Here is a 265,080-nt window from a genome sequence, read left to right on the forward strand (position 1 = left end):
TAGATAAATTTGACAGAGTAATTAATTTCTATCGAATGTAATAAAATATTGGGGTTTGTTTTTATTATGCTGTATGTCTTTGTTTTTTCATTTCATTTTATAGTAATTTATTGCTACAAAAATATTGGTCCACGGTGGACTGGTCTTTCACCCCAGATAGTTTGAGAAGTACCAATATAGAGGGTAGGGGTCTCTGTTTTACATTGACGGTCTATGACATTCGGTGCCCGTCCAAATGTCAACCCTGCTGCACAGTAGAATCACCTTGAGAGCTGAAAAGAAAAAAATTTCTATCTCTCTATAGAGAGAAACTTCAGCTCCACCCTCACCAATTAAATGAGAATTGAGGTGGGATTAGGGTGTGGCAAGGGCATCTGCATTTACTAAAACCTTCCTTGGTGTTTCTAACTTCTGGCCAGGAATGAAATCCTTAATGTGGGAGGTATCCAATCAATGACCACAGGTTGAATGAATGACTAAAGCATGTCAGCCAGCTAACAACAGGCGTTTATTACACACCTGACAGTGCTGTACCAGGTGGTGAGTAACACATTATAAAGTCATGAAGCTTAATCAAGATTTTCCAATCTGATGATAAAGCTCCTACTGACAAAGCCAATACGAAACAAAGGGCACAGATTAATAAACCTATAGCGTTCACCCACAAATAAAGTAACATTTATACACTATGGATGGATGAAGCCCAACTCTCTCTCTCTCTGTCTCTCAAAAGCAAACAGCATATTCAATAATATTTCACCTAATGGGAAAGAGATTTCCTTAGGCTGGTGTCTCCCCGTTGGTCAAAGAATCCACTAGATGTCACTCAAGGTCCCTCAAGGTTCCCTTTCACAGGCTTTGCGTGGTCTTTAATTACATCAGATCATTTTCCTCACCAAACTTTGTCCCCACAGTCCAAGACTTCTAATGGAAACCATGCAAAATGTAAGGCACAGAATGTGCTCATTGTTTGATCTCTTTTCATGGCTTTCTCTAGCACTCTAGGGCCACACCATTCATGCATCTATTCAAGAATAGTAACTGAGGGCTGGTGTTCTAATAGGACACATTAGTTTAAGCTGTGGTGGAATCATGAGGAGTGAAATAGCCTTGGTTCTGTCCTCACGGAGTTTACAATTTAATCTATAAAAGCACTCTTCATTCTAATTTGTGTTGTTTATTCATTTATTATTTCTCCCTTCACACCAGAAGCTCTCAAACTTTTTTGGCCACCACATCCAAAGTAAGAAAGAAAGAGATTTTGGCTGGGCATGGTGGCTCACGCCTGTAATCCCAGCATTTTGAGAGGCCGAGGAGGGTGGATCACGAGGTCAGGAGATCGAGACCATCCTGGCTAAAACTGTGAAATCCCCATCTCTACTAAAAAATACAAAAAAGTAGCCGGGCGTGGTGGCGGGCACCTGTAGTCCCAGCTACTTGGGAGGCTGAGGCAGGAGAATGGCGTGAGCCTGGAAGGCAGAGCTTGCAGTGAGCCGAGATCGCACCACTGTACTCCAGCCTGGGTGACAAAGCGAGACTCTGTCTCAAAAAAAAAAAAAAGAAAAGAAAGAGATTTTATATTGCAACCTGTATTCACACAAATGCTCAAACACATAACCAAAGTTAAAGCTTCACAGTACAATGCTTATCTTCATGTTGTGCGATACACTCTGATATTTTCTAGTCTATTCCAGTTCCTTTTTTTTTTTTCAAAATGCTAGTCATGATCCACCAAATTGATTTCACAACCCACTAATAAGTCACAATCCTAAGAATGAAAAATACTTGACTTGAAGGCAATGGCAACCTCTTGTGCCTAGCAAATAGTAAGTGAGCAATATATTTTTTTAAATGAATGAAAATTATGAGGACTAATTTGCATTAATGTTTACATTAGGAAGACATATACAGATTAAGTGGTTTATAATATGTATAATCAGTGTCCTAAGAACACATTTCTATATACACATTACATTCTAGATACACAATTATAATGGATAATTTTTTTCAGATAATCTATACCAGCTATACTAGGTACACTATATATGCTGTCAATGTAATTTTTTATTTCAGTCACAATCAAGGACTCACATATTTTAAATTCACATAATTAAAAATATGTTCATCTTGGAAAAAGAAGTCATAAGCAGCAATGAACTCTTTCAGATATTAAAACTCATCATAAATTCCAATAGTAAAACAGCCTGGTATTAGAGACCATAGCAACAGAGTGATGGCCTCCAAAGATCCCTAATCCACAGAACCTGTGAATGTTAGCTTGCACAGCAAAAGGGATTTTGCAGATGTGGTTAAGTTAAAGATTTTGAGATGTGGCTATTATCCTGGATTATGTGGGTAGACACAATGCAATCACAAAGATCCTTGTAAAAGGGAGGCAAGAGGGAGAAAAAAAGGCAGAAAAGATGATGAGAGAGAGACTTGATGCCATGCTACTAGGTTTGAAGATGGGGGAGGGAGCCATCAGCCAAAGAATGCAGGTGGCTTCCAGGAGCTGGAAAAGGCATGGAAACAGATTCTCCCCTACAGCCTGCCTCCTCAAGGAACACAGCTTGGCAACCTATTTTGGATTTTTGATGTCCAGAACTCTAAGATAATAAATTTATGTTCTTTTAAGCCACTAAAATTATGGGGTTTTTTTGGTTTTTGGGAGTTCTTTTTGAAACAGAGTCTTACTCTGTCACCCATGTGGAGTGCAGTGGTGTGATCTCAGTTCACAGCAACCTCTGTCTCCCAGGTACAAGTGATTCTCCTGTCTCAGCATCCCGATTAGTTGGGACTACAGGTGTGTGTCACCATGCCTGGCCAATTTTTTGTATTTTTTTAGTATAGATGGAACCCCATCTATACTATACCTGGCCACCATGTTGGCCAGGCTGGTCTTGAACTCCTGACCTCAAGAGATCCACCTGCCTCCGCCTCCTAAAGTGCTGGGATTACAGGCATGAGCCACCACGTGCGGTCAAAGTTACCGTAATTTGTTACAGCAGCAGCAAGAAATGAAAATAGAGTAAATCAATGGCATGAAGTTAAAAAAAAAGTCCAGATCCAAAAAAATCTTTGAGAATTTCATATCTGATGAAAGCAATTTGGGGTGTGTGTGTGTGTGTGTGTGTTTATTCCATAGGTGGTATTAGGACAACTGGATAGTTATTTAAAAAAAAAAAAAAAAAAAAGGGCCGGGCGCGGTGGCTCAAGCCTGTAATCCCAGCACTTTGGGAGGCCGAGACGGGCGGATCACGAGGTCAGGAGATCGAGACCATCCTGGCTAATACGGTGAAACCCTGTCTCTACTTAAAAATACAAAAAACTAGCCGGGCGACGAGGCGGGCGCCTGTAGTCCCAGCTACTCGGGAGGCTGAGGCAGGAGAATGGCGTAAACCCGGGAGGCGGAGCTTGCAGTGAGCTGAGATCCGGCCACTGCACTCCAGCCTGGGTGGCAGAGCAAGACTCCGTCTCAAAAAATAATAATAATAATAAAAATAAATAAATAAATAAATAAATAAATAAAAAAGCTGCATCTCTATCCCCTTACACCAAAATTATTTCCCAGATAGCAGCAGAAGACCCACTAGCAATCCTGAGATCAGGATTATGGATTTTTAAGTATTTTAAAAACACAACTAAAAGTACTAGAAGAAAATATGAGATTTTTTTTTAAATTGTGAAAAATACAAAACGCAGAATGATAAGGAAGAGGTGGATTATAGTAGTAATAACTCTCACACAATGAGGCAATCAGTAGTCAATTTGGCAGCATTTATCAAAGTTAAACATGGCCATACCCTTCAACCCAGCAATTGCATTTCCAAGAATTTGTCTTAAAGAAATGCTTCATTATGTGTACAAAGCTTTATGACGAAAACGTTCTTTAGAGCATTATTTGTAACAGTAAATTACTAGAAACAGTCCGATGCCCATTAGAGAAAGTTAAACACATTATGGCTCAGCCCTTACAATGACATGTATCCATATGTTTTGTTAAGGAATGATTTCCACACACATTTGTAAGTGAAACACGGTATGATCCCTTGTGTGCAGGGAAAAGAGATATAGGTTTAGCTTATACATTCAGAGAAAATTCTGGAAGGGTACGCAAGAACTGTCAATAGTGCCTACCTTTTGAGAGTGGGACTGAGAGTAGGAGGCAGTCTTAGATTTTTAAAATTTTACACTTTTTTTGTAGAGTTCCTGATATCAGGATTGCTAACAGGTCTTCTGCTGCTATTCAGCAATATAGGAAAAAAAGGAAAGAATTGCTGAAAATGAAGAGGGAGAGAGCCATGCTGACATGGTGACAAATCTGGGCCAACTGCCTCCGAGGTATATGGTATAGGATTTTTAATGTTTTAAGTATATTTAACACAGCTCTGTGATTAAAGGAAGCCCAAGCCACAGAATCCTGAATTTACTGGAAACATGTGTGCCACCTCTTTAAAGGTTTCAATTATTTAAATTTGCTTGTTTTTGCTTTTAAGTTATGCATGAAGATTCCAGGCAGGGAAAAAAGATGAAATTCTCCCTTAATTGACTAGCTAAGGCAGACAGGTACCTAACCAAGGTCTCCTGTTGGGGGCCAGGTTAGACAGGACTCACATTTGACTGAAAGCCTGTATACCTTGTATGTCCCGCCTCACCAGCATAGGCAACAAAATCAAGTCAGTTTAAGTCATGTGCTTTTTGAAGTTAAAATTCATACCACTCTGAGCTCTACCTAGCGAGTAGAGTCCAACCTTCCCTTGAGGTTCTTCTCTCTAGATATCCCCAGTGATCCCACTGTTACTCATTTCTTCCAAAGGGGTCTTCTCCAGTTACTGATAGTGGGTGCTGGTGAGTCAGCCACAGTGCCTAGTCAAAGCTGCTTCTCCACTGCTGCTGCCTGGGGTCACTGCCAAGGCCCATACAGGCAAGAACAAATGCCTGTTCCCTTCTGGCTGTAGCTACCCAGGGTTAAGAGAGGTCCTACCATTGACCACACAGTGCAAAACGGCCAGTCCTCGCCTGCCAACATCCTTCAAGTGTGGATACAACCTTTGCTCTTACTCTCCCAAAGCACAGTCAAGGGCAGGCTGCAGACAAGGAAAAAAATCAGTCAATAGCAGTGTCTGCCAATATCCAGTAATGTTTGAGGCCACTTTTGAATGAAAAAAAAAAATTCTTGCTAACTTCCAACTGTTAAGTCATTTTAATTATGTCTCTTAATTATACATAAACTTTAGGTAACAATTTCTTATTCTTATAGCTCACGTCTATAAAACTAAAATAATTTTAGAAAGTGAATTCACAAATTTAAAAAATTCAATTAATATTATGTATGTAATGTGTGGTAATGACATTTGTTGTTTTGCTGAAATTAAATTGTCCTTTGATATGAGAATATGGAACTCACTGCTATGGTATGCGCTTTTCTGTTTGGCATGCTTATAATTGACTTAATTATCCCAACATTCTTCTCTATTTGAATTTCTGTTAAACTTTTGTGCAGTGTGCCGTAAAGGACGTATGACCTTCGCTTAGCCAGAATGCTGTCCTTTCCACAAGAAGTATTCTATTCTTTTCCCATTAGCCCCGGAAAATTAAATTTGTGCTTGGTGCCAAATACAAAATCAAGTGCAGGGTTTCGTTACAAGGTGGTCATCAAATGATCCAGCATAGCGGTTAGAATATATTAACTTTTAAGAGAACATAATTTAAGTAAGAGCAAAATATTTACATATTTTGTAGAGAATTTGCATATATATTTTCTTAGACTCCAGTTTAAGGAACTACATCCTTGCTACTCCACGGTGGTCCAAAAGCCAGGGAGCTTGTTAGAAAGATTCTCTAGGCCAGGTGCAGTGGCTCACTCCTGTGATCCTAGCACTTTGGAAGGCCAAGGCAGGAAGATTGTTTGAGGCCAGGAGAGTTGAAGACCAGCCTGGGCAACACAGTGAGAGCCTGTCTCTATTTAAAAAAAAACAAAACAAAAAAAGCAATGCAGAGTCTCAGGTCCACTCTAGACCTAATGGATCAGAACATGCAGTTTAATAAGAACCCCAGGTGATCAGCATGTACATTAAAGTGTGAGATATATTAATTTATTATTTCACAATTCAACTTTCAATGGGCCCATGTGAGGCTGGGGCACAGTCTAAAGCTCTCTCTGTCTCTCTCTCTTTTTTTAAGGACAATTATTGATTCTTCTCTTTCCCGGGTTGCAGGCAGGTAGATTCAAGGTGAACTCAGATTTTTCAAGGAATAATGGTGAGTATTGGTAACTTCAAAGGGTCCATCCTGGTGACTTGCAGGGGAAGTTCCACTCAGGAACTTTTGTGTCTTGCTTAACACCAGACACACGACTACATGTAAGCCAGGTGGCTCACACCTGTAATCCCAGCTACTCCGAAGGTTAAGGCAAAATCTCTTGAGCCCAGGAGTTGGAGACCAGCCTGACAACATAGGGAGACCTTGCCTCTCAACAAAAATTACATATTGTACATATTGTATGATTCCGTTTACATAGCGAGACCTTGCCTCTCAACAAAAATTACACATTGTATGATTCTATTTATATGAAACATTCAATTTCTGGTGGAAGTCTCATATGATCTTTGGTTGGAGGATGACTGGATGTTGACAGATGACAATGAGGTGAAGAGCATTTTAGCAGAGGGAATGGCATGATCAAGGACAGAAAATGGCGAGTTAGAGGCACGAATGCATATTTAGGGAGGAATGAATGAGCACTGGTGACAACAGAGATCTGGGAAGAAAAGCAAGTGAAGAAGTAAAGCAGGAAACATGGATTGACAAGCTGTCTTTTTCAAATGGAAAAACTAACAGGTGTGAGGGAGAAGAGAGTCAATATAAATTTCTATCTTTTCCAGATTTGTTCAAATTCCCCTGATTTGTAGTCATTTTGTCGGCTTGGGGGGAAAGTGGTTTTTGAAAGATCGTCTTTATAAAGGTAGGCTCTGATAGGATGCTCAAGCTAAGAGCAAGGAAGGACAAAGAAGGCACCTGGAGACAGAAAAGGGCACTAATAAAAATTGGGCAAAAAGGAAGTGTGGCGGTCCCCAAATCCCTTCTTCCTCCATTTCAGCTGAGATCACCCGCAGGCAACTGTCCTATTACCAATAAGTTTGTATCACCAATAAAATATTATAATGCACCTGGCTAAAAACCCTGGCGTGATAACACCAAATTCATGTTATTAGAATGAACTAAATTTTAAAAAGCACACCGTTCCAGGCACACAGAAGGCACCCCCGAACGTTTGTTTTATAAACGAAGGTTGGTTGCTGAGGCTTTGTTTTGGAGCCTATGTTTAGGAGAGGAAATGATTCAAAACTGCCCCCCAAAACCTATATCCTTTAGGAGCACTGAGGTTGGGGCGGGTCTGGTTTCCCCTTTTAACACATGCTTCTTGTCCCACTATCCGGTCTCTTAGGTCAGTGAGTGCAGCAGGGGTCGCAGCCCAAGCAACCAATCGCGATGCGGCTGCGGGGCGGGGGCCACAGCGCTCCGCCTCCCCCTCCAATGCGCCCTCCAATCCGCCCTCCCAATCCTGCTAGGTCGTCTTCTCTCGCACCTGCGTGTCCCTCCGCTCTCCGACTGGTGCGACTTCTCTTCCCTGCGCTGGCGGGGCAGGCTTTTAGCCTCGCTTCTCGCGAGATCGCCTCCTGTTGCTGCCGCCGCCGCTCCCGGCCGCTGACTGGCGGCGCCTGCGCAGCCGCCATGTTCGGTTGCTATGCTGCGGCCTGGGAGAGGGGGTGTGCTTGAGGGAGGAGGAAGAGATAGCGGAGGAGGAGGGGGAGGAAGGGGAGGTGGAGAAGGAGGGGGGTGACTGAGCTCCTCTTGCACTCTCACACAGAAACGCTGCCCAGGATTACCCGCCAGCTCACGCCGCGCAGCGCGCTTTTCCGCTCCTCGCGCCCCACCACCAACATTGTTGTCTCAGGACTCCTGGGTCCCAGGGGCCGCAATTGGGCCTGAGCCGGAGAGGAAAGAGACTTGGCTTTGGCCGAGGGGTCGGAGGATTGGGGCCAGACCCCCCTCCCCCACGCACTTTTGGGGGTGTGGATTATCTCATCCCCGCAGGGAGGTAGGAGAGGTCGCCGGCTGCCCGCCTCCCTGCCACCTCCCTGGCGACGCCGGCCCGCGGCTGCCCAGCAGCATGAGGTGGTGCTGGCGGCTCCGGGTCGTGGCGCGACCGCTGCGGCGGCGGCTGCTCGGGGGGCGCTGAGGTAGCCCCCCGGAGCGGCACGGCGGACGCGCTTCTCCCCTGCGCGCCGGGGCCTCGAGGCTTTTTTTCTCCAGCCGAGAGGACGCGGCTGTGATATACGAAGGTAAGAGGTTCTCCGGTCCCCGCCGGCCTCTCGGCCCTGCACGCTGAGCGCGAGGCTCTCAGCTGCATGTGTGGCTCCTGGGAGGTGAGCCAGGTAGAGCAAGCCTGAGGTACGAGGATGATCTAAAAGGAAGGGAAAAAAATGCCTTCTTTCCTTTCTTCCTGGGACCTCTGCTCTTGCGGGGGTTATAGTTGGAATCTCTGTTATGGGTCAGAGAAGGGACGAGGGATGGAATAGGTGCGGAGATGGAGCGTTCCCCAGCACCTGAACCCCAGGTAAAGCTTTGGAATCCTGAGTTTTCCATTGCTGGTAGAATTCCTTTTTTTTTTTTTTTATTGGCTCATATGAGCGCTTTTTGCACGTTGCATGAGCCAACTATTCCTACCATTGAAGTTTTAAGCCTGTTATGATTCTACCAGTATATACCTGTATTGGGGAATCTGTAGTTGAGCTAAAAAAAAAAAAAAAAAAAAAAAGTTGAGATGTAGGTAAATAATGATGCATTTCGTAGGGTTTCCATAAAATGGAACAGCTTACAGTTGCACAGGTGATGTGTGGATGTTTCTGCAAAACTTGGGGTGGAAGACTTTATGTCTGGGCTTGCATCATGTAGTGACATCAGTATGTACAAGGACGATTTGTAGGATTTTTCAGAACGCTTGTTCTAGGGTAACTTGTTATACATCTGCAGTATGCCAGCTGCTTTTCGAATAAGAGGTTTCAGTAATATTAAGTTTCTGTGTCCAGATCTTGGGCCCAGTTGAAAGAGTACAGCGGATTGGTCACATTTAAAACGTATTTATGGAGAAAGATAAAACAAAAGGCCAATGTGTCCGACTTGCAAAAGACAATTAGAGTAGAAAGAAGACTGGAATAGTAAAAACCAGGGCATTTTTAAATCTTGGTTTTCTGAACTTGAACGTGCCAGAGGAAAAAAATTTTTTTTTTCAATTTTAAAGGGGAAGGAGATGGCCTTAAAATATTGTTCAGAGCCTAAAGTGTGCTTAATGGAATAGAGCTAGATATATTATTTAAATCTTAGGTTTGATTAATATAAATTCAGCTTTCTTTTAAAGAAAAAACTCGTAAGCAAAAGTTTGTGTATTGTACAGAACCTCTTCACTAGCCCATGAATGTGATCATTTTGTGGACATCACCATTTTTTGTCAGAATAAATTTATGCTCCAGTTACCACAAAAGCAATTTTTATGTCTCTTCGCATTTTTTATGGTACACATATCTTTGTTACATTTTGCATTGAAACACGCACGGTCCCATAAGATGATCTTGAGTGATTTATAAGAGAAACAGTCTTTTTTGTACATGGGAATGTTTGTGATTTTGCTAGTCTGTTTTAAAAATTTGGCAAGAGGTTTTTAAAATCCAAGGAGGCATCACTGTTTTGTAGTTTTTAAAAATATTAATTGAGTAGGTCCACGTTTATTAAGTTAGAAAATCGCAGGTTCCTCAAAAGTAGTAATAGATGAGGATGTGATTTTCTTACTGCCCGTTTCCTAACGTCTTAGCTTCAGAGCTGTAGGTATTGAATTGAGTCAAACTTGTGTTTTTTTCTTATCTTCTAATTAAATATCTTTTAAAATGTCCCTGGTAACATTGTTACTTTAAATTTATAACACCCAATTTCTAATTTAGGCTAGGCATAAAACCAGCATTGATTGAACATACTTGCTAAAAATACTTTCTGGGTCGGATGTACTTAGAATGCAGCCTCAGGAAATTTCATTTGAACTATTCTGTGACCAGTGTACACTTCATTATTGTTGAAGGACTTTAAAAAAAATTATAGATCTCTCATACTCGATTTAATCAGTTTGGGCATAGATGCCTAACTTTTAAAAAAAGTATAATAAAGTGAGATAGTAATACAGTTTATGTGAGATGGTAATAAAAACTTTTCAGCTTTTTTTTTAACTTATATGACTTCGTTAGATTGTTATTGAAGTATGATTTGTATTTTTAAAAGAGTATTGTCTTTTAAACATAATTGAGTTGTAAAGTACGGTATCCATTGTTACATGTTTAGTATTTATGACTTACAAACTCTAAAAGCGGGATCAGTGATCATGGTTTTTAGTAGTTGTCTTTAAGGAGCAAAGTAAGAGACTAGCAAGAGAATTGCAAGGAGGTCTGTTATTGAGAGTACTTTTGCCTCTGCTTGAGAGTTAATATGGCCACTTTTAAACAAGAAAACTTTTCTAAAAATATGTGAAAATCTTGTTTGGTGTATGTTTAAGGGCAAATGTTTAAAAGTTCTGCCTCAATTCTTGGAATGCAAAATTGATCAACTCATTAGGAATGGTTGCTGTGGCTAGGAGTGGTTATTGTGGCTAAATATGAATTGTTGCTCCTATATAAAATTTAGCTATTGGTAGAAGTTTACGAACTGAGTTGAATTTTGTTGTTTTTCTCGGTTATTGCATGTTACGAAGTTTTTTATGTACCACAGTCCAGATTTGTTATATTTGCCAGTTTACTAGAATAAGCTCTGAAGCCTTGAAGTGTGGCTTAGCATTCTGAAAATCCTTTTTATTATTTGCCAGAAAAGTACTGTAGGAAGGAGGTGTTGTTATCTCTTCGTTTAATATTTAATTAGTAGTATAGATGGTGAGATAGGGTATAATGTAGAAATACCATAGAATCTTCTTTATTGATAAGAAAGTACCATTGTCTAGGAACAGCGTAATTTCTTATCTTTTGCATGAATGGGGAAAAAGAGGAGGGGAAATTTATTAGACTCTCTTTCATTTCATTAGAGGTATCTTCCCTCACATTCATTCTTCATTTCATTATTCTTAAGTAGAAACTTTGGAAGAGAGATGCAAGTAGTTGAATAAATTAGTACAAAATGAAAATTACATCGTATAGACTATCACGAGGAAGATATCAACTTGGGTTGGTTATTGTGTTTGTGTTTTTTAACAAGGAGGTTATATAGAGTAGTTGAAAGGAAAAAGGATCCAGAAGGGAAGAGTGTTAGTATTTATTGTCTGTTAAATGTCAGATACCGTATAAGCGGCTTTTCATGTTGTCCCACTCACCAAGTACACTTTATGAGGTAGGTACTATTAATCCTGTCCCCTCCCTGCCAAATAGAAGCTAAGGGAAATGAAGTAACTTGTCCAGGCTCATACTTCTAGTAAGTGGAATTCTCTGAAACTATTCTTTAGATCAGTTCTGTCCACTTAAACATTCTGCAATGATGGAAATATTCTTTTTTCCTTCAACTTTATTGAAGTATAATTGACAAATATGATAGAAATATTTTTTGCACTGTTAGTTATGGTAGCCGTTAACCATGTGTGGCTATGGAGCACTTGAAGTGTGACGAGTGTGTCTGAGAAACTAAATTTAAAATTGTATTTAATTTTAATCAATTTAAATTTATAGCCAGATGTGGCTAGTATCTGTAGTATTGGACAGCATAGCTTTAGGTCTTCCTGCTTAAAAAATCTGAGTTCTAGTATTTAATCTTCCACTAGTCTATTTATATATGGCATTAGGCAAGTTATTTAGTTCTGAGCTTCAATTTAATCTGGTGTGAAAATGAAGGGGTTGCCACTGAAAGATTATCTCCAAGGTTCCTTCTTGCTTAAAGTTCTGTGATTCTTACTAAAACATACAGTAGCATTTAATATTCACAAGCATTGTATCTGAAAGGATCCCCCTCCCCAATATGCTCACCCATTACCTAAACATTTTTGTTTAGTCAGTTTCTCCTTTTGAGACGAGTATGTATAAAGCACACATAAAGGGTAGTGGATTATTCCCCACCTCCCCAATTGTTTGACAAAAATATTGTGTAACTCAAGGCAGTACTTTATGATGGAACAAAGTTTGAATCTTTAAAGGTCATGTTTTAATATGCCACCTTCCCATTTAAAAATATATAGGAGTTCCCTGGTACTTATCAAATTAATTACAAATTTACCTGCTTGACCTTGAAGACTTTCTACCAACTTCATCTCATTAACCTTCTCATTCTTGCTTAGAAAGAAAATAGCCTTGTTTTTTCCTTTGTCCTCGTTTCCTTAATTTAAGCATCGCCTTCTCCAATTCGTATGCCACCTCTTTAAACCTTTTTCAAAATTCACCTGTTTCTGGAAGAATGCGGCTTAATCCACTCACAAGGATCAGTTAATGAATCCTGGTAATAAGTACCCTAAGGTTAACATATGTTTGTTTAGATATAGTTTAATACATCGTTCTTAAGCTTTTTTTCTTCTTCTTAAGTTTTTACATTACCTACTCTCCTTAATTTTCTTAGGTTAAAAAAATTAAAATAGGAATTGTTTCTTTTGTATTGCCTTATGAATTTAGTCTATTTTTCAACAATACTGCTTTTAAAAGTTGCTAGTTTTTTAAAAAAGATAAATACTGTAACAACATTTACCCTTGATCACCACCATAATATATATTTTTTGTTTCCTTGCAGATAATTGTTCATATTTAAAAAATAAAGTTGGGTGGTAGAGATAGAATTTTGAGAGGAATATATTGGGAACATTGTGTAGTAGAGACTGTGCAATGTAGGGAAAAGATCATAGACTTTGGAGTCAAATCTGGTTTGGAATCTAGCCTCAAAAACCTTGTACAAATTATATAATTTCTGAGTCAGTTGGCCTTGAATTGTTGTGAGGATTAAGATAATATATGTAAGGCATCTAGCATTGTGCTTTAAATAGAAGAGACGATCAATAAGTGATAGTTGGTATTTTTTTTTCATTTTTTATTCCTATCTTCATGAATATTATTTATTTATTTATTTTAGCTACCCAAAGCCACCAAGGTCAGTGAATATAATTTAAGTGATTAAACATTCAGGTGATATACCATGACTGATTTAGACATTTACCTTTTGTTAACCGGTTTTTTATTTCCTTAGTTTAAAACCCTAGGACTGGAATAATGGTCAAGTGTCATGAATATTTCTATGCCAGATCTCTCTCTTACAAAAGTACCTACAGTGGGTGTCCTTGTTTTGGGAAGAAAAAATGCTAATTGTATAATTGTATTTCATTGTTTTGATTAATGTAATTTGAAAATTTATTTGGGGATGATGGTGAACATTCCTTTATATGTTAGTTAAGCAAACATTTGAAATGCCAATTGTAGTGGGAGCAATGGTATAAAGGTAAATAAGACATGATTTTTGTCCTTGAGCTCAAATTCTAGGGTGGTAACACATGTCAACAAACAATTACAATTCATAGTGACAGTGTAATAAGATCTGGGGAAAAGAGAAGTGGCATTTGAATATGGTCTTGAAGGATCATTTGGAATTGATCTGGGTAGAGAGAACAGCATGTACAAAAAGTCAAGTATGAACGGATGCATGTTGTGTTTGGAGAAATGTAAGTTGTCTTGTTGGATATGTCTGTCTCTCTCTGGGTGGGTGTGGTTGTCTGTTCCTGTGTGTGAATCTCTGTGTGCATGTGTGTGTGCTCGCGCGCACACATGTGTGTTGATTGCAGTGGGAAATGAAGCCTTGTGAGGGTCCTTGTGTTTGGGCAATGAGTGGGATCATTTTAAGACCTTTAAAATAGAGCTTCCCAACTGGTGTGCCATGAATGGTTTACCAGTGTTTCAGAGAGCAAGATACCCTTGTTTATGGGACCTGGGCATATCAGATCCCCTTCCCCACCCCGCCCCAGGATGGTTTCTTTTGGCTTTCAATAGCCTTCGTGGCTTATCCCAGTGTGCTAAGAAATTGTTATTTTCTTTGTTGCCAAGTTGGGAAAAGGATTGGGAAAACCACTGTTTAAGAGACTGTAAGTACTGGAAAGTTTATGGTACCCACTCACCCTTGGCATACACTGTGTAATCAGAAATAAATATCAAATGCTAAAGTAAGCTTAAGGTAAACTTGAGAATTCTTAGGTCAGAGTCCCTCCTCTTTCTCCCTCTTTTTCTCTCCCTTTACCTGCTGCCTCCCCCACTTCACTGTTGTGTATGCATGTGCGTGTGCGTGTATGTGTGTGTGTGTATGTGTGAAATATCTTTCTGGTGCCCTTGCGTTACTGGTGCCCTAAACACGCATTTAGTCTGCCTCTTGGGAAATCAGCATTAACATTCGGGAACAATTAGAGGTATTTAAATAAGGAATGATAAGATTAGATGCGGGTTTTGAAAGGTAATTCGGGACTTCTAGATAATGATGCAAAGATACAAGGATAATGCAAGGATGATGAGGTTAGAAATGGAGCAGAGAGACCAAAGAGACCAGATGCTGTTGCAGTGGTCCAGGGGAGGGATGATAGGAACCAGAAATAGGGCAATATAGATTAGAACTGAAAACTGAGTAGTTTCACTAGACCTGAGAGTCCATTTGGACATTGTGGGGGAAGAGTTGAAGATAATGCTAAGATTTCTTCTTTAGCAACTTCCCTTCTTTAGCAAGGGAAGGCCAGATGATTTTTATTGAGCACTTTCAGTGAGCCAGGTATTTTGCTAGACAGTGACGTTGTCATGAGTTCTTATTTAACATTTTAAAATAATTTCAAACCTAATGAGAAATCTCAAGAAAAGTACAACAAAGAGCTCCCAAATCGCCTTAAACTAATTTTTAACATTGTACTAGCTATGTATCATGTGTATACACAACACAGAATGAGCCTGGAACATCTCGTGCTTGGCTCAGTAAGGCCTTCTTTTCCAGATGCCCCAAGGGGTAACCTTGGAATTGTCTTCAACCCTTTCCCTCTTTCTACTATTATCTAATTGGATCCTCAAATTTCAGTGAAACAACCTCATCATCTCTCATTTCTGGTCCTACATTTTAATCCTTATTTCTCCATTTCAGGGGAATGCACCATTTCTAATTGCATTTGACTTTTTTTCTGAATCACTTGAGAGCAAGTTGCAGACATGATGCCTATCACTCCTAAATATTTTAGTGTGTATTTAGAAAACAGGACAGTCTCCTACATAACTGCCAAATCAGGAAATCAACGTTGATACAACACTACCTTCAGGTCCCTAGATGCCATTCAAATTTTTCCAGCTATCCCAGTAGTGTGTCTCGTTTCTTTTTGGTCCAGCATCCAATTCAGGTTCACACGTTGCATTTGATTGTCACATCTTTTAGTCTCCCATCAGTTTGGAATGGTTCCTTAATATTTCCCTGTCCTTTATGACCTTGACAGTTTTTTTTTTTTTTTTTTTTTTTTTTTTTTTTTTGAGATGGAGTCTGGCTCTGTCGCCCAGGCTGGAGTGCGGTGGCCGGATCTCAGCTCACTGCAAGCTCCGCCTCCCAGGTTTATGCCATTCTCCTGCCTCAGCCTCCGAGTAGCTGGGACTACAGGCGCCCGCCACCTCGCCCGGCTAGTTTTTTGTATTCTTTAGTAGAGACGGGGTTTCACCGTATTAGCCAGGGTGGTCTCGATCTCCTGACCTTGTGATCCGCCCGTCTCGGCCTCCCAAAGTGCTGGGATTACAGGCTTGAGCCACCGCGCCCGGCCGACCTTGACAGTTTTAACGAGTGGAGTCCTTTTTTTCTGTTGCATGTTTTCCTCAACTTAAGTTCATCCAGTGGTTCCTCATGTGCAGACCGAGTGCATTGTTGGCAGGAATGCCATAGAAATAATGTTGTAATATTCTTAGTACATCACTAGGAAACGTGCTGTATAGTCCTGCTACCAGCGATATTTGACTTTGAACACGTGTTAAATTCAAGTCTGCTGGGTTTCTCTACTGTGAAGTTACCGTTTTTTCCTTTTGTAATTGAGAATTCTCATGTGAGAAGATATCTAGGAGTGTGTCAATAGAGCTGAAGGTGCTGACCACCAGCCTTCAGGTCTGATGACTGCTACCTGAATCAGCCACAACTGTGAAAGCTGTCACCTACATTTATTAGTTCTATATTCTACTGACAGAAATTTCCCCCTTCTTCTCCATACATTTATTTATTCATTCGTTTATATCAATATATTCTCCTGGATTTGTGTCTGTTTAGTGGTTTTTATTAGTTACTGTCATTTTAAAATTTCATTTTGTTGGTCAAGTTGTCCCAAATTTGGCCTTTAAGTTGGCTCTCTTATCTCTTTGACCTGTCCCCCTCCTTGGTGTATTTCCTTACATTCTGGCCTAACAAGATATTCCAGATGATCTTAATACTCTCCAATCACAGCTCTAAAATAGTTTGTTTTTCCAAGGAATCCAGATTTTATTTTTTTATTTTATTTTTTTTTAAGTAGAGGTGCTATTTAGGAACTGAGATCTGAGTGTTTACTGTGCTCATTTCTGCTGGTATATCCTCACTTTTAGGGGGATAGAGCTAGGAATTGCATATATGTATACACACATCTGAATCTGTTTCTATGCCTGTGTGGAGGTATTTTAAAAGTTCACACTGGGCCGGGTGCGGTGGCTCAAGCCTGTAATCCCAGCACTTTGGGAGGCCGAGGCGGGTGGATCACGAGGTCAGGAGATTGAGACCATCCTGGCTAACACGGTGAAACCCCGTCTCTACTAAAAATACAAAAAGTTAGTTGGGCGTGGTGGCGGGCACCTGTAGTCCCAGCTACTCGGGAGGCTGAGGCAGGAGAATGGCGTGAATGGAGGGGGGCGCGGCCGGCGGAGCAGAGCTTGCGGTGAGCCGAGATGGCGCCACTGCACTCCAGCGTGGGGGACAGAGCAAGACTCCCATCTCAAAAAAAAAAAAAAAAAGTTCACACTGATACAACCAATTCCAATCTAACATCTCAGAATTCGTCTAGCCTTTTCCCTTTCTGTATTTGTAAGTCTCCACCAGTGAGAAATTGGTTCCTATTTTCTCCTCAGTGTATTTACTTATCTGCTCAATCCCCGTGTATGTGCCAGTCTTCTGACCCCACATTAGTTATCTCCTTTCTCCTTGCTTGCCACCTCTGAGGCCTGTGGCGTGGGGTCCTCGGGGCATGCTGTCAGGTCCTTGTGGTAATGAGAACTTCTCATTTAATCTTTTTTCCCCCTCATTTAATCAGGACAGAAATTTGTTAGAAAGGTGCCATTCCTAGTTTTAAAAGGAGAACAGAGCTGAAATTCAAAAAGGTGTGTGTCTTTAGGCATGTTACGGTGTAAATAGCTGAGTAAATATTTTGCATTCAGGTTCATCTGATGCTGAAACATCTTTTCTCTCCTGTACTGCATAGCCTCTGACTATCGGTGGAATCGAAAGGGGCAGGATGTAAGGTTGTTTAGATGGTAGCTGAAGCAGTGGGTGTGACTGTCACTGCTTATGAAGTATATATAAAGTTAGGGAGAGGCACACTGGCAGAGCTCCTAACTACCATCATTGAAAGGTTAAGGGCTCTGGAAAATCAAGAAGCCAGTGAAGAAGACTGATAGGACGGTTGTGAGAGAAGAGTGTGGTTGTGTTAGATGATGACGAAGTAAGGGATTTCATGAAGCTGTCATGCTGCTGAGAGAAAAAGAGAAGACCAAAAGGCTTTGAATTTGACTGTTGGAAAGTTATTGATAATCTTAGCTAGTTGGTTTTCCAGTGTGTTCAGGCAAGCTGCCTGTATCAGAATTATGGAGATACTAATGAAAAATATGAACTCCCCAGGTCTCATCTAAGACCTTGCAGATTGTTAAAAGGGGGAGTGGGGAGCCAGGGGGTAGTAGCCTGGAAAAATCGACTGAAATGCTAAGGCTCTTCTGAGGCATACTAGTTTGAGGTTTGTTGCTTTAGCAGAAGAGTTACAGTAGAAGGGTGTGATAAACTAAATTGAGGAAACCAAGTGTACAATGAATATAGATGAGACAGCTCTTCGAGAAGTCTGGCCATAGATAAGAGACCTCAGGTCATGGAAGAATGGGGACAGCATCGAGAAAAATACCTTTGTGTTTCAAGGGTTACATACACCTTAACATTTGTTGAGATTAAGAGAAGGAAACTGTAGTGATTATTTTAAAGTTGGGTAAGCAAAACTATATAGCAACACCTACTATCAAAAAAATGCCGTGAGTGAACTTTGGTAGGTATCTGGGATAGCTGCCTGCTCCCATTTTAAATGCCATCTTTTGGTAGGTCTTTGGAGTAATCCAAGGGTCATTGTTTATTTTATTTTTAGTTATATTTGTATCTTGTGTTTTTGTTATACAGTTGTGTTAAGAGCTTCTCTTTGCTCATTTTTATACAAACACGAATTCTAAGTATATTCTTGTATATAGACGAGTCACCAGCAATACAATTAAAAATTACGTCCAGAATTGGAGGCGACTTTAGAGGGAAATCCAGTCCAGGACAGATTTAATGTATTCTTTGAGCACCAGCTAGGTACCAGGCACTGTGCTTGGCTGTGGGGATACAGAATTGAAAAAGACATGCTCTTTATCATCAAGATTATTGTTCTTTCTTCAGAGGAACTTGAAATCTAGTATATAGCTAGAAATGGTACAGATAAGTCATAGTAACTATGTTAGTCTACAGCAAAGTAAGTACAGATAAGTCAATGTTTAATTAATACAGCAGTGTATATTACCGTGATTCTCAGACTTTTAAAATTGTATTTAAGTTGTATTTTCCTATTTGAATTGGCGATATGGCTACATGGTTGAAGTTTCAAAATAATATAAAAAGGCATATGAGAAGTCTTGATACCACTCCTTCTCTTTCCTGTTCTGTATAGGTAACTACTTTTATTTTTTGTATATTCTCTGGTATTTATGCAAATAGAAACAAATAGATTACTGTTTTCCCCCTACCTTTTTATGTAGAAGGTGTTTACTACATTAATGCTTTGTACCATAATTTTTAAATTTAAAATATACCTTGGAGATCATTTGACTTTAGCATATAAAGAGCTGTCCCTTTTTTCTTCTTCTTTTTAACAAAATTTAGTAACATGTTCTATTGTATAGATATACTACTAAGCTAATTCTAAGTATTTAAACTTTAAGTTTTAGACCCCTTTACTTATGTAACCCATTTCCTTTCACCTCTTTCTGTATGAACTGGTGCTCCCTGAGGCATTTTTACGTTAGTGACCTGCCTGACTTTTCTGCATCTGAAGGGCCTAACTTTTTTTTTTTTTTTTGAGACTGAGTCTCGCTCTGTCACCCAGGCTGGAGTGCAGTGGCGCTCTCTCTGCTCACTGCAACCGCCAGCTCCTGGGTTGAAGCGATTCTCCTGCCTCAGCCTCCAGAGGAACTGGGACTACAGGCTTTTAAAAGTCTTGTCAGTTTATACTTGTACTCAGTAGAAACCAGTTACCATGTAACAAGTTTGACTACCTTGAGACTCCCATGCTGTGAGGAAGCACAAACTCTAACAGGAGAGACAAGAAGGCCATGTGGATGAGTACTTCAGTGAGGACACATGAGAGTGATGCCTTCTTGGACTTCTCAGCCCAGCCCTGCCATCAACTGAATGTAGATGAGTGAATGATCCCAAATGATGCCAGATGACATCCAGTGAAGCACAAGAGCTGCCTAATCTAGCTTTTACCCAATTCCTGGCTAGGGAATTGTGAGACATATAAATCCTTATTGTCTGAAAATAAATAAATAAATAAATAAATAAATAAATAAAAGTATGTTTATTTGAGTGCAGATCTATATCTGTTCTTGCTGTGTCCTGGTTTTCTGTGTTAACAGTGTCCTATATTTAAGTTCCTGTACTCCAATCTTGTAGCTGGAGCTCTCTGCTATCTGCTGTAAGTGTTGCCTGCTGCCATGTTTCCTTATTGTGTTTTTCCCTGATTGCTGGGATTCCACCTGCTTATCTGACCTCTATGATGCTAAGGACCTGCTTGCCTGGATCACTACTTATTGCTTGGTACTATAAGCTCTGGATACTATTTTCTAACTGCCTGTCTGTATTGCCTCTCATCATCATTAGCGAGTTTCCCTCTTCTCCCCTAATTTTCCCGATTGTAGCCCTATCAGCCTTGGAGTTTTAGTTTGTCAGTGTGAAACTTGGCAAAACTTCTGAAATTATTTGGGATGATTTAAAATTTTCTTGATGTTAATTGTTTTAAGTCCATTATGCCTTGTCTGGACTCTCGTAGTAGTCTTTTTAAGTGCAGTTTGCTATAGTTTTGCCCTTTATAATCTCCTTTACACTGTAGCCAGAGTAATTCATGTCTGATCAGAATTCTTTTATCTCTCCATCTCTCTATAAAATAAAATAAAGGAGTTTTCCAAGGGAATTAAAGTTATTTGGGAAATATCAGTTTTTAAGGTAATATTCTTTTTGTCTGTTTCTTTTTTAGATACTTCTTGTTCATGAAAGCAAAATATCATTACAAATGCCAAGGACTTCCAAATTGTTTTATTTGCATTGAAATAAGGAAAATCTTTCTAATATATCTTACTGTTTCCAGCCTAGCACAAATTGCAGTCAGTTATAGTGGTTTCCTACAAGAAGCTACTAGGGAAAATGGAATGTCTTCATTGGGAAGGGATCGTGATTTGAAAAAGTTCTCTTAGGTAATGCTGATACTGTGACTCACTTTGTGTCTGGCTATTTTTATGGCTTTTGATCTGTGTTATCATAATTGTTTACAAAAAGAATTTTATAACCAACAGTTTGTTATATGCAATTCTGAAATTCCCATATCCCTAAAAAACCCAAAAGTTTTGTTAACTAATTTGGCAACCAAACTTGACCTATACTGAGATGAGGCTACTTAGTCTCATTTATTCCACTTACAGTGTACATTCTTCAGATTCTCTAAAGAAATTTTATTTATTTATTTATTTATTTGAAACAGAGTCTCACTCTGTTGCCCAGGCTGGAGTGCAGTGCCATGATTTAGGTTCACTGCAACCTTTGCCTTCTGGGTGCAAGTGATTCTCCTGCCTCAGCCTCCCGAGTAGCTGGTATTACAGGCTCACGCCACCATACCCAGCTAATTTTTTATATTTTTGGTAGAGATGGGGTTTCACTGTGTTGGCCAGACTGGTCTCGAACTCCTGACCTCAAGTGATCCACCCACCTCCCGAAGAGCTGGGATTACAGGCGTGAGCCACCATGCCTGGCCCTTAAAGAAATTTTAAATAGCAGTATGGTTGAATACAGGGTGCTGCCCTAGAACCAAGAACATTACTTAATGTAAGGCATCTGTGCCATATCACCTCTCTGTGTCCCAGATACTCTGAAATTCAAAACACTTCTGAAAGTGTTTTGAAGCTAGAGATCTCAGTTACAGGATTGTAGATCTGAACCACCAAATTCCCTAGCAATGCAAAGAACTTTGTTTTCTTTCGTATTTCTTTTTAGTGATAATGTAGTTGAACATTTTTTCATGTTTATTTCATTTATTGCTTATATTCTTCAAATTCTGTGTTCATTTATCTGCTAGGGTGAATAGTTTTTTCTTACTAATTTATAATATCACATATACTAACTGGTTTTCTGTTCATTCTAAGTTTCTGTATCTAGCATATTAATGGAAAATGCTACAAGTTGAAAATGCATATACAGCTGATGCTTGAAAACATGGATTTGAACTGTGTGGGTTCACTTATACATGGATTTTTTTTTCAATAAATATATCGGAAATTTTTTAGAGGTTTGGGACAGTTTGAAAAAAACACAGATGAACTATATAGCCTAAAAATATCAAGACATTTTTTCAATTAAGAAAAAAACTGGGCGCGGTGGCTCACGCCTGTAATCCCAGCTCTTTGGGAGGCTGAAGTGGGCGGATCATAAGGTCAGGAGTTCAAGACCAGCCTAACTAACATGATGAAACGCTGCCTCTACTAAAAATACAAAAACTAGCTGGGTGTGGTAGCACACGCCTGTAATCCCAGCTACTCAGGAGCTGAGGCAGGAAAATCACTTGAACCCGGGAGGCAGAGGTTGCAGTGAGCCAGGATCACGCCACAGCATTCCAGCTGGGCGACAGAGCAAGCCTCTGTCTCAAAAAAAAAAAAAGAAAAACTAAAAAGGAAAAATTAGATATATCATGAATACATAAAATATATAGAGATACTAGTTTATTTACTACCATAAAATATACTCAAATCTTTTGTAAAATGTTAAAATTTAACAAAACTCACACAGACCATACATGGCATCATTTGCAGTTGAGAGAAATGTGAATAAACATAAAGATGCAGTATTAAATCAACTGCATACAATTAACTATCTTCATAATGTATTACTGTAATAATATAATAGCCACCTCTATTTCTAGTGAGTTCAAGTGTTGGAAGTATCCATTTAAAATGCCATGTGATGCTAATCATCTCCACATGAGTAGGTTGTCTCTCCAGTTAATTGCCTATCACAATAAAAAGTGATCTTTTGTGGTTATTAAGTATTTTTCAGCATATGTTTCATCATGTTTAGTGCAAGATCATAAACCTTGAATAACACCATGGAACCCATATGAAGTGCAACTAGTGATGCTGGAAGTGCTCCCAAGGAGAGAAATGTCACAACATTACAAGAAAAAGTTGAATGGCTTGATATGTACCATAGATTGAGGTCTGCAGCTTTGGTTGCTTGCCATTTCAAGAGAAATGAATCCAGGATAAAGACCTTTTTTTCTTTCTTTCTTTCTTTTTTTTTTAAAGAAATCTGTGAAGCTGTTGCTATAGCTACACCAGCAGGTACAAAAATCTTGCACTTTTTGTGAAATACCTTTTTATCTCACATTGAAAATGCAGCTTTTATGTGGGTGCAGGATAGCTATTAGAAAGGCACACTTACAGACTCTAATATAATTTGAGTAAAAGCAAAGTCATATAATGACCTAAAGCAAAAGAAAGGTGAAAGATCTAAAGTTTGAGAATTTAATGCCATCCAAGGATGGTTTGATAGTTTTAGAAAGTTTGGCTTAAAAAATGTCAGGATTACAGGAGAAGCAGCTTCTGCCAACCAAGAGGCAACAGATGAGTTCCTAGGCACCCTTAAGAAAATCACTGAGGACCAGGCACGGTGGCTCATGCCTATATCCTAGCACTTTGGGAGGCCGAGGTAGGCAGATCACGAGGTCAGGAGTTTGAGACCAGTCTGCCCAACAAGGTGAAACCCCGTGTACTAAAAATACAAAAATTAGCCAGGCATGGCGGTATGCGCCTGTAATCCCAGCTACTCAGGATGCTGAGGCAGGAGAATCGCTTGAACCTGGGAGGTGGTGGTTGCAGTGAGCCGACATCGCACCACTGCACTCCAGCCTGGGCAACAGAGCGAGTCTCCATCTCAAAAACAACAACAACAACAAAAAAAAAAGAAAAAATAAAATCATTGAGGAGAAAAGATATCTGCCTAAGAGGTTTTTAATGCAGATGAAGGTGCCCTAGTCTGGGGAAAAAAAAAAAATGCCACAAAGGACATTTATTGGTAAGAGAGAAGTGAGCACCAAGATTTAAGGCAGGAAAAGATAGGCTAACTCTACTGTTTTGTGCAAATGCAGTCAGGTTTATGATCAGGACTGCCCTTATCTTTAAAGCTGCTAACCCCTGATGCTTGATGGGATAAGGTAAATACCAGCTGCCAGTCTATTGGTTGTATAACAAGAAGGCCCGAATAATAACTCTTTTTCTGGATTGGTTTCATTTGTACTCTGTCCCTGAAGTCAGGAACTACTTTGACAATAAGGGACTGCCTTTTACAGTTCTTTTGATGTTGGACAATGCCTTTGGCCACCCAGAACCCTGTGAGTTTAACCCTGTGTCGAAGTGGTCTACTTGTTCTCCCAAACACAACATTTCTAATTCAGACTCCAGATTGATTAGTCCTAAGGACCTTTAAGGCTCATTACACGTGATACTCTGTGGAAAGAATTGTCAGCATTATGGAAGAGAACCCTGATAGAACACCATGGAAGTCTGGAGGATTACACTATTGAAGATGCCATTGTTGTTCTAGAAAAAGCTGTGAAAGCCATCAGGCCTGAAACCGTAAATACCTGCTGCAGAAGACTTTGTCCGGATGTTGTGCATGAGTTCACAAGATTTACAACAGCGTCAATCAGGGAACTCATAAAACAGATTGTGGATATCTATGTCTATGTCTATATCCATATCTATATATATTTTTTAAATGTTGAGGATGAAGGTATATATCTTGAAGAAATTCAAGAGCTAATTAGACGTCACACCAGAGGAATAAACGGAAGATGTCTTGATGGAGATGAGTGCTTCCAAACCAGTGCCAGATGATAAGCAAGAAGGTGTAGAAGAAACAATGCCAGAAAACAAATTGACTGTAGACAGTCTGGCAGAAGGGTTCCAATTATTCAAGACTGCCTTTAACTTATTTTACAACATGGACCCTTCTAAGATATGGGCACTGAAACTAAAGCAAATTGTAGAAGAAGGATTGGTACCATAATGTAAACATTTTAAGTGAAAGTTTTAAAAAGTCCAACATAAATTACTATGTATTTCTGTAAAGTTACTTGGAGTGTGCCTGCCTTTCCTGCTTCCCCTTCCACTACTTCTTCCATCTCTGCCACCCTGAAACAATAAGACCAATCTTTCCTCTTCCCCCTCCTGAGCCTACTTAATGTGAAGACAATGAGAATGATGAAGACCTTTGTGATGATCCACTTGCACTTAATGAATGGTAAATATATTTTCTCTTTGTTATGATTCTTAACATTTTCTTTAGCTTTATGGTAAGAATTCAGTATATATAATGCATATAACATACAAAATATGTGTTAATTGACTTTGTTATTGGTAAGATTTCCGGTCAACAGTAGACTGTTACTGAAGTTTTGGGGAAGTCAAGAGTTATATGGGTTAGGGTCAGTGCCCCTAACCCTGCATTGTTCAAAGGTCAACTGTATTTATATGGTAAAGGAGATGATCTTGCTCTTTTGTTCAGAATCCTTTAATGGCTTCCATTCTTACTTAGAGTAAAAGCTAAAGTTTTTACTGTGGCCAAAAAAGCCCTACATGGTCTGTGGACCCAGCTGTCTCTCTGACCTTATCTTTGACCACTCTTCTTTTTCATTTTTCTCAAGGCACACTGGCCTCCTTTTTGTTCTTGGCACTGGCAGGCTTGTTCCTACTTCAGGTCTTCATGTTTGTTCTTCCTTCTGCCTTGAACGCCCACCTTTCTCCCAAGTGTTCCAGGCAGATGGAGTATGCACATGGCTCACTCTTTTACTTTTTAAGTCTCTGCTCAAAAGCAAATTTCTCAGCCATGGCTTTCCTGAGCACCCTATTTAAAATTGCTTTCCTACTCTTGCATGGCTCATCTTCTCTGCTTACCATCTCACATTATACTATATATATATTTTTTCTTTCCTCATTAGAATAGAAGCTCCATGAGGGCAAGGACCTTTATCTTGTTTTGTTTTTTGATACATTCATGTTGCTTCTTCCTCTCTGGCACAATATGAGGTACTTAATAGATATGTTGAACATGGGAAGGGTTAGGGAAAAGTGAAGAGGAACATTTATCTAATTGCCTAACACATGGACAGTTGATTTGAGCCTTTAGTTACAAATACTCTGCTAATTCTGATGTAGCTAGTGTTTTATATGTATTTATTTTAGAGACAGGGTCTTGCTCTGTCTCCTTAGCTAGAATGCAGTGGCATGCTCACAGCACACTGCAGCCTCAACCTCCCAGCCTCAAGCGATCCTCCCACCTCAGCCTCCCGAGTAGCTGAGACCATGGGTGTGTTCCACTTTTTTTCCCCCCAAAGAGACAAGATCTTGGCATATTGCCCAGGCTGATCTTGAAGTCCTGGGCTCAAAGGATCCTCTGGCCTCAGCCTCCCAAAGTGCTGGAATTATAGATGTGAGCTACTGTGAGCAGTGGAAACAGTTGCTTTCTGAAGGAAGGATAAAAACTCTAGAGACCAGCATTCTTTTTTTTTTCCCCTCTAAAAAAATACACTAAACCCCTAACTAATAAAACAATTTTTGCTGGAGAAGAGAGGAACAATAAAGCTTTAAATATAATACCACATATACTATAAGACTGCCTCTTTTTAGACAAGAATGAAAATATTCTCATTGACTGGTAGCACTTATGAAAGATTGGCTTTATTGTTGGAATCTCATTGGGAGGAGACCAAAGGACAGAAATTCAGAAAATGGAGAGGGAGAGAGGGAAAGAACTAGCTGGCTGCTTCTAATGTTTCTAGTACTTAGGTAATGAGCTGTAGATAGGAAAAAGAGTAGTTCTTTGACTCTCTAAATTAATTTATTTATGTCTTTTTTTTTTTTTTTTTGAGACGGAGTCTTGCTCTGCCGCCCAGGCTGGAGTGCAGTGGCCGGCTCTCAGCTCACTGCAAGCTCCGCCTCCCGGGTTCACGCCATTCTCCTGCCTCAGCCTCCCGAGTAGCTGGGACTACAGGCGCCCGCCACCTCGCCCAGCTAGCTTTTTGTATTTTTTAGTAGAGACGGGGTTTCACTGTGTTAGCCAGGATGGTCTCAATCTCCTGACCTCGTGATCCGCCCGTCTCGGCCTCCCAAAGTGCTGGGATTACAGGCTTGAGCCACCGCGCCCGGCCTATTTATGTCTTTTTTAGTTAATAATTTCACTGAATTATTTAGTTTCCATCCCTAAGTAGACTGTGAGCTTCTTGAGGTCAGAGATCTAGATGTGTGCATATTTGTATCTCTAGCATCTAGCACTGTGTCTAACAACTAGGAGCTAGCTATTCACATACTTATATGAATAAACAGGTATACTGAAGGCATAGGTTTAGAAAACTCTGTAGGGCCTTAGTGGGTTTGGGAGTGTGGTTCTTTCTTGCACACACTGTACTTTAGATGCTGAAATGTATAAATAGGATATAGTGAGTTGTAAAAGATTAAGTTAAATAAAAAAGGAAAAGCCTTCAGTAGATCAATTTGATGCAAGAAATGGCACAAATTAGATTTCTGTATTTAATATATAGTTAATGAATATCAAATCTATTTTGACATTGTAATTCTTCATTCTTGTCAGTAACAATTGAATAGAGGACATACAAAGGACATTTTGGAAATGTTGTCTGTACAAGAGTGAATCTATGTGTAGGTCCAATGTTATGCATTCATGTTCAGATGATTGATTTTGCACATGATTACCAGGAATACTTTTTTGTTGTCGTATACCATTTCTTAAATAAGAAGCTTCTTATTTAAGTTGTTGCATAATGACTTCTATATAAATGTGTTTGGTATATATAAGTATAGAGAGAGAAATTTTAGAGCAAAACCTGTTGCTGTGTTTGAATTTTTTTTCCCTTCTACAGGGTGTCAGTTTTATAGTTCATAGTTTTGGTAGCACTATCCTAAGGGAATCTGGCCCATTCTGTTGCCAAGTTCAGTTCACAAAGCTCGAGGGAAACTTCTTTGTATACAGTATTATAACAATAAGCTGAGTTAGTCCATTATCTTATACTACCAGCATTTGAATTTATAGTTACATACAAAACATTGTGTAATAAACTAAGTTTGTAGCAAAGCAGATGGTCCAGTTGGGAATATTCCATTTCAAATAAGTGCAAAGAATTGTTGGCTGTGCTCGGTGGCTCACGCCTGTATCCCAGCACTTTGGGAGGCCGAGGCGGGCAGATCATAAGGTCAGGAGATCGAGACCATCCTGGCTAACACAGTGAAACCCCATCTCTACTGAAAATACAAAAAATTAGCCGGGCGTGGTTGCAGGCATCTATAGTCCCAGCTGCTTGGGAGGCTGAGGCAGGAGAATGTCGTGAACCTGGGAGGCGGAACTTGCAGTGAGCCGAGATCACACCACTGCACTCTAGCCTGGGCAACAGAGTAAGACTCCATCTCAAAAAAAAAAAAAAGTCAGCTATCAAGAAAACTTTTTAGGTGACTAATTGCTTGGTGATTTTTGATAACTGTGGTTTTATTGTGTGTGCATTTGTTAAGTATAAAAGCAGAATTTGAAATAATTTTTTTATTTTTTATTTTTGAGACAAAGTCTCTCTTTGTGGCCCAGTGGGAGTGCAGTGGTGTGATCTTGGCTTGCTGCAGTCTTGATTTCCCAGGCTCAAGTGATCCTCCCACCTCAACCTCCTGGGTAGTTGGGACCACAGACACTCACCACCACTCCTGACTAATTTTTTGTATTTTTTGTAGAGATGGGACTTCACCATGTTGCCCAGGCTGGTTTTAAATTCCTGGACTGAAGAGCTCTGCCCTCCCTGGCCTTATAAAGTGCTGGGATTACAGGCATGAGCCACCACCCCTGACTGAAATAATTTTTTTTTTTCACTCTTTCCTCACAACTTTTTATTTTGAATAATGTCATGCCTATGGAAAAGTAGTAAGAATGGTATATTGAACGTCTATATACTCTTGCATAGGTTCATTAATTGATACTTTGCTTTCTTGCTCTCTCTTTGTATATGTACTTTGAAAATTTCTGAACTATTTGAGGATTGCAGATACCATGATCATAACACCTTACCAAAATGTTTCAGCATGTAATCATGCATCTTTTGGTAATAAACACGTTCTTCTATGTAACATGATCACACTCCGGAAATTTAGCATTGACACAATACTGTTATCTAAAATGCAGTCTGTATTCCAAATTTCTCCAATTGTTCAAGCAAGTCCTTTATACTTTCTGCCCTACCCCTGCCAAATTCATGATTGGATCAAGAACTACACATTACAGTAGGTTTTTTTAAAAATCTACAATGCTCCACCATCCTTTTACATCTACTCCTCACATTTTTGAAGAATCCAGGCAAATTGTTTTTTAGAATGTTCCTCAATTTGGATTTGTCTCATTGTTTTAATTTTATTTATTTCATCACTAGATTCAAGTTAAACATTTTTGGCAAGAATACTACATAAGGTGTTATGTTCTCAGTGTATGACATCAGGGTGTCTGTGATATCAGTTTTGGTTAAATTTGATTATTTGGTTAAGGTGGGATATGACAGATTTCTCCATTGTAAAGATATCGTTTCCCCTTTGTAATTAATGTAATCTATGGGGTAATACTTTTGGAGTATGTATCTTGTTACCCAATAACTGTCACCCAGTGATTTTAGCATTTGTTAAGTCTTGCCTGAATCAGTTATAGTAATTATAAAATGGCATTTTTCTATTTCTGTTATTCGTTCTATATTTATCATTCGATATTATTGTTAAAAAAAGAGTTATTCCTCTCCCTCACTTAAAAACATTAGCATCAGGTTGGACTTACAGATTTTTATTCAGAGTATTATAATCTGTTGTTATTACTTATTTTGGAACTTAAGTTGTTTCATATTTCCTGGTAGCAGTTTCTTTAAACTACCTCTCTTGTTCTTTGACTAGTCCTCATTTAGATTTTGAGGGCTTGCTTACTTACTTACTTACTGGTTCAAGACATTTAGCCTCACCTTGTATTTTCCTTGCCCCAGCTCTGAGATCAGCCTTTTTTCTCCAGAGTCCTAATTTCTTTTACTGGAGAATAGTATATAGTGGATTAAGTATATTCAGTGTTATTGGAGTATTTTGACTTCTAGGTTCTAATGGATAATTTTTTAAAAATAAGATTAACCAGTACCTCTAATTCTCATCCAGTACTGCAACCATCTCTGATGCCATATCTGACCTCTTGTCTCCTGTAGCCAGACTCCTGGTTCTCAACAATATCAGTATTTATTCATTTGTTCAATCCTGTAATACACACAAAATAGTTTCAGAATGTTACGTCAAGACCACTGTCAACAACAAACTTTATAAAGTTCGGAGTTTTTTATATTTCTTTTGATTTATCTTCAGTGTATTCTGCTGTGGTTAGCAAACTGTAGCCTGTGGGTCAAATCTGACCACCACCTTTTCTGTATGGCCTATGAACTAAGAATGCTTTTTAAGTTTTTAAGTTCTTTAAAAAAATAAAAAATATTTCATGACCCATGAAAATTACATGAAATTCAGACTTCAGTATCTGAATTTAGAATACAGCCATGCTCATGCATTTACATATTGTTTATGACTGCTTTCATGCTATAGAGGTAGAATTAAGTAGTTATACCAGAGATCTTACGGCCTGTAAAGCCTAAGATATTTTCTGCCTGGCTCCTAACTGAAAACATTTGTCAATTTTGATACTATTATATTTAACAATTACTGGAATCTTTTTTTTTCTGCGTGATTGTGTTATATATTATTAGGTTCGTTTATTTACTCAATTTTAGGGAGAAAATAAATTTTTTTAAATGTTGGAAATTGGAAATGATTGAATTTTAGAATTAGAAGGATATTTAGTGTTCCTATAGTCCCACACTGTCCAATAGGATAATGACTAACCAAATGTAGCCATTTAAATTAAATTTAAAAAATTTTTGGCTGCGTACCATAGCTCACGCCTGTAATCCTAGCACTTTGGGAAGCTGAGGCAGGCGAATCACTTGAGGTCAGGAGTTCAAAACCAGCCTGGCCAACATGGTGAAACTCCGTCTCTACTAAAAATACAAAAAAATTTGCTGCGTGTGGAGGTGGGCACCTGTAATCCCAGCTACTCAGGAGGCTGAGGCAGGAGCATCACTTGAACCCGGGAGGCAGAGGTTGCAACGAGCCGAGGTCATGCCACTGCACTCCAGCCTGGGCAACAGAGTGCGACTCCGTCAAAAAAAAAAAAGAAGAAAAAACAAATTCTTAAGTTATATGAGTCACATTTCCAATGCTTAGTCATCCTATGTGGCATGGTTCCTGTATAGGACAGTACAGATTATAGATCACAAAAAGTTCTATCATTTTACAGATGAGGAAGTTGAGGTTCAGAAAAATGAAGTGACTGCTCCAAGGTAATAGACAGTAACAGATTTAGAGTGACTCAGTGACTTACTAGATATTATAATTGTGACATTTGTAATAGAAAAGAAAGACCCCTGTGTTAGGCTATGAAACCCCCTGCCTCCCCCCCCTTTTTTTTTTGAGGCAGCCTCACTCTGTCACCCAGGCTGGAGATCAGTGGTATGGTGATGGCTTACTACAGCCTCAACCCCCCAGGCTCCAGCTGTCCTCTCACCTCAGCATACTGAGTAGCTGAGACCATAGGCATGCACCACTACTCCCAGCTAATTAAAAAAAAAAAAAAAAATGTGTAGAGACAGGATCTCCCTATGTTCCCCAGGCTGGTCTTCAACTCCTGGGCTCAAGTGATCCTCCTGCCTTGGTATTACAGGTGTGAGCCACCACGCCTGGTTGAAAACACTTTTTTTTTTTTTTTTCTAAATTCCAGATGAGTGCAGCATAGTAACATCGAAATATTTGTATTTTGAGAGCTTAATGTTTGCCTGAACGGGTGCCCTGTTTTTGCTGCTTTGCACTCATTTGCATTCATTCATTTGAGTTCAGTTTTCACTCATTTATATTCATTCATTTTTGCAGTAAGGACATTCTTCCATTTATACATTGATTTAGGAACATAGGAAGCTATTGGGAAAGATGAGAAAAACTAGGGTATGCTAAGTAAAACAACAACAAAACTATTGATTCTCTGTCCAGCTGTAATCCTTTTCTATTAATGTCACCAACATACATGAGCAGAGTTATTCTCTCATTTGTGACCCCTTACTGTAACAAAGGTCTCCGTATATATGATTATGACTTCTTTTCCCCTTACTTTTCTGGGGCAAGTGTTGAGGTGGAGATTGAGGAAGTAATATATTGAGTGCAATGGATCAGATTGAAGATTAGCAAACCTTATATGTAGTAGTGTGTCTTTTTCAATGATACCTTCAATTAGTTTAGATGCTTCTGTGGTTGACTTTGAAAATAACAATCAGAATAATGCAACATGAAGAAGTAGAAATCATTATGATATGGTGGAAATCTTCGAGATTAGACAGATCTGGATTCAAGTACTACCCTATTACTTTTGCCTGTGTAACCATAGGCAAGCCACTTAATCCTTCTGAGGGGATTAACATAAGGAACTGTCATTGTTTTAAGAATAAGTGACAGAATGTGAGATGTTTAAGTTATTGTTGCTGCATAACCATGCCAACATTTAGTAGCATAAGTCAGTCACCATTTTATTATTTACAGGATCTGTGATTGAAGAATTCAAACAGAGTACAGGATTTCTGTTCCAAAATGTCTGCTTGCTCATTGGCAATGACTGGGGGTTGGAACACTTGGGGCTGGAGGATCCACTTCCCAGATTGCGTATTCATATGTCTAATGACTGAAGGATGGGCTTAGCTGGGACTGTTAAGCAGAGCACTTATGTATGGTTTCTCCATATGGTTTGGGCTTCTTAACAGCATGTTAGAAGCTAGGTTCTGAAGGGAGGCATCCTGAGAGTGAGTGTTCCAAGGGAGCTAGATAGAAGCTAAAGGCCTTTTCTGATGTAGTCTTAGAAGTCATATAGCATCACATCTGCTCTACTCTGTTGGTCAAAGCAATTACAAGTCTCAAGCTTCTTCCCCTATCCCTCCTTCCCCAGAATCAAGAGAGGTGATGTAGATTCCCTATTTTTTTTGATACAGAGTCTCCTGGGCTCAAGCAGTCATCCTGCCTCAGAGCCTCCCACCAAGTTGCTGGGACTACAGGTACACACCACCATGCCTAGCTAATTTTTTTTTTTTTTTTTTTTTTTTTTTTTTTTTTTTTTTGAGACAGTCTTGCTCTGTCACCCAGGCTGGAGTGCAGTGTTGTGATCTCGGCTCACTGCAAGCTCTGCCTTCCGGCTTCACGCCATTCTCCTGCCTCAGCCTCCCAAGTAGCTGGGACTACAGGCGCCCGCCACCACGCCCGGCTAATTTTTTGTATTTTTTAGTAGAGACAGAGTTTCATCGTTTTAGCCAGGATGGTCTCGATTTCCTGACCTTGTGATCCGCCCGCCTCAGCCTCCCAAAGTGCCGGGATTGCAGGCATGAGCCACCGCGCCTGGCCGCCCAGCTAATTTTTTTTTTTTTTTTTTTTGGTGAAGATGGGATTTTGCTATATTGCTGAGGGTGATCTCGAACTGAGCTCAAGCAGTCTGCCCACCTCAGCCTCCCAAAGTGCTGAGATTACAGGCGTGAGCCACCATGCCTGGTCAGTCTTCTAACTCTTGAAGGGAGGAGTGTCTGGCATTAAAAGCAGCATAAGTCAAAGTTTCTAGTTGTGTCAGTCTGGGTTCCTCATCCTTTCCATTTTTCTTCTACTCATTTTATGATATTGAGGAAAAGAAACATGTCTGAACTTCCTCTTATGCTGTTTGATAACAGTATATTAGAGTTTCTCAACTTTAGCACTGTTGACATTTTGGACCAGATAATTATTTGTATGGTTGTCCTGTCCGATCCATGATGTCTAATGGCATCCCTGGCGTCTCCGCACTGGAGCCAGTAGCACTTTACCCTTCCGTGGTGAGAACCAAAAAATGTCTCCATACATTGCCAAGTGTTCCCTGGAGGACAAACTTGCCCCTGTTTGAGAACCTCTGCTCTACGTTTGTGTTTCTCAAAGATGTTGATATGGACCAACCACATTAATATCACTTATGGGACTTACTGAAGTGTTATTTTTTCTGAATCTGGAATTGGGTCCCAAAAATCTATGTTTTTCAAAAACTCCTCAAGTGATTCCAATGCACACTTAAGTGAGAGAAAGGCTGATATAGGTTATCCTTAAAAGCTGAATGACTAGGAGGTATATAAATGCTTTACTCATTGGTAATATACTGGTTTCAGGTCACATTAATGGTACAGTAGAGTTGTTAAGTATACTGTGATATATTGTATATTTTGGGTTCCATTTCCATAGATTTATTAGTGTAAATAGTATATCCATTCCTGTTTCATGAAATTTTTGTTTGATTATTTTTCTCAGTTTATTATGAAAACTTTCAAACACAGAAAAATTAAAAGAATGATGCATATAATGAACACTTATATACTTACCACTGAGAATCAAGAGTTATTAAAATTTTTGCCGTGTTTGCTTTTTGTGTTTGTCTGTGTAAGAGATGAGTGAGTGCACATGTGTGAGCAATCAGAACTTTCCTGATGTGTATGAGAGAGAGACAGAGGGAGAGAATAATCAGGAGTTTTCATGGGATGTATGAAATCCAAGTAAGGGAGAGATAGGTGTAGGATTCTGCAGTATAAGCGCTCCCATGTGGATAGACTGATCCATTCATCTTCATGGTATTTAATCAGGATACCTTTACTCTCAAGCAGAGATGATTTAATATAATGGATTGCAAAGTTTTAAAAATGCTTGCTTAGTTGAACACCTTTCTTTCCTTACTATTTAGTGGTTTTAATGCCACTCTGGTCAAATTACACTTCTCCTGCTTTCATATAGCCTAGGACAGTGCTACTCAACGGATCGTCGATGGACTGGGTACCGGTCCCTGGCCTATGAGGAAATAAGTACAGTAAATGAGAGTGAGTATTTAGAATTAGTATTTTATACCAGTTGAGAGAGACTTCACCTTCTGCTTAATAATAAAAAATTATGACTTGTATTTTTTGTCTTAAAAAATTTTATTTTCTAGTCATTTTTAATGTATTTGCAAACATACTGTATTGGTCTATGTTCTAGTTACCTACTACTGTGTAACCATCCCAAAACGTAATGATTTAAAACAATAACAGTAATTAATTTTGTTCATGAGTCTGTAATTTGGGCAGGACTTGGCAAGGAAGACTTTTCTCTTTTCATTGCAGTCAGCTGTAGTGGCTCAACTGCAGTTGCTCCACTCACATATCTGGCAGATTGGTGCTGGCTGTGAGCAGAGATTCTGCCAGTGCTGAGGGATGAGGATCTCAGTTCCTTTCCACATGTGGCCTGGGCTTCCTTGAAGATGGGTGGCTGGATTCCAGGGATAAGTATCCCCCGACAAACCCAGTAAAAATTGTATCTCCTTTTGTGACCAAGCCTCAGAAGTCACTGTGTCATTTCTGCTGTCCTCTTATTCACTGAGGCAGATACAAAGGTCTACCCACATTAATGGTGGAAGGGACATAGACTCCACCTCTTGGTGTAGTGGCACAATTGTAGAAAATTGTAGCTGTCATTTTTGTTAAAATACAATCTGCCATAGTCTGTGATAGATTAAAAATGGAAGAAACTGGCCCTTCCCCACAGATACAACCTGAGAGGCCCCACTGACCTGGTCCTACATGGCTTTAGGTGGGGCACTTACTGTAATATGGTTCTAATTTAACTACTATACATTTGGAAGACACCTTATTATACCTTTATGCAGTCAACATAGTATGGGACAATGGTGGGAGAGATAACAAAAGGCTGATAGGAAACTAGTGAATGGGTGTGTGGGTGCATGTGGGTGCATACGTGTGCATGTGTGTGCATGGTGGTTCTGTTTTTGGTGTATAGGTTTTAGCATTTGTAAGTCTTCTCCTGGGCTGGTGGCTAGTTTCCTCAAAGGGATTACCAGTATCCTGCCTGGGCAATAAACCTGGCTGCTAGTGTTCTAGAAACCCAGTTGGGGAAGGACATTGAGGGAAACAGAGGCCAAAGTAATACTGATGTTTCTATATAATACATACTTTTTGAATGCGGAGTACAGAGCTCAGTACTAGGTGCTAAGAGAAATACAAAGGTAAAGCTCCTTTTATTTGACACTTTAATGTTTAGTATTCTTATTAATATTCAAGATCTATACATTATGATTACTACTAATAGTGATACTGCTATTAGAAGTAGTATTGTCTGACACTTTATGTATGTAATACTTCAAAGATTCCAACTTGTTTTTCAAATATTTTCTACTGCCTTAGCTAATACATTAGCTCTAGTAAGTTCTCAGTACTTAGTGTAGTGCCTGGAACAGAATGGATGCTTAATATATATTTTATTAAATAAATAAATGAATCTTTAAGGTATGGTAGAATGATTGCAGCCTCAGGTGTCTGGCTCATTAGGTCTTGTACTTTCTAGCAGTGTGACAGTGAGGGGATTGTGGAACCTGTGTAGTTCTATTTCTTCATCTATAGAAATAAAGTTGGCTGGGCGCGGTGGCTCGCGCCTGTAATCCCAGCACTTTGGGAGGCCGAGGCAGGCGGATCACAAGGTCAGATCGAGACCATCCTGGCCAACACGGTGAAACCCCATCTCTACTAAAAATACAAAAAATTAGCCGGCCGTGGTGGTGGGCGCCTGTAGTCACAGCTACTCGGGGAGGCTGAGGCAGGAGAATGATGTGAACCCGGGAGGCGGAGCTTGCAGTGAGCCCAGATCACACCACTGCACTCCAGCCTGGGTGACAGAGCGAGACTCCGTCTCAAAAAAAAAAAAAAAAAAAAAGGAATAAAGTTAATCTCTCTTTACACACTATATATAAAAATTGGTTGAAAGCATCAGGTGTGAGTCCCTAAGTTGGTGTATGTGTTTTCCACTTCTAGTTTTATTTATTTATTTATTTATTATTTTTTGAGACGAAGTCTCGCTCTTGTTGCCCAGGCTGGAGTGCAGTGGCACAGTCTTGGCTCACCACACCTCTGCCTCCTGGGTTCAAGTGATTCTTCCGCCTCACCCTCCCGAGTAGCTGGGATTACAGGCATATGCTACCACGCCTGGCTAGTTTTTGTATTTTTAGTAGAGATGGGATTTCTCCATGTTGGTCAGGCTGGTCTCGAACTTCCGACTTCAGGTGATCCACCCGCCTCGGCCTCCCAAAGTGCTGGGATTACAGGTGTGAGCCACCATGCCCAGCTCTTCCACTTCTAGTTTTAAAACCCAGTATGTGTGGTAAGTAGAAGAAATTGCTGGTATTAAAGACTAGTATTGGACATTTTAGGCACTGAAGTTTAAAAATGGCATGTATTTTTAAAAAGGTGATGGAGGAAGAAATCCAATTGAGTGTATTTATTTAGAATAAGAGAGATCACAAATTAAGAGATGCTAATACCACAAATTTCACAAAATTCAAAAAAACAGTATTTTCACTAATTAACTGCCTGACACACCTTTAAACATTTGTTGATTACAGAAACTTAGATCACTTCCTAAATTGTTATTTTTTTATTTTTTATTTTTTTATACTTTGAGTTCTAGGGTACATGTGCACAACTTGCAGGTTTGTTACATATGTATACATGTGCCATGTTGGTGTGCTGCACCCATTAACTCGTCATTTACATTAGGTATATCCCCTAATGCTATCCCTCCCCCCTCCCCCAACCCCACGACAGGCCCCGGTGTGTGATGTTCACCTTTCTGTGTCCAAGTGTTCTCATTGTTCAAGTCCCACCTATGAGTGAGAACACGCAGTGTTTGGTTTTCTGTTCTTATGTTTGCTGAGAATGATGGTTTCCAGCTGTGTCCATGTCCCTACAAGGGTCATGGACTCATCCTTTTTTATGGCTGCATAGTATTCCATGGTGTATATGCGCCACATTTTCTTAATCCAGTCTGTCATTGATGGACATTTGGGTTGGTTCCAAGTCTTTGCTATTGTGAATAGTACCGCAGTAAACATACGTGTGCATGTGTCTTTATAGCAGCATGATTTATAATCCTTTGGGTATATACCCAGTAATGGGATGACTGGGTCAAATGGTATTTCTAATTCTAGATCCTTGAGGAATCGCCACACTGTCTTCCACAATGGTTGAACTAGTTTACAGTCCCACCAACAGTGTAAAAGCATTCCTATTTCTCCACATCCTCTCCAGCACCTGTTGTTTCCTGACTTTTTAATGATTGCCAATAAAAATATTATGTTTTAAAAAATTGTTTTTAATCAAGGTAAAATATGAATAGCATAAAATTTACTAAAATTTACCACCTTAACCATTTTTAAGTGTACACAATTCAATAGTAGTAGGTACATTCACATCCTGTGGAGCCATCACCACCATCCATCTTCAGAATGCTTTTCATCTTTAAAGTATGAAATTCTGTACCTAATAAACATCTCTCCATTCCCCATTCTACTTTTTGTCTGTGATTTTGAATGTACCAGTTTACTCATATAATGGAATTATATACAATATTTGTCATTTTGTTGCCTGGCATATTTGACTTAGCATAATGTCTCAAGGTTCATCTGCATTGTAGCATGTGTAAGAATTGCCTACCTATTTAAAGGCTGAATAACATTTCATTGTATGGATATACCATATTTTGCTTATCTCCTCAATGAACACTTGGTTTGTTTTCATCTTTTGTTTATGGTGAATAATGCTGTTGTGAACCTGTGTGTACAAATATGTCTTTGGGACCCAGCTTTCAGTTCTTTTGGGTATATACCCGGAAGTGAAATTGCTGGATCATAGAATAATTCTATTTTTCATTTTTTGAGAAACGACGACTCTGCTGTTTCCCACAGTGGGTGCACCATTTATACTCCTACCCACAGTGTACGTCCAGTTTCAGTTTCTCCTTATCCTTGCCAACACTTGTTATTTTTCTTTTCTTTTTTTTTTTTTTTTAACAGTAGTAACCATCCAAGTAAGTGTGAGGTGGATATCTCATTGTGGTTTTAATATGCATTTCCCTAATAATTAGTGATACTGAGTATCTTTTCATGTGTATATTGGCCACTTGTATATCTTCTCTGGAGAAATGCCTATTGAAGTTCTTTGTCCTTTTTAAATTGGATGGTTTGGTTTTTGGTTGAGTTATAGGAGTCATTTATATATTCCAGTCATTAGTTTCATCTGATATATGATTGGCAAATATTTTCTTCTATATTGTGTTTTTTAAAATCACTTTCTTGATGGTGTCACACACAAATGGTTTTAATTTTGATGAAGTCCAATTTATCTGTTTTTTCTTCTGTTGCCTGTGCTGTTGGAGTCATATAAAGAAATTATTGCCAAATCCAGTGCCACGAAGCTCTATTCCTGTGTTTTCTTCTAAGAGTTGTGTATGCAGGGGTTTATTTCTACATCGCATCTATTTTGATGTGTTATTTTTGTTTTCATTTATCTATCTCAGAGTATTTTCTGATTTCTCGTGTTTTACTTTGACCATTGATTACTTATGAATGCGTTAATTTTCACTTTTTTGTAAATTTCCCCAATTTCCTGTTGATAATTGATAATTTCTTTCTTATTATTTTTTGAGACAGAATCTCACTCTGTCACCCAGGCTGGAGTGCAGTGGTGTGATCTTGGCTCACTGCAACCTCTGCCTCCCAGGTTCAAGTGATTCTCCTGCCTCAGCCTCCTGAGGAGCTCGGATTATAGGTGCATACCACCATGCCCAGCTAATTTTTTTTTTTGTATTTTTAGTAGAGACTGGGTTTCCTTATGTTGGCCAGGCTGGTCTCAAACTCCTGACCTCAAGTGATCCGCCTGCCTTGGCCTCTCAAAGTACTGGGATTATAGGTGTGAGCCACTGCAGCTAGCCACCTGTTACTCATTTCTAATTTTATTCCATTGTGGTTGAATAACATACTTTGCATGATTTCAGTCCTTTTAAATTTACTGATGATTTTTTATGGCCCTAATATATGTTCTACTTTGGAGAATGTACCATGTGCACTTGAATAGATTCTGTATGTTTTTTTGTTGATCATAGTGTTCTATAAATATCTGTTAGATCTAGTTGGTTTATAATGTTCAAATGTTCTGTTTCTTTATTTTTCTGCATATTTTATTCATTATTGAGAATGAAGTATTGAAGTCTCCTACTATTGTCAAATTGTCTATTTCTCCCTTCAATTCTGTCAGTTCTTGCTAGATATATTTGGGGACATTGTTTTCAGCTGCATATATGTTTGTAATTGTCTACCCTTTTGTTCTTTTTTTTTTTTTTTGAGACGGAGTCTTGCTGTGTCGCCCGGGCTGGAGTGCAGTGGCCGGATCTCAGCTCACTGCAAGCTCCGCCTCCTGGGTTTACGCCTTTCTCCTGCCTCAGCCTCCCGAGTAGCTGGGACTACAGGCGCCGCCACCTCGCCCGGCTAGTTTTTTGTATTTTTTAGTAGAGACGGGGTTTCACCGTGTTAGCCAGGATGGTCTCGATCTCCTGACCTCGTGATCTACCCGTCTGGGCCTCCCAAAGTGCTGGGATTACAGGCTTGAGCCACTGCGCCCGGCCCCTTTTGTTCTTATACAATAAGAATGAAACTTATTATCTAGTAGCACTTTTGGATAAATATCTCGTTTTGACTGAAATTAGTATTAGTATAAGTATGGTAGCTCTGTTGTTACTTTTTTTGTGGTATATATTTATTTTTTTTTTATATTGTTCATGTTTTAGAATCTGAAATACGGCTCTTGTAGAGAGCATATAGTTGGAGCAGGTTTTTGAAAATACGTTCTGCTCATCTCTGCCTTTTGATTTGAGTGTTTAGTCCATTTACACTTAATGAAATTACTGACAAGCTAGCACCATTTTGCAAATATTTTCTATGTCTTTGGTCCCTTTCGTTTCTCTGTTCATCTACATCAGATGTTGTTGCATGTTGATATTTTTAAATTTGTCATTTTATTTCTATTGTTTATTTTACTATATGTTTTTGAGAAAATTTTTTCTTTGTGATTGCCCTGGGTATTTACTTATAGCCATCTCATTGGGGGAACTGCAACTTAATTCAGTAGTATTCAGAAATTTTGCTCCCATATAGCTCATCCCCCTTTCCCCTTCCTTTGTATTATTGTCATACAAATTGCATCTTTATACATTGTAAGCCCATCAACATAGTATTGCTTTATGCAGTTATATTTTAAATCAGGATGAAAAAAGAGTTACAAACACAAAATACATTTCTACCGTTGTTTACATTTAGCTATCTAATTACTCTTTTTTTTTTTTTTTGAGATGGAGTCTCGCTCTGTTGCCTGGGTTGGAGTGCAGTGGCGTGATCTCGGCTCATTGCAACTTCCGCCTCCTGGGTTCAAGCGATTCTCCTGCCTCTGCCTCCCGGGTAGCTGGGACTACAGGTGTGTGCCACTACGCCCAGCTACTTTTTGTATTTTTAGTAGAGACGGGATTTCACCATGTTGATTGGCCAGGATGGTCTCGATCTCTTGACCTTGTGATCCACCCACCTTGGCCTCCCAAAGTGCTGGGATTACAGGTGTGAACCACTGTGCCCAGCCTATCTAATTACTCTTAAGTGGTACTTTGTATTCTAGGACAGATTGCTAGTGACAAACTTTTTTAGGTTTTGTTTCTCTGGGAATATTTGAAATTATTCCTCATTTTCTAAAGCTTTGTTTTGCTACATATGGTATTCTTTTTGATAGCCATTTTCTATTAATACTTTGAATGTATTATCCTACTACCTTGTAACCTTCATGTTTCCGGACTAGATACTGCCTTGTACTGTAATTGAGGATCAGTTGTAAGTGATGAGTTACTTCTTTCTTTTCGCTCTGGAGATTTTCTTTCTCTTTGACTTTTGACCGCTTGACTATGATATGTCTAGGTATAAATTTCTTTGAGTTTATCCTAATTTGAGGTCATTAAGCTTCTTGGATGTGTAGATTAATTTTTCTAAGTCAAATTTGAGGAGGTATGTGCCATTATTTTTTCAAGTATTCTGTCAGCCCGCTTTTCTGTCTACTGTCTTTCTCAGACTTATTGTGACTGTATTGGTATGCTTGTTAGTGTCTTTGAGGTCTCAGGCTCTGTTCATGGTTTTTTTTTGTTTTGTTTTTTTGTTTTTTTTTTTTTCCAGGCTATTTCTGTTCTTGAGACTGGATATTCTCAGTTAACTTGTTTTCAAGTTGACTTATTCTTCTGTCTGTTCAAATCTGCTGTTGCGCTCTTCTGTTGACAGTGGTAGAAGGTTTGATTTAATGATTATGGAAATTGAGATGTCATTTTTAAACTGTCAGGATTTTTAAAGTAAAAACATTATAAAGCAGTTTCTTTTATATTTGAGCTAGAATGTGTAGAACCACTTACATAAATTATTCTTTAGGGTAAATTGATCACTTAAAGATTAGTCATTTTGTATTTTAGCTTAGTGCAGTACCTGTATTTCCTCATACCTACAATAGCCTTTTGAGGTGGGTGCTATTATTATTTGTCCATTTCAGTGAAGCAAGTGAGACAGAGAGAGGCTAACTAGAATAAACACACAACTGGTTATCATGGTTCTTTCCTTATTAACAGGTTTTATGGCTATAATCTATAGAACAATGCATAGCTGAACTGTCACAACATCTGAGGTTAAAAGCCCATATTAAAATTTTTAATTTGCACTAATATTTACCATCACTGAAAGAAATAAACTACATTTTATTAACATAATGGAGAAGAATTGCCAAAGTATGAATTTTGCCAAATTAAACTAATCTTGATGATAACCAGGAGATTGTGAACCAGAATGTCTAGTAGGGGAACCAGCCCCCAGTCTTCTAACGTAGGTTCTTTTTTATCTTCCCTAAGTGTTGCCTGGTCTGAGAAATAAAGGGAAAGAGTACAAAAGAGAGAAATTTTTAAGCTGGGTGTCCCAGGGAGACATCATGTCGTCAGGTTCCGTGATGCCCTCTGAGCCGCAAAATCAACAAGTTTTTGTTAGCGATTTTAAAGGGGAGGGAGTATACGAATAGTGTGTGGGTCACAGAGATCACATGCTTCAAAGGCAATAAAATATCACAAGACAGATGGGCAGGGCAAGGTCACAAGGCCAGAGCAAAACTAGAATTGCTGATGAAGTTTCATGTCCTACTGTGCACGCGTTGTCATTGATAAACATCTTAACAGGAAACAGGGTTCAAGAGCAGAGAAGTGGTCTGAATAGAATTCACCAGGCTAGAATTTCCTAATCCAAGCAAACCTGGGGGCGCTGCAGGAGACCAGGGCGTGTTTCATCCCTATCTACAACTGCATAAGGTAGACACTCCCAGAGTGGCCATTTTAGAGGCCTCCCCCTGGGAATGCATTCTTTTCCCGGGGCTGTCAATTATTAATATTCCTTACTGGGGAAAGAATTCAGCAATATTTCTCTTACCCGTTTTTGGCAGTAAGGGAAACATGACTCTGTCTTGCCTGGCTCCCAGGCAGTCAGACCTAATGGTTATCTCCCTTGTGCCCTGAACATCACTGTTACCCTGTTCTTTTTCAAGGTGCCCGGATTTCATATTGTTCAAACACACATGCTTTACGAACAATTTGTGCAGTTAACGCAATCATCACAGGGTCCTGAGGTGACATACATCCTCACTTACAAAGATGACAGGATTAAGAGATTAAAGACAGGCATAGGAAATTATAAGAGTATTGATTGGGGAAGTGATAAATGTCCATGAAATCTTCAACAATTTATGTTTAGAGATTGCAGTAAAGATGGGTGTAAGAAATTATAAAAGTATTAATTTGGGGAACTAATAAATGTCCATGAAATCTTCACAATTTATGTTCTTCTGCCACGGCTTCAGCAGGTCCCTCCGTTTGGGGTCCCTGACTTCCTGCAACATCTCTCCCTTTCTTTTTATATAAATGTGCCATGGTGATGAAGGCTTGTTTGTTCTCTCGATTTTGACACAGGATTCTTTGACTTGTCCGGCACACTCAAGATAAGCCGATTATACAGAGAAACATAATTCCAAAATTTACTACAGTGGAGCCCCCAGTAGACTTAATCCAAGTTGTGGGGTTTAGTCCAGAAAGATTTTCTGCCACCTGATCTAACGCCTCAGCTCCAGGCACAATGGATAAATGAGCTTGAAAGCCTTCAAAAATTTGTTTCTTTAATTTAGTTATGTCCAATAGTAAATTATCTTCACTACCCAGAAGGTGTCCTTTGACCATTTCCCATGAATGATCTCTCTCATTGTAGGAATATGGTGTGATACAGAAATCAGAAGTATTCCAGTCGCACTGCATTTGCATGCTATGTTCAAGACTCACTACCCAATCTCCAAGCTAAATAAAAAACTGTCTAAAATCATTAATTTGATTAGCCAATTTTTGATCAGTACCTTATTGAGAATTCCCCATCTGGGTGGAATTGGCTTGTCAATCATTAACAAAATGAGCTGTTTGAATAGATTGATACAACACCATTCTGGTAGTGGTGGCCATTGCAGTGACTAATTAGGCCCATGATCACGGCGATTAAAGTGAAAACAAATCTCTTAGATTTTTTTAGAATTTGCTGTAACACTTCATTAATTAAATGTATTGAGGGGGAGAATTCCCAAGGTCTGGACAAAGTTACCAGAATCCCGATTCCTTCTCGAGCTCGAACTAACATTACACTTTTCCCGGAGTCAAAATGGGAGTTAATACAAGTATATAAATGACAATGCATTGGACAGTTTGATTGTTCATCCAGATTTTGATATTTCCCACTAACAGCATGTAAGGAGGCTTAACACAACCTGTATGGGAACAGTCAGGTTGGAGTTAAGCAAAGCGGAATGTCTGAATCTACGTTGATACTGAGAGAGGGGGACGGTAGCGGGGACAACAGACAGAAACCTCCTCTGCAAAGTAGAATGATGATTCTTGTTTTCTTTTTTTTTTTTTTTTGAGACGGAGTCTCGCTCTGTCTCCCAGGCTGGAGTGCAGTGGCCGGATCTCAGCTCACTGCAAGCTCTGCCTCCCGGGTTTACCGCCATTCTCCTGCCTCAGCCTCCCGAGTAGCTGGGACTACAGGCGCCCGCCACCTCGCCCGGCTAGTTTTTTCTATTTTTTAGTAGAGACGGGGTTTCACCGTGTTAGCCAGGATGGTCTCGATCTCCTGACCTCGTGATCTGCCCGTCTCGGCCTCCCAAAGTGCTGGGATTACAGGCTTGAGCCACCACGCCCGGCCAATGATTCTTGTTTTCCCGATAAGAAATAAAATAAGTAGCCTCCAGGCTTTCCCTTCCACCAGAGGAACAATTGTTTTTTAAATAGCCCTTTGGTTCCCAGTCTATTACTAAACCATATGAGTCATTTTTTAATATTACCGCATGTGTGTTAACACAGTCTTACCAAATTAAGGTTTTAGATGGGCCTTCAAAATTTTTAGGACATGGTTTTCCTGCAGGTTTATATTGAAAGTATGGGATATCTCCCCTTACTCCCCCTTTCATTTCTTGTAAAAGAGAAAGGGAGAGACCGGAGACCAAATGTCCCAGTTTCTCTGTAGCTGATCTCTCCGGAAGATAAGCAGCCCAGACTTGGGTTTCTAGATGGATACAACCAGGTGCGTGTCCAATGCACAGAGGAAGGTATTTATAACCCATGGTAACATTAAATGCAGTGCCTTCTCCTGGTTGAGCGGGGTAATGGTCATCTGTAGCTCCAGGCATCCACACACTGTCGTTAGTGTAGATTTCTGCAGGAGCATCCATCCAGGTGAGAGGTCAAGTAAGTGGAGGAAAAGGCACATAAGCCCAATAAGAATAATTTTGTGTAGCAGGTAAATCAGTTTGAGAGGAAACTGGTGAGACAGAAAGTATAAAGAGGAGAATCATTAAAACCTACTGTAAGCGAGATTCAGTGCTGAAGGAGGAAGAGAAGAACAGAGGGATGTTATTTTCAGGCTAATAGAAATGGTGAGATTTTTAGGTTTGAAAGGAGAAAAAGAAAGGTAATTAGGAGAATTGGGATTAGTTAGATGGGTCTCCGTTGCCATCAGGAAGGATTGAATTAGACCCATTTTGATTTGGTGTGCCACCTTCTGAGGAGTTGGCACAGCTCTCACCACGTCTGAGGGCAGTCTGACACGGTCGTCTTTTCCTTGTGGTTTTCGTTTCATGATCTGGTGAAACACAAGCATATCCTTTCCCACGTTAAGTAGAATCAGAGACAGTATTTAAAGGTTTGGGGAAATCCTGTAAGGCAATAATTACAGGAATTAACTCTGCCTTTTGAGCAAAGGTATAAGGGGTAGAAATAAGCCTGTCTGTAGGACCTACATAACCAGCATTTCCATTACTGGAGCCATCAGTGAACACTGTAATGGCCGCAGGAATGGACTGATCTTTGGTTAATCGAAGGACCACCCGAGACGTCATTTTTATAAAATCAATTTGTTTTTTGGATAATGATTGTCAGTAACGCCAATAAAACCAGCAAAGTGAATTTGCCACAGTATTCAAGCAGGATAGTGTGCTTGAATAAGAGGTTCAAGCAGAATGTTGAAAGGCTGCTTGAACCTCGAGCCGATTTAAAGGAACTACAATTAAATTTGGTACAAATCTGGAAATTTTAAGTACTCTACACTGAACTTGTTCAATTAAGATAGCCAGTTGGTCCAGATAAACAGACAAAGTTTTTGACACAGAATGAGGAAGAAAACACCACTCCACTAAATCATTATGTTGAACTATTAGCCCAGAAGGGGAGTGCAATGAAGCGAAAACTAGAAACTGAAAAGGCTGAGACGACTGTACTCTAGATAACTGGGCAATCTGGATTCTTTCCTCTACAAATTCCAGTTCTAGTGAAGCCTCAGGGGTCAAAGTCCTGGGAATGCAGAGATTGGAATCTCCCCGCAGCGTAGAAAACAAGTTAGACAGCACATAGGTCGGAATGCCTAAAGTAGCTCTTAAGTAGTTAATGTTACCCAAGAGTTTTTGGAAGTCATTTACAGTTTTCAAAGAATCTCTCCTAGTTTGAACTTTTTGAGGTTGAATACGTTGTTTATCAACCACCATTCCTAAATGCTGAACAGGAGTGGTCTGTTGAACGTTATCCTGAGCGATGTGTAATCCAGCCTCTGTAACATGGCGGCTCAAACTTTGATAACAGTCAATTCTTTATCAGTGGGGGCAGCAATTAAAATATCATCCATATAATGAAGAATATAGGCCTGGGGAAATTGGGCTCGAACTGGTGACAGCACTTGTCCAACATAAAGCTGGTAGATTGTAGGGCTATTCAGCATTCCCTGAGGAAGTTTCCGTTGATAACGAGCTGCAGGCTCCTGATTACTGATAGATTGTACAGTAAAAGCAAATTTTTCACAATCCAGTTTATGTAAAGCATTATGAAAAAAACAATCTTTAAGATCAATAACTATGAGAGGCCAATTCTTAGGTATTAAAGCAGGGGCAGGCATGCCAGATTGGACGGCCCCCATAGGTTTAATTACAGCGTAAATGACCCTTAAATCGGTTACGATCCGCCACTTGCCTGATTTCTTTTTTACTAGAAACACAGGAGAATTCCAGGGGGATAGAGAAGGTTCCACATTACCGAGTTGTAACTGTTCAGAAACCAGTTGAGTCAAAGCCTCCAGTTTTTCTTTAGAAAGCGACCACTGCTCTATCCAAACAGGTATGTCAGATTTCCATTGTAAAGGGATAGGATCAGGAGGCGTGGCAGTGGCCGCTATTAAAAAGGATAACCTAAACCAGGTCTGTCTTCTTTTACAGTAATTGGGAGGGGTTTAGTAATCCCTTCATGTTTTGGACCGAGACCGAGTTCAGGAACGAACAAACCACATGTTTTCCATAATATGCTGACTGGGAGCACTATAAGAGTTATGTGAAATATTAATTTCAGCCCTAGTATCTACTAGGCCTTCAAACTTTTTTCCTTGAATGTGTACGATGCAGATGGGCCATTGTTTATAAATTACATTAATCCAGTAAGCGACCTTTTCACCGCCAGAGCTCATCCCAGGGCCACGTGTCTTGTCTTCTTTGTTTAAAACGATATTAGGTAGTAAAAGTAATTGAGCAATTGACTCACGGATTGGAAACAGGAACCTTGGCAGACACGATTAGTTTAATTTCATCAGTGGAATCAGAATTAATGAGACCAGTATGAATGGTGATCCCTTTAGCAGAGGTGGATACCCTGCCTAGCACCAGGCCTACCGAACCTTGAGGTAAAGGGCCAGTGAACACTGGGGACAATTAAAGGCAGAGTTAGGTAGTAAATTTAGAGGAATAGTACTACAGAGATCGACCGCTCCGCCGCCTACCGTGGAGGTGGACAAGCATTGTACTGAGACAGAAGGAGAGGCTGGGACCTATCTGGGTTGGCTCTAGGTAAATTTGTGCTGGGGGCTGTGTTGGGACCACCTGAAGCGGAAACGCAACATCGGTCTGAGTCCGAAGCGTCCCATTTGATATTGGGGCCTGGGACTGGCCGCACTTCTGTTTTCCTGGTTCTGTGGCAGGGGGTTTCCATCTATATCATACTTGGAGTGGCATTACTTGCCCAATGTTTACCTTTGTGACAATGTGGGGAAACAGTACCAGCAGCATTTGGCCATGTTTGTTGAGCTGGCTTGGCCGCTTTTAGGTTTTTAACAGTGCAGTTTTTCCAAGTATGACCAAGTTGACCGCAATTATAGCAGGCTCCAAGAAAAGAATTTGTGGGGCCAGTTTGATTGGTGTCCTTCGTGGCCCGTGCCCACAGGACAGCTTTGTGGGTGTCTGATCCAATACCTTCACAAGCTTTAATATATGCAGGCAACACCTCGTGATCAGGTAAATTTTGTTGTTGGATGGAGTGCATGGCAGTTTTACATTCATGGTTCGCATTTTCAAAAGCTAACATACGAAGGAGAATACCTTGAGCGCACTCATCAGAGACAGATTTTTCAACAGCATCTTGTAATTTAGCTAAAAAATCAGGGTGTAATTCAGCGTAACCTTGCTTAACCATAGTAAAAAAAAACAGGAGCTTGGCCTGGGGCGCATAATTTATCCCAAGCTCTCATACACACCTTTGTTACTTGTTTTGTGGTAAGAGCATCAAAGTTTAATTGGGCATAAGTATCAGAGAAACTATCAGAGCCTGTGAGGTGAGCCTGAGTAACTAGAATGCCATTAGTCTGATTTAGCTGAGCCTGCAAATGGGCCTCCTCTGACCACTAGGTATGAAATTGTAAATGCTGAGATGGGTTTAGAACAGCTTTTGCCAAAAGGTCCCAGTCTAAAGGAAGCAAAATGACCTCAGTACAGAAAGTTTGTAATACCATTTTAACATAAGGAGAAGTAGGCCAACTGAGTACAAGCAGCCTTAAATTCCTTTAAAAACATAAGATTGAGTGGCGCATATCAACGCAGACCAGACCGGTTGAGGAACCGAAACGACAGGAGGGTGAGGGGCTACAGTGGACAGGGGAGGGCCTGAAGAATTATAGGTAAATTGTAGTTTGGTCCCGGAGCAATTAGGTGACTCCGGAGGTTTGAAGAGAGAAGAATTAGCATATATATGGTCCCAGGCTCTCTGAGTCGGGGCGCGGAAGCTACAAGTACCAGCTCTTTGTGAAAAGAAATAAGATCGTCAGGGGGTGACGGTAATCCAAAGTCACCGGAGTTAGACATTGAAATCTCAGAATCATTAGGTGGGAGAGGAGTAGATGAAGGGAGAGGCTGATCAGATAATGAAGGCCATGCGGGAGAGGAAGGTTGAGGAGGTATTAGGCCCAATCACCCCAAACAGTGACAGGAACATAATTCCCTGTCGAGACCAGTTCCTGGAATGTTGTACCAACACGATCCCATAGTTGTGCATCTAAGGTTCCTTTTTCAGGAAACTAAGGACAGTATTTTTCTACCGCCCTGAATAGAGTGACCATATTTTTCATGGTTAGTCGGACCCTTCCCTGTTTTAACAGGTCTATATCTAAGGTTCCTTTTTCAGGAGACCAAGGATGGTATTTTTCCACTGCCCTGAATAGAGTGACCATATTTTCCATGGGCACTCGAACCCTGTTCTGTTTTAACCGGAGTTTAATATAGAAGAGATAAGTATAAATTTTAGACTCTGTGTGACCCATAGTTAATCTGGACTATACACAGACTACTCACCAGTCATCAGGGAGTCGGACAAGCATTTCTGTGGACTGAACCAATGACGTTTCTCTCCACCTACGAAAGGGAATCGGGTTCCCACATGCACTTAGGAAAAAAGAAAAAGCCATGCTGGGTGCCAGATATCGTCGGAACCAGCCCCCAATATTTCAACGTAGGTTCTTTTCTATTTTCCCTAAGTGTCAGCCAGTCTGAGAAATAAAGGGAAAGAGTACAAAAGAGAGAAATTTTTAAGCTGGGTGTCCCGAGGACATGTCCGCAGGTTCTGTGATGCCCCCTGAACCACAAAACCAGCAAGTTTTTATTAGCGATTTTAAAGGGGAGGGAGTATACGAATAGTGTGTGGGTCACAGAGATCACATGCTTCAAAGGCAATAAAATATCACAAGGCAGATGGGCAGGGCAAGGTCACAAGGCCAGAGCAAAACTAGAATTGCTGATGAAGTTTCATGTCCTACTGTTCACGCGTTGTCATTGATAAACATCTTAACAGGAAACAGGGTTCAAGAGCAGAGAAGTGGTCTGAGTAGAATTCACCAGGCTAGAATTTCCTAATCCAAGCAAACCTGGGGGCGCTGCAGGAGACCAGGGCGTGTTTCATCCCTATCTACAACTGCATAAGGTAGACACTCCCAGAGTGGCCATTTTAGAGGCCTCCCCTGGGAATGCATTCTTTTCCCGGGGCTGTCAATTATTAATATTCCTTACTGGGGAAAGAATTCAGCAATATTTCTCTTACCCGTTTTTGGCAGTAAGGGAAACATGACTCTGTCTTGCCTGGCTCCCAGGCAGTCAGACCTAATGGTTATCTCCCTTGTGCCCTGAACATCACTGTTACCCTGTTCTTTTTCAAGGTGCCCGGATTTCATATTGTTCAAACACACATGCTTTACGAACAATTTGTGCAGTTAACGCAATCATCACAGGGTCCTGAGGTGACATACATCCTCACTTACAAAGATGACGGGATTAAGAGATTAAAGACAGGCATAGGAAATTATAAGAGTATTGATTGGGGAAGTGATAAATGTCCATGAAATCTTCACAATTTATGTTTAGAGATTGCAGTAAAGATGGGCGTAAGAAATTATAAATATTAATTTGGGGAACTAATAAATGTCCATGAAATCTTCACAATTTATGTTCTTCTGCCACGGCTTCAGCAGGTCCCTCTGTTTGGGGTCCCTGACTTCCCACCACAAATGTCAAAACTCCATGTGTATTTTGCTTCTTAGGTGGTTTGGCCATGTAGTTTGTTTATTTGTTTCATTTTTAGGTGTTGTTGTTGTTGTTGTTGTTGTTGTTGTTTGGTGATAGTCTCACTCTTCACCCAGGCTGGAGTGCAGTGGCTTAATCATAGCTCACAGCAGCCTTAAACTCCTGGGTTCAAGTGATCCTCCTGTCTCAGCTGGGATTACAGGTGCGTGCCACCATGCCTAGCTAATTTTTGTTTTTTGTTTTTGTAGAGATGGGGTTTTGCCATGTTGTCCAGGCTGGTCTTAAACTCCTGAGCTCAAGCTATCTGCCCACCTCAGCCTCCCAAAGTGCTGGGATTATAGGTTTGAGCCATCGCGCCTGGCCAGATTTTTTTTTAACAGCTTTATTGAGGTAAAGTAGCATATAATAAGTGACACATGTTTAGCGTATAGTACTTGATATTTTTGTTATAGGATCCTTGCGGTGTTGCTTAGCCGACTGGAAACCTCTGTGGCCAGTGGCGCCTTTGCCTGAGTTTTGTTCTGGCCTGCTGGGCTTGTTCCATCCATTTGGCATGGCAGGTTGCAATTGGTTCCTGCTACCAGCCTGGATCCCACACCTGCCAAGGGTGAGCCAGATGTGGAGCAGCGAGGTGTGTGTGGAGCTGGGGTCTGGCCCCTGTGCACAGCCAGGCACTCTGGCTGTGGCAGGGTGTGCAGCTCCAGGTGTCAGCATGGGTGCTGGCTCCGTGCAAGGCTATAGCTGGATCAAGCATACCATAAGCAGCCTCCACGGCTGACACTGGGGAATGCAGTGTGGTGCCTGAAAGCTTGGAGTTGCCAGGAATCACAGAGCCTTAAAGAGGGTGTCACAGCCCTGGCTTGGGGAGTTTCTAGGTCTGGGCCCCCTGAAGGGGTGCAGCTTTTCTCTGCTTCTCTCTTCTGTCCTTCTTGTCGCCCACAGCATGGCGAGCAAGAGGTGTATTTCAGCCCCGTTTGTGTTACAGCTGTTTTAAGCCTGCCATTCAACGGATCCTGAGTTCTTGTCCTGTGTCCAGGAAGAATGAGGTATGCAGACAAGTGGAGAGTGAGCAAGACAAAGAGGAGCTTTATTGAGCGACAGAACAACCCAGAGGAGACCTGCACGGGGCAGCTCCTCTCTGTGGTCAGAGTGTCCAGATGAGTGTTCAGCTCTCAACAGAGAGGGTAGCTCTACTCTGCAGCTGGCTATCCCATTGTTTCTTCAGCTCTCAGCAGACAGGATAGTTCCTCTTGGCTGCTGGTTGTCCCGTCGTCTCCTCAGCTCTGAGCAGAGAGGAGACCCTGAGGTGGGCACCTCCTCTCTGCACTTGGTTGTCCCGTCTTCTCCTGGAGTCTAGCTGAATCTGGGGATTTATGGGCCTCAGAGGGAAATGTTTGCTGATTGGTCCATGGGTGGCCATGGGCGGACTGGAAAAGGCACTGCAAGTTCCCACTCTGGTCCATGAGACCAGCAGTCCAGCCCCCAGGCTTCAGGCTCTCTGTGGCTTGAAGGTGGGGCTTTTCGGGGACCTGGCTGGCCTCTTCCACCCAGGAGCCTGATTCCTGCCGCCGTTCATGGTGCCCAGGCAGTTTGTGCCAAGGGGCGCCTGCAGGCCAGTGCTAAGTGGCCCTCTTCCCCCTTCTCGGCCTTTGTCTTGTGCCCGTTGGCACCCAAAGTCCAGAGGGGGCCAAGGTGGCAGGGGGCTGATATGTCAGTACTGCTTCTGGTGTATGCATACCTGACTGGGTTGTGACAGCACCGGACTTGGCCTCAACTTTGCTCCACAATCAGAGCTGGCATTGATAATAGGGAGAGGCCAGGCAGTGGGAGCAGACATCTCTGAGCCTGTGAGGGCAAAGGGGGGCCTTCCTGGGTCCCCCAAAATTTCGCAGCAACATGCATGCCTGGGAGGGTGGGGCTTCCGCCTGCTCTTAGCTTCCACCAGTTCTGTGGAGCAAGGCACTGCCCTGGGCCCAGTTCTGCCTTGGGGCCCTCTGTCCCCACCCCTTTGTGCTCAAACCACTGCTTCCTCACTGGTGGGTGACTTGCCCAGCCCCATCGCAATGGCTCGGGGGCAGGGAGAGGCGTTGGGGCAAGGTGCAGGTGGCACTGCAGCCAGGCAAACCCTGCACAGATGAACCCTACACTTGGGGCCGGCCTTGCGAGTGCTGACTGCACCACCTTTGTGGTGCCTGGGGTCCCCTGGGATGCAGTGGGGAGCAAGACTGCTGAGGCTTCGGGCCTGAAAATGGGTCCTACCCTGCCATGCAAGGGTGGGGATGGCACAGTGGCTGCCTCAGGGACACAGGACACAAGGGACCCACTGCCGCCACTGCTGCTCCCACAGCTGCTCCTGCTGCCACTGCTCCGACCTCCCCACTGCAGCTGGCGTGATGGCAGTGGCTGCTCCTGCTGCTGCCGCCATCATTTTGACATGTGTGTACATCCATGAAACCACCACTACAATAAAAATAATGAACATATCTATTACTCCTGAAAGTTTTTTTGTGCCTTGGTGTGATCCCTTCTCCCACCCTCCCCCACTGGACTCTCATCCCCAGGGAACTGCCGATCTGCTATCACCGTAACTTTGTTTGCGTTTTGTAGAATTTTAAATAAATCGAATCGTACAGTATATACTCTTCTTTTGGTCTAATGTGTTTCTCTCATAATTATTTTTAGATTTGTCTATGTTGCATGTATGAATAGTTCTATTTTATTACTTGTTTTCCATTTTATTGATATACTACAGGTCAATTAATAAATATCACATATGAATAAACCAATTCATCTAGTAGTAGATGCTTGTGCACAGTTTTGGGATATAATAAAACATTCATATACAGATCTTTATGTGGATCTATACATTTGTTACCTAGGAACACAATAGATAGCTCATAAAGCAGGAATGTGTTCAATTTTGTAAGAAAGTTGTTTTCCAACATTGTTACAGCGTTTTACATTCCCACCAGTGATGAATGAGAGATGTATTTTCTCTGGATCATTTCCAGCATTTGGCATTGTCACTGCAGTGTGTGTGTGTGTGTGTGTGTGTGTTCCCATTCTGATAGGTAGATAGTGATATCCCATGGTTTTAATTTGCCTGAGCCTAATGTCTCATGATGTTGAGCATCTTTTTGTATGGTTATTTGCCATCTGTATGTCTTCTTTGGTGAAGTATCTGTTCAGATCTTTGGCCTTGTTTTTTTAATTGTTTTTTTTTTCTTTTTATTTAGTTTTGAGAGTTCCTTATATTTTGGATACAAGTCCTGTGTGCTTTTGCAAATTATTTTCCCAGCCTCTGGGTTGTCTTTTTCATTCTCTTAGCAGTGCCTTTTGAACAACAGATAGTTTAATTTTCATGAAGTCTAAAGAGTGATGAAGAAAAGATTAGCCACTCTCCACTGAATTCCCTTTTTACCTTTTGCAAAGTGTGTTGTTCTGGACTGTTTTGTTCCATTGATCTGTTTTTCTTATCTTGATGCCTGTATGACATTGTCTTGGTTTTGCTAGCTTTATAGTAAGTCTTGAAATCAGGTATATTTACTCCCCTACGGTGTCCTTCTTTTTCAGAGTTGTTTTAGAAGTGGTAAAATTAGATGGACATCTTTGTTTTGTTCCTGATATTAGATGAAAGAGGTTCAGTTTTTTGCCATTAAGTGCGATGTTAAATATGTTTTCCATAGATGTCCTTTATCAGGTCAAGAAGATCCAGCTGATCCCTTTCCTCCATTCTCTGCCACCTTCAGTCCATCTTTCTTGTGCTTTCTTGCTGCTGCTGCATATGGTCATGTTGTTTGTCTTCTATGACCTAAACCCTTTAATCTGTATTTATGGTAATGGAAAAAATAACTAAGTTTTTGCCATTTGACCTTTGAAGTTAAAAGAAGGTCGGAAACAGCATGCATATTTTTATTAAACAAGATAGATTATATTAATGTTAATGGAATTTTAAATATGAAAAAATTGTATCACAGAATTTTAATTCACCAATCATGGTGTGCATTTGCCTAAGCACTTCTTCTTTTTCTGTATTTGTTCATATCTTTTATAGTTTAAACATCATTTATGTTCAACTCTTTCACTTAACATAATGTATATAACTTTTTACATATTTTTTGAACATAAAAATATTTATCTTGATTTTTAAACTTTTAGAATATTTATAATTTTATAGGTACATTAAATATGTTTAAAGGAATGAACATTTTTATATATTATAATTTATAATCCCTTTTTAAAAGAAATGGGCTCTTTCCTACTGTCAGCAGCTATTTATACATATATATCAATTTTACTGCAACATCTTTTTTTTTTTTTTTTTTGAGATGGAGTTTTGCGCTTGTCACCCAGGCTGGAGTGCAATGGCGTGATCTCAGCTTACCGCAACTCCGACTTCCAGGTTCAAGCAATTCTCCTGCCTCAGCCTCCCGAGTAGCTGGGATGACAGGCACCCGCCACCACGCCTGGCTAATGTTTGTATTTTTAGTAGAGACGGAGTTTCACATGTTGGCCAGGCTGGTTCTGAACTCTGGACCTCAGGTGACCCGCCTGCCATGGCCTCCCAAAGTGTTGGGATTACAGGCATAAGCCACCATGCCCGGCCAGCTGCAACACCTTTCAAATGGAAAAGTAAAGATGTGATAAATAATTTTACTTGACCTTCTTTCGCCTTTTAAAACATAAAGATTTAGCATATTTTTTCCCAAAGAGATAATTTTCAAGTAGTGAATTCTCCAGAAATTAATAATTATTGCATTGTGAAGTGGAAAGTAAATGTGGCAAGAAGTGGGAATATATTTGATACCTTGGTAACTAAAAATATTTTTAGTTTATGGAAAAATCAAGAGCTGATTAGACAATTCACTTAAGCTTTAGGTCTATATTTATTTGGATAGATTAATACCATATTCAGGTAGGTTCTCCAAATATACTGTTTTATTAACTATTGTTTATTCATTTTCAAAGACTCAGCTTATAGTGTCAGACCAATTTATTCACAGCCATAACTAGTGGAGTATGAGGCAGAAAAGCAGGCTGGGAGGAGTGCTGATTGTCAGGACCTGAAGAGTGGAAAATATACTATTGATAGTTAATGAATGCTTTATTTGGATGTATGGTTTGATGGCTCCTCCTTGGCTTCTCTCTGATCGAGTAATAAACCTTATAAAACCCAGGAGATAACCAAAATGTAGCTCTACACAATCGTCTTTCATAGTTGTTATGGCAGGTGAAGTTGTTAGGAACATTTGAATGTTATTTTTCAGCTTCAGATTTTTGGAAACTAGGATGATTTAATGTTCCTCTATTGGTCTGTAGAGATTGTAGTAGCAAAGTTCAAACTACTGGTACTAATTTTTGTCACAGCTATTTTTAATCTCCATAAGTGAAATGCCGAAAAGCTATAATAAAACAGGAACAGTGATTATTTCAATGATGACTGCTTCTTAGTATTGGAAATATTTTATGGACAAACTATCCAATCCAAAGTTATCAAACAAATTAGTAGAACATTTGAAAAAAAAAAAAAAAACACACTTCAGTTGATGATAACCCTTGTTAAAAATCCTTAGAAATAAGACGTATGTGTAATGGCAAATTTTTTGTTTTAAAGTTGGCCATTTAAAAGGGAAATACTAGACATGGTAATTTGGTTATTATACTTTAGGTTGGGAGTATGAAGAGTCACCTTTGTATCTGGCTGTAAGTCTGCTACGGCTCTCAGCACATTTGAAATAATTGAGCTTACAGATTCTCACCTTTCTAAGAAGTTTGCCTAATTTAGGCACTTTTTTCACTCACAGAATTCACTCTTCTTGGAACTGAAAGAATATAATGGGGTTTGTAATTCCAAAACATTTCCCCAGGAAACAGAAAACAGAAATGAAGGAAAAGACGTTAAAGCTAACTAGGTGGGTTAGCTTCAAGTGCTGGTTCTGTTTTCCTGTGTCTTCACTTCATAAAATCAGGAGTTGATCATGCTTTTAATGTAATTATTTTCTGGTCAAGAAAAATACCATTCGGAAAATTTTAGACTCCTCCAGTGATCTAGTTTGCAAAATAAAAATGTGTTCTTTGACCATTATGAAAGTAATTTTTCTTCATTTTCTTAAATTATGTATAGAAGATACAATAGAAAAAAAAATGTGAGTCGATATATTCTTTTTGGGAAAAAGGGAGATAATACCTTATTAAAGGAAAAATACGTAATGACTTCATTCCTCCAGATGGCTTTAAAGAGCCCTTTGTTCTCATATATTCTTTTAATTCTAAGAGGATGCAATCATTATATTTTTTTATTTTTATTTTATTTTATTTTTTTAAGAGGGAGTCTCGCTGTGTCACCAGGCTGGAGTGCAGTGGTGCGATCTCTGCTCACTGCAAGCTCCGCCTCCCGGGTTGACGCCATTCTCCTGCCTCAGCCTCCTGAGTAGCTGGGACTACAGGCGCCCACCACCACGCCCGGCTAATTTTTTGTGTTTTTAGTAGAGATGGGGTTTCACCGTGTTCACCAGGATGGTGTCGATCTCCTGACCTTGTGATCCGCCCACCTCGGCCTCCCAAAGTGCTGGGATTACAGGCGTGAGCCACCGCGCCCGGCCACAATCATTATTTTTAACATTCCTCTACGTCCTACTTATAGTAGGATATTTGAATTGTATGTATTTGTTTCAGGATTTTGTCAGAGATCCAGTTTCTCAGCATCTTTACCAAAATGCCACTATTTTTAATTTTGGCTGTTAAATAGGTATATCATGTTATCTCATAATGGTCTTAATTTACATTTCCCAGATGGCTCAGATTGAGCATCCTTTCATGTGCTTAATGACCATCTGAATATCCTGTTTGGTAAAATGTCTTTTTATGTTTTTTTGCCCATGTTCTAATTGGATTATTTGATTTTTTTTTTTTTTTTTTTACTGTTGAGTTTTGAGAGTTTTATTATATATTCTGAGTACTAGTCCATTGTCAGATAAATGTTTTGCAGACTATCTTTTTTACAGTCTGTAAGTTTTAAATTTTGATGACATATCTAATTTGTCTTTTTTTTTTTTTATGAATCATGCTTTTGATGTCACATCTAAGAACACTTCACCATACCTAGCTCCCTGAGATTTTCTTGTATCTTTTCTTCTAAAAGTTACAGTTTTAGGTTTTACATTTAAAACTGAGTCAGTGAGTAATTTTTTGCATAAGGTGTGAGGTTTATGTTGAGGTTCGTTTTTCATTTTGTGTATGAATTTCTGACTGGTTCAGCACTGTTTGTTGAAAAGGTCATCCTTTCTCTGTTGAATTGTTGTACCTTTGTTTTTTTTGTTTTTTTTTTTTTTGTTTTGTTTTGTTTTGTTTGTTTGTTTGAGACGGAGTCTTGCTCTGCCACCCAGGCTGGAGTGCAGTGGCCGGATCTCAGCTCACTGCAAGCTCCGCCTCCCGGGTTTACGCCATTCTCCTGCCTCAGCCTCCCGAGTAGCTGGGACTACAGGTGCCCGCCTCGTCGCCCGGCTAGTTTTTTGTATTTTTAAGTAGAGACAGGGTTTCACCGTATTAGCCAGGATGGTCTCGATCTCCTGACCTCGTGATCTGCCCGTCTCGGCCTCCCAAAGTGCTGGGATTACAGGCTTGAGCCACCGCGCCCGGCCCCTGTTGTACCTTGTTAAAAATCAGTTGGTATACTTGTGTGGTAACTATTTTGTTCCAGTGATCTCGGTGTCTCTTCTGTCGTTACCACACAGTCTCGATAAATGTAGGTACATAATCATAAAATCTGGGAGAGGGATTCCCAGTTTATTCTTCTTTGGGAGTGGGAGTATATAGTCTTTTTCAAAATTGTTTTTGCTACAATGATTCCTTTGCCTTTCCATATTAATTTTTTTATTTTTATTTTTTAATTTGAGGCAGAGTCTCGCTCTGTCACCCAAGCTGGAGTGCAGTGGCACGATCTTGGTTCCACCTCCTGGGATCAAGTGATTCTCCTGCCTTAGCCTCCCGAGTAGCTGGGATTACAAACGTGCATCACCACGCCTGGCTAATTTTTGTATTTTTAGTAGAGATGGGGTTTCTCCCAAGTTGGCCAGGCTGGTCTTGAACTCCTGGCCTCAAGTGATCTGCCTGTCTAGGCCTCCCAAAGTTCTGGGATTACAGACGTGAGTCACTGCTCCCGGCCTTCCATATTAATTTTAGAATAAAATTACCTAAAATAAAATTATCTGCAAAAAAAGTACTGGGATTTTGATAGAAATTACATTAAACCTTTATCCCTATTTGGAGAGAATTGACATGTTTACTAGTTTTAGTGTTCTAATCCATGAACATAGTTATGTCTCTCCATTTATTTAGATTTTCTTTAATTTTTTCATCAGCATTTTGTAGTTTTTAGCATAGAAGTTCTGTATGTGTTTTGTTAGATTTACACCTAAGTATTTTGTTTTTTATTTAGCAGTTGCAAATGATACTCTATTTTAAATTTGACTCCTCATATTTATTTCTAACATATACAAATAAAATTGATTTTTGTATGTTGATGTATTGGGTGACATTGCTGAACTTATTAGTTCTAGGAGTGCTTTTGTAGATTCCTTGGGATTTTCTTTGTAAACATTATGTCATCTGCAAATGTTGAATTTATTCCTGTATGCTATTTCTTTCTTTTTCTGTTCTTTCTTTCCTTTTTTATTTTTTATTTTTGAGACAGAGTCTACTTCTTTCACCCAGGCTGGAGTGCAGTGGCACAATCTTGGCTCACTGCAACCTCCGCCTCCCGGGTTCAAGTGATTCTCCTTCCTCACTCTCCCAAGTAGCTGGGATTACAGGCGCCTGCCACCATGCCTGGCTAATTTTTTGTATTTTTAGGAGAGATGGGGTTTCACTGTATTAGCCAGGATGGTCTCGATCTCCTGACCTTGTAATCCACCTGTCTTGGCCTCCCGAAGTGCTGGGATTACTGGCGTGAGCCACCGCGCCCAACCCTCTTCCTTTTTTTTTTTTTTTTTTTTTTGAGACGGAGTCTCGCTCTGTCGCCCAAACTGGAGTGCAGTGGCCAGATCACAGCTCACTGCAAGCTCCGCCTTTCGGGTTCACGCCATTCTCCTGCCTCAGCCTCCCGAGTAGCTGGGACTATAGGCGCCCGCCACCTCGCCCGGCTAGTTTTTTGTATTTTTTTTTTTTTTAGTAGAGACGGGGTTTCACCGTGTTTGCCAGGATGGCCCTCTTCCTTTTTTTTTTAACCTCACAGCGTAGGCTAGGACTTCCAGCATTATGTTGCATATGAGTGGTGAGAGCAGATATCCTTCCTTGCCTTATTCCTGGTTATAGGGAAAAGCATTCAGGCTTTAACCATTAAGTATGATGTTAGCTGTGGATTTTTTTGTAGATGCTCTGCCTTATTCCTGGTTATAGGGGAAAGCATTCAGGCTTTAACCATTAAGTATGATGTTAGCTGTGGATTTTTTTGTAGATGCTCTTTTTTATGTTGAAGAAGATCCTTTTATTTCTAGTTTTCTAAGAATTTTTATTACGAATAGGTGGTGAATTTTGTCAAATGCTTTTGTGCATTGATTGAAAATGTCATGTGATTTTTCTCCCTTAGTCTGTTAATAAGGTGGTTTATATTGATTGATTGTTAAAATATTGGGTGAACCTTTTTGCACCTTTGAAATAAAACCTGCTTGGTACATGGTATGTAATTCTTTTTACATATTGCTGAATTCTGGTTTCTTGTATTTTATTAAGGGTTTTTGTGTCTGTATTCATGAGGAATATTGGTTTGTAGTTTTCTTTCTTTATGTTTTTGTCTGCTTTTTCCATCAGGATAAAATTGGCTACATAGAATGATTTGAGAAGTATCGTTTTCTATTCTGCTTTCTGGAAGAGATCATCTAGAAATTGTGTTAATTTTTCTTTAAATGTTAGGCATATTTTCCCAGGAAACCCTTTGTGTTTGAATATTCTGTTGGGGGAGTTTTAGAATTATGAATTCAATTTTTAAAATAGTTATAGGGCTGTTTAAATTTTCTGTTTCATATTGACTGAATCTTGGCAGTTTGTGCCTTTCATGGAATTGGGTCTTCTTATGTCAAATTTATGAATAAGTTGTTTGTGGTATTACCATTTCAATGTTTGCAAAGTCTATGTGGTATCCTCTGTTTCATTCCTAATGTTAGTGATTTGTGTTTTCTGTTTCTTTGTTAGCCTTGCTAGAGGTTTATTATGTTTATTGATCCTTTAAAGAACTAACTTTTTTCCCCTGTTGATTTTCTCTTTTTTATTTTCTTTAATTTCATTGATTTCTGTTCTTTATTTCCTTCCTTCTGTTTGCTATGAGTTCATTTAGCTCTTTGTCTAGGTTCTTGAGGAGGGAGGTTAGATTACTGATTTGAGACATTTCCTGTTTTCTGTTCTATGCATATATTGCTGTAGATTCTGTCAGCACTGCTTTAATCTTGTCTCACAAATTTTGGTATGTTGTGTTTTCATTTTTATTAAATCAGTGAATCTTGATTTTTCCTTAAGATTTCCTCTTTGTCCAGTGGATTAGCAGACTTGTTTAGTTTCTACATGTTTGGAGATTTTTCTGTTATCTTTCTGTTGTTGATTCTGGTTTGATTCCATTGTTCTCAGAATACATTTTGCATAATTTCAGTTCTTTAAATATTTAGATTTGTTTCTTAGCCCAGGATATGGTCTCTCTTGAAATGTTCAGTGGACATTTAAAAATAATGAGTATTCTGTTGTCTTTGCTAGAGTGTTCTATAAATATTCATGATTAGATCCTGTTGGTTGTTAAGTTCTCTTATATTCTTGCTAATTTACCTAGTTGTATCAATTATTGAGAAAGGGGAGTTGAACTCTCCTATAATTGTGGGATTTATCTTTTTTTATATCAGTTTGACAGTTTTTGCTTCATGTATTTTTGCAGTTCTGTTGGTTGGTACATCCACATTTAGGATTGGTAATGTCTTGGTGGCTTGACCGTTTTATCATTATGTAATACCTAACCTCTTCTTACGAATTTTATTTGTTCCCAAGTCTACTTTATCTGGTACTAATATAGGTACTCTTCTTCCTATTGATTAATGTTTCCATGATACATCTCTTTCCATCCTTGTACTTTCCACCTGCCTGTATTTTTATATGTGAGGAGAGTTTCTGGGAGACAGTATTATAACTGGGCCATGTACCCCATCCCCACCCCCACTCTACCAGTCACTGTCATTTTAGTTTCTTAGAGACAGGGTTTCTCTCTGTGTCTGACACTGGAGTACAGTGCCATGATCATAGCTCACTGTTACCTTGAACTCCTGGGCTCAAGGGATCCTCCTATCTCAGCCTCGTGAGTCCCTAGGACTACAGGCACATGCTGCCATGCTGAGCTAATTTTGTTTTTTTTAAATTATACTTTAAGTTCTAGGGTACATGTGCACAATGTGCAGGTTTGTTACATAGGTATGCATGTGCCATGTTGGTTTGCTGTACCTATTAACTCGTCATTTACATCAAGTATTTCTCCTAGTGCTATCCCTCCCCCTGCCCTCCACCCCCTGAACAGACCCCCGTGTGTGATGTTCCCCGTCCTGTGTCCAAGTGTTCTCATTGTTCATTTCCCACCTATGAGTGAAAACATGCGGTGTCTAGTTTTCTGTCCTTGTGATGCTTTGCTCAGAATGATGATTTCCAGCTTCATCCATGTCCCTGCAAAGGACATGAACTCATCCTTTTTCATGGCTGCATAGTATTCCATGGTGTATATGTGCCACATTTTCTTAATCTAGTCTATCATTGATGGACATTTGGGTTGGTTCCAAGTTTTTGCTAGTGTGAATAGTGCTGCAACAAACATACATGTGTATGTGTCTTTATAGTAACATGATTTATAATCTTTTGGGCTATAAGTAATGGGATTATTGGATAAAATGGTATTTCTAGTTCTAGATCCTTGAGGAATCGTCACACTGTCTTCCACAATGGTTGAACTAGTTTACAGTCCCACCAACAGTGTAAAAGTGTTCCTATTTCTCCACATCCTCTCCAGCATCTGTTGTTTCCTGACTTTTTAATGATTGCCATTCTAACTGGCATGAGATGGTATCTCATTGTGGTTTTGATTTGCATTTCTCTGATGACCAGTGATAATGAGCATTTTTTCATGTGTCTGTTGGCTGCATAATGTCTTCTTTTGAGAAGTGTCTGTTCATATCCTTTGCCCACTTTTTGATGGGGTTGTTTGTTTTTTTCTTATAAATTTGTTTAAGTTCTTTGTGGATTCTGGATATTAGTCCTTTGTCAGATAGGTAGATTGCAAAAATTTTCTCCCATTGTGTAGGTTGCCTGTTCACTCTGATGGTAGTTTTTTTTGCTGTGCAAAAGCTCTTTAGTTTAATTAGATCTCATTGTCTATTTTTGTTTTGTTTTGTTTTGTTTTTGCCATTGCTTTTGGTGTTTTAGACATGAAGTCCTTGCCCATGCCTATGTCTTGAATGGTATTGCCAGGTTTTCTTCTAGGGTTTTTATGATTTTAGGTCTAAGTCTTTAATCCATCTTGAATTAATTTTTGTATAAAGTGTAAGGAAGGGATCCAGTTTCAGCTTTCTACGTATGGCTAGCCAGTTTTCCCAGCACCATTTATTAAATGGGGCCATTTCTTGTTTTTCTCAGGTTTGTCAAAGATCAGATGGTTGTAGATGTGTGGTGTTATCTCTGAGGCCTCTGTTCTGTTCCATTGGTCTATTTCTCTGTTTTGATACCGGTACCATGCTGTTTTGGTTACTGTAGCCTTGTAGTGTAGTTTGAAGTCAGATAGCGAAATGCCTTCAGCTTTGTTCTTTTTGCTTAGAATTGTCTTGGCAGTGTGGGCTCTTTTTTGGTTCCACATGGACTTTAAAGTAGTTTTTTCCAGTTCTGCGAAGAAAATCATTGGTAGCTTGATGGGAATGGCATTAAATCTATAAATTACCTTGGGCAGTATGGCCATTTCCATGATGTTGATTCTTCCTATCCATGAGCATGGAATGTTCTTCCATTTGGTTGTGTCCTCTTTTACCCCAGAATTTCATATCCAGCCAAACTAAGCTTTATAAGTGAAGGAAAAATAAAATCCTTTACAGACAAGCAAATACTGAGAGGCCACTAGGCCTGCCGTACAAGAGCTCCTGAAGGAAGCACTAAACATGGAAAGGAACAACTGGTACCAGCCACTGTAAAAACATGCCAAATTGTAAAGACCATCAATGCTAGGAAGAAACCGCATCAACTAACAGGCAAAATAACCAACTAACATCAAAATGACAGGATCAAATTCACATATAACAATATTAACCTTAAATGTAAATGGGCTTAATGCCCCAATTAAAAGACACAGACTGGCAAATTGGATAAAGAGTCAAGAACCATCAGTGTGCTGTATTCAGGAGGCCCATCTCACATGCAGAGACACACATAGGCTCAAAATAAAGGTTTGGGGGAATATCTAACAAGCAAATGGAAAACAAAAAAAAAAAAAAAAAAAAAAAAATGCAGGGGTTGCAATCCTAGTCTCTGATAAAACAGACTTTAAACCAACAAAGATCAAAAGAGACAAAGGAGACAAAGAAGGCCATTACATAATGGTAAAGGGATCAATTCAGCAAGAAGAGCTAACTATCCTAAATATATATGCACCCAATACAGGAGCACCCAGATTCCTTAGAGACATACAAAGAGGCTTAAACTCCCACACAATAATAATGGGAGACTTTAACACCTCACTGTCAATATTAGACAAATCAACAAGACAGAAGGTTAACAAGGATATCCAGGACTTGAACTCAGCTCTGCACCAAGCGGACCTAATAGACATCTACAGAACTCTCCACCCCAAATCAACAGAATATACATTCTTCCCAGCACTCCTATACACCAATAACAGACAAATAGCCAGATCATGAGTGAACTCCCATTCACAATTTCTACAAAGAGAATAAAATACCTAGGAATCGAACTTACAAGGGATGTGAAGGACCTCTTCAAGGAGAACTACAAACCACTGCTCAACAAAATGAAAGAGGCCCAACTAATTTTTAAAACATTCTTTTTTATAGAAACAGGGCCTCCCTGTGTTGTCCAGGCTGGTCTCAAACGCCTGTCCTGAAGCAATCCTCCCACCTCCCGAATTGTTGGGATTACAGCCATAAGCCACTTCACCCAGCCCAATCACTATCTTTTAATTGTGGAATTTTACTTGGCAAGCGCCTCCTTGTCAACATAGTAAGACTTTTTTCTCTTACATTATTTTTATATTTATATAACATTGGCTTTTACTTTGAGTTTTAATCTTTTGAAATGAATAATCTATGAGAGATCAGCTCCAATTATTACCACTGATTTGAAATACTATTTTTATTATATTTTGCTTACTCATTATTCATACTGCTTACTACTTATTGCTTACTCATATTCCAACATCCCATATACTAGTCTTTCTTCTAGTTTAGTGTGTTTCCTTTACCTAATTGTCTTTAAGACAGAAGTGTTATGTGTTTTAAAGTTTGAATCCTTAAATGCCTGAGTGTTTTAAGAGTTTTTTTTTCCTCCTACCTTTATGTTAATTTTCTAGGTATATAAGTCAGTGTTTCAAAGAATATTCTTTCACAACTTTGAAGCTACAGCTTCATTGTCTTTAAACATCTAGTATTGCTGATATCACTGTGATTTCTGTTGTTTTATAGACCATCTAGTTTTTACCTCTTAGGTTAAAAATTCAGGAGCAAAGATCGGTCACCTTTTCTATTTTGCTTTTGTTTTCTTAGAAATAATACCAACAATACTATTAGGTTGAATTTTGAGGATGGTTAAAATGAAGGGTGGTTTTTTTTTTTTTTTATCTTCTACGTTTCCCCAACACCTTAAGTTTTTTTAAAAAGGGAAGGGCCTGCCAAAGTTAAATACTTTTTCCTCCTGTTGTCATTCTACAGTGTTTTAAAATATTTGCATCAATGAGTAATATCCAACTTCCTGAGGCAGCATAATCCTCCCACCCCTTTTGGCTACTCCAGAGTTTACATATTTTGAATTGGAATATGACTTCTTAAAAAATTTATGCATTAAATCTTCTGGATGGAGCAGTTAAAAAAAAAAAAACCTTCTTCAAAGCAGGTGGTAACTTTAGTTTGATGATGAACTATATATATCTAACTTATACCTACAACAATTCTTATTCTGGTGTTTCAAAATTTATAACTGTTTTCCACCTAAGTTTTAATTGAAAAAAATGTAATAACTTTGCCTTTTAAACTACAGCATATATTTTACCAACCTTTTATTTAGTTTTTTTTATTTTTATTTTTATTTTTTACTTAGACTTTGTGTGGACAGTAATGACCTCACGTTTCCGATTGCCTGCTGGCAGAACCTACAATGTACGAGCATCAGAGTTGGCCCGAGACAGACAGCATACAGAAGTGGTTTGCAACATCCTTCTTCTGGATAACACTGTACAAGCTTTCAAAGTCAATGTAAGTATTTTGTGTCTTTTAAAAAATAATCTCTGGCTATAAGTCTGAATTCAAATATATATGTAAACTAGGATTATTAAATTATAGTACAGTTTGAAAAGTCTTATTCAAGTAAAAAAGTCTTTCTGGTGCAGGATTGTATTAGGTGCATGCTCTCATTCAAACTGGGTCTTTTTAAAAAGTGTTGCTCACTGGACATTGTTGAGAAACCAACAGTGTGTCTTATGATTAGTAAGCAGATCCATAGTATGTGTGCGATTTTCATAAGTGTACTTGAGGGGGCCTGAAAAGAATTTGTTGTTCTAAATAATTTATACATTTTTATGGTAATTTTACTTGTACTGCCTGTGAGTAAAATTTTTGCTGAACAAAAATAAATGACAGCCCTGATCTTATCTATCGTCGAAATATTTATTTAACAAATATTTGTTCATCCTATTTGTGTCTAGCTTTATTTGCTCATTGTTATTTGTAAGTTTTACCCATGTGGTGTGTTAACAGTAGTTAGTTCATTGTTATTGCTCTGTAGTACCCTTTTGTATGAATATACTATAGTTTACTTATCCTTTTACTTACCATTTACTTGTCCAGTTTATTGTTGGTATATATTTGGATTTGTTTCCACTTTGGGCTCTTACAAATAATACTGCTGTGAACATTCTTGTACATATCTTGATACATATAAAAAATATATTCTCCCTTTTTATTTAAAAACTTTTCACCCTATATAGAAAAGGTGAAATAATATTATGATGAATACCCATATATCCTTTACCTAGATTGACCCAGTGTTAACATTTTGCACATTTGCTTTATGTTTCCTTCTCTCTACATGATTTTTTTCCCTGAACCTTTTGAAAATAAGTACTTTAGCATCCCAAGAATCTCATAATTACCACATACCTAAATTTAACTTTATGAAAATAATAATATATTCAGTCTGTATTCAAACTGGAGTTCTTATTCTTCAGGATGTTTTGGTATTTCCAAATTCTTCAGGGTGTTTTCTGCTGTATTACTTGGGTATTTCTATACTTCAAAATCTTTAAGTAATATAAAATATGAATCTTACACCAGGGCCAGTCGTGGGGTGAGGGACTGGGGGAGGGATAGCATTAGGAGAAATACCCAATGTAAATGATGAGTTGATGGGTGCAGCAAACCAACACGGTACATGTATACCTATGTATCAAACCTGCATGTTGTACACATGTACCCTAGAATTTAAAGCATAATAATAAAAAAAAAATCTTTCTTATTTACCAGTTTAAGCTTAAAATTTTCTGTGTACTACTATATAAGCAGGATTATGAATTTATCTGAAATTCCAAGGTGTTTCACATTGAAAAAGGGGCCACAGAGTAGTGAATGTTACATCATTATCATTAAAAATACCTTCAACATTATCTAAAATACCTAACAGATTTAGTGTGCTTTTCTAAAAAGCTAAACTTTTGATTTCCTTTGTATTCTATCATCTGTTAATACATAGTTGGAATATAGTTTGCCAAAAAGAGATAATATAAAAGAATAGAATTCTACTTCATACAAATTTCTATTTAATAGAAACTCTCATGTATTGGACAGGTGATATAAGAAAATAAGCCTTTTTTCCTATTATTCATGTGTTAGAATTCTTTTTTGGAAAAGGCATAAACTTAATAACTTTTGTCTTAGCTTAAATTTAATGAATATTTACTTTTCATTTTAACTATAGTTTTGACTATATTTCAAAATATTGTAAAAAGGTTTGGTATGTTTCCCAGCTAGCATAATTTTCTGTTGAGCACTTAAGTTGACAGTAGTATGCTGTATTTTTCCATGTAGTAATCAATGTGCTGTCTAGTTACTCTTTTAGAAAGACATATATTTAATGTACTTTTATATGTTTATATTTTAAAAATATATATTATATATATTTAGCTGGCAGTTTCAATAGACCTGGATATATTACCTAGAATGGTAAGTAAGCTTACCATTCTGTGGTGCTAGAAACTTTCTCTACCATTATCTCAGGTCATCAAAAAACTTAAGAGGAACAGTTTATATAAAAAATTGTTGGATGTGTAGTATATTTATTCCTCCGGTACTTTTAGATAGATTATTTATCTTTTAATCTATGTGAATAAATCTCCAGTTATATACTTTATAACCTATGGAGTGGTATGTGACAGCCTGCAAACTAATTGGGGGTTTGAGAGTTCTGGTGTTTGTTTTCTTGTGTCCACTTAGTACCATTAAGTCTCAGAAATCCTTTATGGGCATCTGCCAGGTTCACCAGCATTTCTCTGTTCACCAAGAAGGAGAACTACTCAGTTTCCTTTGGAGACTACCAAGCAATGATTTGTAAAGTCAACCATTGGAGTCATTGCTTTTCATGAAAGATTTTTGCACCACAGGTAAAATATTCATGTTGCCAAAGCCTGCTTTTTTTCATCTGGCAATTATCTCATCAAAGCTGTTTCTGTATTTTCTGAGGGAAATTTTTGTAATGAAGGAGTTGATATAACTTCACTAGATCTTGCTTTTTCCCTGCTGTGGACATAGGAGTGATAAGCCTATTATCACTGGGTTTGTGTTGGCTTGCGTTGTTTCAGTGTCAAGTCTTATTTTCACTATGGCTTTGGTATAACCATTTATTTACTGTAGCCAACCTATGGAGTGTATTAGCCCTCTCGTGCCATGAATTAATTGTCACTAAATGAATTCATGGCATGAGAATTCATCTCACCAAATATGTTTGCAATAACAACTCACTAAATATGTTTGCATTAAATACTTTAAAATGCATAGTGTCTGTACTACATGGATTGATGTCTTCAATCTGTGAGGATTTTTACCCCTAATTTTTGACTTGACTTTTATTTTGGTGCAGCTGATTAACATTAGCTTGTATGATGAACAAGGAAGGGCTGGGAGGGCCAGCTTATTTTAGTTACTGTGACTGCATAAGAAATTACCCTAAAACTTAGTGGCATAAAATAACCATGTATTGTCCTCAGGGATTCCATGAGTCAGAGATTCACACACACAAAAAAACGCTTAATTTTGTTCCATTATGTGTCAGGCCTCAGCTGGAAGACTCAAAGGCTGGAGGCTAAAATCATTTGAAGGCTTATTCACTCACATGACTGTTACCTGAAACCTTAGCTGAGGCTGAGGCACCTGTATATGACCTCTTTATGTCCTGGACTTCTTCATAGAACAGTAGCTGGTTTCTTTCTTTCTTTTTTTTTTTTTTTTTTTTTGAGATGTAGTTTCGCTGTTGTTGCCCAGGCTGGAGTACAATGGTGCGATCTTGGCTCACCACAACCTCCGCCTCCCAGGTTCGAGCAGTTCTCCTGCCTCAGCTTCCCTAGTAGCTAGGATTACAGGCATGTGCCACCACACCCAGCTAATTTTGTATTTTTAGTAGAGACAGGGTTTCTCCTTGTTGGTCAAACTGGTCTCGAACTCCGGTGATCCGCCTGTCTTCACCTCCCAAAGTGCTAGGATTACTGGCATGAGCCACCATGCCTGACCACAGTGGCTGGTTTCTAAGGGTGAGCATCTTTAGAGAGAGAGAGCCAGACTGTAGCCATATTGCCTTTCCAATCTGGCCTTGGAAGTCATGTAATGTTACTTGTTCCATGTTCTATTTGTCAAGATTGTCACAGAGTTAAGTGAAAGGTTGTCACAGAGTTAAGTGAAAGGAAATAGACTGCATCCTGATAAAAAGCGGAGGATCATCATGTGGGATCAGAAATGTTGCTGTGGACTTACTGGGAAAATACAGTCTGCCAGTATGGCATCCTGGTGGAGGTGTCCATTTTGCCTCTTCCTCATCACTTACTGTACCCATCTTCCTACTTTCATAGATACCCAGAAATTTCATCCCAGAACTGTCTGCTTTGCTTCTCAAGGGGTCGCTACCATATTTAAGGAGTCAGAGATGATGAAAGATGGGTTTAATTTTTATTACTTGTGCTTTGTGTTTGTTATTTAAATTATTTATCCAGGTGTGCCATACTTCTAAAAAAATGTGTAAGTGTATGTATGTGTGACACACACATCTGTCTTTTAAATTTGATTTATATATGTTTTATTTTATAAATGTATGTATGTACATGTAATTGACTTACTCATTTACACAATTTTCAAAGCCATATAGTTTTATAGGTCTTGTGTTTGTAGAGCCTCACTGCCAGTTTTCATAGAGCTGAGTGAGAGGAAGGGATTGGAGAGCACTTCCCTATTCGCTGTGTAAACTGTCTTATTTTGCAGGCTCTGTCTGTACAATACAGGCAGTATAAACTGCCTGTACAATCAGTACAGTACAAATTAATCAGCTACACATGAAGATCCTGATTCCAGAGTCGTCCTGGTTCATTTTCTTCAGAGAGTAAATCTCCAGTTCTCATGGTGATTGGCTGAAGGGGAGGGGAAGTGAGAGAAGTCATGTAGGGGCTGCTACTTGTATAGAGTCTCAAACAACATTTTTTCAGTCCTGACCCCTGCCTTCACTTTTTAAAAGATAATTTGTACCCCTCTTTCTAGAGTTTGTGGGGTAAAGAACTTGCTCCTAGGTCTTTCTCACACTTAGCTTTCTTTTGGCTTTTTTTCTGTCACTTAAGTTAAGGTGACCACTTAAGTTGCTTTTCATTTTCCAAAATTTTCTTAGTGTAGTCTTTACTTTCATTACTAACTATGCCTACACTGTTATTTTAGTGTGCCTTGAGCAAACATTTATGTTCAGCCTTCCTCCTTTTTAACCTTGATATCTCTCAAGTTGATTGTCAACAATTCTCCTTGAAGGAGAATTTATTGAATACCAAACTTATAAAATCAGATGTTAAAATGGAATTTGTTATCTTTAGTACAAAAAGACATGATAATTTTGCCATCTTTTATAGTATATGAAAAGTCCAACTTTATAGTGTATGATAGATTTTTAAAGCTTTTATCTATTTTGAAATCCTTTTTTTCCTAGGCTGTAATCATATGAAACACTAGAAAATTCTTTTATCATTCAAATTTATAGTTGAGCATAATTAAGGTGACCATATTTCTTGTTTTATTATTTCATCGTGTTGTGGTTTCATCAGGCATATATAGTTCTTGGGTCTTTTTTTTTCTTTCTTTCTTTTTCTTTTTAATACTTTAATTTCTGGGATACATGTACCTGACCTTTCTCTCTGGCTGCCCTTAACATATTTTTCTTCGTTTCAACCTTGGTGAATCTGACGATTATGTGTCTTGGGGTTGCTCTTCTCAATAGTTATAGGTGTGTGGCATTATTTCTGGGCTTTCTGTTCTGTTCCATTGGTTTATATGTCTGTTTTTGTGCTAGTACCATACTGTTTTTGGTTACTGTAGCCCTGTAGTATAGTTTGAAGTCAGGTAGTGTGATGCCTCCAGATTTGTTCTTTTTGCTTAGGATTGCCTTGACTATTTGGTTTCTTCTTTGGCTTCATACGAATTTTAAAATAGTTTTCTCTAGTTCTTTGAAGAATGTCAATGATAGTTTAATAGAAATAGCATTGAATCTATAAATTGCTTTGGGTAGTATGACCATTTTAATGATGTTGAGTCTTCCTATCCATAAGCATGGAATGTTTTTCCATTTGTTAGTGTCCTCTCTGATGTCTTTGAGCAGTTGTTTGTAGTTCTCCTCGTAGAGATCTTTAACTTCCCTAGTTGTGTTCCTAGACATTTTATTCTTTTTGTGGCAGTTGTGAATGGGAGTTCATTCCTGATTTGGCTCTTGGCTTGACTCTTGTTGGTGTATAGGAATGCTTGTGATTTTTGCACATTGATTTTGTGTCCTGAGACTTTACTGAAATTGTTTATCAGCTTAAGAAGCTTTCGGGCTGAGACTATGGGGTTTTCTAGGTATAGGATCATGTCATCTACAAACAGGGATAGTTGACTTCCTCTCTTCCTGTTTAGATACTATTTTTTTTCTCTCCCTTGCCTGATTGCTCTGATCAGAACTTCCAATACTATATTGAATAGGAGTGGTAAGCAAGAGCCTCCTTGTCTACACATATATTTACATCACCCCTAAGTCTGTTTTTATTGACTGCTTTGGCTCTTGATTGTCAGTCACTTTCCCCTGCTTTACACATCTGCTAATTGTTGTTGTATATTGAACATTGTGAGTGAAATGTAGAGTAATGGACAGCATACTATGGCCATAGGCCAAATCCAACCTCCTGGCTGTTATTGCATGGCCTATAGCTAAGAATGACTTTTTACATTTTTAAAGGTTACTGTTTTTGCGATGTTGCCCAGGCTGGTCTTGAACTCCTGGCCTCAAGCAGTCCTCCCACCTCGGTTTCCCAGAGCGCTGAGATTACAGCTATGAGCCACCATACCCAGCCTCTGTTTGTTTTCAAAGAGAATGTACAACAGAGACTATGTGTCCTAAAAGCCTAAAAATATTTACTTTCTCGCCCTTTATAGGAAAGGTTTGGACCCCTATTTGTTGGAGCTCTGGATTATTATGTCCCTCTAAATAGTAGTGAATTATATTATGGCAGGCAGTTAAATAGCCAGCAGATCACTTTGATCTTATGGAGGTTAGTTTTAAGCTTTTTAAGGTAGGTCTGTTTCACCTTTGTTCTTACTCCTAGGACACAGTTTGTCTAGGGTCTCAACTAAGTGACCAAGGTGTTCATCAAGATATCTCTCCTCTGAGCCTGGACCACATCTTCTCAGAACTGCACAACCTCTGAAATCTCTGTTTAGTTAACAGCTATTTTCTCCTAGAGATTCTAACCCTGTGTATGCACATCCTATGAAGCAAATAAGGACCATAGGGGAATTTTGTGTGTATTTTTATAGCTTTTTTTCTTTGACTTTCTCCGTTCTAATAACCTATCCCCAAAACCCTGGCATCTTAGCAACCCCAAACATTAATTTTAGTTTTCTTATCCTAGCAAGACTGCCACTGTCAGCTTGGGCTTTGTTTCTCCACCGTATGTTTTGGCAAGTGCCCCCAAGGAGAAAGCCAGTGTGAGACTTGATTCATCTGCCCTTTTCTCCCAAGGATCATAGCCCTGTGTTGGTTGGTATCTGTTGCTTATAAATGTTACATACATGTTTTATTTGGTCTATATTTGGTCCGGTATTTATAGATGTTTATAACAGGAGAGTATTCCAATACCAGCTACTCTTTATGATTAGAACCCCAAATCCTCATTATTTTAAAATATGAAAATGTATCTCATTATGTAATCAGTGAATTTTGATTTGAAACATTTAACATGTTACTTGCTGTATGTTCTGATTCATTGTTTGCTTGACCCAGATAGTTGAGCAAAATAGGACTTAGATCTCAGTTAATAATAGTAAATATATGCATCTTATAATACTGAAATGGCCCTTGCTTTCCAAAGATGGAACCCTAAACAGCTGGGCTACTGGATTTGATATTTTAGAAGATTTCATCTGCCACATTTGAGATTCACCTTCACACGAGTTGATCTGGGCATAACCGTTGTCAGAGAAGCTTCTTTCCTTGGCTGATAAATTATTAATGCTTAATTATTTAACTTTTTTTGTTGTTTACATATCTAGCATTAAAACTGTTTCATAAATATTTTAACCTATACCCATTTTTTCTGTACTGTACTCACAGTGTGTAAGGAATACTTGACTGTTGTTTTTTGTTTTGTTTTATTTAGAGACAGTGTCTTGCTCTATCTTCCAGGATGGAATGTGGTAGTATCATCATAGTTTAATGCAACCTTGAACTCCTGGGCTCAAGGGAATCCTCCCATGTCAGCTTCCCAAGTTGCTGGGACTACGGCCATGTGCCACCATGACCAGCTAATTTAAAAAATGTTTTAGAAATGAAGTCTCACTGTGCTGTTCAGGCTGGTCTCGAACTCCTGGCTTCAAGTGATCCTCCCACCTCGACCTCCCACGCTGCTGGAATTACAGGCATGAGCCATAGTGCCTGGCCTACTTGGCTCTTAAATGTGCTGCCTTTTGACTTATTTCATATTCTTGAAGGGAATAATCATTTAAATATTTTTACCATCATAGTGCTTTGTATATCTCTCCTGAAGCTTATTTAATGGCATGCCCATCTGAGATAGATGTGATCTGTTCTTTGGGAAAGGGTGTATGACATAGCTCTGTTTTCTTGCTAGTACTTGCAAAAAGAAGCTTTTGATATTCATTGGAATGGAGTTGGTGAGCATAGAAAGAGTTACAGTTACCACATAAGGAAGCTACATGACTCACTCTCTGCCACCTCACTGCTTCCCCTGGGTAATTGTCTGTCCTGATTCCCATGTGGATTCAAGAATCCCCCAGGGAAGCCCTGGTGCCCAGTCTGGCTCTTTGCCCATATGCTGGTGTTGGTGTTGATGTTGATGGATGTGCTCTGCTGATCATAATACACTAGAGAAGCAATTGCGTCTTATCTTCGAACCCACCATTCATAATGTTTATTCCTAACTCAAATTGGATAGTTCAATATCTGTATATCAGGAATTTGGTTTCATAATAAAGTTAATATCCATTTATTTGAGTCTTTGTCCTTATTTAACATTCTTTTCAATAATTAGACTTAATAATTATGCTTCCAAATGTTTAAAATAAAACAAAGCTGGACTTGCATATATATGTATACTTTACATATATATATACACAGCTTTACATACACACACATGTGTGCGATCTCGGCTCACTGCAACCTCTGCCTCCCGGGTTCAAGCAATTCTCCTGCCTCAGCCTCCCAAGTGGCTGGGACTACAGGCGCCCGCCACCACGCCCAGCTAATTTTTGTATTTTTACTAGGGACAGGGTTTCATCACGTTGACCAGGATAGTTTTGATCTCTTGACCTCGTGATCTGCCCAACTGGGCCTCCTGAAGTGCTGAGATTACAGGCGTGAGCTACTGCTCCCAGCCTCTATAATTTTTAATGTATCAGTTTGGTTTCCATAAAGAAAAGTGACAGCTGTACTATGTGAGGAATTAGTATTATCATACATTTTTTTTTGAATGTGCAAACATTTCCTTTTGATGATTCATTTGATTTGTTTATGATCAACTTCAGAGCTCGTAGTTTTGGCTTTCTTTTGCAATTATTTAATTTTTTTCATGTAAAATTTGGATGTTGATAGGCACTTGATACATTAGGTACTTAATTTTAGCACTAGGTTTAATTTACAACTTTGGATTCACTATATTTTTTGATATCACTTATTTTGAGTCACTGTGAGATGACTTTCATTTTTCTTCATCAAGAATATCTTGTGTGGGATGTGTGCTAGTTCTTTATATCCTTCATTTTTGAAAATGTCTAAGTTTTACCCTAGACTTAATTGATAGTTTGGGTAGAGAATTTCAAATTGGAAATAATTTCTCAGAGTTTTGAAAATATTGCCTTCTATTAATATTGCTGATGAGGAGTGTGATACTATTCCAATTCCTGATTGTTTATGTATGACATATTGTTTGTAGACTTTAAAACATGTTTTCCTTTTCACATTTCTTTTTGCTTAAATTTCATGTAGATCGTGCATGAAATCCACCGGCTTGCAATATGACACTCTTTTGCTTTCCACTATGCCTGACGTCCCTAGATTTGAAGCCACTTCAGTTTGTCTTAGAATATTTCAGGGGAGGTGTGGGATTAAGAACTGAGGGACACAACTGTTCCCTACATGAATTTTCAACCTTCCTTTCCCATTTTTAGCCTCATGCCTTATCTTGCTGTTTCTCACACTTATCCTCCAATGTTTGAGCCTTTCTGTGTATTTGATTTGCTTCCTGTTGGAATCTCTCTCTGCAGGTATTTGGTGTTTAGCTCTGCTGTCTCTGCCACATGCTTTCTATCTTCCAAAGTGTATTAGTATCCCTCTTTTTTTTGTTTGTTTTTTTTTTGGAGATGGAGTCTCGTTCTGTCACCCAGACTGGAGTGCAGTGGCGCGATCTCAGCTCATTGCAACCTCTGCCTCCCGGGTTCAAGCGATTCTCCTGCCTCAGCCTCCCGAGTAGCTGGGACTACAGGCATGTGCCACAATGCCCAGCTAATTTTTATATTTTTAGTAGAGACGGGGTTTCACTATGTTGGCCAGGTTGATCTCGATCTCCTGATCTTGTGATCCACCTGCCTCAGCCTCCCAAAGTGCTGGGATCACAGGCGTGAGCCACCGCACCCGGCCTGTGTGTCGGTATCTCTTTAGCCGATATCTTCTCTACTTTTGTTGTTCTTGTAGTTTTTAGTACATTCCTTCTTTTTTTTCCCCTCAAATTAATGGGCTTTCAGGAATGAGTAAAAGGTAAACACATTTTCATTCCATCATATTTAACCGTAGGTTTAAGCCTTTTTGAACAGTAAGTTATAAATTATTTTTCCTTTAGAAGAATAACAACAATGGATGGTGGTTTGCCATGACATTTGAGATCACATTGTTGTATTTTAATTAAAATCAAGTTTTTATTTTTGAAGTTTGCCTCTCCCCACATTTCTATTTTACATGTTTTTGGGGGGACTATAACAAGAGTCACCTTAACCAGTTTGTAATCAAGCACCTAAATATTGCAATCTTATCTCAACCTTTATTCTTTTACTGTAACTGCTTCCTCAGTGATTATCTAGTTAAGAAATTCATCAGTTTATCAAGGCTCATTTTGTTTGACCTCTGGGAGCTTTAAAAACTGTTACTGTTCCTTGTTTCAAGGAAAGCTGTCTTCTGTATGATCACATTCTGGATATACTTCATCTGTTTCTTACATATCAGTATTCCTTGAGGATTTAGTATTGTCTTTTGTATCTTTTCTTTTTTTTTTTTTTTTTTTTTTGAGACGGAGTCTCGCTCTGTCGCCCAGGCTGGAGTGCAGTGGCCGGATCTCAGCTCACTGCAAGCTCCGCCTCCCGGGTTCACGCCATTCTCCTGCCTCAGCCTCCGAGTAGCTGGGACTACAGGCGCCCGCCACCTCGCCCGGCTAGTTTTTTGTATTTTTTAGTAGAGACGGGGTTTCACCGTGTTAGCCAGGATGGTCTCGAACTCCTGACCTCGTGATCCGCCCGTCTCGGCCTCCCAAAGTGCTGGGATTACAGGCTTGAGCCACCGCGCCCGGCCTGTATCTTTTCTCTTTCAGTTATTTACTGGTTGCTGAAGATTGTGGTATCTGTTATCTCTAGTCTGGATATCTTTCCACAACTCAAACTCTGTGTCTGCTAAATATTTCAGTGGTAGTTTTAAAATCTTTGAAATATTTCTTACTGAGAGAGAGAGGCTGTATTCCCTTTACTTGAACCTTAGTGAGCCTTTGTGAGTGCCATTTTCTTCCAGTAGAATCTGTTGAAAGAGATGTTGCATGACTTCCCTCGCTAGCTTAGAAAAGACCCTTCAGCTTCTGCTATTATTTTATGGCAGACTCTTGAAGAACTTTTAGCTGCCCTCTAAGAAGTCTAGCTCCCCCGAGGCCACCATGTGGAGACTCTGTGGAAAGACAAAATGCTGTAACTATATCTTTTTGATATGTTGTGTTTTCATATTCATTTTGTTCAGAATATTGTCCAAACTCTTTCTAGGCTTCCTATTTGCCCCATGCATTATTTATAATATGTTGTTTAGTTTTCAAGTAGTTGAGAATTTTCCGTATATCTTAATGTTTAATGATTTCTATTTTAATTCTATTATGGCTAGAGAACATACTTTGTATGATTTCAGTTCTTTTAAATTGGATAAGGTTTGTTTTAAGGGCCAGGAATATGACATATATTGGTGAATATTCCATGTGCACTTTAAAAGGATGTCTATCCTACTCTTTTTTTTTTTTCTTTTTTTTTTTTGAGATGGAGTCTCGCTCTGTCGCCCGGGCTGGAGTGCAGTGGCCGGATCTCAGCTCACTGCAAGCTCCGCCTCCCGGGTTCCCGCCATTCTCCTGCCTCAGCCTCCCGAGTAGCTGGGACTACAGGCGCCCGCCACCTCGCCCGGCTAGTTTTTTGTATTTTTTTAGTAGAGACGGGGTTTCACCGTGTTAGCCAGGGTGGTCTCGATCTCCTGACCTCGTGGTCCGCCCGCCTCGGCCTCCCAAAGTGCTGGGATTCCAGGCTTGAGCCACCGCGCCCGGCCTATCCTACTCTTTTTGTGGGGGGTTGCGGTGGAAAGGGGCTAGAAATATCAGTTAGGTTAAGTTGGTTGGATGTGTTTTTATTTTTATGTTTAAAAAAAATCGAGACATTGGCCGGGCGCGGTGGCTCAAGCCTGTAATCCCAGCACTTTGGGAGGCCGAGACGGGCGGATCACGAGGTCAGGAGATCGAGACCATCCTGGCTAACATGGTGAAACCCTGTCTCTACTAAAAAATACAAAAACTAGCCGGGCGAGGTGGCGGAGCCTGTAGTCCCAGCTACTCGGGAGGCTGAGGCAGGAGAATGGCGTAAACCCAGGAGGCGGAGCTTGCAGTGAGCTGAGATCTGGCCACTGCACTCCAGTCCGGGCGACAGAGCGAGACTCCGCCTCAAAAAAAAAAAAAAAAAATCGAGACATTCTGTGCTGCCCAGGTTGGTCTCCAACTCCTGGGCTTAAGCAGACTCCCACCTCAGGCTCCTAAGTAGCAGGGATTATAGGCACACAGTAGTGTTTTTATGTCTTTGCTGCTTTTCTTTTAATTTTGTTCTATCAGTTGTTGAGAGAGTAGCATTGAAGTCTTCAAGTATAATTGTGCCTTTATGTATTTCTTTCAGTTATATTATTTTTATCTTTTGTGTTTTGGAGCTCTGTTGTTAGATACCCATTTGGGACTGTGATTTTCTTTTTGGTGACGTGACTCTTTTATTAGTATGTAAGGAGTTGAATATAAACTTTTTTTTCTTTGAGATGGAGTCTGGCTATGTCTTCCAGGCTGGAGTGCGGTGTTGCGATCTCGGCTCACTGCAACCTGTGCCTCCCAGGTTCCAGCAGTTCTCCTGCCTCAGCCTCCTGAGTAGCTGGGATTACAGGCACATGCCACCACGCTGGCTAATTTTTGCATTTTTAGTAGAGACGGGGTTTCACCATGTTGGCCAGGCTGGTCTCAATTTCCTGACCTCAAGTGGTCGGCTGGCCTTGGCCTTCCAAAGTGCTGGGATTAGAGGTGTGAGCCACTGTGCCTGGCCAAATATAAGCATTTTTAAGCCATATCAAAACAAATCAAGTTTTTCTTTGGTAGTTGTATAGGATCTTTCCTATGCACATACTTATTTCTATAAACTGAATAACTTCTCCCAGCTTCTCAACTTGTGGAAATTATCTTGTTTTTCAATGTGTTGTCCATCTGTCAACTTGCTTCACCGAGATATGCTTTAGTTTTAATAATTTTGAATAATATTTAGAGTATGTTTCTGTAGAAACAGCTTTTCTTATATATCCAGATTAATATTACCATGATTTTACTGGGATATGGCCTTAAGTTTAGTAATAGGTTTGTATTAGTATCTATCAAGTAATAATAATGTGTGTGTTTATTTTCAGAGTTTTCACTTTTCACATTTGTTTTATTCTTGTCAGTAACAATGTGGTGGGGCAGTTATCTCTTTTTTACAGACAGAGAAATCAAATCCAGGGATTTTGTGGTTTGCCCATAGCCACATGCTAAGTAGTAGAGCCAAGACCAGAATCAGGCCTTTTTTTTTTTTGAGATGGAGTCTTGCTCTGTAGCCCAGGCTGGAGTGTACTGGTGTGATCTCGGCTCACTGCAACCGTCACCTCCTAGGTTCAAGCAGTTCTCCTGCCTTAGCCTCCCGAGTAGGTAGGATTACAGATGCCAGCCACTACACCTGGCTAATTTTTGTATTTTTAGTAGAGACAGGGTTTCACCATGTTGGGCAGGTTGGTCTCGAACTCCTGACCTCAAGAGATTCACCCACCTTGGCCTGCCAAAGTGCTTGGATTACAGGTGTGAGCCACCACGCTCTGCCAATCCAAGCCCTTTGACACTTCAGACTGGTGTTTTTATTTCCCACAACATCTGCTATAAATTGGATGGTCTTCTGTTTCATCTGTATATCTCATTGTGAACAGTGATACAGATTTAAAAATTAAAAGTTATGGCCATGAAAGACTAAAGATAAATAGTCTGTAGTACTGTTTTTCTTTTCTTTTGTTGAACGTAAGAATATAATAGTAAGTTATTAACAAAGGTTTATTAGAAGTTCAGATTGCTGCTTTTCCACCTCAATTTTATAGGTCTGTGTTGGGACCCAGGTGTGTATGTATTAAATAAGTACACAAGATAGTTCTGATGCACGTATTCTCTGGCCTTACAGAGAAACACAGTTGGGAGAGATGGAGACTGCCTTGGCCTCATTAACATTCTATAATTAGCCATGTATTTATAGAACACATTTTCCTGTTTGTTCATTGCATATATTAAGTGGGACAGAATCAAAATCCATGTTAAAACCTAGCTGCACTACACTTATTTTTCTCCTCATGGAGTAGGATTTTCTGTTTAGTGTTTTTCTGCAGCTGAATGAGAAAATAATCTGTACAAGGATAGTGTTTAGCAAGAGCTTTTGAGCCCTTCCCGGAAACTATAAACTCTTAAAAGAACTGTAAACTCTAAAGCAATGATTCCTAAATGGGGCGGACTTTGCACCTCCCCAACCCAATCCCCAGGGGACATTTGGCAATGTCCGTAGACATTTTTGGTTGTCACAGTTGGATGGCGGGTGCTACTGGCCTCTAGTGGCTAGAAGCCAAGGATGCTGCTAAACTACTTACAATACACAGTACAATCCCTCCCCTATCCCCTGCAATAGAGAATGATCCTAATACAAAATATTAACAGTGTCAAAGTTGAAAAACTGTGCTTCAAGGTTGATACTCAATAAAATAGTTTTGATGAGTAAATTAATTTTTAAAATAATCTTAGGTGAGTGTGTTTGCTCACACTTGTAATCCCAGTGCTTTGGGAGGCCAAGACAGAAAGATTGCTTGAGGCCAGGAGTTCAAGACTAGTTAGGGCAACATAGCAAGACCCCTTCTCTACAAAAATAAAAAACAAAACTTGCCAGGCATGGCGGCATGCACCTGTAGTTCTAACTACTTGGTAGGCTGAGGCAGAAGGATTGCTTGGGCCAGGAGTTTGAGGTTACAGTGAACTGTGATTGTGTCTCTGTACTCCAACCTGGGCAACAGAGTGAGACCCTATCTCTAAAAATAAAATAAAATAAAATAGTTTTTTAGCTGCAGTTTTGATCTAACTAGGCGTTTCTTCTTCAGAAAGTTGAGTCAAGTGATTTTGTTTGGTCTGTAGCCGTACCCCTATACATACACATTTGCTTCCTAAGTTGATAGTGTGCGTTGTGAGAACACTTGATGAGGGTTGCTTGAAGATATTAATCACACAGTGGATAAAAAGGTATAACTGCATCACCAAACGACCCTGTGGTGGGGAAATCTATTTGGGTTTAGCCTTTAGAGGAAGGCAAAGAGGGAAAGTAGAATGTTTCAAAGTACTAATTTTGAAGTAGGGCGCATTTAAAATACAAAGTAAAATTTGCAAGTTTTGTGTTCATCAGCATTACATGAGAGTCCCCATTGGGCTGTTTACTTGCTAATTTTCCTTGGTCAAACATAAACTTCTTCCCAGTCTGAATGAATGTGAACTAGTATTTTATTGAGGATTTTGGCAGTGCATATGGACCAGAAATAACTTTTTATTAGAGGTATAGCATATATACAATAAGGAACAAATCTTCAATGTAAGACAAGAATTTATAAGGTGAAATCTCCGTGAAACTATCACTGGATCAAGATAATAGAATGTACCAGTACTTCAGATACATCCGTTATGCTTCCTTACTGTTATTATTTGTCCCTTGCCTAAAGTAGTCACCATTCTGAGGTCTGTCATTACAGTCTAGTTTTTTTTTTGTTTTTGAATGTTACTGAGTTAAACTATATGAGATCGTGTTTTTATAGGTTGTAATTATAAGCAATTTCATATATATAGTTCAACCTAAGTATTTTTTCCCCATTTGCTGTATAATATTTCATTTATGGTAGCTAGTGTCAATAGATGGCCCCCTACACATACACTTGATACTCACACCATTGTAAAGTCCCTCACCCCTTGAATCTTGGCTGGCTTCTAAGTGACTCACTTTTAACTCTGACAGTAAAGTTACCCTTTGTGGCTCCCAGTCATAAGAAGCCTTGCAGCTTCCAATTGGGTCTCCTTAGAACACACACTCTTGGGGACAGTACATTTTAGACTTCAGCTGTCATGCTGTGAGATGTTCTCACCATATGGAGAAGCCATATGTCAGTGCTCTGATGATTAGCTTTAACTGACCTCCCAGCCAACAGTCAGCATCAGTTGCTAGCCATATGAGCGAGGCATCTTGTATGTCAGATTCAGTCAAACTTCTGATGACTTTGTAATCTGCTGTCTAACTGTAGCCACAAGTGAGAACCGCCATGTGGGCCCAGTCAACCCATAGAACCATGATTAATATTAATATTTGTTTGGTTTATGTCTGGTATTTGTCTTAGCATTGTGGTGTATTTGCTGCATAGCAATGTATAATGAGACATCATTGCATGAATATACCAAAATGTGTACAGTTTACTGTTGGTGGACCCTTGATTTGTACACTTTGGACCTACTATGAATACTATAGCTCTAAACAGTCTTACAATACATATATTGGTGAATATATTCATATACTTCTGTTGGGCAGTTATCTAAGAGTGGAAATGCTGAGTCAGCTTTAGGAGACACTGTGAAACAGTTTTCCAGAGTGGCTGTAGGTATGTATGCTCCAGCAGTTTATGAGACTACATTTGTCCCACATCTTCAACAACATCTTATATTTTAAAATTTTAGCCATTCTGTTGCTTATGTTATGGTATTTCATTGTGGTTTTACCTTCTGTTAGTGAATTTTCCCAGCATCTTTTCACTTTCTTTTCCCGACATCTTTTCACTTTCTTTTTTACATAAGTAGAAGGCTCTACAATAAAAAGTATAGGATAGTAAATGCTAGGTGATAGGAATTTTTATCTCCATTATAATCTTCTGGGACCACCACAGTATATGCAGTTTATCATTGACTGAAAAGCAGTAAATGAGGCACATGACTGTACTGAAAGCTTTCCCCTGAAACTGGAAACAAGATAAGAATGTCCACTATCCACCACCCTTTATTCATTGTGTTTTTGGGTTTTTCTTCCCATATATTTCTTGATCATTTAGGTTTCCAATTCTTATCTCACTCTTTCTGTGGTTTGCCAGTGATTTTTGTTTCTCATGCTAAAATCTCCTACTATGAGGGATTTGTCCATTTCTTCTTTTAGGACTGTCAGCTTTTTATATTGTATGTGTGTGTTTTTTTAAATAGTTTTATTGAGATGTGATTCACATTAAAGTGGATTATTCACCCATTAAAAGTGTACGGTTCAATGTTTTTTATATATCACAGAATTAATTTTTAAAAATTGTCGTAAAATATATGTAATGAAATTTACCACTTTAGCCATTTTTGTGTATAAAATTCAGTGGTATCAATTAAGTTCACAATGTTGTATAACCTTTCATGTCTGTTTCTAACTTTTTGATTTTGCCAAACGGAAACTCTAGCCATGTGGCAGTAGCTCCCCATGATTCTCTCCCCTCAGCTCCTGTTAACTTCTAATCTTCGTTTCTCTGTGAATTTTCCTAGTCTAGATATTGCTTATAAGTAGAATCATACAATATATGTTTTATTGTGTTTGGCTTATTTCACTTAGTTTAACGTTTTCGAGGTAGCATGTAGCATGTATCAGAAGTTTCACTTTTTCTTTTCATTCCAGAATAATGTTTTATTGTATGGATGTACCACATTTTGTTTATGTATTCATCTGCTGACAGACACTTGGGTTGTTTCTACCTTTTATTTATGTGATTAATGTTGCAAACATTGGCATACAAGTATCTGTTCAAGTCTTTTTTTTTTCAATTCTTCAGAGTCTATACCTAGGAGGAGAATTTCTGGATCACATGATAATTCTGTGTTTAACTTTTGAGAAACTGCCAAGCTGTTTTACACGGTGGCTGCACCATTTTAAATTCCCACCAGCAATATACCAGGGTACCTATTTATACATATAATTACCAACATGGTTATTTTCCAGGTTTTTTTTTTTTTAATAGCCATCTTAGCAGGTGTCACGTGGTTACATTGTAACCATTGTAGGTTACACTGTTTTTGAGACTGCAGTCATGTACTGCATAATGTTTCGTGGGCCATAGTCACAAAGGTGTATTCCTATATTTTCCTCCAAGATTTTGTAGTTCTAGCTATTAATTTTAGGTCCAAACTTCATTTGGAGTTAATTTTCTATATGGTATGAGGTAGGGGTTCAATTCATTCTTTTGTATGTGGGTATCTTTTTGTCTCAACACCATTTGTTGAAATGATAATTAATATGGTTTGAATCTGTGTACCCGCCCAAATCTCATGTCAGATTGTAATCCCCAGTGTTGGAGGTGGGGCCTGGTGGGAGGTGATTGGATCGTAATGGTGGTTTCTCATGAATGGCTTAGCACCGCTTCTCTTGGTATTGTCCTCGCAATAGTGAGTTCTCAAGTTACCTGGTATAGCACCTCTACCCTCTCTCTATATATATTTATTTTTTGAGACAAATCTCACTCTGTCACCCAGGCTGGAGTGCAGTGGCGTGGTCTTGGCTCACTGCAACCTCAGCCTCCCAGGTTCTAGCAATTCTCCTGCCTCAGCCTCCAGAGTAGCAGCCTCCAGATTATAAGCGCCCGTCACCATGCCCAGCTAATTTTTGTATTTTTAGTAGAGACAGGGTTTCACCATGTTGGCCAAGCTGGTCTCGAGCTCCTGACCTCAAGTGAGCCACCTGCCTTGGCCTCCCAAAGTGCTGGGATTACAGACATGAGCCACCATGCCTGGCTTACCCTCTCCTGCACCTGCTTCTGCCGCATGAGAAACCTTGCTCTCTCTTTGCCTTCCGCTATGATTGTAAGTTTCCTGAGGCCTCCCCAGAAGCTAAGCAGATGCCAGCATCATGCTTCCTGTACAGCCTGTGGAACTGTGAGCCAGTAAAACTTTTCTTTATAGATTACGCAGTCTCAGATATTTCTTTGTAGCAATATGAGAACAGACTAATACAATAATTCAGCAGTACCCAAACTGTTTGGCACCAGGGAAGACAGTTCAAGGAAGACAGTTTTTCCATGAACCAGGGGGTGGCAGTAGGGCGTGATTTGGGGATGAAACAGTTGTACCTGAGATCTGGCTTTAGATTCTTAAAAGGATTCTGCAACCTAGATCCCTTTCATGCACAGTTCACAATAGGGTTCAAGCTCCTATGAGAATGTAATGCTACCACTGATTTGAGGAGGTGGAGCTTAGACGGTAATGCTTGCTAGCTCAACACTCACCTGCCCATCGCTTACCTCCTGTTTTGTGGCCTGGTTCCTAACAGGCCATGGGTTGATACTGGTTCATGACCTAGGGGTTGGGGACACCTACAATAACTCATTTTCCCTTGAATGGTCTTGGCATTCTTGTTACAAATCAACAATAAATGGAATAATTTATTTTTGGACTCTCTATTCTTTTTTATTCTAATGTCTACCCTTGTAGAAGCATCACATTGTCTTGATTTTTTATAGGTTTGTAGAAACTTTTATAGGTTTGTGAAATCAGGAAGTGTGAGTTCTCCAACATTCTTTTTAAATATTATTTTGGTGCATACACATTTAGGATTGCTATGTCTTATTGGTGGATTGGCCCTTTGGTCATTGTATAATAATTCTTTGTCCCTATTAAACTCTTTAGCTCTGAAATCTTATTTTATTTGATATTATAGGCACATCTTTCTTTTGATTAATGTTTGCATGGTGAATCATTTTCATCATTTACTTTCAATCTACCTATATCATTATATTTTGAGTTTCTTTGAGACAACATATATCTGGGTCATGTTTTTTATATATACTCTGCCAATATTTGAGTCCTGGTTGAAATTTGAATTCCTACAGATAAGACTTTTATTTACTTCTGCAAGTAACCTGTTGGCATCATCATACCAAAACCACTTGAAGTTTCTTTTTTCACTTGGGTTTTCTGACTACATCATAGTAAGGTCTGAACAGACAGACAAGTTTTAATTTTATTTTTTAAGTTTTTTTGTTTTGTTTTTCTTTGCCATTCTGTGTGGCGTGATTTTTTTGTTGCTTACTTTTACTCTGTGAGAATAGCTCATATAAAGCTTGTGGGTCTCTTATTGTATATCCATCCTGAATAGACCTTAATATCACTTTTGATTCCCATATATATATATTCTGTGATCAAAATTGAAGGTAGAAAACTTAAGGACTAGAAACTGACCTTAACAGTTCTTACTAGGTAGGCTCCCTGGTTTCACTTTGCTTTGGAACTTTGTTTCTACCTTTTTTCCGTGCTAACTCAGTAACAGACTAAAAAAGTTTTGAAAATAATTTATCTAGCAATTTTATTGTATATGAGAGGAGTTTTCTATAATACATAATCTCCTGTACTATCAAAAATAGGAGTCATTTTTTTGGTGTCTTTATTTGCACAGAAAGTTTTCATTTTAATATAGTCAGATTTATTTCCTTGTTTTCTTTATTGTCATACCTTGGGATCTTTTTCTGAGAAAGTTTCTCCTATTTTGAAAATATAAGGGTATTCTCACATAATATCTTCCAGAAATTTTATAATTGTGCTTTACATTTATACTGAATTTTTCTGTATGATGTGAAGTAAGAATCAACTTTTTTCTTATCGATTTTTCAATTTGATTTCCCCCCTAAATTAAGGAGATACTTGTATATCTTTTTCTCCTTATTCTGTTAATGTTGGTAATTACATATACTGCATTTGCAATACTGAATTTTCCATGAAATTCTTGTACCTTTTTTTACTGTGATGCAAAATCAGTTTGCTAATATTTTATTTGAGGTTTTTGCATCTCTGTTCCTACATGTGATTTGCCTTTATACATTCTTTTACTCACATTCCCTCTTGAATTAGAATCATAAGACTAACTGGGTAACATTCCCTGCCTTCCCATTCTTTGGAATAGTTTAAGTAAACTGGAGATTATTTGCTCTTTGAAGGTTAGAATGTCACAGGTTTGATGAAAGCTTTCAATGTCAGATGATGTTTATGTGTGACTTACTGGTTTTTCTTTAATGGTTATAGGTCTAAGTGCTCTATCATTCTGTTCCCCTTTTTTATTCTGATCTGTTTGTTTAATTTGCTTCTTTCACTTCCTTCATTGTTCTTATCTAGTCTTGTCAGAAGTTTGTCTGTTGTTAATCTTTTTAATCCATCTTTAAGTAATCTTGTGCTATGGTGCAGTTTGGATTTTGATTGTTTTATTCTTTCCATGTGGCTATCTAGTTAGCTTATTGTGATCTCATTGAAAAAGACCTTCCTTTCCCGTGCTCTTCAGTACACTTTGTTGTAAATAACATTTGTGTAGGTCAGTTTTCTGGGCCGTTTTTCTAATGGTCTTTTGGTGTATTTTCATGCCAATCCATATTGTCTTAATTATTTTAGCTTAATAAGCAAGATTTTATATTGGATACGGCAAATGCTTTTGTATCTTTAATACTTTTAATCATTTAAGTTTGTAATCTCTATAGTTCTAATTATTTGATGTCTTAAAGGGATGTAATTGAGTCCTGCTAACTCTTATTAATACATGATTACTCTTGTGTCTTATAATTTTGTGTTATGACCTGGTCATCAGGTAAGTGTTAGCTCTGTGAGTCATCTTCAGTTGGAGTTAACGATGTGTTCCTGAAGATGTTTTGTTTTTACCTTGGACTAATTTTTTTTTTTTTTTTAAATCACAGTGTTTTACCTTTGGGGTTCTGTAAACAGTAGATAATGTAAAATCAAACTTCACACCCATGTGAGACTTTCCTTCTTCATTCCAGATCCCATGTGGAGGCAGAAAAGCTTAACTTGTTCTCATCCTGGGCTTATGGGAGGATTTTTTTTTCCCCTCCTAGTCTACCTTTCATTGAGAAATGTTGCTATCCAGACTCTGGGCTTTCACTGGGAAAGACTTAGTTCTGTATCTCACCTTATTTAGGCCCACGGCCTGCACATTTTTCCACCTGTTTGTGATAAATCAGAATTGCTCGATTATTTTTTCTCCTCTCTTTTTTACAGTGCCCACCTGTTTTCTGATTGATACATAATACTTGTACATATTTATGGGTATATGTGATATGGGGTGCATGTTACATGCATAGAATGTGTAATGATTAAGTCAGTGTTTAGAGTATTCATCACCTTGAGTATTTATCATTTCTATGTGCTGGGAACATTTCAAATTCTCTTTTCTAGGTATTTTGAAATATATAATACTTGTTTTGCACTATGGTCACCCTACTTTATTGAGGAACATTAGTATTTCTTCCATCTATTTGTTTGTACCCATCAGACAACCTCTCATCACCTCTCCCCCAAATTCACACACCTTTCCCATGGCTTAGTTTTTAAGAAACCTGTCCATGACAACCCTAGCACAGTTATACCCAACTTCTATTTTTCCTTTCTGCACACTGGAGATTTCTTTTCAGCTTAGCTATGTAATTAAAAGGGTATTTGTTAATATTATCCAGCATGTTTTAACTATTTTGTTGCTGAGATTTCTAGATTATCTAGTCTGCCATATTGCTGGAAAAGGAAGTTGGTATTTTAAAATAAGCTACGCAAAGCAATTGTATATTGTTGGCTGAAAGAATTTCCCCCTTCAGGTGGGAGTACTAAATATAATACCCTTCCATTGTTGACACAGTTAAAAACTGTGTCTTTAAAGCAAAGTATTGCATAGTGGCTCTAAGCATGGACTCTGAAGCTTGATAATCTGGGGTAGAGTGTAAGTCCTGCCACTCATTACCTGAATGATTTTTACTAGTCTGTGTAATCTCCCTGTGCCTCAGTTTTTCATCTTTAGAATCTTAATAGTACCTATCTCATAGGGTTATTTTCATGATTAAATGAGTTAATCTATATACACTGAACAACAGTGTCTGGCAATAGTAAGCAGTGAATAAGTTTAGCTATTGCTATTGTTGTTGTTATTAACTTCATTAGATATAACTCTTACTTAGAGCTCTTATCCTATATGGGAAACATTTTCCACTGACTTCCATATAGACAGCATTTTTCATTTTTAACGATAGAGTCCATACTTTATGTTTGGAGTACTGTATTGTTTGGTCTCCCTTCTTCCTGTTTTATAAAGGAGCTCAGGGCAGAAAAAGGAGTCTATTGTCACTTCCTTAAGCCACTACTAAATTTTAAGTTATCCATCAGTAAGTAAGCTTTTTCTTATCAAAATCAGTATGTTTATGTTATCTCCTTTTTTTGAGACAGAGTCTCACTCTTTGTCACCCAGGCTGGAGTGTAGTGGCACAATCTCAGCTCACTACAATGTTCGTCCTCCAGGTTCAAGAAGTTCTCTTGCCTCAGCCTCCTGAGTAGCTGGGATTACAGGTGCCTGCTACCGCGCCTGGCTAATTTTTGTACTTTTACTAGAGATGGGTTTCACCATCTTGGCCAGGCTGGTCTTGAACTTCTGACCTCATGATCCACCCACCTTGGCCTCCCAAAGTGCTGGGCTTACAGGCATGAGCCACTGCGCCTGGCCGTTTATGTTATCTCAGAGTTTCTGCCTTCTCTTACTAACCACTCCTCCAAATGAAGATGTATTCCTATGATGGATTCTTCATTCAGTGAGGTGATCAGTCTATATGCTCTATAAGGATCTGAAGGATTTCAGTCACTGTTAAGAGTCTTTGGACTAAACATTATGGAACTAGCTGGTTCTTACAGCCTTTCTTTCTTACTGACCTGCCCAACCTATTAAATAATTTTATGTTTTTTCTCATATGGAAAATAGTCCTTCTGTCCATCTTGAGGAGAGCATCTTTAGAAATATGGAAGGAACTGGCCAGGCACGGTGGCTCACACCTGTAATGCCAGCACTCTGGGAGGCTGAGGCGGGTGGATCACGAGGTCAGGAGATTGAGACCATCCTGGCTAACACGGTGAAACCCCGTCTCTTCTAAAAATACAAAAAATTAGCTGGGCATGGTGGCGGGTGCCTGTAGTCCCAGCTACTCGAGAGGCTGAGGCAGGAGAATGGCGTGAACCCGGGAGGTGGAGGTTGCAGTGAGCCGAGATCGCACCACTGCACTCCGGCCTGGGCGACAGAGCGAGACTCCGTCTCAAAAAAAAAAAAAAAAAAATGGAAGGAACCTCAGAGAGATCACTATACTAGTTGTTTTTAGACACTTAAAAATAAGGGATCCTTTTTTTTCTTTCCAGTGAAGATTCACATACATGCACACACCACTATACACATGGAGACTTTATATATGTACGATGAATCCAGTTTGTTATTATAGTTAAAGCTAGGAGCCCAAATTTGGCTGCCTTAGATTTTTCTTCCTCAGTAACTCAGCCCGGGACATTCATGGAGCCTTAAACATTACACAGTAGAACTCTGGAACTGCTGATCAGGTCTTTCTTGTAGTTTAGGGTTAATGAAACTGGCCTGTGTAGCAAGAAGAATTCACCCAAGACTACTAACTAGCCACATAAGAACTCTGCCTTAGTGATGGCAGTGGCAGCCTGTCTGGAGTGGCCGCTGTAAAGACACCAACTGCAGTGGGGGACGCTCAGTCGTGGCTGTGCACTCCACGGAGCCTGCCAGAGCTGGGAACAGGTGGGAGTCCTGCCCCTTTTCCAAGTTGGCAGGGTGGGAAACCTGCCCTTCTGGGGGCAACTGCAGCTGCTCAGCCACGGCTGCAGACCTGGGCATCCCTGTGCTCTCGGTGGTCCAGGAAGCCCCTCAGCCCCTGCAGGCTTAGAAGTACCTGCTCCCGCTGCCTGGCCTCTCCTCGCTCCCAGCGCCTACTCCAGTTTCCAAAGTTGAGGCCGAGGCCAATCCCAGGCGCCGCGGCGACCTGGCTGGGTGTGTGTGCGCGCAGGGTGGTGCTAACACACCAGTCCCCTTCTGCCTCAACCTCCTCTGGACTTTGGGCGCTGATGAGCACAGGAGGGAGGCCTGTCGGAGGCTGAGGGTGGCTCCGCACGGGCCTGCAGGCAACCCTCAGCTCCAGCAGCCTGGGCACAGTGGACGAAATGATTGATGGCGACAGGAGGCTGACCGGCTCCTGAGCGTAAAGGGGCAGGTCCCCGGTGAAGCCCCACCTTCAAGCCAGGGATGATCTGAAGCATGGGGGCTGAGCTGTCAATTCCAAGTTGAGTCCACAGCCCAGAGGGGGATAACTTAAAGTGCTTTTTCTGGACCCACCAGTGGCCACCCATGGACCAAATAGCATGCACTTCCTCCCTTCTGAAGTCCCTAAAAACAGCCTGATTCACACAGATGTTGGGACTTACCAGCTGTAGAAAGGAGCTACCCACTTTGCATCAGGTCTCCTCAACTCTTCAGGACAATCTGTCTGTGGAAAGGAGCTACCCATCACGAGACTCCTCTCCACTGAGGGCTGGACACTTGTCGGGTCTACCTGCCTGTGGAAAGGAGCCACCCACCGTAGGTCTCCTCTCTACTGAGAGCTGGACACTTGTCTGGACGACCTGCCTGCGGAAAGGATCCACCCGCTGTGGGTCTCCTGAGAGCTATTCTGTCGTTCCGTGAACTCCTCTCTGCCTTGCTCACCCTCCAGTTGTTGACATACCTCATTCTTCCTTCACGGAGGACAAGAACTCAGGACCCGCTGAATGGCAGTACTGAGAGAACTATAACACAAACAGGGCTAAAACACGCCCCCTGCTTGCCATGTTGTGGGCAAAGAGGAGAGAAGAGCTGCAGCCCTTGGGGGAACCCAGGTCTAGGGTACCCTTTTAATTACATAGCTAAGCTGAAAAGAAACCCAGACCTGTGACACCCTCTTTGGGGCTCTTCTGTTCCTGGCATCTCCAGGCTTCCAGGCACCACCGTGTTCCCCCATCTAGATTCAGGTGCCCGCATTGGAAGTCTCATGTGTTACATCTGGTCCAGCCACAGCCTTGCGTGGAGCTGGCACCTATGCCAGTGCCTGGAGCTGCCTGCCCTGCCGTAGCAGCAGGCGTGCCTGGCTGTGCGCAGTGCTCACTCGACCCAGTGCTCACTCGACCATACACCCCTCGCTACTCCGCGCCTGACTCGCCCTTGGCAGGTGTGGAATCCAGGCTGGTAGCGCCAGCCAAGCTTCCTTCCAGTAGGAAGTATGACGGGAAAACAGGAAGGCCATGTAATTCAGACTAATAGAAGTAGGTTTCGATGGAGACCTCAAAGAGAAACTGTGAACGCCTTTTTTTAAAATACTTTTTTTTTTTCCTTTTTATATCATCTTGTATTTTTCTTCAATGGGTGATTTCTGGTTTTATTATTTGTTTGCTTTTTATTTCCAACTTTTATTGTAAGTTCAGGGGTAGCCTGCCAGGCCAAGTGGGCAGAACAGGCCCAGTGGGTGCGAGCAGTACTCAGGCAGAAGGCGCCGCCAGCCACAGAGGTTTCTGGCTGACGAAGTGGCACCACATGGATCCTGTGACATTAATATTTACGGTTTCCATTTTGGCATGGAAACATACTACCTTCCAAAGTATTTTCCCCTGCTGCACGTCTGCAGAGCTGCTGCTTTGTCTTTCCTCCACACATCTCTCCTTGTACTTGGTCTGCCAACAAGAAGCTCGTTTTGCTTGGCAGTTGTTACTGACTTAAAATTCTAGTAATAAAGCTAAACAAGATCTGTCAGGACCAGTCTTTTCATCTGTAGAGGAACAATGCCCAGTAAATTAGTTTCTCTGTAGATATATTATCCCTTGAACTTTAGAGATTCTTTCAAGTGCCTTGTTCTCTAGCTGGTCCTCTTGTGAAATAAGAAAGACTGAAGAATCCAACACTGGCAAAGGAACTAAAAGCACATAAACTTTAAAATTGCTTCTGTTTGCTATTTTATCATTCACTCATTCATTTACTCAACTAACCAAATATTTATTGATTGTTTTATTTAACAGCCTACTGAGGATTTTGGTATATGTTAGAGTTCTGGCTACAATTTACCATTACATTTATTTCTCTTTCTTACAGTTAACTGTTGCCTTTTGCTTGTGAGTTTTCTTTTTTTTATTTATTTTTTATTCTTTTTTAAAATTATACTTTATGTTCTAGGGTACATGTGCACCACGTGCAGGTTTGTTACATATGTATACATGTGCCATCTTGGTGTGCTGCACCCATTAACTCATCATTTACATTAGGTATATCCCCTAATGCTATCCCTCCCCCCTCCCCCAACCCCGCAACAGGCCCCAGTGTGTGATGTTCCCCTTCCTGTATCCAAGTGTTCTCACTGTTCAATTCCCGCCTATGAGTGAGAACGTGCGGTGTTTGGTTTTCTGTTCTTGCAGTAGTTTGCTGAGAATGATGGTTTCCAGCTGCATCCATGTCCCTACAAGGGACATGAACTCATCCTTTTTTATGGCTGCATAGTATTCCATGGTATATATGTGCCACATTTTCTCAATCCAGTCTGTCATTGATGGACATTTGGATTGGTTCCAAGTCTTTGCTATTGTGAATAGTGCCACAGTAAACATAGGTGTGCATGTGTCTTTATAGCAGCATGATTTATAATCCTTTGGGTATATACCCAGTAATGGGATGGCTGGATCAAATGGTATTTCTAGTTCTAGATCCTTGAGGAATCGCCACACTGTCTTCCACAATGGTTGAACTATTTTACAGCCCCACCAACAGTGTAAAAGCATTCCTATTTCTCCACATCCTCTCCAGCATCTGTTGTTTCCTGACTTTTTAGTGATCGCCATTGTAACTGGTGTGAGATGGTATCTCATTGTGGTTTTGAATTGCATTTCTCTAATGACCAGTGATGATGAGCATTTTTTTCTTGTGTCTGTTGGCCACATAAATGTCTTCTTTTGAGAAGTGTCTGTTCATATCCTTTGCCCACTTTTTGATGGGGTTGTTTTTTTCTTGTAAATTTGTTTGAGTTCTTTGTAGGTTCTGGATATTAGCCCTTTGTCAGATGAGTAGATTGCAAAAATGTTCTCCCATTCTGTAGCTTGCCTGCTCACTCTGATGGTAGTTTCTTTTGCTGTGCAGAAGCTCTTTAGTTTAATTAGATCCCATTTGTCAATTTTGGCTTTTGTTGCCATTGCTTTCGGTGTTTTAGACATGAAGTCCTTGCCCATGCCTATGTCCTGAATGGTATTGCCTAGGTTTTCTTCTAGGGTTTTTTTTTTTTTTTTTTTTTTGAGACGGAGTCTCGCTCTGTCGCCCGGGCTGGAGTGCAGTGGCCGGATCTCAGCTCACTGCAAGCTCCCCCTCCCGGGTTTACGCCATTCTCCTGCCTCAGCCTCCCGAGTAGCTGGGACTACAGGCGCCCGCCACCTCGCCCGGCTAGCTTTTTGTATTTTTTAGTAGAGACGGGCTTTCACTGTGTTAGCCAGGATGGTCTCGAACTCCTGACCTTGTGATCCGCCCGTCTCGGCCTCCCTCTTCTAGGATTTTTATGGTTTTAGGTCTAACATTTAAGTCTCTAATCCATCTTGAATTAATTTTTGTATAAGGTGTAAGGAAGGGATCCAGTTTCAGCTTTCTACTTATGGCTAGCCAGTTTTCCCACCACCATTTGTTGCGAATCCTTTCCCCATTTCTTTTTTTGTCAGATTTGTTAAAGATCAGATGGTTGTAGATGTGTGGTATTATTTCTGAGGCCTCTGTTCTGTTCCATTGGTCTATATCTCTGTTTTGGTACCAGTACCATACTGTTTTGGTTACTGTAGCCTTGTAGTATAGTTTGAAGTCAGGTAGCATGATGCCTTCAACTTTGTTCTTTTGGCTTAGGACTGTCTTGGAAATGTGGGCTCTTTTTTGGTTGCATATGAACTTTAAAGTAGTTTTTTCCAATTCTATGAAGAAAGTCATTGGTAGCTTAATGGGGGTGGCATTGAATCTATAAATTACCTTGGGCAATATGGCCATTTTCATGATATTGATTCTTCCTATCCATGAGCATGGAATGTTTTTCCATTTGTTTGTGTCCTCTTTTATTTCACTGAGCAGTGGTTTGTAGTTCTCCTTGAAGAGGTCCTTCACATCCCATGTAAGTTGGAGTCCTAGGTGTTTTATTCTCTTTGTAGAAATTGTGAATGGGAATTCACTCATGGTTTGGCTCTCTGTTTGTCTGTTACTGGTGTATAAGAATGCTTGTGATTTTTGCACATTAATTTTGTATCCTGAGACTTTGTTGAAGTTGCTTATCAGCTTAAGGAGGTTTTGGGCTGAGACGATGCAGTTTTCTAAATATACAATCATGTCATCTGCAAACAGGGACAATTTGACTTCCTCTTTTCCTAACTGGATATCCTTTATTTCTTTCTCTTGCCTGATTGCCCTCTCCAGAACTTGCAACACTATGTTGAATAGGAGTGGTAAGAGAGGGCATCCGTGTCTTGTGCCAGTTTTCAAGGGGAATGCTTCACGTTTTTGCCCATTCAGTATGATATTGGCTGTGGGTTTGTCATAAATAGCTCTTATTATTTTGAGATATGTTCCATCAATACTGAATTTATTGAGACTTTTTTTTTTTTGCATGAAGGGCTATTGAATTTTGTCAAAGGCCTTTCCTGCATCTATTGAGATAATCATGTGGTTTTTGTCTTTGGTTCTGTTTATATGCTGGATTACGTTTATTGATTTGTGTATGTTGAACCAGCCTTGCATCCCAGGGATGAAGCCCACTTGATCATGGTGGATAAGCTTTTTCATGTGCTGCTGGATTTGGTTTGCCAGTATTTTATTGAGGGTTTTTGCATCAATATTCATCAGGGATACTGGTCTAAAATTCTCTTTTTTTGTTGTGTCTCTGCCAGGCTTTGGTATCAGGATGATGTTGGCCTCATAAAATGAGTTAGGGAGGATTCCCTCTTTTTCTATTGATCAGAATAATTTCAGAAGGAATGGTACCAGCTCCTCCTTGTACCTCTGGTAGAATTTGGCTGTGAATCCGTCTGGTCCTGGATGTTTTTGGTTGGTATGCTATTAATTATTGCCTGAAATTCAGAGCCTGCTGTTGGTCTATTCAGGGATTCAACTTCTTCCTGGTTTAGTCTTGGGAGGGTGTATGTGTCCAGGAATTTATCCATTTCTTCTAGGTTTTCTAGTTTATTTGCATAGAGGTGTTTATAGTATTCTCTGATGGTAGTTTGTATTTCTGTGGGGTCGGTGGTGATATCCCCTTTATCATTTTTTATTGCGTCTATTTGATTCTTCTCTCTCTTTTTCTTTATTAGTCTTGCTAGCGGTCTATCAGTTTTGTTGATCTTTTCAAAAAACCAGCTCCTGGATTCATTGATTTTTTTGAAGGGTTTTTTGTGTCTCTATCTCCTTCAGTTCTGCTCTGATCTTAGTTATTTCTTACCTTTTGCTGGCTTTTGAATGTGTTTGCTCTTGCTTCTCTAGTTCTTTTAATTGTGATGTTAGGGTGTCCATTTTAGATCTTTCCTGCTTTCTCTTGTGGGCATTTAGTGCTATAAATTTCCCTCTACACACTGCTTTAAATGTGTCCCAGAGATTCTGCTGTGTTGTGTCTTTGTCCTCATTGGTTTCAAAGAACATCTTTATTTCTGCCTTCATTTCATTATGTACCCAGCCGTCATTCAGGAGCAGGTTGTTCAGTTTCCATGTAGTTGAATGGTTTTGATTGAGTTTCTTAATCCTGAGTTCTAGTTTGATTGCACTATGGTCTGAGAGACAGTTTGTTATAATTTCTGTTCTTTTACATTTGCTGAGGAGTCCTTTACTTCCAACTATGTGGTCAATTTTGGAATAAGTGCGATGTGGTGCTGAGAAGAATGTATATTCTGTTGATTTGGGGTGGAGAGTTCTGTAGATGTCTATTAGGTCCTCTTGGTGCAGAGTTGAGTTCAATTCCTGGATATCCTTGTTAACTTTCTGTCTCATTGATGTGTCTAATATTGACAGTGGGGTGTTGAAGTCTCCCATTATTATTGTATGGGAGTCTAAGTCTCTTTGTAAGTCTGTAAGGACTTGCTTTATGAATCTGGGTGCTCCTGTATTGGGTGCATATGTATTTAGGATAGTTAGCTCTTCTTGTTGAATTGAATGGAACCCACCTCAGCTCAAGGAGGCCTGTCTGCCTCTGTAGACTCCACCTCTGGGGACAGGGCAGAGCCAAACAAAAGGCAGCAGAAACCTCTGCAGATGTAAATATCCCTGTCTGACAGCTTTGAAGAGAGTAGTGGTTCTCCCAGCACGGAGTTTGAGATCTGAGAACGGACAGACTGTCTGCTCAAGTGGGTCCCTGACCCCCTAGTAGCCTAACTGGGAGACATCCCCCACTAGGGGCAGACTGACACCTCACACGGCCAGGTATACCTCTGAGACGAAGCTTCCCAGAGGAACCATCAGGCAGCCACATTTTCTGTTCAGCAATATTCACTCTTCTGCAGCCTCCGCTGCTGATACCCTGGCAAACAGGGTCTGGAGTTGACCTCGAGCAAACTCCAACAGACCTGCTGCTGAGGGTCCTGACTGTTAGAAGGAAAACTAACAAACAGAAAGGACATCCACACCAAAACCCCATCTATACGTCACCATCATCAAAGACCAAAGGTAGATGACACCACAAAGATGGGGAAAAAGCAGTGCAGAAGAGCTGGAAATTCTGAAAATCAGAGCACCTCTCCCCCTCCAAAGGAACGCAGCTCCTCGCCAGCAATGGAACAAAGCTGGCCTGTGAGTTTTCTTATGTACTGATTCTCTCTGCCTGAAATACCCACCTCCAAACCTGGTGAACTTTTATTCATCCTTCAATTGTAACTTAAAACTCCCTTATTTCAGGAAGGTTTTTCTAGCACTCTTGAGTGAATTAAGGATTTTTTCCCCTATGTTCTTATCATAATTAAATTATTTTAATTAGCTTTCATTCCCACACCCTCACCTCAAGTCCCCTTCTCCAATATGATACCCATGACAATATTAATTTTAGGAGAATTTGGTATCATAAGATTTTTTTTTTAGTCTTGTATTTTTGGTCCTAGCATTGTTTCCGACACATAGTAGATGCGCAATAAATACTTACTACATTTCTTATACTCGCAGAAGATTTATAGTGCTAATAATGCATGTATAGTATTTCTCTTCCAAGACGTTGTTTCCAGAATCTTCTGGAGTGAGTGATGAGAAGATAAAACTTTCAAACACATAAATATGATTACTAAATGTTGCCTTTGTCCAAGAAATACTTAAAAATCGTATAGTTCACTTGTTAAGCATATCAGAAGTGGCAACATTTTGAAAAATACTTTTTTTGGTTACTTTACATTTTAAAAATTGCAATAAAAATAAAACTGCAAGCAGGCAACCAAACAGTGATATGAGACTGTAGACCAAAGTGTTCAAGTGGTTCTTATAATTAGAGGTTCCTTATTATGAGTAGTATTTGAAGATACTTCAATGCTTAGGTAAATATCAACAAATGTGAAATTATTGTACAAAATGCATTACAGGACATATATATTTTGCTGTATGTTGCAAATATATATATTTGCTAAACCATCTAGTTAATTGACTGTATTTAAAATTTTGTCTTCAGTGTGCAGCTTGCTTAGAGAGTAAGTTGTATAGAAGTTGAGAAATTAGACCTTAGATTTGTGACTTATTGATAGGCTTTCTTTCAGTGGAAAGTATGAGGGGAAAACAGGAAGTCCATTTAATTCAGACTAATAGGACAAGTAGGTTTCAATGGAGACTTCAAAGAGAAAATATGAACACTTTTTTTAAAAATACTTTTTTTTCCTTTTTAAATCTTCTTGCATTTTTCTTCAGCAAGTGATTTCTGGTTTTATTGTTTGTTTGCTTTTTATTTCCAACTTTTATTTTAAGTTCAGGGGTACATGTGCAGGTTTGTTACATAGGTAAATGTGTGCCATGGTGGTTTGTTGCACAGATCATCCCATCACCTAGGTGTTAAGCCTGACATCCATTAGGTATTCTTCGTGATGCTCTCCTTCCTCCCACCTCCCACCCTCTCACAGGTCTCACAGGTGTTGTTCCCTCCCTTGTGTCCCTGTGTTCTCATCATTCAACTCCCACTTATAAGTGAGAACATATGGTATTTGGTTTTCTGTTCCTGTGTTAGTTTGCTGAAGATGATGGCTTTTAGCTCCATTCATGTCCTTGCAAAGGACTGCATAGTATTCCATAGTGCATATGTACCACATTTTCCTAATCCAGTCTCTCATTAATGGGCATTTAGGTTGATTCCGTGTCTTTGCTATTGTGAATAGTGCTGTGATGAATATATGCATGCATGTATCTCTACAATAGAATGATTTATATTCCTTTGGGTATGTACCCAGTAATGCGATTACTGGGTCAAATGGTATTTCTGCCTCTAGGTCTTTGAGGAATTGCCACACTGTCTTCCACAGTTGTAAAACTAATACACACTCCCACCAACAGTGTAAAACATTCCTTTTTCTCCACAACCTCACCAGCATCTGTTGTATTTTGACTTTTTCATAGCCATTCTGACTGGTGTGAGATGGTATCTCGTTGCGGTTTTGATTTGCAATTTTTCTAATGATCAGTGATGTTAAGCTTTTTGGTTGGCTGCATGTATGTCTTCTTTTGAGAAGTGTCTGTTCATTTCCTTTGCCTACTTCTTAATCACTTCTTAATGGAGTTACTTGTTTTATTTTCTTGTTAATTTGTTTAAGTTCTTTGTAGCTGCTGGATATTAGACCTTTGTCAGATGGATAGATTGCAGAAATTTTCTCCCATTCTGTAGGTTGTTTGTTTACTCTGATAGACTTTTTTTTTTTTTTTTTTTTTTTTTTGGTTGCTGTGCAGAGCTCTTTAGTTTAATTAGATCCCATTTGTCAATTTTTGCTTTTGTTGCGATTGCTTTTGGATATTTTCTTATATTTTAACCGCCCACCAGATCATAATTTTAAAAGCTATTTTGAAAATTTTTTTTCTCATTAATGAAACCCTAGAGGATTTGAAAGTGTAAAATACAAAGTTTAAAACCTTTGTACTTATGCATTACTGTAATAAACTTGTGTATTCTCACATTTTCTCTGCATATGCAAGAATATATACACGTGTGTGTGTGTATATATTCTTAAAGGTGGAGTCATGGAATACTTGCTGCTTTCTGTTACCTGCTACTTTTCCTCTTTTTGCATGCTTTCTACATACAAAGAATCTTTTTGATTCTTTTTAATGATTGCAGATACTCCATTGAATGCATGTGTGCTTCTGTTACAATGAAGCAGAAATGTATTTGTGCATATATATCTATTTCTCCAACTATAGTACTAATAGTATAGTTGCTAGCTCAAAGGGATTTACATTTTTAGTTATCTTAGTCACACACTCTTATCTAAAAGGCTTGTGTAGATTTACACAATTTATGTTCTCTCTACCAGTTTATGAATGTATCTGTTTCTTCTCCTTTCCCATGCTCATTACTCAGCAGCCTTCTAAAGTAAATAATCATGGGCTTTTACTGCTTAATCAGATTAGCACAGTAAATGGTGGGAAAATAACACTATTGATTGAAACGTTGGTTAAGAAGACATAAGCTTGCTGTTGTTTCTTTCATAGTTTTGGTGTCAAAATTTGCTGGTGCTGAGGTAACTAATTTTAACTGGATTCAGGGTGACATTATCTGTAAGAAAAGATCTTGGGAACTTGAGAAGAATGAATCCATATTCATACCAGGTTAGTTCATGGAAATATTTGCTCTCAACATTTAAGCAAACTAAGAATGAATTATAATTTGTTACAATTTACAACATATGATTTCGTTTATTCCTCACATAGATTTTAATCTGTTCTGCAGTGAAGTAGAGTAAAACTCAGAAAGATAAGGAAGGTTGCCTAAAGTCACAGTTTATAAATGGTGGAAGTTTTGTTTTGTTTTGTTTTGTTTTAATGAATTGTATTGCATTTCTAATCCAAGGAAGCAAGTGTGCATCAGGTCCTAGTATAAGGTCTACTAAATAACAGAGGCTCAATAAAAGTCTTCGAATTAATGAATTCTCTTTTGAGAGGAAATATTTTGAAGTCTTTGAAGGCATTAGTAGGGTTCAAGACTAAGAAAGAGACCACATGGCCTTATTACTTTGATTTTTACTAAGGAAAGTTGTAAGCATGTAAAAGTAGAAAGAATTATAAAAACAAACTTCTGTATATCCAGCTTTATAACAGTTATTAACTTGTGGCCAACCATTTTCATGGTGGAAACCCACTCAACACAAGATGACAACTCAAAAAAAGCTATAGAAAACAGAAAAATTCAGGTGGACTCATTATATAATAAAATAGTTATTGAATGCCTACTGTTAATAGACGTGTAGAGTAGGGTTTTGGTTGTTTTGTTTCGTTTCTTTTTCTTTTGAAGTAATTGTAGGTTCACAGGATGTTACAAATACAGTACAGAGAGGTCTCATTTACTGTTTACCCAGCTTCTCTCAGTGGCCCAATGGTAACATCTTCTCTAACTGTGGTACAATATTAAAGTCCCATTAATTGACATTGGTACCATCTACAGATCTTTTATAGGTATCACCAGTTTTTACATGCTCTTGTGTGTGTGTGTGTGTGTGTGTGTGTGTGTGTGTGTGTGTGTGTGTCTGCATGGATGTGTTACTTTTTACGTGTCTAGATTCATGTAACAATTATAATCAAAACACAGCATTAAGTATTATATATGATGTTAGTTAGCTGTGGGACTTCATAAATGTTCTTTATCACATTGAGGAAAGTTCTCTATTACTAACTTGCTAGAAGTTATGAACGAATGTTGCATTTTTAAAAATGATTCTTGTGTGTCTGTTGATACGATCATGTGACTTTTCATTAGCCTGTTAATATAGTGGATTACCACAAATAAATTTTAAACAAATAAACTAAATATGGTGGATTATAGTTTTTTTTTTTTTTAGAATAATCTGTCAAGAAATGGTATAAATTTTTCTTTAAATGTAATTTTTTTCTTTAAATTCACCAGGGAAACCATGTGGATCTGATTTTTTCTTTAAGAAACATTGTTTCTAATTAAATCTCTCTTTTTTTTTTCTTAGAATAACAATAATTTATTAATTCTAATGCATCTGTGTTTGCTGGGTGTTAAAAAAATCTTTTTTTTTTTTGTTGTATTTTCAGTGGTGCTTTTTATTTTATTTATTTTTATTTTTTTATTTTTTTATTTTTATTTTTTATTTTTTTATTATACTTTAAGTTCTAGGGTACATGTGCATAACGTGCAGGTTTGTTACATATGTATATTTGTGCCATGTTGGTGTGCTGCACCCATCAACTCGTCAGCACCCATCAATTCATCATTTATATCATGTATAACTCCCCAATGCAATCCCTCCCCCTCCCCCCTCCCCATGATAGGCCCCAGTGTGTGATGTTCCCCTTCCCGAGTCCAAGTGATCTCATTGTTCAGTTCCCACCTATGAGTGAGAACATGCGGTGTTTGGTTTTCTCTTCTTGTGATAGTTTGCTAAGAATGATGGTTTCCAGCTGCATCCATGTCCCTACAAAGGATGCAAACTCATCCTTTTTTATGGCTGCATAGTATTCCATGGTGTATATGTGCCACATTTTCTTAATCCAGTCTATCACAGATGGACATTTGGGTTGATTCCAAGTCTTTGCTATTGTGAATAGTGCTGCAATAAACATACGTGTGCATGTGTCTTTGTAGTAGAATAATTTATAATCCTTTGGGTATATACCCAGTAGTGGGATGGCTGGGTCATATGGTACATCTAGATCTAGATCCTTGAGGAATTGCCATACTGTTTTCCATAATGGTTGAACCAGTTTACAATCCCACCAACAGTGTAAAAGTGTTCCTATTTCTCCACATCCTCTCCAACAACTGTTGTTTCCTGATTTTTTAATGATTGCCATTCTAACTGGTGTGAGATGGTATCTCATTATGGTTTTGATTTGCATTTCTCTGATGGCGAGTGATGATGAGCATTTTTTCATGTGTCTGTTGGCTGTATGAATGTCTTCTTTTGAGAAATGTCTGTTCATATCCTTTCCCCACTTTTTGATGGGGTTGTTTTTTTCTTGTATATTTGTTTGAGTTCTTTGTAGATTCTGGATATTAGCCCTTTGTCAGATGAGTAGATTGCAAAAATGTTCTCCCATTCTGTAGGTTGCCTGTTCACTCTGATGGTAGTTTCTTTTGCTGTGCAGAAGCTCTTTAGTTTAATGAGATCCCATTTGTCAATTTTGGCTTTTGCTGCCGTTGCTTTTGGTGTTTTAGACATGAAGTCCTTGCCCATGCCTATGTCCTGAATGGTACTACCTAGATTTTCTTCTAAGGTTTTTATGGTATTAGGTCTAACATTTAAGTCTCTAATCCATCTTGAATTAATCTTCGTATAAGGAGTAAGGAAAGGATCCAGTTTCAGCTTTCTACTTATGGCTAGCCAATTTTCCCAGCACCATTTATTAAATAGGGAATCCTTTCCCCATTTCTTGTTTCTCTCAGGTTTGTCAAAGATCAGATGGCTGTAGATGTGTGGTATTATTTCTGAGGGCTCTGTTCTGTTCCATTGGTCTATAGCTCTGTTTTGGTCCCAGTACCATGCTGTTTTGGTTCCTGTAGCCTTGTAGTATAGTTTGAAGTCAGGTAGCGTGATGCCTCCACCTTTGTCCTTTTGACTTAGGATTGTCTTGGCAATGCGGGCTCTTTTTTGGTTCCATATGAACTTTAAAGCAGTTTTTTCCAATTCTGTGAAGAAACTTATTGGTAGCTTGATGGGGATGGCATTGAATCTAGAAATAACCTTGGGCAGTATGGCCATTTTCACGATATTGATTCTTCCTATCCATGAGCATGGTATGTTCTTCCATTTGTTAGTGTCCTCTTTGATTTCACTGAGCAGTGGTTTGTAGTTCTCCTTGAAGAGGTCCTTTACATCCCTTGTAAGTTGGATTCCTAGGTATTTTATTCTCTTTGAAGCAATTGTGAATGGAAGTTCATTCCTGAATTGGCTCTCTGCTTGTCTGTTACTGGTGTATAAGAATGCTTGTGATTTTTGCACATTAATTTTGTATCCTGAGACTTTGCTGAAGTTGCTTATCAGCTTAAGGAGATTTTGGGCTGAGACGATGGGGTTTTCTAAATATACAATCATGTCATCTGCAAACAGGGACAATTTGACTTCTTCTTTTCCTAACTGAATACCCTTGATTTCTTTCTCTTGCCTGATTGCCCTAGCCAGAACTTCCAACACTATGTTGAATAGGAGTGGTGAGAGAGGGCATCCCTGTCTTGTACCAGTTTTCAAAGGGAATTTTTCCAGTTTTTGCCCATTCAGTATGATATTGGCTGTGGGTTTGTCATAAATAGCTCTTATTATTTTGAGGTACGTTCCATCAATACCGAATTTATTGAGCGTTTTTAGCATGAAGGGCTGTTGAATTTTGTCAAAAGCCTTTTCTGCATCTATTGAGATAATCATGTGGTTCTTGACTTTGGTTCTGTTTATATGCTGGGTTATGTTTATTGATTTGCGAATGTTGAACCAGCCTTGCATCCCAGGGATGAAGCCCACTTGATCATGGTGGATAAGCTTTTTGATGTGCTGCTGAATCTGGTTTGCCAGTATTTTATTGAGGATTTTTGCATCGATGTTCATCAGGGATATTGGTCTAAAATTCTCTTTTTTTGTTGTGTCTCTGCCAGGCTTTGGTATCAGGATGATGTTGGCCTCATAAAATGAGTTAGGGAGGATTCCCTCTTTTTCTATTGATTGGAATAGTTTCAGAAGGAATGGTACCAGCTCCTCCTTGTACCTCTGGTAGAATTCAGCTGTGAATCCATCTGGTCCTGGACTTTTTTTGGTGGGTAGGCTATTAATTGTTGCCTCAATTTCAGAGCCTGCTATTGGTCTATTCAGGGATTCAACTTCTTCCTGGTTTAGTCTTGGGAGAGTGTAAGTGTCCAGGAAATTATCCATTTCTTCTAGATTTTCCAGTTGATTTGCGTAGAGGTGTTTATAGTATTCTCTGATGGTAGTTTGTATTTCTGTGGGGTCTGTAGTGATATCCCCTTTATCATTTTTTATTGCATCTATTTGATTCCTCTCTCTTTTCTTCTTTATTAGTCTTGCTAGCTGTCTGTCAATTTTGTTGATCTTTTCAAAAAGCAACTCCTGGATTCATTGATTTTTTGGAGGGTTTTTTGTGTCTCTATCTCCTTCAGTTCTGCTCTGATCTTAGTTATTTCTTGCCTTCTGCTAGCTTTTGAATGTGTTTGCTCTTGCCTCTCTAGTTCTTTTAATTGTGATGTTAGAGTGTCAATTTTAGATCTTTCCTGCTTTCTCTTGTGGGCATTTAGTGCTATAAATTTCCCTCTACACACTGCTTTAAAAGTGTCCCAGAGATTCTGGTATGTTGTATCTTTGTTCTCATTGGTTTCAAAGAACATCTTTATTTCTGCCTTCATTTCGTTATGTACCCAGTAGTCATTCAGGAGCAGGTTGTTCAGTTTCCATGTAGTTGAATGGTTTTGATTGAGTTTCTTAGTCCTGAGTTCTAGTTTGATTGCACTGTGGTCTGAGAGACAGTTTGTTATAATTTCTGCTCTTTTACATTTGCTGAGGAATGCTTTACTTCCAATTATGTGGTCAATTTTGGAATAAGTGCAGTGTGGTGCTGAGAAGAATGTATATTCTGTTGATTTGGGGTGGAGAGTTCTATAGATGTCTATTAGGTCTGCTTGGTGCAGAGATGAGTTCAATTCCTGGATATCCTTGTTAACTTTCTGTCTCGTTGATCTGTCTATTGTTGACAGTGGAGTGTTGAAGTCTCCCATTATTATTGTAAGGGAGTCTAAGTCTCTTTGTAAGTCTCTAAGGACTTGCTTTATGAATCTGGGTGCTCCTGTATTGGGTGCATATATATTTAGGATAGTTAGCTCTTCCTGTTGAATTGATCCCTTTACCATTATGTAATGGCCTTCTTTGTCTCTTTTGATCTTTGATGGTTTAAAGTCTGTTTTATCAGAGACTAGGATTGCAACCCCTGCTTTTTTTTGTTCTCCATTTGCTTGGTAGATCTTCCTCCATCCCTTTATTTTGAGCCTATGTATGTCTCTGCATGTGAGATGGGTCTCCTGAATACAGCAGACTGATGGGTCTTGACTCTTTGTCCAGTTTGCCAGTCTGTGTCTTTTAATTGGAGCATTTAGTCCATTAACATTTAAGGTTAATATTGTTATGTGTGAACTTGATCCTGCCATTATGATATTAACTGGTTATTTTGCTCGTTAGTTGATGCAGTTTCTTCCTAGCATCGATGGTCTTTACATTTTGGCATGTTTTTGCAATGGCTGGTACCGGTTGTTCCTTTCCATGTTTAGGGCTTCCTTCAGGGTCTCTTGTAAGGCAGGCCTGGTGGTGACAAAATCTCTAAGCATTTGCTTATCTGTAAAGGATTTTATTTCTCCCTCACTTATGAAACTTAGTTTGGCTGGATATGAAATTCTGGGTTGAAAATTCTTTTCTTTAAGAACATTGAATATTGGCCCCCACTCTCTTCTGGCTTGTAGAGTTTCTGCCGAGAGATCTGCTGTTAGTCTGATGGGCTTCCCTTTGTGGGTAACCCGACCTTTCTCTCTGGCTGCCCTTAAGATTTTTTCCTTCATTTCAACTTTGGTGAATCTGGCAATTATGTGTCTTGGAGTTGCTCTTCTCGAGGAGTATCTTTGTGGCGTTCTCTGTATTTCCTGAATTTGAATGTTGGCCTGCCCTACTAGGTTGGGGAAGTTCTCCTGGATGATATCCTGAAGAGTGTTTTCCAACTTGGTTCCATTTTCCCCCTCACTTTCAGGCACCCCAATCAGACGTAGATTTGGTCTTTTTACATAATCCCATACTTCTTGTAGGCTTTGTTCATTTCTTTTTCTTCTTTTTTCTTTTGGTTTCTCTTCTCGCTTCATTTCATTCATTTGATCCTCATTCGCTGATACTCTTTCTTCCAGTTGATCAAGTCGGTTACTGAAGCTTGTGCATTTGTCACGTATTTCTCGTGTCATGGTTTTCATCTCTGTCATTTCATTTATGACCTTCTCTGCATTAATTAGTCTAGCTGTCAATTCTTCCACTCTTCTTTCAAGATTTTTAGTTTCTTTGCGCTGGGTACGTAATTCCTCCTTTAGCTCTGAGAAGTTTGATGAACTGAAGCCTTCTTCTCTCATCTCGTCAAAGTCATTCTCTGACCAGCTTCGATCCGTTGCTGGTGATGGGCTGCGCTCCTTTGCAGGGGGAGATGCGCTCTTATTTTTTGAATTTCCAGCTTTTCTGCCCTGCTTTTTCCCCATCTTTGTGGTTTTATCTGTCTCTGGTCTTTGATGATGGTGATGTACTGATGGGGTTTTGGTATAGGTGTCCTTCCTGTTTGATAGTTTTCCTTCTGACAGTCAGGACCCTCAGCTATAGGTCTGTTGGAGATTGCTTGAGGTCCACTCCAGACCCTGTTTGCCTGGGTATCAGCAGCAGAGGTTGCAGAAGATAGAATATTGCTGAACAGCGAGTGTACCTGTCTGATTCTTCCTTTGGAAGCCTCCTCTCAGGGGTGTACTCCACCCTGTGAGGTGTGGGGTGTCAGACTGCCCCTAGTGGGGGATGTCTCCCAGTTAGGCTACTCAGGGGTCAGGGACCCACTTGAGCAGGCAGTCTTTCTGTTCTTAGATCTCAACCTCCGTGTTGGGAGATCCACTGCTCTCTTCAAAGCTGTCAGACAGAGTCGTTCGCGTCTGCACAGGCCTCTGCTGCTTCCCCTGTTGTGCCCTGTCCCCGGAGGTGGAGTCTACAGAGACAGGCAGGTTTCCTTGAGCTGCTGTGAGCTCCACCCAGTTGGAGCGTCCCAGTGGCTTTGTTTACCTACTTAAGCCTCAGCAATGGCGGGCGCCCCTCCCCCAGCCTCGCTGCTGACTTGCGGTTAGATTGCCGCAGACTGCTGTGTTAGCAATGAGGGAGGCTCCGTGGGCGTGGGACCCTCCCGGCCAGGTGAGGGATATATTCTTCTGGTGTGCCCGTTGCTTAAAGCGCGGTATTGGGGTGGGAGGTACCCGATTTTCCAGGTGTTGTGTGTCTCAGTTCCCCTGGCTAGGAAAAGGAATTCCCTTCCCCCTTGCGCTTCCAGGTGAGGCGATGCCTCGCCCTGCTTCAGCTCTCGCTGGTCAGGCTGCAGCAACTGACCAGCACCGATTGTCCGGCACTCCCTAGTGAGATGACCCCAGTACCTCAGTTGAAAATGCAGAAATCACCGGTCTTCTGTGTCGCTCGCACTGGGAGTTGGAGACTGGAGCTGTTCCTATTCGGCCATCTTGCTCCGCCCCCTAATTAAATCTCTTTACTTACGATAGGTAAATTTAAAATTTGTATTTCTTCTTGAGTTAATACCTGTAGTTTGAGTCTTTCTAGCAGTTCATCCATTTCATCTACATTATTTATCTGCATACATTTGTTCTTAATGTTCCTTAACATCTTTTTTTCCCCCTCGTAACTTCAGTATTAATGTACCTTCTTTTATTCCTGGTTTTAATAACTTTTTACTCTTTTTTTTTTCGTTCTCAGTCTACCTAAAGGTTTATTAATTTTCCTGATTTCTCAAAAAACTAACTTTTGGTTCTGTTGATTATTGTTTTTTAATTCTCTATTTTATACATGTCTGCACTAATCTTTCCTTTCTTTGTGCTTTGGATTTAGATTTATATAGTGTCTTCAGGTAAAAGATTCTTTATATGAGATCTTTTCTTTTGTTAGAAAGTCATTTGTAGCTATAAATTTTTCTCTAATTTAGCTGCATTCTGTCAAATGTGATATGTTGTTATCTTCATTTTCATTTATATCGAAGTATTTTCTAATTTCTCTTGTGATTTCTTCTTTGATCCATTGGTTGTTTATGAGTGTGCTATTTTAATATCCACACATTTGTGAATTTTCTGTATTTCTTTCTGTTACTGATTTCTAGTTTGATTCCATTTGTTGTTGGAGAATATGTTGTGTATTATTTCATTTCCTTTAAATTTACTGAGGTTTATTTCGTGGCCTACCATATGGTTTATTGTGGAGAATATTTCATGTGCACTTGAGAGGAATGCCCTTTCTGCTATTGTTGGATGGAGTGTTCTGTCTGACCTGTCAGTCAGGTCTCGTTAGTTTATGGCATTGTTCCAAGTCTTTTATTTCCTTGCTGATCTCTGCCTTGTTGTTTAATACGTTATTGAAAGTTGAGTTTGGGAATCTACAACCGTTATTGAATTGTCTATTTTTTGGTACATATATTTTTATGTTTGTATCTTCTGATGGAAGAACCTTTTAGCATTATAAAATTTCCTTCTTTGTCTCTAGTAACATTTTTATTTTAAAACTTTGTGTGGTATTAGTATAGCTGTTCCACCTTCCTTAGGGTATAACTTTTTAAATCGTTTACTTATTGTATATTTGTATTTCTGAAAGAAAAGTGTGTCTTCCATTGGCAGCATATGCTGTGTCTTATTTATTTATTTTTTTTTTTACCAGTCTGACATCCCTGCCTTTTGATTGATTTTTGTTATGTCAATTAATGTTATTATTGACATGGTTGGATTTATATTTTTACCACTTTACTTTTTGTTTTTTGTATGACTCATGTCTTTTTTGTTTCTCTTTTCCTCCTTTATTGCTGTCTTTTGCATTCAGTGCATATTTTCTTGTGTAACATTTGAATTCCTTTAATGGTTTTTTCATTTTTTTTTTTTTTTTTTACTAGTTGCTTTAGGACTTAAGCAGATACATCTTAACTTATCAGAATACTTCAGACTTATAATAACTTAATTACAGTGAGATACAGAAATATTACTTTATATAGCTCAATTTCCTCTTTCCCCTTCTTGTACTGTTATTCTTACATATACATGTATTACAAACCCCAAAATATATACCGTAATTATTACTTTGTATAATTTTATGTCTAGTAAGCTGAGAGAAGAGAGGAGATCAAGTATGTATTTATAGAAATTGATATATTAGCCTTCTATTTATCATTTCTGGTGCTTTTCATTTCTTTCTATAGATTCAAGGTACCATCTGGTATCATTTCCATAGGCCAAAAAAGCTTTTATGTACATATACATATATATGTATACATATAAAAAATATATATATATTGTGTATATATATATACACACACATTGTTTTATGCTATTTATACTATAATAAATCAGATAAGAAAGAAAGGAGATACTCATATATATATATATATATATTTTTTGAGACGGAGTTTTGCTCTTGTTGCCCAGGCTGGAGTGCAATGGCATGATCTTGGCTCACTGTAACCTACGCCTCCTCAGTTCAAATGATTTTCCTGCCTCAGACTCCTGAGTAGTTGGGATTACAGGCATGCGCTACCACGCCCAGCTAATTTTGTATTTTTAGTAGAAATGGGGTGTCTCCACGTTGGTCAGGCTGGTCTTGAACTCCTGACCTCAGGTCCGCTGCCTCAGCCTCCCAAAGTGCTGGGATTACAGGTGTGAACCGCCGCGTCCGGCCAGAGATGCTCTGTTTTATAGTTACACATTTACCTGTACCAGTGCTCTTTGGTTTTTCATGTAAATTCGTATCGCTGTCTGGGGTCACTTTTTTTCAGCCTGAAGAACTTCCTTTGGTATTTCTTGTAAGGTGGATCTGCTGGCAACAAATACTCTCAGTATTTGTTTACGTGGAAATGAATGTCTTTATTTTGCCTTTATCTTTTAAAGATGTGCTGAGTACAAGATTCTTGGTTAGAGTTTTTGTCTCTTTCAGTGCTTTGAAATATGTCATCCAAGTGTCTTCTGGCTTCTCTTGTTTCTTGCGACAAGTCAGCTATTCATGTTTTTGGAGTTTCCTTGTATATGAGGAGTTGTCATTTTTTCTTTTGCTGCTTTGAAGGTATTCTTTGTTTTTTTGGCATCTTTAATGCTGCCTGGTGTGGATCGTTTTGCATTTATTGTACTTATAGTTCATTGAGCTTTTTGCAGGAGTAGATTAATGTTTTTCATCAAATTTAGGAAGTTCACATCCACATTTCTTTAAATAATTTCTTCTGTTTCCTTCTCTCCTCTCCTTCTGGTACTGTCGTTATGCATACATTGGTGGCCTTTTAAAGGTGCTTGCATTTCTCTGAGGCTCTCAATTTTTCTTCTTTTTTTTTTTTTTTTTGAGATGGAGTCTCACTCTGTCACCCAGGCTGGAGTGCAGTGATGCAATCTCAGTTCACTGCCACATCTGCCTCCTGGGTTCAAGCAATTCTTCTGCCTCAGCCTCCTGAGTAGCTGGGATGACAGATACGTGCCACCACGCCTGGCTAATTTTTGTATTTTTAGTGGAGACGGGGTTACACCATGTTGGTCAGGCTGGTCTCAAACTTCTGACCTCGTGATCCACCCACCTCAGCCTCCCAAAGTGCTGGGATTATAGGCGTGAGCCACCGTACCTGGCATCTTCATTCTTTTTTCTCTGTATTATTTGGATTATATAAGCTGTTGATCTGCTTTCAAGTTTGCTGATTATCTTTTTTCAGTTCAGATCTACTGGTAAGCCCCTTAAATTTATTTTTCATGACGGGTATTTTTATGAAAAACCATTTGATTTTGTTTTATAACTTCTATCTCTTTATATTTTGTATCTGAGATATTGTCATCGTACCTTTCATTATCTCTTTAAGCATGGTCTCCTTTAGTTCTGTGAATATATTTATAATGACTGCTTTGAAGTATTGTTCAATCTGACACGTAGGCCCTCTCACGAGCAGTTCCTGTTACCTGCTATTTTTCTCCTGTTTGTCTTATACGTTTGTTTCTTCACCTGTGTTATGTTTTTGATTAAACTTGACATTTTACTTTATTTTATATATTTTTGAGATAGCGTGTTGCTTTGTCACCCAGGCTGAAGTGCAGTGGTTGTGATCATGGTTCACTGCAGCCTCAACGTCCCAGACTCAGTTGATCTTCCCACTCAGCCTCCCGAGTAGCTGGGACACAGAAACACATTACACAGTACAGGCACACAGAAACACATCTGGCTAATTTTTGTACTGTTTTTGCAGAGATGAGGTTTCGCCATGTTGCCCAAGCTGATCTCAAACTGCTGGGCTCAAGCAAACCACCCACCTCAGCCTCCCAAAGTGTTGGGATTAGAGGTGTGAGCCACTGCATCTAAGCAAACCGGACATTTTAGATTGTGTATTGTAACTATTGATAACATATTGACCCCTCGCTTCCAAGCCTTGTCATTATTGTTTGCTTGTTTTTCAGTGATTTGATTGAACTGTTTTAGCCTCTGATATCTTCTCACAGTGCACAGCATTAGGCATTGTCACAGTCACCCTGGGATGACAGTGGTTTATCAGGGCTCTGTTTAATTCTCTTCTCTGATTTCTCTTAGGTTAACTGCTTCTGTCAGTTTCATATGCAGTTGTTAAGCTTCAATAATTATCGTCTCATTTCTACATTTGTTTCATCAGTGTATAAAATAGAGCATAAATTGTTCCACAGTCTTGATCCAGTTAAATCTAAGCCCCTTTGCAGGGATAGTTTTTGAGGCCAGTCTTTGTTTGTTCTGACTCTAGGAGGGCTCTTAACTTATTTGTTTTAGCCTCTTATCATATTTCCTTGGTTATCTCTGGTAAACTAGCTGACCTATGTTGTTTTCAAGAGCACTCTTAGGCTGGAACTTCTCTATACTCAGTACCAAATAAAGTCAGTTTCTTTGGGTAGAGCTTTTAAGTATTCTGTTCTTGTGGCTTCTCTCCCTTTAACATAGCTTCTCCACTGCTCTAGAGTTGGGGTGGGGACAGTGTTCGGCTTCTCTTGGAGTGAAACTCCTGCCTTACAAGCAGGGCTTTTGTAGGGGCAGTGTCCTTTACTTGATTTGCCTCTCCCTACATGGAATTTTTGCCCTATGAGTGAGCTGAGGCAAGGGTGATTAGGGCTCAGTATTCTGGACCATCTGTGTCTGAGGTAGAGTCTTGCCCTGTAAGCGTTGGGTGGAGGAAGGTCGCTTTTGATATCTTTGACACACCATTCTGGAATTTAAATTTGTGATAATTGTTGCTGGGAAGCATGATAAATGCTGGTGGTCTGCCTCTCCTGTATCCCTTGTCTAGGATCTGGGGGAAAAGGGATTTGCATCTTCCTGGCCACATTTTCTCAGAGTGGAACATTGGCCTGGTCAGCAGGAGGGAGTGGGTTGTGGCTTAAGTACCGCAGGGTCTTGCTGATCTTACAGAGATTTAGTAGACTCTGTGGAATAAATGCTGTTTTATTTGTTGCTTTCTTTTAGGTGAATTCTCCAAGACTAAATTCTTGCTTTTTGTTTTTGTTTTATAATTTTCCCTAGTAGTAGTTGTTATGCTCAGGAACAGATTCATAGAGTTCCTTTCTGTACATCATCACTTGATTGATTTTTAAGCACTGAACCACCGTTGCATCTATGGTAAAACCCCATTTGGTCATGTATAATCCTTTTGAGATATTGGTCAGTTCCCTTGCTACTATTAATATTTTTTGAGGATTTTTGCATCTGTATTCATGAGAAACATTAGTCTGTAGTTTTCTCTTTTATACTATCTTTTTCTGTTTAAGTATCAGGCTAATGCTGGTTTCATAGAGTGAGTTGGGAAATTCCATCCTCTATTTTCTGGAGGAAGGTTGTGTAAAATTATTCTTAATTCTCATCTAAATGATTTGTATTTTGTAGACTTCTCCAGTGAAATCAGGCCCACGAGATTTGTTTTTTGGGGAGGTTTGCTTTGAAACTATTGTTACTGGTGGAAGGTGTCCAAGTTACCAGCAGTGAATCCTTACAGGTCTGCAGCAACCTTAACTCTTGCCTCCTTATAAGAAAGAATTCCACTGAGGGGCATAAGGTAGAAAAAGAGACTGAGGCAAGTTTCAGCAGGAGTGGAAGTTTATTAAAAAGCTTTAGAGCAGGAAAGAAAAGAAAGTGCACTTGGAAGAGACCCAAGTGGGCACCAAGAAGGTCAAGTGCCACGTTTAACTATGATCCTAGGACTTTATGGGCTGGTCCCCTTCCAGCATCTTGAAACCCTTCCCCATGATTCTTCCTTTAGGGTGGGCTGTCCACATGCACAGTGTCCTTCTTACCCTTAGGAAGTGAGCACATGCAGTGTGTTTAGAAAGTTTTACACATGCCCATCTGAGGCTTTCTTCCCTTTTCCAGTGGTGTGCCCTCTGAAAGCCAGGCTCTGCTATTTTGTCTCTTAATGCACATGCCTGGGTTCCCTCACCCAACACCTGAGATTTTATTGGAAGTCCTTGTTGCTTCTCCCTGGCACCTGCATTCAATTAACACTTTATAACGTTAACAGCTGTAGATTATCAGGAGATTGTCTCTCCCTGCCTCCGGCTGCTGAATTATCTTTAGAGAGGCAATGCATAATTGTGGAACCATCACCTGATCACCTGACATTCTTAGTGGGTGGGGGAGAGCCCTCTCCTGCCTGGCTTATGCCTGCCTAACTACCTGTAACACTATGATTTCAATTTTTAAAATTATTATGTCTTTTAAAATGATCTATTTCATATTAGGTGAATTTTAGTAGGAAATTTGTGAAGAATTTGTCTGTTTCATCCAAGTTCTCAAATTTATGCTTATAGATTCCCTTCTCCTATTTTGTTACTCTGTAAATGTTTTTGGAATGTGTAGTTACATCCTTAGCTTTGTTGGGACAACTGAATTCCTCTTCAAAGACTCAACTTCCTGGTTATAAGTTGTAAATCAACCCTACTCCCTTCTTTTTCCCCCTTCTCCTTTTCTTGCAAATTGCACGTTTACCCTAGTTGGGAAAAAAAATTAGGTCTAAGCCAACCAGGATCAGCTTAGATTGTGCGGTCCAACCCTAGCCAATAGAGGAAGGGCACAGAAACAGGAGCTGCATGAGGGTTAAAAACCCCTTCCTTCCTTTGTTTGGTGTGCGCTTGCAGTTGTAACAGGTGCGAGCAGCACCCTTCCGCCAAAGTAAAAGTGCCATGCTGAGAAATTTTCTGTTTCATTGCAGGTGTCTTTTGGCTATGCCGAGCACTGGTTTCCAACAGCCTCAATTCTCTAAAGGTTGATTTGTGTCTTTTTTTCCCCTTTTTATTTTAGTCTTGTTAGAGGTTTGTTAATTTCATTGATCTTTTCAAATGACCAGATTTTTGTTTTACCAAATTTTGTCTATTTCTTGTTTTTAAATACTTAGATTTCTGCTCTTTCCTGTATTCCCTAATTTTGGTTTCTCTTTTTCTAATTTTCTTTAGGTAGGAGCTTAGACTTGATTTGAGACCTTCCCTTTTTTTAGTGTAAGCATTTAGGTTTATAAATTTTCCTCTCGGCTCTGCTTTGGCTATATTCCACAAGCTTTGGTATGTTGAGTTTTCTTTCAGTTCAGTGTGTTTTGTTTTGTTTTGTTTTGTTTTGTTTTGTTTTGTTTTGTTTTTCTCCAGAGTCCTCTTTGTCCTATGGGTTATTTAGAAGTTGTTTAATTTCCAAATGTTTCCTATCTTTCTCTCGCTGTGTTCTATTTTGATTTCATTATAGTCACAGAACACACTATGTGATTTCAGTTATTCTTAATTTAGTAAGGTTTGTTTTATGACCCAGGATATAGCCTGTCTTGTGAATGTCGGTGGATGCTTTAAAATAACATATATTCTGCTGTTGTTGAGTGCCTAGAAATGTCAGTCAATTCTATTAGTTAATATGTTGTTGGGTTCTTTTATATCCATGCTGATTTTCTTTTTTACATATTTGCTGATTAATCTAGCAATTGCTGAGAAAGAGATGTTGACATCCCTAGTTATATTTGTCCCTTTTCTGTGGCTTAAGTTGTTTTCTGCCATTTTATTACTAGTTTTATTACTTTATTATTTGTTTCCTTATTTTCTGTTTGTTCTGCTTTTCATTTTTATTTTTTCTGCTTTTCTTAGATTCGTGGCATTTTCTAGAATTTCATTTTTGTTTTTTTTTTTGAGATGGTGTCTTGCTCTGTCGCCCAGGCTGGAGTGCAGTGGCACACAGTCTCTGATCATTGCAAGCTCTGCCTCCCAGATTCATGCCATTCTCCTGCCTCAGCCTCCCTAGTAGCTGGAACTACAGGTGCCCGCCACCACACCCAGCTAATTTTTTTGTACTTTTTTTAGTAGAGACGAGGTTTCACCGTGTTAGCCAGAATGGTCTCGATCTCCTGACCTCATGATCTGCCCGCCTTGGCCTCTGCTGGAATTACAGGCATGAACCACCGCACCCAGCCTCAGTTTTGTTTTTATAGTGTCTTTGAGAGTATATCTTTGGATAGCTTTTTTAGGTGATTCTTGCTATTATAATTTACATTAAAAAATTTTTATGCTGTATCATTAACAACATTTTATCCCTTTGAGTACATATAAAAACCTTATCTACTTTTAGAGACCTTTCCTTCCTCCTTTATAGTAGAATTATTATAGTATTGTGTTTTCCCCAATATAACTGTATTAAGTGTTTTTCTGTATACATTAGGGACACATCAAATAGGTATAATTTTTGCTTTAGCCTTTAAACATTTATTCTTAAAGAGAAGAATAGGCTTTTGTATTTACTTCCATTTCTCCCATTGCATTACTCTTTATTCTTTTCTGTTCTAAGTTTCTTCATGTTATTTACTTTCTGGTTGGAGAACTTCTGATAGGGCTCTGATGACTGGAGGAACACCAGGGTCCTTTGTCTCAGACCAATTACATGAACAACATGGATACATGTGGCGTGGTTTCAAGGTTTCAGTGAGCAGAAAGTTTAACAAGAAAGAAGGACAAGGCTCCCCCTTACAGAGACCGAGGGAGTGGGGCTCCGAACAGAGAGGAAAACCCTGAGTGCACCAGAAAACAGTCGGTTATATTAGGAGGCTGGAGGAGGCGGTGTCTGATTTGCATAGGGCTCAGGGCATTGATTTGATCAGGTGTGTCATTCATGTAGTCAGCGAAAAACCTGGCTCTCCCACCCTGGCCTTTTAAAATGCAAGTGCAGTTCGCCATGATGTCCTGCACACACGGAGTCATCTGGAGGCAGCCATGACACTTGGCACACATGGTGATGAGGAGGAGATGGAGGAATTACCATGCTGAATAGACCCAGTTTCTAATCACCAGCATTTGCATATCAAAGCTCGCCGGCCTGGCTTTTCAAGCTGCTTTTCTATTAGAAAAGAAATGTTTCAGGAGCTACCTTTATTAAAAGAAAAAAACCTTATTGAGGACTCCTTACCCTCTCTTATCTGCCTAAAATAATTTCTTAATAACTCCTGTAATATTCCCCCCTGAGGAGATGTCACCTTAACTGCTGTTAGAGGGTTTTGGGCGACAACTCTTTCTGGTTACTTCCTGCTGAAAGGGGGCATCAAGTGGGGAAGAGCAGCTCGGGTTCCTCCTGGGGTCGATCTAAGGGTCCTCGGAAGAATGGTGTGCCCACGCATAGTTCACTTTGCAGCACCATTTGGAGTTTGATTGCTTCGAGGCAAGAGAAAATAATTCAAGTTATAGTAGTGAGTATACAAGGTGCAAATATGAATACAAGATGTATAAGCAGGAAGGGGCTTAATAAAAGAGCTAACCAATTCCATAAAGATGACTGGAATTCATTAAAGAGGGATTGTAACTACCCAGGGCTGAAGCCTGCATTTTTTCTTAGCCTGTCAATTATTTTGATTTGATTTTTAGGTATGTGTATGTTTTCCTCTACTTGACTAGAGGTGTTAATCCAGAAACAGCATGTTTCATTTAAAAGTGCACAGGTACCTCCTACTTCAGCTATCAGGACATCTAAGGCCTGTCTATTTTGTGCTACTACTGAGGCTAAAATGTTGGTAGATGGCTGTTGTGCCTCTGTGGCACCTACAGTTGCTTTCCATCCTCATTGCATCAATAATGGAAATATTAAGTACTGATCTTTCAAGGAGAGGGGTGTCCATAAACCAGAATAGACCTCTGGCTATAGAATTTCTCATCCATGGTTTTTCTAAGATGGTGTTATCATGTGCACGCCCTCCCCAGTCTACCCTTTCAGTTAAATCTCCATGCCAGGGCATAGAAATGATAGATTTCTTTGTCCAGCGTCTACGAGATAATGCAGTTTGCAGAAAAGACCCTGAGTTAGGGATGTCCCCAGATGATGCTGCCGTCTCAGGAGAATTTAAAAATAACAAGTCGAGAACTACTGCTTCTGTAGTACAAGTTCCCTTACAAGGCCTTGGGAGGATTAAGTTTATCCAGGAGCCACAAAGAAAATATAGCCCTGTTCCTTGAAGGGATGGTTCTAAGTTGTGGCTTGTGAGAGACACCAGCAGATTTTTCTCATATCTTAGAAGTTTCCCTTCTTTACATATAATAGGGGCATCCTTGGGATAAGTATATCCATATTTAGAATAGTCTGTTTGGAATTTGACATGCCAAGTGAGAAGGATCCACCTGACAAATGGAGTTTCAAAAAATTAAAAACACAATATGCCCTGGCCAATATCTCAGATGATCCTTGTGGCAAGGGCTGTCAGTCCAGATGTCTCCAGTTCACCCACAGATTTGTAAGCTGCTACCATTAGCAAGCATCATACAAGGGTCTGGAATTCCATGGAGGGGCATATTTGGAAAGGCTCATGTGTTCTTTTTTTTTTTTTTCTTTTGAGACGGAGTCTCACTCTCTCACCCAGGCTGGAGTGCAGTGGCGCGATCTCAGCTCACTGCAAGCTCCGCCTCCCTGGTTCACACCATTCTTCTGCCTCAGCCTCCCAAGTAGCTGGGACTGCAGCTGCCTGCCACCATGCCTGGCTAATTTTTTGTATTTTTAGTGGAGGCAGGGTTTCACCATGTTAGCCAGGATGGTCTCAATCTCCTGACCTCGTGATCCACCCACCTTGGCCTCCCAAAGTGCTGGGATTATAGGCATGAGCCACCGCGCTCGCCCCATGTTATTCTTTACATTATAGTCGGCATGGTGACTTAGAGCATACCACTCCCATCGGGACTTCCAACCAGAAAGAAAGGCTAGATTTTGAAAGCCCCCCATTAGGGCATCTCATCCTTTTAGATCGCTCCTGTTGCGTTTTCCTCCCCACATCTTTGAACTATCAGCAATTGCAAGTGTGATGTTACAGTATCTGAGATCTCCCAAGTATGGTCCTTCCCTACTGCTTTTAAAGCAGAGGGAGGTATTTGCTATTACCCAGTCAACTTTTACCAGCCTGAGGGTGTGAAGTTTATCTTTGGGGAGAGTGTTCTTTGGCACTGGGGGAAGAGCGTTGTGCTGAGAGGAGTTAGTTACCCAGTTAAAAGTGCCCCCAAACTATGTCCCATTTATGTCTCCTAAATCTTTAAGGATTAAAGGTAAAGCTAACAAAGGGAATCCTACGATGGTGAGTTGTGGGTCACTGAAGGGTTCCTTAGTGTCATTAAACTGAGCAAACCACTTAGGACAGACCCAACAATTAGTCTTGTTATCCAAATGGGCCATGGCTGATACTGCAGGAGCTAAAGGATGTGACATATTACTAAGTCTGACAAGAAGTCCTAACAGACTTATTGAAAGTAAAACACTCATGTTTACTTCCTGTTAGTAAATTATTCCTACTAGGAGGATGATAATTGAGCAAAATGCTACAGTAATTAGATTCTCTGTCCAATATTGTACCCTGAGAATGCTACAGTCTGTAATCCTACTGCAAATAGTAGAGTGTAGCAATTCCTGTAGGGGCGGCATGGTAAATAATTTCCATCAAAAAGAAATTCTAATATTTGGCAATGAATCTCAAAAGGAGAGGTAGACAAGACAAAAAGTATTTGGTGAGGTAGGGGTGAGACTGAGTAAAATGAGTAGTTCTCACTCAGTTACTTATCTTTTGTGACTTTCAGCTTAAGATCTCCCATTTCTTTTTTATTTATATTTAAAAAATTTTTTTTTGGCCGGGCGCGGTGGCTCAAGCCTGTAATCCCAGCACTTTGGGAGGCCGAGATGGGCGGATCACAAGGTCAGGAGTTCGAGACCATCCTGGCTAACATGGTGAAACCCCCGTCTCTACTAAAAAATACAAAAAGCTAGCCGGGCAAGGTGGCTGGCGCCTGTAGTCCCAGCTACTTGGGAAGCTGAGGCAGGAGAATGGTGTAAACCCAGGAGGCGGAGCTTGCAGTGAGCTGAGATCCGGCTACTGCATTCCAGCCCGGGCGACAGAGTGAGACTCCATCTCAAAATAAATAAATAAATAAATAAAGACGGGGTTTCACCTGTTAGCCAGGATGGTCTCGATCTCCTGACCTTGTGATCCACCCGCCTTGGCCTCCCAGAGTGCTGGGATTACAGGCGTGAGCCACCGCTCCAGCCAGATCTCCTATTTCTTCACATTGATGTTCAGGATATTCTTCTGGGCTGTCAGGGGTTGCTCCCTCAGTTCTTCAGGCTTTGACTCAAGTGTTATGTATCCAGGAGTAACTTTTATTCCTGTAACTTTTATTGCCTAGAGGAGGTTAAAAGAAGAACAGTGTTAGGCCCTTCCCAGCTTGGGTTTAGGGAGGGAGGGAGAGAGAGAAGGGAGAGCCTTTATCAGTACCAAATCTGCTGGGTTAAATAGAGGTGTCCCTGTTTCCTGGGGTTGGGCTTTTGCTAATTGTGCTAATTCCTGTTGGACGTGAGCCAGAGAGGTTATATGCTTAACTAGCTCGGAGATTTCTCGATCTAATAGAAAATCATTGGTAAGGCAAGACTGTCTGTACAGCATCTCAAAAGGGCTAAGACCTAATTTTGAAGGGGTATTTCTTATTTGTATTAAGGCCTTAGGAAGAAGAGTGACCCAAGGAAGGTGAGTTTGTCAGGATAATTTTCTGAGGTGTCTCTTGATAATATCATTAGTTGTCTCTACTTTTCCTGAGGATTGGGTCTCCAAGCACAATGGAGATGATATTCTATGCCTAGGACTTTTGAGACCCCTGTGTGACAGCTGCCTTAAATGAGAGCCCTTTGTCACTTTGAAGGTACCTACTTAGAGGAGTTATTTCATTAACTAACATTTTTGTTACCTCAGAGGCTTTTTCTGTATGGCATGGAGATGCTTCTACCCAGTTAGTGAAGGCATCTACCCATACCAGCAGGTATTGAATGCCTTTTGTTTTTGGCATATTGGTGAAGTCTGTCTGCCAGTCTTCCTCTGGATAACTTCCTATTCTTTGGGTTTGAGGAGGAAGGAGTTGCCTGTTCAGGGGATTATTTTTAAGACAGACTTCACAAGCATTAACAACTTGCTCGATTGTTTTTAGTAAGTTCTCTCGTGAAAACAATCTCTGGCACATCAGTAAGTTTTATCCTTTCCCAAGTGAAAAGCTTGATGTAGGATTTTAAGGACTTTCTATTGGCTGGAGACTGGCAAGTGAAGTTTGCCATCCTCCAACTGTAGCTATCCTGAGGGCTGACAAGTACCCTCGAGAAGTGGCCCATTCTGTTTCTGTAGGGGAGCCCTGAGGTTTAATTTCTCTTGTGGAGCCTTCCCAGATTAGAGGGTTTTGAAGTATGTTGATGTCTTGAGGCTTCCTTGCCACTGACGTTGCTTCCTAATCAGCTAATCTATTTCCTTGGCTACCTCATCTGTTCCCTTTTCATGTCCCCTACAATGCATCACTGCTGTTTCTCATGGAAGGAAAACTGAGGATAATAGCCTGTTAATTTTCTTGTGATATTTTATAGGAAATCCATTGGTAATAAGAAAATGCCTTTCCTTTCAAATGGCAGCATGAGCATGGAGATGGCAGCATGAGCAAGGAGAACCAGGCAAGCATACTTGGAGTCAATGTAAATATTAACTACCTTTCCTTTGTTTAATTCAGTTGCTCTTGTAAGAGCTGTTAGCTCAGCTAATTGAGTGCTTGTGCCTGGAGGGAGAGACGCAATTTCAATGATGTCATTTAGAGTGACTACTGGTATCCTGCCTGACTGATCCCTTTTTCTACAAAAGAGCTGCCGTTTGTGAAGAGGGTCCAGTCCTGGTTCTCTAGGGAAGTTTCCCTGAGATCTTCCCTGGCTGCATAGGTCTGTACTTTGACTTGTTCACAGTTATGCTCAGGTTCCCCTGTTTCCTTGGGGAGGAGGGTGGCTGTGTTTAGGCGAGAACAGGTCTTTAATTGGATGTTGGAACCCTCCAACAGCAGGGCATGATATTTAAGGGGATCGCTAAAGGCTCCCCCTGGAGTACTGTAGTCCTTCCACATTATATGGGGTGTAAACAGTTAAACCATTTCTTAGGGCTAATTTGGATGCTTCTGGAACCAGCAGAGCTACTGAGGCAATGGCTTGGAGACATGCTGGTCATCCTTTAGCCATCAAATCAAGTTCGCTACTTAGGTAACCCACTGGCTGTTGAGCTGGTCCTCAAGCCTATGTTAAAACTCCCACAGCCATTCCCTTCCTTTCTGATACATACAGATTGAAGGCCTTCCCTACAGGAAGGCTGAGAGCTGGTGCCTTAAGCAAGGCTTGTTTTAGCCGGTCAGAGGCCTTTAGAGCTTCAGAATCCCAGGTTAAAAGATGAGTTTTAGCTCCCTGAGTTTCTTTTCTTTTCTTTCTTTTTTTTTTTTTTTTTTTTTTGAGATGGAATTTTGCTCTGTCACCCGGGCTGGAGTTCAGTGGCATGATCTTGGCTCAGTGCAACCTCTGCCTCCTGGGTTCAAACAGTTCTCCTCTCTCAGTCTCCCAAGTAGCTGCTTTTCAAGCTGCTTTTCTATTAGAAAAGAAATGTGCAGGGCACGGTGGCTCATGCCTGTAATCCCAGCACTTTGGGAGGCCAAGGCGGGCGGATTGCCTGAGGTCAGGAGTTCGAGACCAGTCTGGCCAACATGGTGAAACTAAAAATACAAAGAAAATTAGCTGGGCTTGGTAGCATGTGCCTGTAATCCCAGCTACTCCGAAGACTGAGGCAGGGGAATTGCTTGAACCAGTGAGGTGGAGATTGCAGTGAGCCAAGATTGCACCACTGCACTCCAGCCTGGGTGACAGAGTGAGACTCTGTCTCAATAAAAAAAAAAAACAAAGAAATGTTTCGGGAGCTGCCTTTATTAAAAGAAAAAAACCTTACCGAGGACTCCTTACCCTAACTGCCTAAAATAATTTCTTAATAACTCCTGTAATATTTCCTAGAGCATTATTTTAGGGATGATCTGTTGGTGATAATTTCCTTAAATTTTTCTGAGAATATTATTATTTACTCTTCATTCCTATTGAGTATTTTCTGTTGACATAGAATTCTGGATTGACAGGCTTGGGTTTTGTTTGTTTGTTTAGCAATTGAAATTTTTTTATACACTTCCTGATACGGTTTAGATGTTTGTCCCCTCCAAATCTCATGTTGAAATGTGATTCCCAGTGTTGGAGGTAGAGCCCAGTAGAAGGCAATTAGATCATGGGAGCAGATCCCTCATAAATGGCTTATGACCTCGGTGATATGTGAGTTCTTACTCAGTTAGTTAACCTGAGATCCGGTTGATTCTGGGACCTCCCACCCTGGCTGTTTTACTCCTGCTCTTGCCATGTGATGTGCCTGCTTGCACTTTGCCTTCTGCCACGATTGTAAGCTTCCTACGGCCCTCAACAGAAGCTGAGCAGATGTTTGTGCTGTGCTTATACAGCTTGCAGATCCGTGAGCCATTTAAACCCCTTTTCTTTATAAATTACCCAGTCTCAGATATTATTTACAGTGATGCAAGAACAGCCTAACACATTTCCTTTTGGCCTTCTTGGTTGCAGATGAGAAATTCATTCTAATTTGAATTGTCATTACCTATTGGTAATTTCTGTTTGTTTTTTTTTTAGTTGCTTTCAAGATGTTTACTTTGTGTTTAGTTTTTAGTATTTTGATTATGATGTGTTATAAGGTAGATTTATTTTGATTCATTTTGTTTGGGGTTCACTTGGATTCTTGAATGTGCGTTTTTGTTTTTGCCAAATTTGTAAACATTTTATTTTTACAATAAAACGTGAAATGAATGCTACTTCGTTTTTTCTTGTCCCACAGGTTGCTGACAGTCTGGTTGTTGTCATCCTTTTATTTTTTCAGTCTGTTTTTTCTGTTGTTCTTTTTCTTTTTTTTCTTTTTTTTTTTTTTGAGATGGAGTCTTGCTCTGTCGCCCAGGCTGGAGTGCAGTGGTGCCATCTCTGACTCCCGGGTTCAAGCGATTCTCCTGCCTCACCCTCCCGGGTAGCTGGGACTACAGGCGTGTGCCACCATGCCCGGCTAATTTTTTGTTTTTTTTTTTTTGTTTTTTTTTTTTGAGTAGAGACAGGGTTTCACCATATTAGCCAGGATGGTCTTGATCTCCTGACCGCCTCATCCGCCTGCTGGGATGACAGGCGTGAGCCACCTGGCCCTTTTCAGTGCTGTTCTTATTGACTAATTTCTATTGCTTTTTCTTCAGGTCCATTGATCATTTTTTTTCTTTCTTATCTTTATTCTTCTGTTGAGCCCATCTAATACGTTTTTATCTGTTACTGTATTTTTCAGTTATATAATTTGCATTTGGTTCTTTTATATCTTCTCTTTCTTTGCTGAAACAATCTTTGTTTTTTTCTAATTTTCTTTTTAACGACATTCATAATGGTTGCTTCCATTGAAACTTTTTTTCTGATGACTGCTTCCAGATCTTTGTCAGATAATTCCAACATCTGATTCATTTTGGTGTTGACATCTGTTGATTGTGTTCTCTTATTCTAGTTGAGATTTTCCTAGGTCTTGTTATAATGAATGATTTTAGATAGTATCTCAGACATTTGAGACATTTTGTTGTGAGATTTTGGATCATATTTAATTGTCTTCGTAGTAGGGAGTCACCTTGGTAGCGTACAGGTCTTGGCCTGCTTTTTAAATTTTGGTCAGTTTCAAATGTAGTTAGTTCATTGTTAAGTGTCCTATCCAGGATTACACTTCAAGATTTAACTATCCCTTTTTCCATTCTACCTTTTCTCTCAAATCTTCTTCCTCCTGTCTGTTTGGGAGACACCAGTTGCTACAGCAATGCGATGATAGCTGTGGAAGTCCAGGCTTCCTCCTCAGCTTCTCCTAATACCCACTCAATAAGGGAAGCCTAATACCTCTTGCTACCAGTAAGCCTAAGTGAAAGTTCAGGATATGTTTTCTGCTTCTGCTTTACACCACCCTAGAGGAGATATTAAGAAGTACTACTCAGTACTGTTTGGAAGTGGGTAGAAGTTCAGGCTTTTCACTTGCTGCCTGCTCAAACCAGGTGGCACATGAAACTAGGCTTCTCATTTGATTTCCATGGACACTAGTAGAGAAGGGCCTGTTTTTTTCCCATTGGGTTTGGCATTGTCAGGTTTCTGTGCTGCCATGTACCCTTTTCTGGTCCTTTTCCTAGAGAAAGCAGGCTTTTCTTGGGCTCTTTCATCAGCACCTATTGGCATTTCTGGGTTACAGAATTCTGCAGTACCCAGTCTGTGATATATAGGAAGTGAAGGAAAACCCAAAGTATAGAGCCCAGAAATAAATCTGTACATTCAGTGGAGGAAAGAATAGTTTCTTCAACCAAAGGTACACTGGACTCACCTTAGTAGCTTTTTAAAAAGATTAATGCTTGGTCTCTTCCCCAGACAAATATAATCAGAGTGAGAGACATGTCAGGGAGGTAGACTGCATCAGTCTATAAAACATTTGCAGGCAATTTGAATGGGAGCCAACATTGAGAGGCGCTGTTTGAAGCACATACTTCCCACGATTGTTGAGTTTTTTTCAGAGAGCCATTTGACCCAGTTCTGGCCAATAAGAGTCTTTGTACGGTGACTTTTACAAGGGAGCTTGTTCTTTTGAACATATCCACGTGTGGATATGAATCTTGGAATTGCCATGAGCATCGTGCTAAAGGCTCACAAATATAGCCAACACTTGGAATGCAGATGAGAATGATGGAAAGAAACCTAGTCTTGATGTCCCTTGACTGCCAAATTAGCTTGCTCTGGAATCTTTTGTGCCTCTGTACTTTCCATTATATGAAAAAAATGTGTCCTTATAGTTTCAGCTGTAAGTTTGAATTCTGACTGGTATCTGGAAGTTTCTAAACTGCTATAGCTAATGAGAAGAAAAACTAGTGGTAAAATACATCACTGTTCTCTACCATGTACATTTTCTGTTACTATAGCAGAATATCTGAGACTGGGTAATTTATTTTAAAAAGAGGTTTACTGGCTAGGCGCGGTGGCTCACGCCTATAATCCCAGCACTTTGGGAGGCTGAGGCGGGCAGATCACCTGAGGTCAGGAGTTCGAGACCAGCCTGACCAATATGATGAAACCCTTTCTCTACTAAAAATACAAAAATTAGCCAGGTGTGATGGCATGCACCTATAATCCCAGCTACTCAGGAGACTGAGACAGGAGAATCGCTTGAACCCAGGAGGTGGAGGTTGCAGTGAGCCAAGGTCAGATTGTGCCGTTGCACTCCAGCCTGGGCAACAAGAGCGAAACTACTTCTTGAAAAAAAAAAAAAAAAAAAAGAGGTTTATTTTGGCTGGGAAATCAAATCCAAGATCAGACTGCCACATCTGGTCGGTCCTGAGGGTTGCATGCTGTGTCATAACATGGCAGAGAAGCAGAAGGGGAAGTGGGTGCATGTAAAAGGGACAGAACCCCAGGGGCAGCCTCACTTTATACCAACCCACTTGTGGTAATTAATCTAGTACTGTGATAGTGAGAACTTACTTGCTCCCTTGAGAATTAACCTTGTCTCTGGAAAGCGACATTAATCCCTCTAAATGACCTAATCACCTCTTAAAGGTCTTGTCTCTCAGAACCACCATACCAGGGACCAAATTTTCAACACATGAATTCTAGGGGACAAACTCAAACCATTGAGCATGTTTTTCTAATATATGTCATATATAAATGTAACGAGAATACGCTTCTCTAGTGAATTTATTGATAGGTATAGAAGTTTCCTCCAGTATTAGATTTTGTTTGCTACTTATGTTAAGATGCCAGAGTAGTTGATATTGTTATTGCTTGTTTTGTCAAATTGCTTTCCCAACAGCTATCTTTCTACCATGTTAGCAGCAATAAGTATTTCTTGTCTTTATTTTTTATCATTTGATTTTATTTTGGGGATTGTTGTTTGCCCATGGCATGTCATTATAATTTCCCAGTTTCTTTTTAAATTTTAACTGAACATGTTGATCATTTGTCTGTTTTTACTCACTAGTTATATTTTTTGGTGGGGAGGATTGTCTAATCATATCTTTTGTACCACAATTTAACATCTTTGGAATTTGGGGAAGTTGTAGTTACTTCCCCAAAGAATAGTAGTACTAATTCTACATGATAGAGTTAGTATGAGGTTAAAATGAGATAGTTTTCTAAAGTTCTCTGAGTACTTTGGCAATAAAAATATTAGCAATCCTTTATCAATTAGCTATGAATAATTGTTACCGTCTTTGTTTCCCCTTTTATGGCATTATTTATTTTAATACAAAATTATATTTTAAGTAATATTTAGCCAAATATGTCACTTTCCAGTCACAATTTAAATATAAGAATAAAAGGCATAACAAAATGGTATAGATATATACATGAGTTGATGCGGCAATAATATGAACTAACAAAAATACCATGATAGCCTGAAAGTGGAAAGTATTTTCAATAAAATGTTTCTTTATATTTTCGTAGTATATGCTCTTTAAACCAGTTTGCCTAAGGTCAGGTTGTTTTCTAAAAGTACTATGTCACATGGGAAGTCTTTTTTCTCAACCAAGTCATCGGTATGGAAACAGTTACCAAGTTAACCCATTTATGCCTAGTGCTCCATTATTGGCATGCTAAGCTCCTGGGAGTTATTTATATCCTACTGTTCAAGGTCATCGCCGAGGCCTGATTTTTCGCACAAAAAAAGTTTGCTACCTCTGGCATAAATGGGTTAATATATGAGGACAAAAGTCGACCAGGTTAAAAAATGTGAAGTGTGTAACCTATCAAAGCTGATTTCATTCAATTTTTTTTTCCAGAAACATGATCAGGGGCAAGTCTTGTTGGATATAGTCTTCAAGCATCTTGATTTGACTGAGCAGGACTATTTTGGTTTACAGTTGGCTGATGATTCCACAGATAACCCAGTAAGTTTAAGATTTTGTCTTTCATTTTTATTTAGTTTTTCCTCTCAGTTTAGTATAGAAAGTCCTTTCTGATTTACAATGTTCACTGATTTGATGAGATTTTTTTTTTACTTGACTTAAATAGAGGTAATTCTTTTTCTTTTGTTCCTCTTTCCTTGACGTTTTAATCTTTCAGAAGTTATTAGTTTTAAGGCTTTCATGATTATGTCAGGTAATGTCACTTTCATTTATTTTGTGTCTCAGACAACTAAAAAGTAAGTCCAATTTATGCCTGTTGACTGAAAGAGAGGAAATTGGGCATAAAGGTTAAAATACCTTCAGATGTATATAGTCTGCACTAAAGTAAAATTAGTTTTTTTATTGTATTTGTAGAGAGCTGTTTCTGATAAAAATTCTTAATTTATTCAATGTCAAATTTCCAAATTTCATCAGAGACCCTCACAAATAAGATAGAGATTAAATTTCAGAGCTATACAATTATTTGGCATTAAACTCCTTGGATTTTTACTTATTCTTTAGTAATTGCAATTGTGGTTCTTTTAATTAGAAAGATCACATCATAGAAATAGAAGATAGCATGTGAATAGTAGAAATGTTTACTTTGACAATTAAGCATTATAAAATGCACTAAAGGATATATCTTACTCTGAACCTAGATAAAGGGTATACAAGCAAATTCTGATTGAATTCTTTGTAAATTTATGTGCTTACACAGTGAGGGACTTCTACAATGAAGTATATTCTTTTGATTAGTGTAAGAGGATCTCCATTTTGAAGGGAATATTTCATATACTTTTAGAAAAATTAGGAGGCTGAAGAAATGGTTCTGAATTAATGTTTTAGAAATCTGTTTATAAGGCTATATTAGTAGAAGGGCTATAGAAAATACAAGTAATATTTATGAGAAAAGTTGGTTTGTTTTTTTTTCTTCCTCTCTCTCGTGGTTGGGATCGTCGTTCTCTGAATGAATAGCTAGTGGGAATTATATATGAAACGTTAAATACTACCACTTATTTTCTTGACATCATTTACTGATTTTGTACCACAAACCAGTCATGGAAAAATATGAGGAAGGCACAAAGAAAAACAAACCAAGGGCCAGCTAGTCTCAGAGAAAATAAATGCTTTTATACCGAACTAAAATTAAAATAAACTTTCCTCATACTTTGATGCCTTCACTAGACGACCTGAGCTTCTTCAGGGGCCTAGAGTTACACTGTTGTTTCCTGATAAATAAACCCATGTAAAAATGGAAGTGAGTAGAAATATCAATAATGCAACCTTTCCCAGGTTGAACCTAAAATAATCAAAAGGGTCAGAATGTAGTTTAAAGAGTTTATTCAAGTGCGAAGGTTGAGGACCTCAGCCCAGGATATACTTGCAAGTTGCCTTGGAGAGTGCTCTGGAGAACATAAGAAAGGTTTGAGTTTTTAAAGAATAAACAGGATCAATCAGGAGAACGAGTAAGTGCAAAAGTTGTTCTTCAGGAATTCTCATTGATTTACAGAAATAACATTGGTTAGTGATTGGCTATACATGGTTGAACTATAGGGTGTATAACATTTTACGGCTACTTGGCTTCAGTCTGCAGCCCACATAGCAAGTAGCTTCAAGAGGTAATTATGTCATTGAAGGGAGAGTGAGATATGACTGCTGTTACTTTTTAAATGCCTTTCTTGTCCTGATCATTTAAAGGTGCTCACATTCCTCAGATAAAAGGTTTTTTTCCTTTCTTACCAGAAAGGCAAATTGTGAGCCAAGCAAATACCTGAAAGTTGACTGTTATACCTCATTAAGTATACCTCATGGAGAGAAAAAATAGATAATTCTTAGATCTTGCTGACCCTCGTAAGTCAGATCCTCTAGCTATAGGCTGGCATTAGATTGACGGGGTAAGTGACAAGATGACAAAGAGGAAGAGACCAGCGACTCACCACTGTAGTCACTACCATAAGTATGAAAACCATCCTTTTCAGGAAGCACTTCAGAAGGATTAATATTGAGATCATGTATACTACAAGAGATAAAAATTCTGTCACATAAATTTGTATACAAAAAGACATATCATATACAAAAAGATGTAGAGCTAATTACACCAGAATGAATGTAGGGAAAAAGGTATTTGTAGCTAGGTTGATCTTTTTGCTGTCTCCTACTTTTTCTTTCTTTATCTTTTCTGTCTTGAGTATTCCTTCTCAAATAAGATACATTCCAGGTTCCAAGAGTCCAGTTATTTATGATTCAAAGAAATTCTTCCAGAAAAGTTAGAATCAGAATTTTAAAGGCCCAAAAGAGGCTTTAGAGATTATCTAGCCTCACACTCTAATTTTTCATAAGACATCATCCCAAGCCAAAGCTACTTCCTGGCATTAGTGAAACTAGGACCTGGATCTCCTAACTCCCCATGCTAGTCTTGTCTGCTGCACTGCAGTTTCATTATTTAAATATTTGGAAGAATTTTTGAGATGCCAAAATGTGTCCACAGAAGGACCTTTAGAGCACAAATCTTATAAATAGTGTCCCATTTCTAGTTGTCAAGAGCACAAATCTTACAAGTAGCGTTCCAATTCTAGTTGTCAGTGTGAATTAAGGCTTTGAGGATAATTAACGGACTGAAGGAAAAAGATGCTATGCTTCAAGAGAAAGGAGTACGGGAATATCATTTATAAAACATCTGTGAATTTGTTAATCAACTAAATGTTTTGCTTGTAATATTCCATTTTATTCTCACAATACTTTCCTCACTTATGATGAAAGTATCATTAAAACCATTTTAAAGATGAAAAACTAATGCTTATGAAAGTCAATTAATTTGTTTAATGTCATGGAAACTACTGAAGTAGCTGAGAAAGAACTTGAACTTAGATCTAACTTCAAAGCCTGTACTCTCTACCACATGATGTTGCTTCCCAAGTGATGATCATATGGATGCATAGGATTTACAAAGTAAATGAACATATTAAGGAGAGGAGGTAACCATATAATAAAATTACTATCAGTAATCAAAAGGAATTTGACAAGATTCTACTAGAATTAATTCTCACCTATCTTTAGCTCAGAGTTTTTAAATCTTAAAACTTCTGTATGTTACATATACATATGCACATGTATCTATATATTATGTATATATTTATGCATATTTTTATATATTAGTTTTAGAGAATTAGAACTATTGCATTAGACATTGAATTAATGTAACTGGGTTTATAATTGATAAACGTAAAAGGCACTTAGCGTGTTGTTTTTTTTCTCGTAAGTATTAAATAACGAATACAGAATAATAGCTGACTGTCTCTCCCTTTAGAATCTTCCTTGGTACTAAGTTCCAGTGCAACAAAGAAAATTACTTAAAGCTTTGACTTTTCAGAATTTCTCATGCTTTAATTTAAGACCTGTTTATCACAATTTTAGCTTTTAGCCATAATATCTTGTTGCAGTAGTAATATTCAGTAAATGTATGTTGAATTAATGAGGAAAATAATATTGTGGTTATAATTCATGATGCATTATTTCTTTAATTTTATGAGCAGTTAAAGGTGGCTTTTTCTTAGTGGTCTTTATCAGCATGCTATTTAACAGAGCCTTGAGATTATATTATTCCTGTGCATTTACTGTTACTTTCCTTATTAAATTGAATTATACTGCTCTTAAGTAGGATAGAGGATAGATTATTAATTATTGTTGGCCTGATCTTTGTGCAAGTTCAGTCTTCTGGAATTTTTGTTGGATTATGATATTTTACTGGTTTACTCCTCTTTGCATAGCTCCTAACCCCGTGGTTTTCAGACTGCAGCTTGCATGAGAAACAACTGGAAGGCTTCTTAAAATACAGATTTCTGGGACCTATGCCTAGAGATTTCTGAATCAGAAGGTCTAATGTGGAACTCAATAAATTACTTTCAAATAAGTTCCCTTGTGTCACTAATGCTGCTTGTCCAAGGAACCGTATTATGAAAATCGCTACTCTAATGCAGTATACTGTTAATTAACACTACTAAATTATGACATAATTTATTTGGTATAATTTTATTTACCTTTTTAATATTTCTTTTACATAACTCAATTCTTACATTATTTATCACGTTAGGTTTCAGTAAATATGGGAAAAGTCACATAGAGGCTGACCATTATTTCAACAAGCCATGTTTTAGTACATGGTTGCTAAAATGCTTAAATTTATTTTATATATTTCACTATTTCTTTCTTATCTGTTCATATGTTTCTACTGTAATATCTTAATTCAAGCTCTTATTTACCTATTGTGTAATCCTCTTTGGTAGCCTGCTAACTGGTATTTTTTGCTTCTTGTCTCTTTTAACTTTTGTATTTTGAGAGGGAATGGCAGAGAGACCTGGGGTACACCGAAGTGTTTAAGAAGCAGGAGCATATGCAGAGATCAAGAGTGAAGAAACAGGAATGCTGAATTTGAAGAACTGGAAAAAAGTTTTAGTATTAAACTTTTATTTAATAAAAGGAGAAGGGGTAAAAGATGAGGTTTGAGCAGTACATGATATCATAAAATGCCTTTTAATCCATGATAAAATCAAACATGAATTTTTTTATATGACTAAACATAAGACTTGTGTTTTACACATATCCCTTTGGTTATAGTGTAGCCAGTAACTAATAGACAGTTGGGAGATTGCTGGAATAAAGAAATTACTAAGAAAGTAGTGGTTGGCTGTGGGGAATGAAGAAAAGAAGGCAAGTGCTAGAGATAATTCAGTTAGGAGATAAAGTCAACAGGACTGGCTGATTTGATTCAGATAGAATGAGTTCATGAGGAAAAGGGGTAAATCAAGGTTACTACTTCAAATTCTGTTTTTGGCAACTTGGTAAATAGAAAAAACATGCAAATAGTATTGTTGGTTTTTTCATTTCAAAATGTTTATTTCTAGCATATAGAAATACAGTTAAGTTTCTGTATTGATTTTGTATTCTATACTCTTCCTGAGCTCACTTAATTCTAGTAGCTTTTTGTAAATTCTATAAAATTTTCTACATAGATTATCATGTAGATATATGGTAAATTACATTGATTTTCAATTTTTAAACCAACTTTGTGTTTCTGGGATAAACCCCAAGATGACTAACTGATTGTATATTAACCTTGTATTTTGAGACCTTGCTAATACACATTACTGTTAGTAGTTTCTTTCATTGATTCCTTAGGATTTTCTGTGTAAATAATCATGTCTTTTGCAAACAGGGACAGTTTTACTTCCTCCTTACCAGTCTTTATCCTTTCTGTTTTTCTCATTTTTTGATTTGTTATTGCACTGGCCAAAGCCACCAGGGCAAAGATGAATAGAAGTGATAGGAGCAGACTACATTGTCTTGTTCCTGATCTTAGAGGAAAATACTGAAAACACTGTTTCCCCATCAAGTACACTGTTTAGTTTTTTCCATAAATCAGTGTAACTGGGGCATAAATTACAGAGAATAAGATTCAGCAACCATTCATAATGAAAACTCAACAGAACTTGGAAAAGAAAGGAAAGTTTTTATTGTGACAAAGGACGTTTAATATTTAAAGATGCATCCAGGATATGCAAAGTAAAACCACAATGAAGTAGTACTTCCACTAGAAGTAGTATATCCACTAGAATAGTTAAAATTAAAAATTATTTCAATACCAAGTGTTGACAAGAATGTGGAACAACTGATAAAATTGCTTGTGGTAATTTAAAATGATACAACCACTTTTTGAAAAATAGTTGGAAGTTTTCTTGTAAAATTAAACATAGGTTTAATGTATACCACTGAGAAATTCCACTTTTAGTTATTTATCCAAGAGAAGTGAAAACATGTCACATAAAGCCTTGTATACAAATGTTCATAGTAGTTTTATTCATAATAGCCCAAATGTGAATTAACTTTAATGTCCATCAATAAACAAAGGGATGAAAAATAACTGCTGTGTATCTATAGAATAGAACACTATATGGTTCCATTTATATTAACTTACAGAACAAGCTAAACTGACACATAGTGACCAAAAGCAGATCAGTAGTTGCCTAGGGTTTGGTGGACTGATTGCAAAGAAGCAGAGGAAACACTTCAGAATAGAAATTATCTTGATTGTGGATGGTGATGGTTACCTGGCTGTATACATTTGTCACAATTTAAACTGCATATTGCAAATAGGTACAGTTAACCTGGCTGGACCCAGAGTCTGTATCCTGTGTCCAATTTGGGAGGAGTATCTCTACTTATTTCTTAGAGGTTCCAACTCCTACTCTTTCTTGCGACTCTGGAATCTAACTATACATGCATAGTTCAGCTGTCAGCCAGAGCTAACCCTAACCCTAACCCTAACCCTAACCAGAATGAACAGTGGTTCATTGTTGGTCCATAGCCAGAGTTTGAGGCTAATCCTCTTTCTGAGTTCTCCTTTTCAGAATTTCCTCCCAATTTTCTGTCTTTTTTTTTTTTTTTACTCCATTCCTAAACTCTGTCCTCTGATACCTCAAGTCAGTAAGGATGTCCTCTGCCTGTGTAGGATTTGAACTTGCTCCAAGCAAAGATTGCTAATATATATGTCAGCCCTTGCAGTTTTTCTGTTTTTTCAAGAGTAGATTTTTCTCCTCTTTTTGCCTACTTTTGGTTGCTTTCCAATGTCAGATAGTACACTCACGAACACACACAGAATAAAAATTAATGCCATCAACAGACAAGAAATTTTCAAGACTTTTTGAAAGATTGAATGTTGACATTCAGTGTTGATAGGATTGGTGGAAGAGTCAAACCAGAGGAAAACTTACCAACAAGGTGTTGAAGAGGAGAGATTTCTGGGTAATGTAGTACGGGTATCAAAGTGATTACCTGAGAAACTAATTGAGGCCACTTGGCCTCGTCTTTTCCCCTTTTCTAATTGAACAGAGGGCAACAGATATAGTTCCCTGTGGAATAAAGCTGTGTGTTAGGGTATGGTTGTTGGGGGAAGAACTCATTTTTCTTTAGCAATATGATTATCCACCTCGAAAGCTCAAATGAATCATTTGGAAAACTATTATAGCTAGTAAGATTTAGAGCTCCACAAACAAATATCAGTACCTTTTTATATACCATTTAGGAGACATACTCCAACAAAATAGCAAATCACATTTTTTTAAAAACCCATCTTCATTAAACATCTAGGAATAAACCTTAGCAGGAGTGTCAAGAGCCATATGAAGAAAATATAGAACTTTGCGGGAAGATATAATAGAAATTATGAATAAATGGAGATATACCATGCTCATGATGAGGAATGCTCAGTATTGTAAAAGATCTCAGCACTATTTCAGTTTCATTGGTAGAACTAGTGATATTGCTGGTTAGAATCTGAATGGAATTTTTGGGGAGAAGATTTGACAATAGGATCCTCAACTTCCTCGGGAAGAGAATCTGGATAAACTTAGCCAGATATATAAAATATAATCACCTTGTCCTAACAGATATAAAAATGTATTATGATGACATAGTACTTAAAATAGTATATTCTTAGTATGGATATAAGCCAATGGGGTAGAAGAAACAGCGCAAGTATCAATTTTTGTCTGTATGAAAACATAGTTTATTATAATGATGGTATTCAAGATAGGTATTAGAACAATTGGTTAAAGATGGGAAAATACGTATTTAGATTCTTAATAGATACTATATATAAAAATAAATTCCAATGTAAATTTAAATGTAAAACAATAGTATAAAAATGGGTAAGAGTTGGAAACATTTTTAATAATAATTGTTTATTATGATCATCCTAGGCAACAATAGTTCATGCATTTGTAAAGGAAATGTTGACAGATTTCACTGCATAACATTTAGAATATACACTGAGGACAGAATACCAACTCGAGGGAAATACTTGCAACTTATGTAACATAATATTAAAATCTAGAAGAGCTTCTACAAATAATGAATAAAAGTCAGATAACCCAATAGAAAAATGGGAAGATAGCGTGAACAGAAAAAGAGTAACTATTAATGACAAACGTGACAAGATACTCAGCTTCACTAGTTAATCACAGAGATGCAAATTACAATGATAACACTCTTTGCATACTAGATTAGCAAAAATGCAGATTCACACTACCTGTTCTGGCAAAGGCTAAGGGGAAATGTGCATTCTCAAGATACTTGGTTAGAGTATAAAGTGAAAAAGTGTTTTTGGAAGGCAGATGGCAGCATGTATCAAAATTAAAAATTTATTGTATGGAAGAATTTCTCTTGCAACACTATTTTTAATAGGAAATAGTAATGGAAAAACCTGAAACCCTCATAAGAGAATAGTTGAATAAAGTATGTGACATCTGCTGGGCACGGTGATGCATGCCTGTAGTCCCAGCTACTGGGGAGGCTGAGGCAGGAGAACCACTTGAGCGCAGGAGTTCTGGACTGTAATGCACTATGCTGATTGGGTGTCTGCACTAAGTTCAGCATATATATATAATTATTAAATGCTTATATGCAGGTGTACCACAGCATTGCAAGGTATACTTACTGGTCGTGAACAGAGGCTACCTCTTTGGATGGGAGAGTAGAATTGGAAGAGCCATAATAAAGGACTTTTATGTGTTTTTTTGCTGTGTGTGTGAGAGAGAGAGAGAAAAAAAAAACTTGAATGTTTTATATTGATACTGTTTTTTTAATAAAAAATTTATTATAGAAAACAAAAGGGTAAACGATCATTCATCTAAACTTGACTATGCTTCCAAATCCCTTGGGAAACATAAAAAAACTGCTGACACCCTATGCCTAGAGATTCATGGTTAATTGGTCTATTCACTTAAATATCTGAAGAAAGTCCCTATGCGAGTCTGATACTCTGACCATCATTCATAGTCACCCATTTGGTTAAGTCACCTGGTTTTTATAATAAAATAATAAAAGACTTGAGAGGTAAAAGGGGAGCTGTAGTGGGAACGTATTCACACGAGGATTTATCCAGCCCCACTAGTTCTCCAGCATTGTTTTTGTTTTAATTTTATTTATTAAATTTTGTTTTATTTTTATTTAGCCATTGTTTTTGTTATAATTTTATTTTATTTAGCATAGTGAAAGGTAAAGTTGGGATCAAATCCAAGTTTTCCACATCTTTTCTTTCTACTGTTTTACTAAGCCCTATGTTTTTTACTGGATCTAGTGACTCTCCAGAATTACTTTATTTGGGAGATGTTCTTCCTCCCAAGTTTCTAACTTGATTTCTAGTGAGAAATAGGATTGATTTATAGGAGAAACAAAAGGTTAATATCACAATGTATACAGCTGCCATTAAGATGAGTAATGGCAGGTATTACTGCTAAAGATTTCTAAAAATGGATAGAAAATGGAGTATTTTCAGATGAAATATGCAATACTTGATCTTTGCTATCTTGGGCATAAATACATTCTGTGCCTGAAATATCTCACCTTTACTTTAACTCACATCCTTCATTCCCCTCACATCCTTTACCCTACCCCTCTACCTTCACTTTTTTTAAGACTTAGAGTAAAAGTCACTTTCCCTCTCAAGCCTTTCCTGACTACCACTACTCCCCAGGTATAATTTATCTCTTTCTTTTTTATCTGTAGCAGTGGTGATACTTTCTTGAGCTGATATGTTTCTTACCAGTTTTTGAGGATAGGAACTATGTTTTGATCTTTTATCACCCCAGTACCTGGCACAGTGCCTTATAGAAAGTAGGGTTCACATAATGAATGAGTTAAGGGAAAAAAATACACATCTAAAACTTGATACTGTGGAAAAGAATGTAAGCTAGAATTTAATCTCCAAAGTGATACTGAAACAGATGAAATAAATATATGGCTGTAATTTGTCCAAATTATATTTTCTTTAAGACCAAGGCTGTTTACAATAGCAACCCTGAACAGTTTGGAGTTCAATTACTTGTTTGATTGATTGAAACATGGTCTTGCTCTGTCACCCAGACTGGAGTGCAGTGTGCAATGGTGCGATCATGGCTCAACCTCTCAGGCTGAACCTCAACCTCCTAGCTTCCCACCTCAGCCTCCCGAGTAACCAGGACTATAGGCATGTACCACCACACCTGGCTAATTTTTTGTTTATTTATTTTATTTTTTTTGTAGAGACAAGGTCTTACTATGTATCTTTCCCCTAATTTGCAGAAAGATACAGATGTACAAATAGAAGAAGCTCACTGAACTCCAAGTACAGTGAAAGTGGTCGAAAGACAGACTTTTGAAAGCAGCAAGAGAAAGAGAAAAGTGACTTGTTACATACAAGTGCACCTCAATAAAATAATCAGTGGATTTCTTAGTAGAAACCTTGCAGATCTTAAATGTAGAAATTTTATTACTACGTTTTGGCAGATAGAAAAATTAACTTTGTCATTTGAAGCAGTATATGGAGTAAACAAGAGATTCTTCCCAGGGAAAAGAATGGGAAATTGGCTTTGAAAAGATTAGAAACTATGAGCCATCAGGTGACCGATTAGCAATGTCTAATCACTTTGAAAGGTTTGAAAAGATTAGAAACAGAGCTCCATCCTTAAATAGATACCCCTTCATGAATAGAGTTGATGATGTAGTGCCATCTCTTATTAGCTATCAGTATTAACTAGATAGTTATAGTTTCTAATAAAATATTACATTTAAAATTCATATATATTTCATTGCAGACAGTTCAGCTTTTCTCAGATGTAGCACAGTAATCCAGTTAGTACAGCAGTTCTTGGCACAGAAAATGCTATCTGTAACTATAGGTGGTGATATAACCCCAGTGCCCATTTATGTAAGAACAAAATTAAGGGTTTGTAACATGTGTTTTCAAGATGTATTAAAACAGTTACTGTAAGCAGTTCCGCTTCCAGATACATATTGAAGAGACTTGAAAATGTATGTCCACACAAAAATTTATACACAGATGTTCATAGCAACATTATTCATAATAGCTAAAATATGGGAACAATCCAACTGTCAATCAAGTGATGAGTAGATAAACTAAATGTGGTGTATCTACATAATGAAATATTCAGCAATGAAAAGGAATGGCATACCACAGCACACTCATTGGGATGGCTATAATTTTGTTTTGTTTTGTTTTGTTTTTTGTTTTTTTTGGGACAGAGTCTCGCTCTGTCGCCCAGGCTGGAGTGCAGTGGCCGGATCTCAGCTCACTGCAAGCTCCGCCTCCCGGGTTCACGCCATTCTCCTGCCTCAGCCTCCTGGGATGGCTATAATTTTTTAAAGGTAGTGTTGATGAGGATGTGAAGAAATGGCAGTCTTTATACATTGATATTAGAGATGTAAAAAGCCACTGTGGAAACAAGTTTGGCAGTTTCTCAAAAAGTTAAATATACAGTTATCCTGTGACCCAACAATACTACTCCTAGGCATATACCCAAGAGAATTGAAAACACATGTTCACACAAAAATGTGTACACAAATGTTCATAGCAGACTCATAATAGTCAAAAAGTAGACACGGCCCAGTATCAGCCACAAAAAAGAATGAATATTGTTACATGCTACAATGTCGATGAACCTTGAAAACATTATACTATGTGAAAGCAGACAAACACAAAAGTCAACCTGTTGTATGATTCCATTCTTATGAAATGTTCAAAACAAATTCGTAGAGACAGAATATAGGTTAGTGATTGTTAAGGGCAGCAGGGAAGGGCACATTGAGACTGACTGCTAATAGGTACAAGATTTCCTTTGAGGGTGGTGGAAATATTCTGGAATTAAATAGTGATGATGGTTGCATACCATAGGGAATATACTAAAGTATAATGACACATACCTGTTAAAATGGTAAATTTTGTGGTGCATGAAATATATCTCACTAAAAATACTGCATACAAATAATGCTGAGTCTTGTCATATGTATTTTATAATTCGATAAATTTTGCAAAGTTATCCTCCATTGAGATGGTACAATTTATACTTTCAGAAGCTATGTACAAGAGTGCCTGTTCTTCTCACGTGTATGTCATCATACGTTTTAGTCTTTGCCCAATGTTACTGTTGAAAACTAATAACCCAATGTAGATTACTTTTGTATTTCTCTAATTATGATCAAGATTGACGATCTTGTCATATACTTAAATGCCATTTGTATTTCCTTGATTGTGAACTTCCATTCTTATTCATTGCCTGTTTTTCTGTTAGTGTCAGTTTTTTTCTTATTGATGTGTAGAACTTCTTTATATATTATGGTTTTTCCTAGTTTGTTTCGCAACTTAATGATGGAGTTTTACAACAAATGCTATTTTTACCATTCAATAGTGCTTGTTATAGCACTGTTTCATCTTCCTGGTTTAAACCAAGAACCTAAGCCCTATCTCATTGATATCATTGATGAGAGCTATTAAATTTCTCAGTGCTTGTCTTTGTACTTCTAAGCTATGTCAGCTTAATGCATCTGTGTATGTAAATGTGTTTGTATTTCTTTTACCAGACTATTTTGAAGGAGAACTGAATGAGGAAGACAGGTTTGCAATAGATTAATTGATCTGAAACTTTGATTGTAGACAGTCATTAAAGTGGATATAATTTATGACTTTTCCTAGAAGATATGAAGAACAAAAATCACTCGATTAATAGATAGATGGATGGGAAGGTGGATAAATGGGTAGATAGATTGAGGAAAGTGTATTAAACAGGGCTGAAAATCCTACCCCTGGCTATTGAATCATTCAGCAGGTTTAGTCCTTCAGTAAATTATTTATTTACTTATTTACTTTACTTACTTTCTTATTTTGAGACGGGATTACAGGTATGTGCCACTGCTTCTGACAGTATTTTTAATTCATATTATGTCAAGCCCTGTGCTAGGTGCTGACTGTACAGTATTGACTGAAACAGCTTTTATCCCTGGTTTCATTATAATCTAATGAAGGAGTCAGAAAAAAAAAAAAAAAAAGGTGAAACAAATTTAATTGAGGCAATGTAATGAAGGAATATAATGTTCCTTACTTGTTTATAGAAAATAAATGGGAGCTGTATGACGTACTTTTGGTAGGGTGGTCAGTGAAGGCCTTTCTGAGGTGGCAGGCTTGAAGCTGAGACTTACAGGTAGTGAAGAGTACTGTAGGAAATCTAGAGGGCATTCTGTGAAAGGGAAGCTTGAAATTGAGGGCCTTATGATGGCATCTTTCAAAAACATCAAGGAGGCCATTATGGCTGGAATTTAGTAAGTTGAGGTGGAAGAGGTGAGAAGAGACCATACAAGCCATAGTTTTTGGATCTACTACTGAGAAATTACCAAGGTGTTAAGCAAATGAGTGACATATTCAAATTTATGTTTTAATACTACTCTTGCTTCTTTATGGAGCATGAAGAGGGACATGGTGATAAGAACATCAACTGGGAGAGCAATTAAGTGGCGATAGGCAGAGCTTAGACTAGAGAGATAAGGATGATAGATTGATAAATTCGAGATACAGTTTGAAGATAGACTTGGATTTGATGTGTTGGATATTATGGACAGTGGAGAGGAAATCATTATTAATTACTCCCAGCCATTTATTTATTATTAAAAATCTATGTGTTCTGCCTGGATTTAATTATGGGTGGTAGAAGTTTGGTTTATAAATAATGATACATAAACTTACTTGGAAAATTCTACCATATCTAGTACCTCATTTTGGGTTCTTTGATTTTTTTAACTGAAACATGTTAGCGGTTAAAATTTTTCTGAATTCAGCCCTAATTGTCCAGAAATAGAGCTAAACTGGCCTTCAGAAGTGTTGAAACTGCTTAAGATTTCTCACACATAAAAATCATTCTCAAAACTAAACATTATATCTTAAAAAAATTGGTGGGTTTTTTTTTTGAAGGGAAGGTATTTTATTTTTAAAGGAATGAGGTAAATGTTAGAAAATTTCTCCTCAGTGGATTTTCAAGTTCTGTAGTAGAATTTTGCCTGAATGGGTGTAAAGCCCAAGATTGTGTGTGTGTCTGTGTGTGTGTGTGTGTGTGTGTGTGTGTGTGTGTGTGAAGGGTAAAGAGAATTTTGAAAACTTGCTAGATTATTAAGAAATATAGTTAGATTAATGTGAATCACTTCAGGTTGCTGCAATTATTAACCATCTTTACTTTTGAAATAGAGGTTATTGCGCATTGTACAGTGTGATGGAAAAGTCAAATCAAAATCTTAGTATTAACACGAATACATTCACTAATTTCTAGCATAATTTTATTACATTTGATATGAAAAATATTGTCTGTAATGTAATGGTTATTGTCCTACCTGGGCCTATTCTGAAATGCAGCTTTAAGCATTAATCTCCAAATGGAACAGATTTGTAAGAATCAATATAGTAGTTCCCAAAGGAAAAAAGAAATCAATTTTATTTATTTATTTTTCAGAGGTGGCTGGATCCTAACAAACCAATAAGGAAGCAGCTAAAGAGTGAGCATACATATTTAACATTTTCCAAGTTTACTTTATAAAGATAAAGGATTAATATAGTCTGATTAATTAGAAATACTTTTATTAATTCTAGGAGGATCTCCTTACAATTTGAACTTTAGAGTCAAATTTTTTGTAAGTGACCCCAACAAGTTACAAGAAGAATATACAAGGTGGGTTTATGGAGCATATTTTTCTTGAAAATATCGTCAAAACTCTAATATAAAATTTTGAAATTAATTAGGCAAAAGGAAATTACTATGGTGTAATTCTGAGCTTTCCAGTCAGTACACAGAATAAGTTATGGTTGTTCCAAGATAATGTTTTCCTCCTTTATTGGATGGCTGGGAGAATGTAAGGGGATTTAGAACCTCAGGGCGAGCCAGTCCAGCCCCAAGCAGCCTCCTGAGCCATATAAATATTAAAAATGTCTACTTGTGAACACTGCTTAAGTGTGGCTATAATTAATTGAGGTCATCAAATGTTGCTGAAATTGTATTCAAAGGATGCTGTGTGGTGAGAAATGTTTGGGTTTTTTTCCCATGTGAAAGCATATTCTAGTATCTTTTTTTATTGGGGAGAACATAGAATTTATAAAATATATAACCATTATTTGCAAGTCAGTAGGTACCTTTTGTCCCCTATGTGTTTTTAATCTTTGATTCCAAAAAAGTATAACAGAGTTTATAAAGGATGTTGCAGAGAGTGCACTAGCATTTTGAGGCCTTTACATGCCCACTTGACTCTCCATTTTAAGTCTCAGCTTATGTTACTATCTAATTTTGTGGTCATTTTGACTTGACAGAGTATATACGTGAATGATCTAGATGAACATTTTGATAATGTTCTTGAATATAAGGTGAAATATTGAAGGTAGAAATGGAGAAATACCAACAGTGTGGTTACTGTCAGTATTAACCTGAATGACAACCTTGTGTGTTGCCTGAAAGACAGAATTAGTAATTAGTAATGATTTTTTTTAAAAGACCATTAAAAATTAGCATGTTATACTCTCTGTAAAATTCTCAGATATAAGAATATAGGCCAGTGACTACATTCAGAATTACTATATAAGATAGGTGTCAAATTTAAAAATCCATACCTAAAATTACCTTTAGATAGGATGTTAAATTTTAATGTATTGGTTATCATTTAGGATACTGTCTTGGAGTGGAGAAACAAAAGGATAAATTAAAGATACTTAATTAGCTGCAGCTGCCAGTTCTAAGGTGTTTGCAGAGTTTTCAATAGTAAACCAAGTGAGAAAAATTAGATTGAAATTCTAGAGATTTCTTTTCAGTGTGTTTTGGGGTGAGTGTGCAGGTATTCCTTTTTTTAACAATGGGAGTACTCAGTAATGTTGTCTCTGGATTATGTAATCCTAATGCTTGCAACTAATAGTAGAATCCAAGCTAATTCCTCTTGAAAAACAAAGTTGTGTTATATGTATACATCTTGGCTTAATATTGTAACCCTTAAAATATTGTGAGTTATAACCATGTTCGTAATGTACTTCACTTGAAAAACTGTCTTTGAATTTCTGAATGGAAGTAGAATGTGTTGATTCTTATATAGCCTGCGTTGAAAACATAATAAGGAAATAAATGTGTCTCTCTAATAAGTTGAAATAACTTCCTGAAGCAGAAGAAAGTAAAATCAAGTGTGATGGTAGTCAGGGAATTAATTTGTTCTCAGACCCTTTTGTAATGGAATGTTATGGAATCTTATAACTGGTATTATTTGGTAAAATGGGGTAAATGTCTAGTTTTTTTTTTTTTTAATTTTACTACCATAGTGTGTATCAGTGATTTTTCTACTCTGATTAGAAATTAGAATCATGTGGGGGAGCTTTAAACCATAATGATGTCTTGGTCACATCCCTAGATAATTCTGATTGAACAGGTCTTAGATGGGACCTGGGCATAGGTATGTACAAGTTCCCCCAAATGATTCTAATATGTAGCCAAGGCTACATATTAGTCAAAGCTTTAATGCTTGAGTAGTCTTAACGTGATAGTTGTGATTAGTAACAGTGTACCTTCTGCCACAGCTGCTAAGTTTTCAGAACTAGTTTAGACCCCAGGAAACAGGAAATCTGCTATACCTCCTTACCTTGAGATTTCAAGAATGTAAATATACATTCCCAATATGCAGATGAATCTGCTTAGTAATTCTTTCTCAGTTTTTAGCTATATGAAAGTTGATTCTGTTTGGTAGTGAGCCAAGAGGAGAAAATAAACTCTATGTAGTACTAAATTAATTTTTAAAATATCCTTTTAATTAGTGAATTAGTTTAGTTTAATTAGTAAAAAATATTCCTTTAATTTTGAAATAGTGGGCGGGGAGGGGGGCGGGGAAAGAATGGAGTCAAACAGGTTCCACAAGGTTAAACACTATTTAGTTTTAGCAGGTGCTAGCATCATTAGAATTGAATTTTTCCAATTCCTGAGATACACATGCTAGGCAAATTGATACTACTTTCTTTTTACAAATGTAGAAACTAAGGCTTAGCCACATTTTAACTAATTGGCCCAAGATCACAAGCTAGTTTTGCCTAGGACTTGAATTCTGGTTTCTGCTTTTAACAGTTAAGTTCTTGCCTCTTGGTTAAATGAGTATGTAAGTAAAATTTGGCAAGTATAGGCATTATTTATGTCAGATTTACAATATTATGGCAAGGATATACATGACCTTTAAATCCTGACTAAAGATTGTTTCTCACCAGGAAACTTTAACTTTGAATGATTTTTATTTTTATTTTTGGGACAGAGTCTTGCTCTGTCGCCCATGCTACAGTGCAGTGGCGCGATCTCAGCTCACTGCAAGCTCTGCCTCCCGGGTTCACGCCATTGTCCTACCTCAGTTTCCCGAGTGGCTGGGATTACAGATCCCCTTACCACACCCAGCAAATTTTTTTTTTTTTTTTGAGACGGAGGCTCACTCTGTGGCCCAGGCTGGAGTGCAGTGGCGCCATCTCGGCTCACTGCAAGCTCCGCCTCCCAGGCTCACACCATTCTCCTGCCTCAGCCTCCCGAGTAGCTGGGACTACAGGCGCCCGCCACCACGCCCGGCTAGTTTTTTTGTATTTTTAGTAGAGACGGGGTTTCACCGTATTGGCCAGGATGGTCTCGATCTCCTGACCTCGTGATCCGTCCGCCTTGGCCTCCCAAAGTGCTGGGATTACAGGCGTGAGCCACCGAGCCCGGCCCTTTTGTTTTTTTTGTTTTGTTTTGTTTTGTTTTTGTTTTTGTTTTAGTAGAGATGGGGTTTTACCGTGTTAGCCAGGATGGTCTGGATCTCCTGACCTTGTGATCCGCCCACTTTGGCCTCCCAAATAACTTTGAATTATTAAACCAAAACAGGCCTGATAGAAATATACTGTCTTGGATTGAGTAAATAGATTATATTTATAATATTATGCACTAAGCCTCACAAGAAATTATATATGAATCCAGGATATTTGTATTCTTTTTTTTTTTGTAATGAGTATCGGATTCTCTGAAAACCTCTTTGGTAATTTGAATATTGTAATGGAGCTCTTCAGTGACTTTAATCAGCCAAACTAGAATTTCTAATGACTTTTGACTCTTCGAATATGTACTTTTTTAGTTTAGTGAAATAAAAATCTTAAAGTTTCCTGGTTAAACATTTAAAACCACAAAGTTTGGTCGTCTGCCACCCCTATACAACACAGATGACTTTGCCCAAGTATTGATAAATCTTTGAGTGAATGGGTTACCCACTAGCAGAGACCAAAGGACAATGCTATCTTGTAAGCAACGACAGTAGGCTTGTTAAAGAAAACTTATGTTTTTGTTGGTTTCACAGGAAATTGAATACTTGACAGTTCTAACAATAATAGACAAAAGAGCTCTTTTTTCCCCCCCAATCAAAGAGAGACTTCTTAACTCAAATGGAAGTGTATAGGTGCTTTTCTGTAACAGGCAGCTTCCTGCCATCTGATGATAAAATGATCAAAACACTGGCCTGTACTTGTAGCTGACTTTCTGTCTCAGACCAGCAAAAATCTTGGCTGGTCTCTAGTGCATTGCTACTGTCAACTCTTCTATGTTTGTGATATGAGGTTTTCTATGCTTCCCACTTCTACTTTCTGCATATACCAACCCTCAGAATATTTCTCCCTCTGTCATGTAACTGTTTAAAATCTTGAGGGCTTCTATAATGGAAGCTAGTGGAAACAAGACATTTGAAGTACAAATTTCATACATCAAAGAATTTTAAAGATTTAGATTCATGAGCTTATGAAATCTTATTTTTAAACTACTTTACATGTTTTAATATGTAAATTATAAAAGCAAATATTTCAATATTTTTATTTGTTAATGTAAGTATATAGTTTCTTAGAATTGAAATTGTTGCAATTCTAGTAAATGCTATCCCTTTTTTTTTGTTTTGTTAAGGTACCAGTATTTTTTGCAAATTAAACAAGACATTCTTACTGGAAGGTGGGCTCTTTAAATTTCTTACAAATTTTTTGTAATGGACTTTAAAAATACTTTTAAAATCTGTATTAAGTAATTCATGGTCATTGCAAATAAATTATTTAAGAAGGTTACATGTAGTGTGAATTCTTTTCATCAGATAAGTTTATTTCTTAATAGTTAAATCACATGAAACTTCAAGTGTGATTGTTTAACAAATTATAGTACTTTTGAAATTACTATGTTTAACCTTCGGTTGTGTATTTTTGTTTTGTTTTATTAGATTACCCTGTCCTTCTAATACTGCTGCCCTTTTAGCTTCATTTGCTGTTCAGTGTAAGTATCAGCCCATTTTTAGGTCAAATAGCATATAACTTTGTGGTTTGTGTTGCTAGTACATTGGCTTTAATGTGGGAGTTCTGTAGATGTGTTACTATATAGAAAATAGTGACTGCAGTGGAAATGTAATTAAATCTCCAGTTAGTTAGCAATTACTATGATTTTTGAAAAAAAAAATTTCCTCTGAAATTGAGACCTATAAGAATGTTAAATGGATTGCTGTAGCTTGCTGAAGTGGTTGTATTAGAAACATAAGTATTTTACATCCAGAAATAGAATTAATGACATCACTGATTTGACTATAATAATTTAAATATTTGTTTATTAAAATATGAATATTTTCCTTTCATTATTAGCTGAACTTGGAGACTGCGATCAGTCAGAGAACTTGTCAGGCTACCTCTCAGATTATTCTTTCATTCCTAATCAACCTCAAGATTTTGAAAAAGAAATTGCAAAATTACATCAGCAACACATGTAAGAGTTTTTTGGTTTTTTATTTGATAAACTTCTTAATAGCATTCTTTCTAGAGAAATGTTTGAAATTACTTCTAATTTGATGACTGTATTTAATATAGAACAATTAATGTTACCTAAAATAATATTATTTTAAAGAAATATAGGTGATCTGTGCTAAAAAATGATTTCATAGACTATATGAGGCTCATTTTCATTTCTGTTAAGAGCCATTAAGCTATGTGTAAACAGACATTTATTTGCTATTGTGTAGTAGTCTAAGTAATTTTGGAATATAAATAGTATAGTCACAATGTAGAGATCCGTCTGCTTAGTAATTCTTTCTCAGTTTTTAGGTATAAAGGACTTGATTCTCCTTGGTAATGAGCCAAGAGGGGAAAAGGAACTCTATATAATACTAAATTAATTTTTAAAAAATATTTCTTTAAAAACAGTACAGATTGAACATCCTTAACCCAAGTTTGAAATTCAGAGAGCTCTAAAATTTGAAACTTTTTGAGCACAGACATTACACCACAAGTGGAAAATTCTGTACCTGATCTCATATAATGAGTTTCAGTCAAAATGTGGTCAAAACTTTGTTTCATACACGGAATTATTTTAAATATGATATAATATTACCTTCAGGCTATGTGTATAAATTGTATATGAAACATAAATTTCATGTTTAGACTTGGTTTCTATCCCAAGATACTGCATTATGTATATGTAAATATTTCAAACTTGAAAAAATCTGAAATCTGAAACACATGATCCCAAGCGTTTCAGAGAAGGGATACTTAACCTTATCAATATTCATTCATTAACAATATTCATTCAACTTTGATTCTTTTGCGTGAGTATAATTTTCTATATTTTTTCAAAAGAGATTTGTTGCCTTGAATAGAAAGTAATATTGTTTATTAGTTCAGAATTCAGTTGTGCTTCAATACAGGATTCTGAATACTCAGGGAAAAACTCAGGCAGTGTTGCATATTGGTAAGAGTCTGAACTAGAGAGCCAGACCGCCTGGTTTGAAATTCTGTAAGATTAGTTACTATCTTATAACCTTGGCCAGACTGCTTTATGCCTCTTCTTCTCTGTTTCCTTATGTAAACTGGGGATAGTAAAAGTATCTATCCATCTCTGGAGTTATTGTAGGTCTTAAATGAGTTGATATACATGAGGTTCTCATAACCATACATAGCACATTGTACACACTGAAGAAATGTTAGCTGTTACTATTATTCAGAAAACTTACTTTCTTTTGCTAATAACTCATGTGTCTAAAACAGAATAACAAACCATGGCCCATTGCCTATTTTTTTTTTTTTTTTTTTTTTTTTTTTGAGATGGAGTCTCGCTCTGTCGCCCAGGCTGGAGTGCAGTGGCACGATCTCAGCTCACTGCAATCTCCGCCTCCCGGGTTAATGCCGTTCTCCTGCCTCAGCCTCCCAAGTAGCTGGGACTACAGGTGCCCACTACCACGCCCAGCTAATTGTTTGTATTTTTAGTAGAGATGGGGTTTCACCGTATTAGCCAGGATGGTCTCCATCTCCTGACCTCATGATCCGCCTGCCTCGGCCTCCCAAAGTGCTGGGATTACAGGCATGAGCCACCGTACCCGGCCCCCATTGCCTATTTTTATATGGCCCACAGACTAAGATTGTATTATAGATTTTAAATGGTTGCAGAAAGTCAAAAGAAGAACAGCATTTTGTGGCATGTGAAATTTCATAAAATTCAGTATTCATGAATAAACACTTACTGGAACACAGATGCCCTCATTCATTTATATGTTGTCTGGCTGTTTTCGCACAATGGCCAAGCTAAATAGTTGCCACAGAGACCGTATGTCCTAAAAGCCTACAATATCTACTATCCAGCCCTTTGCAATAAAAGGTTTGCTGATTCCTGATCTAAAATAGACTAAGAGTAAGAGTTTTTAATAGACTGCCTAATGTGGTGAGGGGGCTATTTTAGTCTAAGTAAATTCCATTCATAGTGAAAGTTATACATACAGCATATCAGAATCAAGAGTTTGAAGATAAGCCAGATTTTTTAAATTTACCAATAATAAAAAGACTCTTAAGGAAAAGCTTATTGATTATATATTTCTGTTGATTATGTATTTCTGTTTGGTTTAAGTACATGATTTATCAGATCTTTAAATGAAGAAAAATAGAATTATCCACTTTAACTGGAGGGAGTATATATTTAATTTTATAGAAATTTGAAATGTGCTGCTTGTTTTGTGTATTAGCGGGCTGTTGGCTCCCTTTTCTAGTAACATTAGTGAATAGAAAGTTTGTATCTTTGTTTTTGTAATTTGCTGCTTTTGCTATGCTGTAGTCTGATAATAACAGATAATAACTAAGGTTGTTAAAACTATATGTGAAATAGGAGTAAATCTATTTTTAAAGGCCTTATATATAGAGCAGTGGTTCTTCAACTTGTGTTTATAAGAATCACTTGGGATTCTTTTTAAATATAAACAGTTTTGACCTCATCCTTTCTAAATCAGACTCTACAGAATAGTCTTCTTAAACCATCTGTGATGAAAGATGGTTTCTTCCCTCCAGCTGTCATTATTGTATTATTTATGTTTTGTAAAATATAATAAAAATTAATTACTAGAAAAGTAAAGTGGAGAAAGCAAACAAAGATGTAAAAAATACAAGTCCTCGTTTGTTTGTTTTTTTGTTTTGTTTTTTACTGTTAGATTTAACAGATATTACCCTGCCAGATTGCTATACAAGCCTCCAACACTCAGGTTCCATCCTGTGAATCAACCTCTGACTGTGCACCACACTCTGAGAAGCACTGCCCTGGAGGTTGGCTTAGAATCTGCAAGTTTAAGAGATACCCTGTGTGGTTTAAATGCAGATATTGTGTATGAACGAAATATTGAGAAATACTGCTTTTAAGTTATATCTAAAAGTGAGGGGCTTTGTTATAGTCATCCATATAAATAGTAAGGAGCTTTAAAAACTTGGTGTATATTTGTATTTCTAGAAAATAAGAAAGTATTCTGGAAAATAATAATTTGGGTTACTGAAAATGTGCCCTCCAGGTAAGTTAGAGGAGTAGTCCTGCATGGTGTTTTGTAGATTTAAGACTGCTCAGTTTTTTCAGATAAATAGCCTTTTTCTAATTTAGCCGTATTTGATTGATTGATTGATCCAATTTTTAACTTGATGTCTTTATAGAGGCTTATCTCCTGCAGAAGCAGAATTTAATTACCTAAACACAGCACGTACCTTAGAACTCTATGGAGTTGAATTCCACTATGCAAGGGTAAGTGAAGAAAACTTACTTCGATGTTGTTGAGTTAGGCTCCGTTACTCAGTATAACATTTTTTAAGATTAGATAACAAATGGAATAAGTTATGATTGCTGCTGACATAGCTGCACTGAAAATTTCCTCTGAATTTAAGTATTTTCACAATAACTTAAGATTCAGTTCCTGAATGCGAAGGATGGTTAATGTGGATTCTTCTTGTTATTGTTCTTCAAGATAGTGTTTTATATGTAAAGATAATTTTTACAGACCATAAGATATAGTACCTTTAGAATATTTATTTTAAAATATAATTGTTAAGCTATAGGAAAAGTGGCTTTTGTATACTTTTATAATAATGATCATTAAAAATATTCTCACATCACTGAGGCCTGTATTAATGCACTTACTTCATTTAATATCTCTATTATGAGTTTTTATTTATAAAGCACAACATGGAGCATATTAACATATTTTTATCTCCCCGCCATCTCTGTATTGAAGTGGAATTTATAGTCACTGGCTTTTTCTGTGTTACACTGTATAACTTCTTTTCGCTTGTGTCAAACATTGCTGCCTTTGAAAAACTGGTAACCTCCTGGCGTAAGCATATTTATGAGTGTCTATCCCGTATTTGTGTGTTTCCTCATGTTTTTCTTGAGTTCTTTATCAAAAGTACTTGGAGTACAGCTATTCTGTACTCAGTGAAAAGTGGAATTATAATCATCAGTTGAGTTGCTGATAGTGTTTATCTTCTCTTGGGAATAAATAGTTGAGCCTAAAAAGAATATCAGCCTGAAAGGGAATTCAGAGACAATATTTTTCTTAGATAATTATTTTCAATCATTTTAATATGCAGACACAGGTACACAGATAGTTGTTTAAGTACTCGAAGTTCTACTTCATGTAATGGTTTTATCCTTTAGGACCTTTCCTGACCATATTCTGGGAGAGGAACATCAGTTCTTATGTTTCACAAAGCTTATGTCAATCTTTCCTTTAAAAGACCAGATGAGTTGCTTTCCTCAAATGATTTTATCTTGCAATTCTGAGTTTTACTTGGAAATCTTTTTGTCTGATTCCATTTAAAATGTGTCTCTTAGAAACTTTCAGCTTTCTTTTTTTTCCCCCTTCAACTTTTATTTTAAGTTCAACTTTCTGCTTTCTTTAAAATATGCCCCTTTACCGTCCTTCCTTATTTAGGGCCTATATCTTTTGAACATGATTCTTAAAAATGTAATGTACTGGTCAGTATTTGTGTCACTAGTTTTTTTTTTTTAATAATAAAGTTTAAAACAGATGGAACTTTAAATATGTGAATTAAACCATGGTTAAAAATAAAAAGGGGCTGGGCATAATGTGTCATGCCTATAATCCCAACACCTTGGGACAGCAAGGCAGGAGGATTGCGTGAGCCCAGGTGTTCAAGACCAGCCTGGGAAACATAATGAGATCTCAGCTCTACACATTTAAAAAATAAGCTAGGCATAGTGGTGCATGCCTGAAGTCGCAGCTACTCAAGAGTTGAGGCAGGAGGATCAGCTGAGCCGAGGAGTCTAAGCCTTCTGTAAGCTACGATCATGTGACTTCACTCCAGCCTGAGTGACAGCAAGATCCTGTCCTTTCTTGTTGTATTATTATAGTTTTGGGTGTTACATTTATGTCTGCAATTGTCTTGAGTTGATTTTTGCATGTGGTAAGAGCTAGGCGTCCAGCTTCCTTCTTCGTATGTGGCTATCCAATTTTCTCAGAACCATTTATTGAAGAGGATGTCCTGGCCGGGCGCGGTGGCTCAAGCCTGTAATCCCAGCACTTTGGGAGGCCGAGGCAGGCGGATCACGAGGTCAGGAGATCGAGACCATCCTGGCTAACATGGTGAAACCCCGTCTCTACTAAAAAAATACAAAAAAAAAAAAAACTAGCCGGGCGAGGTGGCGGGCGCCTGTAGTCCCAGCTACTCGGGAGGCTGAGGCAGGAGAATGGCGTAAACCCGGGAGGCGGAGTTTGCAGTGAGCTGAGATCTGGCCACTGCACTCCAGCCTGGGTGACAGAGCGAGACTCCTTCTCAAAAAAAAAAAAAAAAAAAAAAAAAAAAAAAAAAAAAAAAAAAAAAAGAAGAGGATGTCCTTTCCCCAGTGTAAGTTCTTGTTGACTTTGTTGAAGATCAATTGGCTGTAAATATTTGGCTTTGTAAGTTCTTGTTGACTTTGTTGAAGATCAGTTAGCTGTAAATATTTGGCTTTGTTTCTGGGTTCTCTAGTCTGTCCTATTGGTCTTTGTGTATGTTTTTACATCAGTACCATGCAGTTTTGGTTACTGTAGCCTTGTAACACATTTTGACATCAGGTAATTTGATGCTTTGTTCTTTTTGCTCTGGATTGCTTTGGTTATTTGGGCTCTTAATTCTATGAAGAACAGTGTTGGTATTTTGATAGGGATTGCACTGGATCTGTAGAGTGCTTTGGCAATATGGTCATTTTAACAATATTAGTTCTTCAGATCCAAGGGCATGGGATTTTTTTGTTTGTGTCATCTTAAATTTTTCATCAGCGTTTTTGTAGTTTTCCTTGTAGAGATCATTCACCTTCTTGGTTAAATTTATTCCTAGGTATTTTTTGTAGCTATTGTAAATGGGATTGCCTTCTTGATTTCTTTCTCAACTAGATCATTATTGATGTATAGAAGTGCTGCTGGTTTTTATGTGTTGATTTTTACTGAATTTATTTATGAAATCTAAGCATTTTTGGTGGAGTCTTTAGGTTTTTTTAGATACAAGATCATATCATCAGCAAAAAGAGGTCATTTGACTTCCTCTTTCCCAATTTGGATACCTTTTCCTTCTTTCTCTTGCCTGAGTGCTCTGGCTAGGACTTCCAGTAGTATGTGGAATAAGAGTGTGAAAGTGGGCATCCTTGTCTTTTTCTAGTTCTTAGGGGGAACAGTTTCAACTTTTCTGTATTCAGTATGATGTTGATTTTGGGTTTGTCGTATATGGCTTTTATTATTTTGAGGTATGTTCCTTCTGTGCGTTTGTTGAGATGTTGAAGTTTTTCAAATGCTTTTACAATGTCTTTTGAGATGGTCATATGGTTTTTATTCTTCATTATCTTCTTGTGATATATCATGTTTACTAATTTGTGTGTGTTGAATCATCCTTACATTCCTGATATAATGTGTCTTTTCTGATTGTGGTGTGTTATCTTTCTAACATGCTGTTGGATTTGGTTTGCTAGTACTTTGTTGAAGATGTTGGTGTCTTTGTTCATCAGGGATATTGGCCTGTAGTTTTCTTTTTTCTAGTTTTTGCATCCTTGCCTGGTTTTAGTCTGATACTAATGCTGACCTTATAGAATGAGTTAGGAGAATTCCCTCCTCTTCAATTTTTTTTGGAATAGTTTCAGGGATGTTATTACTTCTTTGTGTGTTTGGTAAAATTCAACTTGGAATCCATTTGTTCCTGGGCATTTCTGTGTTAGGAGACTTTCTTTACTGATTTCAATCTCACTACACATTATTGGTCTCTTCAGGTTTTCTATTTCTTCTTGATTCAGTCTTGGTAGGTTATATGTTTCCACGAATTCATTTCCTCTAGGTTTCCCAGCTTGTAGTTGTTCATGATAGTCTCTGATGATCTTTTCTATTTCTGTAGTATCAGTTGCAATGTCTCCTTTTCATTTCTGATTTTACTTATTTGGATATTCTGCCTTCTTGGTTAGTCTAGCAGTTTATTAATTTTGTTTGTCTTTTTGAAGAACCAACTTTTTGTTTCATTTATCCTTCATATTTTTTATGGTCACTATTTCATTTATTTCTGCTCTGATCTTTGTTATTTCTGTTCTACTAATTTTAGGTTTGTTTTGTTCTTGCTATTCCAGGTTTTTGAGATGCATTGTTAGACTGTTAACTTGTAGTCTTTCTCCTTTTCTTGTGTAGGCATTTATTGCTGTAAACTTCCCTCTTATCAGTGCCTTTGGTGTATCCCACAGGTTTTGGTATGTTGTATTTCCATTTTCATTTGTTTCAAAGAATTTTTTTATTTCCATCTTAATTTCTTAATTGACCCAATGGTCGTTTAGAAGCATGTTGTTTAACTGATTTGTTGAGACTTGTTTTGTGACCAAACATATGGCCTATCTTGGAAGATGTTCCATGTGCTTATGAAAATAATGCATATTCTGCATTGTTCAGTAGAATATTCTCTAAGTGTCTGGTCCATTTGATCTAATGTTAAGTTTAAGTCCAGTGTTTCTTTATTTTCTTTCTAGATCTGTCTCATGCTGAGAGTGAGGTGTGAGTCCCCCACTATTATTGTATTACAGTCTATATCTCTCTTTAGATCTAGTAGTATTTGTTTTATGAATCTGGGTACTCCAATGTTTGGTGCGTATATATTTGGACTAGTTATGTCCTCTTAACTGGGTTGATCTCTTTATCATTATATAATGACCTTCTTTGTCTTTTTTTTTTTTTTAACTGTTCTTGAATTAATTAAAATCTGTTTTATCTGATATAAGTTTGGGTACTCGTAACTTTCGGTTTTCGTTTGTGTGGAGAATTTTTTTCCATCCCTCTATTTTCGGTCTATATGTGTTTTTAATGAAAAACTGAGTTTCTTTTAAGCAACATATAGTTGAATTATGTATTTTAATCCATTCAGCCATTTTGTATCTTTTAAGAGGAGAATTTCATCTATTTACATTCAAAGTTGTTGGTATATGAGGTTTTGTTCTTTTCATATGGTTGTTTTCTAGTTATTATATGTATTCTGTGTTTCTTTCTTTTTCTCTTATAGTTTATTGTTTTGATGGGTTTCTGTAGTGATACTGTTTGAGTCCTTTCTCTTCCTCCTTTGTATTTCTTTACCCATTAAGTTTTATACTTTTGTATATTTTCATGATGGTAAATGTCATCATTTCACTTCCAAGTTTAGGACTCCCTTGAGCATATCTTGTAGAACTGATCTAGTGGTATAGAATTCCCACAGGATTTGTTTGTCCGTGAATGATTTCATTTCCCTTTCATTTATAAGTGATAATTTTGATAGATATTGTATTCTTGAGTGGCAGGTTTTTTCTTTCAGCACTTTCAATATATCATTCCATTGTCTTCTGGCCTGTAAAGTTTCTGCTGAGAAATTCACTGTTAGACTGGTGGGGTTTTCTTTGTAGGTGATGAGACACTTTTGCTACTTTTAGGATTTGCTCCTGAAGTTTGACTTTAGACAGTCTGATTATAATGGTGCCATGGAGAACACCTCTTTACGTTATATCTGCTTGGAGATCATTGAGCTTCCTGTATCTGAATGTCTAATCCTTTCTTTGTTTCTTTGCCCTTGGGGATACAAATAATATGTAAATTTGGTCACCTTATCTTGCCTCAAATTTCAGGAAGGTTTTGCTCATTCTTTTTTCATCTCTTTTCTTTAATTTTGTTTGACTGGATTATTCTGAAAGACTTGTCTTCAAGTTCCAAGTTTCATTCTTTGGACTGATGTAGTCTGTTGTTGAAGTTTTCAAATGTATTTTGAATTTTTTTTCAGTGAATTCTCCAGTTTCAGATTTTTTTTTTTTTTTTTGGGGGGGGCGGGGGGGACAGAGTCTTGCTCTGTTGCCCAGCTTGGAATGCAGTGGTGTGATCTCAGCTCACTGCTACCTCCACCTCCCAGATTCAAGCGATTCTCATGCCTCAGCCTCCCGAGTAGCTGGAATTACTGGCACACGCTACCATGCCTGGTTAATTTTTGTATTTTTAGTAGAGAGGGGGTTTCACCACGTTGGACAGGCTGGTCTCCAACTCCTGACCTCAGGTGATCCACCCACCTTGGCCTCTCAAAGAGCTGGGATTACAAGCATGAACCAGCTTCAGAATTTTTATTAGGTTCTTTAAAAAAATATCTCTTTGGTAAATTTCTCATTCATACCCTGAATAGCTTTCCTGACTTATTTGTATTGTTTTTCAGAATTCTCTTGTGTCTCACTGAGCTTTAAAGTTAACAATTTGAATTACTTATTTCATGCTGGGATTTTGAAATTTTCTTTTTGATTAAGATCTGTTGCTGGAGAATTATTGTATTCCTTTGGAGATACTGTATTTTCTTGCTATTTCATGTTTCCTATGTGCTTACATTGTATCTGTGCATCTGATGCAATAGTTGCTGCTTCTTATATTTGAATTTGCTTTTGTAGGGGAGGACTTTTTCCTGAAAATTTATCTATGGTTTGGGTTGAGTAGGGTCCATAGACTTCGATTCTGGCTGCATGCAGTAATATGGTCTCATTTATAGACATCGTATATATAGCAGTGAGTAAAGTAGATAAAATTCAACCCTCCCAAAGCTTGCATTCTGGGGAGCAAGAAACAAAACTCTAAATGAACAATTATGGGTATATCAGAGTATGTACTGTTTGATTCCATTGAGGTTCAGTAACTGGCAAAATACCAATCTTTATTGATAGAAGTCAGAATAGCGGTCAATTCTGAAGGAATGTTTATTAACTGGGAGACTCATGAGGGAGCTTTCTGGGTTTTTCAAAATGTTCTATATATTAGTTTGTGATGGTTATGTTGGAGTGTAAATAAGAACATGTATGTATGTGTGTAAAATTTTGAGTTGTACATTTAAGAATTGTGCATTTTACTATGTAGTACTTCGGTTCTTTTAAAAAATTAAGTAGGTAATATGTCAGATATTGATAGATGCTATGAAGAAAAGTTAAGCTGAGAATGGGGAATTAAACAAATGAGGTATCAGGGAAGGTCTCACTGAGAAGGTAAACAGATCTGAAAGAGCCATGTAAACATCTGGGAGGATATTATTCTAAGCAGAGGAAAGAGCAGTGAAATAGTATATATAGCAGTTCAAATAATAGCTAAGAGTTGAGTATGGCTTGTGTAGTGCGAGCAAGGAGAGGAGAGTATTAGGAGACGAGATCTAAGCAGACAAGAACTTTATAAGCCTTTTTTTTCTTTCTTTCTTTCTTTTGAGGCAGAGTCTTGCTCTGTCATCCAGGTTGCAGTGCATTGGTGCCATCTCAGCTCACTGCAGCCTTGGTCTCTCGGGCTCAAGTGACCCACCCACCTCAGCCTTCCACGTAGCTGGGACCACAGGCACATGTCACCATGCTGGCTGAATTTTTTTTTTTTAAGTGGAGATGGAATCTTGCTATGTTGCTCAGGCTGGTCTCAAACTTCTCAGCTCAAGCAATCTTACCTGCCTTGGCCTCCCAAAGTGCTGGGACTGCAGACATGAGCCACCACATCTTTATAAAACATTTTAAGGACTTTGGCTTTTAATTATAATCAAAACCATTAGAGAGTTTTGAAGCAATAAAAGACTTGTTGTGATTTACGTTTTTAAAATATAACAATGACTTTTGTTTTGAGAGTATACTGTAAGATACTAAGGGAAGACACTGTTATAGTGATCCTGGTGAAAGGTAATAGTTCCTATAGTATTGGGGTGGTGGACAGTAATCAGATTTTGAATATATTTTGAATATGGAAGTGACAGCTTTTACTGATGTGTACTGGCTATGGGTGTGAGGAAAAAAAGGATTTGATAATTATTTCAAAGCTTTTGGCCTGAACTTTTACTAAGTTGGGAAAGACCTGGGAGAAGCAGGTTTAGTAGGAGTGTAAGTCAAGAATTTATCTTGGGATATATTAAATTTGAAGAGACATAAATCCTCATGAAAGAGGGCTAGGCATTTCAATTTACGGACCTGGAGGTGAGAGGAAAAGTCTGGACTAGAAATAATACATTTGGGAATTGTTAGCTTATAGTTAATAGTTAAAATCATGAGATGAGAGCACTGAGGGAGTAAATTTAGTAGGTATTGAAGAGAATAGGTCCTCAAAGTTGGAACACTTCAATGTTTAGAATTTGAAGAGATGAAGAAGAACCAGGAAAGGAGACCAAGAAGGAGCAGCCATTCAGAAAGGAGAGCCTTTCTTTCTATCAAAGACACAAATATGTGTCTCTGAAGCCAAGTAAATCAGGAGCAGTCAGCTTTGTTGGATGATGCTGTTAGGTCAAATAAAATAAGGACAGAGAACTGGATTAGAAAAGTGGAGATCACTGGTGACTTTTCAGGAGCAGTTTTGGAGGTGCAGTGATGGCCAAAGAGTGATGAGAGAATACCAAAAAAAAAAACTGAGAACAGTAATTTTGAGGGCTTTTGCTCCACAGGACACAGATAATAATAACAGGAAACACCTATATAGCATTTACTACGTCCCAGCCATCCTTCTTAGGGCTTTATATGTATTAATCCAATTTAATCCTTACAACAGCCTTGTGAGACAGGAGTATTATTATCTCCACTTTACCGATGAGGGAAATGAGACACGGAAAAGTTAAGTAACATGGCCATATAATCCCTATTTCTGTATTAAGAGCCAGTTTATAACTTCTTTCCAAAACCTCATTTTTAACCTGAATGTATTTGAAGACTTTTTGACAGATCCATTAAAATGATCAAATAATTTACAAATGTAATCTCTTGGCACAGAGAAAGGAACTCTTTTCTCAGATTGGAGCTATACATATGACTTTATCCATATCACTCTACTGTAATCAAATCACATAGTGGTTTTCCACAATTCTGATGTGTGCTTTCACTCATTGTGACATAGCATCATTTTATTTTTAGTCAGCCATCTTTCTGTATCAGGCATCTTTGTGAAAGCATAAATAGGTCACTAATTGTTTTCATTTTCACTGAATAATTTGTTTGCATTCTCATACTCCATTAGGCCTATGTAAAGCATACAAACATTTTTTTCATCATTAATGAATGTATAAGCCTTTATGTCTAACTACATTAAAAATAGGCATGAAAATTTTGAACAAATGATATATTGGAAAAGAACATAACTGCTACAGGATAAAGGAAAATAATTTCAACATATGTTACAGAGAATTTTTTAATATTCATGTTTTATAAAGAGTTCCCCAAAGGAATAATTTTTTTAAACTTGTGAGTAGAAACATATGGCATACAAATATAATAAACATTTCACAGGAGAAATATAGGTGACCAATATTATGTACTTGTCACTAATAATGAAAACCAGGAGATACCAATTTTATCGGATTAGCAAAAGTTCAAAGGTTTAAAAATATCCATTTTTTTGTCTGAGTATGGTAAAGTGGACACTCTAATACATTCTTGAAATATAAATTTGTACAAACCTTTTGGGGGGCAGATATTAATATGAATATAATCTTTGCTCACTTCCATTACCGAAACTCCATTCTTTAAAATATTTATAGATGTGTTAGAAAAGGTTGTGTAAAGATATAGGACACCAAAGTGTTAGTAGTGGTTATCTCTGGGAATGAGGGAGGGAGGCAGGGAAGGTGACAGGGGAAGTCTTTGACTTCTTATTTGATATTTGCAATTGTTATATATTGTTTTGAAATTGTTTTATAATTAAAAGTAATTAAGAAAATTAACAGCTGTCTCCACCACTTAAAATTAATGTTGTTCTTATGTACATCATAATATTGAGTGGGTTTGGGTTATTGTACTATTAACATGTGATAATAGAGAGGTCAGAATATTTAAGTACCCTAGGTAATTAGTTTGTGTATAGTATAGTAGTCTCCAAAGAAAGGAGGGGATGTTGGGAGGCGGAGGTGGGTGGATCACCTGAGGTCAGGAGTTTGAGACCAGCCTGGCCAACATGGCGAAACCCCATCTCTAAAAGTACAAAAATTAGCCGGGGGTGGTGGTGGGCACCTGTAATCCCAGCTACTCAGGAGGCTGAGGCAGGAGAATTGCTTGAACCTGGGAGTGGAGGTTACAGTGAGCCGAGATCGCACCACTGCACTGCAGGCTGGGCGACAAGAGCGAGACTCTGTCTCAAGAAATAAAGGAGGGGATGGCAGTCTATACATCACAAGAGAAAGTGAAATGAACAATTAGGGTATGTGCAGAACATGTTAGAACATCTATTCATATTCAGTTTAAATATCATTTTTTCCTGCTCTTTTTAAACATACGGTTGTAAAATAAAACACAGATAGGTATGTATATCTTACTGAATTACTGTAAGGCAGACATCCTTGTAACTACCACCCAGTTCAAGTGGTAGAATGTTGCCAGCTACTCCGGAAACCTTTTCCCAATAAGAGCTCCTTCCTACATAGTATTTTTTTTTAAAATAATTTTTATTATCCAAGTGTGCCTTGCTAGAAACTGTAGCTTGATCTTGCTGTTTGGTGTATTTTGTTTGACTCACGGTAACTAAGACCTCTCTTTTTAATCTACAGGTTGTTGCTTCTTCTCTTGTGCTTAGAATTTACCTGTAAAGCACTGGATTATTTTACCTGTAGTTTCTTACAGTCTGGATTTTACTTGATCACATATTCATAATATAATTCAACATGATTTGCTGTCCTCTCTATCTCCTGCAGATTGGCAGCTTGATCTAGCAGCATGTTCAGATTCAAGATTAATCTCTGTTACGTTCTTTTTTCAGGCAGTGCATAATGCCTGGGTTTTGCTCTTATTCTGTGCTAGCAGCCATTTATGCTGGATGCCTAGATCCATTAATTTATTGGAAGCTGCAAAATGGAGATATCCTAATATATTTTTGTTTTTTATTTGCTGGAATGATTTTATAAGGGGTCCTTTTCTTTCTTTTACTGTTCAGTTACCCAGTGGTATAGTTCATATAGACAATGCATGGAAAAGAATGTTTGATTCTTTCCTTTATTTACCTGGTTTTCAAGGTAATGAATATGAAGCGGTAGATTAGATATTACTGATAAGATTTAATACAGTATAGTTATTCTCCGTATTGAAGCTCAAATTAGCCCATCTTTGGTTACCAGTGGAGGTGGTCTTCTTTTGGCTCGTAAGTCTTTTTTTTTTTTTTTTTTTTGAAACAGGGTCTTACTCTGTCACCCAGGCTGAAGTATAGTGGGGCAATGTCGGCTCACTGCAACCTCTGCCTCCTGGGTTCAAGTGATTCTCCCACCTCAGCCTCTTAAATAGCTAAAGGTGCACACGACCACACCCAGCTAATTTTTGTTTTTGTTTGTTTGTTTGTTTTTGATAGAGATGGAGTTTCACCATGTTGACCAGGCTGGTCTCAAAATCCTGACTTCAAGTGATCCGCCTGCCTCAGCCTCTCAAAGTGCTGGGATTACAGGCATGAACCACCGCACCCAGCCTCCTAAGTCCTTTTGACATGATCTTGGTCTAGTCTTTGATAGCTTTTATGCTATCTAGTATTTTTAAGATGTTTTGCCACAGACATGAAATGAGCCATTTCTCCAAGAAGCCCTTTTAATGGAAAATGATATTTCAAAAATCTCAGTGTGGGTGCTAAGGATGGTTATTCCTACTGGGTTGGTCACTATTTCTAGGCTTTTTAAGTGAACAGAGTTGGGAATTTATACTAGTTTCTATATCTATATTGAGATACACAGAATGTTTTGGTACTTAGAGCTCAAGGAATTCTACAGTTCACATATCCTATAATTATTTATTTGCTTCATGCTATCCTGTAATTAAAAGTAGTACTTATAATTACCATATCAGTTATTACTAGAACAATGAAAATTTTTAACTTTTAAAATTTGTATCTCCCTTTTTCTTTTTTCATAGTTGCTCTGAATTTACATTTTCAAATCATATAGCCACTGCATATTATAAATTCTCCCCTTTAATTATCATTTAATCTTAGTTCCAAAGGTAACTACATAGTTAAAGCTCATCAGAAATCTTTATAATCTGATTTTATATCAAACATTCTCTAGTAATATGACTGGCTAAGTGTAAGCATAAAATTACCATCAGAAATCAAATAACGTATTTGAGAAGTAGGCTCTTTGGAGGAGTGTGAAATGATATAATTGTTCATTGATGTTCCAAGTACGATCCATGGAGTAAATTGTAGTTGGTCCATGAAGAGACACATACAGAAATTAAGTGTAAGATTTAGCTGCTTTTATAGCAGTCTGACATAAAGCATGTTAGTGTGATTTGCAAAAGCATCAGTAGCTGACAGATTGGAAACTTAAACAACAAAAACAGAAAACATAACTGGTCCTTTTCTACATGTAGTTGGAAAGACACTGTTATGAACAATATCAGCCCTTATCTCTACAATAATTAGGTCTTTCAGATATGCGGTTTAAGAAACAGATAAATATGAGAGAAATATGTAGATGTGGGCTAATAAAGTTTTTACTGAGAAGATGGATGTAATCTAGACTTTGGTTTGGTTTGGCTTGATTTGGCAGGAAGATACGAACAGAGATATGAGAACAGGTTTAACACGGAGTTGTGGGCACACAAAACACGTCATAAAAATGACCTAGCTAGAGTAGAAGATTTTTACCAGTTAGGAAGGAGAGATTAAATGGGAATGGTTGTATAAAGGCCTTGGATCCCAAGCTGAACAGCTAAGACATTTTCATACAGACAATAATAGGGAACCATTCATGCCGCAAAAGAGTACAACGTACTTCTTTCTATGCCTAAGAATCCAATAAATAGTTCTAGTGAATAATTTATTTATTAAATGTATAGTATAGTATTAATAGGTGATATGAAGAAAAGCAAAATAAGATATTTTAAATTAAGATGATCAAAGTGTATTTTTCTAGACATTGGAATTAATAACATTTGTGTCCATGAAGGCTATCATACTTGGTCTCTCATTTATCTTACCCACCTCTAGGAATGCCTTGGGAACGACCACTTCAGTCTAGATATCTATAATTTGAAACTTGAGTTCCTACATATTTCTGAATATATTATTTTTTAAACTTGTTTTTCTACTATGATTGTATCTTGATTGGCTTCTCTGTTTTTTGGGTTTGGTATTAGCTTTCCACAAACACTTGGTGATTTTTTGGTTCTGTACCCTCTTTTGTATTTGTGATTTCTGTTTCACTTGGTTGCGAATGCTATTTCTCTGTACTCTAGCCTGCCTTACGTGATGGTTAAGGTGGGAAGGAATACAAAGCCAGTTACAGTGTGCCTATAGTTTGCCTCTTTCAGTTTGGGATTCTCTGTTCATCCCTTCTGAGGATTACGCTTAATTCTAAATTTTTGGACCTACTGTCCACAATTGCTGTTTTAGACAGGCTTCGCACTTTAATTTCCTATAGTTGAATCCAGTTGGAGTGGGATTGTGGGACTGTTAGGAGTTAATTATCACAGCTGCTCCCTACCTGATTATCCTGACAGTAATTTGCAGGCCCCTCTTAATTCTTTTATCTATGGTAACTGAACTCGTACCTGAAAATTGAAAATTTCGTTTCTGTTTTTACCTCCACATAGAGCAGTCTCTTTCCTACATAGTTTGGGCTGTGGTTTTATGAATTTTTTTTTTTCTTCTCAGTAAATCTAGTCTTAGCACTTTATATCTTTAAGGATTCCTCAAGATGTCTGATCCATTGATAACATATTAAATATTACAGATTCTTTTGCTTTGTGTATTTCTTCCCTAATGTATATCTTCTATAATGTTTTATGAGGTTGGGAGCAGATAGGCTAGTAGGAGTATATATTTACTCTTGCATCATTGAGGCTCAGTCTTACATCTTGATCCAAACTTCTAATTGATGTCCTTTAAAACATGCTTTTTAATACTCTAATAATGGTGTACTGAAATAATGTTGATTATTGCAAGTCAAAAGCAGCCACGCAAACTAATATACACTGTTGCATTTGACCATTTATGTATTATCTTACCTAACAGATTAATAAGATTTTATTTCATTAGAAGTTATTGATACTATAAGGTATTTGTTCTAGGAAGACAATGTTAAAATCTAGTTTATATTTTATTTAGTAAGTTCTGTCTTCTGATTAAATGAATGGTAGGTGGTAAAAGTGTGCCTTCTGTATTAGGTTACTTGTAGAATCTTTTAAATAAAGCAAAATGGTTTCAAGGTAAATTAGCATCTAAGAAACGTATTTTTATTCTACCCATTCTCTCATTAGTGTAGGTTAGCTATTCAAATTGGGTCATTTAGTATGCAAACTCTCACTCATTCTTCAAGGTACAATTCAAATGTTCTTCTCTGGGGTCTTCTAAACTCTCTAAGAATTGTTCTCTATTGTATACTCTCATGATGTTTCTAATGTATCATATTAGTTATAGGACTTCTCATATGTTGTAAATATCACTTTATTGGGTTCCCTTTCACCAAACTCTGAATTCCTACATGTTTTATTCATGTTTGTGATGTTAGCATCACAATTACTTAGTAAATGGATTGTAATAGTTTTAGGAATGGTAAAATGAATACTAAGTCATCATTCTACCAAAGACAGAGGTCTCTGATTTCTTAATTCTAGGTTCCTATTCCAAAGAGTCAGTTCTAGTCATAAATTGTGGGAAATCCTGAGATCCATTTTGCTTTAGATTAAAGAATTTTAGTAAGACATTTCAGTTTGGTTTAAAATTTGTTCTTTATTTTTATTTTGTAATAATTACCATTTGAGTTTCTAATTAGTATTCAGTTCTTTGCAACCTTTGAAAATGCCATGTTTAGTTTAAAAAAAAAGAATCCTATTTTTAAAATATATCTCTAACAAAGCCCATTAATTTAGATTTATCATGTTTTTATTCATTTTTTTGAAGGATCAGAGTAACAATGAAATTATGATTGGAGTGATGTCAGGAGGAATTCTGATTTATAAGAACAGGGTACGAATGAATACCTTTCCATGGTAAGAACATCCATTGATACTTTTATGTTTACCACTGTATTATCAAATATAATAATTTATATTAAAGACAGTGGCTGTTGAACTATTTTAATGTTGTCATTTTACTTGTAAGATAAATTTTATACTTTATCCCACTTGGTTAGAACCTACCGGAAGACACCAAAATAGTTTATTTCAAAATTACTTATTAAAACTTCTTACTTATGAATTTTTCTTGTATGGAATTTTTTAAAGATGATCAGAGTTTTCCAGTCTTTTTAACAAAGATTTGCCCCCAGGGCAAACTATTTTACCAGCATCTAACCAGTGTGGGTTTTATCAGAGTTTAACCAAAGTGGTAGAATGGAAATACCCAATTTAGACCCCTCCTGCTTTCTTATCTCACCTAAGGAGGGGTTGACCTGAGAAGCACCCAAGATTGCAGCCAAGAGGCACAGACCACTAAACCACAAAGACCTAATTACAGGATGAAAGAATGATTCCTCCCTATCCCACACCTTACTGCCACGTCAACATGGCTCGTGAATAATAACAGGGAATCACAATTAAAATAACTGTAAGGCTCAGATTATTTAGGAGTCCCTTAGGGAAACCCAAAGACAGCAGGGATGTGAAAAACAAAGATAGAGAAAATTATAACCTCTGACACCTACAGAGTGTTTACACAAACATTAAACATAGCCTTATGCCTTGCCAGGTCTACATAAAACTTCACACCAAAGGCATATTTATTTATTTCTTTTACCCAGTATATCATATCCAGCATTTAGCAAAAAAAAAAAAGGCGGAAACACAGTTTGAAGAAACAAAGCAAGGATGAGAACCAGACCCAGATATGGAAGAAATTTTGGAAGTATTATACCAGAACTTTAAAATAACTGTAATTAATATTCTAAGGGAAAAGTATATGGAAAAAGTGTATAATGTACAAGAACAGATGGAAATGTAAGCACAGAGATGGAAACCTTAGGAAACCTTATGAGGAAGAATTAAACAGGAATGCTGGAAATCAAATGCATTGCAACAGAAATAAAGAATGCCTTTGGTCTTATCAGTAGATTATACATGAGAAAAAAATGAGTGATCTTGAAGATATGTCAATAGAAACTTCAAAAACTGAAAAGTGATGGGAAAAAGGAATTAACAGTATTTAAGACGTGATGGGAATAAAGAGAGAAAACAGAAGAAATAAATATCTGAAAAAATAATGGCTGATAGTTTTCCAAAATTCATGACAGCCACCGAATTGCAGATCCAGAACGTTCAGAGAACACCTAGCAGATTAAATAACCCAAAAATCCACACTTACACATATCATAGTCACGCTGCAGATAATCAGAAAATCTTTTAAAGAGCAAAACATAAAAAGCACATTTAACCCAGGGAACAAGATAAAAAATATGTTGTATTTCTCTTCAGAAACCATGTAAGCAAGAAGAAACGGGAGTGAAATATTTTGGTTACAGTGTTGAAAGAAAAAAACCCACCAACCCAGAAGTCTATAGCAAAGTTATCCTTCAGAAGTTTAAGAGAAATAAAGATTTTCACACACACAAACAAAAATTGGTGGAGGCCAGGCGCGGTGGCTCAAGCCTGTAATCCCAGCACTTTGGGAGGCCGAGACGGGCGGATCACGAGGTCAGGAGATCGAGACCATCCTGGCTAACACCGTGAAACCCCGTCTCTACTAAAAAATACAAAAAACTAGCCGGGCGAGGTGGCGGGCGCCTGTAGTCCCAGCTACTCAGGAGGCTGAGGCAGGAGAATGGGATAAACCCTGGAGGCAGAGCTTGCAGTGAGCTGAGATCTGGCCACTGCACTCCAGCCTGGGCGACAGAGCAAGACTCCGTCTCAAAAAAAAAAAAAAAAAAAATTGGTGGAATTTGTTGCCAGTAAACCTGCCTTGTGAAAAATGTTAAAAGAAGTTCTTCACAGAAAAGGAAAATAATATAAGACAGGAATCTGGATCTACAGAAAGAAAAGAAAGCAGGGAGGGAGCTTCAAAATGGCTGACTAGAGTCACAGAGGCACTGGTGTCTTCCACAGAGAGGACCAAATCAGCAAGTAGATAAACACACAATGAATAGAACATTTAAAAAAGAACAGAAGAATTCAGCAAGGAAGTGACAGGGAACCTCGGAGACACAGAAGGAGAGGGAAGCAAAGTAGCCTGCCTAGCCAGGATCACCTGAGAGCCAGGAGGAATTGCCCATTGCAGGGAAAAGGTAAGCAAGAAATCCTCAATAGTTCACATTTGCACCAAAGATTACTGCAGTCCTACTTACATGAGAGAGCCCCTTGGCCCTCATGGGCCGTGAGACTAGCATAGGGAGCTGCCTGAAGTCCACACCATGGCATTGTTTCAGAGAGGGAGTTTGCACTCCCTCTCCACACCCCCTAAAACCCAGGCAGTTGCAACACAGTGCCATTTTGAGAGCTCAGCCCACATCAGAATACATCCTGCAGTGAGGCCCAGTAGCTCCTGCATTTCCACATCTCTCAGACCCCACTGACAACCCTCCGTGTCCACACAGAGGTCTGCAAAGTTGCAATACTAACTGCACCCAGGATGCAGCTTAGGTCCTCAAAACTGTATCTCTTACATTGTCATTCACCCTGGGAAATGGGCAGTGTGGTGTGCCAGGGAGGCTGTACCCGTTGTAAAGGGAGATGAAGCATGTGCTTACCACAGCCTCAGAGTTGCCTGCACGGGAACATTACCATTGACAGCAACTCATCGTCCAGCAGCAGGACCACTGTACAGCTGCACGTGCCTTCAGGGAGGCTAAGGACTGGCCTACCTGAGCACACCTTCCAGGGACATGGACATTTACATGCCCTGTCCACCGTCACCAGTGACAACATCAAGGGCCTGAACACAGGACCATCTCAGCTGTTGGCATCTGTATATGTCATTCAGGAACCTAGAGATTGACCTACCCCACTTACAACTGTGAGGGCCCTCACACAACATCCAAGGGCCTGACAATAGAAGTGCCTCGCCCTCATCCACCATCTCCAGGCACTGTTGGGGTCTAGGCATTGGCTGGCCATACCTGCAGCTACTGACACACACACACACCTTTCAGGGGCTCAATAATGGACCTCCCTTGCCTGCCACTGGCACCTGTGGGCACTTCCCAGGGGCCCAGGGACTGACCCCTCCACCCTGCCTCTACCACTGCTGTCCCCCACATGCACAGCTCAGGACCCCAAGGGGTAGCCCACTGATACTATTGGTGCCATGCGTACCACCTGGAGACCCAAGAACTGGCATGCCCAGCCTGCCATCACCACAGCTGGTGCCCCTGAACCAGCCTACCTGGCATTTCCATGCCCAGTACAGCTTCACCACAGCCTCTACACCCTAACCCACTGAGGAACTCACAGACACCTCTGACACTGATTAGAGCCAAATAAATAATGTGAAGACTATGCTACTTCACCCACCCAGAACCAAAGCCAGAGCACCCTATCCAATCCAGCCAACACTATAGGTACATCAGAAGAAAAAGTTTGTTCCTATCACAGCCAATTCATAAAATTGGAAGAAGCACCTGTTACACCAGATGTGCAGATACCAACGTAAGGACAGAAGAAATCATGAAATGCCTGAAAAATAAAATAATGATATTTAAAAAATGCAATGAGATATAAGACAGCTAGACAATACAGAGATATCAAGAAAACAATTCATAATCTGAATGAGAAATTCAGCTGAAAGATATTTAAAAAAAAAAAAAGCCAACAGATCTTGGAACTGAGTTAAGTGAATGAAGTAAAAAATACAGTAGAAAGCATCAACAATAGACTAGATTAAGAGGTAAAAATAATTTTGAACTTGAAGACAGGTCTTTGGAAACAACCTAGTAATTTTTTTCAAAGGATAAAAAAGCCTGAATGACAAATGGAACACTGTAAGGCAGCCAAATATTTGAATTTTGAAAATTTCAGAAGAGTTGGGCAAAGGCATAAAAAATACCTATTTAGGAAAATACTAGCTGAAAGCTTCCCAACTCTTGCAAGAAGTAGAGACATTAAGATACCAGAAGCTCAAAGAACCCCATAGACATTCAACCCAAAAAGGTCTCCTCCAAGGCACTTTGTAGTCAAATTGTTGAAAATCGAAGACATAAGTCAAAAAATAGCAAGAGGAAAGGATCAAGTCACACATAATGGAATCCCCATCAGACCAATGGCAGATTCCTAATCAAAAACCTTACAGGCCAGGAGGGAATATGGTGATATATTCAAAGTGCAGCTAAACCAATAAAAATGCTGACTGAGGATACATCACGCAAGCAAATCTATCCTTCAAAAATGAAGTAGAAATAAAGTCTTTCTCAGATAGGCAAAAACCGAGAGAATGCATTGCCACTAGATGGATCCTATAAGAAATGCTTAAGGCAGCCCTATATCTGGAAGTGAAAGGGTACTATACACTATAATGAAAATGCACGAAAGTACAAAATTCCCTGGCAGAGCAGATAAGATACATCTAGAGTAGATGAGAAAAAGAAAGGAGTCAAAGGTTATTACTACAAAAAAAAAAAAAAAAAAAAACCAGGCACACCAAATAATCAAGGGAAACAATAAGAGTGGATGAAAGGAATAAAGGATATACAAAACAATCAGAAAATAATTAGCAAAATAACAAGAATAAATCTTTACATATCACTTAACAACACTGAATGTGTATGGTTTAAATTCCAATTAGAACTTAGACACTGGCTGAATGTATGTAAAAAATCAAGACCCAATTCTATGCTACCTACAAGAAACTCAACTTCACCTATAAAAAGGCACAATAGACTAAATGTAAAGGGAAGGAAAAATCCCATGTAAATGGAAACTAAAAGCATACAGAAGCAGTTATTTTAGACAAAATATACTTTGTAAAAAAACCATAAAAAGAGACAAAGAAGGTCAATATCAAATGATAAAGGGATCAATTCAGCAAAAGGATATAACAGTTGAAAATATGTACCTAACACTGGAGCACCCAGATACATGAAGTAAATATTGTTAAAGATAGAGAAACAGACTCCAGTACAATAGTAGTTGGGGACTTCAGCACACTAGATTCACCACTGGACAGATCATCTAGACAGAAAATAAACATTGGACTTAACCTACACTGTAGACCAAAGGAACCTAATAAACATTTAAAGAACATTTTATCCAACAGCTGCAGAATATGTATTCTTTACCCCAGCACGTGGAATACTCTTCAGGAAAGACCATATGTTAGGCCACAAAACAAGTCTCAAAAAATTTTTAAATAGTAATTATATCCAGTATCTTCTCAGACCACAATGGAATAAAACTAGAAATCAATAACAAGGAACTTTGGAAACTGTACAAATACATGGAAATTAAACAACACTCTCCTGAAAGACCATTGGGTCAATTAAGAAATTAAGACAGAAATAAAAAAATGTATTGAAACAAAAACAGCAACATAATATACTAGAACCTATGAGATACAGCAATAGCATTGCTAAGAGGGCTGTTTATAGCAATAAATGCTTACATCAAAAAAGTAGAAAGAGCTCAAATAAGCAGTTTAACGATACATCTCAAGGAACTAGAAAAGCCAGAACAAACCAAGCCCCAAATTTAGTAGAAGAAAAAACAATCAAGATCAGAGCAGAACTAAATCAGCTAGAGACTGTAAAAATAATACAAAGGATCAACAAATTGAAGCTTCTATTTTTTGAAGTGATAAAAATCAACTAACAACAAAAAAAGAAAAAATTATCCAGGTGTGGTGGCACATGCCTGTAGTCCTAGGTACTCAGGCGACTGAGGCAGGAGGATCACTTGTGCTCAGAAGTTCATCCTGGGCGACAGTGTGAGACCTGCCTGAAAAAAAAAAAAGAAAAGACAGAAAAAACTACTGGCCAGTATTCCTAATGAACATAGATGCAAAATTCCTCAACAGAATACTAGCAAAGCAAATTCAATGATATGCGAAAAAGATACACTTTTCACGTGTCTCCATGTGATCAAGCGGAGTTTATTTCCAGGATGCAAGGATAGTTTAACATACAAATATCAGTAAGTGAAATACTTTACATCAACAGATTGAAAACCAAAAACCATACAGTCATCTCAGGAGACACACAAAAAGCATTTGATAAAATTCAACATCCCTTCATGATAAAAAAAAAAAAATTCGACAAATTAGATACAGGTGAAACATATCTTGACACAATCAAGGCCATAAATGACAGTTCCACCGCTAACATCATACAGAACAGGTCAAAGCTGAAAACTTTTCTTCTAAGAACTAAAAGAAGACAAGGACGCCCGTGCTGACCACTCTTATTCAACATAGTACTAGAAGTCCTAGCCAGAGCAGTCAAAAGAGAATGAAATAAAGGCCATCCATATGGGAAAACAGGAAGTCAAATTGTTTTTCTTTGCAGAAAACCTGGTCATAAAGAAAAGCCTAAAGACTCCACTAAAAGTCTCTTAGAACTATTAAATGAATTCAGTTAAGTTGCAGGGAACATAATTAATGTACAAAAATCAGTTAGGTTTCTATACACCAATAATAGCTGGAAAAGAAATCAATAACGCAATCTCATTTACAATACCTACCAAATGTTATACTTAGGAATAAACTTAACCAAGGAGGTGAAATATCTCTACAACAAAAACTACAAAACACTGATGGAAAAAAATTGAAGAGAACAGAGAAAAAAGTAGAAAAACATCTCAGACTCATGAATTAGAAACATTAATATTGTGAAAATGACCACACTACCCAAAGCATTCTACAGATTCAATGCAATGTCTGTCAGAATACCAATGACATTCTTCACAGGCATAGAAAAGGCAATTCTAAAATTCATATGGGTGGGGAGCCAGGTGGCTCACACCTGTAATCCTAGCGCTTTTGGAGGCCAAGGCAGGAGGATTGCTTGAGGCCAGGCGTTTAATACCAGCCTACACAACATAGCAAGACCTGTCTCTATAAAAAATATTTTTTAAAATTAGCTGGGCATAGTGGCATGTATTTGTAGTCCTACCTACTCTGGAAGCTGAGGTGGGAGCCTCACTTGAGCCCAGCTCTTTAAGGTTGCAGTGCTATGATCATACCACTGCACTTCAGCCTGGATGGCAGAGTGAGACCTTGTTTCTACTAAGAAAAAAAAAATCATATGGAACCCTAAAAGATCCTGAATAGTGAAAACAATACTGAGTCAAGAGAATAAAGACGGAAGACATCAAATTACCCTGTGAAGCTGCAGTATTCACAACTGCATGGTACTGGTATTAAAATAGACACATACACCCAACAGAACAGAGTAGAGAACACAGAAATAAATCCATGTATTTACAGCCAACTGAATTTTGACAACAGCACCTAGAACATATAGTAGGGAACAGACACCCTTTACCATAAATGGTACTGAGAAAACTGGGTATCTATTGCAGAAGAATGGAACCAGACCGTTATCTCACTTTATACAAAAATCATCTCCAAATGGATTAGAGAGTTACATGTAAGACCTGAAACTATAAAACTGCTAAATGAACATAGAGGAAATGCTTCAGAATATTGATCTAGGCAAACATTTTATGGGTAGGTGTTTAAAAGTACGGGCAACAAAAACAGAAATAATCGAATGGGACTATCAAACTAAAAAGCTTTTACACAGCAAAGGAAACAATTGACAGAGTATAGAGACAACCTATAGAATTGGAGAAAATATTTGCAAATTGTACATCCAACAAGGGCCTGGTATCCAGAATAACCAGGAACCCAACAGCAAAAGCCAGCCTAATAATTCATTTTTTTAAATAAACATTTCTCAGAAACAAAGACATGCAAATGGTCCAATTGAAGGTTTGTGGCATCCCTGCATCAAACAACTCTGTTGGTGCCGTTTTTCCACCAGCATGTGCTCACATTGTGTCTTTGTGTCATATTTTGGTATTTCTCACAATAATTCAAAGTTTTTTTATTATATATGTTGTGGTGTCAGTGATCTTTGATCTTAGTATTGTAATTGTTTTGGCATGCCACAAACCACATCCACTTAAGACAGCAAACTTAAGTGATAGATACTGTATTAATATTGGTTCTTTCTGCCCCACTGACTGGCCGTTCCTATCTCTCTTCCTCTCCTTGGAACTCCCTGTTCACTGAGACACAACAATATAGAAATTAGACCAATTAATAACCCTTCAGTGGTCTGTAAGTGATCAAGTGCAAGGAGGAGTTGCACTTTTGTCACTTTCAATCAAAAATTAGAAATGATTAAGTTTAGTGAGGAAGGCATGTCAAAAACCAAGACAGACCAACAACTAGGCCTCTTGCACCAATTAGCCAAATTGTGAATGCAAAGGAAAAGTTCTTGAAGGAATTGAAAGTACTACTCCATTGAACATCCAAATGATAAAAAAGTGAAACATCCTTATTGTTGATATGAAGAATATTTTAGTGGTGTGGATACATGAAACCAGCCACAACATTCCCTTAAGCTTAATCCGGAGCAAGGCTCTAATTCTCTTTAATTATGTGAAGACTGAGAAGAGAGGTGAGAAAGCTGCAGAAGAACAATTTGAAGCTAGTGCAGGTTGGTTCATGAAGCTTAAGGAAAGAAGCCATCTTCATACATAAAAGTTCAAAGTGAAGCAGCAAGTTATACAGAATATCTAGCTATCTAGCTAAGTGACGAATGGCTACACTAAGCAACAGGTTTTCAGTGTAGATGAAACAGCCTTCTATTGAAAGAAGATGCCATCTAGAACTATCATAGATGAAGTTAATACCTGGCTTCAGTGTTTCAAAGGACTGACTGAGTCTCTTGTTACAGAATAAAGTTGAAGCCAGTACTCATTTACCATTCTGTAAATGCTAGGTCCTAAATCTACCCTACTTGTGTTCTAGAAATGGAACGTCAAAGCCTGGATGACCACACATCTGTTTACAGCATAGCTTACTGAATATTTTAAGCCCATTGTTAAGTTGTACTGCTTAGAAAAAGATTCCTTTCTGAATATTACTGCCCATTGACAATCAATGCATCTTGCCACCCATGAGCTCTGTTAGAGATGGCAAGGAGGTTCATGTTTGCTGCCACAATATGAATTCTGTAGCTGATGGATCAAGGAGTAGTTTTGACTTTCAAGTCTTTTTTAAGAAACATATTTTGTAAGACTGTAGTGGCCATTGAGGATGATTTCTCTGATGGATCTGGGAAAAGTAGGTTGAAAACCTTTTGGAAAGGATTTACCATTCTAGATGCCATTGAGAACAGTCACGATTCATAGTAGAAGGTCAAAGTAGCAACGTTAACCGGAATTTGGAAGAAATTGATTCCAACCCTCATAGATGACTTTGAGGGGCTTAAGACTTCAGTGGAGGAAGTAACTACAGGTGGGGTGGAAATAGCTAGAGAACTATTATTAGAAGTGGAGTCCGAAGATGAGGTAGGGGATGAATTGCTGCAATCTCATGATAAAACTTGAATAGATGAGGATTTGCTTCTTATGGATGAGCAAAGAAAGTGATTTTTTGAGATGGAATATACTATTGGTGAAGATGCTGTGAGCATTGTTTAAATGACAAAGCATATAGACTATTTCATGATAAAGCAGCAGCTGGGTCAAGAGGATTGACTGTTTTGAAAGTTCTATTGTAGGTAAATGCTATCAAATAGCATTTGGCAATGTGGTCTGCCAAGACCCTCCACTAACAAAAAGATTACAACTCCTGAGGGCTCAGATGATGATTAGAATTTTTTACGAATTACTCTGATTTTTTATTATACCAATTGTTTTCACTATGGTATATTGAACTCTATTTAATAGACTACAGTATAGTGTAAACATAGCTTCTATATCCACTGAGAAACTAAAAAATTGTGTGACTCACTTTATCGCAGTATTCGCTTTATTGTGGTAGTCTGGAACTAAGCCCTAAGTATATCTAAAGTTTGGCTGTACCAATATCCAGAATGAAAGGGGATATCATTACAGACCCTACATACATTAAAAACATAATAAAATAATATTGTGAGCAGATTTGAATATTTGAATATTGATATGGTTTGGCTCTGTGTCCTGCCTCCCCACCCCACTGCCACTAATCTCACCTTGAATTGTAATCTCCGTAATCCCCATGTGTCAAGGGTGGGACCAGGTGGAGGTAATTGAATCATGGGGGCAATTTCCCCCTTTGTGTTCTCCTGATAATGAGTGAGTCGCATGAGATCTGATGGTTTTAAAAGCATCTGACATTTCCCCTGCTTGCACTTCTCCTTCCTGCTGCCTTATGAATAAAGTACCTTGCTTGTCCTTTGCCTTGTGCTATGAGTGTAAATTTCCTGAGGCCTCCCCAGCCATGCTGAACTGTGAGTCAATTAAACCTCTTTCCCCAATAGATTACCCAGTCCCAGGCATGTCTTTATTAGCAGTGTGAGAATGGACTAATACAAATATCATTAATAAATTTCACACTGTAGATTAAATTTGCAAATTCCTTGAAAGACAAACTAAACAATGATCTGAGAAGAAAAGACACTTGAATCAATCTGTATCAATTAAAGAAGTTGAAATTGTAATTAGAAACCTTTTGAACATTTGAACTCCAGGCCCCTTGTTGTGGATTCTGTCGAACATTTAAAGTAGAAGTAAGGCCAATTCTACATAAGCTCTTTTAGACAATAAAGAAGGAACATGTTTTATGTGATTATTACCTTGATGTTAAAACCAGGCTAAGACCTTACAAGGAAAGAAAACTGCAGTTACTCATGAACATAGATGCAAAAATACCTAATAAAAGTTTAGCAAATTCTATTGAGTAATATATAAAAATGACAATTCATCATGTTCAAATGGGGGTTATTTTAAGAATGTAAGATTGCTTTAACATCTGAAAGTCAATCAGTATAATTAACCGTATTATAATAACATAGAAAAAACATTTGAGCATTTCAATAGATGGAGAAAAAGAATTTGACAAAATTGACTATGATAAAAAAATAAAGACATAGCTAACTATAAATAAGAGGCACTTTCCATTTTGATTAAGGACATCTACAAAAAATCTGCTAATATTGTACAAAATGGTGACAGTCTTAATGCTTTTTATGTAAGATCAGGAAAATATATGCTTCGTGTCACTACTTCTCTTCAGCTTTGTACACCAGGTCCTTACCAGTATTTTAGAAAAGAAAAAGGGAAAAAGAATAAAAGGCAAACAAATGGGGAAGAAAAAAGTATAATGGCTTTTCTTGTAGATAAGAATATGCATATAGCGATTGGCTGAAAATAAAGAGATAAAAAGGTGTACCATGCAAGTAGTAAGCATTAAGGAGACTAGAATGAGTGTATTATTATAATATATACAGTGGTCTAACCAGTCTAGAAAACTGTTCTGTAGTTTCTTAAAAAGTTAGAAATATATCTACCATATGACCTAGCTGTTTCACTCCTACCTAGTATTTGACCAACCGAAATTAAAGCGAATGTTCGTACAAAGACTTGCACACGTGTTCAAAGTGACTTTATTTGTAATAGCCAAAAACTAGAAACAAATATTCGTCATGAAGTGATGGCTATTTCCATCCATGTTGTGGTATATCCATAGAATGGAATGCTCCTCAGCAAAGTGGAGAAAATATTTAGTGAAAAACACAATGCAGATGAATCTCTAAATAATAAAGCAGAGTGACAGAAGACAGATGAAAAATACATACTCTATGCTTCGATTTATATAAATTCTAGAAAATTCATTCTGTAGGGACAAAAAGTTGGTCAGTGGTTATGTAGGCGGGATGGGTTGCTGTGTTGGAGTTCTAGAGGAGGATTACAGTGTGGCAGAAGGAATCTTTTGGAAATGATAGATATGTTCACTATCTTGACTGTGATGATGGTTTGATAAGTACATACATATGTCACACTTACCAAAGTATATACTTTAAATATATTCATTTTGCATGTCAGTTATACATAATAAAATGCTTAAAAGGGAAAATGAAAAGATGCATTGGTGGTATAATGGTGAACCTAGCTGCCTTCCAAAACCATGTGAAAGTTAATCAGTAAAACAGTATAAAATAGTTATATGATATAAAATAGTTATATGATCTACTGGAATTGGCATTCCAGTAGAAACAAAACTTTGGACAAGTAGCAAAAAAATATTACAGTAGAGATAAATCCAAGTATGTTAGTTATTATCAAAACTGTAAATGTGTTGGATATTCATATTGAAAACATCAAACTGAATTTTTAAATAACTTTATTGATATAATCTACATACCATAAATTTGCCTATTAAAGTATACAATTTAGTGGTTTGTGGTATAGTTTCAGGGACAGCATCACCATAATCTAATTTTGAATCATTTATATTACCCCTAAAAGATAACCTTGTAATTATTAGGAGTCATTCCCTGTTCCTTTCTCTGCTTTTTATTTGCCAGAAGTTTTAGACAATCACTAATCACTATCATAATATTGAATGAGATCATGTGCTATGTGGTCTTTTGTGATTGATTTTTTTCATTCATTTTTGAGGTTCATCCACATTGTAGTATGTATCCATTTTGCTTTCCCCTTTATTGCTGAATAATTTTCCATTTTATAGTTATACCGCATTTATATCACCAGTTTTTTCCGCTTTGGTGCTAGTAAGAATTATGTTGCTCTGAACATTTGTACAAGTTTTTGTGTGGGCATATGTTTTCATTTTTCTTGAGTGTATGTATCTAGGAGTGGAATACTTGGGTTTGCTAAACTATTTTCAAACATGGCTGCATCATTTTACGTTTTCACCAGCATTGCATGTGGGTTTAATTTCTCCAAATTCTCACCAGCACTTGTTATCTGTATTTTTTATTATAACCATTCTAGTGGGTATAAAGTAGTATCTCATTGTAGTTTTTATTTGCATTCCCCTGCTGGCTAATGATAATGAGTGTCTTTTCAAGTATGTATTATTGTTTCATATATTTTGGATTATTCAAACTGAATTTTTAAAAATCAGTCTGAGCCAGATGCAGTGGCATATACCTGTAGTCCCAGCTACTCAGGAGGCTGAGGCAGGAGGATCACTTGAGCCTAGGAGTTTGAGGCCAGGCTGGGCAACATAGCGAAACTGGGTCTGTAATAGGATACATTTTAAGATGACAAAGACAAACCTTAAACTGAAATGTAAAGTCAGTGTAAAAACTCTGATGTCATGTGAAAAATGCGTAGTATGTCTAATGATTTATTAACTACTGGAAGGGATTGTTCCAGTTAAAAAAAAATCAATCTTTATACTGTTTACAAGAGACATACCTAAAATGTTATACAAAATGACAGAAATATTGAAAAAGATAAACCAGGCATATAGTAGCCAAAAGAAAACGGTTATAGCTATATTACTGCTATATAAAATAGATACTGTTTGAAAGATTTTTAATTTGTACATTGGTAAATTTCTGAAAAAAACTTTGTAGAAAATACAAGTCACACAAAATACATCTATAAGAAAATAAAAGTTATATAAAATATACATTGTACCACAGAGAGCATTTAGTGAAAAGATTTTTATTCATTGATTGATACCTTCCTGGGAATTTTTGAAATTAAGGTGATTTGAAACGACCTAGGTTTCCTTTCTCTTGATCATTTAGAAATGAACAGTGTTTTTTGTTGTCTGACTTCTGAAATATCAGTCTGTCTTCGTAGGATTTCTTGAATTGAGGCACCTGGCTTTTTTTTTCCATAAATACGGTAAATATTTACTCTTTTTTTTTTTTTTTTTTTTTTTTGCTTCTGGAAATAATGCCCTCTCTCTGTGACAGAATATTTTTCCCATGTTGTTATATCCCTGTCAAGTGAAAGCTCAGTATCCAAAAGTAAAATACAAAATGTTCAAATCAGAAGCCTAAACAAATCTCTTCTTCCCTACTCTGGACATGCATGCTTGAAGTTGACTCATGCATTTGCCTCTTCAAGTGATTAAAGTGTGAGAAGTTTATTCTTTGAGAATGCTGAGAGCTTCTTGGATAGATAGGGCCATAAGCCATGAAGATTCAGACTTAGAATTATCATTGAAATATTTACTTAGAAGATTGAGACAGGATCCTGAAGGACATTTTGCTCAGTAAGATCAAATCTCTTTAGTCTTATTACCTTTATGTCTTAAAGTTTAAAAACACTGTGTTTACTGTGTTACTAATTATATGGTTTGAATGAGGTAAAATGACTTGGCTTATACTGATTGTACTAATAAGGCTTTGGGAACTCTTACGGCATTATGTGGGTTGCGTTTCAGAAGAAAGGTGGTGTAGAAAGGTAAATTTTTTAAATTTAATGCTTTTTAAAATTTAAAGTGTTTTTAGGGTTGTTGCGTAACATAATTAAATCTTACATTTTTCCAAGGCTTGCTTATAACTTTGCAGAGAGTAAACAACTAAATTAGTGATATTTTTTGAAATTTTAATTTGTGACATCTGTTTTTAAGTGTTTCTGTAGATACAAAATTTTCCTCAGTTGAACACAAATACTAATTATTTTTTCCATGAAGCACCAAAATCTTTCAATTCTTTATGTACTATGTGTATGTATATATGATAAAATGTTTAGGTATTACTAAATATACATGTAAAATATTTTTTGTAATTTAATATTTTTATCATTATGCAATACTTTGAATAATTTATTCTCTTTTGTCCAGGTTGAAGATTGTAAAAATTTCTTTTAAGTGCAAACAGTTTTTTATTCAACTTAGAAAAGAATTGGTGAGTACTGATTTAATAATTATTGATGTAAATGAAGCCTTTTAAGAAATACCCGTTCATGACAGAACTTTCCTATTAGTACAAGTGAAAGTGCAATTAATACTATGGATAACTGCCTGCTGAGGTAATGAATTCACTTGTTATAACAAAATGTACTTGTTTTTCCAATGTGTATGTGGTTCTCATTTAAAGTTCTTCTAGATATTCCTCTTGCTGTTTCTCGAGCTTAGAAACTGATTTCTCACACATGATGTTCATTGAAAACCTTGGGGTCCCTGTATGGAGGGCAGCAAATGAGCATTTCATATATCCCTTTTCCCCTAATAAATCTATAATACTTCCTTTCGTATATAAGTTCATTTCATTTTAGGGGAGCTGAGTGTTACAAGTTCATGAACTTATAACACACTGCCTCCCTTTGTTGGAGTGGTAATGGCTTTATATATTAAAAATAACAAATTGAGTTGTCATGGAAAGTACGGTGTTGGAAATAATTTCATCTTGTAAATGATTTTATCTGTTTCATTAAATCAAACTAACCTTATCCTTTGATTTACATTATTTCTTAGAAATCTGAGAAATCTTGGCAAATTATGCAGATTTCAAGATGATTGTATGTGTATGTGTGTAAAATGTATTTGAAACCTTAAAAATGTCTTTGGGGCTGTCCACAGTGGCTCAATCCTGTAATCCCAGCACTTTGAGAGGCTGAGGTGGGAGGATCACTTGAGACCAGAAGTTCCAGACCAGTCTTGGCAACATAGTGAGACACTGTCTCTACAAAAAAAAAAAAAAGGAAAACAAAAATTAGCCAGGTGTGATGATGTGTGCCTCTAGTCCCAGCTACTCAGGAGGCTGAGGTGGGAGGATCTCTGGAGCCCAGGAATTCAAGGCTGCAATGAGCTGTCATCACACCACTGTACTCCAGTCTGGATAACATAGGAAGCCCCTATCTCCAAAAAAAAAAAAAAAAAAAAAAGCTTTTGGCTACAGTGGTGGCTTCTACCTGTTATCTCAGCTACTTGGAAGGCTGAGGTGGGAGGATAGGTTGAGCCCAGGAGTTCAAGGCTGCAATAAGCTATGGTTGTGCCACTGTACTGCAGAATGGGCAACAGAGCAGGACACTACTGCCTCTTGAAAAATAAAGAAAGTCTTTGAATCAGCTCTGTTGTGTTGATCTACTAAGTGATTAAAAACTGTGGTTTATCATTTATGTTCGTAAAATATAGAGGGATTTTTTTCAAGAGAATTTTTATTGAAATAAAATATAATACCGAAAATGTGCATATTTTAAGTACACAACTTGATGAAGTGAACATATCCATATCAGCACCTCCAAGACATGTAGGATATGTACCTCCTTCTAATATGTAGAACTTTACCAGCACCCCAGATGCTTGAAATGTTGCTGCTGGAGCTGATGCCCACTTCCAGTCATTAAGCCTCCTGGAAGGTAAACATTACTCTCATTTGTATGACCATGGATTAATTTGCTTATATTTGAACTTTAAAAAATGAAATTATACAGTTGTTGTCTTTACTGTCTGCCTTCTTTCCCTTAACATTTTTTGTGAGATTCATGCATGTTGTTGCATATAACATTAGTTTGTTTCACTTACGTATGGTATTCCTCTAAATGACTATGCCATAAATTATTAATTCATTCTGCTGTTAATGGACAGCTTTGCCATTTCCAGGTTGGGGATATTATGACTCATGCTGCTAATGGAAATTCTTTTACATGTTTTAAAATTTAGCTGATTAAAATATAATACTGTTATCTGGAAACCAGAGGGCAAATATTTTACTTTAAGTAATCATAGATGGCACTGTAGAAGTCAACTTTTCTAATTTAACTTCTAATAATATCCCATCATAATACTATTGTTATTAATAATAGTTGTAATATCCAGGCTTTATTGAGAACTTACTATGTGCCTGGTAAAAGACCGGTCATTTTCATATCACTGAATCCTCACACTCATTTTCTGAAGTAGTGTACCAGTTAAAAGTGTGTTTACCAATAAGTGATAACAGCAACAATATCTAACTGACAATTGATTAAAGACAGTATACAGGGATCCTTTTGTAGTTCATAAGCATGATGATTAGATTTTCATGCTATTGGGTAAGATATGCCTTCCTCAGACTTTGTTACAGCATAGGCACCTTACAACCTGTCTGATAGGAGAAAAGAAAGTAAAGATGGTATACAGGCCAGGCACGGTGGCTCACGCCTGTAATCCCAGCACTGTGGGAGGCTAAGGTGGGTGGATTGCTTGAGGCCAGGAGTTCAAGACCAGCCTGGCTGATACGGCGAAACCCCATCTCTACTAAAATACAAAAAAATAGTTGGATGTGGTGGCACACACCTGTATTTGCCATTGCTTGGGAGGCTAAGGCACAAGAATCTCTTGAACCAGGAGGTGAAGGTTGCAGTGAGCCTATATCGCGCCACTGCACTCCAGCCTGGACAACAGAGCAAGACTCCATCTCAAAAGAAAAAGAAAAAAAGACAGTATACAGGCATACTCTGCAGAAGATGACCTTGTTAATGTCGTCTTTCTAAAACATCTCTTTGTTTTTAAATACCCAAACTTCATGCAGTATACTTATCTCTCAGTACAACTTTTTTTGTGTGTTGTTTAGAAATTGGGCTGGAAAAATTTTTGTTACATTTCAAATATAATGATAGAATATGGAAATTACTTACAGACTTTTTGAAAAGTATACCAAGTGTCAAAATGCGTGAATATGTGTGCATCTTAGATGCTGATAGTGAGAAGCATTAGTGCATCATGGTAGCTGAGACATTTTCTGTTACTTTGCATAATGTTTATGGCATATGGTAAAACATATAAACTATATATGTTAGTACAAACAAAACAACTATTAACCGTAATTAAGACTTAATTTTCTGGTAATCAAGAAGTGATGTTTTAAGCATATTTCCTTCTAATATGATAGTTTAATACTTTATGCATGGGCATTTTATTGTGTATTAGTCATGGGAAATATCTTAATGAACTTTTGATGGGCAAGAATTTCTTTAACCGGACATAGAAGGAAGCCTTCATGCTCTTAAAAGATTGATGATTTTGACTGTGTTAAAATTAATAACTCTGTTCATCAAAAGATATCACAAGAGAGTGAAACAGTATAGAACATTATGTAATACACACAAAATCCTTGGTTTTATATGCATCTTGGTAGAAATATATGCCAGTGAATTGAATAGACACTTCACAATTGAGGATATCCACGTGGCCATTAACATTGAACCTCAGTAATTATAAAGGAGGTTCAAAGTATAACCAAAATATGCTACCTCTACATACACAACAGAACAGTAAGGGGAAAGAGATTGATAAACCAGTAGTTCGTGAATATATGGCACATATGCTGCTGGTGGGAGGGAGTGTATATTGATCTACCCATTTTGGAAAACTGTTGGGCATTATCTACCAAAGCTGAGCATATGCGTACATCATATGACCCAGCAACAAAAATGTGCATATGTGTACACCAGAGAACATACAGGAATATGCATGGCTGCATTCTTATATCCCCAGACTAGAAATATCAAATGTCTGTGAACAGTAAAGTGGATAAGTTAACTATTAAATTCATTATAATAGAGTATTGTGGAAATGAGTGAATTGCTGCTTCACAAACTGTGAATTTATATCAGAAACATAATGCAGAACAAAAGCCAGACCTAAAGACACATATGTGTGATTCCATGTATGTACAATAAAGTTCAAAAACAAGCATGACTATTCTATGGTGATAAAGGCAGAAGAGTGATTAACTTTGGGAAGGTAATCTGGTAGAAAGGGGAGATAAAGGATACTTCTGCGGTGGTAGTAACGATCCATTTCTGGAACTGGGTAAAGATTAAATGGTTGTATTTATTGTGTGAAAATCAGAGCTGTGCAATTACGGGATGTGAATGTTGCTATATATGGTTTACTTTAATGAAATTATTTATTTAGAAATCTGTACCAGTGTTCAAGAAAATGGAAAATTATTTTAGTGCTAATTTTAAAATTTAAATTATGTAATAGTGTTCAGAGCTGCTGAATGTTCTTATTTACAATCTCGACAGATATTTTAAATTAGGAATATTGTTAAAAGTTGTGATGATATATTTTAACTTTTAATTTATGGCCTAGAATTATATTTTGAAACAGAGTCATAGCTAATGTTGAAAACAGATACATATTGAAAGTTTGAGCTCATTTCTAACTATGATCTAAGGTAAAAGGTCCTAAGAGTTGTAATATGAATGAACAAGGCCAGCACGGGAGCTCATGATGTAATTCCAGCACTTTGTGAGGCCAAGGCAGGTAGATCACTTGAGGTCAGGAGTTCAAGACCAGCCTGGCCACCATGGTGAAAGCCCGTCTCTACTAAACATAGAGAAAGTTGGCTGGGTGTGGTGGTGCATGCCTTTAATTCCTGCTACTCGGGAGCCTGAGGCTCAAGAGTCACTTGAACCCATGAGGTGGAGGTTGCAGTGAGCCAAGATTGCACCACTGCACTCTAGCCTGGGTGACAGAGTGAGACTCTGTCTCAAAAAAAAAAAAAAAAAAAAAAAAAAAAAAAGACTGAATTAGGTCCAGATTTTGCAGGCTTTTCCATATACTTCATTGCCTTTTTATTGGATAAGCAAAAAAACCTAGATAAAAGATCCTGTAGATTCTATCTATATCATTAACAAGTTTGTGTTTAGAAGGCTAGAATAATTTGTCTGTCAAAAGTAAATTAAATGGAGCATTAGATCCTGACCTTTTTTTGGTATTCTCTGCATTTTGTCATTTATTACAGCATGAATCTAGAGAAACATTACTGGGATTTAATATGGTGAATTACAGAGCATGTAAAAATTTGTGGAAAGCATGTGTAGAACATCACACATTCTTCCGTTTGGACAGACCACTTCCACCTCAAAAGAATTTTTTTGCACATTATTTTACATTAGGTTCAAAATTCCGGTACTGGTAAGTATTGCTTCTGTGTTAAGGCTTTATTGTTGGGGTTTTTTCCTTTCTTGAAAATAAAGATGTAGTTTATGGAACCATACAGCCTTTGTTACACATACTTAACTGAGTCAAAATTCCCATGGATTGCAACCTCTGTATCAGTATCATTAAAAAGTTCTATCGGTTTTTGTGATATACTACAGGCTTGAGAAGCCAGTTCTGTTTTCGATATTTCCTGGTCATTATTTTCTGGAGTAAATTAACTACATTTACTTATTTACAATCAAGACAGATGACATAATTTCTATTGTGTCTTTATTAGATATTTACTTAAAAACTTTTCTTTGTTCTAAGACACCCAAGATATCTTCTGCTTAAAACTATATAATTATTGGTTTTTTAATTTAGAATTTAGCATATTTTTGGGTTGTCAAACCCTTTATTGTAAAGAGTTTAAAATAGTCACGAGGCAAATGTAAAGAGTTTAAAATAGTCACGAGGCAAAATCAGATTTAGTCATTGAACAGTAACCCCAGGTTCCATTTCCTAAAATTGTTTTATTCTTGATAGCTTTTATTTTTTCCTGAAGGCAACAGATCTTTGGGGAATAACTAAATCTGAAGAAGCTCTGATTAGTTTTACCTATGGAATTATTACAAGGCCCAAGAAAGCTAGTTTTTAAGTGGAACCTGGTAAGAATCATGTAGAAAGTTACTCATTATCTTTTAGTAAAACGAGTATTATTCATTCTTGTTGGTTTATGCTTCACAAAATAAGATTTTTCATCTTCGATAAATAAAACCCTTGTCCAGTCGCAGTGGCTCACACCTGTAATCCTAGCACTTTGGGAGGCCGAGACAGGTGGATCACCAGAGGTCAGGAGTTCAAGACCAGCCTGGCCAACATGGTGAAACCCTGTCTCTACCAAAAGAAAAAAATTAGCCGGGCATGGTGGCGGGCGCTTGTAATCCCAGCTACTTGGGAGGCTAAGGCACGAGTATCGCTTGAACCCAGGAGGCAGAGGTTTCAGTGAGCCGACATCTTGCCATTGCACTCCAGCCTGAGTGACAGAGTGAGACTCCATCTCAAAAATAAAAATAAAATAAAATAAAAAAACCTTGACCGTTATGTGTTAAGATTAATTCATGTTATATGTTCATGAGAAAAATGTTTAGATGTTCCCAGAAAAGATTTAAATTGTAAACCTAAACATGTATAATTGCCTAATTTGTAATGTCAGTAAAAATAACAGTATGAAGCTTAGTACAGGATATGTCACTTAAAATGCATGACTCCAACCCCAGAAAAATTAGTAAAAGTGGCTCAAAAGTTCAGTAGTAACAAACAGAATTAGAATATTTTTACCCAAACAAAAGGCACAGTAATTTCCTAAGCGGTTTGCTGTCATGTTTAACTCCTTTTTTTGCCTTCCTGAAAGCAATTTTGAGCAAAGTAAGGTAACAGTACTTGCAAATTTAAAAGTAAATAGATGGAAGGAGAGAGTGTCAGATCTATAATGAAAGTCAAGGAAAAAGCAGAGAGGCTTACCTACTGTTAATAAATCTCAGCAGGGACAGAAGAAATCTCCACGGCTTTATGTGAAATGAGAACAGTACAAACCCTAAAGATACTATTTCAGTGAATTTAATTTCTGATTGATTACCAGGGTAGTAGTTATTCAAGGACTACTCTTACCCTCTGTTCAAATTCTCTTTTCTCCCCTTTGTCCTTGCGAATGTGACATAAACACATACCATTTAATTTAGATACAAAGAAATGAGTAGGACTAATAATCAGTCTTCAACTATAATTCAAGCAAGTCTCAGACAAGATGAGAAAAAAAGTCAAGGAAGTTACCCAAACCGTAACAAAGCAAACAAAGTTTACATATGGTGACTTCAAATACAAAACACAGTTGGAAAAACCTGTTTGGGAGGAAATCATCACTGAAACAGAAGGAAATTTGTACCATAAATATTAATAAAAGCAAGTTCAAGGACAGTCTGATTTAAAAAAAAAAGATCAGCCGGGAGGGGAGCAACACCTACCATTCAGAAGGCTGTTACTGCCCTTGGGGAAGATTGGCCTAGTATTGACAAATTTTACGTGTTTTTCAACAAAACTGAGATTAAGGACTATTAAGTGGAATATGTACATTTTAGAAAGTTGAACAATTATTTTAACAGCTTTATTGAACTATAATTGACACATAAGCAGTCATATTCACAGTTTAAAATCTGATGTTAGTATGATGAATTACTTTGATTGCATTTCAAGTGTTAAGCCAGCCCTACATTCCTAGGATAAACCCCACTTGGCAATGATATCCTTTATATATATTGATTGATTCACTCTGCTAAATTTTGTTGAGGATTTTCGCATATGTGTTTATGAGGGATAGATCTCTGTAGTTTTCTTTCTTACGATATCATTTTCAGATTTTATCGTGTCAGGGTCAAATTGGCTTCATTGAATGTGTTGAGAAAGTTCCATTTTCTGGAAGAGGCTACATAATAATAATATTATTTCATTTTTAAATGTTTGATAGAATTTGCAAATTAGTTCATCTGGGGCAGGAGTCTTATTTATAAATAGGAAGGTTTTGAACTTTCAAATTCTTTAATAGATAAGGCAATTAAGGTTTTGTCTTTCTTCCTGAGCAAGATTTGGTAGTTTGTGTCTGTCAGCAAATTTATCCATTTCATCTAGATTGTTGAATTTATTGGCACAGAGTTTATAATATTCCCCATTTCTTTTTAATCTCTAGAATATGTAATAATGTTGCTTCTCTCATTCTTGGTATTGGTAACTTGTGGGTCTTCTTTTTTCCTTGATTAGTCTGCTAGAGGTTTATCAGTTTTAATTAAATATTTTAAAATAATGTAGGCCAGGCAGGAGGGCCTGTGATCTCGGTGCTTTGGGAGAGCAAGGTGGGAGGATTGTTTGAGGCCAGGAGTTCAAGTCCAGCCTGGGCAACATAGGCAGACCCCTGTCTCTACCAAAAGTTTAAAAATTAGCTGGGCTTTTTGGCATGCACCTGTTGTCCTAACTACTCAGGAGGCTCAGGGAGGAGGATCAGTTGAGGCCAGGAGTTCAAAGTTACAGAACTATGATCAGGCCACTGCACTTCAGCCTGGGTGGCAGAGCAAGACCCTGTCTCTTAACAACAACAAACAGTATGTATGCCAAATAAAACTTACATCTTCAGGCTTGTATTACTTGTGGGCCATCCTTTGTCAACCAAGTCCTAAAGACAAAAACATGACCAAAAAATATTGAACATGATCACATTGCCATTCAAGTCCAAAATCAACATATAGACATTATCCAATATGTAAAAACTCAGAGAATATAACATCTCCAAGACCTTCCTGAAAACATTTATTGAGTAGTAAAATTCAGCAAACCAGGAGATAAATCAGAATAACCAAAGAAGAATCCTGATAAAAAGCCCTGAGAGTGGAGATTAAATCCTCTCTATATAGAAACAGTTCTTGACAACCATGACAATTATAACTGCAGAATAAAATTAAAATAGTATAAACTTTGCCAAAGTAGAATAAATAATATAACTTTAAAAAAAAATGAAGCAAGGGACTAGTGGGAGGAAGTGTTTGAACCCTTAAAGTTTGAAACAATTTTAGATGTTAACACAGTGCTTCTTAAGGTTTTCTTAATCTTTTTTCCTTTTTTTTTTTTTTTTTTTTTTTTAATGAATGGCAGTCTTTTTTATCTTTTATTTCACTGGAAACCAGTTTAATTTTTTTCATGGAAAGTGGCATATATACCATAATTACATTGTAGTAAAATTATTGTGTCTGTATGTCTAGCCTTTTTAATGTTTATATACATGAATTTCAGAATGATTTTTACCTGCTTATAATGGTGATGATTTCTTTGCGGATAGGACTGTGGCTAAAAACACTTTTTTTGTTCTTTTTATATTTTTCTATGTTGCTTGAATAACTTATAATAAGCCTATATATAGAGAGAGAGAGAGACAGAGAGGGGGAGAGAGAGAACTTTCTCATTGCTCAAAAGATAAGTATCTTACTGTGAAAGTTTAGTGTTCTGAAACTGGAACAGTTTTTCATTTCTGTGGTAATGATAATACTGAACCCCTAGTGTCTGTACTATGGACAATATGAAATATAAGACTTTCTCTCATAAATTTTTTAAAAAAATGTTTGTTATGAAATTTAACTTCTTACTCCAGCCTTTTGAGTAAGTGTCCCATTTGAATCTTCTTCACTGGAAAATTAATGTATCAGTCAGAGTTCGGTCAGGGAAACAGAAAGCCCTTTTGGTATTTCCAACAAAAGCAATTTAATTGAAGAAATTAGTTACATGGTTGTTGGAAATGCTGGGAAAGCAAAAGGGAGGAAACATGGTTATGGAGAAACAAACAGGAAGAAGGGGTAATGCCTAAAATTCAGATGCATGGGTCACCTGTGGGCTGGAGTCCACAAACCTACACCTGCTACTACACTGTTAGAGCTCTGTTTCCCTGACTGAACTCTGACTGATACATTAATTTTCCAGTGAAGAAAAGTCAGTCTGTATCTTGCAGAGAAGTACTGCTTTAATCGAGGGTGGGACCATCTACAGGATGCTTTTTCTCACTATGCCCTATCCCCATAACTATTAAAGCAGCTGCCAGCAGCTACCAGTTTCCTTCTCTGCCTTTCTCCACTTTCTAATCTTCCACCAGTACCTTCTAAAAGCAGAACCTAAGGCAAAATAATCTAGAAAATGGAATTTGTTTATCATAGCCCTTGCAAAACATAGGGCACAGGACAGGATTGGGCCTATGACAGCTCACACATTAAATTGTATATACATAATCGTATATATGTATAGTTTTAAAAAGTTAAGCTTTGCGTTTGTCATTCTTAAGAACCTTAAAACATATCCAAAGCACTTTTTAATCATCAAAATGATTAGACGTCTTGTAAATGAACTAGGAATGGGAGCATAAAAAATGGTAGCTGGACACAGTCCTGTCCCTAATGAGTATGCACTAAATAAACTTTTTTTCCCTTCATAATAAGCAGTGGTGGAGAATACTGGAACTGTTGTCATACTTAAAATGTTGAAATGCTCTTTTGACTGACAGATGGTACTGGGACTGTCAGATCTATTACTTTCTCCACCAGTCTCTTCATGTGCATATCCTTATCTCTGTTCCAAAGTATCCAGAGGATTAACATCATTATTCTAATGTGGAAATACAAAACAGTGATGAACTTTAATGTACTACCTCCCTCTTAGAGGAAATACTTTCTTAGGAAAATTCAACTTGAAGTTTATTTCTCATTTTTCCATTAAAATCTCATAAAAGTGTCATTCAATTCATATTTACTGATCTTTATCCATGGAAAATTGTCTTAAAATTGCTTGCTTAACTATGGAAACTGGCATTTGGCTGTTTTTATATGCATTAGTTATCTATATTTGTATATGGTTACATTTGATATACAGCAAATTTATGTTCATTCACAGTTAAGTAATGATAATGTCTCAAATAAATGCTCTGAGAACTTTTATTAACAAATTTCATCTGAACACATTGGTGTATACCTCAGAAGAAGATCAGTTTCTCTCTATCAACAATTTCCCTCTAGATAAATCAGCTTGAAAACAAATCTCCTAGTGCCGAACCCCCACCATTTTTCTGCCTCAGTTCCTTCCTCTAAACAAAAATCTGGAGCTGTTCTGTGTCTGAACATGGAGGGAGTTGAACACATCTTTCTTCATGAATGGGAGAAATGTAACTAAGCTTCGTTCATCCAGGCAGAATTGGAATGTTGTCCGTCTTTTTATTCTCTGCTTCCTTTTCTCTGCTAGAAATGTCTTGTCTCTTAGGAAGTTATACTATAATCATGTTATGTGTTGTCATTTTATCTTATAGTTCTCTTTAAGACTTTATTGTTGTGCATATTTATATATTTCAGTGGGAGAACTGAAGTCCAGTCAGTTCAGTATGGCAAAGAAAAGGCAAATAAAGACAGGGTATTTGCAAGGTAAGCCAAATCTGTTTCATTGTCTGAATTTTTTTAAAAAGACGGATTGAGTTCACTAAAGTTTTTCTAAATATTTTTTCTTAAGTTTTTCTAAATATTTCAAATTTTTGATGACAGAATTATCACTATTCTTTAAATAATGTTGAGGGAATGATAAACTAGCTTGTCTAGTTTATTGATTCATTTTTATATGAACATTAATAGTGTGCCAGGCATTGCAGCTCTGAATAGGCTGATCAGATATTATGTTATTAATATAATATTTTGTTCAAGGTTGCTTTCCTTTTTTAAACATTTTTGAGAAATACAGTGACTTATTTCATGTTATCAAGCCATTTCCCTATTTATTTAAATTATATTGTTAAGAGATAAGTTGCTTTATTTTTGTTTACCATTTATTGTCTTTATTTCTTTAGGGTCTATCATAGTCAATTTGCTCTTTTTTTTTGTTGTTTTTGTTTTTGTTTTTGTTTTTGTTTTGAGATGGAGTCTTACTCTGTCACCTAGGCTGGAGTGCAGTGGCCCAATCTCAGCTCACTACAACCTCCGCCTTCTGGGTTCAAGCGATTCTCCTGCCTCAGCCTCCCTAGTAGCTAGGATTACGCATGCCACCACACCTGGCTAATAGTTTTGTATTTTTAGTAGAGATGGGATTTCACCATGTCAGCCAGGCTGGTCTTGAACTCCTGACCTCAGGTGGTCCCCCTACCTCAGCCTCCCAAAGTGCTGGGATTACAGGCATGAGCCACCACTCCTGACCTAGCTGGTTTGCTTTTTAACAAGTGAAATGACATGATAAGATCTATGTTTTAGAAAATGGTATTATGAGCAACGATAGAGAATGGATTAGAAAGGAAAGCCTCATTACCCAGAAACTAATTATAAGGTAATTGCAGTAATCCAAGTGAAAATAATAAAGGCCTGAACAAAAACGTTGGTAATGGAATGGAAAATAGGGAACAAATTTAAGGAATGTTTTGTAGGCAGAACTAGCAGAATCTGATGACCAACTGGACACAGGTGTGTTAGAGACAAGAGTCTGTTTTCAGTGAAAATTACTTTGAGAGGCTAAGTCTTTTAATTAGTTATGTGGTTGGCATCTACTGCTATTAGAGGCTTGAGTTTTAATAAAGAGAACTAGAAAGTTTGCTTTTGATTTCACTCTGTTTAAATTTTGTTCTTAAGTCTTTATCTAACAGACCTTCTTTGTGTTTCCAGAGTAAAGGGAGGTTTGTGTTCTTGGTTTTTTTCTTCCTCCTTCCAAAAGTGGAAATTGCTTTTTTCCCCTAGTAATGTAAGTGATAGCTCATTATGTTTAAATACTCCAACAGTATCAAAGAACATAAAGAAAATTTATCATCCGAAGACAACTTTTTAAAAAAATTTTACACTCATTATTCGGGATTTTTCTATGCATATACTCATAGAGACATTTGTATATGTGTGTATGTTTGTTTTGAAATTGTTTTATACTATTTGTTGTTTGTTTTTATCATTTAGCATATGCACATTTTCTTTGCCGTTCAAAAATCTAGTCATTTATAATAGCAATAAATCTTTTAACAGTTAAATTATTTAATTGTAAACTATAAACTTAACTTTTAGGATTCCTACCTTTACTGAGCCACGTCCCTGCCTCCAGAGTAGTTGTTGCTAAGACTTTGTAAGGATGTCACAGTAATATGTGACATACAGCTTACATTTAGTAGTCTAGTATATGAGAAAATAATAGTTGATTACATTGTGAATTAACATTAATAGAAGAGCCATAAATGGTAACTTAATCTTTATTTTAAAAATCAAATGCTTGAGATAATATACTTTATTTTCATTCTGTTGTGACTGATAGGAAAATTTGCACTGCAATGTGAGGGGATTGGACCAAATGGTGTCATGAGTTGTCTTCAAATCAAAAAATCCTATAATTTAAACCTGTGATAATGGAAAACCTTCACACCTAAATTACTTTGAATTCACTTACGGAAAATGAAATCTGAGTCAGTGTATTTTTTTTAAAAACCAATAACATTTCTTAAAATATTTTTCTGATTCTTAGAACACTAAGAACATAACACCATAACAATGTACTTAAAAGTTTTTTATTCCTCTCTTAACAAGCGTCTTCTTTCTTGCTTGACTTTTATAAAAAGTATAGAACATGTGATTTGATCACTAGTTGTATGTAGTATATCCTAATATGAATACCAGATCATAGGTATATTTATATATTAAGTTAATATCACATATAAATGGTTTTTTGTAAGTGTTAATGTTTTAATATTTTGATCATATCAGATTTTAGAAATAAGCAGAGTTATACCTGCATCTTAGTTGTTCATTTTGTGTATTCATTATTAAAATGTATAGTTGTTTAATAGGTTATTTTATAAAACAAATAGCCATTATTCAGTGAATAGTAGGAGTAAAATTTCAATATTATAAGCCTCAAATAACTCTCCTATTCCTTTTGTTTTTCTGGAATTGTGTGGTTCCTCTGAAATAATCAGGTATCAGCTACAGTGAGGTTGTAACAGTACTGGGCTGTTAATGATCTCTCTTCGTCTGAAAGATGAAGGTTTTGTGGGATTGTTTTTCTCATATGTTAGGATCTAATTGTAATAAACAGATACATATCTACCAAAATTCTCTACTAGTTTTAGTAATTACTAAGTTATTTTATTAAAGTACCAGATAATTCTAGAGTTCTTTTTTTTCCTTTGGGTTTTAGTTGGCAATATGAATAGATAGAAAAGGCTCCTCCTTAAACTTTTCATATAATAATTTTTTAGCAATCATTAAATGTTTTTTCTTTTTTCTGATTATCACCTCTTGGTGTTCGCCTCAGCAGCACGTATACTGATTATCACCTCTTCAAATTGCTTTCACATTTTGCAGTTGTCATATATCTAAGAAAAGAGAAAAACAATGTTCTCATACAATAGAAAAATAAGGTGCCCTGCACAGAAAAGAAGCTTACCACATCGCAAACACACTGATGCTGTGTGGTATTTTTTTCTCTGAAATTTCCACACTCAACAGGAAACATAGACAGCAAGCTTGAGTGGGCGGTTCCCTGAGGTTAAAACTGTTAATAAAATAAAATACATGAAGTTTGGTTTTAAGTTCAAAGTGTCCAGCCATGTTTAGTCCATTAACAGCAATAAAGTGTTCTGATGCTTCAGACTAGGTGAGTGTGCTGGAATTTTTTTCTTCAAATGACTTTTTCCAGCTTTTAGAAAATGAAAGTGGTTGATCTACTGATTACAGTTAGTGAACTTTCATACAGCTTACATTTCGTAGTTTAATATTTGAGGAAATAATCATTTATTACATTATAAATTAGCATTGATAGAGCCATAAGTATTAATCTTTATTTTAAAAATCAAATGCATGAGATAATATACTTTATTTTCATTCTGTTGTGACTGATAAGAAAATTTGCACTGCAATATGAGGGGGTCGAACTAAATGGTGTCATGCATTGTCTTCAAATCAGAAAATCCTATAATTTAAACCTGTGATAATGGGAAACGTTCATACCTAAATTACTTTGAATTCAGTTACGGAAAATGAAATCTGAGTCAATGTATCTTTTTTAAAACTAATAACATTCCTTGTCTTAGAAAATGCCTACAAGTTTTTTGATTAAGGAAATGTCATTAGGCCAAACTAAAAAAGTTTTAGCTATGAATTGCTGAAATGGTAGGACACTTGTGTAGTTTAGATTCATGAGTAACTTAAATTTTTCGTGGTTTAGTAAAATTAATAGGCTAAAACATTGCCCTGAAAATTTGGATATTCATAAATCATAAAATTCAGGAGGTAGGGAGAGACCTATGGGTCATATTGTGCTAATAAATTTATACATTTAGATACAGAAACATAAGAGGTTTGCCTAATAAGCCACATCTAGAATTCAGAGTCCTTATTATTTTAATGCTTCCTACTGTACACATAATAAGGATTTATTCAGTTCTCTTTGGTCAGTGTTATTGTGCATTTTAGTCCAACCTTTCTTTTTACATGTTTAACATATTGGAAAGGAAATTCTAGTAGATAGTGAAACTTCAAACTTCGTGAGATCATTATGTATCAGAATTCTAATGTTATTAAGTTTTAATGTAATCAGATGAGTTAATATTGCGTTTGCTTTGTGCCTTCCTTGGTAATTGTTTTATTTTTTTAGCCATACAGAAGTGTATACATAGTACATGATGAGATGAAAATATCCCAATGAGCTAAAAAGCAAGTCCAATACTACCTGCAATTCTTTATCATTATAGGAAAATCTGAAAATATAAATCCAAATTCACACAACAAAAGCCCATGATTCCTATTAACTATAACCAAAAATAGTCTTCATTTTTAAATTTTACTCAAATAGGTATTTCTCCCTAAATGTTTATGATCTGATTTTTGTAGGAAGACAGCAGGATGTTTCATTTTTTGTAAATTGTGCTATAATGGAAAATATATATAATTTTTATATGCTTCAGTTAATTACTAAAATATGAAACTGTTTATAAGATGATTTATTATATACTTCATATATGTAGCTTAAATTATTAGCCTCCACATTAACTCTGCACTTCATAAAGCCAGGCATTTAAAGAGATAGCATATATTTTCAGCTAATTTTGTCCATTATCTGAATTTGCATATAAAAATACTTTATTTGTTGACATTCCTAAAATTCTAAGGGTTTATGATCTCTGCATAGATCAGTATCTTTTGATCTAAATGAATCAATATCAAAATATTTCTTTTTTCTCTCTTTCTCTCTTTTCTTTCTTTCTTTTTTTTTGAGACAGGGTTTTACTCCTATCACCCAGGCTGTAATGCAGTGGTGCTGTCACAGCTCACTGCAGTCTCAAATTCCTGGGCTCAAGTGATCCTCTGACTTCAGCCTCCCAAGTAGCACCTGCCATCATACCCAGCTAATTTATTTTTTATAGAGACAGAGTCTCCTTATGTTGCCCAAGCTGGTCTCGAACTCCTAAGTTCCAGTGATCCTCCCACCTGGGCCTCCCAAAGTGCTGGGATTACAGTCCTGAGCCACCCCGCCCAGCCAAGATCTTTTTTCAAAACATCACTTAGTTTTCATCTTTATCATTAGGATACCTGATAATATATAGATGGGTAACAAAACATATCCTTTTACTCCCCACCAATAGACAGAATTGTTAACCCTCCAAAATGTTTTTGGAAAAAAGGGAAAAATCCACTAACCTACTATGTGTAAAAAATTGTTTAAATAGATAAAATGTGGTATGCATAATTATTTTTGTTCTGTCTTCATTGAGGCAGAGGATTGGGATTTAGATATAGAAGCATTCAGGAGATAATGTGCTAGGAATTATTTAATACATCCCAAGATAAGCTAGTGTTCCAGATATTCTGGGATAGAAGTAGGTAGTATCTGTCTTATCAGTAACATATGAGAAAACATTTGGTAGCAAACCCTTCCCTTTTTACCTTTCTCCTTCCTTTTCTTGTTTCTTCTATTTTTCTCATCCTTCTTATTCTCTTATTCTTCCTAGCCTATCCTTCCTTTATTCTTCATGTAAAACCAATGTACATTCTTAGGAAGTTATTTGGTAAATAGCCTCTAAAGGCATTAATTTTTTACAAGTAAACTCTTTATGTTGCTCATCTAGAACATAATCTGTGAAAACAAATTGTAGGATTTGATTCATAGTTTGGGATATAAAAATAAAACTTTTAACATATTATTTAATTTATTTCTGCAGATCTCCAAGTAAGCCCTTGGCACGGAAATTAATGGATTGGGAAGTAGTAAGCAGAAATTCAATATCTGATGACAGGTTAGAAACACAAAGCCTTCCATCACGATCTCCACCAGGAACTCCTAATCAGTAAGTGTGAATTCTGTGACCAACATCAGGTGTGAATTTTGCTAATTTCTAATTATTGGCTGTATATATTTTTATGCCTGAAGATAAAGATATGCAAAAATTGAGTTCTTTCGGTGAAACGTGATTTTTCTTGCTCCAGAGCATTATTTTCTCTTCGCCTGCTGCTCATTGCAAAAGTAACAAGGTATAGACTTGCGGGATGAGAGTAGCACATTGAATAAGGACCCCCACTCTCAACTTTCCTCAGCAGTTAACTTTCACAGTTAAGAGTTCCTAATAAATGAAGATCTGTTAGACTTAAAATCTCATATGGTTGTTGTTGACATACTCACTTTTCATGTGGATTCCCAGCAGAATTTCTAGGGGAGCATATATTGTTTGAAAATGCTTTGCAAGTGATTGTGATTCTCTGAAACCCCCACCTCAACCATGGCTTCAGCACGTTCTATGGCCTAGGAAAAGGGGTTTCCAGCACCAGTCCCTACAAGTTGAGCTCTCCCTGAGCTAAAAAGCACTGTGTGATTCAGCACTCACCGTATATGTACTTCAGTCTGACATTGCTCACAAAAGTTGTATGTTTTGGTGTAAATGATTGTAAGATCATAAATTAGCCAAATGTACTAGCCAAAGATGTTGATTATCTTAATTTGGTAATATTACAAATGTATGTAATTAAGATAATGGTAAACAAATGTGTGCCAACATATTAACATACTTTATTAACTCATAAGGTTCACTTATAACATACTTGAATGTTGGTATGCACTATAATATTTGAAGATGTCTTTTTTCATAAATGTTTTACGCACATTAATGTTTAATAAATTTGCACAAAATTCTAAATGTGGCTGGGTGCGGTGGCTCATTCCTGTAATCCCAGCACTTTGGGAGGCCGAGGCTTGTGGATTCCTTAAGGTCAGGAGTGCGAGACCAGCCTGGTCAACATGGTGAAACCCCATCTTTACAAAAAACATAGGAAAATTAGCTGAGCATGGTGACGTGCACCTGTCAGGTGGGTGGGGCAGGGATTGTTTGAACCCGGGAGGCAGAGGTTGCGGTGAGTTGAGATCACGCCACTGCACTTCATCCTCGGCCACAGAGTGAGACCCTATCTCAAAAAAAAAAAAAAAAATCTAACAGCTACAGCATTGAAGCCTATTATCAGCTGAAGAATAAACTTCTACCATATCGGAACAGTTTATACATAAACTGTTTGGTTCACAGAGCTTTAATACTTACATGTTAAAGTTACTCCTAGAAAAAAATGGACTTAGTAATTTCTATCTTGCCAATTTCAGGTTGCTTTTATCATTTTTCTCATAAATTATTGCATATATTCAAAGCCTCATTAGGTTGTCTGAAGAAAATTCAGACCTTGTTTTTCTCTTCCCTTTTGCAACCAGCCATTTCTCCATTTATACCAGCAACATTAAAAAACAATAGCAAGTTACAGAAAATGTAAGATATTTAAGCCAAAGTACTCAAGTAATTAATTAATTAGCAGTAGCTTTGATTAAGTTTTCTGATTAATGAAACAATTTTAGATACAACCTAAAAAGATATTTTAACGTTCTGAAGAGAGAGTACAAAGTGGTGGTTAAGAGCATGGGCCCTGTAATCACTGTATGCTTGACCTTGGGCAAGTTAATTAATCTGTCTCATTTTTCTCATCTACAAAATTATATTTATAATAATGTCTTTCTTATAGTACTGTTACGAGGATTAAATGAAATGCTTAGAGCAATGTCTGACACATACATAAGTACTGAAATATTGTAATTAAAAATTGTAATAACACTACTTTGTGTGACTGTCAAGAGGATGGCAATATAGAATTCAGTATCTATTCTAAGGAGTCAAAGAAAGTCCCGTAAATAAAAGCATTTATAATGATTAAAAAATAATTCAGACTAGAATATATTTCTAAATCATTTATTCTGATCCCTTTATTTTATAAATGCTGAATAAGACAAAATCGTAGTGACTGACACCTAGAAACATTAAGGCACTTAGAGATAGTAGGTAACTTTACGGGTAGAATCCTTGGCAGATTGTTGACTGTAACTCAGATCACTGACTTCCCATTCTCTGTTCTCTCTGTTTATATCACACTGTCTTTTTCAGAGATTGCTTAGTCAACATGGCTTGACTTAAAAACACATACCCACTTTCTGATGCAACCATATATTAAGAAACTTGGAAATTTTGAATTAAAGCATATTTTTATTCAGCTTTTCTCCCTCTTTATTTAGTCGAAATTCTGCATTCACGCAGGAAGGAACCCGGTTACGACCATCTTCAGTTGGTCATTTGGTAGACCATATGGTTCATACTTCCCCAAGCGAAGTGTTTGTGAATCAGAGATCTCCATCATCAACACAAGCTAATAGCATTGTTCTGGAATCATCACCGTAAGAGCTTTTTTATTTTGCTTCCTCACTCTGTGTTTTCAGTGCCCCAAATTGCTTTATTTAAAATAATCTGGGAAATTAGGATATTTGATACAAGATTTTAATTATGCAACTTTTCAAAATTTATATATTTGCTATTATGCTCATTTGTTCCTGAGAGTTCTTGTTGCCGCTCCCTCCCCCACTCAGTCACTATGTTGTTATTTTGTTGACTTAGGTCTTCAATTTTTAGTGTATAAACTCAAATATTTCTGCAGATAATGTAGCACTCTGGTCAAGGAGGAGGGTAGTTAAAGTAGAGCTTTCTTAATATTTTTAAAGGAAAAGAACCATAAGTATGAGTAAAAAGTGTTGAGAAAATTAAAAATACTTACAAGGTATGTAGATAGGTAAGAAGATTTTTGAATTTACCTATGTAGATAGGTAAGAAGATTTATTTCTTGAGAAGGAGAAATTGGTGTAAGATATAGTGAATGTGATCGGGGTAAAGAGTGGGCCCAAGAATGGTAGGTGGAAGAGAGTACAGGTGTAGGGTCATGTTTGTCCCTGGGTAGGGCAAACCAAGGAGGACTGGCTGAGCTATCAAAACAAGTAAGAGTTCAGCCTGCGTGATGTATATCTTGGTAAAACATTTTGAGTGTGTGTATATATTATTTAAAATGGAGAAATAGGACAGATACACACTGTACAATGATACCTGTGGGGAATTAGTTGGCAAGAAATAAGATTGATGGGAGATGTAATGTTTTATTACTTTAGAACTTATAATTCTAAACTTTCCGGATGATTTTTAATAATTATGTATGTTTTAATTTGGAAACTTTAAAAAGTATAGTAATTAAGGACATGATTGAAATATTGATTTGATTTTAAAATTACATACTTTCATGACATAAAAATGAATCATATGCAGGAATCACGAAAGCCTAATTATTACAAACCAAGACCAATGTAACTCTTGAGGCCTAACAAAATTATCTGTATCTATTTTTAAAGGGCCTTTTCCAAAGAAAGACATATAAACACAATTGAATATTTCCACATGTAAATTTTATAGATTCACAAACCCCCAAATCACTTGCTGATATGGTTTGGCTCTGTGTCCTCACCCAGATCTTACCTTGAATTGTAATCTCCAGGTGTCAAGGGCAGGACCAAGTAAAGATAGTTGAATCATGGGGGTCATTTCCTCTTTCCATCATTCTGTTCTTATAATACTGTATGAGTCTCACAAGATCTGATGGTTTTATAAGTGTCTGGCATTTCCCCTGCGTGTACTCATTTTCTCTCTGCCACCCTGTGAAGAGGTGCCTTCCACCATGATTGTAAATTTCCTGAGGCCTCCCCAGCCATGTGTAACTGTGAGTCAACTAAACCTCTTCTCTTTATAAATTACCCAGTCTCAGGTATTTTTTCATAGCAGCATGAGAATGAGATTTGCCATCTCAAAACACCTTTATTCTACTTTCCTGACTTGAGTGGAGAAGCAAGTTCAGGGTAACTTGAAACTGTGAAGAGTTTTGCTTCTTCTGTCTTGTGTACAAGATTATAAAATGCTTGGCGCCTTCTCCTTGGACATGTATTTTATAAGGCTTATATGTTTGTATTCCATTTTGAATCTATAATACTGCATTTGACATTCAACCAGTTTTTAACCTTAAGAATAATGAGAGAGTTCTGAAAAGATAAGCTTAATAATAATAATAACTTACTTAGTTGCTTACAATCACTTTTACATAAATTATCTCACTGTTCTATTCAGGAGAATTCAGTGAAGTAGGAGAGATATGTAATATCCATTTTATAGATAAGAAAGCCACACTTAGAACACTTGTCCCAATTTACAGAACAAAAACTCAGGCTTTCTCTAGCACAGTCAGCCAGGAGAACTTTGTATGCCAAACAAGATGTTATAGATGTTCTTTGATTTGCAATTTAGATAAAATACTTTGCAACTTGGAATCCATAGATTTTAGTTTTTCTATTGTCCAAATGTGAAAAGAATTTAAATGATGTATTGGATTAAGCACAGAACATTTCAACATGTAATGAAATAGATTTTTTTAAGGTTTTTCACATATTCCTTTTTTTGGTCAGATAAAATCATCTTACCAATTCTTGATTTAAGTGAGTACAGGAGGTTGCTTATACTGTTTAGAATAAAGTTATCATTTATAGGCTAAGGATAAAGTAAAGGAGACCACAGTCTACAACACAGCATGTGAATTGGATGGTTAAATTTATTAGGATACAGATTTCTAAAGGCGGCAACAGAGAGCTGCATTAACTGCAAAATAAGCTTTTTTCACTGCTGTTGTTGAAGCATTTATAAGAAAATTTAAAGCTGACTGGACTGAAATAAATTGTGCACATTTTTTCACATATCTTGATTGACATTTCTAACAAACCTTTTGCTACTATGTGACAATATATTGCTCTGTTACCAGCATAGTACACTTGAATATAACATTTTCATTATTCACCCTCCACTTAACATTTTTCAAAATGTCAAATTGCCAAGTGTGGTGGTGTGTACCTGTTGTCCCGGCTTACTCAGGAGGCTGAGGCAGAAGGATCACTAGAGCCCAGGAGTTCGAGGATGTGTTGCTCCGTGATGGCGCCTGTGGATAGTCACTGCACCTCATCCTGGACAATACAGCAAGACACCATCTTTTAGAAACCAAAAGCAAAAAAAAAGGTCAAAGTTTAAGATAAGCAAGTCATTTTTGGTAAAAAGCCCCAGCATGAACATTGGGCATTTGAAACACTTTTAGAATTATATTGCCATCTCTCCTTTCTCTTAACAACCAAAAGTTAACACAAGTAGTACTTTTTTTTTAATGTGGGTAAAATTTTTTTTTTTTTTTTTTTTTTTGAGACGGAGTCTCACTCTGTCACCCAGGCTGGAGTGCAGTGGTGCGATCTCGGCTCACTGCAAGCTCTGCCTCCTGGGTTCACGACATTCTCCTGCCTCAGCCTCCGGAGTAGCTGGGACTACAGGTGCCCACCACCACGCCCGGCTGATTTTTTGTATTTTTAGTAGAGACGGGGTTTCACCGTGTTAGCCAGGATGGTTTCGATCTCCTGACCTCGTGATCTGCCCACCTCGGCCTCCCAAAGTACTGGGATTACAGGCGTGAGCCACTGCGCCCGGCTAATGTGGGTAAAATTTTTTGTGGGTAAACCGTGTACAGAATGTGTTTCGAGCCCTGGTGCCCCCTCCTCTAGTACATTTTAGGCAAATTATTGGTTTTAAATATATTAAAACAATTGAGTTAGAAATGTTATCAATTAAAGTAAATATGGATGTATATAAGCCCTGGTGTTTACTAATCTTGCTTTCTGTTCATTAAAATGTAAGTAATTTCTGTTAGAATTTAAAATATAGCAGTATTACCATTTATAACCAAAATGAAGTGATTTAAAATAGTCATATTCTGGATATGTTCTGATAAGTTCTGGGAGTTCTGCTGAGGCTTCAGATACTGATGGGGGGGATGCTTATTAGCATTTACCTATTTTGTAAATTGGCTTCTGAGAAACTTTTTTTTTAGGAAAATGTTCCACTGCCACAAAAAGTTTGGAAACCTCTGATTTAAAATAACTTTCCTCCTTTTTGCAGTTACTTTCTTTTAGATGCAACTATATATCATAGTGGTTATGAGCACAAGCTCTGGATTCAGACTAGGTTTAAAACGGGGTTCCACTACTTCTAATTAGGTGACCTTTGGTGAGTTATTTTATCCCCGTAAGCCTGTTTCCTTACTTTAAAAAAACTGGGTGATAATAATACCTACCTCAAAGGGTTGCTATAAGCATATAATCATTACATAGCTGTTTTCAGTTAAGCTTTTGAGATATATTCCAACAACTTTTAATATATTATCAACAGTTTGTCTGGATATTTGAAGTGTGAGCATCTGGTTGAACACAGTGAGGAAGTCTCCAGATTCTCAACTTGGTTCTTACATCCCTAATCACACGATATTCTAGGCAGACTTCATAATCCACAAGTGGCTTTTTGTTTGTTTGTTTGTTTAGGGACAGGGTCCTGCTCTGTTGCCTAGGCTGGAGTGCAGTGGTGTAAACACTGCTCCCTGCAGCCTCGACCTCCTAGGCTCAAGTAATCCTCCTACCTCCGCCTCCCAAGTAGCTGAGACTGCAGGAGCACGACACCATGCCCAGCTGATTTTTGTATTTCTTGTAGAAACAGGGTTGCATCATGTTGCCCAAGCTGGTCTTGAATTCCTGGGCTCAAGTGATCCACTTGCCTCAGCCTCCCAAAGTTGTTTGGGAGGCTTACAGGTTTGAGCCACTGTGCCTGGCCATCTTCAAGTGTTAAATCCATTTCCCTGAGCCATTCTTTCCTGGACTATTCCATTCTAGTCTTATCTAATGAATCCCCACAGCTTTGTCCATACCTCATCAGTTCCTTTTGCTTGGTCTTCAAAGCTTTGCCTTTCCTCCACCCCTCTCAACTACTGGCACTGATGATTTCCATCTACAATTCATTGTCCCCAATTCCCATTCCAGTCTTGATCAAGTCTAGCGATGTATTGTGAACTCTTCAAATACTAGGCTATTTTAGGACAAGGAGATTAAAAAAATCAAAGAAGGTTTGAATAGAAGGAGATACCAAGCCATGGGGACTTAGAGAATGTACCATATTAGATGCTGTATTCGTGGCATCAAGACTAATTACAGGTCCCTGGACAGTAGCTGTAGTATGCTTACCTGCCATTCATCTCTGGCTAAAGGCTCTGTCACTTGCACTTGGGAGCTAAGGGTGGACACCTTGATTTGGTTGAAACCAAGAATCTCAGGTCTCTGGGAGGCTTGTTCTGGAATAGATTCTCACTGATAAAATCACACGAGATTGTCAGTTCTTTTATTTTTATTTTTATTTTTTTTTGAGATGGAGTCTAGCTCTGTCGCCTGGGCTGGAGTGCAGTCGCCGGATCTCAGCTCACTGCAAGCTCTGTCCCCCGGGTTTACGCCATTCTCCGGCCTCAGCCTCCTGAGTAGCTGGGACTACAGGCGCCCGCCACCTCGCCCGGCTCGTTTTTTTGTATTTTTTAGTAGAGACGGGGTTTCACTGTGTTAGCCAGGATGGTCTCGATCTCCTGACCTCGTGATCCGCCCGTCTCGGCCTCCCAAAGTGTTGGGATTACAGGCTTGAGCCACCGCGCCCAGCCGACATTGTCAGTTCTATTCTTAGATATTAATCATATCCCTGATAGTTTACATGAACTTTTTAAAGTGCCTTGTGCATTAATTAATAATCAACCTGAAATGGCGTCTACTTTGAAACAGTCATTATCAGAATAAAGTAGCCAAAGTGTTAAGAAGCCTGAATTTTGAATCAGAATTTTATCTGTATCCAATGTAATATAAGTAAAGTACAAGTTGTGTTAAATGCGTATTGAAGACGAGAATAACAGTAGTGATTATAGTTAAATGAGACATGATCTCTTGATATACATCTTAGAAAATAAGAGGTTTGTTTTTTTCTTTAAGAGACAGGGTCTCTCTGTCTCCCAGGCTGGGGCATAGTGGCGCAATTATAACTCACCACAGCCTCAAACTATTGTTCTTGAATGATCTTCCCATTTCAGCATCCTGAGTAGCTGGGACTACAGGTGCACACCACCATCCTCAGCTAATTAAAAAATTTTTTTTTTTTTTTTTTTTTTGTGGAGATGGTATCTTGCTTTGTTGCCCAGGCTGGAAAATAAGAGTTTTTAAAAGAGCCATCATTTCTGGCACATTTGTATTAGTGTCTAACACGAATATAGTTTTTGTTTTCTAGTCTATTGGAGTAAATTTTATGTTTCTGTGACAGATTTCTATGTACAGTCGTGTCTTTACCTTTTTTTTTTTTTTTTTTTTAATTCATGATTTTCAGGGGTTGTTCATTTTTCTTTTTTAAAAGTAACTAAAATAATCCCTTCAGGATTGAATTTTTTTCTCACTTTCCCTAAATCAGATCTTTTCCAGCTCCCTTCCTTAAAGCCAGATGATTCCCTCCACTTGTATGTCTCCAGCTACAACCCCAATCCCTGCTTCTTTCTTTAGTTTCTATTTCCCTACTCCTGCCTAAACTGCCTGTTAGTAAATGTTGGCCTTCTTTGAAAATTAGAGGTCTCTTCCTTGAGGGTACTATCTATTATTTCTGACAGGGCTGTGTTTCACTATGCTGCCTGGTTATTCTCACAATTGCATGATGTCTCTTCATTCTCTTATACTTGGCAGATTTTTGTGTGTGTGCACTTAGAAATAGTATTGTTTTTAAGAATTGGACTGTTTCATGACATTATTTTTAATGTATCATTCTAATTATAATGCAAGGTTTACCTATGAAAGTCATCTTCCTAGATAACTGTTTAGGTAATAAATATAATGTATATGGTAGCTGTACAATAGAAATGAAGAAGAAAGTTATTCATTAAAGTAAATTGAATTAATATTCTTGGAGTATGTATTTTAAAAAATGTAATTCATAACTTTTGCCCAATATTTGAATTTCAGGAATCTGTGTTGACATCCTTGATTACTTTTATGGACTTTAGAGTATGTGTGTGTGTGTGTGTGTGTGTGTGTGTGTGTGTGTGTAGAGTTTGGTTATTGAAATTGGAAGTAGAGAAAAGGGAAACAGTTACAAGGATTACTATGAGAGTACATAATCAAATTATAAGAGCTTCCTAGACCAACCTAACCCTCTGCAGCAGTCAGGCATATGGAGAGCCTGTCTGCCACTCTCTGAGAAGTTACTTTAATAAGAAAGTTATGTAAGACAATGAGAAGGCAGGTAGCTCCATCCTGAAATCCAAAGTTTTACTGTCCTTTCATCTTCATCTTAATCTATACTCCATTCTCTTCACCTTTTCCTTATAATTTGGCTTAAGTCCCAACCCCAGCATTTATACTTGGGTTCTTTTCCTATTTGTATCTTCTTGCTTGTTTTGAATGTTTAAAAAGAGGTTAGAAGAGGTTATTCTCAAATACCTGAAGTCTTGCAAGTAGCATGGGATGGAGATTTGTGTAGATTATAGAGCTCATGCTGCATCTACAGACAGCAGCTGCCATTTGGCTTAATACAGTGTTTGACAACCGGTACTGCAGGCCCATTCTTTCCGGAGTTTCCAGATTTTTCATCTTGAAAATCTAGATTTGTATGCAGTTTTAAAAATGTAATTGTTTAACTCAATTATTTTTATAAAAGCAATGAATGGTCCAAATGTATGTTGGCCAAAATTGGCCCATAATCCATGAATTTATAACTGCTCTTTTAGGATAACAATGTCTAATCAGAATTGCACAATAAAAACCACCTCTGGAGGTGTTTTTTTTGCCTAAACTGTAACTCCAGAAATAGAGATTCAACAGTTTTAGCAAAATGTACCATAGTATCAGTGCTGTCCCTCTCATGTAACTGAGTATTGCTACTGTTAGGCCCATACCCACCAAGTTTGACTCACTTAGATATGCCACTGCTGATCAAGCTTGAGTTTCTCCTGTGTATTTTGGCGCTGTATTTAAACTGATAGCTGGACCAAGAATAAGGAAGGTTGCCCTGACTCCATTTTCATATGTTCTCCACCTTATACCCTTTCCCACAGGTTTTTAGTTTTGAATGTTTCTTTCTCAGCTTTTAAATTTAGCTTTTAAATGTTTCCTGGTTATGACAACTGTATGCAAAAGCAGAAAACGTTTCTAATTATCTTGCCTAAGTGGTTACACATTTAGGTCCAAGTAAGGGGTGAGACCTGTTATATATGTAGAGTCCAGTTACTTCTGGTGTTTGTAAAGTTTTAGAGACTCTGTCAACTGCCTTTTAAAAATGTTGCATCTGTTAAGTTCTGCTAAGGGATGTCCATCTCTATGTGCTGTAATCCTGTGTAGTACGCCATGGTTGAGTTACATATCTCTATTCTAGTCCATGGAAACATTTCCGTAGACAAGCAATACTTGAATGTATGGGCCCTTAGAAGCTTGTATACTTGGCAGTTGAAAGTAACATAAAAACTACCACGTTTGGGATCTGGAAGCCCTGGCCATTAAGGCAGACCTCAGTGAAGCTTTTGCTGAAAAAGAGGGATGTATGCTCTGATTCAGTCTTTGTAGGCTTGGTAGAATTTGGAGCATTTGTGCCCTGAAGTATTTCTATGCAGACATCTAGGCTAAGTGGGCATTACTGTTCACTTGCTTCTTGTGCGGTTATATTTTATACCAGGTTATAAAATTTAGGAAGACTCTAATCTCTCCTAGGAGAAACTTCTCTGGAAGACCATACAATCACTTCATTCGTTATTAATCCCAGCTGACTTCCTTGGCACTAATCATACTTTCAGTTTCACAATGCTTATTTACTAGGTGTCTAGCAGCCAACCTCTCAATAAGCTTACACGTCCTCGACAAGGGAGAACAAATGTATCCAAGGGTCACTCTGGCAGTAAATCTCTGCATCAGTTATCTTGTTATGCTTGATCACAAATGAGCCTAACTTAAAGTGACATAACAAAGGTTCTTTCTTTCTTACATTATATGTACATTTTGTGTCATCTGTGGCTCTGCTCTACCTTGTCTTCATTCTGGGTCCCAGACTGGTAGCATGCCCTGTTTGCGACATGGCTAGTCTCAAGGCCAAGGGAAAAAAGAAGCATAACGAAATCATATGTTTCTTTTTTTTCTTTTTCTTTTTCTTTTTTTTTTTTTTTTTTGAGATGGAGTCTTGCTCTGTCGCCCAGGCGGGAGTGCAGTGGTGCGAACTCGGCTCACTGCAAGCTCCGCCTCCCGGGTTCACGCCATTCTCCTGCCTCAGCCTTCCGAGTACCTGGGACTACAGGTGCCCGCCACCACGCCTGGCTAAGTTTTTTGTATTTTTAATAGAGACGGGATTTCACCGTGTTAGACAGGATAGCCTCGATCTCCTGACCTCGTGATCTGCCCACCTCGGCCTTCCAAAGTGCTGGGATTACAGGTGTGACCCCCGCACCTGGCCCGTGAGTTGTTTCTTAAAGCTTCCTTTCAAAAGTTACACATTCCACTTCTACCCACATGTCATTGGCCAAAGCAAGTCACATGGCCAGGCCTAATGTCAGTGGGGGGAAGAAGAACTTTTTTTTTAATGATAATATCATCTAATACATTTTGCCTATCTCCAGACCTTATAGCTTGGATGTTAGATGTCTCGTCAGTCAACAGAAGAGCAGGTGTAAAATGTGTGCTTCAGTGCCACACCAGCAGTCATGTGAATTGACACAGTAGCTGTCATCGCTCTTATACCTGTCCTTAGGCAATAAGTAATTATTTTATCAGATAATAATGCCAAGAGTGGTCAGTGTTCTTATCAAGAACAATTTTCCCCTTACCTATTTAGTATTTTACTTCTCCCAAATCCACAACTTCCGTGGATGCATACTTCTTAAGACACAAGTTGAACCACAAGTTTCCACTTTTGGCCTTTGTGGAAAGCTCACAAGTAATGTTTTGTTTTGTTTTGTTTTGTTTTGTTTTGTTTTGTTTTGTTTTGTTTTGTTTTGTTTTGTTTTGTTTGAAACAGAGTTTCCCTCTGTCGCCCAGGCTAGAGTGCAGTGGTACGATCTCAGCTCACTGCAAGCTCCGCCTCCCAGGTTCACGCCATTCTCCTGCCTCAGCCTCCCGGTAGCTGGGACTACAGGCACCCCCCACCACTCCCGGCGGTTTTGTATTTTTAGTAGAGAGGGGGTTTCACCGTGTTAGCCAGGATGGTCTCGATCTCCTGACCTTGTGATCCGGCCGCCTCGGCCTCCCAAAGTGCTGGGGTTACAGGCGTGAGCCACCGCACCCGGCCACAAGTAATGTTTTTATACATATTATGCTTGTTAAAAGCTAGAGTTTCTGCCCTGAAGTTACCTTTATCGTATCTAGCTCTTTTTATCAATCCCTGTTGCCACAAATTGAGGGTTATGCTCTCTAATGTTAATTGGATTGAGTTTTCTCACCTTAAATCGTATGTTCTGACAATATATCAACCAGTTTTGTCTCTGGTGATGATCTCAGCACTCTTACTCAGATTTCCAATCCTTACCACATCATTGGATTCAATACTTCCATGAATTGTATTTTATTTCTAAAAAGATTAGGCCAATCTCTTAAGCTATTTAGACTGGAATAGTTACTTTATCTGTGGAACTGCCCAATTATCAGTTCTGGATTTTCTTGCCTCCCTTATTCCTGGCTACCCATGACTCCTCTGAAAACCTTAAACAATTTTTTTTGGAAAGATGTTTACTTTGTTATAACAGATTAATAGGTATCTTCACAGGAATACCTTTAAAATATATTTTATGAGATCGAGACCATCCTGGCTAATACGGTGAAACCCCGTCTCTACTAAAAAAAAAAAAAAAAAAAAGTACAAAAAACTAGCCGGGCGAGGTGGCGGGTGCCTGTAGTCCCAGCTACTCGGGAGGCTGAGGCAGGAGAATGGCATAAACCCGGGCGGCGGAGCTTGCAGTGAGCTGAGATCCGGCCACTGAACTCCAGCCTGGGTGACAGAGCGAGACTCCGTCTCAAAAAAAAAAAAAAAAAAAATATATATATATTTTATTATATAATTGTTTATAAATATGATAAAGTAGGAAATCAGATTTATTACTTCAGAGTTAGGAAAATTTTCATTAAAAAGTGGCACTTCCAAATAAATATGATATTTAGAGCCTGTCTCCTACTAGACATTGTAAATATGTGGGTTTCTTGACCCTAACTTTTAAAAACGTTTTGAAGCAGCTTCCAAATTTGTCTTACTGTCTAGATCACAAGAGACTCCTGAAGATGGGAAGCCTCCAGCTTTACCACCCAAACAATCAAAGAAAAACAGTTGGAACCAAATTCATTATTCACATTCGCAACAAGATCTAGAAAGTCATATTAATGAAACATTTGATATTCCATCTTCTCCTGAAAAGCCCACTGTAAGTAGCTTCTTCAGATATTCTCATTTTTCTTTGGATTTTTAAAATCCTAAATGAAATTTCTTTTGTACTGTGGCATTTTTTAGTTGTAAGTTGTATTACAGTACCTTCTCTTTTTCATCATATTCTTTGGTCATGAATTGTGCCATGATGTAACTCGATATAAGTTCTATAATTAAAAGTGACCATGGAGTGCACAGAGTATATAATTAAATAAGCTTTGGGGTTAAGGGAAGATTCCTAGAAGAGATCATCTCTGATAAGAACTAGTCAGATTTTTTTCCTTCAAAGAGCAGGCATAGAACATACTAAATGAAAGAAGCCCAGGACAAATAGCCATGTGCTGTATGATTTCATACACGTGAAATATCCAAAACAGTCAGATCTATCAAGAGACAGTAAGTAGATTTGTGGTTGACTAGGCTTTGGAGGATGGCAGGTGGGGAAATGGGGAACGACTGCTAATGGATACAAGATCTAAAATTAGATAATAGTGATGTTTGTACACCTCTGTGACAAGAGTAAAAATTGTGGAAATATACACTTTAAATGGGTGAATTATATGTGAATTATATCTCAATAAAGCTGTTTTTTAAAATCACATATATCAAGCAGAGAAAGTATCATTTGAATTCATGTAACATTTATGAGCACCCTCTGTGTACTCATACATATGAACCTGGCTTGTTATGAACCAGGTTCTACGGATATAGCAATTAATAAAGACAGACATGGCCTCTGTACCTCCTGTCACTTAATAGTCTAGCATGTGCTGGCAAGAATGCATGAGAGGGTATATCTGGTTGGGCTAACTGCAAGTTATTAGTCAAAGAATTTACTTTTCTGAACTAAAATTTTTACTAGAATTATGATTTTTTACAAACTATATGTAATATAAGCATACAAAAAGTATGCTTCCTATATAGCTGAAGAATAGATTTTAAGTGAAGAAAATTACAGATTATTTAATTTTGTCTTTTTAAGCCTAATGGTGGTATTCCACACGATAATCTTGTCCTAATCAGAATGAAACCTGATGAAAATGGAAGGTTTGGATTCAATGTAAAGGTAATCTGGAATTTATTTTATACTCAGTTTTTAAATTAAGGTGTTCTTATTTTGGTAATATTTGACTAACATTTTACTTACTCTCTTTTTAAGGGAGGATATGATCAGAAGATGCCTGTGATTGTGTCTCGAGTAGCACCAGGAACACCTGTGAGTTATCTAAATGTTTCAAATAAATCCTGTTTTCAAGAATATGTACTTATTTTATAATTCTTATTAGTTTAAATAAAGGAAGGAATTTCATCATTTATTTTATTAAGTGTCAAATGTTGGCTGAATCTCTTTAAGTTGCTGGGAAGTTAGTTTTTACTTGTTCTAAGTTTTTTAAATCCCTGTTTTTATAAAGAAGCTATTTATGACTTTCACTGCTTCTAAAGCATTAACAGAGTCTATCAAAATAACCCCCTTAAAAAACAAAATATAGACAGAGGTATAGTTTTGTGAGGGGTTTTGTTTGCTTGTTTATTTTTTATTAGAGTAGTTTAAGTACATTATACTTGCCTACGCACGCCTTTAAAATTTTACTTTAAATGGAAATGATACTACAAGAACCAGCAGCCTGAGAGAAAGAGGCCAGCTATGCTTTTTTTGGTGCTTTGCAGCAACCTCACAGTTGGTTTGAAAATCACAATTGCCGGGCGCGGTGGCTCAAGCCTGTAATCCCAGCACTCTGGGAGGCCGAGACGGGCAGATCACAAGGTCAGGAGATCGAGACCATCCTGGCTAACACTGTGAAACCCCGTCTCTACTAAAAATACAAAAAACTAGCCGGGCGAGGTGGCTGGTGCCTGTAGTCCCAGCTACTCGGGAGGCTGAGGCAGGAGAATGGCGTAAACCCGGGAGGCGGAGCTTGCAGTGAGCTGAGATCCGGCCACTGCGCTCCAGCCCCGGCGACAGAGCGAGACTCCATCTCAAAAAAAAAAAAAAAGAAAAAAAAAAAAAAAGAAAATCACAATTGAGATTGATCAAAGATATCATGTTATGTGGTTTTGGTTCTGGTTTTTAAAGACCTTGTTTTTTGCTAAAATAACAGGGTACTCCTGGAATACCCCTGGCATGAGCATAAACACAGAATAGCTTATTTAAATGTAAATACGTCAGATAGCTATTGAGGTGTCACACAAAACTAAAGAGCATGAATGCAATCATACCTCTACAAGAAACTTTTAAAATCATCAAGACTTTCTACTTTTCGTCTGTTTATTTTTATGTGATTGTTTGATTCCTCTCAGTGCAAATGAATTTGTACATTGAAGCAGCCTACCTCTCAAGCCACTCCAGATAAACACTCCAGTCTAAGTAAAAACAGTGTACTTAGTAGCAGCTTCAAGCAGAGTTTTGTAACACCACTACCACACGCGCACACACACACACACACGATTGTGACTCCTAAGTCTCCACTAAATAGAAATTGTATAACTACCTACTGCTATTGTGATCCTCAATCCATGTAGTAGGATATGACTACTAATAACTTCCAGGTTTGTATATTACCAGCTCAGTAGCCCACAGTGACCTCGCAGTCTAAATTATAAACTCCTGGGAAGTAAACCCTTAATAGACCCGGCATGGATCATATTTCCTCACTTGAAAAAAGTCTGTTGTGACTGGGGGACGAGACCAGGGATATAATGTATAAAATGACTCCTGGGGACATGCTATTAATATGTATGTAAAAGATGGGGACAAAGATGGTAGAGATAATCCAAAATTACTTATTTTATATATATTTGATGGGAAATATGAATATGATTGGGACTGCAGATGAAGGGATGAAGGATTGATGAATTATCATCTATCATGTAGAAATGTAATAGATAATATCTGAAACAGAAAAGAATAACAATAGAGAGATGTTAGAGATGCAGAGGTAAATACAGAAAGATATATCTAAAGTGTTGAAACAACACTTTTAGAGATGGGGAGGTGGTAGGGAGGAACACAAATAGTTTCTTAACAATCTTACATACCTAGTCAAATCTTTTAATGGTGTGATTTATAACTTTGCTAAAAACAAAAATTTAAGACTTAAAGCAGTTGTATATCTTTTGGCCTGACAATTTCACATTTAGGAATTTCCCCTAATGAAATAATTCAACTAGGGAACAAAGAGTACTTACACAAGGATATTAACTGTATGGTTTATAACAGTTTAAAGTGGAAAAATAATCAAGTGTGACTAGGGAACAAAGAAAACTTATACAAGGATGTTAACAGTATGGTTTATAACAGTTTAAAGTGGAAAAATAATCAAATGTGGCTAGGGAACAAAGAATACTTATACAAGGATATTAATTATAGTATGGTTTCTAACAGTTTAAAATGAAGAATAACCAAAATGTTCATCGTTAAAGTTGGGGAAACAAATTATATGGTGCTTTGTGTCTATTGAGATGATAATGTAACTCTATATAAATATGGAAATATATCCATAAGATGGTATTATGGAAAAATACATGTTATAATTTCACATATATGTTTGAACCAGTTAAAATATTACATACATAGAAAAATTCTGGAAACATGCTTTAAAAAGTTACCAGTGTTTAATGTGGGTAATGGAATTACAGGTATTCTGTATTTTTTTGATTGTCTGGATCATGACAATGAGTATATATTGCTCTTAGAAAGTATAATACACGTTTCTTTATTTGCATGACAGTTGTAATAGTCAATGACTCACATGCATAAAAAAAGTATTCATTTTTCTGAGCAATGAATATGGATAGTTTTCAATTAAGCCAAGGTTTCACAGAATATTCTATAGATATATTCATTTCCAAACAGAATTCTAAGACTCTTAAGTTCTCTTTTTAATCTGTACATATTGTTGGTAATTTTTCCCTTTTGCCATGTAGAACTATGTTCCATAAATATTAGCTGAAATTTAGAACAAATTAAAACGTAGTCATTCTATTGGGGAAAAAAATTAGAACAATGGGAATTTATTATTTTTGTATTATTTTATTAATTTAGAGACCACCACAACCTTCTAATTGGAAACCACAGTTTAGGCGATCAGGGGAAAAGGAAAAGATTTCTGTTTTTTTATGAATACGTAACAGTTGTACATATTTATGGAGTTCAAATATTTTATTGTCATTTTTTATATTGGACATCTTCTGAAATGGATAAAATAACTCCCAATTAAAGTTATGATTCTCCTTCTGTTTGATAATCTTAGCCAAAAGGCTGTTGCTCCAACAAAACTCAATTTTAACATTATTGGCCAGGTGTGATGATCATAGCTATAATCTTAGCACTTTGGGAGGCTAAGGTGGGAGGATTGTTTGAGCTCGGGAGTTTAAGACTACCCTGGGCAACGTCGTGAAACCTTGTTTCTACAAAAAAATACTTTAAAATTGGCCAGATATGGTGGTACGTGCCTGTGATGCCAGCTACTCCAGTGGCTGAAGTGGGAGGATCACTTGAGCCCAGGAGATAAAGGCTGCAGTGAGCTGTGATTACACCACTACACTCCAGCCTAAGCAACAGACCAAGACCCTGTCTCAAATATATAGCGCGACCCTGTCTGAAATACACACACACACACACACAGCAAGACCGTCAAACAAGACAGGGTCTTGCTCTGTATGTGTGTATATATACACACAAACAGTTAATTTAGACTTGTCAGATCGGAATGAAATACAAATTAAAAATTGTAACATATCTGACAAAAGGCATATTAACTATGAGAGTTCCCTTTAGTGATAGTGGATACAGTAAGAGATTCATAGCTATCCTCTTTAACACATAGACCACCTCTTTTTTTCTGCCAACTATACTATGCACAAAATAATGTGAGGGAAAGCTCTGTCTGCTATAGCCCATACTTACATTTTCCCCAGTACCATTGGCTCCCAATTCACTACACTTCAGGTATCTCAAAGACATCTACAAAAACTTGGAACTAATTGGTATACAAAAGCATCAAACTGCTAGTGCACAGAGGGAGTATATGAATGTCTGTCATCTACTTCACTACATAAGTAGACAAAAAAGCAACTTGAGAGAATGAGCATAACTCTAAATTTGAACATTCCAGATTTTAAAGCTTTGGGTTGAATTATCTTTATCTTCACAACAACTCTAAGAAATAATCAGAACTTTTCATTTTCAGATGTCTTTTCAGAACTTCAGATGTCTAAGATCACACATGTCAGAAGTAACAGAGTAACTTCTAGACCAGTGTTTTTTCCACTAATGACAATCGTTACTGGATTTTATTGACTTTGTGTTGATAATGAATTTCAGTAGTTGTGCTTTTATTTCTTCATGCCTTTACCACAAGCGGTTCCCTTTTCTGTAAGATCCAACCCCATCAGTTCCTTCTCAAGCTGGCCTATCATTCTTCAATCTTCACTGCCATATGTTTTCATTGCTGTGTTCCCAGAACATGTTGTCCATATTTCTGTTTCTTTTGTCTCTTTTACCTTAATTGCTGTTTGTCTTCTCACTTTGCACTATAGTGCAAGACTATAAAAATGACCATGCAAGATGAAATCGTGCAGGATCTTGATGATTAATGGGAAAAATTATAGTTGTTCCCAAGACCTTTAAATTTGTTGTCAAAACATTAAGAATTTCCTTTACTGTCTCTTATAAAGGTAAAAGGAAATGAAAAAAATAGTAAAGCTAATATGGGATTTTGTATCCTGTAATTCAAAACATTAGAAACACTGAGAATTTAAATGTTTTATTTTCTTGTGAAAACTCATCATGAGTAGTTTAAATGGTGCTTGCCTCCTCCCCGTGGTACAGCTTAGAATACCAAATGAGCTTCACTTCTTGCCTTGCCAAATTGTTGTAATACTGTCTGCTTGACATGCTTTCAACACTTTGTCCTTTGAACTTTCGATGTGAAATATCTCCAAAAGTTCCTTTGGCTACATATCTACAGTCTCTCGAACAACACCAGTGTTAACATTCCCATGGTCATCTATTGCTTCTCTAACTCTATTTATGGTCAATTCAAACTTCACCTCCAGCATTATTCACTTTGCTGCACTTTCATCTTTTGTGATCAATTCCCTCTTTAGGTTTAGGTTATTCATTTTAATATGGGCTTTTCTCTGGGAGACTGGGAGGCAGCCCAACTACATGCTTTCCTGTCTGCACTTGAACTGAAAACAGATGACCATCAAACTTTGGAAGAACTGATGTGACTGGCCACTGATGATGATGTGTGTCTATTATTTATGTAGTGATTTTTGTATTGAAGCTAGCAGCAAAGTTTGTACTTTTTACAGTTATTCACAGTAAATACACTGTGGTAACTACAGTTTGAATCGTATTGTTGGGGGACTGGTGTTATTTAATTAAATCATGGTGACTGAAGTTTGTATGTATCTAGACAGTGTAAAGCTAAAGCTACTTGTGTGTATGTACGTGGAAATCATCAGTCTTACTTGTATGTCTAGGCACATAATAGGTCATCAGGAAAGAAATTGTTGAGTGAAGAAGGAACGAAAATACTAACTCTCTGGCAAAACTAGATTTCTACATTTTTTAAATAGATGAATAAATGAATAGATGCTTTTCTATATGTAGTTTAGTTCTCTTGCTATCGGGTCTATAAAAATAAATTCCTGTCCTCTCCTTTCAGAAAGTTGCATGCCATTCTGAAAACTTATCTATATTATATTACAGGCTGACCTCTGTGTCCCTAGATTGAATGAAGGGGACCAAGTTGTACTGATCAATGGTCGGGACATTGCAGAACACACTCATGATCAGGTTGTGCTGTTTATTAAAGCTAGTTGTGAGAGACATTCTGGGGAACTCATGCTTCTAGTTCGACCTAATGGTGAGTACTCTATGTAGTACCAGATATTTATCATAATTTATTACTGTTCATTACTGAACACAGCAACCAGATTTCTGACATAAAACATAAGTCACCTAAGTTTCCTGCTCAAAGCACAGTGGCTTTCATTGACACGTGGAGCAGAATTCAAGTTCTTTGACCCCCAACCCTTGCTCCCACTCAGCCTTGCTTACTTTCCTCTATTCTACACTAGCTTTCTTGCAGTTCCTCAGATGTTCCAATCTAATCTACTTCTTAGGGTTTTTATCCTTGCTGTTCCCTCTGCTAACATACTCTTTTTGATTTTGTTTTGACTTACACCTATACTTCATTCAGGTTTCTGGTCAGATATTATCTTTAGAAGGGCTTTCTCCCCTGACTACCATAGCTAAAATGACTTCCCATTTCCCCTAAATTGTAGTAGTTGTAGTACTAGTACTCAATAAATACTAGTTGAATGAATGAGTAAATTTGAACTCTGTTCCACTTTTAGAAAATGCCATAACAAGCTATAAAGTGTTTTTAAAATACTGCCTTTGTTTTCAGTATATGATGTCTACTAGCCTAATCATGTCATCTCCCGATCTGGACAGCTGACTTGTTAAGTCATAGTCATGGAATTCCAGGTTTGGAGAAACCTTGAACGCCATAAGCTCTAGCTCTTTGGTTAATTGCATGACTTTCCTCCACAACAACCTCAAGAACATTCTACCAATATAGATAGAGTACTGTCTGGCTCCTGAAACAGGTCATTCCATCTTTGGATAGCTCAAACTATAAATTGAACTAAAAGTCCGTCTTTCTTCAGTCCTGCTCCTAATTCTATCACTTTGTGCTATGCATTATAAGTTTAACCCCCCTTCCTTCAGATTTTTGACAATAGCTAATTTTACCAGAAACCCTCCTCCCTTTCTCCAGTTTAACAGTCCTAGAGTCCAGCCAGTGTTCATATGGCATTGTTTAGAGTTCCCTCAACACTTTATCAGTCTGCTCTAAGAAAAAAGTTTTATATGTCTAATATCCCAGAATTAGACATCTTCTTCTGGTTTTGTTCTGTACAATTTACTATTAATCATTATTTTTGCCACAGAATAATTATTGTTAATGCCATATTACCACTTGTTGAATATGTACCATAGGAAAGTAAAATATCACTCGAATTCTGCTTGTCACCACCATACCCAACCCTGCAAAATTTTGCAAGGACATTTCTTTTTTATAAACAAAAAATAAAAAATCCTCTTTTTACCTCTTGTTCACAAATAGGCGTTTTCACTTTATCTTCTCCACTTTGTGTTCTTTTCCATTCATGGTCTAGAATTGGCTTTCTAGGAAGATTAAAAGGACTTCAACAGAACATTCTATTTTGACTTTTCAAGGAACTTGTTCATTTAGACCTCATACTTAGGTGAGTCATTAGGTGTTTTCTGTCACATACAGCTACTTAAATTTTAAACCAGGCATAACATTTTTTTTTCTTTATTTATTGTTTTCTGTTTTCTCTTGATAATAGATCCTAAAGAACTCAATAATACTAGCTAATAATTATTAAAAGCTTTCTGTGTACCTAGGCTCTTTTGTATGTTTTTACTTAATCCTCATAGACATCCAATGAGATAGATGAATTATCCCCATTCTAGAGTTGAAGATACTTTGACACCAAGACATTCAGTTACCTGCTCACAGATTCATGATGGTACAGAGCCAGAATATGAACAAAAATCCATATGATGGCAAAGACCCAGCATTTTTACAATCCCAGATCTCATCCTTTTGCTTTAAAGTAGGAGAGGAACCCACCAGGGTCTACTTCTTGCAAAATTTCTTTCTAAATTGTTTCGTGGTCAAAATGCAGAGCAGAACCTGCATCTACTTTCAGTGTGGGTCTATCTTTTCCATTCTTAAAGTATCATATAATTAAAATTTAAACTATGTCTGCCAAGAATACGTTTCTGTTTTTCTGATCTTTTCCCCTTTAATTCTTATTTCTTCTTAGGCAGAATGTTGTCATATCTTTTTGTTCTTTCGTTCTTCATTTCAGAAATTTATTCTTCTAAAAAAAAGTACAGATATTCAAGGAGGAACCAGGTCTCTTAGGCAAGGGTAAAAGAGGCCCCTACCTTGGCTCCATATCTTAGAAGGCCCCGCTTTGGCTCTCTTTCTTCTCCCAATGGAGTCATAATTTTATAGGACCAAAAGGACATGCCAAGCTATAACCTCCCTTCCCTTTCTATGCCACTTTTTTCAAACCTCAGTTCTGGGTCCAGATAACCCTGAGCCCCTCTCGATCTTCGTGGGTGTTTTCCACACATCCATTCTCTCAATGTTGGTTCACATGGTGTGTGTATCCTAGCCCAGCAGGTGGCTAAGAGGCTACAGTTTGTGGAGGGAGAGGTATAGATATATCTTGCATGTGGGCTGGGATCTTCACATGTGTGTTTATAAACCCCTGTGTTAAAAAATGGGACTGAGAGTGGGTAACGGTGGAATGCAGGCCTAGGATCTGGGGTCTAAATCTCCTCACATTACCATGACCATGAATTCTGGCCTAGAATTCTCATTTGAATTCTGGCCTCCCAGGTTGTTTTGTAGATACATCACCAAAAGAGGATGAAGCATATTTTGTTTAGCACTGTGTTCACGTTTTTTGTAACTTAAACATATGGTGTATAGGTCTCTATTTGTACTCTTGCCCTAGGTCCCCTAGAAATTAAGAGAGGGTGTATTCACAGGTGCTTCTCAGCAGCTCTTCTCTTTCTTATTGTCTCTTCAAGTTATAGACATTTTCAGTGATGTAGCCAAGAACGCTTCTTCCCTCCAAAGATACAGCAAAGCCCCTCAACTCCACAACTACTTTCTGTCCCCCCGCACAGTGACGCCAGACTCAGATCTGTTGTAATTCTTCATAAATGAATTATTTTTTGAACAAAACATTATACAGTGTATCTGGTAAATTCCTATCGTGTGAATTCATTAAGATTTCCACGTGTATTGGGATTGGTTTGATTTTTCTTTTTTTTTTTTTTAGCTGTATATGATGTAGTGGAAGAAAAGCTAGAAAATGAGCCAGATTTCCAGTATATTCCTGAGAAAGCCCCCCTAGATAGTGTGCATCAGGATGACCATTCCCTGCGGGAATCAATGATCCAGCTAGCTGAGGGGCTTATCACTGGAACAGTCCTGACACAGTTTGATGTAAGTAATATCATTATATATTAAAAGCATTTTGCTGATATTTTCTAACTAGTTTCATAGTTTCTTAAGTGCCTAATCTATGCATTATAATTTCTAAACTAAAATGATATTCTGAGAAATGTTTGACATAAAGAGTTCTAAAATGCCAAGTTTCGAAAATTGCTCCCAAAATACTAGCTATGGTTATATAAATAGAATATCTTTTAAAAAGAGGGATAAGGAAATTTTATACATATGTCATCAAACTGAATTTTTTTCTGTAGTTAAATAGCTGTTTTTTTGAAAAGTGGCAGATGAGGATAGGCTATTATAGACTTTAAAATCCTGAGCTAAAGGAAAATAACTTTTGTTTTTGAAGTTTATACCTTGTCATATTTAATCTCTGTTTATTTTTTGTCAGTGCAATCTTGAAAACTGGGAAAAACAAAACCTTCAGACAGATCATTATATCCAACGAACTAGAATGCTTCTTCAGTGCTTATAATACGCATTTGACCCACGGCCACCCAGTGGATTTGGAAATGTTTTATTCAGACTGTATGAACCTAATTTGTTTAAAATAGTAAACCCGAATTTTTTTGTTTTGTTTTGTTTTGTTTTTTGAGAAGCGGCCTCTCACTGTGTAGCCTAGGCTGATCTCAAATTCCTATGTCCAAACAGTCCTCTGGCCTCAGCCTCTCAAGTAACTGGAATTACAGGCATGCACAGCCATGCTAGGCTCCCTGGATAGTTTTCAATGTGTTTTTAGAAATGACCATCATTAATAATTGTTGCTCTGCCATGTATGTTATAGGTAAATGTTTAATTATAAAACATTTAGGATATGTCTGTTAGTTTTTATTCAAAAGTTCTTAGTTCATATACTGTAAACACCTCCAAACTAAATGAAAGTTAAATGTTTTCTGCAGATTTGCTACTCACAACTTCAGGTGCTCCTGCCGTAAGCAGAATTGGTTTCACTAGTTTTACCGCTTTTCAAAATATGACACATACTTTATGTTAGAAATTGAAGAATTCAGCTTTGCAAATCTGGTTCAGTACTCTACTAGCCTATGATATATCATTGTATAGATGACCTATTCAAAGGGAAAAAAACCTGTTTCCTGTTAGTATAGAAACAAGTCTGGAAAACAAAACAGAAATTGTTTATGGCTTTTGTTGGAATTGTCCCCCTTTTTTTTTTTTTAGCAACTTTATCGGAAAAAACCTGGAATGACAATGTCTTGTGCCAAATTACCTCAGAATATTTCCAAAAATAGATACAGAGATATTTCGCCTTGTAAGTATCTTATTGTCTCTGTTAAATTTAATCTTTTATATATAACTTTACTAAAACATTATTTCTTTTAAATTTTTTAGATGATGCCACACGGGTCATTTTAAAAGGTAATGAAGACTACATCAATGCGAACTATATAAATGTAAGTTTATTTTTATTATGCCTTTGCCATTTGGAAAAATAGGAGCCACTATAAACTTTGAGGTTATTTTCTTTTTGTTGAAATCCTAACCTGGGTAGAATATTAAAACTTTCAGATATGAAAAATATTATTGAAGTAATATTAAATAAAATATTTTGGTACTTGTGTATTAATATACAGGTAGAGAGTGGAATGGAATAGTCCAGTTCATACATAAACTGAGATAAATACTAGAATTTTGTTTATGGTAGAGGTGGTCTTTTAAATCATTGGAGATAAAACAGACTATCCAATGAATGGGTGGTCGGGTCAACTGTCTAGAACAGGAGCCCCCAATCCCTGGGCCATGGACCAGTAATCATACATGGCCTGTCAGGTACCAGGCCACATGGCAGGAGGTGAGTGGTGGGCAGACATTACCACCTGAACTCCATCTGCTGTCGGATCAGTGGTGGCATTAGATTCTCATAGGAGTGCGAACCCTATTGTGAACTGCACATGTGAGGGATCTGGATTGCATGCTCATTATGAAAATCTAATGCCTGATGATCTATGCTGGAACAGTTTCATCCTGTAACCATCCCCACCTCCCACCCTCCCAACCCCACTCCATGGAAAAATTGTCTTCCAAGAAACCGGTCCCTGGTGCCAAAAAGGTTGGGACCACTGGTCTAGAATATGTCACTGTAAAGAGGCATTTTTTTTTCTTAACTCTGTAATTAGAAAATTTCAAATGTACAAAATTAGAGCAAACAGTAAAATCAAACTTCATGTACACATGACTCAGTTTCAGCACTTGTCAACTTATGACACACTTTGTTTCACCTTTACCAGGTTCTTTTGAAGTAGATCTTTATATCATATCTTTCATCTATAAATACTTCACCTCCACTCGATGTCAACATGTATTTCAAATATATCAAAATGTAATTTTAAAAGTGGAATTATGAAAATACTTGAAGGGAATATGTGAAAATTGTTTAAAATCTCAGGGGGAGGTTTTTTAAGCTTAGATACATGTCTAAGCTTAAAGAGATGAATTTGACAAGGTACAATTTGTTATTTTTGATATGCCGAAAAACTACTAAAATCAAATGACAAATGGAATTTTTTAAATACTAGAAAAGGCTTATTTAATATACAAAGAGCTTCATAAATAAATAAGAAAAGTAAGCCTGGGAAACATATTGAGACTCCATTTCTCGAATAAAAATAAAAATATAAAAATTAGCAGTCATGGTGGTGCATGCCTGTTGTTCCAGCTACTCAGGAGACTGAGGTGGGAGAATTGCTTGAGCCTGAGAGATTGAGACTGCAGTGAGCCATGATCACATGACTGTCACTGGGTGACAGAACAAGACCCTGTCTAAAAAAAAAAAAAAAAAATTCAATGAAAATAATGGATGAAGGACATGCAAAGACAATTCATAGAAAAGGAAATTATGCAAATGACATTTTTAATAGTCATTTTTAAATCTGTACAGAAGTAGAGAGAATAGTATAAAAGAGTCCCCCCATACGTCTTACTCAGTTTCAAGAGCTATCAACTCGTGGCCAATCTTGTTTCAGCTAAGTACTAGCCTCCAAATTATTTTTAAACCTAAATATATCACTGTATATGTAAATTGGGTTAATTTTCACCATTCGATGTTGTCATACTCTAGAAAGTCTTTGTACATGCTAAATTAGGGAGTATTTAATCATTGCTTCTAGGGAAAATACAGGGGTTAGGTTCCCCCAGGCCTAAAGTCACAACATTTTCATTAGCCGATAAATACATACTGTTGTTTCTGTTTAAAAACACTTTATTTAATATATATTGCTGATCCATTAACCTTTAACTCATAGTCAACAGCACTATAACTCATGCCTCAAGGAAGCTTATCTAACACATATTTCTTCCATGAGGTATATCACATCCTTCTTGAACTTAGAAACACTAGTCAGCACTTTAAAACTACACTTGGGGGCCATTTTTAAACAGCAAAATCACTAGTTAAAAAAAAAAAAAACCAAAAGGTGAAAAGTATGGCACTACATAGAGTGCAAAAAGGTCACTTGTTTCCCGTATGAGAGCTAAAACAAGATGTCAGAGTTGCTTTGTTTGATCTCACTTGGAAATGTGCATGTCTTAAGATCACTCAGATTTTTCACTGCTGTATGTCTACTACATGACCAAGAAATCCCTGCAACTGTTTTAAGGGTTATGAATATATTTTAGCAAGTAGTCAAATTTGCAAATTGAGAATCCTTGATGGAGGATTAGCTACTTAAGAATATACCTCTGATAAGGCCTCTTTTTGTGGTAGCAAAACCACAATACTATTTTAACACTTGGAAAAATAGTATCAGAGTTAAATGAAAAATACATGCGATTTACAAAAAACAAAAGTGCAAATGAAAACTTCAAGGAATTACTATTTCACCTATAAGATTGAAAGAACAAAAATTTGATACTACATGTAGGTCCACATCCTTTATGTGAAACCTTAGGTTAAATATACTATGGGGCCAGGCACAGTAGTGCATGCCTGTAATCCCAGCACTGAAGAAAGGCATAGGCTGGAGGGATAGCTTCAACCCAGGAGTTTGAGACCTGCGTAGGCAATATAGGAAGACCTCCTTCTCCACATAAAGGGGCAGTGAGTGGGAGGGTATAGAAAAATATGCTTTTGGATTTCGAATTTTTGGAATTTTGAAAGTATGTTTAGTACATATACCATATACTATAATAAGTAACATTGCTGGCAGGCTATGGGACAAGTGCCCTATAATCAATATATCTGAATAGTTAACAGCAAACTATAGATATTCTCCCTAAGTAAGACTAATAAAGAGTACAAATAGTCTTAGGTCAGTTCAGGTCAGATTTTGCTGTCAAATGAGGGCAGGTTGGGGCAAGATTACAAAAATAAAAAACATGAGGGCCTTAAATCTGTATGAAATATTATGTTGTATATTTATACAGTAGAGCCATTTAAAAGAATGAAATTTTATTTACTAATCAAACATGATCTTGAAGATGAAGTAAAAAAGAAATAAGCAGAACAACATTATATATAGTATGCTACCACTTTTAAAAAACAGTTTTACAGAAAAGTGGGAAGTTAGTTTTGCATATACGTTTGTGTGTTGTATATAGAATATCTCTGATAAAGTTATATGACAAACTGAGAGAAAAAGATTACCTTCCTGGGTGTAAACTAGAAGCTGAAATGGGAGAAGAGACTTTCTTTATTCACTCTTTGTTATTCTTTGAATTGTCATGTGCATATATCACCTTTTAAAAAAATATTTAATCTCAAAATGTAGTAGGATAATGACTGATGACTCAGCTTTCCCAAATACTATCTTACCTCTTTGTGAAAATTATGAATTTTAAGTATTATTCTGATATCCTCTAAAATTATTTTATATGTAAAAATTCAAGCTAAAACCAATGGCAGAATTTTTGTTCCTCACAAATTTTACCCATACACTATTTACAGATAAGTATTTTTTATTTCTTTACCATGTATCTGCCTCTGAAACAGAATTCTGGGTTAAGCTGCTTTTAAAAATCATAATAGGCCGGGTGTGGCTCACACTTGTAATCTCAGCACTTTGGGATGCCAAAGTAGGAGGATTGCTTGAGCCCAAGAAAATATTTGGAAAATATTTAAATTCTTATTTCCACTAATTAAACGATAAATATCTATAACTGTTGAACATTGCCATGAACTTTCTTCTACAGATAAAATAAGAAATTGTTAATAAAGATTTGTTTTACTGATGGCAGTTTATTGAGATTAGTTGTATTCACTATAACAGTTAGTGGATGATTTTCATATTTCTAATTACTGTAAAAAGTAATGCAAAACATTTTATTTTCATGCCCTTTTCTTTTTAGATGGAAATACCTTCTTCCAGCATTATAAATCAGTACATTGCTTGTCAAGGGCCATTACCACACACTTGTACAGATTTTTGGCAGATGACTTGGGAACAAGGCTCCTCTATGGTTGTAATGTTGACCACACAAGTTGAACGTGGCAGAGTAAGTCATAGTTGAATCTTACACATTGCTTGGACTTTTTTCAAATTATACTGCACATATGTAGTCAAAATATTCATGTTTATTTAAGCCTTTCTGACCTTTAATCTTCTTTTCTTGTGGTTTCTTGTTTTAAAGCATCATGGTTAAGTGCATAAAACTGTGACTAACACATAAATAAATGTGACATAAGTATTAGCCATTACTGTCATTGTTATTATTTAAAGGAATTGATGTACATCTGTTAAGGGGCTTGTATCTCATATATATATGGAACTCTTTACAACTCAACAGTAAAATAAATAATGCAATTTAAAAATGGGCAACAGATCTGAATAGCCCGTTCTCCAAAGAAGATATACAAATGGCTAAGAAGCACGAGAAAAGATGCTCAACATCCTTATCAGGGAGATGCAGATCAAAAACTTAATGAGACTTTATAGCCAAGAGGATGGCTAAAATAAAAAGGACCTATAATAACAAGTTCTAGGGATGATGTGGAAAAAGCAGAACCCTCCTATGGTGGGTTTGTAAAATCATCCAGCCCATTCTGGAAAACAGTCTTGTAGTTCCTCAAAAAGTTAAATGTCGAGTTGGTATAACTTAGTACTTCTGTTCCTAAATCCGAAAGAATTGAAAAAGTTTGTCCACACAAAAATTTGTACATGAGCATTCATAGCAGCATTATTTATAATGGCCAAGATGTAGAAACAACTCAAATATACAAATAAAATATGGTGTAGTCTTATCGTTGGATATTATTTAGCAATAAAAAGGAATGAAGTAGTGATACGTACTACAACATGGGTAAACCTGGAAAACAGTTAGCATAGTGAAAGAGGTCAAAAAGACCACATATTGTGTGATTGCATTTATATGAAATGTCCAGGATAGGCAACTCTGTAGGGACATGAAGTAGATTAGTGGTGGTCTAGATCTGGGGTAAGGATGGGGGAACAGATGAGGAAGAATGAACAGTGACTACTAATTGGTGTAGGGTTTATTTTGGGTGTAATGGGAATGTTCTAAAAGTGATTGTGGTGATGGTTGCACAGTTCTGTGAATATACTAAAAACTATTGTATACGTTAAACAAGTGAGTGGTATGGTACATGAATTACTTGTCATTACAGCTGTTTTAAAAAATCTAAGATTCAATGAGGATTTTTGCTGTCTCAAAATACAGCCAGAGTACTTACTATTACAAAGGGAAAAAAGTGACAGAAAAAATGTCGGCTGGGCGCAGTGGCTCACACCTGTAATCCCAGCCCTTTGGGAGGCCGAGGTGGGTGGATCACCAGGCAGGAGTTCGAGACCAGCCTGACCAATGTGGTGAAACCCCGTCTCTACTAAAAATACAAAATTAGCCAGGCTTGATGGTGCATGCCTGTAATCCCAGCTACTTGGGAGACTGAGGCAGGAGAATCGCTTGAACCCAAGAGGCAGAGGTTACAGTGAGCCAGGATCCTGCCATTGCACTCTAGCCTGGGCAACAAGAGCAAAACTCCATCTCTAAAAAAACAAACAAACAAAAAAAAAAACACTAGTCAGCAGATCTGGATGAAATTTATTAAATTATTATTGTAACTTTTCTGTGAGTTTGAAATGTATTAAAAATTAAAACATTTTTAAAAATAGAACTTGAATCTGTATGTATATAATTTTATTTATTTTTTATTTATTTATATCAATATCAGGTTAAATGTCACCAATATTGGCCAGAACCCACAGGCAGTTCATCTTATGGATGCTACCAAGTTACCTGCCACTCTGAAGAAGGAAACACTGCCTATATCTTCAGGAAGATGACACTGTTTAACCAAGAGGTAAGAAGGCCGGATGTCTGTTTATTAGAACTGTTGTGTTCAAGGTAAAGACTGAAAGCTGAAAATGTTTTTAGTTTGAGTATTGGTTACTAGGAAATACTATAAAAATTATTGAATTATTTATCTGCTTTAATGGGGTACTTTGGAATTTCATTAAGAGTATTCTATTCTATTACATAATTAATGTTTTTCTTTAGTTTCTATGACTCAATATGGATGGTCAGTGAAAAAGTAGTCTAGTAAATAATACTTACTACAGTTACTACTTTGCCTATTCAGAATAGCTATTTAGATATGTTTCATTATAAAAAAACTTTCACTCCAAGTAGTGTCAGTACGGTATTTGGGTGTGTCTGTGGAAATGGAAAAAACAATAGAAAGCTATTAAATTATTTTCCTTTTTTAAAAGCGTAGAGGAGAGCAACTTCACAGTCACCTATGTATTAAGAAGGAAAAGGTTGTAACCAGGACCTTCTGACAGCAGATGGGGTGTAGATTTCTAATTGCCAGCTCTTAATTCTGCCTGAGTCAGTCCCCTTGGCTTCAATTGAAACTGATTAATAAATGATGGCTCAGTATCCCAATTGGAACATGTATGTGGAGAGCATCATGCTGCCAGTTCTGTAAGGCTGCTAGAGACAGTGTACCCTACTTTCTCTGCCTGCAGCTAGATATGCCCCTGCCAACTACTTTTGGTTTTGAAAGGGACTAAAATAAGAAAATAACTGCTAGAGAAGAGCAAATAGCCCAAGCTATGAGTGCCCAGGACTATCCTATCAATGGTCAAGCCTTTGGAAATGAGAACTCCCCTCCAACCCCAAGAGCATGATTAAAGGAAACCGGAGAGACAGAGCTTTACTCACTAAAAGGGAAGAAGCCAGAAGTTGTGCTAATTTATAGAAAAGGAATCTGGCGTTGAATGAAGCTAAAATTACAAGAATTTTAAAATTTCAATATTTTATGGGCTAGAGTCCATCAGAATGAATTTAGGATTTGGTGACATATACTGTGTAGCTCGTGGTCTAATGTAACAGGTCAAGCCAATACGACATTTCTTCGTTTTCTCAAATAGATAATGAAAGATAGGCTATGTATGTTTATATAAAATAAAGTCTCTCTTTAGCATAGTCTTATACTCCACCTGTAGATTATCCATGACAGTTTTATGTACCATAGTGGCTTTTCTTTACACACCCTGAGTACATTAGAACTAAGACATGAGTTAGTTTCTAAAGTTTGAGCCAAACGTTATTGGGAAAATAAGTTTGTTCCCATAGATAAATACATACATGGATGGATTAATGATAGCAGATATTACCTCAAGCCTTGAATACCTTTTACTTTTCAGGAAGCTCTCTCTAGTGTAAATGGCAATAACCATAGTTATAATCATAGTATTGAATGACTGTAGCAACCGTTTATTGAGCATGTGGTGCCAAGTAGCTGATTGGGTGATTTACAGGTCCTCTCATGGAGTCTTTTTAGCATAAGACTGATGCTTTAAAGTATAGATGTTACTTCATTTTTCAGTTGAAGGAAATTATTTTCTGAAACATCGAATGCCGTAACTGGCAGAGTCAAGATTTGAACCAAGATGTATCTAAACCCAGTACTCTTACTGTCTCCATTATACCAACCTTGGCTCTCCAAAAAGAATTAATCTCACAATTTGACTTTGTGTTTTTATTAACTCCAACTTTTAATATACATTTATCTTGAGATTTTATTCTTCTGATTTCCATAATTTCGTCTGCATTGTATGAGGATTAGTTCAGCTTTGTTCACAAAAAATGTTTTTTACTTTACCATTTTTGCTCACCCAAGAATTCATTAGTTTTCTTTAAGCATTTCTCTGGTTCTTAATTTGTTTCTACCTATGTACTTGATTATCATTTTTAAAATACTTTACACATATAGAAATTGAGTTATAAAAAAAGTAGTAATGTAATTAGCCAATACTTAAATGGATACAACTATTTCTATAAAATAGTTTCTTTCCCTTTTGTTGAAATTTTGCATTCTAATGAGTTTATACATAACTTTTGGCGGAGAAGAGGAGCAGTTGGTTTTGCTTTCCTTCTAAAATTCCAATGACATGAATATATTTTAAAGATAATGTCGTAGTACCAACAGGTTCATATTCCTGCTGTGCAATAACAGACCAATACACTGAGACAGCAGGGATGCAGCAGATAAAAGAGTTTAATGATCACCGGGTACTGAGCAAGGAGATGGGAGGAGACCCTCAAATCATCTCCCCGAGGAGATGAGATCTGGGATGGGGTTTTGAAGGGGATGGTGGAGAGCAAGGGGCTGGGAAATTAAGGTCGTTGATTGGTTGGGATAAGGTGGATGAAATCATCCGGAGGTAGAAACTGCATTCTTTGGTGAGTTAGCTTATCTCAGGGTCTTTAGACCAACTGAGTCACTAGTTTCATTGGTCTGCAGGACCCAAAAGAACATCTCAAAGGGGAAATTTAACGTTTCATAATGTCCCAAGTTGTTATCTGTAGAACAGTTAAGGGGAACTATAATCTTGTTAATGGGGTCTCTGGTATTGAGGCAGCAGGCACCACACAACTATGAGGAAGCGGGTCAGAGAACAGCTGACCTAGTGATCAATGCTAAGTGTGCTGCAAGCTGTGTTTAGTTTTCTATCATCTCCCCCTCCCTTCTTTCCTGATTACTTTTATGAGGTTTATAGGGACAATTTAAATAATGCATACGTCAAGGTGCATAATTTTTCATTTGTTCTTAGAAAAATGAAAGCCGTCCACTCACTCAGATCCAGTACATAGCCTGGCCTGACCATGGAGTCCCTGATGATTCCAGTGACTTTCTAGATTTTGTTTGTCATGTACGAAACAAGAGGGCTGGCAAGGAAGAACCCGTTGTTGTCCATTGCAGGTATTCTGTTTTCCATCTTTTATGAATGTATAGATGAACAGATATGTCATTTTTAAAAGAGAGTACCTATTTTGTCCTTATGTTGTTATTGTCACTGTGATAATTAGAACTCAGAGCTATGCTCTGAAGGTAGAAGGCAAAAGATATGTTCTAACATCTGATTGGCAGTAACTTTATTATAAGACATAAAAATAATACTGATTGCACTGATTCTTAGATGCTCCTCCTTTTCGTATTGTGACACCTCTGAAATTGGTCTTAACAATTTACAATAGATTTTATGAAATACAGTACTGTGGGCTGTCTTAGTGCATTTGTGCTATGTAACAAAATATTTGAGACTGGGTAATTTAAAAGGAACAGAAATGCATTTGTTATACTTCTGGAGGCTGGGAAGTTCAAGATCAGGGTACACACAGGTTCTCCTGAGGGTCTAATGAGGGCTGCTCTCTGCTTCCATTATGACACTTTGTTGTGTCATTCTCTGGACGGGACGAATACTGTTTCCCCACATGCTAGAAGGGACAGAAGGGGCGAACCCACTCTCTAAAGTCGTTTTATAAGGGCTCTAATCCCATCAGCCCTCATGACTTAATCACCTCCAAAGGGTCCCACCTTTTCTTTTCTTTTTGAGTTGGAGTCTCACACTGTCACACAGGCTGGAGTGCAATGGCATGATCACAGCTCACTGTAACCTCTGTCTCCCAGGCTCAAGTGGTCATCCTGCCTCAGCCCCCACCCCCTCCCCGAGTAGCTGGAAGTACAGATGCACCCCGAAACCTGGCTAATTTTTGTATTTTTTTGTAAAGGTGGATTTTTGCCATGTTGCCCAGGCTGGGAGCTCCTGGGCTCAAGGGATCCACGGATCTACTTCGGCCTCCCAAAGTGCTGGGATTATAGGCGTGAGCCAGCATGCCTCACCAGTTCCACCTCCTAATATTATCACATTGGTGATTAAGTTTTAACGTAGGAATTTTATGGGACACATTCAGACAGTGGCTTAGGCATTAGGTTATAGCCTAATATTTAGATTCCCTTCCTTCTTCCTTGCCTGTGGCTCATCTTAGGACATTCATTGAGTACTCCTACCTCTCTTGAAGTGACCCTACCAAAGGATATGCTACTTCTAAAAGCTTTAAGTAAACAGCAGGCTACTCTTTCTTTCTTTGAGACCAAGGTCCCCTTCTGCCCTCAAAGGGCCAAATACGGTGACTCCAGGCTTTACTGCTACTGATCCAGAGATTAAGAGACAGTTGTTCCCTCCCTATTATGGCCACCTTTGTTAAGTGATTTATTCAGAGGCTATATTGAGGTATCTCTTTATCCTTAAACTTTCCAACACATTTTAAGAGTAGAGTTTCAAATCATCAAAACAGATTATAGACCAAAATTTGGGAGGTAAAGTAGCAAGAATGGTGAAACACCATTTTATATGCCAAGTCCCTGATAACTACTACATTCATGTTCACAGATTAGAAGTTAAAAAGTTGTTTTTGGCTATCTCAGTGGTAAAATTTAATTTAAATTTTATTTAAAATGAGACCGGGAGTGGTGGCCCACGCCTGGAATCCCAGCACTTTGGGGGCTGAGACAGGCAGATCACCTGAGGTCCGGAGTTCGAGACCAGCCTGACAAACATGTTGAAACCCCGTGTCTGCTAAAAATACAAAAAATATTAGCCAGGCATGGTGGCGCACATCTGTAATCCCAGCTACTGGAGAGGCTGAGGCAGGAGAATCGCTTGAGCCCAGGAAGTAGAGGTTGCAGTGAGCGGAGATCTCACCACTACACTCCAGCCTGGGCGTGAGCGAGATTCCGTCTCAAAAAAAAAAAAGATATATTTGAGTGTAAAATATTGTTGTCTTTTGTGCATTTATTGATGGCTTATTATTGTCATTCTATCATTTTGAATTTTAAAGAGGAGTTGCTCCAGTAAGCTTCTATTCCTTATTCAGATTTTAAAAACTGAAATTTAACTCCTTTAAAATAGTATTTTTCTAACTAATGTGGTAGATGGAAGGTACAGAACATTTAATTAATATTAAATGAGGAAGTGCATTTTTTTTTCTCTGTTTTCAAAATATTCTATATTTGGCTTCCTACTTTTATAATATAAAATATTAAAATGATATTGTTCTTCTATATTATAATTCAGTTCTATGCACAAAAGCCACAAATAGTGTAACAGAATAGTATCAGTAAGATCTTGCCTATATTTGTCTTTTTTAGTGCTGGAATCGGAAGAACTGGGGTTCTTATTACTATGGAAACAGCCATGTGTCTCATTGAATGCAATCAGCCAGTTTATCCACTAGATATTGTAAGAACAATGAGAGATCAACGAGCCATGATGATCCAAACACCTGTGAGTACTGCACTTCATATACAAGTGTATATTCTTAACATGATGATTTTTGTTACCAACGTGTATTCTAAATCACATTTTTATCCTTTTTTATCTTTTCAATTCCTTGCCATGGTCAAATAACCTCTAGCACAGGGGTAAGCAAACTACTGCCCACTAGTCAAATCTGGCCTGTCACTTGTTTTTGTAAATAAAATTTTAGTGGAACACAGCCATGCTCATTTGTCTATGCCTACTTTGATATTATAGCTGCAGATTTTAGAAGTTGCAACAGTACCATAAGGCCTGCTATTTCTAAAATATTTAATATCTGGCCTTTTACAGAAAAAGTTTTGCTAACATGCAAGTTGCCTGGCATATGAAATCTTGAGTGTTTAAATAGGCGCAGAGGAACTTGTTTTGTATTATTTAGTCAAGTGGAATGCTGAGAATGATAGTATCCCTGAACTGGAGAATCTTGATAGACCTGCTTTCTGTGAAATAGCTGTGGTGAAATTGTTTTTCTTTTTACATAAGAACTTACATTGTAGCAGCCAGGCGTGGTGGCTCACGCCTGTAATCCCAGCACTTTTGGAGGCCGTGTCGGGCAGATCACAAGGTCAGGAGATCGAGACCGTCCTGGCTAACACGGTGAAACCCCATCTCTACTAAAAATACAAAAAAAATTAGCCGGGCGTGGTGGTGGGCAGCTGTAGTCCCAGCTACTTGGGAGGCTGAGGCAGGAGAATGGCGTGAACCTGGGAGGCGGAGCTTGCAGTGAGCCAAGATCGTGCCACTGTACTCCAGCCTGGGCAACAGAGCAAGACTCTCAAAAAAAAAAAAAAAAAAAAGAACTTACATTGCCACAGCAAAAATTACAGAAATTAAGGTACTTTTTAGTGTATTCTACACTGAGTGTTAATTATGCTTTGGGAGCCAAAAGAGGAATCATGGAATTTTAGTGTTAAAATTATCTTTTGTACTGATTAAGCCATTGTGAAATAATAGCATTGTTGGTGGAATAGGTTACCTGAAGGAAATTAACCTGTGTGATCCAGTAAGTGCCTATAATTTTTTTGTTCTTGTTTTGTGAGGCAAGAGTCTCACTCTGTTGCCCAGGCTGGCATGCAGGGGTGTGATCATAACTCACTGCAGCCTCAGCCTCCCAAGCTTAACAATGCTCCCACCTCTGCTGGGACTACTGGCATGAGCCACCACATTGGGCTGATTTTTTTATTTTTTGTAGAGAGGGATCTCACTATGTTGCTTAGGCTGGTCTTGAACTCCTGGGTTCAAGCTGTCCTGCCACCTCAGTCTCCCAAAGTGTTGGGATTACAGGCACGAGTCACCATGCCCAGCCTGGTTTCTAATTACAGAAAATTTCAAACATAGACAATATAATGAATATCATGTTTATACTCAGATCCCACATTTGCCATGTTGTTTCATCTGTATAGCTGTTCACTTTCCCTGTATTTGAAGCAAATCTTAGATATATCATTTTGTTCATAATATTTTAGTGTGTATCTCTAAAGGATAAGGATTGATTTTCCTTTTAAATAAAAACACAGTACCATTATCACGCCGAACTGTAATCAATTTCTTAATATTATCAAATTACCAGTTTAAATTTCTAGTTGTTTCCTAAAAACCGTCCTTTTAAATTTATAACAGCTTTATTAAAATACAATTCACATACCATAAAATTCAGCCGCTTAAAATGTATAATTCAGTGGGTTTTGTGTATTACAGAGGCTTGCAACCATCGCTACTGTATAATTTTTATTTATTTTTTAATTTTTGAGATAGAGTTTCGCTCTTGTTGCCCAGGCTGGAGTGCAATGGCATGATCTTGGCTCAGTGCAACCTCCGCCTTCCGGGTTCAAACAATTCTCCTGCCTCAGCCTCCCGAGTAGCTGGGATTACAGGCACCCGCCACCATGCCCAGCTAATTTTTGTATTTTTAGTAGAGACAGGGTCTCTCCATGTTGGCCAGGCTGGTCTTGAACTCCTGACCTCAGGTGAGCCACGCACCTTGGCCTCCCAAAGTGCTAGGATTACAGGCGTGAGCCACCACACCCGGCTATATAATTTTTAAAACATCTTCATACCCACCCAAAAAAAAATCCAAGCTCATTAACAATTATTCCCGTTTCCCCTCATACCCTCTCTAACCTCCCCCAACCCCCAGCCTCACACCTAGGCAATCACCAGTCTACTTTCTTTCTCCATAGATTTGCCTATTCTGGACCTTTTATATGAATGAGATCATAGTTTGGTCTTTTCTAACTGGCTTCTTTTAAGTAGCATATTTAAAGGTTTATCTGTACTACAGTATGTATCATTAAAGTCATTCCTTTTTATTGTTCAATAATATTTCATTGTAAGGATTTTTGCCACATTTTGATCATCCGTTAATCTGTTGATGGACATTTATTTGGTTTGTATCCACTTTTTGGCTGTTATGAGTCATGCTGCCATGAATTTTTATGTGAACATGCGTTTTCATTTATCTTGGTTATACCCAGGAGTGGAGTTGCCAGGTCATGTTTTCATTCTGATTAACCTTTTGAGGAACTGCCAGATGTTTCCAAATTTTCTGTACCATTTTGCAGTTCCTCCAGCAGTGTATGAGGATTTTGTTTTCTTCACATCATCATCAACACGTGTTACTCTCTATCCTGCTGGGTATGAAGTAGTATCTCATTGTGAATTTGTTTTGCATTTCCCTGATAACTAATTGTATTAGTCTGTTTTCACACTGCTGTAAATAAACACCTGAGACTGGGTAATTTATAAAGAAAAGAGGCTTAATTGACTCACAGTGCCCCAGGCTGTACAGGAAGTGTGACTGGGAGGCCTCAGGAAACTTACAATCATGGGGGAAGGCAAAGGGGAAGCAAGCATGTCTTCACATGGCCCGCAGGAGAGAGACAGAGAGAAAGAAGCAGGAGGTGCTGCCTACTTTCAGACAACCAGGTCTTGTAGAGAACTCTTACCACGAGAACAGAAAGGAGGAGGTCTGCCCCCATTATTCAGTCATCTCCCACAAGGCCTTTCCTCCAACACTGGGAATTACTATTTGACATGAGATTTGGGTGAGGACACACAGCTAGCTAAACCATATCACTAATGATGTTAAGCATCTTTTCATGTGATAATTAGCTATTTATTTGTATATATTTTTTGGAGAACTGTTCAAATCTTTTGCCTGTTTTTGAATTTGGCTGTCATTTTATTGTCGAGTTGTAAGTTTTTTTTTATATTTTCAGGATAAAAGCTTCTGATCAGATCTTTGTTTTGCAAATATTTGCTTCCATTTTCTCTTTTTGTTTTCTTGATTATAATAGTTGGTGCACAGAAGTTTTGAATTTAATGAAGTCTGGTTTATCTGTTTTTCCTTTATCACTTATGCTTTTGGTATCATAGATGAGAAATTATTACCTAACCCATCAATGAGTCTACAAGTTTTATAGTTTTAGCTCTTGCATTTAAGACTGATCCATTTTGAGTTAATTATTGTGTGTGGTTTGAGATAGGGTTCCAACTTAACTCTTGCATGTGGTTACCCACTTGTCCGAGCACCATTTGTTAAAATGACTGTTCTTTCCTGTTGAATTGTCTCAGGGCTCTTGTCAAAAATCAGTTGACCACAAATGTAAGGGCTTATTTCTAGACTTTTAATTCTATTCCATTTATCTGTATCTCTTCCTATGCTAGTACTACACTGTCATCATTAGTGTAGCTTTGTTGTAAAATTTAAAATCAAGAAATGTAAATCCGTAACTCTTTTTCATTTTCCGGCTTGATTTAGCTGTTCTGTGTCCCTTGCATTTTCATATGAATTTTGAATAAGTTTATTCTTTCTGGAAAAACAAACAAACAAACAAAAAAAGACGGCAGCCAGAATGTTCACAGGGATTGGGTTGAATCTCTAGATCAAATCGGGAAGTATTGTTCTAATAGTGATATTACATCTTTCAAAGCATGAACACAGGATCGTCTTTCTGTTTAGTTAGGTATTCTTTAATTTTAATTGTAGTTTTCAGCATGCAAGTCTTGCATTTATTTAAACTTATTTCTCAGTATTTTAGTGTGTTTTGGTGCTATTGTAAATGGAATTGTTTACTTTATTAACCAATAGTTTTGTGTGTGAGAGAGTGAATTTCTTAAGATTTTGTATTGACAGGATCATGTCATCATGTCATTTGCAAATAGAGATAAATTACTTCTCTCCAGTCTAGATGCCTCTTTCCTTTTTCTTTGTCTTTCTTTTATAAGTATCCTGGATAGAACCTCCAGGACAATGTTGAATAGAAGTGATGAGACCAAAACACTTGTCTTCTTCCTAATCTTAGAGGGAAAGTTTTTGGATTTTCACTAATTATCATATTAGCCATGGATTGTTTATAAATGCCCTTTATCAAGTTGAAGAAGATCCCTTTGTTACTTATTCATTGAGTGTTTTCATCCTGAAAGTGTGTTCAGTTTTGTTAAGTGCTTTTCCTGCGTCTGAGATATCATGTGGTTTTTGGTCTTTTATTCTATTAAGGTGGTATATTACATTGATTTTTAGGTGTTAAGTTGACCTTGCATTCCTGAGATAAATCTCACTTGGACATAGTATGTAATGCTTTTTATATATTGCTTGATTTGGTTTGCTTGCATTTTCTTGAGATCTTATATCTATATTCTTACATAATAGGATTTTTAAAAAGATTTCAATTATAGCAAAATATACATAACATAAAATTTACCAGCTCAACCATTTTTAAATATACAGTTTAGTAGTGTTGATTATACTTACATTTTTTTGCAACCAATTTGCAATTTCTTGCAAAACCAAAACTGTACCCATTTAAAAACTCCCATTTTTCTCCTCCCCTCAGCCCTTGGTAACCACCATTCTACTTTCTGTTTCTTTGAGTTTGACTACTCTAGATACTTTATGTAAGTAAATTCATGTATTTGTCTTTTTCTTACTGACTTATTTCACTTAGATTAATGACCTCAAGATTCATCAAAGTTGTAGCATAAGTCAGAATTTCTTTCCTTTCTAAGAGTGAACATACCACATTTTCTTTATTCATTTATCTATCTATCAGTGGACAGGGTTGCTTTTGCCTTTTGCCTATTGTGAATAATGCTGCTAAGAATATGGATGTATAAAGATCTCTTTGAGGCCCTGCTTTCATTTCTTTCAGGTATACACCTAGAAGAGGAATTCCTGGATCATAGAACACATGGGCTTTTGGTTTTGTTTTTATAATTTGTTTAAAAACAGAATTCAGATATAGTCTACACGTTTTGATTGGTTTATATGTCTCTTAAATCTCTTTTAATTGAAAGCTTCCTCCTTCATATCTTGTCTTTTTTTTTTTTTTTTTTTTTTTTTGGTAATTTATTTAATAAACGAATCAGGTTATTTACAATGTATTTCCAACGGCGTGAATTTTGCCAGTTTACGTCCTCAAGGTGGTGTTCTCTGTGTTTCCTAAAAGTGATACATGTATGGCTTGAGCATCTTAGGTCACATATTCTTTCTTCAAAAGCACACAATGTCTGATTGTCTTTCTTTTTGTGAAGTTATCACCCTTGAGCAATCAATCCCTGCATTCATTAATTCATTAGATTTGCAAAATAATGATATTCTAATTCTATCATTCTGTCTGTATTAGCTGGACTACTTCTTTAAAGAGAAACTTCATATCTACTATTCGGTTAGCAAGTGGTATAGCATGTGTAGGGAAGGCAAGAAAAACATTTGATTCTTTCCGTTTATCTACAAGCTTTCAATATAATGAATCATTTACTAGCTTCCTCCAAGGGTGATGGCTTAACTTTTGTTTGGGTATTATTTTGAAATCAAGGATTTAAACATAGTTGATGTGTTTCAACCCATTGTAGTTTTTTGTTTTTGGTTTTTGGGTTTTTTTTGAGACGAGTTCGCTCTTGGTGCCCAGGCTGGAGCGTAATCCATCTTGGCTCACTGCAACCTCTGCCTCCCAGGTTCAAGCAATTCTCCTACCTTAGCCTCCTGAGTAGCTGGGATTGCAGGCGCCCACAACCAGGCCCGGCTAATTTTGTTTTTAGTAAAGATGGGGTTTCTCCATGTTGGTCAGGCTGATCTTGAACTCTTGACCTCAGGTGAGCCACCATGCCTGGCCTGTAGTTATTTTTCTTAATGACACCCAAATTGTCCTATTTTTGGCCAGTGGGAACCTGTTCAGCTTGGCTTCTGAGTCCTTTTGTCGAGACCCTGGTAACTTTGATAGCTTTGTTACTATCAGAAAATATGTCCAGGCCCAGCTTATACACCTTGTGCCCCTGATTTAGAATCAGTAGTTTCTCCAAGAAGCGTGATTCTGTGTATTGAGAAACTATTTTAGGCACCAACCTAAGGGCACTAAGGACTTTTATTTGCTTGGGTTAATTTTAGTCTCTCAAAATGTTAAATTGCACAACTAGGAAAATACATTTATCACAGGTTAATGTTTATGCTTCCAATACAAATTCAGGACCACAGTGTTTTTACTTAGCTTCTTTTACATCTTCTTTAACAAGAATACTGGTTCTCTACAATATTAGCAGTGAAAGACTTAGAATGACACAACTGTTTCAAAATAACAACACTACCACTATAAACAGCATGGCTAATAAAAAGAGTTTTCCTTTTTTTCACAACTCTTTTTGCCCTTTGAGTATATTCTCCCACAGATATTCAGTCAAATTACTGAGTTGTTTATTTGTTTGTTTGTTTGTTTGTTTGTTTGCAGTATTTTTGAGACAAGAGTCTTGCTGTCTTTCCAGGCTGGTATGCAGTAGTGTGATCATCACTCATCGCAGCCTCAACCTCCTTGGCTCAAATGTTCCTCCCGTCTCCACCTCCCAAGTATCTTAGGACTACAGGCACATGCCACAGCACCCATTTAATTTTTTTTTTCTTTTTTTGTAGACACAGGGTCTTGCCATGTTGCCCATGCTGGTCTTGAATTCCTGACCACAAGTGATGCTCCCACCTTGACCTACGGAAGTGCTTTTATTACAGGCACAAGCCACCATCGTCAGTCAAATTACTGTTTTAAAGTCCCTTTAGGGCCGGGTGCGGTGGCTCACACCTGTAATCCCAGCACTTTGAGAGGCCAACGCAGGCGGGGATCACCTGAGATCAGGAGTTCAAGACCAGCCTGGCCAACATGGTGAAACCCTGTCTCTACGAAAGTATAAAAATTAGCCGGGCATGATGGCAGGTGCCTGTAATCTCAGCTACTCCGGAGGCTGAGGCGGGAGAATCTCTTGAACCTGGGAGGCTGAGGTTTGCAATAAGTTGAGACTGTGCCATTGCACTCTAGCCTGGGTGACAGAGTGAGACTCCGTCTCAAAAGAAAATGTCCCTTCAAATAGTTCTCCTCTATGTGGTTGTCATCAACTAGATACACACATTGATGAGTTTCATGATATTGTCAATTCTTAGGGATTTAAAAATTTTTGTAATTATATGCTATATTTACATTATTCCAAAGTATAAATCTAAAAAGAAGGAAGGTATATTTAATGAAGGCTAATCTCTGTCCCTCTCCTGCTCCCTTTTCCCTCCATCCCTTTATAAGAAACTATTTTTAAAATAATTTATTCTTCCATTGTTTTTTTTTTCTTGACATATACCGACATAGATATTTGTATTTTCCTCCCTTTCTTTTATAAAGGTAATATAATATATTACATGTACTTTACCTACCTTGCTTTTTTTTACTTAATAAAATAACCTACTCTATAGTTTGTAGACTTTTATCCCTTTTCTTCCCAACTAGCTGGTATTCCACTGTGAGAATGTACAGTAGTCACCTGGTCCCTATTGATGGCAATTAAATTGTTTCCACCTTTTGTGTTATAAATAGGCAATGAATAGCCTCGCTTGTGGATATGTGTTTTCAGTTTCTTTTTCTGGTTTATTTTTTGGATAGATTCTTAGAAGTGGGATTGCTGGGTTAAGAGGTAAATTAGGTTAATTTTGTTATATACTGCCAAATTCCCCTTTATAGAGGCTGCAGTATTTTAACATCCCTACCAACAACATATAAGTGAGTTTTGCCAATAAAATATATTGCCAAACTTTATTTTTTAATCAGTCTAGACTGTTAGTGAAAAGTGGTATCTTTATGCAGTTTTATTTTTTATTTTTGAAGTAAGCAAGCCACATGAGATGTTTGTCTTTTTGTGGGGAAGAGGGCAGTTTTCTGACTTTTCTGATCAATTCTGTTTTTTATATTTTATTTTTCAGAGTCAATACAGATTTGTATGTGAAGCTATTTTGAAAGTTTATGAAGAAGGCTTTGTTAAACCCTTAACAACATCATCAAATAAATAAGAAAGCAGAAAAATCTGGGATATGTGTTGGAAAACTGCTTTCCCTTATGTTCACTGTGCCATAATGCTGCTCGCAGGAAATGGCATTTTACAAAAAAAAATGAAGAACTCAAAAAAACTTTGAAAACTTCAGCACTGTTGCACTTTATGTTTTAAAAAATGTCACTCTTTCAAAATCTATAACTCATGTATTTGAAAACTGTTTCATGCTTTGCTCCGAACAAATAGTAAATAACTGAGTATGTTCAGGGTAATTTATGAAATTTTGTAGTGGTGCCATGCAATCCCCTTTTGGTAGAATTGCCACAAACAAGGCTCAAAATTCTCATCATCTCTGTTATACACCTGTATCATGAAAGCAAAAAGAAGTAAACATCAGGAGTCAGCTCTGGTCTTTTGCAGTGGTTTGCGTACTTACTATACTGATTACCAGATTTTATTTTTAAAATATTAGCAATATCATTCTTAATATTAGCCAATACACTGCCTATGGATGCAGCACGTTTCTCCCTGCACACCCCTGTAGAGACCTGCCTGCTGCTCAGAAGAAGAAAGGTGGAATTTGCTGTTCCCAGGAAATGCTGCACATTGTCCATTTACCAGCATCTTATAGAAAATATAAATATGAATCTACAAATTCTCTTGGATTTAATAATGTAACTTATATTTATCATAAGGTTGGCTTATTCCAAATCATGTGATTTCACATACTTGATGTAAAAGAATGCATGCATTGTGTCTTAACCCCTTAAGTGCCTTGAGACGTCCTTGTATGTCTAACGAAAAGGCACTCAGTTGACCCCACTAGGAGGTATATATGTATATTGTACATTCTTATATTTTTATGCATTTTGAATAAGTTCACATTTTAAAAAACAGCTATATTGAGTGTTATACAGTCAAAGAAGGGTAAGGAAATCCTGTTTCTTACTCAGTACTTGTGATTTGCTGTAAGAAGCAAAGATAATTTGTGTTCTACTGAGTGCGCACTGCTGCTATGGAATTGTTCAAAATCTGCACATTCCTTTACTTGAGGGACTGAGAGGTTACAGTTTAGCAGCTCAACTTTAAAAGATGCTTTATGCTTCAAATTTCATATTTATTTCATCCCTAACTTTAGGAAGACATCTAACATGCACATTAATGTTAAACATATTGATACTCTAAGCAAATAATTGTGATTTATTCATATCCATAACTAAAATATTATTCTTTAGCACTTATTTCAGTTAATATCAAGCTTTGTTCGCATTGATATATTGATTGGGATTCTTCAAAGAATGAAACATTATTGACTTATTTCTTAAGTGTAAATCACTCAATAACTAAAATGAGAGTTTTCTTGGTTTTTTTGTGTACAATTAAATTATTCCATTTTATGTATACTTATTAAGTTATAAGCACGTTAGTAAGGAGACTTTTGACTGTCCAGTCTAATGGAGGATCTGTGGGAATTCCCATATTTTCCTCTTCAGGTTTTTTTAAGTCTACAGAGAGAGAGAACTTTAACATTGCCCAGTTTGATAAAAGTGAAAATTTGCTCACCTATTCAAATGTTATTTTACACAATTATGTGGATTTCGGTTTTAAAAGATGCATTTCCTAGCAGTTTCTGAATATTTCTGTAAGATCTTGATAAAGTTTAGAGTCAAATGGTAGATATTTTGGAAAGCCATTTAGTATGAGGGGAAAAGTACACATTTTAAATCTTCGGTATAGTCTAAATGATGTCGTTTCAAACATTCAAAACTCATAATAGTAAATTTCAGGAAATTAAGCTCCTAAACATTAATAGCCAAGATACCAAATAAATTATAATATTAAAATATTTAAGTTTATTTAAAGAGAGAAGTAAACATAACCTTAAGTCGAAGAGAAATTCTCTTACCTATTTCCTGACTTCACAGTCAAAACAATATAAGATAGTAAAGTAATTTATAATCTATTTGATCATTCTGTTCTATAGACAGACAAATATAATGTAGGCTGCTATATGGCATGATAAAAACTGCGAAAGTAAAATTATGTTGGGGTCTACATATTAAATAACTGTTTTGGCAGTTTTTCACCTTAATTTTAAAATAAAATTTGTTCTATCTGTATGGACAGAATATGACAACCATAGACCAAAAGATACCGTTGTATAGATGTAAAGAGACAAAAGTCATGGTTGACATGTTCTTTAATTTAGGGCCTTGTTTATACTTGTGAGTTTAATAATTTCTTGGCAATGAGCACTGCTGCCTTTTTGAGTCTTCAATGCCTGTCTTTAAATGCCAATCATTAGAAATTTAGAATTACATTTAAATTTCTCACATATGAATTTTTCATCTGGGAACTACCCACTGTCATTATTTTTATGTGCAGAAAAGATCCTTTTTTAAAACCATATTTATTGGGATCTTATTTAAATTTAAACTTATCCTTTACAACTTCTTAAAATGAATATGCTAATAGATAAGACTTTATCCATTACATCTAAGAATGTTTTAACCTGTATATCAATCTAAATAGGTTTCTAGAAATAATTCTAGCTTTCACACACCATGTAGTTCTAGACTCCATCCATGTCAGTGTAACATTGTGTGATAAAATGCCAAATTTCTTGTATCTAAGCTACCCTCCCACTCTTCCAGCCACCCCTACCTCCCACCTTGACACCCTTAAGAAAGCAGTGCTAACTTTTATTCTGACAAGTGGAAATCAATAGTGGTTAATCAAGTGGATTTTGTAAATGCTAAGAAGTGTTTGTGAAAACCTTCCCTTTCTGAGTTAGGATCGTTTTTTCATGTTCCTTTCAGGTGTTTTATTGAGCATCTGATCTGTGTCAGCACCATGTACATACGATTAGAAGTATTTGGAATAGACTTTACATTCACCAGAAGATTGAGAGTATTTGTTAAACCAATGCATCCATTCAAAATAGAGGCAGGGTAAACAGCCTAAGAAATGATTTCCTTTCTACAGTCTGCTAGGAGAAAGAGGTGATAGGGGAATGGTTGATGATTTTAATCAAGAGTAAAGGGAACATTTATTATATGAAATCTGACTTCAGTTGTGCAAAGGTATGTTAAGACATTAAGACAATTGCTGGAAGGTTTCAAATATGTGTACACACACATAGAGATACTTTTATGTGTTTATTTATATGTATATTTCACAAAGGCTAATGCCCACAGAGGAAAATTAGTATTTTATCTTATAGGTTATCATCTGCTGGCAGGGTCTGATCAGGTCTAGAGTATTTAAGCAAAAGTCTCCTGTCTTCTGTCTCCACTAGAAGTACTGCAGCTTGAGAGCTGAAAGGAACTCGAAAAATGTTATCCAGTTTTCACTTACCCCATTTTTATCGGCATTAGGAAACAGGGTCCAGCAATGATTATTGATTTAGCAGTCTGGTCTTACATGATCTGCTTTCTAATTATCTAGTATTCCTATATTATACTGGAACTTCAATAAATTATAACCTATGTGAATATCATAAATTCTTGTGAATTTTTGTCTATTTCCAGTAGAGAAGCATAGTCAGCCAGTGTTTTCACTTAATAACTATGATGACCTTAAAAGATGTCACTTAAGTTAGAAAATAAGCAGGTTTCAGAAGTGATTCTAATTAGGACCCCCACTCAGTTGGCTAGTCATGTCTGCCTGACAGAACATAAGCTTTTGTAAAGTATTTAGACTGATATACATGCAGTATGAAAACATTATAGACTGCAATTAGAAGACTAATTTTTTAAAAGCACTCAAAATGTAGAACTAAGATTTAGAATATATGTCCATTTATAATGAAATAATTTATGTTCATAATGTGAACATGTAAGAGAAGTAAATAAAGCATTACTTGTTTTATAATCTTATCAGGAAGAGAGAAGGAAATAGTTTATAACAATGTGCTATTTAATATCTGTATTTTGAACATTTAAAATACTCTGATGGTAAGGTTGCCAAAGTCATTTTGAATTCATAAAAGTTGTTTATACCACAATAATGTGGGATATGTTTACAGGCTCTTTTATTTTGTGGTAGTTACTTTATAGTTCAGATGAATTTGCATTTCAGTCACTTATAGTAAATACAGTATACTAAATATTTGTTGGACTAAACATCTCAATAATATAATAGGACATAGATAAATTATGCAACAGCCCGCTTTTATGAAAGCTGGTGCGTTATGTAAGCTGCCACAGTTAATACTTTGTATTAACATTGCTTACTTCCCCGTTTGCTCACCTATCTTGACTACAGTTGCTGGAACCATTCTTTTTGTGGTGCTTCCTCCAAGTGAAATAACTGTTATTAAAACCTACTGGATTAATTTTATCAAATACCAGACTTACTGATCTGTTGGCAGAGATTTATTGGTGTCTCAGTGTGATCACAATACAAGTTGTAGCAACCATTTTATAAAACTCTTAGAGAATTATGTAGATAAAAAGGAAATTACATAATCCTAAAACATTTTTGAGGGCTAATTGACAATTTCAGCAATTTTTTCAAGAACCCAATAAATTAATCCCTAATTTGTATGTTTTTTTGTTCAACTTACCATGTCTACAACCATTATCAACACTATTTTATTACATATAGACTTAACTGATTCTCAGCAATTACTACAGTGTGTCTTACAGCGTTATAAAAAACAAACAGCAATCTCTGTGTCTGCCAGAAGTTAGACTTTTTTTTACAGTCCTGATTAATTTGTTGTGAGTAGACATCACATAGTTACTTCTGTTTGCATATAAATTTGCTGCTATTTATGTTTTTCTACTGTAGTATGCTATTGATTTCTGAAGTTGTAATCATTATAATTTTTATTTTAGTAATCCAAGCTAAATGGGCAACCAGAAGTAATACCTGCTAGGGTGCAATCCATCAGCATTAGTTCAGTGCATACATAAGTAAACCAGTTTAAAAAATTTTTACAAAGCAAAAGATAGTAGCAATATTGCTAGCTAAAGACTACCATTTTAGGGGAAAGTTCAAAGGTTTAACTTCCTGAAACCTTTTAAAATTTTCTTTTCTTTTTTTTTTTTTTTTTTTTTTGAGACGGAGTCTGGCTCTGTCTCCCAGGCTGGAGTGCAGTGGCTGGATCTCAGCTCACTGCAAGCTCCGCCTCCTGGGTTTACGCCATTCTCCTGCCTCAGCCTCCCGAGTAGCTGGGACTACAGGCGCCGCCACGTCGCCCGGCTAGTTTTTTTTTTTGTATTTTTAGTAGAGACGGGGTTTCACCGTGTTAGCCAGGATGGTCTCGATCTCCTGACCTCGTGATCCGCCCGTCTCGGCCTCCCAAAGTGCTGGGATTACAGGCTTGAGCCACCGCACCCGGCCCCTTTTAAAATTTTCAGTGCAAGAATGAAAATGTTTGAAAGCCTTGTTAAGCTCATAAAAGTTTCAGTTAAACACTGTAGAGTTTCCTACCTTTGTTGTGTAAAGGATATAGAAAATATTTTTCTATGGACAGAAGGTTGAAACTGTTAACTTCTTTAATTTCATTGTTTAAAGGAGATAAAATGATATTTGTATGTCTTTCATGCTGTAAAGAAAATGAATGTATCTTTCAAATGTCATTAGAATTATGGCTTGATTCTAAGGATACTCTATTTGTTTAAAAAAGGTCTGCAAGGGATTGAAAAGAAAGGGAAGAGTATTACACTTCATTGTACAAAATGTAATTTTAGAAGAAAAATAATTTTCATTATAAACGAGCAATCATTATTGAAGCATATTTCAAATATAATGTACATTCTTTTTCGTTTTGCTTTGCCTCTAGAATAGAAACTTTTCAGAAAATTTGCACATACTGTTTTTAAGTGTAAAATAATTCTAGACTTTTGGAGTGTGGAAGGGTGTCTGTGTGTGAAGGTAATAAATGTGTTGCTGCATGTGTTTACCATGGAGAACGTTTCCAGGCTTTGTCAAATGAGGACATTGTTGTGAGGGTGTGACTTTTGTGAAGCCAGAAAACTGTGCCTGAGATTCATTACAGTGAGTATGTGCAGCGGCCCCTAACCCAATAAATGGTTTTTGCCTTTTTATTCCCAATGTCTTGGGCAGTTAAGACCACTTGGCTCAACTCTGAATTGTAGCAGTGGTGTCTTATATGCTTAAGAGTTTATATTAATTCAGCTGAACAAAAACTACATTTTAAACTACCTTTGTAGGTATGATTAATATGTGCAACAGTCTCTTTAAAAGGTAGTATTTATCACTCATTAAACTTGACTCAGTGAGGATTTCGTTATTTTTATTACTCTTTCCCCCTCTCCAACTTTTTAACAATCACTAATTTAACACTTTGTGAAGGAAGGACTCAAGTACAAAGTCATCTCTTCTTTCATGAACTTTGCTATAGCTGTTGAAAGGATTGGTGTCAGGCCGTCTCAACCCTGGGCGTTTCCAAAATTTAGCAATTATTACTTGTGACAAGCTTAAATGCCACATTGCTAAGTAAAATTGTTCCCAGGAATTCATCGAGGAGGAGACAGACCTGCTCACACCCTTAGACCCAAATAGGTGCTGCTGGTTCATGCTTTCGCCACAGATCGGCAGTTAGGTACTTCCCCCTATAGTCACAGCTGAGCTCATTTTAACATATATTCAAAGAAGCTTTTTAGTTTCTACTCCTGAATTGTAGTGTTCCAGTTATTTGCCTTCGTGGGTAAGAAAATTTTAATCCAAGTCTGGGATTCTCTGGCACCTGTCTTTTCCAATCCTTCGATGAGTTGGCAAGATTAGGTCAAATTTCAATGCTCAATTTGATTTTTTGAATTTTAAATAGCACTTTATTTCATGCTGACCACCAACTTAATTTATACATTTTAAAATAAAATTATCCTAGAGGTTTTGTAAATACGGGAAAATTTTAATTAGTATTGGAGGTCAGATTGGACGCAAGTTTAAATATAATCTCTTCATGGCTTATTTGATGTTTAAGAGGCAACTTGTGTGATCTTAGCTTTGCGGGTTTTCTGTAATTTATGTAGCACAATAAAGGATACCCAGTTGACTGTGTTACTGGACTCTGAGTTCTCACCTAGTTTCATCTAAGCTTGGTTTATTATCATTTCTGCTTTGGATTTTTTTGTGCATCCCATGAATACTTGGAAATCCATTTGTTTTCAGCGTAGTACCTAGGGTGAAGCAGATGCTGCACAAGTAAGTTTAAGGGAATAAAAGTCCCGACACTTTATATACATGTTGAGGGGCACGATTTAAGAGACTGAAACAGTTTACATTAAACTGTTTTTATTTTCTGCCAGTAGACTCTTATCTGCTTAAAAAAATAAAAATTGTTCAACCCAGTGTTCTCCAGCATCAGGATATTACAGTTGTAATCTATGTTGTAATCTTTTCAAATAAGAAAAGCTACTCCTTATTCTCTACAGTGTAGGCTTAATTTTAGAACCAATAATTTGCTATATCTGCATTATCGATATTTTTAAGTAGTAGTTTTAAAAATTATTTCTATGTGGAGGGTGTTTTAATTTGGGTTTTTTTTTTCTTGTAACAGGTGCTATTTGTAAATATGAAGGGGGAAAGTCAGTTAAAAGTCTAGCTTATGTCATAATTAAAATACAATTATACATGTCATGTTTGATTCTATTAAACTAGTGGCAAAACAATTGGTCCCTTAGTTTCTTAGATTACCTTTCCCCCCATTTCACAAAACTGTCTCTTTCCATATGATCTCATAATTGAGGCAAAGAAGCTAAGGGTTTATTTAAAGTGTGTATAAGCTTGAATTTGGTCAACACTGCATAATTTGAAATCACTCTGCATTTGTCACTGCAGCTTACTGTATGCTTGAAAGGCCTTGTGTATTTGTCTTAATTTTAGTGAAAAAGAATTTCTGCCATTCATGTACAAAAAAATTACAAATACAGCAAACAAGATAAAAATGCTGGTTTGCATTAATACTGTTTTAGTCTTAAGAGCAATTTATATTATGTGAAATGCTGTTACACATATTTTGTTGGCCATATTTCATTTTGAGAAACAGTTGTTCAGGTACAAACATGAAAAAAACAAAACTCTAGCTATGACTCTTAATGTTCAATTGCAAAATAAAGATGTGCTTTAGTAATCTAAAGTATAGAAGTTTTGAAGATTATTTTACGGGAGTTTCCTGGGCTTTTCTAACAGTGGTTCTATTTAGTAATTCGTTATCAAGAATGATGAGTAAAATTTGTTTCTGGAGTTACTGACTCACATAGTGGCTGTATTTGAGGAAAGGGAGTAGGCGAGGAACTAAAAGGGAGTTAGAGGATTAAACAGTGTCTGAAGAGGCCGCGTGCAGTGGCTCACGCCTGTAATCCCAGCACTTTGGGAGGCTGAGGCGGGCGGATCATGAGGTCAGGAGATCGAGACCATCCTGACCAACATGGAGAAACCCCGTCTCTACTAAAAATACAAAATTTAGCTGGGAGTGGTGGCGCATGCCTGTAGTCCCAGCTACTTAGGAGGCTGAGGCAGGAGGATCGCTTGAACGCGGGAGGTGGAGGTTGCAGTGAGCTGAGATTGCACCACTGCACCCCAGCCTGGCGACAAAGCAAGACTCCATCTCAAAAAAACAAAGTCTGAAGAGAAGCTCCTCTTTCATTGTGGCCATTGCTTGGCTCCTCTCCTCTCCCAGTACTAACTCTCTATTCTGGTAATCCAAAGACTCTCCGTCTCTCCCTGAAGTCAGCTTGCCTAAATGCAGTTAGATATGCCGTTTTTCCTCTGAAAGAAAAGTACCCAGAGAAAAGGTAATAAAGCAGAAAGGTGATTTTTGATTATGCCATGCCTTTGTTCTTATGTACATGATAATTCAAACACTATAATGAGGATCAAAATGAGTTGTGACATCCTCTTCCCCATGCCCAAACCTAAGAAAAGCCCCCTCAGGCCAGGCACGGTGGCTCACGCCTGCAATCCCAGCACTTTGGGAGGCCGAGGCAGGTGGATCACAAGGTCAGGAGATCGAGACCATCCTGGCTAACACGGTGAAACCCCATGTCTACTCAAAATACAAAAAAATTAGCCAGGTGTGGTGGTGGACACCTGTAGTCCCAGCTACTCGGGAGGCTGAGGCAGGAGAATGGTGTGAACCCGGGAGGCAGAGCTTGCAGTGAGCTGAGATCGCGCCACTGCACTCCAGCCTGGGCGACAGAGCAAGACTCCGTCTCAAAAAGAAAAAAGCCTCCTCAAACCAATGGCAACCTCTATTCAATTTCTGGTATTTTCTTCTGCGGTAAAAATGTGTACTTCCGTTTGTGTGTACATACACATTTTGTTAAAGCCAACAAGGTTGTGCAGTATGTTCTTCTACAGCTTTTTTCGTCTGTTTTTTCGTCTTGGGATATATACAGATGTTAGGATATGTATATCAGCATGTTCAGATCTATCTTACTGTTTTTCACCACTGCCTAGTACTCTATCATATGGTTATACTCTTAATTTCTTAATGGACACTTAGATGGTTTCCATTTCTGCTATGCAAACAAAGCTGCAATGAAAATCATACAAATATTTTTGTAAATTGTTGCAAGTGTATGCATAGCATACACTTGAGCAGTAGGGTTGCTAGGTCATAGGGCACCTGCATTTTCAGGTATTAATATTGTCTAGTTGTTCTCAGACACAATTATACCAGTTTATACTCTTCTACCAAAGCATATGAGAATGTCTGTTTCTCTACATTCTTATTAGAATTTCATGAAACTTAATTTACCTGCTTATCTCAGAGAAGAAATATTTTGACATTCATTTCTTCTGTAAGGCTAAGTAGCTTTATTGATCCCTACTATTTTTTTATACTACATTCCTATTGATTGCCTTTCCTCATTTTTATATTGGTTGGTTGACATTTTAATTGTATGAGATGTTGGAAATTAAGGAAACTAGTAATTTGTCAGTCATATGTTGCAAAAACCCATTGTACTTTGACTTTGTTTTGGGGGCTGACGGGAGGGATCTGAGGACATTTTTAATGCTTGTATAAACAAACATACCAATCTTCTTCATGACTTTTGAGTTTGGTGTGTACCTACAAAGGTTTTACTCTAGTTCCTAGTCATATTCCATTTGTGACTGAAGCTTTCTTAACCACCATCCAAATAACCAACTCGGAAGACTGATACTCTGCTTTCTCCCTTTGATCTCCCTGGCCTTGTTGACTGCTCTCAATTATGCTAGAGCTCTTCCAGTTCCACCAGTTAAGCTGTAAGCTTGCTAAAATCAGTTGTGCTTATGTGCTTTCATATGCATACAAATTTATCTTTATTATGTCACTTAATGCTATATTACATAAGCCAATGAAGTGAGGGTGTGAAAAGAAGGTTGGGCTTTTGTGAAAGCCTTTTAATGTGAGTCATTAAAATTTTAAGGATTTTTTTTATTTTTCTTTATTTATTACTATTATTATTATTATTATTATTATTGAGATAAGGTCTTGCTCTATTACCCAGGCTGGAATGCAGTGATGTGATCTAGCTCACTGCAATGTCTGCCCCCCAGGCTCAAGTGATCCTCATACCTCAGGCTCCTTAGAAGCTGGGACCACAGGTGTGTGCCACTACACGCAGCTAATTTTTTTTTTTAGAGACAGGATTTCACCATGTTGCCCAGGCTGGTCTTGAACTCCTGGGCTCAAGTGATCCACCCATCTACCCACGCACCTTGGCTTCCTAAAGTGCTGAACCACCACACCCAGCCTAAGGATTTTTTTAAATTTATTGAAAACAGATATGACCAAGACAACTATGAGAGACTAACAAAAATACAGTTGACGCACTTAAGGTTTTTTGTTTTGGTTTGCTTGCAAGAAAGACTAAGGGATTACAAGGAGGCTTAAACCTGTTGACAAAAGCCTTGGCACTACATGAAAAGAATCACAAATGAATATACATTTATGTTTTTGTTTGTTTGTTTTTTCTTGAGACAGAGTCTCGCTCTGTCGCCCAGGCTGGAGTGCAGTGGCCAGATCTCGGCTCGCTGCAAGCTCCGCCTCCTGGGTTCATGCCGTTCTCCTGCCTCAGCCTCCCGAAAGTAGCTGGGACTACAGGCGCCCACCACCTCGCCCACTAGTACTTGATTAAATGAAAAACCACTTAAAGGAGGGGAAAAAACCCGATATGCATTTGGTTTTAGCTTAAAAACCATAAATGTGCCGGGCGCAGTGGCTCAAGCTTGTAATCCCAGCACTTTGGGAGGCCGAGACGGGCAGATCACGAGGTCAGGAGATCGAGACCATCCTGGCTAACCTGGTGAGACCCCCCCCCATCTCTACTAAAAATGCAAAAAATTAGCCGGGCGTGGTGGCTGGCACGTGTAGTCTCAGCTACTCAGGAGGCTGAGGCAGGAGAATGGTGTGAACCCAGGAGGTGGAGCTTGCAGTGAGCCGAGATCGCACCACTGCACTCCAGCCTGGGCAACAGAGCAAGACTCCATCTCAAAAAATAATAATAATAATAATAATAAAACAAAAACCAGAAAACTCAATGAACGCAAAGCATGCGATAAACTCTCTTCAACACACAGTGAGATACATTAAATTGTCAAAACCCAAAGACAAAGAATTTTGAAAGCAGAAAGAGAAGAGACTCATCAGGTAGAAGGAATCTTTAATAAGATTAGCAACAGATTTCTACTGGAAACAACAGAAGTCATGAGACAGTGAAATGCCATATTTAAAGTTGGGGAAATCTGTATCAGCTGGATGTGGTGGCCCATGCCTGTAATCCCAGCACTTTGGGAGTCCAAGGTGAGAGGATCACTTGTGGCCAGGTGTTGGAGACAAGCCAGGGTAATATAGGGAAACCCTGTCTCTACAAAAAAAAAAAAAAAAAATTTGTTTTTAATTAGCCGGGTGTGGTGGCATGTGCCTGTAGTCCCAAGCTACTTTGGAGGCTGAAGTGAGAGGATCACTTAAGCCCAGGAGGTTGAGGCTGCAGTGACCTATGACAGTACTACTACACTCCGGCCTGGGCAACAGAGCAAGATCTTGTCTCACATAAATAAATAGAAGATATACAATGGATTCCTCAGAAACAGAAAGGGTCATAAATGATTATGAACAATTAATTATATGCCATCAAACTGGATAACCTAGAAGACATAAAGTCCCAGAAACATACAACCTACCAGGACTTAATCTAGAAGATATAGAAAGCCTGAACAGAACTCTAACAAATAAGGAAATTGAAGTAGCAATTGCTAACAAAAAAAGCCCAGGACCAGATGGTTTCATGGCTGAATTCTACCAAACATTCAAAGAGGAATTAATACCACACTCTTTTAAAAAATAGAAGTAGAGAGGATACCTCCAAACTCATTTTATGAGACCAGCATCACCATGATACCAAATTCAGATGAAGACATGATAATAAAACCACAGGCTAATATATCTGATAAACAGATGGAAAATTCTTTAATAAAATACTAGCAAACTGAATTTGAAAATACATCAAAAAGATTATATACCCTGACCAAGTGGGATTTATCCCTGGGATGCAAAATTGGTTTAACATATGTAAATCAGTTACTGTGATACACATTAACAGAATAAAAAGATAAAAGCTCAACATCCATTTTTGATAAGAACTCTCAAAAAAACAAGTATAGAAGGAAATTTCCCTAATACAAAAGACTATTAATGAAAAGCCCACAGGAAACATCAAAATAAATGAGAGAAAACTAAAAATTTTCCATTAGATCTGGTACAGGACAAGGAGGCCCTCTCTCACCAGTTCTATTCAACAGAGTACTAGAAGAACTAGCAAGAACAATCACACAAGAAAAAGAAATAGGCCAGGCACGGTGGCTCAAGCCTGTAATCCCAGCACTTTGGGAGGCCGAGACGGGCAAATCACAAGGTCAGGAGATCGAGACCATCCTGGCTAACATGGTGAAACCCCATCTCTACTAAAAAAATACAAAAAACTAGCTGGGCATGGTGGCGGGTGCCTGTAGTCCCAGCTACTCGGGAGGCTGAGGCAGGAGAATGGCATAAACCCAGGAGGTGGAGCTTGCAGTGAGCCGAGATCGCGCCACTGCACTCCAGCCTGGGCGACAGAGCGAGACTCCGTCTCAAAAAAAACAAAAAGAAAGAAAGAAAAAGAAATAAAAGATACCCAAATAGAAAAGGAAGAAGTGAAATTATCCTATTTGCAAGTAACATGTTCTTGTATGTAAAACACGCCACACTCACACAAAAAAACTGTTAGAACTAATAAATCCAGTAAAGCTGCAGGATACAAAATCAACATACAAACATCAGTTTTGTTTCTTCACAGCAATAATGATTATCTGAAAAGGGAATCAAGAAAACAATCCCATTTACAATAGCATCAAAAAGAATAAAATACATAAGAATAAATTTAACCAATGAGGTGAAATATCTGTATAATAAAAACTATAAAGCATTGATAAAAGACATTGAAGAAGATATAAATTGGAAATGCATCCCATGTTCATGGATTGGAAAAATGGTTAAAATGTCTGTGTGCTATCCAGAATACAGATTCAACACAATTTCTATGAAAATTCCAAAGGCATCATTCATAGAAATAGAAAACAACAATTCTAAAATGTGTATGGAACCAAAAAAGACCCTAAATAGCCAACACAATCTTAAGAAAGAACAATGTTGGGCCAGGCATGGTGGCTCATGCTTGTAATCACAGCACTTTGGGAGGCCAAGGCAGGCAGATCACCTGAGGTCGGGAGTTCAAGACTGACCAACATGGCGGAACCCCATCTCTACTAAATACAAAATTAGCTGGGTGTGGTGGCAAATGCCTATAAATCCCAGCTACTCGGGAGGCTGAGGCAGGAGAATTGCTTGAACCCAGGAGGCAGAGGTTGTGCTGAGCTGAGATCGCGCCATTGCACTCCAGCCTGGGCAACGAGAGCGAAACTCCATCTCAAAAAAAAAAAAAAAAAACCATGTTGAGACATCACTCTTCCTGATTTCAACTTATATTACAAGGCTATCATCAAAATATTATGGTACTGATGTGAAAACAGACACATAGAACAATGGAGCAGAATAGAGTCCAAAAATAAACTGCTGATATGGTTAATGGTTTTTGGTAAGGATGCCTTTCAACAAATTATGCTGGGAAAACTGAAAATCCACATGCAAAACAATGAAATTAGACCCTTCTGCTATGCACAAAAGTCAATTCAAAATTGAATAAATACTTAAATATAAGACCTGAAACTGTAAAAATCCTAGAAGAAAACATAGGAAAACTTCCTGACAGTGGCCTTAACAATAATGTTTTTGGGTATCACACCAAAAGGTCTGGCAACAAAGCAAAAACAAGTGGGACCACATCAAACTAATAAGCTTCTGCATAGCAAAAGAAACAATTAACAAAATTAAAAGGCAACCCACACTTGGGACATATTTGCAAACCATATATCTTTTTTTTTTTTTGAGACAGAGTCTTGCTCTGTCACTGAGGCTGGAGTGCAGTGGTGCAATCTCAGCTCACTGCAACCTCTGCCTCCCAGGCAATTCAAGCAATTTTCTTGCCTCAGCCTCCCGAGTAGCTGGGACTACAGGCACACTCCACCACTCCCGGAAAATTTTTGTATTTTTAGTAAAGACGGGGTTTCACCATGTTGGTCAGGCTGGTCTCGAACTCCTGATGTCAGGTGATCTGCCTGCCTCAGCCTCGCAGAGTGCTAGATTACAGGCGTGAGCCCAGCCTTGCAAACCATATATCTGATAAAGGGTTAATATCCAAAATACGTAAAGAACTCACAACTAAATAGCAAAAATAAATAACCCAATAGCATAAATTACCCAGTTATTAAACGGGCAAAGGACCTGAACATGTTTCCAAGAAGGCATAAAAATGGCCAACAGGTATGTGAAAAGGTGCTCAATATCACTAATCATGGAAATGCAAGTTAAAACCACAATGAGATACCACCTCACACTTATTAAGATAATCGTTAAGTGTCAGGGAAGGTGTGGAGAAAAGGCAACCCTTGTACACTGTTGGTGGGAGTATAAATTGGTACAGCCATTATGCAAAACAGCAGAGTTACATTGAAAAAAATAAACACAGAGCTACCATATGATCCAGATATGATAAAAGACAGAGGAAGTATCTCTCTTCTGGGTATCTTCCCAAAAGGCAATGAAATCAGTACATCATAAAGATAGCTGTTTTCATCCATTGAAGTACAGAAAGAGGCAGGGCGCCATGGCTCACACCTGTAATCCCAGCACTTTGGGAGACTGAGGCAGGTGGATCACCTGAGGCCAGGAGTTCAAGACCAGCCTGGCCAATATAGTGAAAACTCTCTACTAAAAACACAAAAATTAGCCGAGCATGGTGGTGCATGCCTGTGATCCCAGCTACTCGGGAGGCTGAGACAGGAGAATCACCTGAACCTGGGGGGCGGAGGTTGCAGTGATCTGAGATCGTGCCACTGCATTCCAGCCTGGCGACAGAGCAAGACTCCATCCCCAAAAAAAACAAGACAGAAAGGGAAAAAGAGATCTCTGCACTCCCATGTTTTAGCAGCATTATTCAGAGTATAGCCAAGATATGGAAACAGCCTAAGTGTCTGTTGACAGATGAACGGATAAAGGAATTTGCAACACCATGGATAAACCTAGAGGACATTATGCTAGTTGGAATAAGCTAGGCACAGAAGAATACTGCATAATTTTAATTATATGTGGAACCTTTTAAAAGCTACTAAACTGGGCGCGATGGCTCATGCCTATAGTCCCAGCCCTTTGGGAGGCTGAGGCGGGAGGATTGCTTGAGCTCAGAAATGTGAGACCAGCCTGGGCAATATGGCAAGCCCCTGTCTCTCCAGAAAAAAATTTTAAAATTAGCCTGATGTGGTAGCATACACCTGTAGTCCCAACTACTTGAGAGGCTGAGGTAGGAGCATCACTTGAGGCTGGGGGTCAAGGCTGCAGCGAGCCTTTTTGGTGCCACTGCACTCCAGTGTAGATGACAGATCAAGGCCCTTTATGAAAAAGTAAATTGAAACATTTTTAAAGCTACTGAAAGATGAGAGAGGAAGTATCTAGGAGACATTGTGTTTCGCAGTCACTTTTTAGATAAAACTCTAAAAGCACAATTTGTGAAAGAAAAAAATTTATAATTGGACTTCATTAAAATTAAAACCTTATACTCTGCAAAACACATTGTTAAGAGAATGAAAAGAGAAGGGAGAACGTTTGCAAAATACGTATCTGTCAAAGAACTGATGTCCAATATGCACAAAGAACTCTTAAAAGTCAGCAGTAGGAAAACAACCCAATTAAATTGAGCAAAGTATCTACACAGACATCCAAATAATATATACAGACGCCAAGTAAACATATGGAAGGGTGCCAAACCTCACAGGTCACTAGGGAATTTCAAGTTAAAACAACAATGAAATGCCAACATACACCTATTAGAATAACCAAAATCCAAAGCACTGACAATATCAAATGCTGGTGAGGATGCTGAGCAATGGAAACTCTCATTCACTGATAGTGACAACTGAAAACGATACAGACACTTTGGCATTTTCTTAAAAAATTAAACATACTCTTGCTACATAATCCAGTAACTGTGCTCCTTGATATTTATCCAAATGAGTTAAAAACTGATATCTGGCCAGGTGAGGGGGCTCACGCCTGTAATCCCAGAACTTTGAGAGGCTGAGGCGGGCGGATCACCAGGTCAGGAGTTCAAGACCAGCCTGACCAACTGGTGAAACCTGTCTCTACTAAAAATACAAAAAAATTAGCCAGGCTTGGTGGTGCATGCCTGCAATCCTAGCTACTCCGGAAGCTGAGGCAGGAGAATTGCTTGAACCCAGAAGGCAGAAGTTGCAGTGGGCCGAGATCATATCACTGCACTCCAGCCTGGGCAACAAAGCCAGACTCTGTCAAAAAAAAAAAAAATCCATGGAATGTACAACACACAAAGGGTGAAACCTAAGGGAAACCTAAGGTAATTGATGGATTTTAATTAATAATGTATTGGCCGGGCGCGGTGGCTCAAGCCTGTAATCCCAGCACTTTGGGAGGCCGAGACGGGCGGATCACGAGGTCAGGAGATCGAGACCATCCTGGCTAACACGGTGAAACCCTGTCTGTACTAAAAAATACAAAAAACTAGCCAGGCGACGTGGCGGGCGCCTGTAGTCCCAGCTACTCGGGAGGCTGAGGCAGGAGAATGGCGTGAACCCGGGAGGCGGAGCTTGCAGTGAGCCGAGATCGTGCCACTGCACTCCAGCCTGGGCGACAGAGCGAGACTCTGCCTCAAAAATAATAATAATAATAATGTATCAATACTGGTTCATCAATTGTAAGAAATGTACAGCAGTAATGCAAGATGTTAATAGAGAACACTGTGGAGTAGAAGTTGTATGGGAACTCTACTTTGTCCTCAATTTTTCTGTTAACCTACAAACTGCTCAAAAAAAAATAAAGCCTATTATCAAAAATGTATAGGCAGCCCCACCCCCAACATTTCCCGTCCTCTTCTCATGGTTTATTTGTGTACCTCACGTACTATATATTTTACTTATTTATTTTGGCTTGTAGTCTAATTGTGTGCTAGAATGTCAGCTTTAGAAAGGTAGGGATGTTGTATTGCTCATTGCTGTATCCCCAGTGCCTAGAACAGTGCCTGAAATGTAACCCCTTAGATTTTTGGTGATTTTTTTAAAGCTAGTTCTGAAAGATTCATCAACTGTTTTATTTCAACGAATTGAAGAGTCTGACATAGAAAGGCATTTGTAAACAAACATTGAGAATATGATGAGATGTTTCTTTAATAGGCACCAGTAGGCCAATAGAGAAATCCACCAATAAAAAGTAAATGTAAGCTTTCTTTCTTTTTTTCTACAATGTTTTTTCTTATTGGTGACTCACAGAACTTTCTTTTAAGAGACGAGGTCTTGGCCGGGCGCGGTGGCTCAAGCCTGTAATCCCAGCACTTTGGGAGGCCGAGACGGGCGGATCACGAGGTCAGGAGTTCGAGACCATCCTGGCTAACATGGTGAAACCCCGTCTCTACTAAAAAATACAAAAAACTAGCCGGGCGAGGTGGCGGGCGCCTGTAGGCCCAGCTACTCGGGAGGCTGAGGCAGGAGAATGGTGTCAACCCGGGAGGTGGAGCTTGCAGTGAGCTGAGATCCGGCCACTGCACTCCAGCCTGAGTGACAGAGCGAGACTCCGTCTCAAAAAAAAAAAAAAAAAAAAGAGACGAGGTCTTACTATGTCCCCAGGCTGGAGTGCAGTGACGCCATCATAGCTCACTGTAACCTCGAACTCCTGGGCTCAAGGAATCCTCCCACCTCACGCTCCTGTGTAGCTAGGACTACAGGTGTGTACCACAAAACCTGTGTAATATGTATATATATTATATATACACATGTATATAATACATATGTGTATTAATACACACACACACACACACATATATATATATTTGTGAAGACGATGTCTTGCCATGTTGCCCAGGCTGGTTTCAAACCCCTGCCTCAAGTGATCATTCTTGCCTCACCTTCCCAAAGTGCTGGGATTACAGGAGTGATCCACCACGTCTGGCCAGCTTGCTTTCTGTCTCTCTCTCTCTCTCTCTTTCTCTCTCTCTCTCTCTCTCTCTCTCTCTCTCTCTCTCTCTCTCTCTCTCTCTCTCTCTCTCTCTCTCTCTCTCTCTCTTTCCTTATATCTGTCTGTCTCGCTTTGTCGCCCAGGCTAGAGGACAGTGGCGCAGTCTCGGCTCACTGCAACCTCCGCCTCTCAGGTCAAGTGATTCTTATGCCTCAGCCTCCTCAGGAGCTGGGATTACAGACACCCACCACCACGCTGGGCTAATTCTTGTATTTTTAGTAGAGGCAAGGTTTTCACCATGTGGGCCAGCCTGGTCTCGAACTACAGGCTTCAAGTGATCCACCCATCTCGGCCTCCCAAAGTGCTGGGATTACAGGCGTGAGCCACTGCGCCTGGCCTGGCCAGCTTGCTTTTTTTTTTTTTGACATTCTGTCGCCCAAGCTGGAGTGCAGTGGTGCAGTCTCTACTCACTGGAACTTCCACCTCCTGAGTTCAAGCGATTCTCCCACCTCAGCCTCCTAAGTAGTGGAATTATGGGCATGCACCACCAGGCCCAACTAATTTTTGCATTTTTAGTAGAGACGGGGTTTCACCATGTTGGTCAGGTCTCCAACTCCTGACCTCATGATCTGCCCGCCTTGGCCTCCCAAAGTGCTGGGATTACAGGCGTGAGCCGTGAGCCACCGTGCCCGGCCCCAGCTTGTTTTCTTAAAGATCCATGTTAACTGTTTTCTTTCAGTGAATGGAAATGCTTGGTGAATAAGATACTTTCTAAGCAAAATTTTAGAATAGGTTATTAGAACCTTTTTTCTTTCCCCATTGTGCACTATATTATATTGCACCAGTAAAAACATCCTGCTTTAAAAGGCAAATGTAAGCATGCTTTCTTTAGATTGCATCATAAACTGTTTTCTTTTAGTGACTGAAAGAGTTTGACACAGGAAGGCATTTTAAAGAACAAACCCTGAGACTACGTTATTACAGTATGTTTCCTTCTCCAATAGGTGCATTTTTTTAAAAGCCTATAGTGGAGATAAAATCCTCAGAAATATTCAGTATCCTAAGTGGAGACAGAATCCTAAGCAATATTCAGTAAATTCAATATTAATCAAGGAAAGAAGAAGGAACCAGGAGCAGATAAATAGCAAGATGTCATATTTAAATCCAGTTATATTGATAATCATATTAAATATAAATAGTCTTTTTAAGAAAGCAGGTCAGAGGTTGCTGGGGTTGGTGGTAAGGGGAGGGACGGTCCAAAAAGGAACACGAGGAATCTTTTGGCAGTGAGACAGTTCTGTTTTGATCATAGTGGTTTTATGGGCATATAAAACTATCAAAAGGAACTCAGTTGGTCGGGCGCAGTGGCTCACGCCTGTAATCCCAGCACTTTGGGAGGCCGAGGCGGGTGGATCACGAGGTCAGGAGTTCGAAACCAGCCTGGCCAACATGGTGAAACTCCGTCTCTACTAAAAATAGAAAAATTACTTGAGCGTGGTGACGGGCGCCTGTAATCCCAGCTGCTCGGGAGGCTGAGGTAGGAGAATAGCTTGAACCCAGGAGGCAGAGTTTGCAGTGAGCCAAGATCATGCCATTGCACTCCAGCCTGGGCGACAAGAGCAAGACTTCGTCTCAAAAAAAAAAAAAAAGTAACTGAATTGCACACTTTAAATGGGTGCAGCTTATTGGAGGCAAATTATTTCTCATAAAAGTTTGCACATATTTGTTAAATTGATCCCAAGTATTTAATGTTTTTTGATGTTTTTTAAATTGGTAATTTAAAGTACCAAGTTTAAATGGTTTGTGTCTAGTATGTAGAAATATAATTGGTGTGTTTATTAATCTTGCGCCCTGAAAACTTGCTGAAATCACTTATTAGTTCTAATTTCCATTTCATAGAGTCTTTAACATCTTTAGCATCTTGCTTTTGAATCCACATGCCCTTTTTTTCTGTTTCTTTTCTTGTTTTATTGATTAGGACCTTCACTACAATGTTGAATAGAAGTGGTGAGAGTGGACATCTTTACTTTGTTCTACATTTTAGAGGTAAAGTGTTCATTCTTTCACCGTCAAATGTAATATTAGCTGTAGGCATTTTTTTAGACTTTCCTCTACCACATTGAAGAAGTATCCTTCTAATGCTACTATTCTGAAAGTTTTTTTTTTTTTACCATAAATGGGTTCTTATTCTGTCAACTGCAAAATCTGTACACAGAGCTATCAACATTATCGAGAGAAATTAAAGAAGGCACAAATAGTGTGGAAAACTCAACTGTGTTCAGATTGCAGTTGTCGCTAAACTGACGTATAGATTCAAAGTATCCCAATCAAAATCCAAGCAGTTGTTGTTGTTTTTTTCCTAAAATTGACAAGCTGATTCTATGAACATTTTTAAATGTCTTGAAAAATTAGCCAGACGTGGTGGTGGGTGCCTGTAATCCCAGCTACTCGGGAAACTGAGGCAGGAGAATTGCTTGAACCCAGGAGGCGGAGGTTGCAGTAAACCGAGATGGTGCCCCTGCACTCCAGCCTGGGTGACAGAGCAAGACTCCATCTTGAAAAAAATTTAAAAAAATAGTAATAAATAAAAATGGAAGGAAAGCTGTGGACAGTCTCCCCCAAAATATGTACATCACACATATAAAATTTTGCATAAAACATCAGGGGTTTTATGAACCTTTGGAAGCCTATCCATGAGTCTCAGATTAAGACTCTGATTCAGGCTGGGTGCGGTGGCTCAAGCCTGTAATCCCAGCACTTTGGGAGGCCAAGGTGGGCAGATCACTTGAGGTCAAGAGTTCGAGATCAGCCTGGCCAACATGGTGAAACCCTGTCTCTACTGAAAATATAAAAATTAGCTGGGCATGGTGCGGCGCACACCTGTAGTCCCAGCTACTCGGGAGGCTGAGTCAGGAGAATCACTTGAACCCTGGAGGCAGAGGTTGCAGTGAGCTGAGATTGTACCACTGTACTGCAGCCTGGGTGACAGAAAGAGACTCCATCTCAAAAAAAAAAAAAAAAAAAAAAAATGACTCTGATTGTCCCAATAATTATGAAAGATATTTTATTATATGATAAATTCCCTGGCCAGGCACAGGGGCTCATGCCTATAATCTCAACACTATGGGAGGCTGAGGCGGGAGGATTGCTTGAAGCCAGGAGTTCAATACCAGCATGAGCAACAAAGTGAGACCACAATCTTTACAAAATAAAAATTGTAAAATAAAACAAATTAGCTGGAGACAGTGGCATGTGCCTATAGTCCCAGTTACTTGGGAGGCTAGGGTGAGAGGGTCATTTGAACCCAAGAGTTCAAAGTTGCAGTGAGCTAGTGCCATTAGTGAGCTAGTGAGCTGCAGTGCCACTCAACTGCAGCCTGGGTGACAAAGCAAGGCTCTGTTTCTAAAATAATAAAATAAAATAGTAAAGTAAAATAAATAAATAAAATAAATTCCCTTCCATATATAGATTTCGCGAAGTTGTTCCTTTTATCTTTACGTTCATTCCTGTGGCTTTATAATAAAGTAAGTGTTGAGAGGCAAGTAAGTCTCTGCTTTGTTTTCTTGGTTTTTCTTATCCTTCCACAAAAAGCCACACCCCCTAATAATACTTTTGAGATTTATTTATTGAAATTACATTAACCCTGTAGATTGAAAAGGACATTTACACAAAATGAGGATCCTCTTACAAGAACATGTAACATCTTTGCAAGTATTCAAATCTTCTTTTATGTCCTTCACTAATTTTCTTAAATTTTAAATATTTTTTTTCTAAATGCTGAAAGTTGTGGTTGATATTATAAATGGAATTTTAAAGTTATATTTCCCTATAACTTATTGTTCTGATAAAAAGGAAAACTTGATTTTTTAATATTTTATTGAGTCTGGTAATGGCTTGTTAATTTTTTTTTTTTTTTTTTTTTTTTTTGAGATGGAGTTTCACTCTTGTCTCCCAGAGTGGAGTGCAATGGCCCAATCTCGGCTTGCTGCAACCTCCCCATCCTGCGTTTAAGTGATTCTCCTGCCTCAGCCTCCACAGTAGCTGAGATTACAGGCACCTGCCACCACGCCCAGCTAATTTATTTATTTTTTTAGTAGAGATGAGGTTTCACCATGTTAGCCAGACTGGTCTCGAACTCCTGACCCCAGGTGAGCCGCCCACCTTGGCCC

The 265,080-nt window shown here is 37.7% G+C and overlaps 1 protein-coding gene and 1 non-coding gene across 6 annotated transcripts; both read left to right on the plus strand.

The window, feature by feature from the left end:
* The first annotated feature begins 7,587 nt into the window (after positions 1–7,587).
* PTPN4 (protein tyrosine phosphatase non-receptor type 4) lies at positions 7,588–242,730 on the plus strand. Of its 5 annotated transcripts, none has more exons than XM_030916377.1 (27): positions 7,588–8,345; positions 66,401–66,555; positions 128,678–128,785; positions 143,107–143,149; positions 143,244–143,322; positions 147,571–147,615; positions 147,875–147,927; positions 148,287–148,407; positions 151,596–151,683; positions 166,277–166,365; positions 181,055–181,118; positions 185,949–186,121; positions 192,058–192,126; positions 197,877–198,002; positions 200,255–200,413; positions 211,209–211,368; positions 212,353–212,436; positions 212,530–212,586; positions 218,089–218,245; positions 221,274–221,440; positions 222,629–222,719; positions 222,800–222,861; positions 226,751–226,897; positions 228,591–228,719; positions 231,478–231,626; positions 233,856–233,991; positions 242,252–242,730. In XM_030916377.1, the coding sequence occupies exons 2-27, from the start codon at positions 66,418–66,420 to the stop codon at positions 242,336–242,338; spliced, it is 2,781 nt and encodes a 926-aa protein (XP_030772237.1). In that variant the 5' UTR covers positions 7,588–8,345; positions 66,401–66,417; the 3' UTR covers positions 242,339–242,730. The 5 variants fall into 5 exon arrangements, with proteins under 5 accessions (XP_030772237.1, XP_030772240.1, XP_030772241.1 ...); XM_030916378.1 differs by lacking the exon at positions 7,588–8,345 and adding an exon at positions 65,292–65,308; XM_030916380.1 differs by lacking the exon at positions 200,255–200,413 and having other exon boundaries at positions 7,741–8,345.
* LOC115893403 lies at positions 183,199–183,305 on the plus strand. The gene has a single exon (XR_004053412.1). It is a non-coding gene; the product is annotated as a small nucleolar RNA U13 (small nucleolar RNA).
* Positions 242,731–265,080: the final 22,350 nt, after the last annotated feature.

This window comes from Rhinopithecus roxellana, chromosome 14, assembly GCF_007565055.1.
Source record: "Rhinopithecus roxellana isolate Shanxi Qingling chromosome 14, ASM756505v1, whole genome shotgun sequence".
NCBI classification, from domain to species: Eukaryota; Metazoa; Chordata; class Mammalia; order Primates; family Cercopithecidae; genus Rhinopithecus; species Rhinopithecus roxellana.

Bases quoted from the DNA above. Each gene is read 5' to 3' on its own strand.
- PTPN4 (XM_030916377.1), top strand. From the start codon at position 66,418: ATGACCTCACGTTTCCGATTGCCTGCTGGCAGAACCTACAATGTACGA. The intron at 147,616-147,874 runs GTGGGCTCTTTA...TTGTTTTATTAG, and splicing joins CAAGACATTCTTACTGGAAG to ATTACCCTGTCCTTCTAATA. The intron at 222,720-222,799 runs GTAAGTATCTTA...TAAATTTTTTAG, and splicing joins ATACAGAGATATTTCGCCTT to ATGATGCCACACGGGTCATT.